The sequence below is a fragment of the Lycium barbarum genome, chromosome 5 (assembly GCF_019175385.1).
Source record: "Lycium barbarum isolate Lr01 chromosome 5, ASM1917538v2, whole genome shotgun sequence".
Lineage (NCBI taxonomy): Eukaryota > Viridiplantae > Streptophyta > Magnoliopsida > Solanales > Solanaceae > Lycium > Lycium barbarum.
Window position 1 is genome coordinate 92,617,481 of NC_083341.1, and position 288,358 is coordinate 92,905,838.

General features: G+C 40.0%; 1 pseudogene; it reads left to right on the forward strand.

Moving 5' to 3' along the window:
- Window positions 1–165,685: 165,685 nt before the first annotated feature.
- LOC132643365 (5S ribosomal RNA) lies at window positions 165,686–165,805 on the forward strand (annotated as a pseudogene).
- Window positions 165,806–288,358: the final 122,553 nt, after the last annotated feature.

The following is a 288,358-nucleotide window of genomic DNA, read 5'->3' on the forward strand; positions in this document are numbered from 1 at the left end:
CCATATAACGGATAGAATATTAGTCCAGATGTTGTCTGAGAAAATCGGACATAAACAAGGTAGTTAAAGTTATACAGAAAGTATCGGGCTTTGTGGGCCCACCTCGGACCAACTCGAGCCGGCGTACGTAAATTACAGATAATAGACCTTATGAGGTCGTCCATAATCATTTAGAAGCATACCGACTCCGTTTAGGAAAGTTGCATACATAAAGTTTACTTTAAGGGCAAGTTATAAGAAAACTGATTCAATCTTACTGAAGGAAATGAAGCGGATTTCAATCTCGAATTCCGAAGAACAGAGTCGTATCTAAAGCTCGCAGCCGAGCCTATTACGTCTAGAACATGCCTGAGAATGAAGGGGTAGGCTTTACATACCTTATTCGCTCCTTACGCCTTTCCAAATTCAAATCCCGTTTCGTCCGAAATCTACATTTGGTCATGTTTACCAAATATTAATCATAGGGCCTAAAGGTTCAATTTTTGCCAATACTTGTCTACGGAAATTTGGGCAGCATCTCCCCTATACATACAACATCCCCGAGATTCAACTCGGCTCAAATAGCAACAACCAACCCAATCAACAATGCCAACAATATCAACAATCCATTAGAAATGCATTCTAACATAAATTGTCTTCTTTTTCAAATAATGCAACAACTTCCAAACCAACTTTACACTTTCAAGTCAATATCAACCTTCTCATATTCATTTACTAATCAAGATCATTACAATACAATTTGGAAATATTTCATATCATTTCCACAAAATATTCACAAGGTATACAAAATATACAAACTTTCCACCAAAGTCATAATTCATCCAAAACTTCTAATATTCAACCTACCTATCCATAACATATTTCCATCTTCCAATTTCATCAACCATAATCATAATTCACATCTTAACAACTTCATTTCCATAATATCACAAAATCATTCTAAAGTGACATAATCTTCTACATTCCAACTTCAACCAAAGTTCATTCAACTTTCATTCCCAATATAATTTTCACCATAACCACAACTAAAATACAACATAAAATTAACTCATTTTGGCTATACAATATTCACATGCACACGGCTACTTACACACATATAAACACCATACAAACTTCCATACTTTCATGAATTCTAACCATTTCTACATACTACAACATAAATAAACCCTTCATACCGCATAAAAAGGGATTAATTCTTACCTTTTTCTCCTTACTTCTTCACTTGACCAAGGTGTGCATTTGATGAACCAAGGGTTCTAGCTTCCAAAATAATTACACCAAGTTGTAGAGGACCCTTGAATTAGTGGGTATACAACAAGAAAATAATTTTTAGAACAATATTTCATGGGGGGAAAATTCCCCCATCTTGGCCGAAATGGCCATGGAGTTTTCTCCTTGTTCTTTCTTTTCTTTCTCTCAAGTTTTCTTGAAACTTCTATGCTTTATGACTCATCCAAGGCTCTTATATTAATTAGCACATGGAAATTTAATTAAACTATGGGTTGGGCCTCACTTGGCCGGCCACCCCTTAAACATTGGGCCTAATATTTTTTTTTCATTTTTTTTGGGCCAACTCGGTTGGTCACGAGTTGGGCCTAGCCCACTGACCTTTCAACCTTAAAACGTCCATATTTCCTTGTACCGATGTCACCTATAGGCCCACGACTTACCCTTGGAAAACTATTTCAATTATCTACAACTTTTATTTCTGGGCGTTTTCCAAAATTCCAAACTTATAATGCCGATTTTGCCCCTCCAAGTCAGGTCATCCGAAAACGTTTTCTTAAAAATATCCGTTTGGAGGGCTTCCACTTTGATTTGGCCCCAGGGCCCTTCACGAGTTATGTTTAACTTTACATATGCGATTCATATAACTTGTCACATGTCCCAAAAAAAATCTTGACGTGTGGGCCCCACCTCGACTTACAAATAATCCGACGTTCGAAAATACAGGATATAACAAATAGCCAGTCCGAGCGGACCATTCAGGTGCTCGAGGACATGTTGAGAGTGTGTGTTATTGATTTTGGTGGTCATTTGGATCAGCACTTACCATTGGTAGAGTTTGCGTACAATAACGTTATCATTAGAGTATTGGCATGGCGACTTTTGAGGCCTTATATGGTAGAAGATGTAGATCTCATATTGGTTGGTTTGATGGATTCGAGACTTAACCTTGGAGCACAGATCTATTGAGAGAGTCCCTTGCTAGAGTGAGAGTTATTCAGGCCAAGCTTTTGGCAGCTCAGAGTCGGCAAAAGATGTATGCGGATCGCAAGGTTTGGGATTTGAAGTTTGCTATAGGTGACCAGGTTCTATTGAAGGTTTCACCCTTTCATGTTTCGTTGCTGAAGAAGTACCATGCCGACGGTACCTATATTGTCTGTTGGGATTCTAAATTGCTTGATGACAATTTGACTTATAAGGAGGAGCCTATAGCGATCTTGGATAGGCAGGTTCGAGCAGTGAGGTTGAAAGAGATTGCTGCGGTGAAGGTGCAATGGAAGCACCGTCCTGTTGAGGAGGCTACTTGGGAGACCGAATCCGATATGCATAGTCGATATCCTCAGTTGTTTACGGATTCAGGTATTTCTTGCTCTTTTTCTTTTCTTCGCTCGAGGACGATCGACATTTCAATTGTTATCTGATGTAACGACCCGTTTGGTCGTTATAGTCTTTCAGGCATTTTTGCCCTTTTCCGAGCATTCATTAGCTCATTTTGATCCCAGGGGACCGTTGGCATGCTTTGCAAGGTGTCTAGACCGGATTCGGACAACTTTTGTGAAAAATAGGCTTAAAGTGAAAAATGATTGACCCAAAGTTGACTTTCGGGAAAACGGACCTTTTTCAAAATTTTGTTGATTTCGAGAGGCCTGGATGGTCGCTTAGATCTTGTGTATGTATTTGGTTCTGTTCCCAATGCACTCGGATGCAATTTGGGACTTGGGTTGGAAATTTGAATTAAGGCATCAGCGGTGACTTGGTCTACGAGACCTCTGTTGGAAATTTCGAGGCCACGGGCGCGTTCGTAGCGTGTTTGTATGTGTGTCTATGTGTATGGTATGTCAGCAGATGGCCTCGGGAATTAGTCAAAAAATTACATCAAATGGTAAAAATTGGGTAAGTTTCTGGTGTCTGGGTAAGTTTCTGGAGCGTCCAAGCCTTTTGGCCTTGACCGCTGAAGCAGTGATGTGACCGCTGAAGCGGCTCCGCTGAGGCGGTCCCAGTGCCGCTAAAGCGAGTGACGGGCAGTTTGTAAAATTAATGAACTGTTAAAAGCCCTTAGACCCTCATTATTTCCCATTTTGAAATTAGAGCTTTGGGGAACAGTTCTTAGAGATATTTGGGAGATATTCTTAGAGGTAAATCTTGCTTGTTCCTTTACTCTTCCATTAATCATTATCATCTTTGATTCCCCCTTCCCTTTAATAATCCCTTAGTGATGGAAGTTGAAAGAGGGTTTTGATGAACATTATCCCTAGGCTTATTAATGATAAAATTGATGGGGTTTATGTTAGATTTTGATGAATTTGAGCTTGTTAATCATATATCTTCCATTTCTAGTGCTGAATTTCGGAATCAAAGAGTTAGGGTTATACTCAAATTGTGGGTTTTGCTTAAAATCAGAAATTAGGCTAATCCTTGAGTTAAATTAGCAATTAGTTGTTGGGTTGTGCTCACCTAGCGCTTAATTTTATATTTTGCTTCCAAATTTCCCATTTTGCCCTTGTGGGCCTGTTTCCCCAATTTATAGGATTAGATTTGACGTAAATTGAATAGTAGCAATATTAGTATCATTCTTCATGCTTTCTAATCAAGAATTCGATTATGCTTAGACTACTTTGGTTCAGAGGTTTAGCGGAAAGGCAAAGGCAAAGGAGTGAGTTGTTGGTATTACAGTTTGGCCATCCAGGTAGGTTATGGCTTACCTTTGGGGGGGAGACTTCGTATAGTGAAGCACATAGTTAGATCATATTAGTGGAGACAGCATCTGAACCTTCGGGTATGAAGTTGGGATAGATATTGCCTTAGGTTGGGCCCTGTTGTGTGTTAGGGCTAGCCACCCCGTTGTGTTGTGATTTGATTTTTCTATTGTGTCGGCTTAATGCCATGAGTTGTTAATAGATATTGGATTTTGTTTTTATCATCTTTATTGTGATATAGTCACCATACCCGTTGTTGGTATTTGTACTCAGTTATATTGTTGGCGTACCCACTGTCGGTACTTGTGATTCGGTTATATTATTGGCATACCCATTGTTGGTATTTGTATTCGAATGTGTTATTGGCATACCCACTGTTGGTGTCACGACCCAACCAGAGGGCCATGACGGACACCCTGAGCTAACCCACGGGGCACCCCTCATCATACTTTCACAATCATATCTAGGTGAGCCACATGGCCTGCTAACAATCTCTACGCATCAGTAATACCATTTCAATTAGGCTAAAGAACTTTTATATCAACATCAACAAACATGCCCATATACATATACATAAGCCGACGAGGCTGACAAAATGATATACAAAATATTAGCCGACAAGGCTCCAAGGCATCTAACTGTACACAACTGTCTACGAGCCTCTAGAAAGAGTGTGCAACATAATATAGATGGGATAGGGCCCCGCCATGCCCATATATATAAAAAAAGAATAGTTCCAACAGCTACAGCTCTGAAACAAGTGGACCTCCTCTAAGCAGTCTCTGAACAAGCAGCCTACAGATCAAGTCTATCTCTCTATCCACCTGCGGGCATGATGTAGCGTCCACAAACAAAAGGATGTCAGTACGGATAATGTAATGAGTATATATGGCATAATAAATAACGTAATACAAGCATGAACGATAACATAAGAAAGAAAAGTCATGGGATGGTAGAGCCATTTATACCGCTAGCGACGTTCATTATGTTCACTTACCTTTTTTCTAATGGGAACCTTCCATTACATACACTTATATATATAGTAGTATCATACCCGACAATACAGGGTCGGTGTCTTACATACCAAACCATGACAAGGTTCGGTGTTATACATACCTGGCCCTACCAAGGCTCAGTTTTATCCGTACCCAACTGCAGTGGTGCGCGCGCAATAGATATCATAGCTTGCCATATAAGCTCGGTGTTCTTAATAGTCATACTTTGGTATGTACATATATATAGGAGTACATACATATCCTCAACATCATCATCATCATCGTCGCTTTCATTATATCTTTCCTTAGAGGATCAACTATCATAGGATGAGACCTATGGTATCGTGAGAATATCAAGAATCATGAGCTTTAGTGATTCTAGGAGTGAAATCATAATGGAAGATACTATGGATTTCACATGAAGGTATACATCAATAGGATCATGCCTTAAGAAAGAAGGGTTAGCCTCAGATACCTTTATGTCGTCTTAACTACTTAACGTTCGCTGCCAAATCTTGAGGAATCTTTTATCACCTGGGAATGAGCTTTGGATCAGGTTACCAACTTGTATGAAAACCCTAGCTTCAATACCAAAGGAATTCTTGAAGTCTACTAACCCTAGTGAGTCTCCCAACACATGGATATCTTGATTTTTGCTATTTGATCTTTGATTTCTCTTGGGTTTGAGTGGAATATGCTTGGGAGAAGGTTGTAGAGCTTTTAAGAGTTTGGGAGAAGTTGGAAATGAAAAATAAGACAAGGGTCGTCCATATATAAAAAATAAAAAGAACTGACCTGACCGATTATACGACCACATATACGGTCCGTTTAACATATACGGTCCATATAAATGGACCCTATAATCCCACCATGGATTTACCTCTCTCTGGAATGGTTATACGGACCATTTATATGGGCAGTATAAATTATGTGGCCCGTATAAGTGGTCGTACAACCCAAAGAATTTCCGAACTTTCTCTTGTTTATTCATTAAACCTCCAATCCTTATGGAACCTTATTGACACTTATATAACTCTTCATTAACCATCTAAGAGGCCTCATAGCTTCTTCTCAAGACATTACAAAATACATATTAGCTCAATCATTGGGAAAACCTTTCCAAACATGACTTGCATTCCACTTTTCTTCAACGAACTTAGTTTCACTTATTCATATGGCTTCAAAATCTTATGTGCGCACTTTAAAGTTATAAAATTCTCCCCTTAGTCTCATAAGGACTTCATGTTCACGCCAAGCTCGTGTTAGTCTACCCAAAATGAAACAATAAAAAATCTCTGAGGTGTAACATTCTCCCTCCCTTAAGAACATTCGTACTCGAATGTTAGACTCTTAGGTGTCGTTTGGTAGGTAGTCAAAATTATCCCGGGATTATAATCCCGGGAATAATTTATCCTATTTATTGGGATTATATTATACCATGTAAAAGATGGTATAAAATAATCCCAGTATAAGTGGGATAAGAAGGGATATCCCATCTTTTGGGATGGGATGCATTTTATACCTTGTTTGGTACAAGGTATAAATTTATCCCAGGATAAATTTATACCTTCTACCAAACATGGTACAAAAAATTAGTGCTGGGATATCCTAGCTTATACCATGCAGCAAACAACCCCTTAGGGATTCTACAAAATTTAGTCAGAGTTTTCCCTGTAATATGGCACTTCCACCCTATCACAGCAACCCAAAATATATCGCCTCATAGGGCTACAACAGTAACATCAACAACCATGGCCACACACGACCAAGAAAGCATCAAGGAAAGCATTACATACCTGAGGACAATGGCGTCTCTGCCTGAGTCTCCTCTGGAGGTGGAAATAAATGTGGGTACCTGAACTTTATGTCTTCTTTCTCTTCCCAGGTAATTTCCTCTCTATTATTATTTCTCCATCAGAGTTTAAATGAAGCTACATCCTTGGTTCTGAGTCTCTGTACTTGCCTACCTAGAATGGCAATGGGAACTTCTTCGTAGGATAATTGCTTAGTGACTTGAACATCATCTACCGGTACAATTCTAGAAGGATCTCCAATGCACTTATGAAGCATCGATACATGGAAAACCGGGTGGACAGACTCCAAATCCGAAGGTAGATCTAATCCATAAACCACTTGGCCTACCTTGCGTACAATCTCATAAAGCCCAATATACCGAGGACTAAGCTTGCCCTTTTTGCCAATTTTCATGACGCCCTTCATTGGCCACACCTTCAAATATACCCAATCTTTCACTTGGAACTCTAAATCTCGTCGACGATTATCTGCATAGGATTTCTGACGACTCTGACCTGTTAATAATCGATCTTGTATAAGCTTGACTTTCTTTATAGCTTGCTAGACCAAGTCTGGCCCTATCAATTTAATCTTCCCTACTTCAAACCACCCAATTGGCGATCTACATTTGTACCCATACAAAGCCTTATACGGGGCCATTTGGATGCTAGAATGATAACTGTTGTTATAAGCAAATTCAATAAGCGGTAAGTGATCATCCCAACTACCTCAAAAATCCAATACACATGCCTATAGCATATCCTCAAGAGGTTGGATGGTATGCTCAGCTTACCCGTCAGTCTGTGGATGAAATGTTGTACTAATACTCACTCGAGTCCCCAAACCTTCTTGAAAAGACTTCCAGAAATTTACGGTAAACTGTTTCCCTCTATCGGAAATAATAGATACTGGAACACCACGGAGTAGCACTATCTCTTTAACATAAAGCCTTGCATAATCTTCGGCTACATATGTAGTTCTGACTGGTAGGAAATGAGCTGACTTCGTAAGTCTATCCACAATTACCCAGAGTAAATACTCAAAATACCCCCCAACGTTTGACCAATATCCCAACTACACACTTAACCTTTGTGGGGGTCCTATTACCCCCCTGGACAATTTTTTTCAGTATCAAAATGGCCCTTTTTTGCTGATGTGGCAGAGAGCGTGACTGCACCGCCCAGTGGCGCGTGACAGCCTTTAAAAAACAGCATCTGAGGTGTTTTTGAGCTCCAACTCAGCTGCCACATAGATGCCACATGGATTAATTTAACTCCCTGCATTTTTAGGCTACTTCATCCTAATCTTCTTCTTCACCTTCATCTTCTTCTTCACCCTATTTAATACCCACTTCCATTTTTATTTTTGTCAAAATAATATCCATTATAAATTCATAAAACATAAAAAATAATACCCCCACGAAAATCTAATCTTGTTAAACAAAAAACGAAAATCTGAAAAAAAAAAAAAAACGAAAAATCTGAAGAAAAAAAAATGAAAAATCTGGAAAAAAAAGTAAGGTTGAAAAATCTAATCTTGTTAAAGAAAATATGTTTGGAAGTTACTTGTTTGGAGTTGCTACTTGTTTCTTGGTTGGAGTTGTTTAAGCACTAATTCTTTGAGTTGATTTGGGGTGAAAATTAAACTCCATTGCTAGGAATTTGGAGAAAGCTATGAAGAACACCAAATGGGTTTCTTTAAATTCTTGATTGTTTGATCAAATTAATGGATGAACTTTGTTCTATTTGGTGTTAGGAAGCTTCCTTTCACATTTGGGTTTGTTTGGATTAGATTTGAGGAAGTTGGTGTGATTTTATTTTTTCAACTCCTAATGAAGATGATGATGATGATGATAATGTTGATAAAGATGAAGGAGAATTGGGTATGGGTTTTCGGATCCTTACTAAAAATGGAGTATGGAAAATTGAGATTTTTTTTTTTGAGTTGATTTGGTGTGATTTTTTTTTCAACTTCTAATGAAGACGATGATGACGTGGCAGGTGGGCCAGGTACGTGTAGACAAGCGCCTGTCCTAAATTGGGGGTTGTCATATTGGACTGCCACATCAGCAAAAAAGGGGAATTTTGATACTGAAAAAATTTGTCTAGGGGGGTAATAGGACCCCCACCCCCGCAAAGGTTAGGTGTGTAGTTGGGATTTTGGTCAAACGTTAGGGGGTATTTTGAGTATTTTCTCCAATTACCCATATAGAATCATATTTATGCCTAGAATGAGGTAAGCCTGCAATGAAATTCATAGTAATCACTTCCTATTTCCAGGTTGGAATTTCCATAGCTTGTAAAAATCCACCTGACTTTTGATGCTCAATCTTCACTTGCTGACAATTAGGACATTAGGCCACGAATTCCGCTATGTCTCTCTTCATTTCATTCCACCAATATATGGATTTAAGGTCATGATATATTTTCGTTTCTCCGGGGTGAACAGAATAACGGGAATAATGGTCTTCTTCCAAAATCTGATGACGTAACCCTGAAACATCAGGAACACGCAACCTGCCTCAATATGGGAGAATATCATCTCCAGAAATCTCAAAGAAAGACTTCTTCCTCCGAGGAAGTGTGTTTCTATAGTGAACTAGTATAGGATCCTCGTATTGGTGCTCTTTCACCTCAACTACTAGTGACGAGATAGCTGAATTCTGAATTATAGCTCCCATATCGCCCGAGTCCATTACCCGGACTCCTAGGCTAGCTAACTGCTAGAGCTCACGGGCTAACTCTATTTTCTCTAGCTGAACTTCACCTAAACTACCCATAGATCTACAACTAAGAGCATCAGCCACAACGTTCGCCTTCTCGGGATGATATAGAATGTTATCATCATAATCTTTTAACAACTCTAACCATCACCTCTGCCATAAATTCAATTCTTTCTGCTTGAAAATATACGGAAAGCTCTTGTGATCCGTATAGATATCCACATGGAGACCATACAAATAATGTCTCCATATCTTCAAGGCATGAATCACCGCAGCTAACTCAAGATCATGGGTTGGACAATGTTTCTGATATTTTCGCAACATCCTTAAAGCATAAGCAATTACCTTACCATGCTGCATCAACACACACCCTAACCCAACACCCGAAGCATCACAATAGAAAACATAGCCTTCCGATCCTTCTGGAAGTCTCAGGACTAGGGTAGAAGTTAGTCTATTCTTCAACTCCCGAAAACTGTGCTCACAAGCATTTGTCCATTGAAATTTAGCTGCTTTCTGAGTTAGCTTAGTTAGTGGTGCAGAGATAGAAGAAAAACCATCTACAAACCTTCTGTAATAACCTTCCAAACCCAGAATACCGCGAACCTCCATAGGTATTGTAGGCCTTGGCCAAGTCTTCACAGCTTCAATCTTCTGGGTATCCACCCAAATACCATCGGCTGATGCCCCAAAAAGGTCACCGAATTCAACCGAAATTCACACTTTGAAATTTTTTAAAATAGCTATTGAGTTTGGAGAACTCTAAGGACAGTATGTAAATGGTTTGCATGATCTGCCTCGGATCGAGAATATACCAGGATATTATCAATGAACAAAATCACAAATAAATCTAAGAAAGGCCTGAACACATTGTTCATCAAATCCATGAATACTGCCAGTGTATTAGATAGCCCAAATGACATTACCCGAAATTCGAAATGACCATATCTTATTCTAAAGGCTGTCTTGTGAATATATTCCTCCCTGACTATCACCTGATGATACCCGGATCTCAAGTCTATCTTTGAAAACCATTTGGCACCTTGTAATTGATCAAATAGGTCATCAATCCCTGGAAGCAGATATTTATTATTGATCGTCACTTTATTCAGTTGCATGTAGTCAATGCACATTTGCAAGGAGCCATCTTTCTTCCTCACAAACAACGCGGGTGCTCCCCATGGGGAAGAACTAGGCCTAATAAAGCCTTTCTCAAGAAAGTCCTTCTATTGTTTCTTCAACTCTTTCAACTCTGCAGGAGCCATTTTATAAGGAGGAATAGAGATGGGTTTAGTATCCAGTAGCACATCGATAGCAAAATCGATCTCCCGCTCTGGAGAAAGGCTTGGAAGCTCATTCGGGACATCCGAAAACTCATTCACCACGAGGACAGACTGAAGAGCTGGCGATTCGGCTTCTATATCTTGAACCCGAACTAAATGATAAATAGAGCCTTTAGCAATCATTTTCCTAGCCTTGAGATAGGAAATAAACCTGCCTCTCAGAGACGCTGTATTTCCTTTTCATTCCAAAACTGGTTCTCCTGGAAACTGGAAATGAACTATTTTTGTTCTGCAATCGACATTATCATAGCATGAAGCTAACCAATCCATGCTCATAATAACATCAAAGTCCACTATTTTTAACTCATGTAAATCATCCATTGTACGATGATCACAAATCAGAACTACACAATTTTTATATGCTCGACTAGGTATTACCGGCTCACCAATGGGTGTCGATACCTCGAAAGGTTTAATTGACTCCGGTTTAACCCCAAATCGACCCTTAATATATGGAGTAACTTATGACAATGTGAATCCCAGATCTATCAATGCATATACATCAAGAGAAAATACCGATAATATACCTGTAACAACATCAGGGGAGGACTCAAGATCCTGCTGTCCAGCCAAAGCATAGATACGGTGCTGAGGACCACTAGAACTGGAAGCTCCTCCTCTACCTCTACCGCAGCTGACCGACGCCTATGAACCTTGCTCAAGAGGGTGTAAGGATGATGAAGACTCGATTGCCGACTCCAAAGGCTGGATCCTACCCCTACCAACAATCGAGGAGCAATCACGCATGACATGGCCTGGTTGACCGCATGCATAGCAAACATTTGAACCCAATCGGCACTAGCCCCAATTTAACTTCCCGCACTGGGAACATCGTGGAATGGGTGGCCTCACCTGACCCGAGTCGCCTCTGTAATGAGAACCTCAACCTTTAAAACTCTGACTTGGCTCGGAGTGAGTAGATCTATCAAATCTCTTGCCCGTAAACCGTAGAGGCGCGCTAGTCATAGAATGGCCTGAATGCCTAGAAACCTAATGTCTTTGCCCTCCTCTATACTCACTAGTCGGACCCAAAGATCTAGCCCTCTTGTTATAACCTTTGTCAAGTTCACGCTCGCCTTTTTGCGGTTGTTGGCTTTCCTCCAATTTCTAGGCATGGGGTTGAATGTGAGAAATATCCATATTGTTGTGAAGGGATGCAGTCAAGCACTTATCCATCAAATGTGGCCATAAGCCACTCACAAATCGGTGCACTTGATCACCCATATCCGCTACCATGGCCGAAGCATACCTAGCCAAAGAATTGAAGCGGAGACTATGCTCTAAGGAACTCATACTTCCTTGCCTAAGATTCAAGAACTTGTCAGCTGTAGCCCGTCGAACTTCTGGGGCAAGTAATATCGAAGGAAAGCATCAATAAACTCTTGCAATACCGGGGGAGGTGCATTGAATCCCCTAGAAGACAACCAAACCGTATACCAATGAACCACAACATCCCGTAATCTATATAATGCTAACTCTACCGATTCAACGTCTGAAGCATGCACTAGCCGAAGTGTCCTCAACATTCCATCAATAAAGGTTTGAGGGTCCTCATCCGATTTTGACCCGAAGAACTCAAGAGGGTTTAAACTAATAAAATCACGGGCTCCTGCACTATCCGCCCTATCACCATGACCTATACCCTGCCGCTGGGCTTGTGCAATTAAGTCAACAGTTGAATGACCTATTTTATCTCTTGGCCCGAAACCTCTAGTGGAGGAGCTGGGGGTGCTGAAGCTAGGGCTGGGACTCCCTCATGATCCTCAGAAATAGGCAACGAGTGAAAGGACTGAGATTGAACCTCATTCTGGGACTCACCCTTCTCTATATTTGTTGGCGGTACTCTTTCAGCTCGCCTTTTTGTCACTGTCTTGCCCGTTTGGGCTGCGTTAGCTTTCCTCTTTACAAGCATTTCTGAAATACATAGCACACCATTAAGAAAAGAGAAATTCTTATATCATAGATCTATCGCACGATCTATGAAGAAAGAAGGTCATTCATTCCTAAATGCCCGCAGCCTCCTGTTAATAAGCGTGGCGCGCAACACACATCTACAGGACACGACTCATAGACACACCCTAGGACAAAACTGCACTGATACCACTTTTTTTACGACCCAACCAGAGAGCCATGATGGGCACTCGGAGCTAACCCACCAGGCACCACTTTTCATACTTTTACAATCATATTTAGGTGAGCCACATAGCCTGCTAATAATCTCTATGCATCAGTAATACCATTTCCATTGGGCTAAAACACTTTCATATCAACAACAACAAAAATGCCCATATACATATACACAAGCCGACGTGGCTGACAAAATAAAGTACAAAATATGAGCCAACAAGGCCACAAACTATCTACGAGCCTCTAGAAAGAGTGTGTAACATCATATAGATGGGGGACAGGGCCCCGCCATGCCCACTTATATATATATATATAAAAGAATAGTACCAACAGCTGTAGCTCCGAATCAAGTGGACCTCCTCTAAGCAGTCTCTGAAGAAGCAGCCTAAGGATCAAGTCTATCTCCATGTCCACCTGCGGGCATGATGTAGCATCCACAAACAAAAGGACGTCAGTACGGATAATGTATTGAGTATCTAAGGCATAATAAATAACATAATAGAAGCATGAACGATAACATAAGAAAGAAAAGTCATGGGATGATAGAGCCATTTATACCGCTAGCGATGTTCATCATGTTCACTTACCCTTTTTCTAATGGGAACCTTCCATTACATACATTTATATATATAGTAGTATCATACCCGACAATAGAGGTTCGGTGTCTTACATACCCGATCATGAAAAGGTTCAGTGTTATACATACCCGGCCCTACCAAGGCTCAGGTTTGGTGTTCTTAATAGTCATACTTTGGTATATATATATATATACATACATAGAAGTACATACGTATCCTCAACATCATCATCATCATCATCACCATCGCTTTCATTATATCCTTCCTTAGAGGATCAACTATCATAGGATGAGACCGATGGTATCGGGAGAATATCAAGAATCATGAGCTTTAGTGATTCTAGGAATGAAATCATCATGGAAGATACTATGGATTCACGTGAAGGTATACATCAATGGATCATGTCTTAAGAAAGAAGGGTTAGCCTCACATACCTTTATGTGGTCTTAACTACTAAGCGTTCACCGCCAAAGCTTAAGCAATCTTTTATCACCTAGGAATGAGCTTTGGATCGAGTTACCAACTTTTATGAAAACCCTAGCTTCAATACCAAAGGAATTCTTGAAGTCTACTAAACCTAGTGAGTCTCCCAACACATGGATATCTTGATTTTCTATTTGATCTTTGATTTCTCTTGGGTTTGAGTGGAATATGCTTTGGAGAAGGTTCTAGAGCTTTTAAGAGTTTGGGAGAAGTGGGAAATGAAAAATAAGACAATGGTCATCCATATATAAAAAAAGAAAAAAAACTGACCCGACCGATTATACGGCCACATATATGGTCCGTATAACTTATACGGTCCGTATAAATGGACCCTCTAATCCCACCTTGGATTTAACCCTCTCTTGAATGGTTATACGGATAATTTATATGGGCCGTATAAATTATATGGTTCGTATAAGTTGTCGTACAACCCAAAGAATTTCCGAACATTCTCTCGGTTATTCATTCAACCTCCAATCATTATGGAACCTTATTGACGCTTACATAACACTTCATTAACCATCTAAGAGGCCTCATAACTCCTCCCCAGTACATTACTAAATAAATATTAGCTCAATCATTGCGAAAACCTTTCCGAACATGACTTGCATTCCACTTTTCTTCAACGAACTTAGTTTCACCTATTCATATGGCTTCAAAATCATATGGTGTGCACTTTAAAGTTATAAAATTCTCCCCTTAGTCTCATATGGACTTCATGTTCACGCCAAGTTCTTGTTAGTATACTCACAACGCAACAATCCTAAATCTCCGAGGTGTAACAATTAGTAGTTGTGATTCAGTTATATTATCGGCATACCCACTGTTGGTATTTGTGATTTCGGATATATTGTTGGCGTACCCATTGTTGGTACTTATGATATTGGGCATGATTATTGATGTTGATACATGCATTGCACGTACTCTCATTGTCATGATACACTGTTGAAATACTGATGATAATTGATAAAACTCTTTTACTTGAGTCATGTGAGATGACCGATGTCCGATAATTAATTCTGAAACCTTTGATTATGGTCGATGTCTGATATTAGTTTCGGAATCGTTGATTGAGTGAGTGCATGGACTCTGCGGGTCCCCCAGAGTGCTGCCGGTGAGAACCCCCCGTGGGCAATGATTCGGGGTCCCGTCTGTCTGTTGGGCAAATATTCGGGACGGGTGGCACTTAGACTTCATGAGTAACACTAGGTTGAGCTACTGAGACGTCGATATTTCTATCCGGAGTACATGTGTACACAACATTTACATGACATTGCATTGCATTCATACACTACTTGTCATGGCCTAAATTTGGAGCGGCGTGACCTGCACTCGATGCCAAACTAGGCCCCGAGCGAACCACTCTAAATCTGAAACTCTGCTAAGGCCTACCTGCACACCAACAATATCAACCAGCCGGCGAGGTCGTAATCTAGATATATATAAACAAATGTTATCTGTCTCTTCTGAACTGGGCACACACACCCAAAATATATATACACAACTGAGCAAGCCGACGAGGCTACTATGTAGGCTGAACAAAAAAAACTGAGAGCCAACATGGCTATATAATATCCCAACTACATACAACTGTCTACAGACCTCTAGGGAACACGAGCTGCAGAAAGGACAGGACAAGGTCCCGGCACACCCATATATACATGTCAAAATAGCATACCACCAAAGGGACTGCAGCTCCGGACCAAGTGGAGTGCACTGACTGCGATTGAGTGGAAGGCCTACTGAGTTGAATCGTCTGTCCGACTACCTGAACCTGCGGGCATGAACGCAGCGCCTCCAGATAAATTGACGTCAGTACAGATAATGTACTGAATATGTAAGGCAAGATAAAAACTGAAATGAAATAACAAACTATACTCTGGATATTTCAAGAAAGCATCTGGAGGTGCTCTACCTAAGTTGCCTCTCATCTGAGGCAAGATAACATCACTCTATAGATATAACTTCGTGACTCGAAGGTTAGGCATAGATAACATAACTCCATAAATAAAACTCTGTGACTCATAGGCCAGGTATAATCAACTCCATGACCCTTAGGTCAGGTTTAAGCAACTCTGTGACCCGTTAGTCAGGTATAATCAACTCCATGACCCGTAGATCAGGTATGCGCATCTCCGTGACCCGTCGGTCAGGCAACAACTCCATGACCCGTAGGCCAGGTGATACCTCCATGACCCGTAGGCTAGGCGTATACATATAATGATAACTCGAAGGCAACATAATAGCCTATAAACAACATATCCACTAATTATACCACCTGATATTCAATCATCTCATATAACTCAACTATTCTTATACTAGCTCTTAACTAGAGAGGAGTACTACACTAGGGTTATGGTAACCCAATTATAATCTTCATGAATAGCAGACCTTTGTGCGAATAGTCAAAAAGGTCTCAATAGTAGGAATCCTAAGAAATAGAATCATCATCATTGTTACCATCATAGAAACATCCATCTTTAGCATCATAAGCACTTTTAGAATCGTGAGCTTCGGGCTTTTTGGAAATAGGATATTATAGAATCCATGTATGCGTTCATAGGAAAAAGAATCATGCCTTTAGAAAGAAAGGAAGTAGCCTTAACATACCTGGAAGCTTACTTCTCGACCTTTCTAACTTACTTTCTGTCTTGCAATCTACATAAGATCATTCATAGTCCCGTAATCTACATATAAAGCCATTCATACTATTGTTAGGCTCATTATCATAAGCTTGTCTTAAGCCTTCAAATTTAATCCTCTTAAAATTAGCCGAAATTTGGGCAGCATCTCCCCTGTTTATATCCCTAGCCCGAAATCACAATACCAACAAAACAACAACTACAACAGCACCAACATCAACAACATCATTATCAATACTAAAATATTCCATAAACATCCCACGCGATGTTGTTACACCTCGAAAATTTTTTCCGTTGGTACGTAAGTGAACGAACTACTGATAAGTATGGATGTATGATGTCCATGAGCAAGAAACGACGTTTGATGACCTTAGGCGAGATTTCAAAGGAATCCGACGTAAGACGAGAAAGTTGGCTAAGATAAGGCAAGGTGAGGTGAGCAATGCATGTGCATGGATATGGGTGATTAAAATGAGAAGTCTAAGAAATATGAAAATTTGCAGAATTGCAATCTGCCCAGTGGTCGTAAAGTGCAAATACGGACCGTAAACTGGTATACGGTCCGTAAACTGCCAGGTCGTAAACTGGCATGCAAGCCTTCAACTTTCTTCCAGTTGAGGAAATGGTAAAATACGATCTGGTTTACGGACCGTAAAGTGATTTACGGCCCGTAAACCATGGTCGTAAATCACCATGCAAGCAGCCAAAGTTTCTGGTTTTTGAAAAGGTTAAAGACGACCGCAAGGGACGAACCATAAAATGGAATACGTGGTCGTAAACTCAGTTTACGACCACTGTTCACCGCAGCACAGATTTTGCAATTCATTAAATAAAGGGACCAACACTTGTTTTATTTCATTTCCACATTACACACCTTCTCTCTAAAATCTCTTTCTACATTTATTATCCAAGATTTCAAGGATCATAAGTCATCAACAACATAAAACAAAGTGAATCAAGAGTAAGAACATCATCAAAGGTCATCCAAGTCATGAAATCCAAATGGAGAAAAACTAGGGTTTTGCTCAAAGTGGAGTATTATCAACTAAAGCTTGTTCCTACAACTTCTAAGGTAAGATTCATAATATTTATATGATTTTTAAGATATTGGAGAGTTGAAATGCATGGATTGTAGAAAATATGGTCAACTAGGTCATGAATGATGAATAGTGATATTTTGAGGAATAGTTTGAATTGAATCACGAATGTTGTTGTGTTGTGATATGAATGTGTTATAAATGGTATTAAGATCATGAACTAGACACTTTAGACGGATGGACGAAGTTGGTGTTATGACCTTGAATATGGATGAATTAGAAGCAAGTTGAGAAATCTAGATAATGTGGATAATATGAATGACTAATGGCCATTGTTATGATATTAATGAAGGTAGAAACGCTAACATTGGAAGGGGACGTGCAAGTGTAGAACAGTCCAACAAAAAGGTATGTAAGGCTAACCCTTCTTTCATAAGGCATGGTTCTTTGGCCAAATTCCTAAATCCTCTATGCGAGTATGTTGTCTCCAAATGATTGATCTCCGAGCTCATAAGCTCACAATCCTCGATATGTACTACGTTTGTACTACGCTCCTCATATAACGAGTAAGCCTATGATATATATGTAACGATAATGATGATGATAGTCATGATAATGATAATAATAATGATGCTAAAGGTGCCTACAGGCTATTAGATGTATGTGTGCCAATAAAGGGCTATAATGAAACCCCGAGCCTATGATGCCGGGTAGAGTATATGTTTATATATATGTATGTATATGATTACGTAACGCGCGCACACATCTGCAGATGGAACGGATAACCCTGAAGCCTTGGTAGGGCCAGGTAGATATAACATTGAGCCTTGGTTGGCCAAGTATGTATGAAACACCGAACCTTATGGTCGGGTACGCTACGTATGTATGTATATAAGTGTATGGCTATGTATATAATATGAATATGAATGTGAAAAGACTATGTATATGAATGCGAACAGGGGCATGTATACTAATACGAGCACTATTATTAAATACGCATGAGAAATTGGAATTTCCTATGAAAGGTAGGTAAGTGCCATGATGATGATATTATTGTCTTCCCCTCCTATGCTACTTCACATGTTGTTTACTATGCTTATATATCGATGTTGATCATGCTTTACATACTCAGCACATTCTTCGTACTGACGTACTTTTGTTTGTGGACGTTGTGTCATGCCCGCAGGTGCACAGGAAGATAGACTTGATCCATAGCTGCTTATTCAGAGATTGCATAGCAGAGCTCCTTTTCTTCGGGAGCCATAACTTTTGGGTACTTATTCTTTTGTGTATATAATTATGGGCATAGCGGGGTCCTGTCCCGCTCATATGTTCTGTTATACTCTTAGAGGCTCGTAGTCACGTGTATACGATTAGATATGTCTGGCCTTGTCGGCCTATATTTTGTACACCTTATGGTAGCCTTGTCGGCTTATGTACATATGATGTGGCATAAATGGCAATGATGATTTAAAGATGTGATTGTCCGATGGGACTAGTTTGATGAATGAAAGAAAATGCATGTCTAATTACGTGACTCACCTAGATGTAAGCATAAGTATGAGTCAAGGGGTGCCCGGGTGGGCTTGCACCGGGTGCTCGTCGCTGCCCCCTAGGCGGGTCGTGACAGATGTTTTTCCAATTTCTCAACCAATAACTTTATTATACAACCATTTAATCACTCTATCTTCATAAATAAACCAAAAGTAATATTAATAAGTAGAGATTCATACCTTATTTTTGTTAAAACAGCGATGTCTTCAATATCCACATTGAATACACTGCAAAACCATACTAGAATCACATCTATGCGTTATCGAGCTTCGATTAATACTTCACCACTTGAAAATCACTCAAATCCCCAACATTTTATGACATAATTTCCCTATATGGTGCTGAGCTTTAAAATCTGATTTTTCGTGAAAAAGATGGGGTTTCGCCCCTTTTATAAGGTTCAAAAGTCGGGTCGGGTAACTGTAGCAGCTACTTTAGCAAGTCGGTACTGTAGTAGTTACTGTAGCACGCGTTTCTGCTTTGTCAGCCTAACTTGTAACGTCTATAATTCTCTACTCCGGTGTCGTATCGATGAGAGATTTGTTGCGTTGGAAACGACACTCGACGAACTTCATTTTAGGCTTTTTGTTTCACTTAAAAACACTTCATATGCTTAGAGATATTCTTCCCTCAAGTTGGACCAAAATGTTCACATGAAACTTTACCTATCCTTTGTCCAAAGTCGTACCACTTCATTTCTTCCGCTCATTTCCTTATAAAAACTTCCGGTATACCTTATTTACATCATACACTCATTAAATATACTTAATAATTCTTGATTCTTATATTCCAAAGTGATTTTACTTAACCATAACTCAACGTACCTATGTTTCAAATTTGATAAGTGCTTCTTCGAAGATACTGGGTGTAACACTACTGTATTGCATTGTATTATAACTTGATTTTTAGATTTTTGGTGCTGTACTTGTGATGTTGGATTTTGATTGGATATATTCAGACGTGGAACATTTGGGATTAGATGCTTTACATAGGCGATGACGGATACTTAGATTTGATTACATTGACTTATACTTATTGGTTTATCTGCTTATCTTCTTTATTATCTGAGTTGTGTTAGCTATGCTTAGTTAGCCGATGATGCCTACCAGTACTGTTGATTGTACTGACCTGCACTTGCTGCATTCTTTTATGAATGTAGAGTATCAGGTTGGATCCACTTCCGTGACGCGTGACTGATAGTCGTTTCAGCTTTCTCTTCGAGTTCCAGGGTAAGCATGGCTGTCTGCTACCTTGAAGACTTTTCTATATTTATGTCCTATTCTATTCAGAGACACAAATACTTTATGTATTAGTATTCCAGATTTGTATTATTTCCCTTTTAGATGCTCTTGTGTTATTCAGACTAGACCCTGGGGATGTTATTATCATTCCGCACTGTTCTACTTATATATATTTATATATATCTATATATATATATCATGAGACTTACGTATTTATTCTATTCCGTTGCTTAATTTCATTCTTTCATATATTTATTCATTGTTGGGTTGAGGGTTCGCTTACCGAGGTGGGAAGGTAAGTGCCCGCACGGCTTAGGCAAAATAGGTCGTGACACAAACCCAAAGCTCAGCGACAAACAACGAAAAAACATTTTAAAATTTTAACTTGAATAATTAAAGATCTCAGCAAAATGTGCTAAAACCCTAGGTAATTCGAGTTTTGAATATATGTGATATTCCATCTCTCTGTGTCTTTGTAATGTGAAGAATTGGGGTTCTTTATGTAGAACCCCAAGAATCTGAAAACCCTAACCAATTTCTATGTGGGACTTTTTGAAAATTATGGGAATTGCCCTTTCGATTCAATATCAATGGCTACGATTAAAGCAAATAAACATACAGAGGGTCCGATTCAACTCAAATTCAATTGATATGTTCAGTTTCTCGTGAACCAATGAGAATTGAGAGTTGAGGAGGGTTAAAACAAATCTCATTAATGGATTTGTACCCTGTTGCCCGTAGAAAATCAAAAAGTAAGAGAGAGTTTAGGGCTTTACCCTATTTGGGTTGTGTTTGGTGGAATTATGGCGAGTTTGGAACAGAGCATTAATTGCTTTGCCCATCTAGGCCTTGCAAGGAATGATAAAAGCCTGCCCTCTCTGATTTTTTGCCATTTTAGGCGTAGGTGACGTAGAGAGAGAAAGGGGAAGGGGGCGGCGCTAGGGTTTCACAAAGAAACTCTCACCTCTTTGCCAAATGAGACCTTAACGGTCTGTTTGGTCCCTTTTAAAGCCGCCGTGGGGCGAGTCTGGTCTTTTAATGGACTGGGCTCGGTCCAGTAAATAAAATAAATAAAAAAGAACGGAACTCCTTATGTATATTTATATACATGTGATATACATGTTTACAAATGTATATTCATGTATATCCGTGTATATACATATGTGTAGCTAAAGGTAAAATGTGCAAATTTTAATCCATAACGAAGATTAAGAGTGTTATTGGACGTTTCGATCATGGCCAAATTAAAAAATTATTTTACTAATCAATTAACCTAAAAGACCTAGGTATGTGTATGGGAGGGATTTTAAATTACAAATATAGCCCTAATTGATTTTAAATCGTGAAATTGATTATTTCAATTAAGAACGCAATTAGCTAATAATTGATTATTTCAATTATAGCCGTAATTAACAATAACCACAATTAAACAATTAATTAATTGGGATTAATTTAAGGAATTGCAAATGCAAATTGGTTATGCAGGAATTAAAATTTAGAGGTAGCATAATTATTTATTTAATTAAACAAATTTCTTAAATTAAACGGATTAAAATATTTGCTAATTAGACCTTCAATAATTTTAACAATTAACTAGATAATTGTTTTAAATTATTTTCTTATTAAACTTGACAAATGCTTCATATTAATAGTAAAAATATGTAAATTATTTTTTAAATGACTTACAATATATATTTGGTTATTTTGCCAAATGAAATGGAAAAATATTATCGATACACTTTTGTAAAATAATTTGACTTAAAAAAAAACATATTTCACTCTGTTTGAGATCCAGGAACTCCGAGTAGTTAAATAAAATTATTGGAGGTCAAAAATCAGGTATCAACAGCATCCACAAAGATAGAATTCGGAATATTGAGCGAAGAAGTTATATCCAAGAATATTCAAGAATCCGAGGTTGTGTTCCAAGTGCAAGAAGAAAGATTGAAGGAGTTGTTCTACTGAATAATGTTTTCCAGTTCTTAGGTCTAGAATGTCATATTAGGTTTGTGTTATCAAGTGTATCTTCATCCTCTTATTAAGAAGCATAAAAATAGATACAAGTGTTTTAACTTCAAGTTAGAGCCTAGCTTGAAGATAGCTTGTTAGTCAGAGGCCGGGTAGCAAGGTTGGGATAGGAGTTAGATTATAGAGGTTGTAATTATAACTTGCAGTTGGCTCATTGTTGTAGTGAAGTTGGGAAAATCCTACGTGTCTGTGGGTCGTGGTTTTTGTCCCCTTTTGAGCCCGGTAGTTTCCACGTAAATATCGTGTGTCCATTACTTACGTGTAGTTTATTATTCTGCAAAGACACTAGCATAGAATAGGTACAATAACATGTTCCATCCTTAGACAAAAATTGGTTACGGAAATGATAGGATATAGGTCATGAAATTTAACAAGTGGTATTAGAGTGAGATTCTCTCTATAGAGGTTAACACCTTGAGAGTAAATCAAAATGGATGCACAACCTATACGACAAAACAGTAGGGAATCAATCCCTAAGTCTCCTTTGTTTAATGGCGAGCACTATGTCACATGGAAGAATCAGATGCATACCTATCTAAAGGTTCTGGACTATAGGTTCTAGTTAATTACTATGAACAGACCACTGATTCCCATAAAGATCATGCATGATGGAACTAGAGGTCATAAGACTAAGGAGGAATTATGACTGAATATGATGCAATAATGAAGCTAAATAATAGAGCAATAAGCATTCTACATTGTGATATAGGAAATGATCAGTTCTATAGAGTCTTAGGATGCTCGAGTGCCAAAGAAATCTAGGATCTACTGGCTCAAATTCACAAGGATATATGAGAAGATAAAAACTATTTTCCGTGGAAAGGAGGGAATCAATCAAAGATATGTTTGACAAAGTTGTCAACATTGTCAGGAATCTCACAGCAATTGGCAAGATATTCTCAAACGAAGATTTAGTCGAAAACATCCTAAGGCTCCTTTTTCCTTCTTGAAATCTAAAAGTCCTAGCCATGAGAGAACCCTGTGAGATGAGTACTACGCTGATCATGGATCTTTACTAGCATACGAGGCGAAAGAAAATCGTTCAAAACTAAAGGCAATAGCTGACGAATTAGACAACGACATGGAGGAATCAAAAGTAGAAGTCCTTGCTCATAATGATCAACACAAAGGGTATTTATCCTATGGAAAATCAAGCTCTAAGAACAAGAATTGTTCAACATGGAGAGCAAATGAAACGAAGCATATGACAGCAACATCAAGATCAAGGTCGAAGAAAGAATTAGTGGAAGAAAATTCAAGGCTCTCATAGCCATTGAAGATTCACACTCTGGCTTTAAGAAAGATGTCTAAGAAGGTACTCTTGATCTTAGAAGGATTGATGATATTCCTAGAGACAAGCTACTCACACTGGTAATAAAGTTAAGTGAGGAGTGTTGGAACATGAGCAATGAAAGAGCTGAGCTACTTGGGACCATTGTCTGGTTAATAAAGGGGTCCATGTTGATACCTAATTTTAGACATCCAATAATTTTATTTAATTACTCAGAGTTCTTGGATCTCAAACGGAGTGAAATATGTATTTTATAAACAAAAATAATTTTTACAAATTTGTTTTTGATAATAGTTTCCATTTCATTTGGCAAATTAATTTCCAATATATATATATTGTAAGTCATTTAACGTATTTTACATTGTTTTTGCATCAATACTAAAGTATTTGTCAAAATTAACTCAAAATAGTTCAAAACAATTATTCAATTAATTGTTTAAATGATTAAATATCAGTTGACAATTATTTTACTCCGTTAATTCAAGAAATTGGTTAATTAAATAAGATAATCAATTTACATTTTTCTAATTTTCATGTATTGGTTATGGTTGTAATTGAAATAGCCAATTAATATGTGCTAATCGTGGCTATATTGGAAATAGCCAATTGCATGATTAGAGGTCAAGTAGTTATAATTGCAATAATTAGTCATTTTACACATTCGACCATATTTGTAGAGAATTAATTAGTTTTCGCTTTTAATTTGGCTATAGTCAAAAGGTTTAATTCATTGTCATGTTTTAAAATTTGGCTATTTGTTAAAATTGGCACACACACAAATGCATACATGGATATACACGAATGTACGTGTATAAACATGTATACTATGTATATGTATGTGTGTGTGTGTGTGTGTTGGGGCCCAAACCATTTCCCCTTTTATTTTCAGCCAGGCTCAGTACAAGATAGATTGACCCGTCCCAATCACGCGTATAAGCATGAATCCATAGATCAAACACATCATTTGATCTTTTTGGTAGGAAAGGGTATGAAATCCTAGCCGCCCCTCATTGCATTTCTCTCTCTATGTCTGGTTTGCCGGAAACAGCAAAATTTCAAGCAAGGACTGTGATTTCAGTCAATTCCACGCCATTTTGGGTAAGAGCATTAGTTTCTCATACCCTCTCTCTCCTGTTTCCACCACAGAACCACCAAGAAGGTAAAAACCCCGATCCTCTTTCCTTTTTACTTTTTTTGCTCTCAAGGACAAAACTCTTAATGAAATTTGTCTTATTCTATTTTGAATACATGATTTTTATTCGTTGTCGTTGATATACACGGATTCAAGAGAATCCTTTTGCAAATTCACAAGTCCCACATTGGTTCGGGAACTAGAATTAGGGGTTTTGGGGTTCTATATAAATAACCCCAACCTTTCACTTTACACACACACAAGTCTCATAAATTCAGAGCAAAAATACACTTGTATATCTAGGGATCTAGAAAGTTTGCTGTAACCTTTAATTTACAAATTTTTTCTAGTATAAAAATTTTGATTTCTTGTTTGTTGCTTGAGTTTCTAGGAGGAGAAAGGATCTCAACTCCAAATCTCTACAAATACTGCATATATAAGAAAGGTAAATGCTCTTCATTTCTTTATTTTAGCTATGTATTTTAGTTTTGATATGTTGGTGTTTAGTGTTTTTATGCTTGCATGTGTTTGTGTGTTTAATTTGTAAGATTAACCTGTTGGTTAGTCTTAATAGTCTTCTTTAGGTTCGATTTAACATAAATGTTTATTGTGTGTTAGTTAATAATCATTAGGTGATTGTTTTGGTTTAAATTGTTAATAGTTTAATGCTAGGGTTAGTCAATATTGTTATACCTGATGGGTTGATAAGCATGTTTAATGGAAACTTCATGTTTACTTTCTCAGTGTTAGTAATACCGTCATTAACTATGCATATACCTAATCATTCATGTATGCTTAAGTAGAATCATTTGCGCTAGCAAACTACTCCTTTACTGCCAAGTATCATCAATGATAGCCTAACTATATTTTACTTTAGTATTAATCATTTGTCTGTTATTGATGGTTTATCTTAGCTTTTAGATGGTTAGTATCATGTCCTTATTGTTGAATACTCAGCTTCAAATTGATGTTTAGATAAACATGTAGGTACTTGACTCTTAAGAGGCCTAATCTTGAAATCTTTAGTGCATGAGTATACTACAGATTTAACCCTATTAGCAATATGCTTTAAAATCTACTTGACATCTGATTTACCCTAAATGCATGAGTTTCGTCATTTGTTGATCCATTAACCAGTCATAGTCCAAATAAGAACCAGGTATGAGTTTCACCAAATCATTGGGATCTCTACATGTCAAAATAGACTTGAAATAGTCAGTTATACCCTCTTATACATATTTCCTCCCCTCCTGCTAGTGTTGGTCTATGTATGCTGATTTTAAAGTCTCTGTTTGATCATGTAGGTCCTTTTATGTGGAAAAATTGAACTTGTTGTTTGCATGTTTGTATAAAAATCCAAAAAGTGATACAAAGTTTTTCTGAGAACTGAAAATGATCTTAATGCTATAAGTTTTCCATATTTGAACTCTATTTTCCATATAAGATTTTGTGTACAAGGTTTAAGTACACATAATGTTGCTGCATTGAAATGGTTCCTTCCAAGTAGTTCTTAACCCTATGTCATGTCTCATCTGTTTGCTTAATTGGTCATGCTTGTTTTGTCTATTTAAGTATTAAAGTATGACTGTCTTACATGTTCATAATCCTGTTTGAGTGTGAAACTTTGTCACGACCCAAATAGGGGATCGTGCGGGCACCTACCCAATTCTACATAGTAGGCGAACCCTTTTTCTCAAAACACAACTCAATTTGTATAAATGAAATAATAATACAACACTTTGTAATTCTGATGTCATGTAAAACCAGAAATGAACAAAAGGGGTACTCATACATTAACCATTTTCCCAAAATCGGGTCCAGACTAGTACACGAGCTTCTAAGATTTACAACTTGTCTAAATACATTACAACAAAATACAACCTCTATTTTTGGAATGAAATTAACATATGCTTTTGGAATTGACACCAGAAGATCTAACAAGTCCACAAGGACAACCTGTAACAATTCTACACCCCGAATGGGATGTAGCGAGAGTAGCATCAGTACAACACTTGTACTGGTAAGCATCATAGGCTGACAACATTTAGGAGAACATAACAACAATACAAATCAGCATCTAAGAAAGACAGGCAACAACTCAAGTAATTAGCATAATTAGTAAAAGGGAAGGGGTCTATCACGATAGGTATATTCACACATGATTCAATGTTTCAGCCTAAGAATACACTTCTAATCCTCAATCCATTAACTATACAATACATGCCTCATTTCACACAACTAACTCTATGCACCAAATAGAATTAACCTAATTATAGTCAGTTGCACTTCAAGTTATACATCCAATCCTTATAGTACGCCTTTCTCACAATAGGGGACTTTACAACCTCATTAACAATATAACAAGAACAACTCATCGCACAAACCATGGAAAACACGGGGACACGGGATGCTATATGCAAGGTACACACTCGATCAAATACAATCACAACATAGTCCAGAAGAAAAAACTCAAGAGACAAAAATATCAATGTCAGAATCCATGAAATATAAGAATAAGGTAATGAATGCATATGTAATGCGATGACATGCAATGGCCAAATGTAATCTCCGTACACACATGATATTGACGAACTACCTCCATGCCTCGATAATCATGACCCATGGGGGACTCGCGAAGTCCATGTACCACTCTCATGATCCCAGCAATGACCTCTAGCATCGGACACTCATCCTTTTCATATGCAATTCAGCAAAGACCTCGGATGTTCCTTTGTCTCACTTATCATCATCGGTACCAAGTCACACCTCATATCAATGGATCATGTAAATGATGGTGAGTGTAATGCATAATATCAATGCCAAGGGAAATTATAACAATACCAATCGTGCCACACATGGATACATATCACAATATCAACATTAAGTCAAGTTTTTTCCTCTATCCATGATAATACCAAGATATATTAGAGACAACTGTATCACAATCATAATATGGCAGCTAAGTACAAATCCAATATCACACACTGAGCAACAAGCTGATGAATTGCAAAAGACAACAAGCTCGCTAATCAGTCAACAATATCAATCCTAAGAAATCCATCCCAACTCCATACTCGAAGGCGTAACATACTTCCTCCGACAGTAACTAACTCTACAAATGCTTTGCTAACCAAAAAGGTAAGCTAGGGAAACAATATAGCTCAAGTCACATGGGTCGAGCCCAATCATACCAACTAGTCAATAACACACACAGGCAAGGAAATACCAAGCTCGAATGACATGCCACACATAACAATACCAACCTAGAATTATCTATCCCAACACCGTGTCCGGAGACCTAAACATGCTATCTCTGTCAATCTCTTCTGTACATATATAAAGTCCTAATCGGAGTTTAACTCAAGTAAACGGTAACCTACTTTGAGGCCGAGTAGGTGCCGCGAACAACCACTTGATCTTCATCTTCTATTTCCAGAAAGGAAGTTGAGACGGAAGGGTCTAGTTATAGTACTAAATACAGGTAAGAAAAGTGTCGAGAAATAGGGTACACTCACCTTAATAAGAATCTAAAGCATCTAATATACGACTCCGAGCCCATTAGGTGTCACGTCCCAAATCAAGGAACATGCGGGCACCTACCCTTTTCCCACCTGATAGGCGCACCCAACCTTTTATCAACATTCAAACAATAATAGAATAGCCCAACCTACATAAATATCTATCAAATATATATTAGATAACTAAATAAGGGCGAAAATATTACATCAATCCCAAAATCTGGTCTAGGTCGTACAACAACCACTACATAAGTAAAAGTTTGAATAGATAGTCACAAGATGAAATAATGTCTCAGAAGTAATAAATAAAAATGTAAAATAGGAGGAGTCATCCAGGCTACAAATTTGGCAATGTGCTCACCCTAGATGCTCGTCAGCAATGCCTCGCGAGCCAATCCCAAAGGGAAGAAGTCGATCCAGCCATGTACTCTGCACTCATAAAAAAATGTAGCAAGATAGAATCAGTACAGCAACACGTACTGAGTAGGCATCATAGGGAAACAACAGTTAGCTAACATATATATAAGTAAGTGACTGAAAGTTAGACATGCTCACAACAAATACAGCAACACTATCCAAGAACAGAATCACAATCACTAATACAAACTCTGAATGTCACCATTAGTACATAATACCCAATCCAAATGCCTCCACAAGTATAGATCACAAAGTTCGAATATCATCACAAGTACAAGTACCAAGTCCAAATCCAAAATTACGAATATATAAATAAAAATCCAATGCAGTACAATGATACACACACGCTCCAGACAGAATAACTCCACCCCTACTAGTCATGACCCATGGGGGACTCGCGATGTCCATGTACCTGTTGTGATGCACGGCCCGATCCAATATCTATTACAGAATGTGCAACCTGGTCCAATATATGTTGCGGAATGTGCAACCCGGTCCAATATATATGTTTTAGCAAGCAACCCGATCCTAATGTATAAGTATGAATGCATGTGTGATATCAATGTCAAAGAGAGTATATCAATGCCAAATCGTGCTACATATGGACACCTATCACAAGAATCTATCAATATCAATAGTGCCACACATGGACACATATCATGAGAATTTAATAATGTCAACGGTGCCATACATAGACACATATCACGAGGATCTATCAATATCAAGTCTAGTATTACCAAGGGCGCAACAAGCCAATAAATCACAATAAGGCATTAAGCCATAATCAAACAACAGTGCCAACCTAAGTACTCCATCCCAACTACATACCTGAAGGCGTAACATGCTTTATCCAATAATCACTAACTCTAAATATGCCTTGCTAACTAAAGTCTAACCATAAGGTAAACTATAACCTACCTGGTAGCCGAGCAGGAGCCACGAACAATCAACTTTTTTCCTTACCCTTTCGTTGCGCCTCAAAATTCTCAAAGTCTAATCATATTCAAACTCCATATTAGAAATCATGAACAACAACGCTCATATTGCTATACTTATCATTTGGGTCAAATTCAGCTATGGAGAAAGAGGAAAACGGGCCCACAAGGGTAAAGCAATCATTTCAAAAGTGAAATATGTAATTCCATGTTCTAGGAATTCTATCCTACTAAACAATTGCTAAAATAAATCAATAATAGGCTAATTTTGAGATTCAACTGAAAACCCCCAATTTGGGTATGAGCCATAATTTTTCAATCTTCAAATTAATTGTTGCGGGTGGGTCATTATGGTTATTTTGACTACTTTACCCCTGCTAGTTCCTTTTTGAGACTAGGAGCCAGTCTATTAATAACTTAAGGAGCTAGAATTCTAAAATTAAGGCCTTTGATTGTATTTGTGCACTTGTTTGAAAACTTGACTTATTTCCGTTGGGGGGTGACTTAGTAAATTTGACCACTATTAGGTATTTGGAGGCCACGGGTGAGTCCATAGCATGTTTTCACATAGACGTGCATGTTTGGTTTTTATCAGTAGGGCCTCGGATTGATGTTGGATTTTGGGTGAAAAATTGGTGAAAAACCAGAGCTCACTGGCAGGATATGACCGTTGCAGGGGGTGTACTGCCGCTGAAGTGAGTTTGTCGCCGTAGGGTTTCAGACTTAATGAGGTCCACCATAGTGGTGGGGTTTCCCGCTACAGCGAGACTACTGCAGCGAAGAGAGGATTGCTGCAGCGGTCGACGGGAGGCAGAAATTGACTTTTATATCATAAATTTCAAAGTCATTCCCCACATAACACCAAAACAGTTCTCAAGAAGAGTAATAGGACATTTTCTAAGGCTAGGGAATTACTCCTCATTCAAGGTAAACTAATCTCTATGTATTTCATTCCCTATTCTTCTTCAAGTTCCATGACTAGCTTAAGGTCCTCTAATGGTGAATGAAATATTGGAACCCTAGAAATAGTAAGCTCTTGGATAATGAATGGGTTGTTGATATTATTATTATTTATTAATCTAGGAGTGTAGAGTATCACTTTCTAGGATTAGAATTGATAACTTATGGTGGAAATTTCATATTGAGACCTAAGGTTCTAATAAAAATGAGAACTTTAGCATAAAAACTGCTTGAAAGGGGTTGAATCGATTAGAAACCCATGAATTGGAATAGTATGATTATTGGGATTGTAATTATGATAAGTTCATTACTAAATGATGTTTTCGCCATTTAAAAAGGGTAGAAGTAATTGGGTTTTCTTTCCCAATTATTGTTCTTGTTATAGTAAATGATCCATTACTAACTTAGCATTATATTGCTAGACTTTGAACATTTTGAACCTTTGCGAAAGGGAAAAGCTCTTGCGGAGTAGGTTGCCTTGTTCCAGTTCTGCATTTGAGGTAGGTTATGATTTACTTGAGTTAGACTTTGATTAGTTGAATGTATATGTAATAAAATTGATGGGAGAAAGCATGTGTAAGTCTTCGGACATGAAGTCTGGTTGGAAATTCCTAGGTTGGTACTGATTGACTGATTATGTGGGCTTGTCGCCATTACTTTATTATTGAAACCTGAGGTGAAATTGTTGTGTTATAAAAAAGAAGGATTTCATATATACTCTTCTTGTTGATTGAGTCGATTACATATCCACTATGTTGATGAGTTAATTTACTTGAGTCTTAATATGACTTGTGCCTTGATTCGTTGTAATTCTTGAGATGATGTTGTTGGCTCATCATATTCCATATTGACAGTTGGACTAGAAATACATTTATATTTATATCATGATGAGATACAGAAAGGATGCATATAGAATGCCACATTTGACAAGGGGTGAGGGTGTGCCCTAGTTATGGGCTAGTGATCCGAGGTCATTTCAGGAGCGAAGGGTACATAGACACCATGGGTCCCTTGAAGGTCATGGATATTTGGGGAAGAATTACCATTTAGCATTTGTGTACACGGTTGAGATACCATTATTGTTGCATTGCATTGCATCGGACTTGTATTATTCTTGTTGATGGTTTTGGCTGGACTTATCCTATTCATGTGTTGGCTGATTTCTATTGATGACATTACTTGGTTATGTGCTCTTGTGCCTATCTTGTTAATTTTAGGAACATATGCATGATACTAACCTTTGTTTGCCTATGATATCTACCGGTACGTAGTGTTTGTACTCATACTACCCTACTGTACTTGTTATGTGAGTGTAGATCGTGTGCCAGATACATCTTCCAGACCTCATATTTACCTTGAGGCCAGTTCCTGATCAGATCCGAGGGTGAGCTCCTATCCATGCCATGCCACCTGAAGATCTTTCCTTATTGATGTCTATTTCACTCCTAGACACTTATGCTATTTCAGACAGTTATTTATTCTTGGACAACTTTAAGTTTAGAGTCCTTATAAGATGACTTTCGGATCTTTGGGGTTGTAATTGTTAGGATTTCCGTACCTTTATTTATTTGTGGCATGATTAGACAAGATTTATGATTTAATTATGGTTATTGGTTTATGATTGTTTAAATGATTAAGTAATTGGATGAGGGGATGGTTCACCCACTAGGGGAATTAGTGTGGGTGCCACTAAAGGTTATTTGGGTCGTTACAAAGTTCGTATCAGAGCTTTAGGTTTATCGATCTAGTTGTACAAGGACATGTCTAGTAGAGTCTTGCAGATCAGTACAGAGACGTCTATACTTATCTTTGAGAGACTATGGGACACTCGGAAAATTCAAATTCTTTCTTTCTTTCGTGTTACATGATTCCAATTGGTATCATGATGATTCATATTGGTATCTAACTTTCCTTTCTATTCTCTCACAGATGGTGAGGACACATGACGCAGCAGCAGTAAATAAGGTACCCAAGCAGGCTGCTGGGGCTGAGGTCGTGGCTGAGGTAGGGGAGCAGTAGCACCAGTAAGGGGCGGGGCTCCTACAACTGGTTAGGCTCATTTTGGGTCCCCCGAGCCCCAGGAAGTTCCAGATGAGGCAGCAGAGGTTGCAACATCACCGGTTCAGCCAGAGGTAGTTGCTACTCCAGCGATAACAGATGTTATGGGCCGAGTGTTTGATTTATTGAATAGTTTGAATGAGGTAGGTGTGCTACCAACAGTTCCAGCTGGCCGGGGTATGAGATTGAGTAGTCAGGCTCCAAACAGAGTTCGTGCTCCAGGGGTACAGCATGCTGCAGCCGTGGCCCCACGTTTAGATGAGACTCTAAGACTTGAGGTATTTCCTAGACTAGTGGCAGTGCTAGTGCTGATCGGTGATGAGCATTATTTGTTTTGGAGGTTCACTAAGATGAAGCCTCCAGTCATATATGGCACTGAGGTTGAGTATGTTGATGAGTTCATCATGGACTGTCATGAGAGGCTCCATCAGATGGGGGCGGTGGAGAAGTTTGGTGACAAATTTGTGGCCTTCCAGCTCTTAGTTGATGCTAAGTTGTGGTGGAGGGCTTTTGTACAATGTAGGTCAGCGGGATTGCCTCCGTTGACATGGACTCAGTTTTCTCAGGTCTTCTTAGAGAAGTATGTTGCTCGTACATTGAGTGACAGGAAGCATGATGATGTTACACCTTGGAAAATTTTCACATCGTTTGCATTATAAGCAAACTAACGCAAGCCTAACGTGGATGTGAAGACCTTACAAGGTTAAGTAGGATATCCAACAATTTCGCGTCGTTTGCATTATTTGGATTGGTGTTATGTTTTTGGGAAGGTTTTATGTCATTTGAGATATACATTGTTTAGCATTACCTTGAAGGGGAGTTATAAGGCTCCTTAGATGGTTAATGAAGTTTTATACAAGTGTCAAGAAGGTTTCATAAGGATTGGAGGTCAAACGAATCGAAAAGAATGCATTTTCGCGAAAATTAAAGTTTGTGGACAAGTATGCGACCGTAAACTAGCCAAAAATTTGCCATTTTTTGCTGGGCTCACTGCCCAACATCACCCCATGTTTTGGAGGGAGTATGCGGTTGCATATCAAGTTTGTGGTGCTGCATACTCCCCACAACACAGAGCGGTGGGGCGGTTGAAAACCTTTTTTTAATGTCCAAAAGATCCCATATTTCATATCCACCTCCTACACTTATCTCCCCACATTGTTAGAGAGTTCTTGAAGGTTCTAAAAAACATTCCAAAACCTTCCACACCATCAAAAGAGAAGATCAAACATCAAGACCCCAAGAAAATTCATGGAAGGCGATTATCCTTGTTTCTACTCAAAGTTGTGATGAACTTGGTCTTGGAAGGAGTTGAGTGAGGTGAAGTTGTCATGACCCAGCCCCGTGGGCCGCGACTGGCACCCTACCTGGGTGTCCAGACCAAATCGCATATTCATTTCCGAATCCAAACTTATTTCAGAATTTTCAAAAGTTATATCAGACATAATTTATATCGAAAATCTGTCTTAAGCGGTCATATCAAATCAATCTCAAACAAAGCGGCGGAATAGACATCGCCGGTCAAAATACAAATATATACAAAAGGGCCATTTGGGGCCATCATATCAAACAGACCGCTTTAAGACCCGAAAGCAAAATCGGACAACATACACATAGGACCCTCGCCCCACAAAGATGACTACAGGCCTCTACGAATTTAAAACATAACATATGGCGAGACAGGGCCTCGCCGTACCCAAACTGTCAAATATACAAAACATATACCGAGTAAAGGAGTCTGTACCAAAAGTGGACTCCGGACCAAGTAAGAGTACTCCGGAAAGCAAGAAGCGAAGCCTACTGCGGAGGATCACCGATGTCTGCACCTGCGGGCATAAAACGCAGCCCCCGGAGAGAGGGGGTTAGTACGAAATATGTACTGAGTATGTAAAGCACGGAGTACAGAATTATGGATCAAAACCGAAAGCAAATCAAATGTCAAAGTGGGGTACAAACTGGTATGTCAAAATCTGTATCAAAATCATATACATATGTTTTATGCAAATAAAATCATGCAAACGCTTAAGAATGTGGTCGCCACTCCGACGCTGGCGCCACACACAGCATAACACCAGAAGGTTTCAAATCTCCGTACATCTCCGAACATAATCATAATCATCGGTGGGCATATCGCGTCCCGAGCCATATCACAGCATAACTCCAAACGGAACCGGGCCCTATGGCGAAGCCTCGGAAACTGTAACACAGCATACGGCCGAATTCATCATACAGCGCACGAATCAAAACCGGCCCGGGAACCGGTGAACGAAGTCATAATAAGGCACGAGCGGAGTCGTGAGCAAGCAAATGCAAATCGTATTTCAAAATAGTCTTTCAAAGCAAAGTGAACTCATAAGTCATTTTAGAATACAAAATAGTCGAATACTTAGCCGACATAAAGTTTCATTTTGCAAAACGTTTCCAAAAGGGTCCATATAGTTCGGAACATAGATTAGCGCATCGCATAGTCCAAACATACCCCGTAGGAGGATGTTCCAAAGATCGGAAGTGGTACTTTCAACTTTATTCTCAAAGGTGGCCCGAAGGGCAAATCGGGCATTTTGGGGTAGCGGACCCACCTCGAGTCGAAGTGAGGTGGCGAACATATTTTTACGAGCAGTTATATGCCAAGGGTCATAAATAATCATTTCTAGGTTACCCGACCACATTTCGATAGGTTTCGGACGAATAATGGCATTCTAGCCAAAAGGGAGCCTTTAGGCTTCAATCGAATTGAATGAATAGTAACTTTCCTGTGGATCGGGTTTCGAGGAGCAGAAATGCTCCGGAAGGTCTCATATTCAACTAACACGCTAAGATATGCCAAATAAAGAATTGGGAAGCTTTACATACCTCACAGACGTCGTAAGCTCTTCCAAAAGTCCCGTCCCGTTTCGTCAAAAATCTGCAAATGGTCAAAGTTACCCAATGAGATCCTTAGGCTCAAAAAAATGCCTTTAACTCCATATTTGCCTACCGAAATTTCGGCAGCATTTCCCCTATAAATCTAACATCCCCGAGGCTTAGCTCGGCTCAAAATACAACAACAACAACAGCCCACACATCAACAAACAACACAAACAACAATCAAGCCATTCTAGCTTCAAAATTCCACTTTGTTATCTAAATTGGCAACTTCCATTCAAACTTTCAAAACTCCAATTCTACATCTACATAATTGGATTCATTTCCACATTCAAACTTATACAATCAGAATCTAACTACAATCCAAGCCATACCCGAAATTACACCAAAATCCATTATGTTCCATAATTCTTCAAAACAATCAAAAGTGCACGACGAACATTCTAACTCACGTCGTTTCATTCCGAATTCATTAACATCATTATAAGTTCATATCTAAAGTCTCTAGCACCCTAAATATACAATGATATACATAAAGATACAAAGGATATACACTTTCCGATAATATCCGAATTCATTTTCCACCGCCAATTTAATTCAACAATCAATCATTTACGATATAAGGATCACAACAACACATTATACCAACTTAGCCAAGACCAATTCACACCAATTTTTCCTTCTATGGCTCTCGGCCAAACCCACTACAAACACACACCCACGACTTTCTATTTACGTTAAAATTACGGGATTCTCGTCTACTTCCAATCCTTAACACATTCATAGCAATTCTATAACATTAGAGGGGCAAGATTCTTACCTTTTACTAACTTTCCGACTTGTCGCAAACGGAATCCTTGTGCCAAACCAATTATACCACGTCGGAGAGCGTCTTGAGTATTTCTTAATTATGTAGAAACCAAGATTTTTGAATCACTAAACAAACTTGGGAATTTCTTTTTCTCTTCTACACTATTCACGGCCGAACCCCTTCTTTCTTGTGTTCTTGAATTTTTTTGATTTTCTCTTGAATAATGCTAAGTGTTCCTCATATATATCCACTTAGGGGTCATGTGCATAGCACATGCCCCTTTTAAAAATGGATTTGGGCCACACTATGGCCGGCCCCCATTTGATCTTGGGCCTTGATTTTGCATTGCATTTTCTTGGCCCAATTCGAGAAAAGTCCCGTTTTGTAATTCCCGAAACTAATTTCCGAAATTCCAAATTTATCCTCGGCCTTCCCCGAGGTCTTAGCATTAAAGATTTCACAACCAACATAGCCATATTCTCACAAATTAATTTATACCCTTCTAACACCCAAGTCATAATTATTTCTCGATTTCCAATTGTACGAAAACACGGGACATAACATTCTCCCCCCCTTAAGAACATTCGTCCCCGAATGTTAGATTAGTCTTATAAGGTCTTATGATCAAGGCAGGAGTGTCCCTTTTTAATGATGACATACATAATTCATTTTATCAATCAACACAACAAACTGAAAAAGGAATTAGATTACCTGCGGATGTCGGAAACAAGTGGGGATATTTCTTCTTCATCTCGTCCTCCGCCTCCCAAGTCATCTCCTCCCGATTATTGTTGCGCCACAGGACTTTGACGGAGGGCACTTCTTTAGTGCGTAGTCTCCGCACCTGTCGATCCAGAATAGATACAGGCTGCTCGTCATAAGATAACTGCTCCGTCACCTGAATGTCGTCAACTGGGAATATCCTGGCAGGATCACCAATGCATTTCCGCAACATAGACACATGAAACACCGGGTGTACGGCCTCCAAGTCGGATGGTAAGTCTAGCTCATAGGCGACCTCGCCTATCTTTCGCACGATCTGATACGGTCCAATGTACCGGGGGCTCAACTTACCCTTTTTACCGAATCTCATGACACCCTTCATGGGCGACACCTTCAGGAATACCCAGTCGCCAATCCGGAACTCTAACGGTCGACGTCGTCTATCTGCATAAGCTTTCTGTCGACTCTGAGCAGCCAATAATCGTTCTCGAATAAGCTTTACCTTATCTACAGCCTCCTGGGTTACATCTGGCCCAATCAACTTAGTCTCGCCCACGTCAAACCAGCCAATAGGAGACCTGCATCTCCTGCCATAAAGGGCCTCGTACGGAGCCATCTGAATGCTGGAGTGATAACTGTTATTATAGGCAAACTCAATAAGCGGCAAATGATCATCCCAGCTGCCCCTGAAATCAATAACGCAGGCCCGCAACATATCTTCGAGCGTCTGAATAGTGCGCTCGGCCTGCCCGTCGGACTGAGGGTGAAAAGCTGTACTGAGACTCACCTGAGTCCCTAATCCCTCCTGAAATGACCTCCAGAAATTTGCTGTAAACTGGGTACCTCGGTCAGTAATAATAGATATCGGGACTCCGTGAAGTCTGACTATCTCTCTGATATACAATCTGGCATAGTCCTCAGCCGAATAAGTAGTCCGAACCGGAAGGAAATGGGCTGATTTCGTCAGCATGTCAACAACAACCCAGATAGAGTCGTACCTGCGTGGAGTGCGCGGTAATCCAACAACAAAATCCATATTAATCATCTCCCATTTCCAGGCTGGAATTTCCATCTCCTGCAATAATCCACCGGGCTTCTGATGCTCGATCTTAACTTGCTGGCAGTTCGGGCACTGACTAACAAACTCAGCAATATCTTTCTTCATGCCGTCCCACCAATACAAACACCTGAGGTCCCGATACATTTTAGTGGAACCAGGATGAACAGAATACCGTGCATTATGGGCCTCGCCCATAATCTGCCGCCGTAAGCCCGCAACATCCGGTACACAGAACCTGCCGTCGTACAATAATACTCCTTCAGGCGAGATTTCGAACTGAGTCGTTGCTTTATTAAGGGCCACATCCCTGTACTGAATCAAAGTAGGATCCTCAAACTGGCGCTGCTTTACCTCCTGAATAATAGATGACTCAGCAACCGGGCGAACAGAAATCCCAGAATCTCCAGAATCGGCCAAACAAACTCCGAGGCTGGCCAGCTGATGAATATCACGAACCAAATCTCTCTTATCAGATGGGACGTCAGCCAGACTGCCTACGGACTTGCGGCTAAGCGCATCAGCTACCACGTTGGCTTTCCCTGGATGGTACAAAATATCAACGTCGTAGTCCTTTAGTAACTCAAGCCACCTCCGCTGCCGCAAATTTAGTTCCTTCTGTCTGAAAATATACTGGAGACTTTTATGGTCCGTATAGATATCAACATGGACCCCATATAAATAATGCCGCCAAATCTTCAGAGCATGAATCACCGCGGCCAACTCAAGATCATGAGTGGGATAGTTTTTCTCGTGCGGTCTGAGCTGCCGGGAAGCATAGGCTATGACTCGACCGTGCTGCATCAATACACATCCTATCCCAATACCAGAGGCGTCACAATAGACAACATACCCGTCAGCTCCCTCCGGAAGAGCCAAAACTGGTGCTGTAATCAATCTCTCCTTCAGCATCTGAAAGCTGCGCTCGCAAGCATCTGTCCACTGGAATTTTGCTGCTTTCTGGGTAAGCCTCGTCAGTGGTGCTGCAATAGAAGAGAAGTCCTCCACAAACCTGCGATAATATCCAGCCAATCCCAGAAAACTGCGCACCTCAGTCGGTGTAGTAGGCCTGGGCCAATTCTGCACAGCCTCAATCTTCTGCGTGTCAACCCGAATACCATCTGCGCCGACAATATGGCCCAAGAATGCCACAGAAGTCAACCAGAACTCACACTTAGAGAATTTAGCATATAACTTCTGCTGACGGAGAATGCCAAGTACCGTCCTCAAATGATCTGAATGCTCCTCGACTGATCGCGAGTAAATCAGAATATCGTCAATAAACACAATAACAAACATATCCAGGAAAGGCCGAAATACCCGGTTCATCAGATCCATAAATACTGCTGGAGCATTAGTCAGCCCGAAAGACATAACTCTGAACTCATAATGCCCGTACCGAGTCCTGAAAGCAGTCTTCGGGATATCTGACTCCCGTACTCGCACCTGATGGTAACCAGAACGCAGATCTATCTTTGAAAAATGTCTAGCACCCTGCAGCTGGTCAAACAAGTCATCAATCCGGGGGAGGGGATATTTATTCTTAATAGTCACCTTATTCAGCTGCCGGTAGTCGATACACATCCGCAATGACCCATCTTTCTTCCTGACAAACAATACCGGCGCCCCCCAGGGTGATGTACTGGGCCTGATAAAACCCTTATCCAGCAAATCTTTCAGCTGCTCCTTCAACTCCTTCAACTCAGCTGGTGCCATTCTGTACGGAGGAATAGATATAGGCTGTGTATCCAGCATCAACTCAATAGTAAAATCAATCTCCCGCTCAGGCGGAAGGCCAGGAAGCTCGTCAGGAAAAACATCTGGAAACTCGCTGACGACCGGAACAGACTGAAGGGTAGGTACCTCCGCGGCAGTATCGTGCACACGAACCAAATGATAAATATAACCCTTCTGGATCATCTTCTTAGCCTTGAGGTAAGAAATAAACTTACCCCTCGGCGATGCAGTAGATCCGAACCACTCTATGACTGGTTCCCCTGGAAACTGAAAACGGACTACCTTTTTCTGGCAGTCGACGTTAGCATAACAGGAAGACAACCAGTCCATGCCCATAATGACATCAAACTCGAGCATGTCTAACTCTACCAAATCAGCCTTAGTGCTACGATCATAAATGGTCACAGAACAATCCTTATAAATCTGTCTCGCTACAATAAAATCCCCAACTGGCGTAGCTACCTCAAACGGTTCTATAGGCTCAGACACTATCCCAATTTTACTAGCAACAAGCGGGGAAATATACGATAAAGTAGAACCAGGGTCAATCAATGCATATACAGATCTGGAGAAAACCAGCAATGTACCTGTGACGACGTTTGGCGAAGCCTCCTGATCTTGGCGGCTGGCCAAAGCATATATGCGGTTCGAGGGACCGCTAGAACCTGAAGTGCCACCGCGGCCTCGACCGCGTCCTGCCGGTGCTGAAATACCTCGCCCTCCAGGGCGTGCAACTGATGGAGCAGAAGAAGAACCGGCGGCTGACCCTGTCTGCTGAGCAGCACTAACAGAACCGCTAGCCAATGGACAATCTCTCATAAAGTGGCCCTGACCGCCACAAGAAAAACAAGCTCCCGTCGCTCGGTAACACTCCCCGGGATGTGACTTCCCGCAATGAGGACAACGGGGCCTGGGTGGTCTGGCCTGGCTGGGACCCCTGGGTACCTGTGAACCTGCCACTCTGGAGCTCTGACCGGCCCCAGACGGTCCTGTACTATCGAATCTCCGGCTACCTGACTGAGTACCCCGGCCGGAGGGAGGAAAATATCTGTCAGACTGCTGCTGCTGCTGAGGCTGTCCGCCTCGAGAATCCCCTGAATAACCCACGGATCTAGCCCTCTTGGGCGGCCTCCTGTCTTGATCTCTGCCAGCAGGATCAGATCTGCGACGGTCCTCCATACCCATCGCATAGGCCTGAAGCCGGGAAATGTCCATGTCTGCCTGCAATGACACTGCCATACAACTATCAACCAAATACCGGTCCAATCCCATAACATATCTGTGCATCCGATCGGACATATCTGCTACCACGGCCGGTGCATATCGGGCCAGAGAATCAAACTCAAGGTTATACTCGCGAACACTCCGACCCCTCTGCTGCAGACGTAAGAATCGATCAGCCCGTGCCCGCCGTAACTCTGGTGGCAAAAAGTGGCGGGTGAATGCTGTCACAAACTGATCCCAAGTGGCTGGAGGGGCACCCTCTCCTCTAGACAGCTCCCAAGTCTCGTACCAGTGGGTGGCCACATCTCGACGCCGGTGCGAAGCCAGCTCAACTGACTCAGTCTCTGAAGCCCTGACCAAGTCCAGTGAGCGTCGCATCCCCCGAATAAAGTCGTGGGGGTCCTCGTCGGGCTTAGACCCGAAGAACTCTGGAGGGCCACATAGTAAAAACTCCCGAACTCTCAGGCTGTCCCGTCTGTCATCATCATCGTCGTCCCTCCGCCCGCGCCTGCGAGCCTGACCTGCTACTAGTGTAGTCAACAGCTGTACAGCCTCCCTCAGGGTCCTATCCTCCGCCCCTGGCTGAGGAGCTGGAGTCTCAGGTGCGGGTACACGGACCTCTGGAGCTGCTGAAGGTCCTGCCCCAGGCTGTACTAGTGGGGGTGTAGCAGACCCCTCAGACTGTGGCACATCCTCAGGAAAATCATATACACGAGCCCGGGTAGCTCGTTGTGCCTGGCTAGTCTCCCCAATCCTCGCCTTGCCCTTCTGGGCTGCCGTTGCCTTCTTCGGAGGCATCACTGCAAACACGAAGGCGAGTTAGATCAAAATCATCCTATTAGCACAGCTCTATCGCACGATCTAAGATTACAAAGAAAGTAACATCCTAAATGCCCTGTAGCTTCCCGTTTATAGATGTAGTGCACAACACATCGATAAACAAGACTCTACGAGACACGGCCTGTAGACATTCCGAGGACAAACCGCTCTGATACCACTTTTGTCACGACCCAGCCCCGTGGGCCGCGACTGGCACCCTACCTGGGTGTCCAGACCAAATCGCATATTCATTTCCGAATCCAAACTTATTTCAGAATTTTCAAAAGTTATATCAGACATAATTTATATCGAAAATCTGTCTTAAGCGGTCATATCAAATCAATCTCAAACAAAGCGGCGGAATAGACATCGCCGGTCAAAATACAAATATATACAAAAGGGCCATTTGGGGCCATCATATCAAACAGACCGCTTTAAGACCCGAAAGCAAAATCGGACAACATACACATAGGACCCTCGCCCCACAAAGATGACTACAGGCCTCTACGAATTTAAAACATAACATATGGCGAGACAGGGCCTCGCCGTACCCAAACTGTCAAATATACAAAACATATACAGAGTAAAGGAGTCTGTACCAAAAGTGGACTCCGGACCAAGTAAGAGTACTCCGGAAAGCAAGAAGCGAAGCCTACTGCGGAGGATCACCGATGTCTGCACCTGCGGGCATAAAACGCAGCCCCCGGAGAGAGGGGGTCAGTACGAAATATGTACTGAGTATGTAAAGCACGGAGTACAGAATTATGGATCAAAACCGAAAGCAAATCAAATGTCAAAGTGGGGTACAAACTGGTATGTCAAAATCTGTATCAAAATCATATACATATGTTTTATGCAAATAAAATCATGCAAACGCTTAAGAATGTGGTCGCCACTCCGACGCTGGCGCCACACACAGCATAACACCAGAAGGTTTCAAATCTCCGTACATCTCCGAACATAATCATAATCATCGGTGAGCATATCGCGTCCCGAGCCATATCACAGCATAACTCCAAACGGAACCGGGCCCTATGGCGAAGCCTCGGAAACCGTAACACAGCATACGGCCGAATTCATCATACAGCGCACGAATCAAAACCGGCCCGGGAACCGGTGAACGAAGTCATAATAAGGCACGAGCGGAGTCGTGAGCAAGCAAATGCAAATCGTATTTCAAAATAGTCTTTCAAAGCAAAGTGAACTCATAAGTCATTTTAGAATACAAAATAGTCGAATACTTAGCCGACATAAAGTTTCATTTTGCAAAACGTTTCCAAAAGGGTCCATATAGTTCGGAACATAGATTAGCGCATCGCATAGTCCAAACATACCCCGTAGGAGGATGTTCCAAAGATCGGAAGTGGTACTTTCAACTTTATTCTCAAAGGTGGCCCGAAGGGCAAATCGGGCATTTTGGGGTAGCGGACCCACCTCGAGTCGAAGTGAGGTGGCGAACATATTTTTACGAGCAGTTATATGCCAAGGGTCATACATAATCATTTCTAGGTTACCCGACCACATTTCGATAGGTTTCGGACGAATAATGGCATTCTAGCCAAAAGGGAGCCTTTAGGCTTCAATCGAATTGAATGAATAGTAACTTTCCTGTGGATCGGGTTTCGAGGAGCAAAAATGCTCCGGAAGGTCTCATATTCAACTAACACGCTAAGATATGCCAAATAAAGAATTGGGAAGCTTTACATACCTCACAGACGTCGTAAGCTCTTCCAAAAGTCCCGTCCCGTTTCGTCAAAAATCTGCAAATGGTCAAAGTTACCCAATGAGATCCTTAGGCTCAAAAAAATGCCTTTAACTCCATATTTGCCTACCGAAATTTCGGCAGCATTTCCCCTATAAATCTAACATCCCCGAGGCTTAGCTCGGCTCAAAATACAACAACAACAACAGCCCACACATCAACAAACAACACAAACAACAATCAAGCCATTCTAGCTTCAAAATTCCACTTTGTTATCTAAATTGGCAACTTCCATTCAAACTTTCAAAACTCCAATTCTACATCTACATAATTGGATTCATTTCCACATTCAAACTTATACAATCACAATCTAACTACAATCCAAGCCATACCCGAAATTACACCAAAATCCATTATGTTCCATAATTCTTCAAAACAATCAAAAGTGCACGACGAACATTCTAACTCACGTCGTTTCATTCCGAATTCATTAACATCATTATAAGTTCATATCTAAAGTCTCTAGCACCCTAAATATACAATGATATACATAAAGATACAAAGGATATACACTTTCCGATAATATCCGAATTCGTTTTCCACCGCCAATTTAATTCAACAATCAATCATTTACGATATAAGGATCACAACAACACATTATACCAACTTAGCCAAGACCAATTCACACCAATTTTTCCTTCTATGGCTCTCGGCCAAACCCACTACAAACACACACCCACGACTTTCTATTTACGTTAAAATTACGGGATTCTCGTCTACTTCCAATCCTTAACACATTCATAGCAATTCTATAACATTAGAGGGGCAAGATTCTTACCTTTTACTAACTTTCCGACTTGTCGCAAACGGAATCCTTGTGCCAAACCAATTATACCACGTCGGAGAGCGTCTTGAGTATTTCTTAATTATGTAGAAACCAAGATTTTTGAATCACTAAACAAACTTGGGAATTTCTTTTTCTCTTCTACACTATTCACGGCCGAACCCCTTCTTTCTTGTGTTCTTGAATTTTTTTGATTTTCTCTTGAATAATGCTAAGTGTTCCTCATATATATCCACTTAGGGGTCATGTGCATAGCACATGCCCCTTTTAAAAATGGATTTGGGCCACACTATGGCCGGCCCCCATTTGATCTTGGGCCTTGATTTTGCATTGCATCTTCTTGGCCCAATTCGAGAAAAGTCCCGTTTTGTAATTCCCGAAACTAATTTCCGAAATTCCAAATTTATCCTCGGCCTTCCCCGAGGTCTTAGCATTAAAGATTTCACAACCAACATAGCCATATTCTCACAAATTAATTTATACCCTTCTAACACCCAAGTCATAATTATTTCTCGATTTCCAATTGTACGAAAACACGGGACATAACAGAAGTCTTCTACAACAAGGTATGTTCTTCATCTTATTTATATGATTGAGTTGGTTTAAATTTTTAGCAAGTTTTGGAGAGGAAAGAATCATAGTAGAGAAGTCACAAAGTATTGAATTGAAGTTGATGGCTATGAGTTGAATTTGAAAGGGGATTTTGGATTGATTTACGATTAATTTGAATATAATTCCATGACTATGGTATTGGTTGTGTTGTTATGGTTCTTTGGGAGTTGTTTTGTAAATTAGTGGAAGAAGAAATATAGGGAACTGCTGCCCAAATTCCGCTAGCTTACTAATTACTCTAGTTTGAACTTAAGAGCGTTTTCAAGACTTAACTCTAAAATGAATCCTCTTGAATGTAGATTTCCGAGCTTGGGAGGAGAACGTTAAGTAGTTTAGGAGATGAAAAATTATGTTAAAGCTAACCCTTTCTTTCTGATAGAATGATCAGTTCGATACGAACATATATACAAATGTCCTCTATAATGACTTCACTTCTAGAAATGTTAAAGCTAGTGATTCTTAAGGTTCTTATGATATTGTTGATAATTGGTCCATAATTATTGATCTTGCTCACATGATTATTGATTGTATTCATTGTTGTTAATCTCATCTTATGATAGTTGTTCCTTTAAGGTGAGGTATAGCGATGATGATGATTCCATAATGGAAATCGAAGGTTTACCGACCTTATGTCACCCCGATAGAGGTTTAACGTTTTATTTGGGCTCACATGTATGCTTTATATATATGTACCTATTTTCTCACATCGAGTCGTGCTATAGTCGGCCGGGTAGGCACGTAGATGTGCACACCACTGCAGTGAGTGCATTATGATGTTACCCTAGATGCGGGATGCCCCGGACGCGGGATGATATGATATATTGACCGGGTTGCACGTTCCGTAACACTAACACTTATATTATATATGTATGTATGAAAGATGTTTTATTTAAAAGCTAAGCAAGCAAGATATCCGCCTCGAGAGGCATTTAGAGGTACAATATCATCATTCTCTCTTATGTTATCTGCATACTTCTCTTATATTATTATTCATGCCTTATACCCTTGGTACATTATTTGTACTTACGTCCTTTTGCTTATGGACGCTGAGTTCATGCCCGCAGGTAGGAAGAGAGACTGATCAGATCTGTAAGTGCTTCATCAGCGATTGCACAGGAACTCTCCATTTGCTTCGGTGCTGCAGCTTAGTGGTATTATTCTTTTGTGTACATATATGGGCATGGCGGGGTCCTGTCCCATCTTTATTATGTTATGCACTCCTTGTAGATGTTTGTAGACAGATGTATATAGTTAGATGCTCTATAACCTCACCGGTTCATATTTGTATATCATTTTTGGCAGCCTTGTCGGCTTGTGCATATTGACATAGTTGATGGTGATTATATTGACGTACATATATTTAATGAACTTGTGTCTCTTTCAATTGTGGTAATTATGAGTTAACCATGTGGCTCACCTAAATATGATTATGAGATAGATGTATGGAGGTGCTCAGTTGGTTAGCTTCAGGTGCCCGTCGCGCCCTTCTAGTTGGGTCGTGACAAAAGTGGTATAAGAGCAGATTGTCCTAGGGCTTGTCTACGAGCTGTGTCCAATAGAGTCTTGTTTATAGGTGTGAAGCGTGCCACACTTATAAACAGGAGGCTGCGGGGCATTTAGGAATGATTGATCTTTCTTTCTCATCCTAGATCATGCGATAGATCCATGATGTAATGATTCCCCTATTCCTAACCGTGTTCTATTATTCAGTAATATTTGCAAAGAGAAAAGCTACAGCGGCCTAGAAGGGAAAGTCAACACCTGGTAGGAGGACTGAACGGGTACCCCTTACAGATGTGGAGGAGGGCGAGTCTCAGAATGAGGTTCCATCTTGGTCCTCTCACACTCTGCCCGCTCCAGAGAAGCATAGAGGAGTTTCGGCTCCAACACCTCCAGTTCCTTCATCGGATGCCTCAAGCTAGGAGATGAGGGATGTCATTCAGTTGTTGACCCAGTTAGAAGTCGTTCAGGCCCAGCGGAAAGGTACGGGTCATGCCAGTGTTCGTGATTTCATCAACTTAGACCCTCCAAAATTCTTTGAGCCAACACCTGACGAGGACCCGCAGAACTTCGTAGATGAGATATTGAGGACATTGGGGGTAATGCATGCTTTAGATGTTGAGTCGGAAGAGTTGGTCTCTCATAGATTACGAGATGTGGTTGTTCATTGGTATAGTACATGGATATCTTATAGAGGGGTGAATGCACCTCCACCTGTGTGGCAGGATTTTGTAGATGCTTTTCTCAGATATTATTTGCTGCCAGAGCTGATACGTTCCTGAACCTCAGATAGGGGAATATGAGTGCTTGGGAGTATAGCCTTCATTTTAATCCTTTGGCTAAGTATGCTCCTGCTATGGTAGCTGATATGGGAGATCGAGTTCACCTATTTTTGAATAGATTAGGACCCCATTTGATTGATGACTGCTTGATAGCCTTACTTTAGGAAGGTATGTATATTTATCGTATTCAGGCCTATGCCTAAAATCTGCAGGAGCGATAGCAGTAGCGGAGGACTGAGCGTGAGTATGATAGGCCCTATAGTAAGAGGGCTATATCCTCAGGTGTTGTTAGTGAGTTCAGAAGGGGTTAGAGGAAACAGTATTCTAGGTACTCAGGCCATTCAGCAACTAGTGCACCTCCTCAATTTGCCGGCAGGAGATTCGATCGACCTATTTATTCCTGATCAGGTTAGAGTTCTAGAGCCTCGGGTTCCCAGCATAGGGGTGATTCAGGCCAGATGAGGCCACCTTTACAATGATGTACTCAGTGTGGTAAGTTGCATACTGGGCAGTGCCGTTTAGGTTCAGATGCTTGTTATGCCTGCAGTCAGCTTGGTCATATGATGCATGACTTTCCATCGAGAGGTGGTAGAGGTATGGTTCAGCCCATAGGGTCCGCAGCGGGTTCTTCATCATCCGTAGGCCCTATGGAGCAAAGTTCACAGACACTAGCAGGTCGTGGTAGAGGTAGAAGGGGAGCATCTAGTTCGAGCGGTCCTCAAAACCGCAACTATGCACTAACCGGGCGACAGGATCTCGAGTCTTCACTTGATGTGGTTACAGGTATATTATCAGTATTTTCCCACGATGTATGTGCACTGATTGATTAAGGTTCTACATTTTTGTATGTTACTCGTTATATTGCCGGTCGGTTTGGGGTGAAACCTGAGTCGGTTAAACCTTTCAAAGTATCTACACTTGTTGGTGACCCAGTGATAGCTAGACGGGTATATAGAAATTGTGTGGATGTAGTCTGTGACAATTATACCATGGACGATTTGATTGAGCTAAATATGGTATATTTTGATGTTATTATGGGTATGGATTGGTTGGCTTTTTGTTATGCCAATGTCGATTATAGAACGAAAATGGTTCGTTTCCAGTTTCTAGGAGAACCAGTTCTAGAGTGGAAGGGTAATACAGCGTCTCTGAGAGGTATTTTTATTTCCTATCTCAAGAAAAGGAAGATGAATGCTAAAGGTTGTATTTATCATTTAGTCCGGGTTCAAGATACAAAGGCACAATCGCCGACTCTTCTGTCTATCCTAGTAGTTAATGAATATCTGGATGTATTTCCAGAAGAGCTTCCAGGATATCCACTAGAATGGGAGATTGATTTTGTTATAGATGTGCTACCGGATACTAAACCAATGTCTATTTCTCCTTATAGAATGGTTTCCACAGAATTGAAAGAGTTGAAGGAGCAATTGAAGAATTTGCTCGAGAAAGGCTTTATTAGGCCTAGTTCATCGGAGTGGGGAGCATTTGTGTTGTTTGTAAGAGATAAAGACGGTTCGTTGCCATATATGATCAGTTGCAAGGTGCTAAATGGTTTTCAAAAATAGATTTGATCAGTTGCAAGGTGCTAAATGGTTTTCAAAAATAGATTTGAGATCAGGGTACCACCAAAGTGAGGGTTAGAGAGAAGGACATTTCGAAGACGACTTTCAGAACCAGATATGGCCTTTTCGAGTTTCGAGTAATGTTGTTCGGATTGACTAATGCACCGACGGTATTTATGAATTTGATGAACAGTGTATTCAGGCCTTTTCTATATTTGTTTGTGATTGTGTTTATTGATGATATTCTGGTATATTCTCAATCCGAGGCAGAGCATGCAGATCATTTACGTGCTGTCCTTTGAGTTCTTCAGCCATGAAGTTCCATGCGAAGTTCTCTAAATGTGAGTTCTGGTTGAATTTCGCAATTTTTCTGGGGTATTTTATTTTAGCTGATGGTATTCGGGTGGATACCCAGAAGATTGAAGCTGTAAAGACTTGGCCAAGACCTACAACACCTACTAAAGTCCGTAATTTTCTGGGTTTGGCCAGTTATTACAGAAGATGTGTAGAAGGTTTTCTTCTATCTCTGCACCATTGATGAATCTGACTCAGAAGTCAGCCAAATTTCAATGGACAAATGCTTGTGAGCGCAGTTTTCAGGAGTGGAAAAATAAATTGACTTCAGCCCCGGTTCTGACACTTCCAGAAGGATCGGAAGGCTATGTAATTTATTGTGATGCTTCAGGTGTTGGATTAGGTTGTGTATTCATGCAGCAAGGTAAATTTATTGCCTATGCTTCAAGGCAGTTATGGAAATATGAGCAGAACTATCCAACCATGATATGAAGTTAGCTGCAGTAATTCATGCATTGAAGATGTGGAGACATTATTTGTATGGCGTTCATGTTGACATCTACATAGACTATAAGATTCTCCATATATTTTCAAGCAGAAGGAGTTGAACTTGCGGCAAAGACGAAGGTTGGAACTATTGAAAGATTATGATGTTAGCATCTTATATCATCCGGGGAAGGCGAATGTCATAGCCGATGCTCTTAGCCATAGATCCATGGTTAGCTTGTATGATGTTCAGCTAGAGAAGAGGGAGTTAGCTCATGAGCTCCGACAGTTAGCTAGCCTAGGAGTTCGGTTGTTAGACTCGGGAGATACAAGAGTTACTATTCAGAATTCAGCTATTTTGTCTTTAGTAGTTGAGGTGAAAAAGTGCCAGTATGAGGATCCCATGTTATTCCATTAAAAAAATACGTTCCCTTATAAGAAAAAGTAATCATTTGAGATTTTTGCAGATGGAGTTCTCAGATATCGAGGAAGAATATGTGTTCCTGATATTGCAGGGCTACGTCACTAGATTTTGGAGGAAACCCATTGTTACCGTTATTCTGATCATTCGGGAGTGACTGTTGACACCTAATATTCACCTTATAAAATGCGTATTTTAATTTTCCAAATTTCCCGAGTCCAAGACAGAGTAAGGATGCCGCTAACTATTATTCTATAAAAATTGATAATTGCAAGAAAATTACGAGTTATTTACTTTCATAAATGTAATTCAAAAGAAAATACATATCCTGCTCCATATAACTCAGGAAAATTGTAAATTAAGACACGTACAAATTATAGTTTATTTTTTTAGCGTACTTTTCGCATGCTTAATTTCATTTTAACTTAAAATGGAGGAAGGGTTGAATTTAATCTTTTTAAAACTAAAGGGGGAAGGGGTAGGAGGGGGGGGGGGGGGGAGCTTATTAAAAAGTAGGTGTGGAAGTTTATTAAAATAGAATTCCACCCCCCCCCCCCTCCGACTTTTGATTTCCTCACCCCGACTTTCTCTCTCTCGGTTCAAGCGCCAATCGCGACTACGGTTCCGATTTTTGCACTGATCATCGAGCCATTTTCATGGCTATTCCACAGTTAATTTATTAGGGGTTTTGTTCCCCTTTCAATTTTTATGCTATTATCAGTTTTAGTTTTATGTTTTACTTGTATTTTCATGCCTAATCGAGTCCCTAATGGGATGTTACCCCAAAATCATCCGTGTCACGGGAGCCATGGACAGAAGCCTTTGAGCTTGCTGTTATCTTGAGCACTATGACACCAAATGGGTGTTTTTTTATGGGGGAACTCCCATTTGATTCGGGTAAGGAGGACCAAGGGTAATTACTAGTTTAAATTGGGTACGATTTTGAGGTTTCTATCTATTTTAATATGAATATTCGGGGATTTTACCTGTTAAGTACATTGTTACTGTTAATTTTCCATTTTGTTTGTGTATATAGTGACAAGGCATACTATTCAGTTATTCCCCTAAAAATTTAGGGATTTTGATTTAGGATTTTAGTACAAATGGGTTGGATTTTTGTTTGTTTATGTGAGGTGTACATTTTTTGATTGGATAATGGTACTGTTTGTACAATTTTGCAAAAATCCCTTATCCTATTTTTCCTAAAATTCGAATTCTTTGAAGATTTGGGGGGAATTTCTGTTTTGAGGTACATACCCTACCACTTTTACCTTAAAACCCTTGAATTTACCTATATATAGGAAGTCTTGTCGTCATTTTAAGGATCAATATTCTTATACCCTAAAAATATACTAAGTTTATTATCCTATATACTACAATACACAATATAGAATACTACTAAGATACACTACTCTATAACCTACACTATTTAAAGAATACAAAGCTATTTTTCTGAAATAGGGAAAAAAGGTGTTAAGGACTTGGTTGCTGTTGAAGCTTTGGATGTCAATCTCCCCTTTTGATCTTTAGGTTGCCCCCAAGAAAGGTAATAACCTATTTCAATCCCATTTACTCCATTTAGTTTCTTAAAATGCCATTTTTATATTATGTATGTTGAAATTGCTTAAAAATGCTCTCTTTTGTTGATAATTGCTTATATGGTCTATTTTTATGTGTTATGATGCTGTCGGTATGGTTCTATATTATCTTAAGCTAAGTATGTGCTTAAAGGTTTTTAAAATGAAGAATGATGCATATTTTAACTATAATTTACTGTTCCATTGGGTTTGTTTGGTTTTCAAAAGTTTAGTTTTGTTCTAAGTCTTAATATTCCTGTGTTAGTTGTGTGTAATGTTGTTTGAGTAGTTCTGGAATCCTGAATAGTTTAAAAAGTGAGATAAGTGCATATTTTTGAACTAAATCTATTGCTTTACCAAGTTTAAAAAGTGATCTAAGTATGTTTCTTTAAAAGATTAGAGGTCTGTTTGTTGTTTTGTTTGGTAATATTTCTAAAATGAGTGTTTATGCTTTACCAAGTTTAAAAAGTGATCTAAGTCTGTTTCTTTAAAAGATTAGAGTCTGTTTGTTGTTTTGTTTGGTGATATTTCTAAAATGAGATGTTTAAGTAGTAAAAGAATGGGGTGTGATTGGCCACTGTCTGTGATATTTGACTGTTATGGTCTTGTTTAAGGTTGCAATCTGAAATTAGGACACTTTATTACTGAGTACGCTTATTATTGAATTGTTAAGATAGCTAAAGGGTAAAAATGAAGAATAACCTGCCTACTTGCTATTTTAGTCATTTATATAGGTTTCTAAGTTAAAAAAATGAGTAGAAATAGGAAGAGCAATATGTGATTTGGCCATTGGAACACCCCTATTTGTTGTCATGTGAGATACTGCAATGATTGCTTCACTTTGTAACTTCAGTGCATTTTCCTATCAAATTGCTATGTGTCTATGTTATCAAATTGCTATGTGTCTATTTTTTGCTCAGTTTAAGTGGTCTTTGATCCATCCTTGTCTGATCTCATGCAAAACTCGATATCTCCTGCCCATGAATGTGTATAATCTAGTAAGTTGAGAATGAACATCTAAGAAATTATGATAATATGAGTTGACTCACTTACTTCAGTATTTGAAAAGGTAAAACCAGTATCTTTTCACTTGATTCTGATCCCTGAAGTGCCTAAAAATGTGAATGACAAGACTCTGAGTAGAAAATTGTTTTGAAATAACATTTAGTTGTTCTTAGGACCTCCTAGTTGATTCATTAGGAAAATTAGACTTCAAATAACCTTGATTTTGTGTGATCTTGTGTGGATTAGCTTCCAATGTTCTTTCGTGGATTTAAACTACTTGATTTCTACCTATCTTGCCATTTGGAATATCTGTCCATGTTTAATTATTGAGAAATCAGTGATGTGGTGCCTTCCGTTTAAAAAACTCTCATGTACTTAAGGGTGTTCAACCCACACTTGACTTAAATAGGTTCCATACCTGGGTTGCTTAATTATACTATCTTAAACCACACAACATTGCCCTTTGTATGCCCTTACTTGCTGTTTGAATGAAGTAAAAATGAGATTTGTATTTGTTTGTTCTTCCAGTATGCCTAAGATGACATTTCAGCTTGCCTTGCTCATCCCCATTTAAAACACTTGCTGAAACTATTCAAAACCTCTTTAAACTTATCTATGTGCCAAAACCATTTCATGACTTGTAAAAATCCCTTTTTGAACTTACTTAGACTCTGTTTTGAAAACTTGTGACCACAATCTGAACTTAAGAACTAGCATCATATCCCTATTTATACACCTAGAGGCCTTCTGTGTTGTTGAAACCTTGTTTAAACCTATGTACTGTTTTCCATCAGCTTTGATGTACTTGCTCTTGTTTGTGATCATTTGGACTCTGTTGAATCACCAAAATTCCTCTAGCCTAGGATGAGTCTCCATGATCCCCTTTTTTGTTTTCTTGATCTTGTCTCTATGATGGCTGCTTGTTTACTTGACTATTCTTACTTGCCTGCCCCTACTTGCACATACAGACCATTTGTTGCCATGTAGACCTTATAAAAGACCTAAGGCTAGTATCCATGTATCCATTAGCCCATTCTAAGAACTCTACTTGCTGAGTACAATCTCTTTTGTGTTTTAACCTGAAAATGGACCAGTTCTGAAACTTGCTTGGCTTCAAAAAGGGCTTCACTGTTTATTCTGAAAACCTGCAACCTTACTCTTCATCATTTAAATCTGTTCAATTCAAAACCAAGCTAGACCTGGAATTTGAACTCTATTTTCGTCCTATATTTATGATTGAATCTGTTTTGTTCAAATCCTAAAGTGAAGAAGTGAGAATGGCAGCCTAAGGCTCACTTAATGTCCCCTACAAGACTGTTTGTGTGCTGGGGCAATCTTTTATAATTAGTTGAGCCGTTATGATCTATGAATGCACTTAATCTAGGACATAGAGACCTGAGGGATTATGGTAAAATTATACCCTGTAACACTGAGTATTGGGACTTGCTTAAGCATGAAATTAGTGCAAAAAATGACTCTGGATCCTATCTTGCTTCTGTGATCCTTTGGTCAGCAGTAAATAGGTTTTAAAATGGGTTTTGGACATATGTTCAGCTTCACATTAACTGGACTGAGCTTTTATTAGATAGTCCGGTATTCTGTCTCTATTAAATTGTTGATTTCCCTTAAAAAAAATTGAGAACTAAGATCATGAGTGTGTGATTATGGTCTTAACCTGTTTTCATTATTCTACTCCTTTAAGCTTGTGTTGCTTTGTTCTTGTACCACCCCCCCCCCCCCCCTCCAAATTATCAATACTGTTTGCCATATCACCTAAAAGTGTATCATGCTCATTTTGATTATGCTATGAGTATCTTCTGAATCTTGACACTTGATGTGCCTTGCATTACCAAACCTTTGCATTGCCTAAGACTTCTTGATTTCTTTGTTCCTGGGATTAGTTGAATCTTTTATGTGACTTTTTTTGCCTTATATTTGTTGAGATTTGGCATTGGAGTTGCATGTTACTGAGTACTTGTTTGATTAGCCTTGACTGAAAGTTAAGTACTTGGCTTTTAAAAAGTGTAAAATTTCCCTAAAGAGCTTTGAACTTGTTAATTAACCTGAATGTGGTAGTTTAGAGTTGATGATAATGGAACATGCAGCGTATATCGAATGTATATGGAGGGTATGCCCTCTAAAGGGTTTTGCTCTTCAATGGTATACTAATGGTATAACATTTATATCATAGTTTTGACACTTAGAAACATTTGAGAAGAAATCAAGCAGTATAACACTGGTATATCATGTATATCACTCTTTGACACTTAGAAAAAATTGAGAAGAAATTGAGTTTGGGCCTGTTGCTTGGGCCTATTACTTGTGGTCTTCATCCCTGAGCTGTTATCACTGCTTTGGGCCTTTCTTTCGCCATATTTTGTGACAGTTCTGAGTTGTGTTTATATGGGCCTGGCCCAATAAAGTTCTAATTCATTTTAGCATTATAATAATTATTGTAGCCTTTTAATTTTGTACTAATTTAATTTTTGGGCATATACTAATGTTATGCATATCCGTTTGCATCCTTGTCCACCCAAACCCGTTGGTGGGCCTCAACAAGGCCCACTAATGCATTTAGATCGAGTCAACCCAACTTGGAGCAAAAAATGGAGCACAACTTGGACCAGATAAGTTTTATATGCATTTACTCGATTGGGCTTGGTAGGCCCAACTCCCTATCTTTTATTATTTATTTGGCAAATTGATGAATCGTATTTATTGGAACCCTTATAAGATTAACCCATGATTAACGTGGCCAAAACTCAATTTTTATACTATGCAAAACTGGTTTTGGGAAATTATACAACTTGCGACCTTTAAAAAATAATGGACTGATTTAGTATAATTTTGACAAAAAATGATAAATTCCATAAATTATAGGACCGATTTGGACGTTTTTTATTGCTAGTGGGCTTTGACATAAGGACTGGTTCGGATAAATTGGACTAAATGTGATTATTTAGACTTGGACTAAAAAATAAAACTTGACCAAAATTAGAATAAAATTGGACTATATATATGCAGAATACGATTAATATATGGACTACAATAGTATGCCTAAAATTATTTCCTAAAAGAATATTTTCTATACATAAAAATCTATTTTTGGGTGGACTTATGTAGAGTCCTACTTAGGTTAAGAGCCTTCGGGTATTAGCCTAAGTGTTCTAGTTCGACCCCCTAAAACGCCAAATTTTGGGTGAAATTTTACAACTTTTGTTTTTCTTGAAACGTGACATATTTGGCTTGAATGATTAAATCTTTTTTTGTGGAAATATAAACCGAAATAATTTTTCACCATAAACAATGCAGATCTACAAAGGCATACTATTAGAACCCGTAGGTCAACCATATGTTATGAATCCTTAATACCGGGGTGCCTGACACCTTCCCCGGGGGATCAGCAGAACCCTTACCCGAACTTTCGTAGATTAGGATTCTTTTAAAATTTAACAGTTTTAAATGAACCCTTTTCGGACTGTTTTTTTCTAATTTCCTAAAAATTAGGTGGCGACTCTAAAATAAGTCCATTTAGAGCACCATCCACATAGAAGTTCATTTTTTCCTTTTTCCCCGTACGATTGACAACCGTACTTCCCCTGGACACTTTTCTTGTAGATGAGCCAAGTGCAAATACGAATCGAAAAAAAATATGACCGCTATAGATGGCGAATCCGCTGGGGATAATTTAAAGTTCTAACCATAAGAGTTCCAATAATTTATGTGTTTGTATGATATAAATTGTTTAAGTGATACAAATTGTTTAGGTGTTTAAATTTCCACAAAATATAACTGTCATTCATGCATGCATACTCCATCACTCCTAGCATTTATTTTACATTTTACTCAAGGATGACGTGGCGGGATGAGCTGTGGTCATCCTTCACTAAAAAACCTTTTATCTAATTCTTCGGAGGTCCCTAAGGTCGAGTGGGCATGCGGTCATCCCACGGCCTTAGAGAGCCCATCCCCAGCTTGTCCGCTTGGGTAACCTGTGTATTCGCTTGAAAAACCACTGTAGAATAATTAGCGTAGAGCGGAACCAAATCCATACTGATATAGCGCATGTGTCACGACCCGGCTAGGGGCCGCGACGGGTACCCGGGGCTAACCACCGAGCACCGCTCGTGCTATCATTTACCTAACCCATTTAACAATCATTCATCTATTTCCGGTTAACTTTAAAAAGAGGATTTGCTTTTCGTTACAAAAATATAACGCGTTGATACAAAAACATAGTTCAATATACTTATACACATACGTACTACCCACGTTGTGGAACCACAAAACCCACATCGAGCATCTATGAGCCACTATTGAGTGGCATACAAATATATACACAAAAGGAACAACCAATTAGCACCTCCGGAAGATGGAGTGCTCTTCAGCTCGGCTAGTGACTCCTATCAGTCTGGACCTCTTTCCTGTCTACCGGTGGGCATGAACACAGCATCCAAAGAAAAGGATGTTAGTACGAGCATTGTACTGAGTATGTAAGGCATACATCAAGAAATAAAGTAAAAATAAGAAAGTAAAGTAAGTACAAGGAGATAATCGATAACTGCTTGCCTCTTAAGGCGGATCCATTAATGCATACTCATAAAGCATCATATAGTAAATTGTTGCGGAACGCGCAGCCCCATCCATATGTCATCATATGTTAGTGCCGAGGAACGTACGACCCGATCCATAAATATAATAAGTTAGTGCCGAGGAACGTACGACCCGATCCATAACCCATATATCCAGCGTCCGGGCATCCCGCGTCCGGGATGAAATCTTGATATGCTATGCGTCTATAGCGCCTCACCTTCCCCATATCCCCTGAATACATATAGATATCATATACTTATACCATATACTTAGCATGCATGAGAGCCCAAGGAAAAGATGTAAGTACGTCGGAGTGACGTAAGGTCGAAAGCCTCCGATTATGTTATGGAGTAATCATTGTCGCTTTGTCTCACCTTGAAGGAACAATTATTATAAGGTGAGACTATCAATGAAGAATAGCATTAAGAGAAAACATAGAATAAAATCATGAACTTCGTAAGGAATCCATTCATATACTTTGGAAGATTTAGAAATAAAGTCACCATCCATGAATAAATTGAGAAATCAGTAAATAGCTCGACGTTCTCATATAGTCCTTGAAATCGTAAACTTGAAACTTTTAAACATAAGATTTGCTCTTATCATGGTCAGCTTAATAATATTTTCACTTTTGACATCATCATTGTTATTGAAAACAATATCCACGGTCGTTATCATAAACGCTCACATAATCACAACCTTTGGTTTTGGAACATAGGAGTACTTTGGAAAACATTTATGGAATATCAAGAAGAAAATCATGCTTCGGAATCTTAGACTTTTTAACCTTTGATAGCAAGGAAAAGATGGGAGCATTTATGAAATCGTTAGCTAGGGATCATGCCTTTGAAAGAAAGGGAATAGCCTCACATACCTTCGACGTTTACAATTCTTATTGCTTGCTCGCTCTCCCTTAATGCACTCGTATATACCTTCAAGATAATTCATGTCGTCGTTAGCTAAGTAATTATAAGAACAGACTACTATTTCTAAGGAAAATTGGATAGCACTTCCTTCATTTCTAATACTTTTCCCATGTTCCGTTTTAACTCTCATACACTCGTAACGACACTCACAATATTACTTTCAACAATCATCACTTATACACTTTGAGAAAAATCTACCATTTTCCTCCAATTTCTCCACGGCCATGGTTATAGCTCGTTATCACGTTTTCTCGTATATAATACTTATTTCATGGTCTAGACGTTATTTATAACGTATTCACAACCGTAGCTTATCAACATTCATGACTCCACTCAACTACTATTCAATTGTGCCACTATTCACCCATGCAAGGCCCATTTTCTATGTTCTTATACATTTCAAGTATCTAAGCCTTCCAATACCTTGAACCATATGGTATAGTCATGAAATATACCTTGGATGATGGTGGAACAAGCCTTGAGCGACAATACTCTTTTTATACCAAAACCCTATTTCAACCCATTTGAGATTTCTTGAAGAAGATGACTTCCAATAGAGCCTCATGCACTTGCTTTCATGAATTAGATGTTGATGATCTTGGTTTCCCTTTGATCTCTTGAATTTTGTGGATGAATAATTGGAGAGCTTCTAGAGTGTTCTTGAAGGCTGTATGGATGAAAAAAGAAATAAAATGAGGCTCTGGTCCCTTTTAATAACTCAAATTTTGATCATTAATGAATTCCAGTCGGGGTGAACAGTGGTCGTAAACTGGTTTACGAGCCATCCTCCCTGGTCGTATTTAAGCATGTCCAAAACAGAGAAGTTGGCTGAAGAATATTGCAGTTTACGATCGAGGTTTACGGGCCGTATTCCAAGTCGTATTTAAGCATTCCCACACTTTAACATAAAGTTGGAATTTGAAAGGCTGGAGGACGATGGTGGTTTACGGTCCGTAAATCACTTTACGGGCCGTAAATCACTATACGACCATTGGGCTGCATGAAATTCTACAACTTTTCCATTTCCAAAAATTCACGAATCATCACCCCTTGCTTAGTAAAACACCCCACACTCATACCCTTGTCGTTCTATTCCTTGTACATGTACGGGAACTTTTCTGAGGTGTAACATTCTTCCCCCCTTTTGGAACATTCGTCCTCGAATGTTAAATCAGCGGGGATTCTAAGAAAATTTTACCGGAGTTTCCTTTGTCGTATGGAACTACCAATTGCCACAATAACCCATAATATCATCGCCTCACAGGGCTATAACACAATACCAACATGTCCATGGTCACACACGTCCCAGAAGTCAAATGTAAGCATACATACCATCATGAACTTTTCCTGGAGATTCGACTAAGTGCGGATACTTGGCTTCCGCATTCACTTTGGCTTCCCTAGTATTTCTTCCCGATTATTGTTTTTGCCACCAAACTCTGATTTAAGCCACCTCCTTATTTCGAAGTCCTCGCACTTCCCTATCTAATGTGGCAAAGGGTACTTTCTCATACATCAACTTTCTTGTCATTTGAGCATCATTTTATTGACATGCTCCTAGTGGGAGTTCTAACATATTTATAAGCTACCTTGCTTGTTGCATACGATCTTATAGGATCTAATGCATCGGAACCTAACTCTCCCCTTTTATTCCGTGATTCTATCGCTCTCGCAGGTTGTTATATCCTCGGGTTTCTATGGTGAGTATGTAACCTGTACTTATACTATGCCCCAAGCAATTATTCCATTTGTCTCTCACAGCAATTCCAACTCGACATTTCAGTTCCGTTTACCATATACCCTCCTTCAACTTACCCCGGGCATCATGACTCTCTCACCCTTACTTTACCTCTTACTCCTCTCCTAAGTGTTCACTTGGTCTCATTGGCGACGCATAAATATCTACGAATTACATACTCTTTTTGCGCGATTCGCATTCGTACCCATCCATCCGTATACTTGTATCCATGTCTGTCTTCGCATCCATAGTCATATTCATCTGTATGCCGTATCCATGGTCATATTCATCTAAGTGTCAATATCCTTCTCAATGACCTTTTCGCTAACGCCCTTACCTCGAGAACGGGGTAACTTTACAATAAGACCCATGTTAATATCATGAATTATTCTGTGTCTCAGGCCTGTATGCCTTCTTCTTGGGGCTACCGTCACCCACTATATTCACAACATTCTCCGGGGTTATATTTTCATTTGGGCTAAAAGAGTATTCAATCCCGGAAGTCATTAAATCGATATAAGGACAGAGAAACGAGAGTTTCCATTCAGCTGGAAGAGTAATAGTAACTAATCAGTACTCCCTAAACTGATTCCAACTCTCCTCCAACCATGTCACGCAATTAGAGTTTCACAATTTTGTTCCTCGTTTTGCGCCACTTGGGACCTTATGGGACACAACGTCTCACAGATCGGCCTTATACTTCGCTACAAATTCATCTGAGATTTATAATTTAGAGGGACGATGAGGTGGTATAATCTTAGAGAATTGTGGGTCCACCTCTGCCCGTCACCAGTGTTTTACTATCTTTGCCGACTCACGGCTCTTCTTCTTCCCCCTTCTTCTTGCTTTTGCGTGTCCTTATTCTACCGCTTTTAGTCAATACACTCCCGTAGGGTTCATCATTTCAACCTTCACACTGGTGTCCTCTCTATTTGCTTCCCCCCTTTTAAGGGTTTTACTCGTACCTTTAAATCTCGAATCCACGTACTCCTGGCTACACTACGCCTTACTTATTCCATCCCCTACAGTCTATGGCTATAACAATTCATACGTGGAGTCGTGGAGTCTTAGCGTACTCGCCTTACAGTCTTATAACCAAGAAATGCACCTGATATAACACTCCGAGCAAAAACGTACGTTACTTAGCTCATCCAGTAGTTATGTGTGTATCTGAATCTGTTCCGATTAACAACTTCCTGCCCCATAGGGATGCTTACATTAATAGTGGGTCTAGCTATCCATGCCACCCATCTAATGTCACTTGCCCTCTTCTTCGGCGCTCAAAATTTGCTTGTAACGCCATCTTCGTTTCCCTAGGGCTTAAGTCTCTCTTACGCCGCTAATGCGCCTCATGCCTCCTTATTATCTTACTCTTGTTTGCGCTTGGAACCGATTTCATATCCGCATTGTACCACTATCATTATTAGTTATAACTCTACTTCATCGCTTCATCATCGTACAGTAGACCCATAACTCATGATCATCTTTTCCTCTTCAACTCTTTACCTCATTCACTTCACTCGTTCTAACTTGGTATGGGATATTTGTAGGAGATATGTTCTCCTTTAACTACCACACCACTCTTCTTTAGGCACTCGTACTTCGTATATTTCCTCTTTGCTATCTTATCTCCTCCCACTTAATAATCGATCCTTGACTCTTCGCATGAGGAACCATATTCTTAACTTAGTACCGCTTTGTTCTTTAGGATACACCACCTGTGTCAATCCGTCCCTTGCTGCCTAAAACTAATTCTATCCGTTCTGATCATCCCCCATCTCGCTCCTATCGCGTTGACCTTCCTCCTACTAATTATCCTACTTTCATTATTTATCTTTACCGTAGTGTCGGCCTTATACGCCCAACTAAAGATATCATCCATGCCCTTAGGCGTCTTCTCACTATACTTTACATAACAATTCTTGTTACGGCTCATTGTACCCAGATCATAATCCACCCTATAGAGTGACACTTCTTGATCTCGTTTGCAAACCTGCTCATAACATAGGGTAGCCTCATGAAGCAGACATACTCAACCTGTTATCCTTTTTAGTCAGTCACATTATATTTACCATATGGCTTATTTGCACACGTATTCGCATTAATCATAAAAGGGTGCTAGCAATATACCTGGAGTAATATCAGGGGAAGACTCAGGACCCCGTCGTTCAGCTAACGCCTGGGTATGATGCTGGGATCCGCTTGGACTAGGCGTTCTTCGGTCTCTACCACTGCTTAGTAGCCCCTGTGGCCCTGACCTTGGAGGGCGTGTCGATGATGAAGAGCCCGTTACCATTCCCGTAGTACGAACCTCACTTTTACCAGGTAGCGATGGACAATTTCGCTTTAAATGGCCTGGCCTAGCACAGGCATAACAAACATCCGAGCCCCGGCGACACGGTCCCCAATGTAACCTGCGACACTGAATACATCGTGGTACTGGTGACCTCTTCTGACCGGAATCACTCTGAACCCGAGAATGAGAAACTCTGAGACTCTGGGATGACCTTGAATAAGCAAGTCCATCAAATCTGGGTCTGGGAAACTGTGGAGGTGCATCTCTAATCTCACGGTCAGACCCAAAGGAATTAACTCCCTTTCTCCAACCCCTGTCATCGTGACTCGCATTCTGCCGCTGAGTCTGAGCGGCTACTAATTAAGTCAGTAAAAGAATGGCCTGTCTCATCTCTTGGCCCGCGGTATCTTGCGAAGGAACGGGGGTACTGGAGCTAAGATCGAGGCTTCCCTCTGATCCTTAAAAGTGGGCGAGGTATGGGAAAATCCAAGTGGGGCGTTATTCTGGGGTTCGCCCTCCTCCATATCCGTAGACGGCTCTCGATCAAGCCCTTCTTCAACCACCATCTTGCCCTTCTGGGCCGTCGTAGCTTTTCCCTTCATCGGTTTTACTGAAATGACAACGCACCGTTAGTGGAGAGATAGTCTTATAACACAGCTCTATCGCACGATCTATTAAGAAGACAGATGGTCATGTTTCCTAAATGCCCGGTAGCCTCCTGTTTATAGATGTGGTGCACAACACACCGATAAACAAGACTCCACTAGACACGGCTCGTAGACACTTCCTAAGACGAACTGCTCTGATACCACTTCTGTCACGACCCGGCTAGGGGCCGCGACGGGTACCCGGGGATAACCACCGAGCACCGCTCGTGCTGTCATTTACCTAACCCATTTAACAATCATTCATCTATTTCCGGTTAAATTTAAAAAGAGGATTTGATTTTCATTACAAAAATATAACGCGTTGATACAAAAATATATTTCAATATACTTATACACATGCGTACTACCCACGTTGTGGAACCACACAACCCACATCGAGCATCTATGAGCCTCTATTGAGTGGCATACAAATATATATACAAAAGGAACAACCAATTAGCACCTCCGGAAGATGGAGTGCTGTTCAGCTCGGCTAGTGACTCCAATCAGTCAGGACCGCTTTCCCGTCTACCTGTGGGCATGAACACAGCATCCAAAGAAAAGGATGTCAGTACGAGCATTGTACTGAGTATGTAAGGCATACATCAAGAAATAAAGTAAGAATAAGAAAGTAAAGTAAGTACAAGGAGATAATTGATAACTGCTTGCCTCTTAAGGCGGATCCATGCATGTATACTCATAAAGCATCATATAGTAAATTGTTGCGGAACGCGCAGCCCCATCCATATGTCATCATATGTTAGTGCCGAGGAACGTATGGACCGATCCATAAATATAATAAGTTAGTGCCGAGGAACGTACGGCCCGATCCATAACCCATATATCCCGCGTCCGGGCATCCCGCGTCCGGGATGAAATCTTGATATGCTATGCGTCTATAGCGCCTCACCTTCCCCATATCCCCTGAATACATATACATATCATATACTTATACCATATACTTAGCATGCATGAGATCCCAATGAAAAGCTGTAAGTACGTCGGAGTGACGTAAGGTCGAAAGCCTCCGATTATGTTATGGAGTAATCATTGTCGCTTTGTCTCACCTTGAAGGGACAATCATTATAAGGTGACACTATCAATGAAGAATAGCATTAAGAGAAAGCATAGAATAAAATCATGAACTTTGTAAGGAATCCATTCATATACTTTGGAAGATTTAGAAATAAAGTCACCATCCATGAATAAATTGAGAAATCAGTAAATAGCTCGACGTTCTCATATAGTCCTTGAAATCGTAAACTTGAAACTTTTAAACATAATATTTGCTCTTATCATGGTCAGCATAATAATATTTTCACTTTTGACATCATCATTGTTATTGAAAACAATATCCACGGTCGTTATCATAAACGCTCACATAATCACAACCTTTGGTTTCGGAAAATAGGAGTACTTTGGAAAACATTTATGGAATATCAAGAAGAAAATCATGCTTCGGAATCTTAGACTTTTTAACCTTTGATAGCAAGGAAAAGATGGGAGCATTTATGAAATCGTAAGCTAGGGATCATGCCTTTGAAAGAAAGGGAATAGCCTCACATACCTTTGACGTTTACAATTCTTATTGCTTGCTCGCTCTCCCTTAATGCACTCGTATATACCTTCAAGAGAATTCATGTCGTCGTTAGCTAAGTAATTATAAGAACGGACTACTATTTCTAAGGAAAATTGGATAGCACTTCCTTCATTTCTAATACTTTTCCCATGTTCCAGTTTAACTCTCATACACTCGTAACGACACTCACAATATTACTTTCAACAATCATCACTTATACACTTTGAGAAAAATCTACCATTTTCCTCCAATTTCTCCACATCCATGGTTATAGCTCGTTATCACGTTTTCTCGTATATAATACTTATTTCATGGTCTAGACGTTATTTATAACATATTCACAACCGTAGCTTATCAACATTCATGGCTCCACTCAACTACTACTCAATTGTGCCACTATTCACCCATGCAAGGCCCATTTTCTATGTTCTTATACATTTCAAGTATCTAAGCCTTTCAATACCTTGAACCATATGGTATAGTCATGAAACATACCTTGGATGATGGTGGAACAAGCCTTGAGCGACAATACTCTTTTTATACCAAAACCCTATTTCAACCCATTTGAGATTTCTTGAAGAAGATGACTTCCAATAGAGCCTCATGCACTTGCTTTCATGAATTAGATGTTGATGATCTTGGTTTCCCTTTGATCTCTTGAATTTTGTGGATGAATAATTGGAGAGCTTCTAGAGTGTTCTTGAAGGTTGTATGGATGAAAAATGAAATAAAATGAGGCTTTGGTCCCTTTTAATAACTCAAATTTTGATCATTAATGAATTCCAGTCGGGGTGAACAGTGGTCGTAAACTGGTTTACGAGCCATCCTCCCTGGTCGTATTTAAGCATGTCCAAAACAGAGAAGTTGGCTGAAGAATATTGCAGTTTACGATCGAGGTTTACAGTCCGTAAACCAGTTTACGGGCCGTATTCCAAGTCGTATTTAAGCATTCCCACACTTTAACATAAAGTTGGAATTTGAAAGGCTGGAGGACGATGGTGGTTTACGGTCCGTAAATCACTTTACGGACCGTAAACCACCATACGACCACTGGGCTGCATGAAATTCTACAACTTTTCCATTTCCAAAAATTCACGAATCATCACCCCTTGCTTAGTAAAACACCCCACACTCATACCCTTGTCGTTCTATTCCTTGTACATGTACGGGGACTTTTCCGAGGTGTAACAGCATGCTGACCATAGATCGATTTAGGTATCTCAGACCTACTTGAATAGGACAAGAAAGACCTCTTACGGTGTTCAGATGGTGTAAAAACCTGAAAATACTGCATCCCACTATTTGCTATTTGGAAGCACTATTGTGCCATGTGTGAAATCAATTTCTGTTCCTGGGGGGCGGGGAACTAACAGTATTCTGTCTTGCAAATGTATCCTGATGTGCAGTTTGATATGGTTGTGGGTCCACCACTAGGTTTAGTGATATGGTGGGAAGGTTTGACTAATGATCAGAAGAAAGAGATAAAGGGTTGTATAGGGCACCTACCTTCGTTGATGGATATGACTGGGGATCCGGGTTTGCTAGAAATTATTACTAGTTATTGGGACAACGATAGAATGGTGTGTAGATTTGGAGAGATAGAGATGACTCTCACTCTAGAAGAGATTAGAGATGTCTTGGACAGCGTCAGAAGCGCTAACAGATCCAAAAAGAAATTAGCTCAAAATATCCTTATCTCTCACAAACCTACCCCAAAAGAGATCAAAGACATGTTTGTTGTCAACAAAGTCGATTGGGCAGATGGACCCACTATAGCCTTCAGAGAGCTATATAGGAGGTATTCATCCAATCATGGATACGAAAACCACATCCTTGAGTTTTCCTCACTGCAGTCTTCGAAAGCTGACCAAACACTAGCCTTTATTACCTGTTTACTGGGAACCATGGTGTTTCCACTAAATGCCTCCCTAGCTATTGATACCCGAGTTGTCTTTGTTGCCCATGCGGTCCTTAGGGAGTTAAAATGAATGGGCTTACCAAATATTTCGACATCATCCCTATTATCTTATCAGATATATACCGAGCTTTGGGGGAATGCCGCAACATTTTTTTTCAGGGTTGCAACCTCTTAGTTCAACGGTGGATACTTAAGCATTTAGATAGGAACGATTTATCTACCCGCCGAGATCCAGCCGTGAGAGTAGATGACTTGAGAGTAACTGCTATGCCCTGTGGGGTTTAAGATAAAAGAGGATGGGCTCACATCTTTTCATGACTAAGAGAAGAACATATCAGGTGGAGGGTACCTGATTTTCATTCCAAGACTGTTTGTGTTAAGAGCTGCAGGCATCCATATCTACCGCTTATGTGCATTAGGGAAATCCGACCCTACGCACCATTGAGAGTACTTAGACAGTTTGGCATGAGAAAGGTTATTCCAAATGTAGGTAATATGGGAGAGTTTGTACGAGATTATGAAGAAGGTCGAATCGAACGTATAAAAGATGCTCAGAAAGTGTAACACCCCGTAAATTTGGGTTAGGTGTGAAAGTGTAAAACTAGTAATAAGATGATATTTTTGCTATATTAATCCATTCGGGATGAATTTGGGTGATAAGAAGTCGTTTTGAAGTCAACCCAAATAGTGAAGTTCGTAAGAGTTCTCAATCTTGTCTAAATTTCAGTAGGTCTGACTTCTAAGCTAGTTTCGTGAGAATAGGTTGGGAATTTTGGAAAGCTTCCTCAATTAAAGTTGTAGGTCGTCGCAATATATTTCAAACGGTAGGTCGCCCGGATCCAACAGAGCTCAGTGCTAGGAGTTATGCCTATTTTACCGAACATTACCTTTGCAGTGTAAAAATTAGGCGTGTGCGGCGCCCCAGGCCAAATTTTTAGCAAAATCAAAATTTTAACGCTGTCAAAATAGATACACAGTGTGCGCCGCCCGGGGAGACGCACCAGGCCATTTTATGCCTAGAGCAATTTTTTCTCGAATTTTATAAAAGCCTAACTTCGTTATATTCATTCTCACTTCGTTTTGGCCAACTTTTTGAGAGGAAACAACCCTAGGGTTTCCCCAAAAAATAAAAGGTAAGTTCTTGATCAATTCGCACCATTACTTCATCAATCTGGCATCAAATTAACACTAGTTCGTCTTCCAAAAACCTTAGATTCTTGAAACCCAAGAAAGATAAGAAGAAAGGGACGTTTGGAGACGTTGAGATTCCTTCAATAAGGTATTATCCCTGGATTTTTTTTTAATGTTATTGAAAGGGTTTAGACTACTGTAGGTTATCCTATGGGATTAGAATCCATGATTGATTCATGAAGTGTTCAAGAACACGTTCTAGATATCAAAACCCCAACTTTCTATAAAGGGGGTATATGGGCAGAATTAGATAAAAGTTCAAATTTTTCTCATCTAAAACCATTGTAGTGTGATTATTGAATCTTAGAAAGTGCGTTTGAGCAGGATTTGAGGTATGTCTAGATTTCCAAAAATCTTTCTTGAAGTATTTCTATATTTCAAAAATCATCTTTTCAAGTATGTCTACTTTTGAAGTACGTTTATATTGTGAAAGCGTGACTTGTATTTAAGAATCCTTCCTTGATTGTTTGTATAATTTATAACTCTTGTTTGGTGGTAGTTCTTTTGGAATTAAAGATGATTTCTTTTAGACAAGGTCATGCGTGTGTAGGCTCTAGCCCGCATCGAACCTTATACGAACTAAACTACTTTATGAAACTTGTTTTTCCCTTTATTGGATGATTGAACTTATTTTGCTAAATGTTGGACCTTAAAATTGTTGTTTTGTTGAATGGTTTTCTTGAACATGAAATTGAATAAGAGATTTGAATAAAATTCTAAATCGGTTATGACTTGAAATGCCTCTATTTTGAGAAGATGACTTGAGGAGTGAGATTTGGCTCTAAGCCATGATTGATGATTCAGTAATATGCCATGATTTGTATTTTGTTTGTGTTTGGGCCTATATGGGCAAGCTATGCTAGTCCAAAGGATTATTAGCTGTTATGGATCCTAACATATGGATACGAGTATTGTTGTGTCAGTCTAGAGGACGATTGACCTCCGTTGCTTCCTAGCCCGTAGTATCTATTGTTGTGTCACTCTAGAGGACGATTAACCTCCATTGCTTCCTTGCCCGGAGTATAAATTGTTGTGCTAGTCCAAAGGACGATTAGGCTGCATATCTTCCTAGATCGAAGTATCTATGGCTGTGCTAGTCCAGAGGACGATTAGCCTCCGTTGATTCCTAGCCCGGAGTATGTATTGTTGTTCTAGTCTAGAGGATGATTAGCCTCCGTGGTTTCCTAACCTAGAGTATCGATTGATTGATCTTCTTGTGAGTGGCTTGTTTCGTACTTTGATTAGCTGTTGAGTGGCGTTTTTCGTATCTTGTTGCCTGTGAGTGACTTATGGTGATAGTGAATTCGTCAGTGAAATACTTGGTCTGGTAAATGGTAAGGAGTTAGGTTAATGTGTCTGTCATTGTTGGATCCTTTGATGACTCTTTAATTGTCACGACCCGACTAGGGGCCGTGACAGGGACCCGGGGCTAACCACCGAGCACCATGCATTCCCTTACTTATCATATTCATTAAACGTTTCTTTTATCAAATTCATACTCAAATCATAGAAAATCATTTCTCGTTTGGAAACATAATTACTTTTATATACATAAGCCCTTCGGCTACCAAAATAATAATACATACACCATAGTAGCATCGTGAGACCATACTACCCACACATGCGTATCTACGAGCCTCTACTAGAGTACTAGACATATGACGAGCCAAGACCCCATCGTACCCAAAATATATATATACATATATCTACACAAAAGAATAAACCAAATAGCACCTCCGGAATAATGGAGTGCTCCTGTAAATCAGCTGATGACTCCTATTGGTCTGCGCCGTCTCCCTGTCTACCTGTGGGCATGAACACAGCGTCCAAAGAAAACGGACGTCAGTACGAACATCTGAGTATGTAAGACATGAATGAAATGAACATAATAGAAGAATCATAAGCCATAGGAGGAAGATATAACTTGCATGAGTTTTATAGGTGAATACATTTCATCCATATATCGTATATGTTACACCTCGGAAAGTTTCCCGTGAATGTACAACAAATAGACTAACGAAGAATATGAGGGTACAATGTTTTACTAAGAAGGGAATGACTATTTATAGGCTTTGAAAATGTGGAAGTTGCAGATTTACACTTTGGCTCAGTTGGTCATAAAATAGAATATAGCCCATAAAGTGGTTTACGGACCGTAAACTGCCATCGTCCTTCAAACTTCCAAAATTTCAACTTTCTGCCAAATGTCTAAATGGTTAAATATGACTCAGAATACGAACCGTAAATTGAAATACGGCCCGTAAACTACAACCGTAAACCACCATAACTCCCATATACCTTTCTGGTTCTGTTACGCTTAAATACGGTCGTGAAGGACGGACCGTAAATCAGATTACGGCCCATAAACTGGGTTTACGGCCACTGTGCACTCCGACTACTGTTCATAAAAATCAGATTTTGTGATTAATATAAGGGACCCTTTCTCATTCATTTTCATTTTATTTCCACTCTCCACAAGTCAAGAAACATCTATAACTCTCTCTACTCTTCATCCACAAGAGAATCAAAGGAAGATCAAGATCAACAACACCAAATCCATGAAATCAAGAGTGTGAAACTCATCAAAGTTCATCTACACCAAGAAATTGCAAGGAAAGAGAAGTAGGGTTTTTGGTATAGAAGAGTATTGCTAGTCAAGGCTTGTTCCTCAACATCTAAGGTAAGTTTGATGACCTTCTCATGATGATTGAAGTATTAATATGTTGAAACACTTGGATTATGGAAGAGTGTAGTAAATGGGTCATAAAATGTGAATAGTGCCATAATTGAATGATAGTTGGATTTAATTATGAATGTTAATGTGTTGTGAGTATAAAGATGTTATAAATGACGTGTAGGCCATGAAATTGGTGTGATATATAAGAAAATGTGATGATGAGATAAAACCCATAAATGTGGAGAAATTGGAGAAAAATGGTGGGATAGGGTAGATGTAGATAAATGACGATTGTTGATACGATATTGTGAGAGTTGTTATGAATGTTTGGTAGTTGAAATGAAACATGGGAAAAATAGTAGAAACGAAGGAAACGCTGCCCAATTTTCCCTAGAAATAGTAGCGTGTTCTTATCGTCTATTGACTAACGATGGTATGAATTCTCTCTTGAAGGTAGAGACGTGACATCAAAGGAAATCAAGCGAGCGATAGCATAGTTAAACGATAAAGGTATGTGAGGCTTATCTCTTCTTTCAAAAGGCATGAATCCTTCATGTCTTATATAATCCTTCTACAAATCGAAGCCTATGAGTCCTCCAATATATCGAATTACATATGAATATGATGGTGATGATAATGAGCTAGAGTATAGAGATTCAAGAAATTATGGCATGATGTTCCTATAACTCTAATGATGTTATCTTTGTTAACACTCGCCTTATGCTCTGTTTCCTTCAAGGCGAGGCACGATACTCATAAATGTTCATAATACAATCGGGTGTTCACGACCTTACGTCACCCCGACATAGTGGGGTTGCCCTTAAAGATTAATGTATGCTCTCAATGCTAATATATGATATGTCTAAAAGATGATTAACAATGCTAGTTGTAATACGATGATGATATGTATAAGACATCGAGAAATGGTAAATAATGCTATGCTATGAGATGTGTAATAGTGATGTGTTATGATTGATTTTGTGATGATAAGATTCCACCGCGCCTATTTGGCCGGGCATGTCACCGCAAATGCGGGCTGCATATGATTCCATCGCGCCTAGATTGCCAGGCATGTCACCGCTAAGGCGGGCTGCTATGTTTACACCGAGCCTAGAGGGCCGGCCATGATCACCACTAGTGGGCGTCATATGAGGATTACCCGGACGCGGGTAATGATGCGGAGTACGATGTGATGTACGTGATGACGTATGTGATGATGAATGTGATGATATATGGGATGTGATAACACATATATTATGATGATGTAAAATGTGATATATGTAAAAAGTATGTTGCTTATAACACCCAAGAAGGTTATATCTTTTCTTATGATTCATGATACTTCTATGACACTGTTCATTTCATTCCTGCCTTACATACTCAGTACAATGTTCGTACTGACGTCCGTTTTCTTTGGACGCTGTGTTCATGCCCACAGGTAAAGAGGGAGGAGATCTTGCTTCAGACTCTTAGAAGCTGATAGCTGACCGAAAGCACTCCTTTGTTCCAGAGGTGCTTATGATGATTTTTTTGCGTATATTGGTACATGTCATTCCATAGAGGCTCATAGATACTCAATATGGGTTATGTGGTTTCACGACGTGGATATGGTGTAAATATATTGATACATGTTATTGTTTAAAGGCATTATCTTTTGTAATGAAGAGCAATTTCTTTTGTAAAATGAGCATGAAACCAATAAATGATTGTTGAATGAGTCTACGAAGTAATAGTACGAGTGGTGCTCGGTGGTTAGCCCCGGGTACCTGTCGCGACCCCTAGCTGGTTCGTGATAGAATTGGTATCAGAATAGTTTTTCCTAGGAAGTGTCTACGAGCCGTGTCTAGTAGAGTCTTGTTTATGGTGTGTTGCGCGCCACATCAATAAACAAGAGGCTACAGGGCATTTAGGAAAATGACCATCTTTCTTCTTATGAGATCGTGCGATCGAGCCGTGTATAAGATTTTATCCTTCCTAATAGAGTGTTGTGATTTCAGAATGCCTCCCAAGGGAAATACCATAGTCGCCCAGAAGGGCAAGACTACGACAAAGAGGCGGGTAGAAAGAGAGCCTCCGGTGAACATTGGAGAAGGCAAGTCACAAAATGAGACTCTGTCTAGCACTTCCTCTACCCCGCCTAATGTGGAAGAGCAAGGAGGAGCTCCAGCTCCAATTCCTCCAGCGGTTGCTTCGGGTCAACAAATGACCGAGGCCATCCAGTTATTGACACAGTTGGTTGCTGCCCAGGCACAGCGGAAAAATGCGGGCCCGAGTGATCGATCCGCCAGTACTCGAGCCCGTGACTTCATAACTTTAAATCCTCCGGAGTTCTTTGGGTCAAAGCTGGATGAAGATCCGCAAAACTTTATTGATGAAATGTTGAGGACCTTAAAAATTATTCATGCCTCCGATACTGAATCTGTGGAGTTGGCATCTTATAGACTCAGGGTCCAGATCTATGGGCACAGGCAGTGATTATAGAGGGGGACCAAGGCAGACCTATTCCCGACATTCGGGCCAATCAGCAACTAGTGTGCCTCCCAGGTTTCCGGATAAGAGATTTGACCGCTCCTTTCGCTCGGGACAGGGTCAAAGTTCGAGGGCTTCAGGTTTCCAGTTTGAGGCTGATTATAGTCAGGGGAGACCCCCAGTTCCACGATGTAGTCGGTGCCACAAATTACACTCCGGGCCGTGTCGCCAGGACACAGATGCTTGTTACGTTTGTGGACAGACTTGGCATTTGGTGCGAGATTGTCCCTCGCGGTATGGTAGAGGTGGAATTCAGCCCACAGGATCAGCTGTTGGTTTTTCATCAGTACGCCCGACAGCACAGACTCCCCAGATGACGGCAGGCCAAGGCAGAGGTAGAGGGGCTGCATCTACTTCAGGCGCCACTCAGCCCCGAGTGTATGCTTTAGCGGGGCGACAGGATCTCGAGTCCTCCCCAGACGTTGTTACAGGTATATTCCCTATATTCCCCTGTGATGTGTATGCATTGATAGATCCGGGGTCTACTGTCACGACCCGGCTAGGGGCCCTGACGGGTACCCGGGGCTAACCGCCGAGCACCGCTCGCACTAGTACTCCTTAGGCTTATTTAACAATCATTTATCAGATTCATGCTCGATTTATAAGAAAACCCGTTTTCCTTTAGAAACATAATGTTTTTATACACATGAGCCCTTAGGCTAGCAAAATAATATATATGTATATGTTTACACAAAGACCATGCCGTGAAACCAAATGACCCACATTGAGTATCTATGAGCCTCTACGAGATGACATCTACAATTGTACACAAAAGAATCATCATAGGCACCTCCAGCACAATGGGGTGCTTTCAGTCAGCTAACAGCCTCTAAGAATCTGGAGCAAGATCTCCTCCCTGTCTACCTCTGGGCATGAACACAACGTCCAAAGAAAACGGACGTCAGTACGAATATTGTACTGAGTATGTAAGGTAGGAGTGAAATAAACAAACATAATAGAGGGATCAGGAATCATGAGAGAAGGATATAACCTGAATGTATATCATGGACAACCCACTCTCTATATATATCACGTTTTACAAAATCATAATATACATGTTATCACATCTCATACATCATCACATACATCATCATATACGTCATATACGTCATCACATACATCCTCACATCGTAATCCGCATCGTTACCCGCGTCCGGGAAACCCTCATATGCCGCCCACTAGTGGTGATCATGCCCGACCCTCTAGGCTCGGTGTAAACATAGCAGCCCGCATTTACGGTGACATGCCCGGCCATATAGGCGCGGTGGAATCATACGCAGCCCGCATTAGCGGTTATATGCCCGGCCATATAGGCGCGGGGGAATCATATCATCACAAAATCAATCATTACACATCACTATTACACATCTCATGCCATAGCATCATGTTATCATTTCTTGGTATTCCATCCATCCCATAGTTGTATTACAAGTTAGCATTACTCATCATCTTTTGTCATAGCATACATTAGCATTAAGAGCATACATTAGGTTTTAAGGCAACTACACTATGTCGGGGTGCCGTAAGGTCGTGAACCCCCGATTGTATTATGGACATTTTATGAGTATCATGCCTCGCCTTGAAGGAAATAAAGCATAAGGCGAGTGTTAACAATAATAACATCATTAGCATTGTAGGAACATCGTGCCGCAATTTCTTGAATCCCTATACTCTAGCTCATTGTCATTATTATCATGCTTATAGGTGATTCGATATATAGAAGGACTCATACGCTTCATCTTATAGAAGGATTATGGAAAACTTGAAGGATTCATGCTTTTGGAAAGATGAGTTAAGCCTCACATACCTTTCTCGTTTAAGCAATCTAGCGTTCGCTTATTCTCCTTCAATGTCACGTCTCTACCTTCAAAAGAGGATTCGTACTAACGTTAGTTAATCAACTATAAGAACACACTACTATTTCTAGAGAAAATTGGGCTGCACTTCCTTTGTTTATACTACTTTTCCCATATTCCATATCAACTCCCAACACCCACAACAACAATTACAATATAACAATCAATAATCATCATTCATATACAATGACCATGATCCACCATTTCTCTTCATTTTTCCCCACAGTTATGGTTTTGGGTTCGCTACCGTATTTTATCCGGTATCACACTTATCTCATGGTTTACATGTCATTTATAACGTATTCGTACTCACAACACACTAACATTCATGATTCAATTTAACTACCATTCACTTATGGCACTATTCACTTATTTATGACCCATTTGCTATGCTTTTCTACAATTCGAGTATCTTAACCTTCCAATACCTTAAACAACATGAAATGGTCATGAAACTTACCTTGGATAATGGTGGAACAAGCCTTCAGTGGAGTTTCTACTCTAGCACCAAAACCCCACTTCACCTCTTTTAGTTTTCTTTGAGGAAGATGAACTTGAGCTAGGTTTCACACTCTTGTTTTCATGAATTTGGCATTGTTGATCTTGATTTTCCCTTGATTCTCTTGAATTCTTGTGGATGAAGTGTTTTGGAGTATTCTAGAGAGTTCTTGAATTGTGTAGATGAGAAATGAAATAAATTGAGCTTGGGGTCCCTTATACTTAACTTGAAAATCTGATTTTTGTGAACAGTAGTCGGGATGCACAGTGGCCGTAAACCCAGTTTACGGGCCCTATTCTGGTTTACGGTCCGTCCTTCATGACCGTATTTAAGCATATCAGAAACAGAAAGGTTTGTTGTAGGTCATGGTGGTTTACGGTCACAGTTTACGGGCCGTATTTCGATTTACGGTCCGTATTCTGAGTCGTATTTAACCATTTCAACATTTGACAGAAAGTTAAAGTTTTGATAGTTGGAAGACGATGGCACATTACGGTCCGTAAATCACTTTACGGGCCGTATTCTGTTTTACGACCATTGGGTCGAAAGGCAAATCTGCAACCTTCGCGTTTTCAAAACTCATGGGTAGTGATTCCCTTCTTAGTAAAACATCGTACACTCATACTCTTCATTGGTCTATTCATTGTATGCTCACGGAAAATGTTCCGAGGTGTAACATTCTTCCCCCTTTTTGGGAACATTCGTCCTCGAATGTTAGATCATCGGGGATTCTAGAAAAATTTCGCCAAAGTTTCCTTTTTAATATGGCACTACCATCCCGCCACAACAATCCATAATATCACATCACTGCCTCGCAGGGCTACATCACAACATCGACATATCTATGGCCACACACGACCAAAAGCATAAAGATAAAGCATACATACTAGATATTGTTGGTGTTTCATCTTGGATCTCTCCTGAGGGTTGGAATAAGTGTGGGTACTTGGACTCCATATTCTCTTCCGCTTCCCAAGTCATTTCGTCCCGATTGTTGTTTCGCCACTATACTTTGACTGACGCTACTTCTTTATTTCGAAGCTTTCGCACTTGCCTATCTAGGATGGCAATAGGTACCTCTTCATAGGTTAGCCTTTCCGTTACTTGCACATCATCTATCGGGACAATCTTTGTGGGATCTCCAACACATTTGCGGAGCATCGAAACATGAAAGACTGGATGGACTGATTCAAGCTCCGAAGGCAAATCCAATTCATAGGCTACCTGACCTACCTTGCGGATGATTTTGTAGGGTCCAATGTATCTGGGACTTAGCTTCCCTTTCTTACCAAATTTCATCACCCCTTTCATGGGTGACACTTTCAAAAATACCTAATCATTAATTTGAAATTCCAAGTCTCGTCGGTGGTTGTCCGCATAGGACTTTTGGCGACTTTGGGCTGTCAACAACCGATCTTGGATCACCTGGACTTTTTCTATCGCTTGTTGGATCAATTTAGGGCCCATTAATTGTGCTTCTCCGATTTCGAACCATCCGATTGGAGATCTGCATTTCCTTCCATATAAAGCTTCATATGAAGCCATTTGTATACTAGAATGATAGCTGTTGTTATATGAAAACTCAATTAGTGGCAAATGATCATCCCAACTACCACCGAAATCCAGCACACACGCTCGTAGCATATCTTCAAGGTCTGAATAGTGCGCTCGGCTTGCCCATCGGTCTGTGGATGAAATGTCGTGCTAAACTTCACTTGCGTGCCCAAACCTTCTTGAAAAGACTTCCAGAACTTAGCTGTAAACTGTTCTCCTCTATCTGTTATAATAGATAATGGGATTCCATGGAGTCTCACAATTTATTTGAGATACAACCTTGCATAGTCTTCTGCTGAGTACGTGGTCCTAACTGGAAGAAAATGGGCTGCCTTCGTTAGCCTATCCACGATCACCCATATAGAGTCATACCTGCCACGGGAACGAGGTAATCCCACGATGAAATCCATGTTGACCACTTCTCATTTCCAAGTAGGAATTTCCATTGCTTGCAACAAGCCTCCCGGCTTCTGGTGTTAAGCTTTTACCCGTTGGCAATTTGGACATTATGCTACAAATTCTGCTATGTCTCTCTTCATGTCATCCCACCAGTACATCATCTTGAGATCATGATACATTTTGGTTGCACCTGGGTGAAAAGAATATCGAGAGCAATGTGCTTCTTCTAAAATTCATCTGCGCAATTCCGTCACATTCGGCACACATAACCTGCCTCGGTACCTAAGAATCCCATCCATGGAAACTTCAAATGGAGACTTTTCTTTCCCATGATATGTGTCTCTATAACGACATAACTGAGGATCTTCACACTGCCGTTCTTTCACTTCCATATCCAAGGACGAAATTGTGGAATCATTTATACTAATCCGAGCATCGCCCGAATCAATTACACGCACTCCAAGATTAGCCAATCGATAAAGTTCTTAAGCCATCTAATTCCTTTCCGGAGGGACCTCGCATAAACTGCCCATTGATCGGCGGCTAAGTGCATCGGCTACTACATTGGCCTTCCCGGGGTGGTATAAAATGTTAACATCATAATCATTTAATAATTCAAACCACCGCCTCTGTCGCAGGTTTAACTCCTTTTGCTTGAAGATGTACCGAAGACTTTTGTGATCTGTATAGATATCAACGTGCACACCGTACAAATAATGTCTCCACATTTTTAAGGCATGAATGACCGCAGCTAGTTCGAGATCATGAGTTGGGTAATTCTTTTCATGCTTCCGCAACTGTCTCGAAGCATATACAATAACCTTTCCATGCTACATCAATACACATCCCAATCCGACACCGGAAGCGCCACAATACACAACATAGCCATCTGGCCCTTCTGGAAGTGTTAGAACCGGGGTTGAGGTCAACCTGTTTTTCAACTCTTGGAAACTGCGCTCAGAAGCATCGTTCCACTGAAACTTTGCTGACTTCTGGGTTAGCTTCGTCAATGAGGCTGAAATAGCGAAAAGCCCTCGACGAATCTTCGATAATAACCTGCCAAACCCAGAAAACTACGAAATTCTGTAGGCGTCGTGGGCCTTGGCCAAGTCTTCACCGCTTCAATTTTCTGGGTATCGACTTGAATGCCATCATTTGAAATAACATGGCCCAGAAATTTCACAGAATTTAGCCAAAACTCGCACTTTGAAAACTTCACATACAATTCTAGGGCTCGGAGAATTCCAAGAACAATTCGCAAATTATCTGCATGTTCTGATTCTATGCGAGAATACACCAGAATTTCATCAATAAATACTATCACGAATAAATCCAAGAGTGGCCTGAATACATTATTCATCAAGTTCATGAACACGGCTGGGGCGTTAGTCAACCCAAACGATATCACTCAGAATTCATAGTGGTCGTATCTCGTTCTGAAAGCTGTCTTAGGGATATCCGCTTCTCTAAATCTTACTTGATCGTAACCCGACCTCAAATCTATTTTAGAAAACCACTTGGCACTTTGCAATTGATCGAATAAATCATCAATCCTTGGAAGAGGATATTTGTTCTTTATTGTCACCTTGTTCAATTGCCTGTAGTCGATACACATTCGTAGAGATCTGTCTTTCTTTCTCACAAACAAGACCGGTGCTCCCCACGGCGATGAACTGGGTCTAATGAATACTTTCTCGAGCAAGGCTTTCAGCTGCGCCTCTAGCTCTTTTAATTCTGTCGGAGCCATTCGATAAGGAGGAATAGAAATAGGCTTGGTGTCTGGCAACACGTCAATAGCAAAATCGATTTCTCTTTCTGGTGGAAGACCTGTAAGTTCATCTGGGAATTCATTCACCACTGGAACAGATTAAAATGTTGACAACTTTTCTTCTGTGTCATGTACTCGAACTAAATGATAAATATAGCCTTTCGCTATCATCTTCCTCGCCTTAAGGTAGGAAATAAACCTGCCCTTTGGAGATGCTGTATTTCCCTTCCATTCAAGCACTGACTCTCCCGAAAATTGGAATCGGACCACTTTTGTATAGCAATCAACATTTCCATAACACGACGCCAACTAATCCATACCTATGATTACATCGAAATCTACCATTTCCAGCTCAATCAAATCAGCCTTGGTCTGTCGATCACATATCACAATGACACAATTTTTGTACACTTGTCTTGCTATCACGGGATCACCAACTGGAGTAAGCACCTCAAAGGGTTTAATTGACTCGGGTTTTACCCCAATACAACCAGAAACATATGGAGTAATATAAGAGAATGTAGAATCCGGATCCATCAGCGCATACACATCACGGGAGAATATAGACAATATACCTGTAACCACATCCAGAGGGGACTCAAGATCCTGCCGTCCGGCAAAAGCATATACACGAGGCTGAGTGGCACCTGAAGTAGATGCTTCCCCTCGGCCTCTACCTCGGGCTGCTGTCATCTGGGGAGTCTGCCCCGCTGGGCGTGCTGATGAGGAACCCGCTGCTGAGCCTGTGGGCTGGACCCCACCTCTGCCATATCGCGAGGGACAATCTCGCATCAAATGTCCGGTCTGCCCACAAACATAACAAGCATAAGTGACCTGACGACATGGCCCTGAGTGTAATTTGTAGCACCGACTACATTATGGAACTGGGGGTCTCCCCTGACTATAATCACCCTCAAACTAGGAACCTGAAGCCCTCAAACTCTGATCCTGTCCCGGGCGAAAGAAACGGTCAAATCTTCTATCTGGAAATCTGGGAGGTGCGCTAGTCACTGACTGGCCTGAATGTCGGGAATAAGTCTGCCTCGATCCCCCTCTATAATCACTGCCTGTGCCCATAGATCTAGCCCTTTTGCTTTGTGTTATATCACTGTCGCGATCACCCCTTTGTTGTTGTTGTCGCCCCTCCAAATTCTGAGCATGGGCCTGTATCTGGGAAATGTCCATCCCGTCTTGCAGGGAAGCCGTCAGACAATCTTTGAATAAATGTGGCCCCAAACTACTCACAAATCTATGTACCCGATCTCCCATGTCGGCCACCATAGTCGGAGCATCTCTAGCCAAAGAATTGAATCGCATGCTATACTCCCGGGCACTCATATTTCCTTGCGTAGAATTTAAGAATCTGTCTGCTCTAGCTCGGCGGACCTCGAGTGGCAAATAGTGATGAATAAAAGCATCTACAAACTCTTGCCAAACCGGAGGAGATGCGTTCTCTCCTCTTGATAATACCCAGTTGTTGTACCATAACACCGCCACATCCTGGAGTCTATAAGATGCCAACTCCACGGATTCGGTCTAGGAGGCATGGACAATCTTCAATTTCCTAAACATCTCATCTACAAAACTTTGCGGATCTTCATCCGGCTTTGACCCGAAGAATTCCGGAGGATTTAAACTCATAAAATCACAGGGCTTTGTACACGCTGCCAGATCACTTGAACCCACATTCTGTCGTTGTGCCTATGCGGCAACCAATTGTGTCAATAAGTTGATGGCCTCAGTCATTTTTTGGCCCGAAGCAGCCGGCGAAGGAATTGGAGCTGGAGCTCCTCCCTACTCTCCCACATTTGGCAGGGTAGATGAAGTGTTAGACAAGGCCTTGTTATGTGATTCGCCTTCTTCTACATTCATTGGGGGCTCCCTTTCTACCCGCCTCTTTGTTGTAGTCTTTCCCTTCTGGGCGGCTATTTCTTTTCCCTTTGGCGGCATTCTGAAATCATAACACACTATTAGGGAGGATAAAATCTTATACACGGCTCTATCGCACGATCTCTTGAGAAGAAAGATGGTAATTTTTCCTAAATTCCTTGTAACCTCTTGTCTATTGATGTGGCACGCAACACATCATAAACAAGACTCTACTAGACACGGCTCGTAGACACTTCCTAGGGCCGAACTGCTCTGATACCACTTTTGTCACGACCCGGCTAGGGGCGGTGACGGGTACCCGGGGCTAACAGCCGAGCACCGCTCGCACTAGTACTCCTTAGGATTATTTAAAAATCATTTATCAGATTCATGCTCGATTTATCAGAAAACCCGTTTTCCTTTAGAAACATAATGTTTCTATACACATGAGCCCTTAGGCTAGCAAAATAATATATATGTATATGTTTACACAAAGACCACGCCATGAAACCACATGACCCACATTGATCATCCATGAGTCTCTACGAGATGATATCTACAATTGTACACAAAAGAATCATCATAGGCACCTCCAGGACAATGGGGTGCTTTCAGTCAGCTAACAACCTCTAAGAATCTGGAGCAAGATCTCCTTCCTGTCTACCTGTGGGTATGAACACAGCGTCCAAAGAAAACAGACGTTAGTACGAATATTGTACTGAGTATGTAAGGTAGAAGTGAAATAAATAAACATAATAGAGGGATCAGGAATCATAAGAGAAGGATATAACCTAAATGTATATCATGGACAACCCACTCTCTACATATATCACGTTTTACCAAATCATAGTATACATGTTATCACATCTCATACATCATCACATACATCATCATATACGTCATATACGTCATCACATACATCCTCAAATCGTAATCCGCATTGTTACCCGCATCCGGGTAACCCTCATATGCCGCCCACTAGTGGTGATCATGCCCGGCCCTCTAGGCTCGGTGTAAACATAGCAGCCCGCATTAGCGGTGACATGCCCGACCTTATAGGTGTGGGGGAATCATACGCAGCCCGCATTAGCGGTGACATGCCCGGCCATATAGGCGCGGTGGAATCATATCATCACAAAATCCATCATAACACATCACTATTACACATCTCATGCCATAGCATCATGTTATCATTTCTTGGTATTCCATGCATCCCATAGTCATATTACAAGTTAGCATTATTCATCATCTTTTGTCATAGCATACATTAGCATTAAGAGCATACATTAGGTTTTAAGGCAACCACACTATGTCGGGGTGACGTAAGGTCGTGAACCCCCGATTATATTATGGACATTTTATGAGTATCATGCCTCGCCTTGAAGGAAATAAAGCATAAGGCGAGTGTTAAAAATAATAACATCATTAGCATTGTAGGAACATCGTGCCGCAACTTCTTGAATCCCTATACTCTAGCTCATTATCATTATTGTCATGCTTGTAGGTGATTCGATATATAGAAGGACTCATATGCTTCATCTTATAGAAGGATTATGGAAACCTTGAAGGATTCATGCCTTTTGAAAGAAGAGTTAAGCCTCACATACCTTTCTCGTTTAAGCAATCTAGCGTTCACTTATTCTCCTTCAATGTCCCGTCTCTACCTTCAAAAGAGGATTCGTACTAACGTTAGTTAATCAACTATAAGAACGCACTACTATTTCTAGAGAAAATTGGGCAACACTTCCTTTCTTTGTACTACTTTTCCCATATTCCATATCAACTCCCAACACCCACAACAACAATTACAATATTGCAATCAATAATCATCATTCATATACAATGACCATTATCCACCAATTCTCTTCATTTTTCCCCACATTTATAGTTTTGGGTTCGCTACCGTATTTTCTCAGGTATCACACTTATCTCATGGTCTACATGTAATTTATAACGTATTCACACTCACAACACACTAACATTCATGATTCAATTTAACTACCATTCACTTATGGAACTATTCACTCATTTATGACCCATTTGCTATGCTTTTCTACAATTCGGGTATCTTAACCTTCCAATACCTTAAACAACATGAAATTGTCATTAAACTTACCTTGGATGATGGTGGAACAAGCCTTCAGTGGAGTTTCTACTCTAGCACCAAAACTCCACTTCACCTCTTTTAGTTTTCTTTGAGGAAGATGAACATGAGCTAGGTTTCACACTCTTATTTTCATGAATTTGGCATTATTGATCTTGATTTTCCCTTGATTCTCTTGAATTCTTGTGGATGAAGTGTTTTGGAGTATTCTAGAGAGTTCTTGAATTGTGAAGATGAGAAATGAAATAAAATGAGCTTGGGGTCCCTTATACTTAACTTGAAAATCTGATTTTTGTGAACAGTAGTCGGGATGCACAGTGGCCGTAAACCCAGTTTACGGGCCGTATTCTGGTTTACGGTCCGTCCTTCATGACCATATTTAAGCATATCAGAAACAGAAAGGTTTGCTGTAGGTCATGGTTGTTTACGGTCACAGTTTACGGGCCGTATTTCGATTTACGGTCTGTATTCTGAGTCGTATTTAACCATTTCAACATTTGACAGAAAGTTAAAGTTTTGATAGTTGGAAGACGATGGCACTTTACGGTCCGTAAATCACTTTACGGGCCGTATTCTGTTTTACGACCACTGGGTAGAAAGGAAAATCTGCAACCTTTGCGTTTTCAAAACTCATGGGTAGTCATTCCCTTCTTAGTAAAACATCGTACACTCATACTCTTCGTTGGTCTATTCATTGTATGCTCACGGAAAATTTTCCGAGGTGTTACATCTACATTCTCTTATATTACCCCATATGTTGCTGGTTGTATTGGGGTGAAACCCGAGTTAATTAAACCTTTTGAGGTACTCACTCCGGTTGGTGATCCCATGATAGCAAGGCAAGTGTACAAAAATTGTGTCATTGTGATATGTGATCGTCAGACCAAAGCTGATTTGATTGAGTAGCAAATGATAGATTTCGATGTAATCATGGGTATGGATTGGTTGGCCTCGTGCTATGTGAATGTTGATTGCCGCACGAAAGTGGTTCGGTTTCAATTTCCGGGAGAGCCCGTACTTGAATGGAAGGGTAACACAGTATCTCCAAAGGGTAGGTTTATTTACTACCTTAAGGCAAGAAAGATAATAGATAAAGGCTATATTTACCATCTAGTTCGAGTGCATGACACAGAAGCAAAGTCGCCAACATTTCAATCTGTTCCGGTGGTGAATGAATTTCCGGACGTATTTCTAGATGAACTTCCAAGTCTTCCTCCAGAAAGGGAAATTGATTTCGCCATTGATGTGTTGCCGGACACCGAGCCCATTTCTATTCCTCCTTATCGAATGGCTCCGGCAGAATTGAAAGAGCTAAAGGTGTAGCTGAAAGACTTGCTTGGAAAGGGGTTCATTTGACCCATTTCATCGCCGTGGGGAGCACCGGTCTTGTTCGTGAGAAATAAGGACGGTTCCCTACGAATGTGTATTGACTATAGGCAGTTGAATAAGGTGACGATAAAGAATAAATATCCTCTCCCGAGGGTTGATGACTTGTTTGATCAGCTGCAGGGTGCCAAATGGTTTTAAAAATTTGACTTGAGGTCAGGTTATCATCAAGTGAGGGTTAGATAAGAAGATATCCCTAAAACGGCTTTCAGAACAAGATACGGCCACTATGAATTCCGAGTAATGTCATTTGGGTTGACTAATGCTCCGGCCGTGTCCATGAATTTGATGAATAATGTATTCAGGCCGCTTTTGGATTTGTTCGTGATAGTATTCATCGATGACATTCTAGTGTATTCTCGCACAGAATTCGAACATGCAGACCATTTGCAAATTGTCCTTGGAATTCTTCGACCCCGAGAATTATTTACAGAATTTTCTAAGTGCGAGTTTTGGATAAATTCTGTAGCATTCTTGGGCCATATTATTTTAGATGATGGTATTCGAGTCGACACCCAGAAAATTGAAGCTGTGAAGACTTGGCCGAGGCCTACGACGCCTACAGAAGTTCGTAGCTTTCTGGGATTGGCCGGTTATTACAGGAGATTCGTAGAGGGCTTCTTGTCTATTTCATCCCCATTGACAAAGCTAACTTAGAAGTCCGCTAAATTTCAGTGGAACGATGCATGTGAGCGCAGTTTCCAAGAGTTGAAAGACAAATTGACTTCAGCTCCAGTGCTAACACTCCCAGGAGGGCCAGATGGCTATGTTGTGTATTGTGATGCTTCCGGAGTGGGATTAGGATGCGTATTGATGCAACATGGTAGAGTTATTGCTTACGCTTCGAGACAATTGCGGAAACATGAAAAGAATTATCCCACTCATGATCTTGAATTGGCTGCGGTCATTCATACATTGAAGATATGGAGACATTATTTGTATGGTGTGCACGTCGATATCTATACAGATCATAAGAGCCTCCAATATATTTTCAAATAGAAGGAGTTAAACCTACGGCATAGGCGGTGGTTAGAATTATTGAAGGATTATGATGTGAATATTTTATACCACCCTGGAAAAGCGAATGTAGTAGCCGATGCGCTTAGCCGCCGATCGATGGGCAGTCTATGTGAAGTCCCTCCAGAAAAGAAAGAAATGGTTCGTTAGCTCCATCAATTAGCTAATCTTGGAGTACGTGCCATTGATTCGGGTAGTGCAGGTATTAGCATTAATGACCCCATAGTTTCATCTTTGAATATAGAAGTGAAGGAGCGGCAGTATGAAGACTCCCAGTTAAGCTAGTACAGAAACTTATCTCATTAAAAGGAGAAGTCACCATTTTAAGTTTCCACAGATGGGATCCTTAGATACCGAGGCAGACGGTGTGTGCCGGATGTGGCAGAATTGCGCCGACGGATTCTAGAGGAAGCACATTATTCTCGGTATTCTATTCATCCAGGTGCAACAAAAATGTATCAGGATCTCAAATTGCTATATTGGTGGGATGGCATGAAGAGGGACATAGCAGTATTCGTAGCATAGTGTCCAAATTGCCAACAAGTAAAAGCCGAGCATCAAAAGCTGGGAGGATTATTACAGGCAATGAAAATCCCTACTTGGAAATGGGAAGTAATCAATATGGATTTTATTGTGGGATTGCCCTGTTCACGAGGGAAATATGACTCTATATGGGTGATCGTGGACAGACTCACAAAAGCATCTCATTTTCTTCCAGTTAGAACCATGTATTCAGCGGAAGATTATGCTAGGTTGTACTTAAAAGAAATTGTGCGACTTCATGGAATTCCATTATCCGTTATTACAGACAAAGGGGCACAGTTTACAGCCATGTTTTGGAAGTCCTTCCAAGAAGGTCTTGGCACTCAAGTCAAGCTCAGCACGGCATTTCATCCACAGACTGATGGACAAGCCGAACGTACTATCCAGACCTTGGAGGATATACTACGGGCATGTGTTCTGGATTTTGGTGGTAGCTGGGTGTCACGACCCAACCCCGTAGGCCGTGACTGGTGCCTGACCTGGACACCCGTATACATACCTATCAGATATAGTCAAACTGAAACTACAAACAATATGGAACTTTACAAAAGAGCTCTGAAGGTTCATAGCGTCATCATATATGTATATTCAGATACACTGTCTCCTGAGGAGTCACAACTGATCATATCGTGAAATAATACGCAAGCCGACAAGGCTGCCATGACATATCAATATCATATGCAAGCCGACAAGGCTGCCACTATAGACGAACATCATACCACAGCACATCGTATAGACATAGCTGAACAGAACTTATACACAACCCACACATATGTCTACAGACCTCTAAGAGTACGAATAGTGAAATATGACGGGACAGGGCCCCGTTGTACCCCTGGATAACATATACATATATATATCATAAGATCCAAACCAAAAGTCTAGACTCCGGAACAACGGAGCTCTCCAAGACAGCAGAAAGGGAATTCTAAGCTGGCGGATCACCAAAGCGAGTATCTGCACCTGCGAGCATGAAACGCAGCCCTCCGAAGAAAGGGGGTCAGTACAGAATATGTACTGAATATGTAAGGCAGTACTGAATCATAAAACAAGGAAAAGCGCAACAGTAAGCAAGTTTAGAAAGCAACCCGGGAGTAACCTGGAACAGCATTTTAAACCATGTCATGTGGTCCCCTACACAAATTCTAGCATACACAATATAAATATAGAATATCGTACTCGTATCCGCTTCCGGCTAATAACACAATATAAACAACCATTTCAACACAACTTAATCCACAAATACCCATACAAAGAGATGATGCTTTGGAATGTAAACATAAATCGTAAATGAAATGAAATAGTAAAAGCTCGCACCCCCTTCGGAGTGGTTTTGAAAATCAAACTTTATGTTTCCTTTAGTATAAAACTAATTTCCTCAAAATCATTAGTAAAACCATATACACAACTCAACTGGCACCTTATGGGTGTTCCCTTCGGAACAGAATAGGAGCTTATATATATCGACTATTATCCATCGTATAGGAAACTAAAGAGGGGAGCTCAATTACTTAAGAGTTCTAACATCAAGAAGTGAATAAGAATCATGAATCACACTCATGACTTATGAATAGGATTACCCCAAAGTTCATATCATTCATCACTTAAATCTAAGACATGCCAAAAGAAAGAAGGGACAGCTTTACATACCTGTTAGCGACTATTCGTAAATTCGTTCACCTCATTGCTCTTTTAGCCTATTTAATATAAGAGTAACGTTATCGTTAGTAGCTATACTTTCTAGTCCACAAATCTATAGCCCATTGCTTTGTAGAACCTGTTCTTTAACCTATACATTCTCATTTAGGGTTTTCCATTAGTTAAGGGCTTAACGAAAATCGGGCAGCATCTCCTCTATATATTCGCCTAACCCGATTTTCCAATTATTCTCCTGTTAACACAGAAATACCAACAACAGAGATATATATAATAAATTCTCACCATTCAGCCCATAACAATTTTAACAACCCAACAACTTTTCTTAATCCATTTCAACCTACAATTTCCTATAACATCGATTTCATGCATTTTCCTAATTCCAATTTCACCCAATCCAATTCTAATAATTCCATTACAATGCTGTTAACACAATAACATTGTAAAACAAGAAAATATTACCTTAATTTTCTCGGAGGAATTTCTACTCTTAATTGCTCCAATTTCGTAATTTCTTTTTCTCCAACTTAAAATCCAATGTTGGTATCACCTCCTTGAATTTATACTTCAATTTGAAACTCAATCAACAACAAGAATAAATTTTTTTTTAGAACCATGGCTGCCTTGGTTAAGCATTTTTCTCTTTTCTTAAGCTTCTAATTTTGGAGAATGAAATGAATCCTCTTTAATTAGTCATCAACTTAACAACTTATATGAATCTCCTTATTCCTACACGTGGCCTCCATGGTGACTCACCCAAATTCTTTTCTTTCTCTCTTTTTTTTTAAACAAATTCAGTGGGGCCCACTTGATGGTATAATTAATTAATCTTAATTAATTTTTAATTAATCACTAATTATTGCTTAATAATCTAATCAGAATTAATTAATTCCTAATCTCCAATAATAATATTTTTTTACACTAAATAAAATTTATAAACAATTTATGTTTTAATTAAAATTGAAAATTAAAGATTTCTATTTCGTGTCCGAAAATGATTCTGCTATTAGTCTGAGTCGATTTGCTTGCGAATATTTCGACTTATAAATATACGGGGTATAACATCCTTCCCCCGTATAGAATATTTGTCCTCGAATGTTGGAATGACTCTGAATTCCCAATACTTTCTCAAGTGTTCTCTTAGTTAACTATGCCCTTCACATACCTCTTTCGTTTGTCGATTCGCTTTATTTCATTATAACACATTCCAGTCTTTACATAGTCATTCTTGTAATCCTTCCTCTATTCACCATTTGGTTTTCTCATATCCTACTATAGGAGGGATTCCCTATCCTTTCTCCTTTACTACCTATATGGCGTAATATCATTAGCCAATAACTCTGTAGTCAACATCTTAACCTCTAATCCAGCATAGCATTGCTATCCTTCAGAACATCTCTTAAGTTATTCGTTACCACTCTGTTGTCGTATTCTTTCCTTTTTATAAGTATCTACCTTCTGATGTCATATTATCTAAGGTCTTTGCCAATAATTCTCAGCACTGTCTCAAATACCATCTTGGTTTCTATCCGTTTATTGCTGGCTTTACTCATTTCTATGGCAATCCTTATGGTGTTCACATTACCGCCTGTTCGTAATCCATCCGATTACATAACACTTCTTAATCTTATTAACAATTCTCAACATGTTTTAATTACACTCCATGAACTAGGCGTACTTAACCCTTCACCCTTTCTGATCGATCTTACCCTTAGTATATCACAAGCTGTCTTACTAATACCTTCATAACTTGTCATAACTCTTCCTTCTCCATACTTTTATCTCAATCATAATATTATTCCTTTTAACTGTAAACTCGTCGTAATTTATCCCTACTTATCGGTTCACTCGATACCCCAATAAAATGTTCTGTTACGAGTTGCCACCTTTTTCTAAATCATCCCTTAGTATTACAAGCCCTTTTGAATCATCCTAGTATTTCACCAATAACATATGAAATACATGTCCCTAGACAGCCCCCAAGTTTAAATTTTCCTTCCACAAATTCCATTTCAAATTAGTTGATTGAGAACTAATAAAATGTTACTATGAAGCATTCTCCAACCACCAGCAGAAGAAAACTAGAATCCGACAAGCAATACAGGACTTCTTTTTCTATTTCTGGGAAAATTTTAGAAGAGTTTCCTCTGTACTTCTTACTATCCCAAAACCTGCACGCAGGAAATACCAACAATGCCTCACAGGGCCAACTTACATACGCGTATATCATATCATATCATAGCCACACAGGGCTCCCAATTTCCAGTAAAAAGTATAAAGGTGTCGGAACTTACTTCGCATATCGCACCTCGAGACGTACCTGATCCTTTAACGATCTGTCCTGTTATACCTTCCTATCTACTTTCTCTTGCGTTCTTCCAACTTTACATTTTAATCATATTTCAATATTCTTACCTTATCTAACATACCTCTTTCGCACCATTACTTAACTGTGTACTTTGTAACTTCTAACATCATCAGTCGCTTCCTTCTGTCGATGTCGTTCTTCAACTGAAATCAAAGGTTAGTACAAGGAATTTCATTTCCTATGGCTGGGCTCTATCGCACCATCTTAGATATGAAAGAAAGGTAATATCCTAAATGTCCTGTAGCTTCCTGTTTATAGATGTGGTGCACAACACACCGATAAACAAGATTCTACTAGACACGGTCTGTAGACACTCTGAGGACGAACTGCTCTGATACCACTTTTGTCACGACCCAACCCCGTAGGCCGTGACTGGTGCCCGACCTGGACACCCGTATACATACCTATCAGATATAGTCAAACTAAAACTATGAACAATATGGAACTTTACAAAAGAACTCTGAAGGTTCATGGCGTCATCATATATGTATATTCAGATACACTGTCTCCTGAGGAGTCACAACTGATCATATCGTGAAATAATACGCAAGCCGACAAGGCTGCCATCACATATCAATATCATATGCAAGCCGACAAGGCTGCCATCACATATCAATATCATATGCAAGCCGACAAGGCTGCCACTATAGACGAACATCATACCACAGCACATCGTATAGACACAGCTGAACAAAACTTATACACAACCCATACATATGTCTACAGACCTCTAAGAGTACGAATAGCGAAATATGACGGGACAGGGCCTCATCGTACCCCTGGATAACATATACATATATATATATATATATATATATCATAATATCCAAACCAAAAGTTTAGACTCCGGAACAACGGAGCTCTCCAAGACAGCAGAAAGGGAATCCTAAGCTGGCGGATCACCGAAGCGAGTATCTGCACCTGCAGGCATGAAACGTAGCTCCCCGAAGAAAGGGGGTCAGTACGGAATATGTACTGAATATGTAAGGCAGTACTGAATCATAAAACAAGGAAAAGCGCAACAGTAAACAAGTTTAGAAAGCAACCCGGGAGTAACCTGGAACAACATTTTAAACCATGTCATGTGGTCCCCTACACAAATTCTAGCATACACAATATAAATATAGAATATCCTACTCGTAGCCGCTTCCGGCTAAAAACACAATAGTCCCTTCGGACGACCGGTTCCGGCATAATATCACAATAGTCCTTTCGGATGGCCGCTTCCGGCATAATAATGATGGCCCCTTCGGGCAGCCGGTTCCGGCTTAATTGTCACACCCTAATCTTACTAGGGTGTGATGGGCACCCGACCCTTACTTAGGGCCGAGCGAACCCCTTTGACTCTTATTACACACATAATTTCTTTGGACTCTTATATCAAATAAATGAAATACATAGTAAGATTTTTAGAGATTTTCTTTTCATCGTACTCGAATCAAACAAAATCTGTAATCGTATGGATTTTATAACATAATGTAAAAAGACACATCGGCTGATGGAGCCGCTTACAAGACTGACATTCTATACCCACGACTCTTGTCTGCAAAGTCTCTAGTATCAATCCAGAAATCATAACATACAAACTTCGACTTGGCAACACTCCGGAAGGAAATGGAGCTCGCCAATCCTGCTAGAACACCTTCTAGCAAAGTCTTCTACTCATCTGGGTATACCTCCGCGGCATGAAACGCAGCGTCCACAAGAAGGGACGTCAGTACAAGTAATGTACCGAGTATGTAAGGCATGAATAATAACATACGAGGGATACATAGCATGAATAAAGACACGAAGGAAATGTAGAGCATATCGTGAGATAAAAGAGCAACCTGTACATATGAGTGCCTTTTGGCGGGTACCATGCATGCTTAGTGCTGCGGAACGTGCAGCCCGATCCATATATATATTATATTGCTGCGGAACGTGCAGCCCGATCCATTTATATATTATATTGCTGCGGAACGGGCAACCCAATCCATTTATATATTATATTGGTGCCGAGGAACGTATGGCCCGATCCATATATAACATAACATGTTAGTGCCAAGGAACGTACGGCCCGATCCATGAATATAATATGTTAGTGCCGAGGAACGTACGACCTGATCCATATATAACATAACATGTTAGTGCCGAGGAACGTACGGCCCAATCCATATATATAATATATTAGTGCCGAGTATAACATAGTGCGCACAATGACATAATCGGCCCGGGACTCACCGAGGATATAACAATAGTATGCACGAGCAGAGTAGTGAGAAACCATGTGCATATAAATCAATTCTAAGACTCGATGGACAAGTATATTTACCGATACCTGAAGGCTCAGAAACAAGTTTCGGGTCAATCCGATTTAGTATAAGAAAGATATGAGCGTTTGACGTACAGAACCTTCTACGACCGTTTCAGAAGCCATTTTTGGAAAATCAAAGCAACAATCATATCAAGTACCTTTCGGACATCGTTACGGATCAAATCAAATAGAGCTTTTGGAACCATATGTACGTATCAAAATATATCAAAGACTCAATGGAATAATCGAACGTGCTAGCATTTGAAATTCCGGACATTAGTCATATCACTCATCTCTCGAATGCCATTCGGAAACATATCAAATAGATCTTCGGACATCATAGATACGCATCAAAACCATATGAAATAGCTTATGGAAGTCAAGAATATCAGCCGTCCTAGTGGCTTTAAGAATAGGAGTTTCTTTGAAATCATACATATACATCATCTGCTCGTTTCATAAGGATCATGCCAAAAGAAAGAAAGGGTAAGCCTTACATACCTGTCCCACGTCCAATTAGCTACGCTTATTCGTCCAAACTTTCTAGTCTACATTCAAGAGAATTGAGATAACCATTACACTCATTATCATACACTTGTCTTAGTCCTTCAAATGAATTTATTTATAATCTGCCGAAATTCCGGCAGCATCTCCTCTGTAAATACACCATCCCCGAGAATCTAACTCGGCCAATTTATCAATAACAATCCGAGAATTCAACTCGGCCACATTATCAACAATAATCCGAAATCTTCCAAACTTAATAAGGACAATAACAACACATTGCTTTCCTCCAAATTCATGAACTACACCAACAATCTACATATTAACAACTTCATCAATCAATTCAAAATACATTGTAACGTTAGTAACTTCTTTTACATAATTCGACAACAGTTTTCTTATATTCAATTCAATCACAAAAACCAACTTACAATCTTCCAAACTCAATAAAATCAACACATTTCTTACCTCCAAATTCATGCATTATATCTACGACCACATGTTAACAACATTATCTTCACAACACAAGAAACCATGCTAGTGTCATATTAATTTCTTCAACAATCCCACAATGATTACAACTTCATTTCAAACCACCCAACCTTCATTTTTATTATGGATTCTGCAATAAATTCATCACTTCTTACCAACACCACCTCTATTCGGCCACAACCATACACATACATATTTCATGAATTTCATCCATTTCTTCATGCTATAACATGCACAAGTCATCCATAACACATGTAAAAGAAGATTGAACACATACCTTTTTCCACACATTTTTTCACTCGGCTAGGGCTTATGAATTACACAAATAAAGGCTTTGCTTGCTCCAACAACTCCTTCATGTTAATGAGGACCTTCCATTTGGTGGAAATACTAGAAGAAAATAATTTTTCTTGATCAATTTCTTTGCCTTCAATTTTTGGTGCCATGGTCGAACACCCTCTTCTCCTTTTTCTTTCTTTTTTTCTTCTCCAAGCTTCTTGAATTTGTGGTGAGAAATATGACTAATAGTCATATATATATGCATACATAATTCATCCATGTGGGCCCAGGCCCACCCCACTTGGACAGCCACATGGCCCTTCAAGAACTTTCTTGAGTTCTTTGTGAAATTCCCGTTTTGCCCCTAGCCTTCCACAATATTACCATGAGCCACTTTGCGAATTTCCCTTTTTACCCTTAGCCTTTCTCAATATTTCCATACTAATAAAAAACTTGTATATTAAAATAATTTTGGAAAATAGTCTTGCCCTTAAATTACCACAACTTCTTTGAAATATCCGAATGTACGAAATACGGGATATAACATCCTCGCCCCCTTTAGAACATTCGTCCTCGAATGTTCGACTGATCTTATGGGTTGTTGTAATACTTCGGGAGGGTCCCTTTTATAGTTGTCCTTTTCTTCATGCCCATTCCTTATCTTTTACCCTATTTTCTTTATAATCGAACTCCTCAGTCTTTATATGAGTCCTCATTCTGTGTCATGGGTTTTCTAATCCGCTGCGCCAACTCATTATCCTTGTCCTTCCCAGATCATCTCTCCTCTGTTATTGTTTCTTCATCACACCTTAACAGAAGCCATGTCTCTGGCGTGCAATCTTCACTTGACGATCCAATATGGCCACAGGCTGTTCCTTGCCCTCATATTCCTCGACACAAGTATACTTGTCTTCGATTTCTTTGTATTAGCGCTCGTTTCGTCCATCATTATTCCTTGTTGACTCTCCGGTGTGGATTCTTTACAAACATAATCGAGCATCGCTTCACGTCGATGATTCATATAATTTCATAGTGTATATTCTCAAGTTCCGTATAATTAATGGTCGATGAACTATTTTCTAGTATCCGGTGGACTCTTTATTTCATTCATAGGTGCGGCGTTCTTTCTTTCTTTCAAAAATTCCCAGACTACCAATTGTTGATACTTTTGTTTAATAGTCGTTGTCATCCGAAATATCCTTTGAATCTTATCCTCCTTTCTGTTCATGTCGGCCTCACGGTACACTCATTGTCAATTCGTTTTTACTTCTCTCATGTATCCTCCTGATATGCCGATATATTTTGAGCTCTGGCCCCGAGCTAATAATTTTTCCTCCTCTGGAGCCTGAAAGCGTTGCGATTCCTTTAGAGTCTGATATAATATGTTCTTCCCCCCCCCCCCCCCCCCCCTTTTAAGGGGCTCCTTATACGCCAACAGTCCTTTTGTGAAGTCTTCGTTTATACCTTACTCCTCATCGTTCTTTCCATCTCTATGCATAACATATCGGAAACTTCTTATCATAAATCTTCCTTCCATTTTCTGTCGATATCATCATTCTTGTCAACATTTCCATATCTTTCCATCCACTTTTAGTCCTTTCACTCATTTAGCTCACTTACTCGTAATTCCTCTTAACTACGTGTTTGCGTTGCAGCTGTGCGTCCATATTTTTCGAGCGTCCCACTACTCTTTCCCTTAGCACAGAATCCTTACAGTTTACACCCTCTCTATCCTCGCTCATTGAATGCCCACCAATACATTCGCATGTGGGATATCATATGCATTCATATATATATATATATATATATATATATATATATATATATATATATATATATATATATATATATATAATTACTATCAACTAGCCCACAAAATACTTCCAAACGCTATTCAAGCCTATCCTAATTCCAGGGCTGTGATGCACTCTTTGTCTCTCCACCAGTCTAGTCTGCCTCGTCCTATGTGTCCTCTTATGGTCTCCAACCATCCCGCATACTCTAGTTTCCATTAGGCTACTCTAACTTCTCATTTGTCGCTTATGTCTAAATCTATGGAATTTTTAGTACACTTCCCAGGGGGTCACCCATCCTAAGATTTCTCCCACCTTAGCACGCTTAACCTCGAAACTTCGATGGAATCCGGTGCCTTAATGCCGATATAATCGCGTCCACTTCCTCGCATGACCTTTATTACATGTTCTGGAGCAAGTCGAAGTCTTACAGGTTCCAAGACATTTTCGTAACACGTCCTTCCCTTTACAATTACTATTTCACCCTTTTCAATCCTCAATATTCACCCTTCACTTTCGTGTATAACTACCTTTCGTCCCAGATTCCCGATGGTAACGAATATACCTTCATCGCCATTACTTATAAATACTCGGGTATCAGCCTATTTGGGTTTCCACTCGCCGCTCTTATATAATAATCTACAACAGAACTCGTTTGGTCAACTTTCCTTGAATCGCCCAATAACCTCGAATGCATCCCATTTTAATCCTTTGGACTGCTAATCGTTTTTCTCGCTGTTATTTTTCACGCCATGCCCAAATGCATAGCTCCTCTAAAATATTACATCCCACTTATTGTCTATTTAGAATATTTCCTTCCCACGCTTCTTCCTGTTAGGCGTACCTAACTAAATACCCTGATTAACAATTTCGGCAGAATCTCTTTTACCATTCTTACTATTCAAAATCTGCACGCAGCAACTATCGACAATACCTCACAGAACATACGGTTATATGACACATTCCAGCCATCCAGAGCTTCCAGTTTCGGGTAACAGAACAGAATATCAATACTTACCCCTTTGACTTTCCATATCGCCACTCACCTTTTTCCGTCGTATGTAAGGCTTATATAAGGAATCTCATTTCCTATGACTTGGCTCTATCGCACGATCTAAGACAGAAAGAAGGTCAACAATCCCTAGATGCCCTGCAGCCTCCTGTTTATAAATGTAGCCGGCTTCACACCCATAAATAGGACTCTACTGGACACGACTTTGCAGACAACCCCTAGGACAACCTGCTCTGATACCACTTTGTCACACCCTAATCTTACTAGGGTGTGATGGGCACCCGACCCTTACTTAGGGCCGAGTGAACCCCTTTGACTCTTATTACACACATAATCTCTTTGGACTCTTATATCAAATAAATGAAATACATAGTAAGATTTTTAGAGATTTTCTTTTCATCGTACTCGAATCAAACAAAATCTGCAATCGTATGGAGTTTATAACATAATGTAAAAAGACACATCGGCTGATGAAGCCGCTTACAAGACAGACATTCTATACCCACGACTCTTGTCTGCAAAGTCTCTAATATCAATCCAGAAATCATAACATACAAACTTCGACTTGACAATACTCCGGAAGGAAATGGAGCTCGCCAATCCCGCTGGAACACCATCTAGCAAAGTCTTCTACTCATCTGGGTATACCTGCGTGGCATGAAACGCAGCGTCCACAAGAAGGGACGTCAGTACGAGTAATGTACCGAGTATGTAAGGCATGAATATAACATACGCGGGATACATAACATGAATAAAGACACGAAGGAAATGTAGAGCATATCGTGAGATAAAAGAGCAACCTGTACATATGAGTGTCTTTTGGCGGGTACCATGCATGCTTAGTGCTGCGGAACGTGCAGCCCGATCCATATATATATTATATTGCTGCGGAACGTGCAGCCCGATCCATTTATATATTATATTGCTGCGGAACGTGCAGCCCGATCCATTTATATATTATATTGCTGCGGAACGTGCAGCCCGATCCATTTATATATTATATTGGTGCCGAGGAACGTACGACCCGATCCATGTATAACATAACATGTTAGTGCCGAGGAACGTACGGCCCGATCCATAAATATAATATATTAGTGCCGAGGAACGTACAGCTCGATCCATATATAAGATAACATGTTAGTGCCGAGGAACGTACGGCCCGATCTATAAATATAATATATTAGTGCCGAGTATAACATAGTGCGCACAATGACATAACCGGCCCGGGACTCAGCGAAGATATAACAATAGTATGCATGAGCAGAGTAGTGAGAAACCATATGCATATAAATCAATTCTAAGACTCGATGGACAAGTATACTTACCGACACCTGAAGGCTCAGAAACAAGTTTCGGGTCAATCCGATTTAGTATAAAAAAGTTATGAGCGTTTGACGTACAGAACCTTCTACGAACGTTTCAGAAGCCATTTTTGGAAAATCAAAGCAACAATCATATCAAGTACCTTTCGGACATCGTTACGGATCAAATCAAATAGAGCGTTTGGAACCATATGTACGTATCAAAATATATCAAAGACTCAATGGAATAGTCGAACGTGCTAGCATTTGAAAGCTATGGAGTTTGATCCGTCCTAGTGGCTCAAAGAATAGGAGTTTCTTTGAAATCATACATATACGTCATCTACTCGTTTCATAAGGATCATGCCAAAAGAAAGAAAGGGTAAGCCTTACATACCTGTCCCACGTCCAATTAGCTACGCTTATTCGTCCAAACTTGCTAGTCTACATTTAAGAGAATTGACATAATCATTAGACTCATTATCATACACTTGTCTTAGTCCTTCAAATGAATTTATTTATAATCTGCCGAAATTTCGACAGCATCACCTCTGTAAATACACCATCCCCGAGAATCTAACTCGGCCAATTTATGAACAACAATCCGAGAATTCTACTCGGCCACATTATCAACAATAATCCGAAATCTTCCAAACTTAATAAGGACAATAACAACACATTTCTTTGCTCCAAATTCATGAACTACACCAACAATCTACACATTAATAACTTCATCAATCAATTCAAAATACATTGTAACGTTAGTAACTTCTTTTACATAATTCGACAACAGTTTTCTTATATTCAATTCAATCACAACAACAAACTTACAATCTTCCAAACTCAATAAAATCAACACATTTCTTACCTCCAAATTCATGCATTATATCTACGACCACATGTTAACAACATTATCTTCACAACACAAGAAACCATGCTAGTGTCATATTAATTTCTTCAACAATCCCACAATGATTACAACTTCATTTCAAACCACCCAACCTTCATTTTTATTATGGAATCCGCAACAACAACAATCAATACACTAAATAAAATTAATTCATCACTTCTTACCAACACCACCACTATTCGGCCACAACCATACACATACATATTTCATGAATTTCATCCATTTCTTCATGCTTTAACATGCACAGTCATCCATAACACATGTAAAAGAAGATTGAACACATACCTTTCTCCACACATCTCTTCACTCGGCTAGGGCTTATGAATTACACAAATAAAGGCTTTTCTTGCTCCAACAACTCCTTCATGTTAATGAGGACCTTCCATTTGGTGGAAATACTAGAAGAAAATAATTTTTCTTGATCAATTTCTATGCCTTCAATTTTTGGTGCCATGGCCGAACACCCTCTTCTCCTTTTTCTTTCTTTTTTTCTTCTCCAAGCTTCTTGAATTTGTGGTGAGAAATATGACTAATAAGTCATATATATATGCATATATAATTCATCCATGTAGGCCCAAGCCCACCCCACTTGGACGGCCACATGGCCCTTCAAGAACTTTCTTGAGTTCTTTGTGAAATTCCCGTTTTTCCCCTATCTTTCCACAATATTACCATGAGCCACTTTGCAAATTTCTCTTTTTACCCTTAACCTTTCTCAATATTTCCATACTAATAAACAACTTGTATATTAAAATAATTTTGGAAAATAGTCTTGCCCTTAAATTACCACAACTTCCTTGAAATATCCGAACGTACGAAATACGAGATATAACATTAATAATGATGGCCCCTTCGGGCAGCCGCTTCCGGCTTAATAATGATGGCCCCTTCGGGCAGCCGCTTCCGGCTTAATAATGATGGCCCCTTCGGGCAGCCGCTTCCAGCTTAATATCACAACCATGTCAACACGACTTAATCTACAAATACCCATACAAAGAGATGACGCTGTGGAATGTAAACATAAATCATAAATGAAATGAAATAGTAAAATCTCGCATCCCCTTCGGAGTGGTTTCGAAAATCAAACTTTATGTTTCCTTTAGTATAAAACTAATTTCCTCGAAATCATTAATAAAACCATATACACAAATCAACTGGCACCTTATGGGCGTTCCCTTCGGAAAAGAATAAGAGCTTATATATATCGACTATTATCCATCGTATAGGAAACTAAAGAGAGGAGCTCAATCACTTAAGAGTTCTAACATCAAGAAGTGAATAAGAATCATGAATCACACTCAAGACTTATGAATAGGATTACCCCAAAGTTCATATCATTCATCACTTAAATCTAAGACATGCCAAAAGAAAGAAGGGACAGCTTTACATACCTGTTAGCGACTGTTCGTAAATTTGTTCGCCTCGTTGCTCTTTTAGCCTATTTAATATAAGAGTAACGTTATCGTTAGTAGCTATATTTTCTAGTCCACAAATATATAGCCCATTGCTTTACAGAACCTGTTCTTTAACCTATACATTCTCGTTTAGGGTTTTCCATTAGTTAAGGGCTTAACGAAAATCAAGCAGCATCTCCCCTATATATTCGCCTAACCCGATTTTCCAATTATTCTCCTGTTAACACAGAAATACCAACAACAGAGATATATATAATAAATTCTCACCATTCAGCCCATAACAATTTTAACAACCCAACAACTTTTCTTAATCCATTTCAACCTACAATTTCCTATAACATCGATTTCATGCATTTTCTTAATTCCAATTTCGCCCAATCCAATTCTAATAATTCCATTACAATGCTATTAACACAATCACATCGTAAAACAAGAAAATCTTACCTTAATTTTCTCGGAGAAATTTCTATTCTTAATTGCTCCAATTTCGTAATTTCATTTTCTCCAACTTAAAATCCAATGTTGCTATCACCTCCTTGAATTTATACTTCAATTCGAAACTCAATCAACAACAAGAATAAAAAAAATTAGAACTATGGCTGGCCGAACCATGGCTGCCATGGTTAAGCATTTTTCTCTTTTCTTAAGCTTCTAATTTTTTAGAATGAAATGAATCCTCTTTAATTAGTCATCAACTTAACTACTTATATGAATCTCCCTATTCCTACACGTGGCCTCCATGGTGACTCACCCAAATTCTTTTCTTTCTCTTTTTTTTTTAAAACAAATTCGGTGGGGCCCACTTGATGGTATAATTAATTAATCTTAATTAATTTTTAATTAATCACTAATTCTTGCTTAATAATCTAATCACAATTAATTAATTCCTAATCTCCAATAATAATATTTTTTTACACTAAATAAAATTTATAAACAATTTATGTTTTAATTAAAATTGAAAATTAAAGATTTCTATTTCGTGTCCGAAAATGATTCTGCTTTTAATCTGAGTCGATTTGCTTGCGAATAATTCAACGTATAAATATACGGGGTATAACACTGGGACGAACATTTACCCTTTATTGAATTCGCACACAATAATAGCTACCATTCCGGTATTCAAATGGCTCCGTATGAAGCATTATATGGAAGAAAGGGTAGATCTCCAATTAGATGGTTTGAAACCGAAGAAACACAATTAATAGGCCCTGAATTGATTCAATAAGCAGTCGAAAAAGTTAAGTTGATCCGAGACCGACTGTTGACAGCCCAAAGTCGCCAAAAGTCTTATGCAGATAAACACCGGCGAAGCTTGGAATTTCAGGTTAATGATTGGGTATTTCTGAAAGTATCGCCAATGAAAGGGGTGATGAGATTTGGCAAGAAAGGGAAGTTACGTCCTAGATACATTGGACCCTATAAAATTGTCCGTAAAATGGGTCATGTAGCCTATGAACTGGACATGCCTTCGGAGCTTGAAGCAGTTCATCCAGTCTTCCATATTTCGATGCTCCGCAAGTGTGTCGGAGATCCCATAAAGATTGTCCCGATAGATGATGTGCAGGTGACAGAAAAGCTAACCTATGAAGAAGTGCCTATGGCCATTCCAGACAGGCAAGTGCGGAAACTTCAAAATAAAGAAGTAACGTCAGTTAAATTCTTGTGGCAAAACAATAACCGAGAGGAAATATCGTGGGAAGCGGAAGAGAGTATGAAGTCCAAGTACCCGTACTTATTCTAACACCTAGGATAATTTCAAGGTGAAACGCCAACAACATAAGGTATGCATGCATTAAATGAAGAGTAATAATTAATTAAAGTATCTGAACACCCCTACTCCCATCATTTCTCAGAATTTTATTGTGTTATGGCCCTGTGAGGCAGTGATGTGATATTATGGGTTGTTGTGACAGGATAGTAGTGCCATATTATAAAGGAAACTCTGGAAAAAACAAAAAATCTAGAATCCTCGCTGACTTAACATTCGAGGACGAATGTTCCAAAAGGGGGGAAGAATGTTACACCTCGAAAAGTTTCCCGTGATCGTACAACGAATAGACTAACGAAGAATATGAGGGTACAATGTTTTAATAAGAAGGGAATGACTATTTATAGGCTTTGAAAATGTGGAAGTTGCAGCTTTGCACTTTGGCTCAGTTGGTCGTAAAATAGAATACGGCCCGTAAAGTGGTTTACGGACCGTAAACTGCCATCGTCCTTCAAACTTCCAAAATTTCAACTTTCTACCAAATGGTTAAATACGACTCAGAATACGAACCGTAAATTTAAATACGGCCCGTAAACTGCAACCGTAAACCACCATAACTCCCATATACCTTTCTGGTTCTGTTACGCTTAAATACGGTCATGAAGGACGGACGGTAAACCAGAATACGACCCGTAAACTGGGTTTACTGCCAATGTGTACTCCAACTACTGTTCATAAAAATCAGATTTTGTGATTAATATAAGGGACACTTTCTAATTCATTTTCATTTTATTTCCACTCTCCACAAGGCAAGAAACATCTAGAACTCTCTCTACTCTTCATCCACAAGTGAAAAAAAGGAAGATCAAGATCAACAACACCAAATCCATGAAATCAAGAGTGTGATACTCATCAAAGTTCATCTACACCAAGAAATTGCAAGGAAAGTGAAGTAGGGTTTTTGGTATAGAAGAGTATTGCTACTCAAGGCTCGTTCCTACAACATCTAAGGTAATTTTGATGACCTTCTCATGATGATTGAAGTATTAATACGTTGAAACACTTGGATTATGGAAGAGTGTAGTAAATGGGTCATAAAATGTGAATAGTGCCATAATTGAATGATAGTTGGATTTAATTATGAATGTTAATGTGTTGTGAGTATAAAGATGTTATAAATGACGTGTAGGCCATGAAATGAGTGTGATATATAAGAAAATGTGATGATGAGATAAAACCCATAAATGTGGAGAAATTGGAGAAAAATGGTGGGATAGGGTAGATGTAGATAAATGACGATTGTTGATACGATATTGTGAGCGTTGTTATGAATGTTTGGTAGTTGAAATGAAACATGGGAAAAATAGTAGAAACGAAGGAAACACTGCCTAATTTTCCCTAGAAATAGTAGCGTGTTCTTATCGTCGATTGACTATCTGTTTGCTGACTCAGTTAGTCACCGCTCAGGCTCAGCGGCAGGGAACGGGCTATGGTGACAGGGTTGTTAGTGCTAGAGCCCGTATCTTTAGTAGTTTGAACCCTCCATAATTCTTTAGATCGAAACCAGATGAGGACCCGCAGGCTTTTATAGATCAGATGTTGAGAACGTTGCGGATTGCATGCATCTGATGTTGAATCGGTAGATCTGGCCTCCTATAGATTATGGGATGTTACGGTTCATTGGTATACGGTTTGGATATCTTCAAGAGGAGCCAATGCCCCTCCACTGATATGGCAAGAGTTTGTGGACGCTTTCTTCCGACACTATTTGCTGCCAAAGGTCCGATGAGCTAGAGCGGACAGGTTTCTGAATCTGAGGCAGGGAAATATAAGTGCCCTCGAATATAGCCTTTGTTTCAAATATTTGGCAATGTATGCTCCAGCCATAGTAGTCGACATGGGAGACTTGATTGCCCTAATTATTCTTTATTGGGTCAAAGCTCCAGAGTTTTGAATTTCCAGAATAGAAGTGAACCAGGCCAGATGAGACCGTCCTTACCAAGGTGCAATCAATGTGGTAAGCCACATTTTGGAACACGTCGCTTGGGTTCAAATGTTTGTTATGCCTGTGGTCGACCAGGCTATATTATGCTTTAGTGCCCATTTCTAGGCAGACGAAGTATGGTGCAGCCTACCGGATCGACTACCGGATTGTCATCTTCGGTGCGCCTTCCGAGACAAGACACTCAGACATCAGCAGGATGTGGTAGATGAGAAGGGGAACGACCAACTTGAGCAGTCCTCAGAATCGTATTTACGCATTCACTTGTCGACGGGACTTGGAGTTCTCACCCGATGTTGACACAGGTATACTTATTGCTTTAATCAAGTATGATTTTGGGGGGTTTTATGTTATATGACGACGGTAAGCTGTAAAGTCCCAACAATAATGTTAAAGAAAAGATACTGTCAGTTAGAAGGATCAGAGGATGATGTACGATACCAAAAAAGTTAATTACTGATGAGGACTTTCTTATTATATAGACTATATCGTCAATATGTTTTATAAAGATATGAGTGTTAGAACATATGAGACATGACTGCACCAAGGTATTTTAGAAGTTTACTATCACAAGATTATTGAGTTAGTAGCACAAGGCTATATAGTTAATGAGAGGAATGAGGGAATGTTCTAGCGGAATTACCGGTATGATGGAAAATAAGTGAGAAAGTCACAGGTTGATATAAAAAAAAATACGCCCTTCATTGGCAAGATGAACTCGTAGTCAAAAGGGGACCTGCCTAAAGAATAAGCGTTTTTGTAATAAAAAAGAGGAATATTAACAATCGAATAGATTTTTGAAGGATAGAATTTTGTGTTAGATAATATTACAGAGATGAAATGGGAAAGCGAGTGATAAGAGAAGGGTATGATTAGAAGGTTAGTAATAGAAAAAAATTGAAATGAGAATGGACTACTTGAAAGCATGTGAGCATTTGACGATAGCAACCTACGATGGAAAAGAATGAATGTGTATTATTATCTAGGAGAGAAAGCTCACGGATGGCGTGAGGAATTCAGACATAGATATTCTAGATGCAAAGAAATTAAAGCGGTGCAGTAAGTAAATAAAGTAAGAAGAATTTAAATGTGGGACTGAAGGTTAGAGGTGGTGTTAAGAATGATAATGAGGAGTAACTTCGTATAAGGCAGTCTCGTGGCATTAACCAAAATAAGGATTGATCTGGAATCGAAATGGATGTTATAATTGTAAGGGATCACAAAAGCTATCTATGAAATTGTCCGGTTAAGATACTCAGCTCTTTACTGGTGCCCTAAGATCAGTACATTCAGAGAGAAAGGAAAGATATAGGTCATCCCAGTAAAGCTCTCCACTTTGAGATAGATAAGCGGATAGAATCCATTTTCAAACTCCCCAAGGTATACTACGGAAACATATGCTAAATCTTTACGGAAGTTGGGAAGATCTATTAGGGTGGCTTGGAGCCTACGTACCTTGCGAGCTGCATGTGGCTTTGTAAGAATGGGATAATATCAATTGTGGGAATATGAAAGTTTCATGTTGAAGAGAATTATGAGGATTGTCAAGAGACTCTATAAGAATATATGCAGGATGATCTAGAAAGCTTAATAGACATATCCTCATAATGGAAATTTACATATTCTGACTTTTACATGTTCGTGCTCCGCAAGCATATTGATAATCTCCCACGGCTGTACCAAGTGATGAAATTCGAATCACAGAACAGTTATCATATAGTAAGTTTTTAATGACCTCCCAATTAGCTTCGAGTTGCAAATTAAGAGCTAGAGATGTATGCTTGATGAAAGTATTATGGAAGAATGTAAGGTAAAACAGATAACTTGGGAAGCTAGGAAAGATATGAATTTTAGATACCCGCACTTATTTCCACCCTTAGAAGAAGTTCAAGCGGAAACATCATTGTCCTCAGGTATGTAATGCTTCCTTTGATGATTTCATGGTCGTGTGTGGCCAATGTTGTGGTCCTGTGAGGCATCGTATATTTTGGGTTTTTGTGACACGATGGTAGTGGCTCAGTTACAGGGGAAACTCTGGAAATTTATTTTTAGAATCCTTAAGGGTTTAACATTCGAGGACGAATGTTCTTAAGGGGGAAGGAATGTTACACCTTGGAATTTTGTGTCGCTTCCATTACAAATAGAATAGCATAAGAATAAACTAAACATGGAACTACTATAATTTTAAGAAGAATATTTGATAATTTCAAGAGTATACCTTAAGATTCCAAACGCATTTGAGGCAAAGGAAGTGAGTTCATCGGAGAAAGTTAAGGTTGAGTTATGTTTTCGGGAAATTTGGCATCAGTTGAGTTGCACATTGCTTAGCATCACTTTTATGAGATATAGATCCCCTTGGATGGTTAATTAAGTTTTATACAAGTGCCAAGAAGGTTCCATGAGGATTGGAGGTCAAACGACTCGAAAAGAACGCGATTTCGCAAAACCGAGAGGTGTAGGGGCAGTGTGCGGTCGCACATTGAGTGTGCTGACCCTCACACTGGTCCCCAAATCACCATTTTGGGTGATTTAACTGCCCAACATCAGTTTTGGGTGGAGGTAGGAGTGTGCGGCTGCACACTGAGTGTGCAAGGCCGCATACTCATCGCAAAGTAGCGTCGGAGGGTGATTTTGACACCTTTTTAAATCCCAAACGACCCCAACTTTATTTCCAACCTTACACACTCATTTCCTCACTTATATAGAGTATTCCAAAGATTTATTGAAGATTCTCAACAACCCCGTACCTTTCCATAACATCCAAAGAGAGAATCAACATCAAACCTCAAGGTAAATCCATGGAGAATGATGGTTCTTGCTTCTTTTCAAGGTTGTGGTGAAATTGTGTCACGACTCGACTAGGGGCCGTGACGGGTACTCGTGGCTAACCAACAAGCACCACTCGTTCTACTACCCATCATACTCGTATAATAAGAAAATCATTTTTCATTTGGAAATATAAATACCTTTATATACATAAGCCTTTCGGCTACCAAAATGATAATATATATATATATATATATATATATGTACAATAGCAACTTCATGAGACCATATAACCCACACCTGTGTATCTACCTCTACTAGAGTGCTAGACATAGGGATGGGACAAGACCCCATCGTGCCCAAAATATACATATATACACAAAAGAATGATCAAAGGCATCTCCGGAATGTTGGAGTGCTCTCAAGTCAGCTAATAGCTCCTACGAGTCTGGATCAAGATCACCTCCCTGTCTACCTGTGGGAATGAATACAAATTCTGGAGAAAACGGACATCAGTATGAGCATTGTACTGAGCATGAGAGGCATAAGTAATAATAACATGTCAATGAGATAAAGGAAGCATCAAATAAAGAGCAACTGTAACTGACTGTCCATCATAAAGAAATAATGCATGCTGGCTTACTTCATAATTGTCATCATGTCATGTATGCATAAATGTATAAGCTGCCTGTCCATATAAGTATGGTGTGATAATCATTAGCCTGCATCCAGGCCTCCCGCGTTCGGGGTACCATCTCATGCCGTCCACTAGTGGCGCTGCCCGTGCCATATAGGCACGATGTAATCATCCATAAGCCGCCCGCCTTAACGGTGCTGCCCGTGCCATATAGGCACGATGTAATATCATCAACATGTACTCATCATAATGCATGTATAATAACCTAAAGATAGCTATACTTTATCGAGGTGACCTAAGGTCGTGAACCCCTGATTCCATTATGGACATTTATTAGTATTCTGCCTCACCTTGAAGCAAATAGTATATAAGGTGGGTGTATACAATAAACAACATCATTAATTTTATAGGAACATCATATCATGAACTCTAGAATCTCTATACTTAACTCATCATCATCATTATTGGGCTCGTAATGTATCTCTTATCTCATGTGGCTATTCATGGACATAGACTCATAGCTTTCCGGGAAGTAGAAGATTCATGGAGAAGAAGGAAAAATCATGCCATAGGATTCATGCCATAGAAAGAAAGGACTAGCCTCACATACATTTTACGTTTAACTAATCTATCCCTTGCTTGTTCTCTTTCAATACCCACGTGTTACACCTCGGAAATTTTCCGTTGGTATGCAAGTAAATGGACTAATGATGTGTGCGAGGAGTGTTAGTGTATAATGTTTCATGATCACGGTGCGTAAATGGACGAGAATGATTTGAATGAAAAGTCGAGAAATGAGAAAAATTGAAAGTTGGCAAAACTGCCCAGTGGTCGTATAGTGCAAAATATGGACCGTAAAGTGCAATACGGTCCGTAAACTTGACGTCGTAAACTGGCATGTCCAACTTCAACTTTCTGCCAGCTGAGGAAATGGCTAAAATACGACCTGGTGGACGGACCGTAAAGTGATTTACGGCCCGTAAACCATAGTCGTAAATCACCATGCATGCAGGCCAGAGTTTCTGGTTCTGCTTAAGCTTAAAAACGACCACGAGGGACGGTCCGTAAACTGAAATACGGACCATAAACCTCCATGGACGACCACTGTTCACCCAGCACAGATTTTTCAATTCATTAAATATGAGGATCAAGACTTATCTTATTTCATTTACAACATTACACCACTTCTCTCTAGAACTTCTCTCTACATTTATTATATGAGTTTTTAAGGATTATAAGCCATCAATAACATTAAGACAAGTGAATCAAGGATAAGGGAATCATCAAGGATCATCCAAGTCAAGGAATCCAAATGGAGAAAAACTAGGGTTTTCCTCAAAGAAGAGTATTACCAACCAAAGCTTGTTCCTACAACTTCTAAGGTAAGATTCATGATTTTTACAATATGTTTAAGGTATTGGAGAATTAAAATACATGGATTGTAGAAAATGTGGTCAACTAGGTCATGAATGATGAATAGTGACATTTTGAGAAATAGTTTGAATTGAGATATGAATGTTGTTGTGTTGTGATATGAATGTGTTATAAATGGTATTAAGATCATGAACTAAACACTTTAGACGAATGGACGAAGATGGGTGTTATTACCATGAATGTGGGTGGATTTGAGGCAAATTGGGGAATCTAGATAATGTGAATGACTAATGGCCATTGTTATGATATTAATGAAGGTATAAACGCTAGCATTGGAAAGGAACGTGCAAGCATAGAATAGTTCGACGGAAAGGTATGTAAGGCTAACCCTTCTTTCATAAGGCATGGTTCTTGGCCAAATTCCTAAATTCCTCTATATGAGTATATTGTCTTCACATGGTTGACATTCCGAGCTCATAAGCTCACGACCCTTGATATGTACTATGCTTATACTATGTTCCTCGTATGACGAGTAAGTCTATAATGTAAATGTAACGATAATGATGAGGATAGTAATGATGATGAGAGTAAAATGAGACTAGAGATGCTTACGAGCTACGATATATGTGTATGTGTGCTTATGAAGGGCTATAATAAGACCCCGAGCTTATGATGCCGGGTAAGACTATATGTATATGACTATGTATAAAGTATGTATACGATTACGAAATGTGCGCACACCTCTGCAGAGGGTACGGATGACCCTGATGCCTTCTTAGGGCCAGGTATGTATGACCTTGAGCCTTGGTTGGCCAAGTATGGATAAGACACCGGTCCCATGAGGTCGGGTAAGCTATGTAAATGTTATGTACATGAAATGACTATGTAGATAATATGAATATGAATGTGAAAAGACTATGTATAGGAGTACGAATAAGGACATGTATACGAATATGAGCACAAGTATGGTACGAGTATTATTATGGGATACGAACAGCGATGTATGCGAGTAAGCGACATGATGATGATATTACTCTCTCCCCTCCTATGCTATCTTCATATGATATCTATTATGCTTCTATATTGATGTTGATCATGCTTTACATACTCAGTACATTCTTCGTACTGACGTCCTTTTGTTTGTGGACGCTGCGTCATGCCTGCAAGTGCACAGGGAGACAGATTTGATCCTTAGCTGCCTATTCGGAGATTTCATAGAGAGCTCCATTTCCCTCGGAGCCATATCTTTTGGGTACTCATTCTTTTGTGTATATAATTATGGGCATAGCGGGGTCCTGTCCCGCTAATGTGATATGCTATACTCTTAGAGGCTCGTAGACATGTGTGTGTGTGGGTAGATGTGTTTGGCCTTGTCGGCCTATGTTTTGTATATCATTTTGTTGGCCATGTTAGCCCATGTACATTGATATGGCATAAATGCCTATGATTATATAAATGTGCGGTTGTCCATATGGGACTAGTTGACGAATGAATGGAAATGCATGTATAATTATGTGGATCACCTAGATGTAAGTATAAGAGTAAGCTAAGAGGGTGCTCGGGTGGGTTAGCACCGGGTGCTCGTCGCGGCCCCGAGTCGGGTCGTGACAAAAGTGGTATCAGAGCAGTTCAGTCCTGGGATGTGTCTACGAGCCGTGTCTAGTAGAGTCTTGGTTATGAGTGTGTTGCGCCCCACACTTATAAACGAGAAGCTGCGGACATTTTAGGAATATATGACCTTCTTTCTTCATAAGAATCATGCGATAGAGCTATGATGTAAGAAATTCTTGTTCCTAAATCGTGTGTTGTGTATTTCAGAGATGCCTAAAAAGAAAAAGGCTACAGCATCCCAAAAGGGCAAGACGGTGGCAGAAAAGCGGGCTGAAAAAGCACCGCCACCGGTAGTAGAGGAAGATGAGTGCCAGAGTGCGGCTCAATCTCAGTCCTCCCAGACAGTGCCTATTACTTAGGAGCACGTGGGAGCCTCAGCCCCAGCTCCAGCTCCTCCACTGAATGCTTCGGGCCAAGATGTAAGAGAGGCCATTAATTTGTTGACTTAGTTGGTTGCGGCCCAAACTGAGAGGCCAAGCGCAGGTCAAGGTGACAGGACTGTTAGTGCAAGGGCCCGTGACTTCATTGGTTTGAAACCCCAGGAATTCTTTGGGTCAAAACTGGAGGAGGATCCCCAGGACTTTATTGATGGTATGCTAAGGACGCTCTGGTTGATACATGCTTCAGACACCGAATCGGTGGAGCTAGAGTCATACAGATTGAGGGATGTTTCAATCCAGTGGTATACGGTTTGGATGGCTTCGCGGGGAGCCAATGCACCTCCGCCGGTTTGGCAAGAGTTTGTCGATGCTTTTCTCCGTCACTACATGCCTCCAGAAGTTCAGCGAGCTAGGGCCGATAAATTCTTGAATATGAGGCAAGGTAGCATGAGTGCTACAGAGTATAGTCTCCGCTTCAATTCCTTGGCTAGGTATGCTTCGGCCATGGTAGCGGATATGGGCGATCGGGTGCACCGGTTTGTGAAAGGCCTAGGGCCACACTTGATGGATAAATGTTTGACTGCGTCCCTTCAAGATGGCATGGATATTGCACGCATTCAGGCATATGCTCAGGAATTAGAGGAACACCTACAGCAGCGGAGAAATGAACGTGAGTAGGATAGGGGCCATAACAAGAGGGCCAGACCTTCGGGTTCGAGGACCGAGTCCAGGGGCAGACACAGACAGCAGTTTCCCAGCCATTCAGGCTATTCTATGACCAGTATACCTCCACAGTTCACGGGGCAGAGATTTGACAGATCTACTCATTCCGAGCCGAGTCAGGGTTATTCGGGGTCTCAGTTTAGAGGTGATTCAGGCCAGCCAAGGGAATCAGTGCCGATCAGGTTCAGACGCTTGCTATTCATGTGGTCGGCCAGGCCATATTATGCGTGATTGCCCCTCAGTACAAGGTAGAGGTAGGACCCAGCCATCAGGGTCGGCAGCCGGATCTTCGACATCTCTACGCCCTACGGGGCCATGTTCAAATGCGCCAGTCGGCCATGGTAGAGGTAGAGGTAGAGCTCCTAGTACTAGCGGTCCTCTGCACCGTATTTATGCTTTGGCTGGACGCCAAGATCTTGAGTCTTCTCCTGATGTGGTCACAGGTATATTATCGGTATTCTCTCATGATGTATATGCTTTGATTGATCCGGGCTCCACATTATCATATGTTACTCCATATATTGCGGGTCGATTTATAACTGAGCCGGAGTCTATCAAACCTTTTGAGGTGTCTACACCCGTGGGTGAATCGGTAATAGCTAGCCGAGTATATAGGAATTGTGTGATTGTGATTTGTGATCGTCGTACCATGATTGATTTGTATGAGCTAGAAATGGTAGATTTTGACGTTATTATGGGCATGGATTGGTTGGCTTCTTGTTATGCCAATGTTGATTGCCGAATGAAGATGGTTCGTTTCCAGTTTCCGGGAGAACCAGTCTTAGAATGGAAAGGGAATGCGGCATCACCAAAAGGTAGGTTTATTTCCTATCTAAAGGCAAGGAAGATGATCACGAAAGGGTGTATTTATCACCTAGTGCGAGTTCAAGATGTAGAAGCTGAGTCGCCGACTCTTCAGTCAGTTCCGGTAGTGAACGAATTTCCGGATGTGTTCCCGGAAGAGCTTCTAGGCCTTTCTCCCGAGCGAGAGATAGATTTTGCGATTGATGTGTTGCCAGACACTAAACCCATATCTATTCCTCCCTATAGGATGGCACCCGCAGAGTTGAAAGAGTTGAAGGAGCAATTAAAAGACTTACTTGAAAAAGGCTTCATTAGGCCTAGTTCATCTCCGTGGGGAGCACCCGTATTGTTCGTCCGGAAGAAGGATGGCTCTTTGAGAATGTGCATTGATTATCGGCAATTGAATAAAGTGACAATTAAGAACAAGTATCCCCTCCCGAGGATTGATGATTTATTTGATCAATTGCAAGGTGCCAAATGGTTTTCAAAGATTGATTTGAGGTCCGGGTATCACCAAGTAAGAGTTCGGGAGAAAGATATCCCTAAGACAGCTTTCAGAACAAGATACAGTCATTTTGAGTTCCGAGTGATGTAGTTTGGGATAACTAATGCACCGGCAGTGTTTATGGACTTAATGAACAATGTATTCAGGCCTTTTCTGGATCTATTCGTGATTGTATTCATCGATGATACCCTAGTGTATTCTAAATCCGAGGCACAACATGCGGATCACTTGCGTATTGTCCTTGGAGTTCTTCCAACTCGAGAGTTATTCGTGATGTTTTCCAAATGCGAGTTTTGGTTGAACTCAGTGGCATTTCTGGGCCACATTGTTGCAGCTGACGGTATTCGAGTGGATAGCCAAAAGATTGAGGCCGTGAAGACCTGGCCAAGGCCCACGACCCCTACGGAGGTTCGTAGCTTTTTGGGCTTAGTCGGTTATTACAGAATATTTGTTGAGGGTTTCTCTTCTATTTCATCACCGCTCACCAAGTTGACTCAGAAGTCAGCTAAGTTTCAATGGACAGATGCTTGCGAGCGTAGTTTCCAAAAGTTGAAAGACCGACTGACTTCAGCCCCAGTCTTGACACTTCCAGAGGGATTGGAAGGGTATGTAATTTATTGTGATGCTTCAGGCGTCGGGCTAGGCTGTGTATTGATGCAAAATGGTAAGGTGATTGCGTATGCTTCTAGACAATTACGGAAACATGAGCAAAATTATCCTACCCATGACTTAGAATTGGCCACGGTGGTCCATGCTTTAAAGATATGGAGACATTACTTATATGGTGTCCACGTGGATATTTATGCAGATCATAAGAGTCTCCAGTATATCTTCAAGCAGAAAGAGTTGAATTTGCGGCAACGACGATGGCTAGAGTTGCTAAAAGACTATGATGTTGAAATCCTATACCACCCCGGAAAGGCAAATGTTGTGGCTGATGCTCTTAGCCGTAGGTCGGTGGGGAGTCTAAGTGAGGTACGACCAGAAAAGAAAGAGATGGCCTGTGATCTTCAGCAGTTAGCTAGCCTAGGAGTCCGAGTGGTGGACTCAGGTAGCAGCGGAGCTACTATTTAGAATTCAGCAGTTTCATCGTTAGTAACGGAAGTAAAAGAGCGACAATTTGAGGATCCCATGCTAATGCAGTACAGAGATACACTCCCTCAGAAGGAGGAGTCATCATTTGACATTTCGGAAGACGGAGTTCTCCGATGTCGAGGTAGGTTATGTGTTCCCGATGTGGCAGGTCTACGCCATCAGATTTTGAGAGAAGCCCATTGTTCCCGTTACTCCGTTCACCCCGGAGCGACGAAAATGTATCATGATCTTAAGACTATATATTGGTGGAATGGGATGAAGAAAGACGTAGCAGAATTCGTAGCTCAGTGTCCTAATTGCCAACAAGTGAAGATAGAACACCAAAAGTCGGGTGGCTTATTGCAAGCTATAGAAATCCCAACTTGGAAGTGGGAAATGATTAATATGGATTTCATTACAGGGTTACCCCGTTCTCGACGTAATTATGATTCTATATGGGTGATCGTGGATAGGCTCACAAAGTCAGTGCATTTCTTACCGGTCAGAACGACCTATATGGCAGAAGATTATGCCAAGCTTTATCTTAAAGAGATAGTGAAACTCCATGGCATTCCGGTATCTATTATCTCCGATAGAGGAACTCAGTTTACAGCCAAGTTTTGGGGGTCTTTCCAAGATGGTTTAGGGACCCAAGTGCGCCTTAGCACGACATTTCACCCCCAGACTGATGGGCAAGCTGAACGTACTATTCAGACTTTTGAAGATATGTTACAGGCATGTATGATAGATTTTGGAGGAAATTGGGATGACCCTTTGCCACTCATTGAGTTTGCTTACAATAACAGTTACCATTCTAGCATTCAAATGGCACCGTATGAAGCTCTATATGGGCGAAAGTGTAGATCCCCAATTGGGTGGTTTGAAACCGGAGAAGCTAAGTTGATAGGGCCAGACTTGGTCCAGCAAGCAATAGAGAAAGTTAAGCTCATACAAGATCGGTTGCTAGCGGCTCAAAGTCGCCAGAAGTCCTATGCAGATAATCGTCGAAGAGACTTAGAGTTCGAAGTGAAAGATTGGGTATTTTTGAAAGTGTCGCCAATGAAAGGTGTTATGAGATTTGGAAAAAAGGGGAAGCTCAGTCCCCGGTATATCGGACCCTATGAGATTATACGCAAAATAGGCAAAGTGGCCTATGAGCTAGATCTACCTCCAGATTTGGAGTCAGTCCATCCAGTATTTCATGTCTCGATGCTTCGGAAGTGTGTTGGAGATCCTACAAGGATCGTCCCAGTGAATGATATTCAAGTGACAGAAAAGTTAACTTATGATGAAATGCCTATTGCCATATTAGATAGGCAAGTACGGAGGCTTAGAAACAAAGAAGTGGCCTCAATTAAAGTTCTGTGGAGAAATAACAATCGAGAGGAAATGACATGGGAAGCGGAAGAGAATATGCGATCCAAATACCCACATTTATTTCGGCCCTTAGAAGAAGTCCAAGATGAGACGTCAAAATCATAAGGTATGCATGTTTTCCCTTTTATACATTCAGGTCGTGTGTGGCCAAAATTCTAGTGCTATTATATTATTGCCCTGTGAGGCATTGTTATTGTGGGTTGTTGTGACGGGGTGGTAGTGCCACATTACAGAGGAAACTCTGGCGAAATTGTTATAGAATTCCCCAAGCCTTTAACATTCGAGGATGAATGTTCCTAAGGGGGGTAGAATGTTACACCTCGGAAATTTTTCGTTGGTACGCAAGTAAATGGACTAATGATGTGTGCGAGGAGTGTTAGTGTATAATGTTTCATGATCAAGGTGCGTAAATGGACGAGAATGATTAGAATGAAAAGTCGAGAAATGAGAAAAATTGAAAGTTGGCAAAACTGCCCAGTGGTCGTATAGTGCAAAATACGGACCGTAAAGTGCAATACGGTCCGTAAACTTGACGTCGTAAACTGGCATGTGCAACTTCAACTTTCTGCCAGCTGAGGAAATGGCTAAAATACGACCTGGTGGACGGACCGTAAAGTGATTTACGGCCCGTAAATCACCATGCATGCAGGCCAGAGTTTCTGGTTCTGCTTAAGCTTAAAAACGACCACGAGGGATGGTCCGTAAACTGAAATACGGACCGTAAACCTCCATGGACGACCACTGTTCACCCAGCACAGATTTTTCAATTCATTAAATATGAGGATCAAGACTTGTCTTATTTCATTTACAACATTACACCACTTCTCTATACATTTATTATATGAGTTTTTAAGGATTATAAGCCATCAATAACATTAAGACAAGTGAATCAAGGATAAGGGAATCATCAAGGATCATCCAAGTCAAGGAATCCAAATGGAGAAAAACTAGGGTTTTGCTCAAAGAAGAGTATTACCAACCAAAGCTTGTTCCTACAACTTCTAAGGTAAGATTCATGATTTTTACAAGATGTTTAAGGTATTGGAGAATTAAAATACATGGATTGTAGAAAATGTGGTCAACTAGGTCATGAATGATGAATAGTGACATTTTGAGAAATAGTTTGAATTGAGATATGAATGTTGTTGTGTTGTGATATGAATGTGTTATAAATGGTATTAAGATCATGAACTAAACACTTTAGACGAATGGACGAAGATGGGTGTTATGACCATGAATGTGGGTGGATTAGAGGCAAATTGAGGAATCTAGATAATGTGGATAATGTGAATGACTAATGGCCATTGTTATGATAGTAATGAAGGTATAAACGCTAGCATTGGAAGGGAACGTGCAAGCATAGAATAGTTCGACGGAAAGGTATGTAAGGCTAACCCTTCTTTCATAAGACATGGTTCTTGGCCAAATTCCTAAATTCCTCTATATGAGTATGTTGTCTTCACATGGTTGGCATTCCGAGCTCATAAGCTCACGACCCTTGATATGTACTATGCTTATACTACGTTCCTCGTATGACGAGTAAGTCTATAATGTAAATGTAACGATAATGATGAGGATAGTAATGATGATGAGAGTAAAATGAGACTAGAGATGCTTACGAGCTACGATATATGTGTATGTGGGCCTATGAAGGGCTATAATATGTCCCCGAGCTTATGATGTCGGGTAAGACTATATGTATATGACTATGTATAAAGTATGTATACGATTACGAAACGCGCGCACACCTCTGCAGAGGGTACGGATGACCCTGATGCCTTGGTAGGGCCAGGTATGTATGACCTTGAGCCTTGGTTGGCCAAGTATGTATAAGACACCGGTCCCATGAGGTCGGGTATGCTATGTACCTGAAATGACTATGTAGATAATATGAATATGAATGTGAAAAGACTATGTATAGGAGTAAGAATAAGGACATGTATACGAATATGAGCACAAGTATGGTACGAGTATTATTATGGGATACGAACGGCGATGTATGCGAGTAAGCGACATGATGATGATATTACTCTCTCCCCTCCTATGCTATCTTCATATGATATCTATTATGCTTCTATATTGATGTTGATCATGCTTTACATACTCAGTACATTCTTCGTACTGACGTCCTTTTGTTTGTGGACGCTGCGTCATGCCCGCAGGTGCACAGGGAGACAGATTTGATCCTTAGCTGCCTATTCGGAGATTTCATAGAGAGCTCCATTTCCCTCGGAGCCATATCTTTTGGGTACTCATTCTTTTGTGTATATAATTATGGGCATAGCGGGGTCCTGTCCAGCTAATGTGATATGCTATACTCTTAGAGGCTCGTAGACATGTGTGTGTGTGGGTAGATGTGTTTGGCCTTGTCGGCCTATGTTTTGTATATCATTTTGTCGGCCACGTTGGCCCATGTACATTGATGTGGCATAAATGCCTATGATGATATAAATGTGCGGTTGTCCATATGGGACTAGTTGACGAATGAATGGAAGTGCATGTATAATTATGTGGATCACCTAGATGTAAGTATAAGAGTAAGCTAAGAGGGTGCTCGGGAGGGTTAGCACCGGGTGCTCGTCGCGGCCCCGAGTCGGGTCGTGACACCACGTTTCTACCTTCAAGATAATTCGTATTTACATTAGCCAATCGATTACTTAAACGTGCTTACTAAGGCTATAGAAAATTGGGCAGCATTTCCTTTGTTTATACAACTTTCTCCACATCATATATCAACTCCCAAACATTCATAACGACATTCACGATATTCCAAGCAACAATCATCATCCATCTATTTTATCCACATTTCACAATTTCACTCTAATTTCTCCATAATCATGGTCATAATTCATTATTGCATTTTCTCACATATAATACTCATTCCATGTTCTAAATGTCGTTCACAACATACTTACAATCATAACATACCAATATTCATAATTCACCCCAAACTACTACTCAACAATGACACTCTTCACACATTCATGACCCATTTTCTATATCCTTCTATAATCCAAGTGTTTCAACTTTCAAATACCTTAAACAATATGGAAGCACCATAAAACTTACCTTAGATAGCGTAGAATCAAGTTTTGGATGATAATATTTCACTTGAAGAAAAACCCTAGCTTTAATCCAAAGAGTTTTCTTGACTCCAAGCAATCCTAGAGAGCTTCTTGCATTTGATTTCCTTGGTTTGATGAAGTTTGATAATAAACTTCTACTTGAGTTCTTGTGGATGAAGAATAGAGAGGGTTCTAGAGTGTTCTTGAGTTGTAAGGTGAAAATGAAATGAAATAATTGAACTTGGGGCCCCTTATATAAAACGCAAAAAATCTAACCCCTCAAGCATATATACGGACCAACATATGGTCCGTATCTTTTATACGGGCCGTATGTCTGGCCGTTTGTTTGGTCCAGTGAGGGTTTCCCATCTTGGGTAAATATACGGCCTAACACACGGCCAGTATAATTTATACGGCCAGTATGTTGGGCGGTATAATGCCCAGCTGTTCCGATTTCGTTCTCGTCGACTTGTTTGATCTCCAATCCTTATGGAACCTTCTTGACACTTGATTAACACCTCATTAGCAATCCAAGGGATACTATACTCTTCTCCAAAGCTTCATTAAATCATCATTGACTCGTTACTCATAATTCTTTCCGATACATAACGTATACCTTGCCTTTCTTAGCAACTTTCTTCCCTTGCCTGGAATGTCTTTGAAATCTCATTTAAAATCATCTAATGCTATTTATTTCTTATGAAGACATCTCATAAGTCGTACTCTTCATCAGTCTATTCACTGTGCATGAACGGAAAATTTTCCGAGGTGTAACATTCTTCCTCCCTTGAAAACATTTGCCCTCGAATGTTAAACTATCCTGGAATTCTACAACAATTTTGCCAGAGTTTCCCCTGTAATATGACACTACCATCCTATCACAAAATCCCACAATAATATTGCCTCACAGGGCCACAACACAATAGCAATATAAATTGGCCACACGCGACCCATATACATAAAAAGAAATCATACATACCTCATAATCTTAATGTTTCATCTTGAATGTCTTCCGGTGCTGAAACAAGTGCGGACACTTGGATTTCATATTTTCTTCCGCTTCGCAAGTCATTCTTCTCGGTTGTTATTCTGCCATAATACCTTAACTGAGGTCATTTCTTTATTTCGAAGTCTTCGTACTTGCCTATCTAATATGGCAATGGGTACCTTTTCATAGATCAACTTTTATGTCACTTGAACATCATTTACTGGCATGATCCTAGTAGGATTTCCAACATAGTTACGAAGCATCGAGATATGTAAAGCTGGTTGAACTGACTCCAAATCAGGAGGTAGGTCTAATTCATAAGCCACCTTGCCTATTGGCGCACCACCTCATAAGGCCTAATGTATCGGGGACTAAGCTCCCCCTCCATTCAGTGATCTTATTGCATTCATAAGTTGTCACACCCCAAGGCTACGGTAAGAAGCGTATAGCCTGTACTTCTGTCATATTCCAAGTAATTATCCTATTTATCCCTAACGATAACCCCGACTCAACATTTCAACTCAATTTACCATATATTTTCCTTTAGCTGACCCGGAGTATCATGACTACACTATCCTTGATTCCCTCCTACTCCTCTTTTTAAGTACCCACTTGGTTGCATTGGTGACGTATAAATACTTGTAAGTTACATAGTCATTCTTGCGTAGTTCGTGTACATACACATTTGTACATGTACATATATCCATATCCGTATACATAATCATACTCACTTACATATCGTATCTATAGTCATATTCATATACATAGCACACCCGACTTTGAAGGTTCGGTGGTTTTCACATATCTGACAATGACAAGGCTCAGTGTCATTCATACCAAAAGTATTTTGTCTATCTGTAGTAACTTATCTGGTCGTTCTCTCTTCCTTCCTTTATTTTTTTCCCTTGATTATCATATCTTATGTTCTACTGTAGAAAACCTTAGGTCCCTTTCTTGATTGTCACTCATAAATAGCTATATCATTAACAACGACTCTACCATTAGTGCCTTTGTCTCAATTCCAGTATAGCATCGCTATCTTTTACAATATCCCTTGAGTTATTTTCTCTCAATGTCATGTGGTTCGAGGTTTTCGCGAATGGTTTCCCGTACAGTCACAGATGCTTGTTCAATTTATATTCGCTCAGTTGCTAGTCATTCGACTCATTTCTGCGCGACTCTCACTCTTTATTTTAGAGTCTAGATCTGTCACATCTTAGGATCCATTGTTCGAAATCTCTACACTTGAATTCCCTTTACACGCTCCCCCCCCCCCCCCTCCCCCCTTTAAGGGTTTACTTATATCATTCTCAAATCTATTGCCTCTCCTTCAAATCTTGAGTTCACATATCCCTTACTATACTACAACTTATTCATGTCGTTTCCCATAATCTATAGCTACAATAATTCATATGTGAAGTCTTAACATACTCACCTTGCCGTCTTATAACCAAATAATACAACCGATATAGCAATTCGAACAAGAATGTATTTTTACTTAGCTCATCTAGTAGTTATGAGTCAATGTCTAAATCCGCTCCAATTAACAACTTCTGTCCCATAGGGATGCTCACAATAGTAGCATGCCTAGTTATCCACACCATCCATGTAATGTCACTTGCCCTCTTCTTCAGCGCTCAAAGTTCACTTGTAACGTCATCTTTGTTTTCCAGGGCCTAAGTCTTATGCGCCACTAATACCCCTCATGCCTCATACTCTTTTACTCTTGTTTTGTACTCAACACTGATTTCAAAACCAATCGTAATCGTATTATATTTGTCGTCGATGATAGCTTTACTCTATCGCTTTATCGTCATATGGTAAACTCATAACTTATGATCATCTTTTTCTTTTCAACTCTTTACTTCATATACTTTACTCATTCTAACTTGGTATAGGATGTTCGTAGGAGATGCACCTTCTTTTAATCATAACACGACTGCTTCTCAAGCATGCGTACTTCGTATATTTCCTTTTCTCTCTATTCTCATTCTTATTCCTTCCTCCTTAATTTATCTTGTTTTCTCCTGTTTTATAATCAATCCTTTATTCTTCGTATGAGGAACCATATCCTTAACTTAGTACCGCTTTGTCCTTTAGAATATACTACCTTTGTACAATCCATTCTTCGCTTCCAAAGCTTATCCTGTTCATTCTGATCATCCCCTCTCATCCTTATTGTATTGATCCTGTTCCTAATAATCATCCTATTTCGTTATTCATCTTTCTGTAGTCTTGGTCGTTTACATCCAGCTAAAGATATCACTCAAACTCTTGACTATACCAATCACAAACTACCACTACTTTGCCATATCACATTTTTTTCTGATTTCTTTTTCAAGTTGACTTCCTCCTTTTGCTTACTATCATTTCTATCATTGAGGAACCTCTATGCTGGACTTTTCCCTAACAAGGTCTTATAAGCTTTCTCATCTACTGCCCCATGGCTCGCTTGTTGGTTTCACACTTGCATTCACTCTTTATTCATATAGGATATGTCACATCCTTAGTCGTTTCCTCGCTATGCTTTGTATTATAGTTCTTGTTACGTTCTCCTTATACCCTAATCACAATCAACTCAATAGAGTGCCACTTCTCGATCTCATTCACAAGCTTGCTCGTAAAGTAGAATAAACCTTGCGAAGTAAGCATACTCAACATGTTACTCTTTCTAGTCAGCCCTATTACATTTACCACATAAGTTATCTTACCAATGTATTCATATTCGTTATAACCCTTCATATTCGTACCTCTGTCTCCGGGTACTATTACTTTATTTGCTAGTAAACTTATCGTATCTTTCTCGTGCTTATCGCTCCAATCAATACTTCGGTATCACACTCTATTGGAGTCACCCTTTCTCTTCTATGTCTTGCTTTAGCACTTCCAGTCTTCCTAATTTACCCTAGTATTTCTCTTTACCATATCATTGTCGATCTTATAATTACCATTACTCATCTCTTGCAGTTATCAATGATACTCCTAACTTAATCTCGTCCTTCCATTACCTTGTTGCACATCATCATTTCTCGTCAGGACATATCGCAAGCTTATACCTTATCTCTTTTAGATTCTAGGAAAATTTCTATAGAGTTTCCTTTGTAAGCATAACAATCCCAAACCTGTAACTAGCCCAGAAAACACGTCCGATGTCTCAATAGGGCATATACCGGGAAACACATAATACGCAACTCAGCCACACAAGATCACTTACCATTAAAGGATATAACTAATAGAGCTTGTCTCATGAGTTGTGCCTGCAGACCCTGTCTAGAACTCCAATATATGTATATATATTTCCGACACACGGTCAAGAAACTTATTCATAAATTATGATTCTGGCTATCACTGGGTCACTAACAAGCGTAGACATCTCAATTTGCTTGATTGGCCCAGACTTTTACTCCAACACAGTCAATAACATCAGAAGTAATATATGACAGCGTAGGACCCGAATCAATCGATACGTACCTATCATAAAAGGATTCTGACAATATACCTGGGACAATATCAGGGGAAGACTCAAGATCCTGTCACTTAGCTAACGCATGGATATGATTCTAGGATCCACTTGGACTAGGCGTTCTTCTTTGGTCTCTATCACCACCTACTAACATCTGTGGCCTTGGGCTTGGAGGGCATACCAACGATGACGAGCTAGCTATCACTCCCGTAGCCCGAACATTGCCTTTACCATGCCTCTATGGGAAGTCGCGCATGATATGGCCTGGCCGAGCACAGGTATAACAAACATCTGAGCCTAAGCGGCACGGTCCCCAATGTAACCTGTGACACTGAGTACATCGTGGTACCGAGGATCTTGTTTGACTAGAACCACTCTGAATCCGAGAACTGGAAACTCTGAGACTTTGGGGTGACTTAGAATAAGTAGATCCATCAAATCTGGGTCTAGGAAACTGCGGAGGAGCACCACTTGTTGGACGAACTGAGTGCCTAGAGAATTGTTGCCTCGGAGCACCCCTAAACTCATGATCAATCCCTGAAGAATTAACTGTTATACCTCGTATTTTCAGAGCCTGAGCGTGACACGTGCTTCCTCAGACATTGACAATCACGTTGTTACTACATAATTCAAACTCACGTTGATAGTATTATATTTCGTATTTTTGCACGTCGGATTAGTCATAAGCGGAGGTGGGGCCCACACATCGAAAAAAATTTTAGGAACACGTGACAAGTTATATGAACCACGTATGAGATGTTAAGCACAACTCAAGAAGAACCCATGAGCCAAATCAAAGTGGAAGCCCTCCAAACAAATATTTTTAAGTTACGTTTTTGGGTGATCTGACTTCGGGAAACCATAAAACCATCAGTGTTTACGAATTTTGGAAATCTCCCAAAATGAAAGTTGTAGATAATTGAATTAGCTTTCCAAATATAGGTTGTGGGTCCACAGGCGACGTTGGGATAAGGAGATATGGACTTTTTAAGGCAGAAAGGTCAGTGGGCTAGGCCCAATCCGGGCCCAACCAGGTTAGGCGCATTACCCATGCCTATTTAAATGAGATTTCAGCCCTTTCTCCTCATTTTTCAGACCAAAACACCCAGAAAATTCTAGAGAGAGAGAGAAAAAAAGAGTCTTGGAGAAGAAAAACCAATTTTGATCGAAATCTGAGCCCCGAATCCCGAAGCTCATGAAGAGAAAAGTGCTGTACGTCGCGTTGTCTTCAATTTGAACTAAAAATCTGTCACGACCCAACTAGGGGCCGCGACGAGTACCCGATACTTGTACCGAGCAGCCCTTATCTATCATTTTACCTCTATTACTGAGTGGGCCGTATGAACTATGCCATATCTTTTTTTTTGTGCTTAACATTAACACTAGTGGCATAATTATAAACATAGGCTAGCAGAATTTGCTAGCACATTATACAGCGACGAGGACCATCAAAAGTACAAAAGATCTAACTGTACATATATGTCTACGAGCCTCTAAACATAGTATATATATACATAGGAAGGGCCGAGTACTGCCGTGCCCGAACATATATACACAAAATAGTACCAAGAAACTGAGGCTCCGGAACAACTGGAGCGCTGCTACAATACTGCTGATGAAGCTCCTAGGAGTCGAATCTGTCTACCTGCTGACCTGCGCGGCATGAAACGCAGCGTCCACAAGAAGGGACGTCAGTACGAATAGTGTACCGAGTATGTAAGGCATGGAAGATAATACAAATAGAAACATAAGGCATGATTAACAATATCATGGGATCATAGGTCATATAGTGAGACGAGAAAGTAACCTGTACATAGGAATACCCTTTCAGGTCGGATACCATGCATGCTTGTCTTTCCCTTTAAAAAAAACATTTCTTTTCCATAGGCATAGAAAATAGAACTTATATCCTGTCATGTCCTATCATATCATATCATATCGTATCATATCATATGAGATCATGTCATATCATATCGTGTCATATCATATTATGTCATATCATATCATGTCATATCATATCGTGTCATATCATATCATGTCTTAGCATAGCACCGATCAATGTCGGCTCGCCCACATAGCACCGAAATACATCGGCTCGCCCATATATCCCGCGTCCGGGCATCCCGCATCCGGGATGATAAGCCAGCTGACCAGGTGGCAATGAAACATGTTTCCCTTCCCATTTCCCCATGTATCACTTCCCCCACCCCATGTACATATACATATCTTATATAGATATGTCCTATAAGCATGCAGGAGAGCCCAAAGAAAATCATGTAGCCATCGGAGTGACATAAGGTCGGTGACCTCCGATTACATTATGGAACAATCGGGATCGCTTTGTCTCACCTTGAAGGAACGAGTATTTTAAGGCGAGACTATCAACAGAGAATAGCACTAGAAGACAACATAGTATGAAACCAGGGGCATCATAGACATCAATTCATGTTTTGAAATCTTTAGAAAATAGTGTCATGACCAAGGAATAGAATTAAAGATCAAGAACTAGTTGGACACTTTCATACTCATATTGAATCCTTAGCTTAAGACTCTTAGTCATGGAATCATTCTTGTCATACTTATCATAGACGTATTCTCTTCCTTAGCATCATCGTTATCATGGTCATTATAGACATATTTCCATTAGAATGGTACAGTACTTATCGTTTGATAATCGGGATAAGGATCAAAAGTTTCCTTTGGATTCTGCTTCAAAATAAGTCAAGCGGAACAATAAGGAAAATCCGGGAACAATGGGCCCACCTCGGGCCGAGTGAGGTAGCGTACACAATTTACACATGTTACATGTCATGGCGTTACCTGTGAGGGTTTTAAGGTAGTCGGGTCCTATTTATACAAGTTCTAGAGGTTTAGGAAGTTTTTCCAACATTTCACACAATTTTTAATTCAATTCTTCTGAATGAAAAATAGGTAACTTTAGGTGCGGATTCCAGAGAATAGAGTTGTCCCCAAGGCTCATATCCGACCTATTACGTCTAAGACATGCCATAGAAGGAAGAGTAAAGCCTTACATACCTCTTTCCGCTCCTTATGCTATTCCGAATTCAAGTTGCAAATCCGCCACAATCTACAAATTGGTCATATTTACCAAACCTTAATTAGAACATTTAGAATTGGAATCTTAAGATAGTACTTGGCTACCGAAATTTCGGCAGCAATTCCCCTGTATATACATGATTCCCAAAGATCAACTTAGCCAATTCTCATCAACAACAATCCGGGAATTCAACCCGGCCAAACTATCAATCATAATGTCAACAACCATACTAACCATTTCCATATTTAATCCAAGATACATTATAACAACTCAATCAATTTACTACTTCTTTCAAAACCTTCCAACTCCAATAAAAACAATAACAACCTTATAACATATATTCCAACGACACCATACTAATATCATTGTCTTCCATACATGTAAGAACATAATATTCAATTTACATAAACTTCAACCACAAGTCTCCAACTTCTACCATTTCCCTATGATTATTAAGCTTTTAATAGCGATATAGAACCCACACAACAACAACCAATACACTAAATAAAATTAACTCATTTTCCTCCTCACCACACCACAACTACACGGCCAACATCATCCATACACAACTACAACCTCTCCAAAATCATTCAACTTCCATTATCAACATAACATTCACAACAATGACAACCAAACACTAAATAAAATAATGAGCACATAATTTCTACACACACATATACACATACACGGCCACCACCCCCACTTCCATATTCCTCATGAATTTCACTCATTTTTGTATACTACAACATGCATAAACATCCATGACATATAAGAAAAGAGTTAGACCTTACCTTTTTCTCCAATTCTTCACTTGACTAAAGTTGGCAACTTGAATGATTATGGGTTTTTCTTGTTCCAACAACCCCTTCAACTTGTTAAGAAACTTTTAATGAATTGTTTGGCTAGGAAGAACAAGTTGAAACTCTTCTCTTCTTTTTTTTTTCTTCAAGGCCGAATGGCCAAGTTGTTTTTCTCCTTCTTTTCTTTTCTCTCCAAGTCTTGAAATTTCTAGAGAATTATGTGATAAATATGACTTAGTCATCCTTTTATCTTGTGAATTAAACCACCACATGGGCTTAGCCCATGTCATGGCCGGTTAGGCCCTTTTTTTTTAAAGAAAAATTTCAAGCCCAATTCTATTTTTCATGACAAGTTGAAATTCATAAAACTATTTTCCAAAATTCCGATTTTACCCCTAGACTCTTTTAATGGTTCCACTTCTAAATTCTTCATAAGCAACTCATATGCCAACCAAAACAAAAATAAAGCCTTGCTTGTTGTCTTCCCGCGATTGTCTTGAATTTTCCGATTGCACAAAAATGCGGGATACAACAAAATCAACAAAGAAGAAGAGGGTGGATGTGGTGGCTGCACACTTGAGGTAATATTAAGGTTCCTTTTCATTGCTAGCAAGTTTATTTAGAGTTTTAACGAATTAGAACGGAAAAAATAGTGTGATAAATTCGTTTATCGGTGTGGTTGGATTATGGTTTGAGGAGTGAGGAGAATTTTGGATAAAATGTATATTTATTTATTTATCTTGTAGGATGTAAGTATTGATGTTATTGGTATTAACTTCGACGTCTTTGTGGAAATAAAATTATGAAATAGCTATATCGCAAATTTGGTTGGTTGAGAAATTTAGAAAACAGTGTGCGGGCTGTTTTATGGCATACGTCGGTATTGGAAATGATGTTAATATTATTGGTATTGTTGTTGATGTTGTTGGTTGTTGAGTTGGAATCTCGGGCTAGGCATATAAACAAGGGAGATGCTGCCCGATTTTCGGTAGAATATAAAAGAGTTTAAATTGAAACTTGGGATTGTATGTGACTAAATTGAATGTAAATGAAATGTCGTCGGATTATGTAAAAGGAGTTACTAACGTTAGAATGCATTTTGAATTAATTGTTGAAGTTTTTAGTGTGGTTGTTCGTATTGTTGTTGATAATTTGGCCGAGTTGAATTCTCGGATTGTTGTTGATAATTTGGCCGAGTTGGATTCTCGAGGTTAGTTGTATTTACAGGGGAAATGCTGCCGAAATTTCTGTAAATGAAGTGCTAGTTTAGGATTGGACTTCTAAGTATCTATAGCTAATGTTGGTATCTATTAATATTGTTGTACATCTTGCGAAAGCCAAAGACTTAAGTTCGGATTAGCTTAGGAAGCGGGCAAGGTATGTAAGGCTTACCCTTTCCTTCTTTTGGCATGATCTTTGTGAAACAAACAGACAAAGTATATGTATGATTTCAAAGAACCTCCTATTCTTAGAGCTGCTAGGATGGCTAATGTTCTTGACTTCCGAAGAACTATTTTGCTATGTCTTGATAAGGGTGTGTGGTTCCAAAAGTTCTATGTTGATTTGAACCAAAGCGATATTCGAAAAGTACTTGATATGATTATTGCTTTGATTTTCCAAAAATAGCTTCTGAAACGTTCATAGAAGGTTCTGTACTAAAACGTCCATAACCTTTTCATACTAACTCGGATTGACTTGAAACATGTTTATGACTCTCAAGTGTCGATTTATGTACGTACTCATCGAGTTTTTTTTTAAAAAAAAATATTGTCTATGTGTATATGTATATGAAGCGACGCCTTATGAGAATTTATGATCTTATTCTATGTTCTCTTAACGCTGTTATTCGTTGCTAGTCTCACCTTATAATAATTGTTCCTTCAAGGTGAGACAAAGCCATGAAGATTATTCCATAATATATTCAGAGGTTACCGACCTTACGTCACTCCGATAGAGACATAACATTCTTTGGGCTCTCCTGCATGCTGCTTATATGATATATGTATATGATACATGAACATGATTTATGTATATGTATATGGGGTAAGGGGAAAGGTGAGGCGCTATAGACGCATAGCCACCTGATCAGTTGGTATAATATGATATCGTCCCGGACGCGGGATATCTGGATAAATGGATTGGGCTGCACGTTCCGCAGCAATATAATATATAAATGGATCGGGCTGCACGTTCCGCAACAATATAATATATAAATGGATCGGGCTGCACGTTCCGCAGCAATATAATATATGTATATATAGATCGGGCTGCACGTTCCGCAGCACTAAGCATGCATGGTACCCGCCAAAAGGCACTCATATGTACAGGTTGCTCTTTTATCGCACGATATGCTCTACATTTCCTTCGTGTCTTTATTCATGCTATGTATCCCTCGTATGTTACTATTCATGCCTTACATACTCGGTACATTACTCGTACTGACATCCCTTCTTGTGGACGCTGCGTTTCATGCCACGCAGGTACACCCAGATGAGTAAAGGACATTGCTAGAAGATGTTTCAGCTGGATTGGCGAGCTCCACATCCTTTCGGAGTGTTGCCGAGTCGGAGTATATATGTTATGATTTCTGGTTGAAGTTAGAGACTTTGCAAACAGAGTCGTGAGCATAGAATGTCAGTTTGTAAGCGGCTCCATCAGCCGATGTGTCCTATAGTATTATGTTACATATCCATTATAATTACAGATTATACTTGATTTGAGTACGATGAAAGAAAAGTTTCTGAAGGATTTACTATGTGTTTCATTCTTATTTGACTTAAAGGTCCAAAGAGATTATGTATGTAATAAGAGTCAGCAGGTTCGCTCGGCTCCGAATATGGGGTCGGGTGCCCATCACACCCTAGTAAGATCAGGGTGTGACAAAGTGGTATCAGAGCAGGTCGTCCTAGGGGTTGTCTGCAAAGTCGTGTCCAGTAGAGTCCTGTTTATGGGTGTGAAGCCGGCCACATTTATAAACAGGAGGCTGCGGGGCATCTAGGGATTGTTGACCTTCTTTCTGTCTTAGATCGTGCGATAGAGCCAAGTCATAGGAAATGATATTCCTTATATAAGCCGTACGTACGACGGAAGAAGATGAGTGGCGATATGGAAAGTCACAGGGGTAAGTATTGCTATTTTGTTCGTTTACCTGGAATTGGAAGCTCTGGGTGGCTGGAATGTGTCATATAGCCGTATGTTCTGTAAGGTATTGTCGATATTTGCTGCGTACAGATTCTGAATAATAAGAATGGTAAAGGAGACTCAGTCAGAATTTTTCAAAAATCTGGTCATTTAACTAGGTACGCCTAACAGGAAGAAGCGTGGGAAGGAAATATTGTAAATGGACGATAAGTGGGGTGAGTTATTTCAGAAAGGTTATGGATTTGGCATGGCGATGAAGGTGCGATCACCACCATCGGGAATCTAGAAATTTAAAACGAAGGGTAGTTATACACACAAGTGAAAAGTGAATATTGAGGATTGAAAAGGGTAAAATAGTAATTGTAAAGGGAAAGACGTGTTACGAGAATGTCTCGGACTCTGTAAGACTTCGACTTGCTCCAGATCATGTAATAAAGGTCATGCGAGGAAGTGGACGCAATTATATCAGCATTAAGGCACCGGATTCCATCGCAGTTACGAGGTTAAGCGTGCTAAGGTGGGAGAAATCTTAGGATGGGTGACCCACTGGGAAGTGCGCAAGAAATCCTACAGATTTAGACATAAGAGACAAATGAGAAGTTAGAGTATCCTAAGGGAAACTAGAGTATACGGGATGGTTGGAGACCATAAGAGGACGCGTAGGACGAGGCAGACTAGACTGGTGGAGAGACAGGAAGTGCATCACAGCTCTAGAATTAGGATAGGCTTGAATAGCGTTTGGAAGTACTTTGTGGGCTAGTTGATAGTAATTATATATATATATATATATATATATATATATATATATATATATATATATATATATATATGAATGCGTACGATATCCCACCTGTGAATGTATTGGTGGGCATGTGATGTGTGTCCCAGCGACGGGTGCTACAGTATGGAAGGCCTCAATCAAGTAAGGGTACCGAAGTTCAAGTAACAAGAAAAGATATGGTACAAGTATTATAAGGTAAGCTGATGTTATTTTCACTACAGGTTAAGATTGGAAAATTCTAATACAACGATATTTGAAAAAGAAATAAAGGGAATGAATGGAAGGTAAGGAGATCAAAATGTCGGAAAAAGTGAAAAGGGTAGGAAACAGGAGTGAGTAAGGCCTCCAAGAGAGACGACAGGCAGAGCACGAGACACGGGGCCACTCGGGTAAAAATTTGAAGGTAGGCGTGTAAAAAGGATTAAAGTGTGGTAGTATGGAACACAAAGAGGAAGGTGTAGGGTTAGAAACGAATTTCAATAAGTGGGACTAAGAGGATAGTGACTATGACAAGGAGTGAGAAGTAAGAGAAGGAATGGTTCGACCGTGCAAGGATGCTAAGAGACTTAGCTCTCGAGAGGGATACAAAGGAATAACTGTGTGGCCATATTGGTATGGTTGCCTCAGATATGGGAAAGTTGATTATGATTGGGATATAATGAGAATGTAGCGCGAACTGTAATATACAGTAAGTAAAGTATAGAGAGGAAACGACTAAAGAGGTGACATGTTCTATGTGAGTAGAGAGTGAATGCAAGTGTGACACCCGTAAGCGAGCCAAGAAGCAGTGGATATGAAAGCTTATAAGACCTTGTTAGGAAAAGGATCAACATAATAAGGATGAGAGGGAATGAGTAGGATAAGGGTTGGAAGCGAAGAATGGATTGTATAGAAGTAATATATTTTGAAAAGCAAAGCGGTACTGCGTTAAGAATAAGGTTCCTTGTGCGAGGAAGAAAGGATTAATTATAAAACGAAGTAAGTATGGGTATAGAAAAAAACAAAAGGGGGTACATGAATTCAAGATTGGAGGTGAGGCAATGGATTTGCGAAGGATATAAGTAAGACCCTAAAAGGGGGGAAGCAAGTAAGGAAAGCATAAGCGTAGAGATCGAAACGATGAGTCCCAAGATATGACACGTATAGACCCTAAGACAAAAGTGGGAGTTATATGAAAATGATATAGCTGTTATCATTATACATTTCAGTACGGACATCAAGTGAATCGATGAAAGGAATAGAGTGATTGAAGGATGTCTTTTAAGATTGGACTGAAAATAATTCGTGAAAAATAAAAGGAATCGAACGATATTCCAATGAAGGGGGCAAAGATTGACGAGATATTGGAATAACTACGATGCTGATTATGGTATGAGCACCCAGTAAAGGGAGGCTACAAAACAGCGCGAGCTGGACGACTAAATAATCAAGCCGTAGAAATAAACGTCATAGTGTATCGATTATGATCGCATTAAAGGAAGGATGATCCGATAATGGTATGTGTCCGAGAAGGGGATTATGGACAGAGTACGAAATTGGTTTAAACATTCGAGGACGAATGTTCCAAAGGGGGGAAGGATGTTATACCCCGCATTTTCAGAGCCTGAGCGTGACACGTGCTTCCTCAGACATTGACAATCACGTTGTTACTACATAATTTAAACTCACGTTGATAGTATTATATTTCGTATTTTTGCACGTCGGATTAGTCGTAAGCGGAGGTGGGGGCCACACATCGAAATGTTTTTTAGGAACACGTGACAAGTTATATGAACCACATATGTGAAGTTAAGCACAACTCAAGAAGAACCCATGAGCCAAATCAAAGTGGAAGCCCTCCAAACAAATATTTTTAAGTTACGTTTTTGGGTGATCTGACTTCGGGAGGCCATAATCCCATCGGTTTTTTGAGATTTTGGGAAAGCTCCAAGAATTAAAGTTGTAGATAATTGAATTATCTTTCCAACCATAGGTCGTGGGTCCACAGGAGACGTCGATATAAGGAGATATGGACATTTTAAGGCAGAAAGGTCAGTGGGCTAGGCCCAATCCGGGCCCAACCGGGTTAGGCCCATGACCCATGCCTATTTAAATGAGATTTCAGCCCTTTCTCCTCATTTTTCAGACCAAAACACCCAGAAAATTCTGGAGAGAGAGATAAAAAGAGTCTTGGAGAAGAAAAACCAATTTTGATCGAAATCTGAGCCCCGAATCCCGAAGCTCATGAAGAGAAAAGTGTTGTACGTCGGGTTGTCTTCAATTTGAACTAAAAATCAACCAAAAAGAAGAGGGTGGACGTGGTGGCTGCACACTTGAGGTAATATTAAGGTTCCTTTTCATTGCTAGCAAGTTTATTTAGAGTTTTAATGAACTAGAACGGAAAACATAGTGTGATAAATTCGTTTATCGGTGTGGTTGGATTATGGTTTGAGGCGTGAGGAGAATTTGGGATAAAATGTATATTTATTTATTTATCTTGTAGGATGTAATTATTGATGTTATTGGTAATAACTTCGACGTCTTTGCGGAAATAAAATTATGAAATAGCTATATCGCAAATTTGGTTGGTTGAGAAATTTAGAAAACAGTGTGCGGGCTATTTTATGGCATACGTCGGTATTGGAAATGATGTTAATATTATTGGGATTGTTGTTGATGTTGTTGGTTGTTGAGTTGGAATCTCGGGCTAGGCATATAAACAAGAGAGATGATGCCCGATTTTCGGTAGAATATAAAAGAGTTTAAATTGAAACTTGGGATTGTATGTGACTAAATAGAATATAAATGAAATGTCGTCGGATTATGTCAAAGGAGTTACTAATGTTAGAATGCATTTTGAATTAATTGTTGAAGTTGTTAGTGTGGTTGTTCGTATTATTGTTGATACTAACTCGATGCATTTTCATACTAACTCGGATTGACTTGAAACGTGTTTATGACTCTCAAGTGTCGATTTATGTACGTACCCATCGAGTTTTAAAAAACAAATATTGTTCTATGTGCATATGTATATGAAGCGGCGCCTTATGAGATTTATGATCTTATTCTATGTTCTCTTAACGGTGTTATTCGTTGCTAGTCTCACCTTATAATAATTGTTCCTTCAAGGTGAGACAAAGCCATGAAGATTATTCCATAATATATTCGGAGGTTACCGACCTTACGTCACTCCGATAGAGACATAACATTCTTTGGGCTCTCCTGCATGCTTCTTATATGATATATGTATATGATACATGAACATGATATATGTATATGTATATGGGGTAAGGGGAAAGGTGAGGCGCTATTGACGCATAGCCACCTGATCAGTTGGTATAATATGATATCGTCCCGGACGCGGGATATGTGGATAAATGGATCGGGCTGCACGTTCCGCAGCAATATAATATATAAATGGATCGGGCTGCACGTTCCGCAACAATATAATATATAAATGGATCGGGCTGCACGTTCCGCAGCAATATAATATATGTATATATGGATCGGGCTGCACGTTCCGCAGCACTAAGCATGCATGGTACCTGCCAAAAGGCACTCATATGTACAGGTTGCTCTTTTATCTCACGATATGCTCTACATTTCTTTCGTGTCTTTATTCATGCTATGTATCCCTCGTATGTTACTATTCATGCCTTACATACTCGGTACATTACTCGTACTGACGTCCCTTCTTGTGGACGCTGCGTTTCATGCCACGCAGGTACACCTAGATGAGTAAAGGACATTGCTAGAAGATGTTTCAGCTGGATTGGAGAGCTCCACTTCCTTTCGGAGTGTTGCCGAGTCGGAGTATATATGTTATGATTTCTGGTTGAAGTTAGAGACTTTGCAAACAGAGTCGTGGGCATAGAATGTCAGTTTGTAAGCGGTTCCATCAGCCGATGTGTCTTATAGTATTATGTTACAGATCCATTATAATTACAGATTATACTTGATTTGAGTACGATGAAAGAAAAGTTTCTAAAGGCTTTACTATGTGTTTCATTCTTATTTGACGTAAAGGTCCAAAGATATTATGTATGTAATAAGAGTCAGCGGGTTCGCTCGGCTCCGAATATGGGGTCGGGTGCCCATCACACCTTAGTAAGATCAGGGTGTGACATTAACTCTCTTTTTTCAACCCCTGTTATCGTGGCCCACATCTTGCCGCTGAACTTGAGCAGCTACCAATTGGGGCAGTAAAAGAATAGCCTGTCTTATCTCTTGGCCCGAGGCATCTGGAGGAGGAACTGGGGGTGCTGGAGCTAAAGTTGAGGCTCCCCTCTGATCCTCGAAAGTGGGCAAAGTATGGGAAAACCGAGATGGGGCCTTATTCTGGGGTTCGCCCTCCTCCATATCTATAGACGGCACTTGTTCAAGCCCTTCTTCAACCACCATCTTGCCCTTCTGGGCTGCCGTAACTTTTCCTTCCATCAGCTTTGCTAAAATTATAACGCACAATTAGGGAGGGAATAATCTTATAATACAGCTCTATCGCACGATCTCTTAAGATGAAAAATGGTCATTTTTCCTAATTTTCCTGTAGCTTAATGTTTATTAGTGTGGCGTGCAACACACCATAACCAAGACTCTACTAGACACGGCTTGTAGACACTTCCTAGGACTGAACTTCTCTGATACCACGTTTGTCACGACCCGACTAGGGTCCGTGACGAGTACCCGTGGCTAACCATCAAGCACCACTCGTTCTACAACTCATCATACTCATATAATAAGAAAATCATTTTTCATTTGGAAACATAAATACTTCTATATACATAAGCCTTTCGGCTATCAAAATGATAATATATATATATTATGTACAATAACAACTTCGTGAGACCATATAACCCACAACTGCGTATCTACGAGCCTCTACTAGAGTGCTAGACATAGGGACGGGACAGGACCCCGTCGTGCCCAAAATATACATATATACACAAAAGAATGATCAAAGGCACCTCCGGAACGATGGAGTGCTCTCAAGTCAGCTAATAGCTCCTACGAGTCTGGAACAAGATCACCTCCCTGTCTACCTGTGGGCATGATCACAGCGTCCTGAGAAAACAGACGTCAGTACGAACATTGTACTGAGTATGAGAGGCATAAGTAATAATAACATGTCAATGAGATAAAGGAAGCATCAAATAAAGAGCAACTGTAACTAACGGTCCATCATAAAGAAATAATGCATGCTGGCTTACTTCATAATCGTTGTCATGCCATGTATGCATAAATGTATAAACTGCCCGTCCATATAGGTACGGTGTGATAATCATTAGCCTACGTCCAGGCCTCCCGCGTCTGGGGTACCATCTCATGCCGTCCACTAGTGGCGCTGCCCGTGCCATATAGGCACGATGTAATCATCCATAAGCCGCCCGCCTTAACGGTGTTGCCCGTGCCATATAGGCATGGTGTAATAGCATCAACATGTACTCATCATAATGTATGTATAATAACTCAAAGATAGCTATACTTTATCGAGGTGACATAAGGTCGTGAACCCCCGATTCAATTATGGACATTTATTAGTATTCTGCCGCACCTTGAAGGAAATAGTATATAAGGTGGGTGTATACAATAAACAACATCATTAACTGTATAGGAACAACATATCATGAACTCTAGAATCTCTATACTTAACTCATCATCATCATTATTGGGCTCATAATGTATCTCTTATCTCATGTGGCTATTAATGGACAGTCTCTTAGCTTTTCGGGAAGTAGAGGATTCATGGAGAAGAAGGAAAAATCATGTCATAGAAAGAAAGAACTAGCCTCACATACCTTTTACGTTTAACTAATCTATCGCTTGCTTGTTCACCTTCAATACCAACATTTCTACCTTCAAGAGAATTCATATTAACATTAGCCAATCGATTACTTAAACGTGCTAAAGCTAAAGAAAATTAAGCAGCATTTCCTTTGTTTATACAACAGTTATGATCGTTTGAAGTACAGAACGTTCTACGAACATTTCAGGAGCCCTTTTTGGAAAACCGAAGCAACAATCATATCAAGTACCTTTCGGGTATCGTATGGGTCAAATCAAATATATCATTTGGAACCATATGTACGTATCAGAACATTTCAAAGATTCATTGGAACTTACAGAACTCTTTTAGGAACCAAACTCTTTATGCACATCTCATTGTTCAATCATATAGTAGGCTCGAACATATTAAGCATACTCATACCCAGAAGTACGTGAGAATCGTAGACAGACTCGGGAACATATCAAATAGAACTTCGGAATTCATAAATACGAATCAAACCATATGAACCTACTTATGGAAATCAAGAACGTTGCCATCCTAGTGGCTCTAAGAGAAGGAATTTCTTGGAAGTCATACCTATAAGTCATTTGCTCATTTCATACAGATCATGCCAAAAGAAAGAAAGGGTAAGCCTTACATACCTTGCCCGCTTTCTATGGTAGTCCGAACTTAAGTCTTTCGCTTCGCAAGATCTACAACAATATTCATATGTGCCAAACATTAGCCATAGACAATAAGAGTCCAATTCTAAACCAACATTTATTCTACTGAAATTTCGGCAGCATTTCCCCTGCAAATGCAACATCCCCGAGAATTCAACTCGGCCAAACATACAACAACAAATCCGAGAATTTAACTCGGCCAACTTAGCAACAACAATGCCAACAATTATTCCAACAATATCGACAATCAATTCAAAACACATTCCAACGTTCACAGCTTCTTTCTACAAACTTTGACGATTTTCCATTTACGTTCAATTCATATTTGCTCATACATTCTAGTACTAATCCGACGCCATTCAAACAATATTCAAGAATACTTCAAACAATCCGTACAATATTCAAATAATCCAACCCATATGCTATGCCACCCGAAATCTTCCAAATGGAATAAGAACAATAACAACACATTTTCTTTCTTCAATTTCATGAACTTTACCAACAATTCACACACAAACAACATTATATTCCATAAGTGCAAGAACACTATATTCAATTCATCTTAACTTCTAAAACAATTTTCCAACAATTACAACTTGGACTAGAATCATCAACTTTTCATTATCAACATAGAATCCACAACAACAACTAAAACACTAAATAAAATAATTGAACCATTGTTCCTACACACCACATACATACACAGCCACCACACTATATCCATATTTTAATGAATTTCACTCATTTCTACACACTACAACATACACAACCATCCATAACATATAAAAAGAGGATTAAACTTACCTTTTTCCTTCAACTTCCTTCTTGGCTAGAATTGTAGATTGCAAGAATAAATGTTTTTCTTGCTCCAATAATTACTTCACTTTACTAGGGACCTTAAAATTAGTAGGAAAATAATTTTTGAACAATTTTTCTCAAGATTTTTCCTCCACCAAGTATGGCCGAATAGGCCCTTTATTTTTCCTTTTCTTTAAATTTCTTGAATCTTCTAAAGGGAAGATGAATATTATGACTAAGTAGTCATATTTGGACTTATTTATTTTGTTACCATATGGGCCTTGGCCCATTGCTTTGGACGGCCACTTGGCCTTATTACTTAGGCCCAATTTTTTTTTTTTTTTTGTATTTGGTCTTGCAATTCATGAAAAATAATTTTTCCAAATTCCCAATTTGCCCTTAGCCTCCCATCCATATTTCCATGAGTCATCTTGCGAATTTTCATTTTTACCCCTAGCATTTCATAATATTTCCACATCAATAACTTCCATAAACAACTTGTGTGCTAACAAGATCAAAAATATAGCTTTGCTCTTAACTTCTCGCAATTATCTCGAATTATCCGAATACGTAAAATGCGGGATATAACATCCTCCCCCCCTTTAGAACATTCGTCCTCGAATGTTGAACTAGTCTCATGGCGCATTATAATACTCCGGGGTGGTCTACTCTATAATTGTCGCATACGATCATTTAACATATCCGTTTTAGGATCTTAGATTACCTGTGGCATAGAGAACAATTAGGGGTACTTCCTCTTCATTTTGGCTTCCCAGATCGTCTCCTTTCTATTATTGTTTGGCCGCAATATTTTAACCGGAACCACGTCTTTGGCATATAACTTTCTTAACTGACCATCCGTTATAGGCACACACTATTCCTTATATGGTAGCTTCTTTGTCACTTAGATATCATTTCTATGAAATGAAATACTTGGGAAGGGTCACCAACACATTTGCGAAACATGGGCACGTGGAAGACGGGATGGACCGCTTCTAATTCAGTAGTAACTCTGACTCATATATGGCGTATTCCATCAGTCGTCATTCTTTGTTGGCTCTCCAACGTGCACCCCTTATAATTAGGTATAACTTCATGTTAATTATTCTTACAATTCCATAGCGTATACCCTCATGTTCAGCGTGATTAATAGTCCATGAATTATTCTTTAGTACCCGGTAGCCTCTTTTATCTTCTATCCATATAAGCAGCGCGCTTCCTTTCTTTGGGAAGTTATCAATTACCAACTGTTCTTACTTCACTATAATTGTTTTCACCTGAGACGCCTTTTGGATCTGTTATCCCCTTCATTGACCTTGTGGATTTAGCCTGTATACCTTTCTTGCTCTCTTTATCGCTTTCTTCTGGAACTCAGATCATCATAATTCGTTTTAAATCTTGTACGTTCTCCCCCCCCCCCCCCCCCCTTATTAAGAGGGTCCGCATACGCCTATGATCTTTAAGTAACCATCGCCTTCCGCGATTTTCTTACAATTGAAGTCCTTTCTTAGGGAGTAGCTTCTTCTCTTGTCGTTTGTAGCATAGACTCCGAAGCTCGTAAGATATTACTTCTATTCGCGCGAATCGGTTCCATTCTTAAGTCACCCTCTAGAAAGGCTTCTCTTATGTTCAAATCAACCGTATCAACATGGCCGTGGAATTATCTTTCCTTTGATAAGTAGTCAGTCGACTATCGCCAACTTATTATAATATCTTCCGTACTTCCATATGCTTGTCCTATTCCCACCGTTAACCTTTTTCAAGTTTGTCCCTCTTTTTTCCTATACTATTACATTCTAATTCCTTTACAGATCTATCCTTCAAATTTCCACGCAAATAATTTCATGCTTTGCCCGTCAGTTTACTTTTTCCGACATTTTGATCTCCTTACCTTCCAGTTACTAACTCTCTTTTCCTCCCAAATATCGTTGTATTAGAATTTCCAACCTTACTTGTAGTGAAGCCAGTATCAGTTTATTTCATAACCTCTATACCATACCTTTTACTTTATCTCTTGAGTTTCGCTCAGTTAACGTCTTCTATACATCGCAACACTGGTTGCTATGATTCACCGGTCGATCGATATGGTCATAAATAGGATGTCATATGCATACACATACATCTACCACCATTTCTCTTTACAAAACATTTCTCAAACGCTTATTCAAACTTATTCTCATTCCAAAGCTGCGTTGCGCTTTCTTCTTCTTCACCGGCCTATTCTACCTTAACCTACCCGACCTCTTTAAGATTTCCAACCACCCTATATGTTCTAATTTCTTTTAGGTTACCCCAGATTCCCATTTGTCTCTTATATCTATATTTGTTAAAAAAATTGTATACTTCCCAGGGGGTCACCCATCCCAAAATTGCTCTGGCCCTAGCACGCTTAACCTCGAAACTTTAATGCATTTAGATGCGTTAATGCCAGTATAATTGCATCCACTACCCCACACGACCTTTATCACGTAATTTAAGGCAAGTCGGGGTCTTAGCAACTTTCAAAAGGTTCTCGTAGCAGGTCCCACCCCGGTCTAGAGAGGATCCTTTATCATTTATTTTTTTTGACTATGCAGTTACCGAGTTAGCCTTTTAAATTCTCAACATTCACTTTTCATCTATATGTGTATAACTACCTCAGACGGTCCTATCAATTTCGGGTTTTTATCCCAGTTCTTCTAGCAATCAGGGGGGAAATATATAATAAAATAGAGTCTGAATCTATCAATGGATATACATTTCAGTAGAAAATCAACAGTATACCTGTAACCACGTCTGATGACGCCTCCTGGTCCTGTCGGCTGGCCAAAGCATATAAGCGGTTCGAAGGACCACTAGAACCGGGAGCTCTGCTTCGACCTCTACCGCGACCTGCCGGTATCAGCCGCATAGCTACAGAAGGGGAAGATGAGCGAGCAACTGATCCGGTGGGCTGAGCTGAACCACCTGGACCACCCCTAAATGGGTACTCCCTCATAACATGGCCCGGACGGCCGCAAGAAAAGCAAGCAATCGTACCAAAATGACATTCCCCGAAATGGGGCCTACCACAGCGAGAACACCGAGGTAAAGGTGGCCTCATCTGACCGGAATCTCTGTCCACCCGCGAGCCCGAGGCCCTGGAACTCTGGCCTACTCCTGTGTACCCAGTACTATCGAATCGCCTGCCCGTGAACTGTGAAGGCATACTACGGGCTGGCTGAGAAAAATGTCCACTGTGCTGCTGCTGAGGCTGGCCGCCTCAAGACTCCCCAAAATATCTAGCTGATCTGGCCTTCTTGGGCTGCCTCCTATCACGATCTCTATCGGGCTGACGCCCTCTATGTCGATCCTCTATTCCTTGTGCGTATGCCTGCAACCGTGCAATATCCATTCCGGACTGGGATGCCACCACCATACAACTATCCACCAAATAATGATCTAGTCCCATCACGTACCGGTGCATCCTGTCAGTCATATCGGCTACGATGGTAGGTGCATATCTGGCCAGGGAGTCAAACTCTAGGCTGTACTGCCGAACACTCCGGCCCCTCTGTCTTAGCTGTAAAAATCTGTCAACCCTTGCTCGCCGCATCTCAGGAGGCAGTAAATGGCTGAGAAAGGCGGCTGTAAACTCGTCCCACACAGCTGGAGGGGCATCTTCGCCTCTGGACAGCTCCCAGGACTCATACCAATTAACCGCTACATCACACAGTCTATATGAAGCCAGCTCAACAGACTCAGTCTCAGAAGCTCTGACTAATCTCAGTGTATGCTGCATCTGTCGGATAAAGTCCTGGGGATCCTCCTCGGGCTTTGACCCATAGAACTCCGGAGGATTACAAGTCAAAAAGTGGCAAACTCTTAAGCTGTCGCGTCTATCCACATAATCACCCCTGGCCCAGGCCTGCGAGCCTGCGCTGCTACTAACCTCGTTAGTAACTGTACAACATCTCTCATCACCCTGTACTCTGCTCCTAGCGGAGGAGCTGGTGGCTCGGGCGCTGGAGCCTCTAGAGCTACTGGTGGAGCCGCCTCCTGATCCACAGCGGCAGCGGCTGCTGCTCCAGGATCCTCTGATGATGATAGTGTAGCAGAGCCCGCTGACTGGGGCATAATCTTGGGCATAGTATGAATACAGGCCCGAGGAACTCTCTGAGCTTGACTAGTCTCTCCAACTGCTGCTGACTTACCCTTCTGGGCAGCTGTCGCTTTTCTCGGAGGCATCGCTGAAAACATAACATTTCGTCAGAAAGGGGCCATCCTAATAATACAGCTCTATCGCACGATCTAAGATCGAAAGAAAGGAAACATCCTAAATGTCCTGTAGCTTCCTGTTTATAGATGTGGTGCACAACACACCGATAAACAAGACTCTACTAGACACGGCCTGTAGACATTCCGAGGACAAACCGCTCTGATACCACTTTTGTCACGACCCAACCCCGTGGGCCTTGACTGGTGCCCGAGCTGGACACCCATACACACCTACTTACCAAATTAGCATATCAACGACTTATCCAGATCCAACATATATTAATTATTATAGATATTAATCTGAAGCGATCGCGTATAACATACATATCACACAGAATCCGCTACGGCTGTTGTGGAACATATCAATCGAAACATGTACATAAGCATATATACATACCAGCCATTAAGGCTATCATAGCAAATAGGACCGCTTAGACGCAAATCACAAATATAAATGAACAATCACGACCCATGACCCACATATATGTCTACAGGCCTCTACCAAACACAACATAATCATATGACGGGACAGGGCCCCGCCGTACCCCTGAATATACACATACATGTACATAACGGAAGAGAATGTACCAAAATATGGGCTCCAGAACAAGGGAGCACTCCAAAGCAGCAGAACTGATAACCTAAGCTGTCGGGTCTCTCACACGAACATCTGTACTTGCGGGCATGAAACGCAGCCCCCGAAGAAGAGGGGGTCCGTACGGAATATGTACTGAGTATGTAAGGCATGAAATACAACTGAAAAGATCATAACTGAAACAGAGATTCCAGGAGGCAAGTATCATAATCAAGAAACCACTGTATCTGTGCAGTACGTAACAAAATCAAACATTCTCATATCACATACCGTACCCGGCCCATCCTGGGACTCGGTGAATGAAATCATGCGTGCGAACATCATATATCATATACATACAGTACCCGGCCCATTAAGGGACTCGGTGATAGAATCATGTCATCCTGCTTTCATACCATCATGCATGCATATACATATACATATACATACCGTACCCGGCCCTCTAGTGAGGGACTCGGTGAATGAAGTCATACCGTACCCGGCCTATCAAGGGACTCGGTAAATGAAATCATACCGTACCCGGCCCATTAAGGGACTCGGTAAATTAAATCATGTGCACATATACCGTACCCGGCCCATCATGGGACTCGGTGCCATAATCATACCATCATATACATATACCATACCCGGCCCTCTAACGAGGGACTCGGTGAACAATGTAGAGGAAAACGCACGAAAACATATCCTGGCATGGGCGCAGTGAAGGACATACTGAGGCTTGCACGAACAGAGTAGTACGCAACCATATGCACGTAAATCGAGACTCAATAGACAAGTATACTTATCGGCATCTGAAGGCTCAGAAACAAGTTTCGGGTCAATCCGAGTTAGTATGAGAAAGTTATGATCGTTTGAAGTACAGAACGCTCTACGAACATTTCAGGAGCCCTTTTTGGAAAACCGAAGCAACAATCATATCAAGTACCTTTCGGGTATCGTATGGGTCAAATCAAATATATCTTTTGGAACCATATGTATGTATCGGAACATGTCAAAGATTCATTGGAACTTACAGAACTCTTTTAGGAACCAAACTCTTTATGCACATCTCATTGTTCAATCATAGAGTAGGCTCGAACATATTAAGCATACTCATACCCAGAAGTACGTGAGAATCGTAGACAGACTCGGGAACATATCAAATAGAACTTCGGAATTCATAAATACGCATCAAACCATATGAAACTACTTATGGAAATCAAGAACGTTGCCATCCTAGTGGCTCTAAGAGTAGGAATTTCTTGGAAGTCATACCTATAAGTCATTTGCTCATTTCATACAGATCATGCCAAAAGAAAGAAAGAAAGGGTAAGCCTTACATACCTTGCCCGCTTTCTATGGTAGTCCGAACTTAAGTCTTTCGCTTCGCAAGATCTACAACAATATTCATATGTGCCAAACATTAGCCATAGACAATTAGAGTCCAATTCTAAACCAACATTTATTCTACTGAAATTTCGACAGCATTTCCCCTGCAAATGCAACATCCCCGAGAATTCAACTCGGCCAAACATACAACAACAAATCCGAGAATTTAACTCGGCCAACTTAGCAACAACAATGCCAACAATTATTCCAACAATATCGACAATCAATTCAAAACACATTCCAACGTTCACAACTTCTTTCTACAAACTTTGACGATTTTCCATTTACGTTCAATTCATATTTCCTCATACATTCTAGTACTAATCCGACGCCATTCAAACAATATTCAAGAATACTTCAAACAATCCGTACAATATTCAAATAATCCAACCCATATGCTATGCTACCCGAAATCTTCCAAATGGAATAAGAACAATAACAACACATTTTCTTTCTTCAATTTCATGAACTTTACCAACAATTCACACACTAACAACATTATTTTCCATAAGTGCAGGAACACTATATTCAATTCACCTTAACTTCTAAAACAATTTTCCAACAATTACAACTTGGACTAGAATCATCAACTTTTCATTATCAACATAGAATCCACAACAACAACAACTAAAACACTAAATAAAATAATTGAACCATTGTTCCTACACACCACATACATACACGGCCACCACACTATATCCATATTTTCATGAATTTCACTCATTTCTACACACTACAACATACACAACCATCCATAACATATAAAAAGAGGATTAAATCTTACCTTTTTCCTTCAACTTCCTTCTTGGCTAGAATTGTAGATTGCAAGAATAAATGTTTTTCTTGCTCCAATAATTACTTTACTTTACTAGGGACCTTCCAATTAGTAGAATAATAATTTTTGAACAATTTTTCTCAAGATTTTTCCTCCACCAAGTATTGCCGAATAGGCCCTTTATTTTTCCTCTTCTTTAAATTTCTTGAATCTTCTAAAGGGAAGATTAATATTATGACTAAGTAGTCATATTTGGACTTATTTATTTTGTTACCATATGAGCCTTGGCCCATTGCTTTGGACGGCCACTTGGCCTTATTACTTAGGCCCATTTTTTTTATTTTTTTTGTATTTGGTCTTGCAATTCATGAAAAATAATTTTTCCAAATTCTGAATTTGCCCTTAGCCACCCATCCACATTTCCATGAGTCATCTTGCGAATTTCCATTTTTACCCCTAGCCTTTCTTAATATTTCCACATCAATAGCTTTGCTCTTAACTTCCCGCAATTATCTCGAATTATCCGAATACGTAAAATGCGGGATATAACACACATTTCACAATTTCACTCCAATTTCTCCATAATTATGGTCATAATTCATTATTGCATTTTCTCACATATAATACTTATTCCATGTTCTAAATGTCGCTCACTTTTTATACAACTTTATCCATATCATATATCAACTCCAAACATTCATAACGACATTCACGATATTCCAAGCAACCATCATCATCTATCTATTTTATCCACATTTCACAATTTCACTCTAATTTCTCCATAATCATGGTCATAATTCATTATTGCATTTTCTCACATATAATACTTATTCCATGTTCTAAATGTAGCTCACAACATACTTACAATCACAACATACCAATATTCATAATTCACCCCAAACTACTACTCAATAATGACATTATTCACACATTCATGACCCATTTTCTATATCCTTCTACAATCCAAGTATTTCAACTTTCAAATACCTTAAACAATATGGAAACACCATAAAACTTACCTTATATAGCGTAGAAGAAAGTTTTGGATGATAATCATTCACTTGAAGAAAAACCCTAGCTTCAATCCAAAGAGTTTTCTTGACTCCAAGAAATCCTAGAGAGCTTCTTGCATTTGATTTCCTTGGTTTGATGAAGTTTGATCATAAACTTCTCTTCAGTTCTTGTGGATGAAGAATAGAAAAGGTTCTAGAGTGTTCTTGAGGTGTAAGGTGAAAATGAAATGAAATAATTAAACTTGGGGCCCTTTATATAAAACTCGTAATCTGACCCGTCAAGGATATACGGACCAACATACGGTCCGTATCTTTTATACGGGCCGTACGGTCCGTATCTTTTATACGGGCCGTATGTCTGGCCGTATGTATGGTTCAGTGAGGGTTTCCCATCTAGGCTAAATATACGGCCTAACATACGGCCATTATAATTTATACGGCCAGTATGTTGGGCCATATAATGCCCAGCTGTTCCGATTTCGTTCTTGTCGACTCGTTTGATCTCCAATCCTTATGGAACCTTCTTGACACTCGATTAACACCTCATTAGAAATCCAAGGGACGTTATGCTCTTCTCCAAAGCATCATTAAATCATCATTGACTCGTTACTCATAATTATTTCTGATACATAACGTATACCTTGCCTTTCTTGGCAACTTTCTTCCCTTGCCTCGAATGTCTTTGAAATCTCATTTAAAATCATCAAATGCCATTTCTTTGTTATCAAGACATCGCATAAGTTGTACTCTTCGTCAGTCTATTCACTGTGCATGAACTAAAAAATTTCTAAGGTGTAACAAATTGGTTTTGGAAAGAGAGTTGAGTACGGTGAAATCCTGCTACTTCAAGGTATGTTATTCATCCTATTCCCATGTTTAAGTGATCTAAAGGTTTAGTGACTCTTATTAAGGAGGGAATCTAAAGTAGAGAAGCCATAGATGTTGAGGTAAAGAAGATAACTATAGATGAATTTGGAAAGAGGATTTTGGAGGAATTGGGGATGGAATTGAACATAATTTCTTGATTATGATATATTGGGTGTTGTTATTGGTGGTTGGGCATTGTTTTCCCATATAGTGGAAGTTGATAAAATAGGGGAAGTGCTGCCCAAATTGCGTTAGCTTTTTAGTTGTTCTAGTTTGAGCTAAAGCATGTTTTCAAGACTAATGTTGTACGAATCCTCTTGAATGTAGAGTTGCAAGCTTTGGCGGAAAATGTTTGGTCATTAAGAAGACGTCAAGGTATGTGAGGCTAACCCCTTCTTTCTAAAGGCATGATTCCTATGTCATGCTTCCACATGTGCTATCCATATCGTCCTCATTCCCAAAATGCTAGAAGTTCATGATTCTTAAAATCCTTATCATGCTATAGGTTAATGTCCCCTATGATGAGAACGATAGTGATGATGAATCCATTGAAAAGTTTATGGGTTGATGCTATTAAATGACTATTAAGCTTATTTCTTAATATTCCTGATTCCACCATCCTACTCTTACGATCATTCCACGTTTGGTGGTACCAAGCCTAACGTTCTAGATGTTTTCATGAGATGATTGAGCATACTAGATGATTCTTTATTCAATTTATGACAATTGGCCTCATTTTATGTTAATGCTTCCTCAAAGTGCAATATGATGATGTTGGTGATTATGATGACGATTTAAATTCTAAAAATGCCAAAGCTTAAGTTTTAATGTTCTCATGATACTATTGAGCTTATAATAATATTTCTAATCGTATTCATTACTGTTAATCTCATCTTATGTAATTGTTCTTTCAAGGTGAGATGAAGACATAACTCCTTATTGTGGACTCATTAAAGATGTCTGAGATATCCTATTCTTAGAAATGCTAGAACTTATGACTTTCAAGATTCTTAAGATGATGTTGATAAAAGATCTCCGTAGAGATCATAGTGATCATGACGGAATATACCGAGCCTTGTTATGGCCGGCTACGAATGTGACAAATGTAATGCATATAATACTATCGAGCCTTGTTATGGCCGAGTACAGATATGATGTGATTGATACCGAGCTTAGATAGCCGGGTACGATAGCTAGTGCATGCATACCACTGCAGTTGGGTACGGATGTTACCGAGCCTCACTAGAGGGCCGGGTACGAGAATAACCGAACCTTACTATGGTTGGGTACAGATAATGCTGAGCCTAGACGGCCAGGTACAGTGTTGTATAAGTAAGTATGTGAATTATGAAATGCTTCTTCTAGAAGAAAAAAAAAGATAAGTAAGTATGAGGAAGGTCTCAAAAGGTATTATGACTTATATATGCTCTTTTACCTTATGTTATTCATCATGCGCCTACAGAGGCATTATCAGATATATAGATTTATAGTCATGCTTACAGATACTGGTTCATACAAATCTATGTGGGAAATCAGTGACATTTGAGTTTCAGATACCATTCATGCTTCTTATGCTTGTGCTTATATTACTTTTATGCTTTACATGCTCAGTACATTATTCGTACTAACGTCATTTCTTTTGTGGACACTGCGTTCATGCCCGCAAGTAGGCAGAGTGACCGACTGGATCCGTAGGAGCTTTATCAGCAAATTCTCAGGAGCACTCCACTTACTTCGGAGTTGCAGGTTTTGCGTATTATTCTTTTGTACACATGTTGGGGATGGCGGGGCCCTGTCCCTTCCTTATGATTCCTAGTACTCCAGACAGAGGCTCATAGACATGTGTGGATAGTTAGAAGTTTCATGACCAAACTAGTGTATATCTCGTATCTCGTACGTAGCCTTGTCGGCTTGTAAATATGTATATATGTTCATGAGATGAATTTGTTGACGATTGTATAGATGAGCTTCGTTTCAAGAATTCATGCCCGTTCAGGCTATGTTAATAGTGAGTTAGAAATATAGTCCACCGAGTTATGGTTATATGAAATATGACAGGTGGTGCTCGGTAGGTTAGTTTCAGGTTTTTGTCATGGCCCTCTGGTTGGGTCATGACAGTTGGGGCGGAGCATCTATATTTTTAATAGCTTGATTTTAAAAGGGACGGCAGGCTAGGTCGGACTAGCTATCGTTGTCTGCCCCTTGCTGGGGGATGCAAAAAGCTCGGGTGGCCCTAACTCGGTCTTTAATTCCTTCTAACTCGGTAAATGTCAATTATAACTGAAAATCCCCCACGTACAACTATGGGACACAACTGACCAAGGATGATTAGGAAATGAATTGAGGAAAGTCGGTAACATCCAAACGAGTCATTTCTGACCCCTTTTTATGATCTCTGTGACCCTTCATATGGGTTATCTACAGTCCTAATTGTCATATAAATGGGAGTATCATGCATAATGGAGAATTTAGATGTACTATTCCTTTAAGTGTGATTATGTTGCCTGAAGATAGTTCTTATACTTGAAAGTAGGTATGTATGGATACTTCATGTTAGTGTCACTATAGTGTTGCCACAAATGTGTTGGAGGTGCATGTTTGTTTGAACAAAGGTTCAGTCCTGTCTTTGAGATTAGATTATGCTTTTCGTTTGATGATTCTTGTCCTAAGAAATTGTTGCTATAAAAGGAGGATATATACATAGTTATATAGCCATATAAAGTCTTTATTCATCTGGGTGTATAATGTTATGTATACTGAGGATACTCTTACTATATCACATTTAGGGCTATTGAGTATGAGCATGGGTACTAACTACTAATTAATTGGGCTTTTTAATTCCTGAAAATTTTCCCTTAATTGTCATATTGGACCTCCTCTTTTACGTTCATATACCTGTGAGTTTTCGGCTTGTTTTCAATGTTGTTTCACTCCAACTTGGTTTCGATAATTTCTTATCAATATATTTGGGCCTGTTTCTTCTGTGTTTTATATCAATTATTTACATACATGTATGAATTTGAACTGTTCTATTTGTATATGACTATGTGATTATCGTGTGTACGACTTTTAGTTTATATTAAATGAGTTAATATGTCTAGGAGCTCTCTAACCGAGTTTTTCTTTTTCACCATTTGTTTTAGCATGGAATCTTCTTGGGCAACTCGAGTAATTCTACATGAAACTTGTTAGGCAAAAATCCCAACAACACTTCTATTGATCGAGTCCGCAAAAATTAAATTAACTGAAGGCCCAGCCATGGGTTAAAAGGGCAACTTGTGGGCTTTGGTAGGCCAACTAGCTTAACTCTTCTCCTTTTCCATTTGTATTTTATAAGTTTATATGTATCTGTATATGTTAACAATATACTTGTATAAATATTGGAACCCCACGGTTAGGACTTAGAAGCTCCGCGTAGATAAGCCAAGGATTTCTCAAATGATTTTCAAACTAACTTAGTAAAGATAGATGATGTATGAAAATGGATAAATGGATTTCAGCAAAGTGATTGAAACTGGAAATGGATATACGACATAAATAGTTGTATGCGGACGTGCGAATTTTGAACAAAAAATGGGATCGTTTTTTAACCTTATAACATTGGGCCAAAAAAATTGAAACTTCATTCCTAATAAGTTGGCTGATTTCTATAAAAACAAAGGCTGATTTCTTTTCCCAAAAAATGGTTGGAAGTTGCAAGGAAAAACTGATTTTCACAAAACCTTTAGCTCAGGGTCTTTTATAAACCTTTTGGGCCTAAAGCCCAAACCTTAACTTATAAAAACAAGAAGAAATATACTTGAGCTTTTATTTGGGGTAAAGGCTTTTAGAGTTAGGATGACCTTAAAATTGGACTAAGATACTGAATTACAAAACTCCCTTTTTTTAAACTTATGAAACTACGATATATTTACGAAGAAAATATACCTAAATCATTTTTTCTCAAATTTTATAAGGACTAAAAGGACATCACATTGGAGCAAATTAGCGGAACTCTACTTAAGAGAAATCTTACGTGTGTTTTGGTTCGGAAATTCAATGACTTCAACTTTTATACATATTCTCAAAGGAAACCCAACTCTATTTCCCTAAATAAAAGATTTTTGCAAAAAATGAGTTATGATATGTTACGACGGTTTTACAAGAAAGAAAATCCTTTTTGCAAATAATCATAGTTAATCACACATTGAAGCTTAGAATTGTTGCAAATAATCATAGTTAATCACACATCGAATCAGATTTGTGGATAATTCTTGAGCTAAATCAACAATTAATGATTGGGTAATGATTACCCAGGATTCAATTTGATATTCTACTCGTGAATTTCTCGTTTTGCCCTTGTGGGCCTATTACCCCAATTTCTAAGGCTAAAATGGACCTAATTGATATCATAGCAATATTAGTATCATTATTCATGATTTATAATTAAGAATTTGATTATGCTTAGACTACTTTGGTTCTGAACTTCAGAGGAAGGGCAAGGCGATAGAGTGACTTGTTGGTGTTGCGGTTCGGCGGTCCAGGTAGGTTATGGTTTACCTTTGATAAGACTTAGTGTAGTGAATCACATATTTAGATTATGATGTCGGAGACAGCATGTGAACCTTCGGGTGTGAAATTGGGATGGATATAGCCTTAGGTTGGGCCCTGATGGGTGTTGAGACTAGCCACCCAGTTATATGTGTTTGACTATTTAATTGTGTTGGCTTGATGCCATGTGTATTTGGTAGATAACAAATGTCGCTTGTTGTCCTGATTCGGATACGATTGACATACCCGTTGTTGGTATTTTTACTTTGATATATTATTGGCGTACCCACTGTTGGTACTTGAGATTATTGATATATTATTGGCGTATCCGTTGTTGGTACTTGATTTATATATGTTGGCATACCCACTATTGGTATTGTGATGTGATGCATTTTTGGCGTACCCCATTGAGATACTTGTGATATTGAGCTTACTGGTTCATGATTGACATGTGCATTGCACGCATTGTCTTATAAATATCATGCATGGCCGATATTCGATGATGATCCGGTATCTTGATTGAGCGAAACTGATATTTGATAAACTGTTTCACTTGTGTGATTGTGAAAAAGGCCGATGCCTAAAGATCCCTTTCGAAATCGTTGTTTATGTGGAACTGGCACTTGATAAACTCTTTTACTTGAGTGATTTTAAGGAGGCCGATGTCCGAGGTTCAATTCCGAAATCGTTGATTTATGAAACAGATATTTGAAAACTCTTTTGAGTGATTGTGAGGAGGCCGATGTCCGATGGTTATATTCGGGCATCACTGCTGCATGGCCAATTTCGATGTTATTCCAGAATCGATTGTAGTGCATGGACTCCGCGGGTCCCCCAGAGTGGTGCCGGTGAGACTCCCCTTGTGAGTAATTAGCTAGGGTCCCGTCTGTATGTTTGGCAAAGATCCCGGATGTGTGGCACTTAGAGTTCGCGAGTCACACTGGGTTTTGCTACCGAGACGACGATATTTCCCTCCGGAGTGCATGTGTACACCTCATTTGCATAGCATGGCATGTCATCACATTCATACCATTATTGCACTGCATTGTATTATGACTTGAGTAAGATGTCGTGATGACTGTATTGTAATGATTGTGTTTTTGATGATTGGACTGTGATGATTCTATTGTGATGATCATTTCAGGAGTAGATATACTCAGACTTATTATATTGGGGTTAGATACTTGCATATGTGTTGATGGATACTCGGTTATGATCATACTGTTTCATGCGTGGTTGGTTTACTTGTTTATCTGTGTTATTTTCTTAATTGTATTAACTATGCTTAGTCAGCCTATGATGCCTACCAGTACTACCGTTTGTACTGACATGAACTTGCTGCATTCTTTTATGAATGCAGATTATCAGGCCGCATCTACTTCTCAGACTCGTGGCTGATCGACCCCTTAGCTTCTACTTGAGTTTTCCAGGGTGAGCATGTTGTCTGCTGACCTTGATGAATCTTCTATTGCTTATGTCTTATTTTTCACTCAAGACATGATTTGAGACATTTTATGTATTATTATTAAGACCTTAGTATTCGGATTTAGATGCTCTTGTATGACCAGACCAGATATTGGGGTGGATTCATTTACATCCGTAATTATCTATATTATATTATACTGTGAGACTTACGTCATTTTACTTCTTCCGCTATTATTTTTAATGATTGTAAATGTTACGTTAAGGGTTCACCTATCGAGGTGGGAAGGGTAGGTGCCCGCATGACCTAGGCTAAAATGGGTCGTGACAAGTTGGTATCAGAGCCCTAGGTTACCCGATATTTAATACAAGAGCGTCTCTAATAGAGTCTCGCGGATCAGTATGACGAGCTCCGTACTTATCTGCGACAGGTTTTGGGACATTTGGCAAATCTCATCTTTTTTCTATTGATTGTGCTACTTTATTCAAATTGGTATCTGGTAGGACCGAATTGGTATCTGACTCTTATCTCTTCTATCACAGATGGTAAGGACTCAAGCTACTATGGCCTGAGGTCAGGTACCAGAGCCCACAACTAGGACTGGCACCCGAGGGCGCGCTACAGTCAGAGGACGCGGGGCTGCCCCAGCCAGGGGTAGAGCTCCAACGGTGGGCCAGCGATGAGAGAGGTCTCAATCTCCCGAGCCTGAGTACCAGCCGGGTAGAGACCAGACTGTAAGGGATGGTGTGCCTCCAGTACGGACACTACCTGAGGTTACCTCTGACCAGGCCGTGCATGACACTATGGCTAGGATCCTACTTCATCTTAATGCCCAGCAGGAGGCAGCCTGTGTTACTACACCTGGCGGGGGTTCACATACAAGGGTTGGGGCACAGACCCTTGAGCAGGGACCCACACGGGTTGTACATCCTGCCGCAGCTATGGCTCCCTGCATTGATACTATACCTGCCTCTGGTGAGGATATTAAGACCATGGATGGCACCATTATGACTGCTGCGGATTAGGACCTGGTGGGAAGGTTTAGGAAGTTAGAGCTGCCGAGGTTCTCTGGTACTTCGTCTGAGGATGCCTATGAGTTTATTCATGATATGCATGAGTTGCTGCACTGTATGGGGTTAGTGGAGACCCACGACATTGATTATATGTCATACCAGTTTCACAGTGACGCGAAGACGTGGCAGAGGTATTTCGTGGCATGCAGACCTGAGGATTCTCCTCTGTTGACTTGGTCTCAGTTCTACGGGCCTTCCTTGAGAAGTATGTGCCCCGATCCTTGAGACAGGCTCGTAGGGAGCAGTTTCTACACCATGAACGGAAGGTCATGTCCTTGGAGTTTTATGTGACCCGTTTCCTCTATTTGGCCCGATAATCTACTCCGTTGATTCCTACCGAGGCTGATAGGATCAAGCGCTTTGTTGGAGGACTAGTGGGCTCTCTACCAATTCCTTTCCTTTAGATGGAGTCTATGGGGTCTTCTTTCCAGTTCATTATTGAGCATGCTTCGATGGTTGAGGGTGCCCAGGCCCATTCTTTTAGTGGTGGTAACAAGAGGCCAGGTCAGACTGGAAGCTTTGGGGGTTCTGGTATGAGGGGTGTCGGTCAGTTTTTTAGGCCACCTCAGCCCTATTCTAGTCGTCTCGTGCATTCGGCATTACCAACTTTCTCTAGTGAGCCACCTAGATAGAGAGCTCGTTCTCTAGACCAGTGGACAGGACTGTTTCATCCAGGTCTTCAGTTTTCATGTTTCAATACTTGACTCCTCTTACACGTTTCTCTTGTAAGGAGGTTAGGCATATTTCCAAGAGATGTCCCCGACCTAGGCGAGTTATCAGTCGCCGAGCACTCCTATATCATCCGGTGGTCGAAGAGGGACTTCTTAAAGAGGAGGTGCTCTGTCAGGCCGTTGTACTTTCCAAGGTTCTAGAGGTGGGTCCCAGCTTTCTAGAGGTGGTACTCAGAGTGTGAGAGGGGGATCCCAGACTGGGCATGGTGGAGCCTATTGTTACTCATTTCCTTGTAGGCTCGAGGTAGAGGCCTCAGATGCTGTGATCTCAGGTACCATTTCTGTCCTTCATAGAGCAGCATCTGTGTTATTTGATCCTGGATCCACTTATTCGTATGTATCTGCATTTCATGTCGTTTGTCGGGACTTACCCTGTGATAGCATAGATATACCTGTTCATGTGTCTACTCTAGTAAGATATTCTGTGGTTGTTGATCGAGTCTACCGATCTTGTTTAGTTACTTTTATGGGGTATGATACCTGGGTAGATTTGATGATTCTAGATATCGTGGACTTTGATATTACATTGGGTATGTCCTGGTTTTCTCTTTATCATGCGATCTTGGACTGTCACGCCAAGACAATCAATTTAGCCATGCCAGGCATCCCTAGGCTTGAGTGGAGAGGTACTCCTAGTCCCGCTCCGAAGAAGATTATTTCCTTCCTTTGAGCGAAGAAATTAGTAAGTAAGGGGTGCTAAGCATATTTGGCGCATGTTCGTGATACGACTGTTGCATCTCCATCTCTTGAGTATATTCCTATTGTGACCGAGTTCGCGGAGGTATTTCCGTCAGATTTGCCAGGTATGCCACACGATCATCAGTCGAAGATTAGGGCGGAGGATATTCCGAAGACAGCTTTCCGGACGAGATATGGCCACTATGAGTTTTCTACTGATGTCTTTCGGGCGTTCCAATTCCCCAGCTGCATTTATGACCTTAATGAATAGCATCTTTAGACCGTTCCTTGATTCTTTTGTGATTGTGTTTATTGATGACATCTTGGTGTATTCCAAGAGTAGAGTGGAGCATGAGAGCCATCTTCGTACAGTCCTTGGGTTGTTGAAGAAACATAGCCTATTTGCGAAATTTTCTAAGTGTGAGTTCTGGTTAGAGTCTGTGGCATTCTTGTGTCATGTGGTGTCCAAAGAGGGAATTATGTATCAACCACAGAAGATTGAGGCTGTGAGAGGTGGGGTGAGGCCCACTACTATTATCGAGATTTGTAGTTTTGTGGGTTTGGCTAGTTATTACCTTCGCTTTATGAAGGGTTTTGCTGCCATTGCTTCGTCTTTGACCAGAATGACTCAGAAGGAAGTTCCCTTCTTTTGACCACAGCCCCGATCCTAGCCTTACCTGTGGAGGGCAAGGACTTCGCAGTCTATTGTGATACGTCCTGTATGGGTTTTGGTGCGGTGTTGATGCAGAAGGGTAGAGTGATAGCTTATGCTTCCCGTCAGCTGAAGGTTCATGAGAAGCATTACCCTACCCATGATTTGGAGTTGTTGGCTGTAGTCTTCGCCTTGATGGTTTGGAGGCATTACTTGTACGGTGTACATTGTGAGGATTTACCGATCACTGTAGCCTTCAGCATATGTTTACCTAGAGAGATCTTAATTCTAGGCAGTGCCGATGCATGGAGATCCTGAAGGATTGTGACCTCTTTATTCTGTAACACCCTGGTAAAGCCAATGTGGTGGCTGATGCCTTGAGTCGCAAGGCAGTGAGTATGAGGAGTTTAGCTCGATTCGTTATTTCCCAGCATCCGTCGGCCATGGAGGTCCAGACTCTGGCCAACAGTTTCATCCGTCTCGACATCTCGACCCCGGGCAGGATTTTGGCTTGTATTGAGGCGAGATCATCATTATTGGATTTGATCAAGGCTCATCAGTTGAGAAATATCCGAGATAGGGTGTCGAGAGGTGACGCTAAGGAGGCCGTGATTTATTTCGAGGGCATTATGAGGATTAGAGGACGCGTATGCCTTCCTCGTGTTGGTGACTTGATCTAGTTGATCTTAACTGAGGCCCATAGCTCTCGCTATTCCATTCATCCGGGAGTGACTAAGATGTACCGTGATTTGAGATAGCACTATTGGTGGCGCCGTATGAAGAGGGATATAGTTGATTTTGTGGCTAAGTATGGAAATTGTCAACAGGTAAAGTATGAGCACCAGCGACCCGGTGGGGTGTTTCAGAGGACGCCCATTCCCGAGTGGAAGTGGGAGAGGATTACCCTGGATTTCCTGACGGATCTTCCGAAGACCCTTGGCAAGTTTGATTCTATTTGGGTGATAGTGGATCAATTGGCTAAGTCCGCTCACTTTGTTCCAGTTCAGGTTTCTTGTACAGTGGAGAAGTTAGCCAAGATGTATATTCGAGATATTGTTATTTACATGGGATCCCTATTTCTGTTGTATCTGATCAGGATACTATCTTCACTTCCCAATTCTAGAGAGCATTTCATGATGAGTTGGGTGCCCGATTGGACTTTGGTACAACTTTCCATCCCCAGACCGGTGGCCAGTCTGAGCGGACCATTCAGGTGCTCGATGACATGTTAAGAGCGTGTGTTATCGACTTTGGTGGTCATTGGGATCAGCACTTTCCCTTGGTAGAGTTTGCATACAACAACAACTATCATTCGAGTATTGGTATGGCGCCTTTTGAGGCCTTATATGGTAGGAGGTGTAGGTCTCTGATTGGTTGGTTCGATGGGTTCGAGGATCGACCTGGGAGCACGGATCTATTGAGAGAGTGTCTTGATGGAGTGAGAGTTATTCAGGCCAGACTCGTGGCAGCTCAGAGCCGGCAGAGGATGTATACGGACCGGAAGGTTCAGGATTTGAAGTTTGCTATTAGTGATCAGGTCCTTTGAAGGTTTTTCACCAATGAAGGGTGTTATGAGGTTTGGTAAGAGGGGCAAGTTCAGCCCTAGATACATTGGCCCGTTTGAGATCGTGGATTGTATAGGTGATGTAGCTTATGAGTTAGCATTGCCGCCAGGCTTGGCGGGAGTTCACCCGATTTTCCATGTTTCGATGCTCTAGAGATACCATGCCGACGGTACCTACATTATCCGTTAGTATTCTATATTTCTTGATGAGAATTTGACTTATGAGGAGGAGCCTATCGCGATCTTGGATAGGCAGGTTCGAAAGTTGAGGTCCAAGGAGATTGCTTCTGTGAAGGTGCAATGGAAGCACTACCCTGTGGAAGAGGCTACTTGGGAGACTGAGTCCAATATGCATAGCCGATATCCCCAGTTGTTCATTGATTCAGGTATTTACCTACTTTCCTTCTTTACTTGCTCAAGGACGAACAACGGTTCAATTGGTAACTGATGTAACGACTCGTTTGGTCGTTATAGCTCTTTTGGCACTTTCGTCACTTCCGAGCATTGATTGACTCACTCTTCACCCGAGGTTGACTTTTGGACAAACGGACCTTTTTTGGCGTTTCGTCAACTCCGCGAGGTCCATATGGTAGCTTAGAACCTGTAAGTATAGTTTGTTCGGTTCCCAATGCATTTTGGTACATTTCAGGACTTTATATGGGAAATAAAAAGTAGGCACCGGTGTTTGACTCGGTCAACGAGACTTCCGTTGGAAATTTCTAGACCACGAGTGCGTTCGTAGCATATTTTTGTATGGGTTTAGGTAGTAGGGTTGTGAGCAAATGGCCTGGGGAATAACCCGGAATTTTTGATTGAAACATAGAAAATTTATGCAGAATCTGGTGTCTGGTGCCCGCAACAGCGGTACCAGAGACGCCCCATCGGTACTGCTATAGCGGTGTGATGACCGTTAGGTGGTCACGAGTGAAATAGGTCGCACCGCTGCAGCGGTGTCCCTGCAGCAGTAGCGACACTCCCTCCGCCGTGGCGGTCACTAGCAGTGACAATTCATTAAATGTATCTTAAATAAGTCTTAGACCCTTATTATTTCATATCTCGATATTGGAGCTTACAGAAACTGTTCTTGGAGACAAATTGAGGAGATTTTTGGAGGTAAAACTTTGTCCAATCCTTTACTTTTCCTTAATCACAATCATCTTAGAATCCCTCATTCCCTTTTAGAATGCCTTAGAGTTGGAATTTGAAGAAGGGTTTTGGGAGATTTTCCCTTAGGTTCCTATATGATAAATTGATGATGTAGATGATAAAACTTGATGAATCTAAGCTTAGTAATCATATATCTTCCACTTTTAAGGTTGAATTTCGGATTTGGAGAATTAGGATTCATACCCAATTTGGGGGTTTTTACTAGAAATCAGAATTGGGGATAATTCTTGAGCTAAATCAACAATTAAAGATTGGGTTATAATTACCTAGGATTCAATTTTGTATTTTACCCGTGAATTTCTCGTTTCGCCCTTGGAGGCCCGTTTTCCCAATTTCTAGGGTTAAAATGGACCTAATTGATGTCATAGCAATATTAGTAACATTATTCATGATTTCTAATTTAGAATTTGATTATGCTTAGACTACTTTGGTCCTGAGCTTCAGAGGAAGGGCAAGGCGATAGAGTAACTTGCTGGTGTTGCGGTTCAGTAGTCCAGGTAGGTTATGATTTACCTTTGGTGAGGCTTAGTATAGTAAATCATATATTTAGATTATGATGTCGGATACAGCATATGAACCTTCGAGTGTGAAGTTAGGATGGATATTGCCTTAGGTTGGGCCCTGATGTGTGTTGGGACTAGCCACCCCGTTATATGTGTTTGACTGTTTAATTATGTTGGCTTGATGCCATGTGTCGTTGATAGATAATGAATATCACTTGTTGTCCTGATTCAAATAGGATTGATATACCCGTTGTTGGTATTTGTACTTTGATAAATTATTGGCATACCCACTGTTGGTACTTTATATTATTGGCGTATCCACTGTTGGTAATTGATTTATATATATTTGCATACCCACTGTTGGTATTGTGATGTGATGCCTTGTTGGAATACCCCGTTTAGGTACTTGTGATATTGGCTTACTGGTTGATGATTAACATATGCATTGCAAACATTCTATTATAATTATCATGCATGGCCGATATCCGGTAATTACCCGGTATCGTTGATTGAGCGAAACTGATCTTTGATAAACTGTTTTACTTGAGTGATTAAGTAAAAGGCCGATGTCTGAAGATCCCTTCCGTTGTTTATATGAAATTGACACTTGATAAACTCTTTTACTTGAGTGATTGTCAGGAGGCCGATGTCCGAGGTTCAATTCCGAAATCGTTGATTTATGAAACTGATATTTGATAACTCTTTTGAGTGATTGTGAGGAGGCCGATGTCCGATGGTTATATTCGGGCATCGTTGTTGCATGGACGATTCTGATGTTATTCCGGAATGGATTTTAGTGCATGGGCTCCGCGGCTCCCCCGGTGTGGTGCTGGTGAGACTCCCCATGTGAGCAATTAGCCAGGGTCCCATCTGTCATGTTTGGCAAAGATTCGAGACGGGTGTGTTACACCCCGTATCATCGAAGAGTCACTTATCAAATTTGAAAAATAAGTAAGTTGAGTAATGGTTAAGTAAAACCACTTTGGAATATAAGGAGCAAGCATTATTAAGTATATTTAATGAGGAAAGATGTATATAAGGTATACCAGAAGGTATTATAAGGAAATGAGTGGAAGAAATGTAGTAGTACGACTTTGGAAAGAGGATGGGTAATGTTTTGGGTGAAAATTTTGGTCCAACTTGGTGGACGAATATCTCTTAGCATATGAAGCGTTTTAAGGTGAAACAAAAGCCTAAAATGAATTTCGTCGAGTCTAGTTTCCAACGCAAGAAACTGCTCGTCGATTGGACTTCTTAGTAGAGAATTATGGATGTTACAAGTTCAGCTGACAGGGTAAAAAGGGTAAGGACCCCTTTTTTCACCAGATTTTTCTGGAAAATTCCAGAAATTGAAGAGAGAGAGAGAGAGAGAGGGAAACAAAAAGTGAGCAATTTTTAAGTCGCGGAGTAGTGGTTTAGGTCCGGGTAATGCATGGTTGTGATTCTAGTATCATTTGCGGGAGATTTTAGCGTCGATATTGATGATATTGCTGTCTTAACAAGAAAAAAGGTATGAATCTTTCTCTTTTGGTATTATTTGAGGCTTATTTACGGAGAAAGTCACTAAACAATCGTGTAGTAAGTTTATTAGTTATGAAAGTTGAAAAAAAAGCGTGTGGGCTGTTTTATGGTACATATTGGTGTTGGAAATGATGTTATTGATGTTGGTATTGTTGTTCTTGTTGTTGGTTGCTGAATTGTGATTTCGGGCTTGGCATATAAACAGAGGAGATGCTGCCGAAATTTTGGCAGATTTTAGGAAGAATTATTTGAAGGCTTAGGATAAGTATATGATAATGGGCCTAATCATAGTATGAATGGTCGAATATGTAGACTTGCGGGCTCGGACAGATAAGCGTAGGTAGTTGGTGGCTGAACAGGTATGTTAAGGCTCGTTCCCTTTCTTTCAAAGGCATGATCCCTATGGTATGACTTCATAAATGCTTCCGTAACCTTCTTGTCTTAAAATGCTAAAAGTCCATGGTTCTTAAAACTTCTGATGATGTCAAAGATACGAATGATTTTATGATGATGACTCTACTTCTAAAGGCTCCAAAGTGTATGTAAAATTACCCTTTCTTTCCTTATGTCATGAATTACATAAACTGGGCGAACAACGAACATATATGACTCCAAGGAACTCTTGTTCTCAATAGTTCTTGACATGATAGTTGTCTTTAATTCTCAAGTGTTGGTTCATTCTGTTTATTCTATTTAGTATCAGATGATGACTTGGTTTGCATATGGTTGCTCATGATATTCTTCTCGTGCATACAGTTAATATATCATTCACCGAGTCTCGGGTCGGGTACGGTATATATATGATGATTTCACCGAGTCCCTCACTAGAGGGCCGGGTACGGTATATATATGATGATTTCACCGAGTCCCTCACTAGAGGGACGGGTACAGTATATATATGATGATTTCACCGAGTCCCTCACTAGAGGGACGGGTACGGTATATATATGATGATTTAACTGAGTCCCTCACTATAGGGCTGGGTACGATATATATATGATCATTTCACCGAGTCCCTCACTAGAGGGCCGGGTACGGTATAAATATGATGATTTCACCGAGTCCCTCACTAGAGGGCCGGGTACGGTATATTATATATATGCATGACTCTCATCTCATAAGGCACAGATGCATTGGTATCCTTGATTATCATACTTGTCTCCTGTCGTCTTCTACTCAAACATGATCTTCATTATTGTACTTCATGCTTTACATACTCAGTACATTTTCCGCACTGACCCCCTTTCTTCGGGGGCTGCGGTTCATGCCCACAGGTACAGACAGTCGGTTTGGTGATGCTCCGGCTTAGGACTTCTGCCCAGCTGCTTGGAGAGCTCCATTGTTCCGGAGGTTGAGTCATTTGGTACAAATCCTTTGGTAGAGGCTTTGTTATACTCCTTGAGGTTTGTAGACATATATGGGTTGTGTATATACGGTTTGGTCAGCTATATCGATGTAGTTCGTCTTGGATGTCCCCGTGTATAGCGGCGACCTTGTCGACTTGCATATTTGTTATGTTTTGGTTAACTGTGACTTCTCAGCAGACAGGTTCATTCTGATATATGGCATTATGATTCTACAACACACTTTTATAGATTTCCACATTGTCCTTAGCATCAGTCTGATTATATCTAACAGGTTCGTATACGGGTGTCCAACTCGGGCACTAGTCATGGCCCATCGGTTCGGGTCGTGACAAAAGTGGTATCAGAGCAGTTCGTCCTAGGGATTGTCTACAGACCGTGTCTAGTAGAGTCTTGTTTATCGGTGTGTTATGCACCACATGTATAAACAGGAAGCTACAAAACATTTAGGATGTCATCTTTCTTTCTGATCATAGATCGTGCAGTAGAGCCAATGATAGGAAAGCTCGTTCTTGGTACGATTTTTGTTAAATTTCAGGATTGTATTGGAGAAGAGGACAAGTTCAGTTAATGGGAGCGTAAGTGAGGCTCCGAAGGGGGATGTCATGACCCAATCCCGTGGGCCATGACTAGTGCCCGAGTTGGACACTCGTATACGTACCTGTTAAATATAGACAACTGATTCTTAAGAACAATATGGAAACTTTGCACAAGAACCTCAAAGGTTCACAACGTCATCATATAAAGGTGTCCCGATAACCTGTCTCCTGAGGATTCACAACTAATCAAAATATAAAATGATACGCAAGCCGACAAGGCTGCCACTACATGTCAATATGATACGACACGCAAGCCGACAAAGCTGCCACAACATGTCAATAACATACATAAGCCGACAAGGCTATCACAACATGTCAATACTATACATAAGCCGACAAGGCTGTCACAACATGTCAATATCATACGTAACCCATATAGACACAGCTGAACAAAACTTATACACAACCCACACATATGTCTACAGACCTCTAAGAGCATTAACAGTGACATATGACGGGACAGGGCCCTGCCATACCCCTGGATAAACATTTATATATATAAAAGGATATGTACCAAAAGTCTAGGCTCCAGAACAATAGAGCACTCCAAGAAAGCTGAGTAGAAGTCCTAAGCTGGAGGATCACCAAAGCGAGTATCTGTACCTGCGGGCATGAAACGCAGCTCCCCGAAGAAAGGGGGTCAGTACGAGATATGTACTGAGTATATAAAGCATGAAATACATTAAGAAAGATCATAACTGAAGTAGAGATTCCAGGGACAAGTATGATAATCAGGAAATCACTGTACTTGTGCCTTACAAAACAAAATCACGCATATCATTATCATATACCATACCCGGCCCATTATGGAACTCGGTGAATAATGTCGTGTACACGTATACCATACCCGGCCCATCATGGGACTCGGTGCCATAACCATATCATGATATCATCATATCATCATATCATATACCGTACCCGGCACTCTAGTGAGGGACTCGGTGAACAATGCAGTGAAAATGTGTACGAAAACACACCCGACCCGGGACTCGGTGAATGATACAATAACAGTATGCACGAGTAGATTATCATGAGCAACCATATGCAACTAAGTCATCACCTGAGACTCAATAGAATAAGTAGAATAACTAACACTCGAGTATCAAAGGCAATAGTCATGTTGAGTACCCTTTAAATGTCACTATGGACTATATCAATTAGAGCCTCAGGAGTCATAGACATGTATCAAGATAATATGAAATAGCTTATGGAAGTCAAGGACATTAGTCATCGTAGAGTCTCTAAGAATAGGAGCTTTTACATACCGACTACTATCCAATGTATAGAAGACTTGAAAGGCAATAGCTCAATTACCTTAAGAGTTCTAACATCAAGAAGTGAATAAGAATCATGAATCACACTCGAAACTTATGAATAGAATTACCCCAAAGCTCATATCATACGTCACTTTTATCTAAGACATGACAAAAGAAAGAAGGGACAGCTTTACATACCTTTAACGCTTATCCGTGATACAATACGTATACGCTGCCCGAAGTGTCTCAACCTATATTAAAACGTCAAGACTATGGTTAAGATATGAAAAGGTATAAAACGTACTTCAACGTTAATAGCTTATTTCTAGATGATTGGGCGGCATTTCCCCTATATTGTTTACTTCCCTCACTTCCAAGCCAACTATAAAGCGACCAAGTCAACATCAACAACCACACGTTCAAATACTATATCAAGACTAGCTATGACATGATTCAATAATACTCCGAATAGCCCGCATGACATTTCAATCAGCCCACATAATAACAACAAGAACTTATCTAATTTCCCGCAATTAATTTCGTATTTCCCGTCTCACAATTTAACTATGACCTGGATGAATCTAAATAGATCTAGTAGAGGAGAATTCTTATCTTATATTCCAAGAAATAATCTTCTTTCACCTTACTTCACTACGAAGAAAGCCCGGATTCAACAAAATGATAAGACGGAACAACGAGATCGAAGCGGTGAGCAAAACCCGAATATTATTCTTGAGAAAAATAAGAATTATACTTGATCTAATGATTTTTTTTATCACGTTGCTGCCTCTTTCTTCAGTAGTTCCGAAGGGAATATATATTTATCAATTTTGTAGTCCAAACGTTGTTGTAAGTAAAAAAAAAGAACCAAGTTGCTGTAGGATTTGATTTCATTAACAATTAGCTCTATCTTGAGATGTATTGTTAGCTTAGTTAATTCTAGGTGGATTTCACCTAACTTTTGGAATCAGATGATTTACAACTCAATGTTGAATTGTGGATAGAATTTGCCCATAATTCTTATCCACACGTGTCAAACTAGCAGCCCCTTTACATTATTGCTCATAATTGCTATTTGGCATTGTTCCACGTAGACATGACACTTTCTTACACTTATCCACTTAATCCTAATTAATACCATAATTAATTCTTTACTCTCGCACTTTATTTCAACTTTTAATTAATTACACACATAATTAATTTACTGATCTCAACTTCCTTAAATATTGATCACCTTTAACATGCTGCATATACCTATTACCATAATCATGTAATATAACACTAGTCCATAGCCTCATTTTTCATACATGAAATATTATTTGCAATCATCGTCGTCACACCTTTCCACCTTAAATCATTTCGGGACTTCATTCCTTGTATACACCGAGTTCTTGATTTTCATGCTTGACTATGACCAAATCTTTCGAGCTCAAGTAAATTTCCTCATGTTGGACGGTTCAATTTCCTAGTCCAAAAATACGGGTTATTATAGCTTGGACCGTATTTCATTCGGATAAATTTTGAACCTTGACGAAACTTATTTTATCCGATTTATTTGACTTCTAATCCTTTGAATACATCTGTACCATCACTCTAACCACTCATAAGATTGAGGGATAGCCTCGTTTCCATTTCCAATGTCATTTAACTCGTACGCTTTCCAACGCATGAACACACGGGATGTAACAGGGGACATGAGACTTGTATCACTCGTCGACTCAGGATCGAGGATGTCAAGAGGTATAAGAAAGAGCATCAATTATTCCATTGAGGCGGACCCATCGGAGGATGTGGCTCCAGTAGGAGGAGACCCGACTAAGAAATCATATGACAAAGACCCGTTTAAGGGTCACGAGACTCCTGTGGACGAAGACGTAATTGAGGAAGTACAAAGTTGGCACATTTAGATTTTCCTTACGTTTCAGCATTATGTTAGGCCAGACTAGTGGACGGTGGGAAGACAAGGATGAAGAGCACACTTCACTCTATAGCCCACCAGATCCGGCTAAGGATCGATTGGCCACAAGTGTATGAGTTCTTATTGGAATTTCCTATATGCGTATGTATTTACTTCATGGTATTACTGAATAGTGATGAGCGAAAATCCTAAAGGGGATTAGTGGCTTAAGTATTTGGAAGTAACTACGATCAAGATGCCTTCGCCACCGTTGGGAATCTTGAAAGCTAGGATGAAAATTAGTCATACATGCAGATTGAAGGTGATTATCGAGGATCTCAAAGGCCAAAATAGCATTTGCTTAGTCGGAAGAGTAAGAGATCCTTTCTAATTCGGAGGGAGATGCATTACGAGAATGTTTTGGAATCTGTTAAAACTTCAACTTCCTTTAGGTTATGTGAGGAAGGTCACATAGTAAGGTGTATGCGATTATACCAGCACGAACGCACCGGATCCCATTAGCACTCCAAGGTTAAGCGTGCTGGGGTGAGAGAAATACTAGGATGGGTGACCCCTTGGGAAGTATATTAAGAGTCCTACAAATTCAGACATAAGAGACAGATGAGAAGCTAGAGTATCCTAAGGGAAATTGGAGTATGCTGAGTGGTTAGAAACCATAAAAGGTCGCGAAGGATGAGGCGGACTAGACATATACATATATATGTATGTATGTGTATGACACCCCATATGTGGCTGCGCCAACCGGCATATGTGTCCCAGCAACCGACGTTGAGGTATACTGAAGGCATCAATTGAACAGGGTAGTGAAGTTCAAGTGATAGATGTTACAAGGTAAGTTGATGATATTGTCACCACAGGCTAGAGTTGGAAAGTCCTAATGCAACAACATCAGGGAAAGGATAAAAGTGAATATAAAGAAAGTAAAAAGATTAGGATGCCTTGAGAAAAATAAGTGTAAGAAACGAGGGTAAGTAAAGCTTCCAAGAGGGACGATGGGTAAGGCAAGGGACTATTTGGATAAAATTCGAAGGTAGGCATGCGAAAGGGATAAAGTATGGTAGTGTGAAATAAAAGATGAATGTGTGGGATCAGAAAATAGACTTCGATAAGTGGGACTAAAGGATAGTAATCACAAATAGGGGCGTGAAGTAAGAGAGAGAATGATCAGGCCTTGCAACGATACTAAGAGATTTCCAGCTCTCGAGAGGTATCTAAAGGGATAAATGTGTAGTCATACTGACACGGTTGCCTCGAAAACAGAGAATCTTTCCTAAAAGATGATTTAAGAATAGAACGGATTTGCACGTTTAAAGGAATATTTTATGAACGTTAGGGTCGATACTATAAAATAACAAGTGGAGAAGGGCGCTCGGGGAGGAAGGAACTCAAAGAAGGTTTGAGGATGAAAGCAGGAAAGGTACACTAATAAGCTGGTCAAAAGAAGAAGAAAAGAAGAAAAGAAAAATTGAGCAATCACCAAGGACAAGCGAGAGGTTAATGAACTAACAAAGCTAACCGGGAGGTATTACATCAATGACATAGGATAAGGATAAGGAATACCAAGGTTTAATTATAAAGGAAATAGAAGGATGTATGGGAAATATTCATAAGGATGGACTAGCCTTGGCGATAGGAAGGAGAAGAAAGAAGAGGGTATATTTGTAAGGAATTAATGACATGAAAAAGAAGTGGCAGAACACTGGAAGAACTACAACGCCTAGGTGGGACGCAAATAAGTAGTCAAGGAAATTTCGGATAAGTGAGCCAAGAGAATAAAAAGGATTGATAGTGGAAAGGGAAGAGTGCAGCATATTAACCCTCAATGATGTATTGTAGACGTAGAGTGAAACCAGAAACTCAGAGTAAGAAGAATTTCAGTGATAATAGTTGTCGAGGAAGACGAGGGATAAAAAGAGCAGAGTGTTACCAAACGTTCCGTAAAATGTTTTGATGGATTCCAATGATTCCATTAACCCGTTGAGTTGGGAAATGTTCAGTCATAAAAGGTAGAAGTAGAAAGGCCTTAAAAAAGGCAGCGAGAATGGATCTGTAATGCATAAGCGCTTCATTCAAATGCAAAGCCCTCGATTAGCAGAAAGGAAAATAAGTCAAGCTATACGATGAGAGAATTCCGGTATTATAAGAGACCAAAGAGCCAAAGGATCGTTAGGGTAGGCCGATGACTACTGATACTCGAGAGTTACTAGTGTATAAGAACACCCTTAAAAAGGGGGGAAGGGCAGATCTAGTCCTGAAACGAGGTATGGCATAGTCAAAAGTCCAAGGAAAGAAAGAGGTTAGCTTAAGAAGGCCAAATTTGGGACGTAGTGGCATACCAAGAATGCATTAAGAGGGAGCGGGAACGAATTAAAGATAAGCATACCACAAAGCGGGTATGAAAAGGAATTAAAATGGATCGAGAAAATACTTCATGTGGACGTGAGATATGATATTTCTAGACCAGGAAAATTTGTGCTGCACCTAAATAGGCAGCGGTGTATCCTAAAGATTAATAAAGAGAGTAAGAAAACTCTGCAAGCTACCTACAAAGAGAATGATAAAATGGCTGATGAGTACAAAGGACACTTTGGGTTACAACGGAAGAAAATCTTGATATTAAAGGAAAAATATAAGAATCTTAACAAAGGGAGTAACGATAACCGGTGTGGCGATCTCTAAAGAGAGGAAGAACGATGTGGGTGCAGATAGAAAGGCAGCAGCATCAATAGAAATTAGAAAGTATATCACGGGTCACTAACCATATTGAGCATAAGGGCAGTATTATAGAACTATATGAACCATCAGCGTAAGGTTATGCCCCACAGATGGGAATGGACACACCGGAAAGCCAACAAGGAATGACAGCTAACTAAGTGATCACTGGAATAAGGAAGTCAAGGGTAAGTATACCATACCGATGTTGGAAAGAAACTGTGGTGTAAAGTGAGAATTGCCCTAACCTTAAAATTATAAGTTATATTGCAAGATTTGAGGCAAAGGAATTAAAGGGAGAGTTTGACAAGGACTCGAACATATTGTGAGCTATAGACCAGTTCGAACTATGATTATTGGTTTATCGCAATATATAATCCTGCTACGAGGAATAATAGAGATGGTGATGGAACATTAGGAATGTACGTATTTAAGAAATCGTATTGAGGATATGGTTATAACCTATCATGGAAAGGAATTAACACGGATGGTTGAAGAAACGTAATCGTTAAGAGTAAGGATTTTTCAGTAGCAGAGTAACGTTGAACAAGCAACAGGACATTAGTATAAGAAAATCTATGATGAATCGGAAAGCTTGGCCGATGAATTACGAGGGGATAATCTAGCACCTATCTAAGCTCAACAAGTACAAGTAGGGATAGCCAAGATAGCATCGGAGGATTCAACAAGAGAAAGAAGAAAGTGCTATATTCGAGCAAGGGAGTTATCCGTTAATAAAGAAATGAGGAACGAAGAGGAAGGACGCTCGCAGGACAGTGAGTAACCGTGCCGTGGCTAGTTAAACCACAGGAAGGAAGGCAGAATGAGAATGGAATACTAGCTAACTTGTATACATAAGGATTGGAGACTTTACGACTCACAAATGAATTTGATAAGGAGCTAAGAAAGAGCAGGACGAAACTAACCAAATTATAGTATAAGTATATGGTAATCGAACAAAAACTAAATGAGGATATTGAGGATCAGCACTACAACATTCGAGGACGAATGTTTTTAAGAAGGGAAGGATGTTACACCCCGTATCTTCGAAGAAGCACTTATCAAATTTGAAACATAAGTACGTTGAGTTATGGTTAAGTAAAACCACTTTGGAATATAAGGAGCAAGCATTATTAAGTATATTTAATGAGGAAGGATGTATATAAGGTACACCAGAAGGTTTTATAAGGAAATGAGTGGAAGAAATGGAGTAGTACGACTTTGGAAAAAGGATGGGTAATGTTTTGTGTGAAAATTTTGGTCCAACATGGTGGACGAATATCTCTTAGCATATGAAGTGTTTTAAGGTGAAAAAAAATCCTAAAATGAATTTCGTCGAGTTCAGCTGATAGAGCAGAAACGCGTGCTACAGTACTGCTGCAGTACCGACTTGCTACAGTAATGCTACAGTAAAATGCTACAGTGACCCCCCCGAATTTGACCCTTATAAAAAGGGTAAGGACCCCCTTTTTTCACCAGATTTTGATGGAAAATTCCATAAATTGAAGAGAGAGAGAGAGAGCGGGAAACAAAAAGTGAGCAATTTTTAAGTCGCGAAGTAGTGGTTTAGGTCTGGGTAACGCATGGTTGTGATTCTAGTATCGTTTTGTGGGAGATTTTAGCGTCGATATTGAGGATATTGCTGTCTTAAAAAGAAAAAAGGTATGAATCATTCTCTTTTGGTATTATTTAAGGCTTATTTATGGAGATAAAGTCGCTAAACAATCGTGTAGTAAGTTTGTTAGTTATGGAAGTTGGAAAACAGCGTGTGGGATGTTTTATGGTATATATTGGTGTCGGAAATGATGTTATTGATGTTGGTATTGTTGGTGGTGGTGGTGGTTGCTGAATTGTGATTTCGGGCTAGGCATATAACCAGAGGAGATGCTGCCGAAATTTAGGCAGATTTTAGGAAGAATTATTTGTAGGCTTAGGATAAGTATATGATAATGGGCCTAATCATAGTATGAATGGTCGAATATGTAGATTTGCGGACTCGGACGGATAAGCGTAGGTAGTTGGTGGCTGAACAGGTATGTTAAGGCTCGTTCTCTTTCTTTCAAAGGCATGATCCCTATGGTATGACTTCATAAATGCTTTCGTAACCTTCTTGTCTTCAAAAGCTAAAAGTCCATGGTTCTTAAAACTTCTGATGATGTCAAGGATAGGAATGATTTTATGATGATGACTCTACTTCTAAAGGCTCCAAAGTGTATGTAAAATTACCCTTTCTTTCCTTATGGCATGAATTACATAAACTGGGCGAACAACGAACATATATGACTCCAAGGAACTCTAGTTCTCAATAGTGCTTGACATGATAGTTGTCTTTAATTCTCAATTGTTGATTCATTCTGTTTATTCTATTGAGTCTCAGATGATGACTTGGTTTGCATATGGTTGCTCATGATATTATACTTGTGCATACCGTTAATATATCATTCACCGAGTCCCGGGCCGGGTACGTATTCGTGCACAGTTTCATTGCATTGTTCACCGAGTCCCTCACTAAAGGGCTGGGTACGGTATATATATGATGATTTCGCCGAGTCCTTCACTAGAGGGCTGGGTACGGTATAAATATGATGATTTCACCAAGTCCATCACTAAAGGGCCGGGTACGGTATATATATGATGATTTCACCGAGTCCCTCACTAGAGGGCCGGGTACGGTATATATATGATGATTTCACCGAGTCCCTCACTAGAGGGCAGGGTACGGTATATATATGATGATTTCACCGAGTCTCTCACTAGAGGGCCGGGTACGGTATATATATGATGATTTCACCGAGTCCCTCACTAGAGGGTCGGGTACGGTATATTATATATATGATGATTTCATCGAGTCCCTCACTAGAGGGCCGGGTACGGTATATTATATATATGCATGACTCTCATCTCATAAGGCACAGATGCATTGGTATCCTTGATTATCATACTTGTCTCCTATCATCTTCTACTCAGACATGATCTTCATTATTGTACTTCATGCTTTACATACTCAGTACATTTTCCGTACTGACCCCTTTTTTCGGGGGATGCGTTTCGTGCCCGCAGGTACAGACAATCGGTTTGGTGATGCTCCGGCTTAGGACTTCTGCCCAGCTGCTTGGAGAGCTCCATTGTTCCGGAGCTTGAGTCATTTGGTACAGATCCTTTGGTAGAGGCATTGTTATACTCCTAGAGGTTTGTAGACATATGTGGGTTGTGTATATACGGTTTGGTCAGCTATATGGATGTAGTTCATCTTGGACGTCCCCGTGTATAGCGGCGGCCTTGTCGGCTTGCATATTTGTTATATTTTGGTTGACTGTGTCTTCTCAGCAGACAGGTTCATTCTAATATATGGCATTATGATTCTACAGCACGCTTTTATAGATTTCCACATTGTCCTTAGCATCAGTCTGATTATATCTAATAGGTTCGTATACGGGTGTCCAACTCGGGCACTAATCATGGCCCATCGGTTTTGGTCGTGACAGGGTGGCACTTAGACTTCGCGAGTCACACTGGGTTGTGCTACCAAGACGTCGATATTTCCGTCTGGAGTGCATGTGTACACCTCATTTGCATAGCATGGCATGGTATCACATTTATACCATTATTCTACTACATTGCATTATGACTTGAGTGAGATGTCGTGATAACTGTATTATGACGGTTGTGTTGTTGATGATTGAACTGTGATGATTCTATTTTGCTAATCATTTCAGGAGTAGATATACTCAAACTTATTATATTGGGGTTAGATACTTACATAGGTGTTGACGGATACTCGGTTACGATCATATTGTTTCATGCGTTGTTGGTTTACTTGATTATCTGCCTTATTTTCTAAATTTTGCTAACTATGCTTAGTCGGCCTATGATGCCTACCAGTACTGTTGTTGTACTGACCTGCACTTGCTGCATTCTTTTATGAATGTAGAGTATCAGGCCGGATCTACTTCTCTAACTCGTGGTTAATCGACTCCTCAGCTTCTACTTGAGTTTTCCAGGGTGAGCATGGTATCCGCTGACCTCGAAGACTCTTCTATTGCTTATGTCTTACTTTTCACTCGAGACATGATTTGAGACATTTTATGTATTATTATTCAGACCTCAGTATTCGGATTTAGAGTCTCTTGTATGATCAAACAATATACTGGGGTGAATTCATTTACTTTCGCACTTATCTATAATATATTATACCGTGAGACTTACGCCATTTTACTTCTTCCGCTATTATTTTTATTTATTGTGACCGTTAAGGGTTCGCCTACCGAGGTGGGAAGGGTAGGTGCCCGCATGACCTAGGCTAAAATGAGTCGTGACAGCTTCATTGTCAGCCACTGGAGAACATTTCTTCTGATCTTTACTTTATGCTTATTATCTTTTGTGCCCTTAGGAAAAAATATTATTAATGAAACTATGATTTATAGGGTAATGGTTCAATGCTAATGGGACATTCATGTTTCAAATCGACTAGGGTGACTATGCTTTAGAAATGCGAGTAGCATAAATTATTACATGATTATATGATGAAATGCTTATGTGCTTCACGTATTTCATTTGAATGATTGATTGATCCTATGTTACAATCACTGTCCCAAAGAAAGACACAAAGAAAAGCCAAATAGCCAAAAAACCACGAGCTACTATCATGGACTAGCGAATAAATCAAAGTAACACTACCCCTAGGGGCGATGCTGCTCGCGAGGACAAATGATCATTTAGTAGGAAGATTCGTAGGCTAGAGAAGAAGATCAAATTGGTCTGAGCCAAGATCAAAGAGATCGACCAAATTTTGGACTTAGCAGGGACCTACCCAAAGAGATCACATAATTGGAGCCATACCAACAGAACTTTTCAGATGAGGTCAAAGAAATGGCACGAAGCTACATGCCTCTGATAGTCAAAATCGAAACCTTAAGGAAGAAGATGAGGATCCCGAGGAGGAATCCGAGCTGCAAGAACAATCCTGGCCATCTAAAGAGGCCACCACTGCCGTCTCTGCGGACTAAGATAATAACTATGATATAGTCCTGGGATCGATTCGCCCACCGGCACCAACTTGGTGAGTAATTTCCCTTAAGGCCCTTGCTTGTCCTTATTGTGTCACACCAAAGCATGTGTGATGCGAAGGGGTCTTTGAAATTATGAAGAGTGTAGGGGCCATATGTGCTTGCTATGAAAAGTTACCACCTTGCGCTCTGATCCACACACACAAGAGGTGCCCTTTCCACAAAAACCAACCCGGCCACGCCATGGACGAGTACGTGGCCCTGAGAAGAAGATCGTGAGAATGATTGACGACAAGATGATCCATAAGTTATGGCGACCCCAATCCTTGTTGATCTATGATACAATCACTCTGAATGAATGAATCACTTGGAAACCCCACATTTGGCGTTACGACTTTACTAACTTCAAAGATTTGTATGCTAATACCTTTCAGAAGTTAGCAAGTACTGCGAAGGTCCGTCCAGTCAAAGCTGCTTGGAAACCCTCGTTTGACGGGGCAAAGTCATATAAAGATTTTCTTGTGTCATTCAGGAGCGCCTGGGCACAATATCGAAGAATGCGAAGCTTTAAACTTCGAATTGGAACATTTGGTCCACACCGGGGAGATTTGGGTAGTGCTCCTACCCTATTTCTAGTAAGTAGGGCCTTTGGCCAAACATGCATTTCTAAGGACAACAACCCGTTCCGATCTCAAAGAGAGGTCGTCTTTTGGGTAAATTTAGGGGATCCTTTTCTGTGTTCTTAAAAGATTTGTTCCCGCGCACCCCCCTCCCCTCCTCAATTTATATGTAAAAGGAACTATGTTTGACCTGATGTCCCAATGAGGGATACGTAGGAAGCCTTATCGGGACTGGTATAGGAAGCTTTTGGGTAGGTTAGGTTTAGGAAAAATATTTTCTATGTAAACCGAACTACGGAAGGGCCTGATTTCCCACGGAGGGATACGTAGGTAGTCGACGTAAGAGTCTGTCCCTATATTATATAAAATATATATTTTCCCATAATTATTTAGCATAAGTAAGTTTCAAGAAGATCATTTAAGTAAATTAACCATAGACTTCCAAACCAAAACCCAAATGACTCAAGAGAGCCAAAATACCAAAAAACCTGGAATAGAGGATCAATCATCGTTAGAATAAAATACATGAATTTAAAATACCAAAAACCCTAGAATAGAGGATCAATCATCGTTAGAATCAAATACATGAATTTTGTGTGTTCTATGTGCTTATATGCTAACTACGTGCGATATCTTACTTTCCTATTATTGTCTAACATACTAACGTCGTTTGCCTTTGAGTTGTTTTTTGTCTTATAGTAAAGGTTAATCCGTGTTGTTCCAGGCTGGCATACTTCACTAGATCAAAAGCTGCAATAGCATCCCCTTTCGACCAAAACAAAGGCAAGACAAAAATAACTGGTAATTTGGAAGGTGAGCATAATCAGAACAAATTCGTCATCATGGACTCACCCCCACTGAACCCAAAAGAACCCTCACACTCTAAGGATGTAATCAACATGCTACTTGAGAAGGTTGTTGACCTTTAAAAGGAGGTCACGAGAGTTGAGATGGCTAGTGCTGCCAAAGAAACATCTACTAAGGCAAGAAGACCTCCTCCACATTTTCCACCTCTAAGTTCACCACTCCCCGACCATTTCCCCATTCATCCCGCTTAAGCAATACCACTCCCCGCTGAACCAACCACATCCTACCATACTCCACCACTACTTAACACTGTCCAAATACCTAGAACCACTCACCTAGTGTGTCACGACCCAACCCCATAGGCCGTGACTAATGCCCGAGCTGGATACCCATACACTCTTACTTACCAAATAGACAAATCCGTAACTTATCCATATCCAACATATATTAATTATTACAGATATTAAGGGCAGATGTTATCTTAAGTGGTCGCACATATCAAACATATCATATAGGAGCCGCCAAGGCTGTCGTAGAACATATCGTCCAAAGCGTATACATAAGTATATATACATACAAGCCGTTAAGGCTGTCATAGCAAATAGGACCGCTTAGACGCAAATCACAGGCGTTACCCAACAATAGCGACCCATGACCCACATATATGTCTACAGGCCTCTAACAAACATAACAGAACCATATGACGGGACAGGGCCCCGCCGTACCCCTAAATAGTCATATATGCATGAATATGTACAACAGAAAGATCTGTACCAAAAGTATGGGCTCCAAAACAAGGTAGCACTCCAAGGCAGTAGAACGGATAGCCTAAGCTGTCGGGTCACTCACACGAACGTCTGTACCTGCAGGCATGAAACACATCCCCCGAAGAAAGGGGGTCAGTACGGAAAATGTACTGAGCATGTAAGGCAAGAATCACAATAAAGGAATCATAACTGATACAAGAGGTGTAGAAACATATACAATATCCAGAATACTAAAACTATCGCCTTTATAGCGTAATCATGCATATCATTATCACATAGCGTACCCGGCCCGTTATGGGGCTCGGTGGATGAAATCATATCATCATACTTTCGTATCATCATGCATACATATACATATACATATACATATATATACCGTACCCGGCCCATTACGGGACTCGGTGAATAATGCAGAGGAGTGCGCACGATAACATACCCAGCCCGGGACTCAGTGATTAGACATATTAAGGCGTGCATGAGCAGAGTAGTGAGAAACTATATGCATATAAATCAAGACTCGACAAATAAATATACTTACCGACATCGGAGGGCTCAGAAATAAGTTTCGGGTCAATCCGACTTAGTATGAGAAAGTTATGAGCTTTTGAAGTACAAAAGCATTTACGAACATTTCAGAAGCCATTTTTGGGGAATCGAAGCAACAATCACATCAAGTATCTTTCGGATATCATATGGATCAAATCAAATGTAGCTTTTAGAATCATGTGTACATATCAAAGTGAATCAAGGACATAGCGGAATAATCAAACGTACAATCATTTGGGAAATCAAGACATAAGCCATATCACTTATCTTTCGAATGCCAATTCGGAAACATATCAAACAAACTTCGGACATTATGGATACACATCAAAATCATATGAAACCGCTTATGGAAGTCAAGAATATTAGCCATCCTAGTGGCTCTAAGAATAGGAAATTCTTTGAACTCATACATATACGTCATTAGCTCGTTTCATAGAGATCATGCCAAAAGAAAGAAAGGTAAGCCTTACATACCTTTCCCGCTTTCTACGTTAATCCGAACTTAAGTCTTTCGCTTCGCAAGATCTACAACAATATTCATATATGCCAATCATTAGCCATAAACACTTAGAATCCAATTCTAAACCAACACTTAATTTACAGAAATTTCGGCAGCATTTCCCCTGTAAATGCAACATCCCCGAGAATTCAACTCGGCTAAACATACAACAACAAATCCGAGAATTTAACTCGGACAACTTAGCAACAACAATACCAACAGTTATTCCAACAATATCGATAATCAATTCAAAACACATTCCAACGTTAACAACTTCTCTATACAAACTTTGATGACTTCCATTTACGTTCAATTCATAATTGCTTACATATTCAAGTTCAAATTCGCAACCATTCAAACAATATTCAAGAATACTTCAACCAATCCGTACAATATTTAAATAATCCAACCCATATGCTATGCCACCCGAAATCTTCCAAATGGAATAAGAACAATAACAACACATTTTCTTCCTTCAATTTCATGAACTCCACCAACAATTCACACACTAACAACATTGTTTTCCATAATTACAAGAAGACTATATTCCATTCACATTAACTTCTAACACAAGTCTCCAACCATTACAACTTCACTAGGATCATTAAACTTTCATTATCAACATGGAATCCATAACAACAACAACCAAAATACTAAGAAAAATTGGCCCCTTAATCTTACACAACACACACGGCCACAATCACACACACACACCCACACGGCCCACACACAACACATAATATTTCCATGATTTTCATTCATTTCTACATACTACAACATATATAAACCTTCCATAACATATAAAAGAATATGAATTCTTACCTTTTTCCTTAAATTTCCACTTGACTAGAATTTTGAACTTGCCACCAAGAGTGGTTTTCTTGCTTCAACAATTATACCACGTTGAAGAGGACCTTTGAATTAGTAGGAATACTAGAAGAATCAATTTTTTGGATCAAGATGGAAAGGCTTCAATTTTTCTTTCTTTTTCTCCTCTTGGCCGAACCCTCTCTCTTTCTCTCTCAAATTCTTGCTTTCTTGAATGTTCTTAAAATAATGAATAATAATAGTGGCCCTCTCTTTTATTACTTGGACTTAAAAGGATAATAATTGGCAAAGAAACGTTACGTACATATGTTTTGGGTAAACATTCGGAATGAATGATCAAAAGGGATAGTGACAAAGACGTAATGAAACAGGGGGCGAAGAAAAGGGAACACCAAAAGACCGATGGATAATTATAGCATGATAACCGATGCTGTAATACTGTAGATCAAATGACAGCAAGGAACAACCTGCGGCCATATGGATCGTTAAACGAAGATTGCGTACCAAAGACAGGAGTTCTATTAAGGTGGTAACGAAGCAATAACAGAAAAGAGATAATCTTGGGAGCACAAAGATCATGAGTGGGCACAGCGGATTAGAAAGCCCATGACACGGGATGAGAACTCATGTAAAGACTAAGAAGTTCGATTATAAAGGAAATAGGGTGAGAGATAAGGAATGGGTAGGAAGAAAAAGGACAACTATAAAAAGGACCCTCCTAATGTATTATGACACCCCATGAGGTCAATTGAACATTCGAGGACAAATGTTCTAAAGGGGGGGGGGGGGGGGGGAGGATGTTATAGCCCGTATTTTGTACGATCGGATAATTGGAGATAGTCGTGGTAAGTTAAGGGCAAGACCATTTTCCAAAATTATTTTAATGCACAAGTTTTTTATTAATATAATTTATGAATATTATTAGTATGGAAATATTGAGAAGGGATAAGGGTAAAAAGGGAAATTCGCAAAGTGGTATCAGAGCGGTTTGTCCTCAGAATGTCTACAGGCTGTGTCTAGTAAAGTCTTGTTTATCGGTGTGTTGTGCACCACATCTATAAACAGGAGGCTACAGGACATTTGAGATGTTACCTTTCTTTCAATCTTAGATCGTGCGATAGAGCTGTATTATTAGGACGGTTCCCTTCTGGCGACATGTTATGTTTTCAGCGATGCCTCCGAGAAAAGCGACGGCTGCCCAGAAGGGCAAGTCAGCAGCAGTTGGAGAGACTAGCCAGGCCCAGAGAGTTACCAGGGCCCGTGCCCAGACTATGCCCGAGATTATGCCCCAGTCAGCGGGCTCTGCTACGCCACTATTATCAGAGGAGCCTAGAGCAGCAGCCGCTGCCACTATGGATCAGGAGGCGGCTCCACTGTTAGCTCCAGAGGCTCCAGCGCCCGAGCCTCTAGCTCCTCAGTCAGGGGCGGAGGATAGGGCGATGAAAGATGCTGTACAGTTGCTGACGAGGATAGTAGCAGGGTAGGCTCGCAGACGCGGGCTAGGGGGTGATGATGTGGATAGACGTGACAGTTTGAGGGTTCGTGATTTCTTGACCTGTAATCCCCAGAGTTCTACGGGTTCAAACCCGAGGAGGATCCCCAGGACTTCATTCGACAGATGCAGCATATGCTGAGACTAGTCAGGGCTTCTGAGACTGATTCTGTCGAGCTGGCTTCACATAGACTGCGGGATGTAGCGATTAATTGGTACGAGTCCTGGGAGCTGTCCAGAGGCGAGGACGCTCCTCCAGCTGTGTGGGACGAGTTTACCGAACCTTTCTCGGCCATTTTCTGCCGCCCGAGATGCGGCGAGCGAGGGTTGATAGATTTTTACAGCTGAGGCAGAGAGGCAGGAGTGTTCGAGAGTACAACTTAGAGTTTGACTCCCTAGCGAGATATGCGCCCACCATCGTGGCTGATATGACGGACAGGATGCACCGATATGTGATAGGGTTGGATGACTACCTGATTGATAGTTGTATGGCGATGGCATCTCAGTCCGGGATGGATATTGGACGATTACAAGCATACGCACAAGGAATGGAGGATCGACATAGAGGGCGCGAGCCTGATAGAGATCGTGATAGAAGGCAGCCCAAGAGGGCTAAATCGGCTGGATATTTTGGGGAGTCTCGAGGCGGCCAGCCTCAACAGCAGCACGACGGATATTTTTCTCGGCTAGGCTGCAGTACGCCTCCACAGTTCACGGGTAGGCGACTTGATAGTACCGGGCACACAGGAGTAGGCCAGAGTTCCAGGGCCTCGGGTTCGCGGGTGGACAGAAGTTCCGGTCAAACGAGGCCACCTTTGCCTCGGTGTTCCCGTTGTGGTAGGCCCCATTTCGGATAGTGTTGTTTTGCTACAGATGCTTGCTTTACCTGCGGCTGTCCAGGCCATGTTATGAGGGAGTGCCGGTTTAGGGGTGGTCCAGGTGGTTCAGCCCAGCCCGCCGGAACACTTGCTGGTTCATCTTCCCTTTTTGTAGCTATGCGGCCGACACCGGCAGGTCGCGGTAGGGGTCGAGGCGTAGCTCCCGGTTCTAGCGGTTCTCCAGACCGCTTATATGCTTTGGCCAGCCGACAGGACCAGGAGGCGTCACCAGACGTGGTTACAGGTATACTGTTATGTCCCGTGTTTTCGCAAATTGGAAATCTTGAAAAATAATTAAGACCTGTATGTTATAAGGCAATATTTTGTTTTTTGTTAATATGCTTGTGTTGTTTATGAAAGTATTGGTGTCAAGACATCGGGGGAGGCCAAGGGCGAAATTGGAATTTCGGAAATTTATTTCGGGAATTACAAAACGAGAATTTTAACGAATTAGGCCAAGAAAAATTTGAACAAAAATTTGAAGCCCAAGTTGAGGGGTGGCCGGCCCTAGGCCTTGGCCCAAACCCATTTTAAATGGTCATGTGAATTACATGTGACCATTGATTAAGATATATATCATTGTGTGCCTTAGAATCTTCAAGAAACAAAAATCAGACAAACCTTGGGAGCAAAAAAAACCCCCTTCGGTCGAACCCCATTTTCCAACAACAAAAAAAATTTCCTAGCCTTGTTTTGATTCTAAAAATCTTATTCTTCTCATATTTGTAGTAAGTTCAAGACGCTCTCCGACGTGATATAATTTGTTTGGCGAGGGACTCACGTTTGCGGCAAGTCGGAATTTCAAGAAAAGGTAAGAATTTTGCCACTTTTGTGTTATGGAATTTGTATGAATATTATAAGGATTGAGAATAGACGAGAATTTCGTAGTTTTGGTGTGTGTGTGAAATCGTGGGTGTGTGTGTGTGTGTGTGGTGAAGTGGTCGTGAGCCATGTTATGGTGAAGGAGACGAATTTGATTGTTGTTTAGTTTGCTAGTTGCGTCGTTGTGGCATTTATGACATAAATGAATGTTTAACGGGTTGAATTGGCATTGGAAATGGCTGCGGGTTTTTATGGGAAATTATATGATTTTTGTATATTCTTAGATAATTGTGGAAGCAAGACTTAAAATGCGGATTATGGTTGTTGTTAATAAATTTGGAAGGAAATAATGCGAGTTAGTATGTTCGTCGTAGTTGTTGACGTTTCGGATAGAATATGGAAAGTGGCGGATTATTTGAATTCCTGTATATTGCATGGAATATTATTGGAATACCTTTGAATAACCTTGAATGAGTGAATGAATATGATAATGTTGATATTAGTTTGATATTGTGGAGTTTGAATGGAAGTTGTCACCTTATGTAAAAAAATGAAGGATATTGATGTTAGAACTTATTTTGTTGTGATTCTTGATTCATTTGGTATTGTTGGGTTGTTGTTGTTGAGATATTGAGCCGAGCTAAGCCTCGGGGATGCTATATGTATAGGGTAAGTGCTGCCGAAATTTCGGTTGACAACTATGACCTTAAGTTGACTTCTTAGAATCTATAACTTACAATTGGTAACTTTGACCCTTTGTAGATTCTGAGCGAAACGGGATTTGAGTTTTGACGGGCGTGAGACGCTTATAAGGTATATAAGGCTACCCATTCCTTTTTTTGGCATGTCTTAGGTATACTAGGTCGATATTGGAGCCCCGAGGGCAATTCTATTCATGGAAATCCGAATTGGAAATCAAGCACTATTCATTCAATTGAATTGAACTATAAAGTAATATTTTGTCGAAAAGTTATCCAATGTCTGAAACTTTTGTAATTGTAATCTGATCGCTTCGAAACCTCCATGTGTGATTCCATAGACCCCGAATGTCCGTAATTCATGTCCGCCACCTCGACTTGACCCGAGGTGGGCCCGCTAAGCCCGAGATTTCTTTGTTTGCCCTACTATGCCCATTTTTGTATAAATTCGGTAAAAGACTTTTAGTTATGAATTTGGCTATCTTAAATAATGTTTGACCGCCACGATATTCTAAATTATATTTTGAACCACAAATACTACTTTGGAAATATTTTGTGAAACAAACCCTGTATTAACTAACTGTTCGACTACTTTGACTAATGAGTTGACTTATAATTTTATCAAGTTTCAAGAATGTTTTGATATACAAGTTGCATTGTTTGCTCACGACTCCGCTCGTGCCCTTACTATGACTTCGTTCACCAGTTCCCGGGCCGGTTATGATTCGTGCGCGCTATGATAAATTCGGCCGTATGCTGTGTTACGGTTCCCGAGACCTCGCCATAGGGCCGGGTTCCGTTTGGTGTTATGCTGTGATATGGCTGGTGACAGGTATGATGATATCTGTGTTCGGGGATGTACGGAGATTTGAACCTTCTGGTGTTATGCTGTGTGTGGCACCAGCGTCGGAGTGGTGACCATGTTCCTGAGCTTTGCATGATTTTATTTGCATTATATATATATGTTTGATACAAATTTTGATATATCATTCAGTACTTCCCTTTGTATCTTGTTTGCTTTCAGTTATGGCCTATATATTTCTGTACTCTATGCTTTACATACTCAGTACATCTTTCGTACTGACCCCCTTTCTTCGGGGGCTGCGTTTCATGCCCGCAGGTACAGATACTAGTGATCCACCACCGTAGGTTCCACTTTCTGCTATCTTGGAGTGCCCCCTTTTGGTACATACATCTTTTGCTATGTATATATTTCTGTATATCTTACTATTTGGGTACGGCGGGGCCCTGTCCCGTCATATGTCTTTGCTTTGATATATAGAGGCCTGTAGTCATATATGTGGGTCGAGGGTCCTATATGTGTCTATTTTGGCTATGATCTGCGTCTTAATGCGGTCTGTCCGTTATGGTGGCCAAAAGGGCCCTTATGTTTGTATTTGTACATATGACCGGCGATGTGCATTCCGCCGCTCCCTTCTGTTTGGATATGATATTTTGATACACGTGACCGCTTAAGACGAGTTTTGATTTAAATCATGTTTAAAATGGCTATTATGAAATTTGAGCTAAGTTTGGGTTTGATAACTGGATAGGTGAATTGGTATGGGTGCCCAGGTAGGGTGCCAGTCGCGGCCCACGGGGCTGGGTCGTGACAAAAGTGATATCAGAGCAGTTTTTCCTCGGAATGTCTGCAGGCCGTGTCTCGTAGAGTCTTATTTATCGGTGTGTTGTGCACCACATCTATAAACAGGAGGCTACAGGGGCATTTAGGGTGTTACCTTTCTTTGGAATCTTAGATCGTGCGTTAGAGCTGTGCTATTAGGATGATTTTGATCTGATTCGTTATTGTGTTTGCAGTGATGCCTCCGAAGAAGGCAACGGCGGCCCAGAAGGGCAAGGCAGGGATGGCAGGCACTAGTCAGGCACAGCGAGTTACCCGGGCTCGTGTTTATGATTTGCCCGAGGTTGTGCCCCATTCAGAGGGATCCGCTACACCACCACCGGCGGATCCTGGAGCAGGTCCATCAGCATCTCCAGGGGCCCGAGTACCTGCACCCGAGCCTCCAGCTCCTTAGCCAGGGGCGGAGGACAGGACACTGAGAGAGGCTGTGCAGTTATTGACCACTCTAGTAGCGGGACAGGCTCGCAGGCGCGGGCAGAGAGATGACGATGATGATGGCAGGCGTGACAGCCTGAGGGTTCGAGAGTTCTTATTATGTGGCCCTCCGGAGTTTTTCGGGTCTAAGCCCAACGAGGACCCCCATGACTTTATTCGGGGGATGCGGTGCTCACTAGATTTGGTCAGGGCTTCAGAGACTGAGTCTGTTGAGTTGGCTTCGCATAGGCTACGGGATGTTGCTGCTCACCAGTATGAGTCCTGGGAGCTATCCAGGGGTGAGGGTGCTCCCCCAGCTACTTGGGACGAGTTCGTGACTGCTTTCACTCGCCACTTTTTGCCCCAGAGTTACGGCGGGCGCGGGTTGACCGATTTTTGCATCTGCAGCAAAGGGGTCGGAGCGTTCGGGAGTATAATATGGAGTTTGATTCTTTGGCCCGGTACGCACCTACCATAGTAGCAGATATGGCCGATCGGATGCACAGATATGTGATGGGGTTAGACCGCTACATGATTGATGGTTGTATGGCGGTGGCATTGCAGATAGACATGGATATCGCCCAACTGCAGGCGTATGCCTTGGGTATGGAGGACCGACACAGGGCCGACTATTCTAGCAGAGATCGGGACAGGAGGCCGCCCAAGAGGGCCAGATCCACAGGCTATTCTGGAGATTCTCGAGGAGGACAACCTCAGCAGCAGCAGTCAGGAAGACATTTTCCTCAGTCAGGCCGGGGTACACAGTCAGCCGGCAGGAGATTTGACAGTGCAGGACAGTCTGGGGCCGGTCAGAGTTCCAGAGCGTCATGTTCACAGGTAGCCAGAGGTCCCAGCCAGCCCAGACCACCCAGGCCCCGTTGTTCTCATTGCGGGAAATCGCACCCGGGGGAGTGTTATCGAGTTACTGGAGCCTGTTTTTCATGCGACGGTCAGGGCCATATTATACGAGATTGTCCGTTGGCGAGCGGTTCGGGTAGTGTGGCTCAGCCGACGTGATCTGCCGCTGGTTCATCATCTGCTCCATCAGTTGTACGCCCTGCGGGGCGAGGTATGCCGGCACCTTGCGGGACGTAGTCGAGGCTGTGGTAGCGTTTCAGGTTCTAGCGGTCCCTCGAACCGCATATATTCCTTAGCCAGTCGCCAGGACCAGGAGGCTTCGCCTAATGTCGTCACAAGTACATTACTGGTTTTCTCCAGATCTGTATATGCACTGATTGATCCTGGTTCTACTTTATCATATATTTCCCCGCTCGTTGCTAGTAAAATTGGGATAGTGTCTGAGCCTATAGAGCTATTTGAGGTAGCTACACCGGTCGGGGATTGTATTATAGCGAGGCAGGTATATAGGGATTGTTCTGTGACTATATATGATCACTGCACTAAAGCTAATTTGATAGAATTAGATATGCTGGAATTCGATGTCATTATGGGTATGGACTGGTTAGCTTCCTGTTATGCTAATGTTGACTGCCAGAAAAAGGTAGTTCGTTTTCAGTTTCCAGGGGAGCCAGTTATAGAGTGGTTCGGGTCTACAACATCGCCGAGGGGTAAGTTTATTTCGTACCTCAAGGCTAAGAAGATGATTCAGAAAGGTTATATCTACCATCTGTTTCGTGTGCACGATACTACAGCCGAGACACCTACTCTTCAGTCTGTTCCGGTTGTTAATGAATTCCCAGATGTGTTCCCAGATGAGCTTCCGGGTCTTCCGCCTGAACGGGAGATAGATTTCACTATAGACTTGTTGCCGGATACGCAGCCTATATCTATTCCTCCGTACAGAATGGCACCGGCTGAATTGAAGGAATTGAAAGAGCAGCTGAAAGATCTGTTAGATAAAGGCTTTATCAGACCCAGTACATCACCCTGGGGAGCGCCAGTATTATTTGTAAGAAAGAAAGATGGGTCACTGCGAATGTGTATTGATTATCGGCAATTAAATAAGGTGCCTATAAAGAATAAATATCCCCTCCCACGGATTGATGATTTGTTTGATCAGTTGCAGGGTTCCAAATATTTTTCAATGATAGATTTGTGCTCGGGTTATCATCAGGTGCGAGTAAGAGAATTAGATATTCCGAAGACTGCTTTCAGGACCCGGTACGGGCATTATGAATTCAGAGTGATGTCTTTCGGGCTGACTAATGCTCCAGCGGTATTCATGGATCTGATGAATCGGGTATTTCGGCCTTTCCTGGATATGTTCGTGATTGTGTTTATCGATGATATTTTGATTTATTCACGATCAGCGGAGGAGCATTCAGATCATTTGAGAACAGTACTTGGTATTCTTCGGCAACAAAAATTATATGCTAAATTCTCCAAATGTGAATTCTGGTTAACTTCTGTGACATTCTTGGGGCATATTGTCGGAGCAGATGGTATTCGGGTGGATACGCAGAAAATTGAAGCTGTACAGAGGTACCAACAGAGGTACGCAGTTTTCTGGGGTTAGCCGGATATTATCGTAGGTTCGTGGAGAATTTTTCTTCTATAGCAGCACCACTGACGAAGCTTACTCAGAAGGCAGCGAAGTTTCAGTGGACTGATGCCTGCGAGCACAGCTTCCAGACGTTGAAAGAAAAATTAATTACAGCACCAGTATTAGCTCTTCCAGAAGGATCAGACGAGTATGTTGTCTATTGTGACGCCTCTGGTATTGGGATAGGTTGCGTATTGATGCAGCACGGTCGAGTCATAGCCTATGCTTCTCGACAGCTCAGACCGCACGAGAAGAATTATCCCACTCATGATCTTGAGTTGGCCGCGGTGATTCATGCTTTGAAGATTTGGCGGCTTTACTTATATGGGGTCCACGTCGATATTTATACGGACCATAAGAGTCTCCAGTATATTTTTAAACAGAAAGAACTACATTTGCGGCAAAGAAGATGGCTTGAATTATTGAAAGACTATGACGTTGATATTCTGTACCATCCTGGGAATGCCAATGTGGTAGCGGATGCACTTAGCCGCAAGTCTATGGGCAGTTTGGCTGATGTACAATCTGGTAAGAAAGACTTGGTTCGTGAGATTCATCAATTAGCCAGCCTTGGAGTTCGTTTGGTAGATTCTGGAGATATTGGGGTTTCTGTTCGAGGAATTGCTGAATCCTCGATTATGGAAGATGTAAAGCAGCATCAGTTTGAAGATCCTGTTCTGGTCCAGTACAGAGAGGTGGCCCTTAATAAAGAAAAGACTCCGTTTGAAATTTTTCCTGAAGGGGTATTATTATATGAAGGTAGATTTTTTGTACCGGATGTTGCAGGCCTACGGCGACAGATCATGGGCGAGGCGCATAATGCACGGTATTCTGTTCATCCTGGTTCCACTAAAATGTATCATGATCTCAGGTGTTTGTATTGGTGGGACGGTATGAAGAAAGATATTGCTGAGTTCGTTGGTCAGTGCCCGAACTGTCAACAAGTTAAATTTGAACATCAGAAGCCCGGTGGATTATTACAGGAGATGGAAATTCCAGCCTGGAAATGGGAGATGATTAATATGGACTTCGTTGTTGGGTTACCACGCACTCCACACAGGTATGATTCTATTTGGGTTATTGTTGATAGATTGACCAAATCAACCCATTTTCTCCCAGTCCGGACTACTTATTCGGCTGAGGGCTATGCTAGATTATACATCAGAGAGATAGTCAGACTTCACGGAGTCCCTGTATCTATTATTACTGACCGAGGTGCCCAGTTTACGACAAATTTCTGGAGGTCATTTCAGGAGGGATTAGGGACTCCGGTGAGCCTCAGTATAGCTTTTCACCCTCAGTCCGACGGGCAGGCCGAACGCACTATTCAGACGCTGGAAGATATGTTGCGGGCCTGCGTTATTGATTTCAGAGGCAGCTGGGATGATCATTTGCCGCTTATTGAATTTGCTTATAATAACAGTTATCACTCCAACATCCAGATGGCCCCGTACGAAGCCCTTTATGGCAGAAAATGCCGATCTCCTATTGGTTGGTTCGACGTGGGCGAGACTAAATTAATTAGACCAGATGTCATCCAGGAAGCAGTAGATAAGGTAAAGCTTATTCGGGAGCGATTATTGGCTGCACACAGTCGACAGAAAGCATATGCAGACAGACGATGTCGGCCATTAGAGTTCCAGATTGGCGACTGGGTATTTCTGATGGTGTCGCCTATGAAGGGTGTTATGAGATTCGGTAAAAAGGGTAAGTTAAGCCCGCTGTATATCGGGCCATATCAGGTTGTTCGGAAGATAGGCGAGGTCACCTATGAGCTAGACTTACCATCTGATTTGGAGGCAGTACACCCGGTATTCCATGTGTCCATGCTGCGGAAATGTATTGGTGATCCTTCCAGAATATTCCCAGTGGATGATATTCAGGTAACGGAGCATTTGTCTTATGAAGAGCAGCCTATAACTATTCTGGATCGACAGGTAAGGAGACTGCGCACTAAAGAAGTGCCTTCTGTTAAAGTCCTGTGGCGCAACAACAACCGGGAAGAAATGACCTGGGAGGCACAGGATGAGATGAAGAAGAAATACCCCCACGTATTTTCTGCGCGCCCACAGGTAATTTAAACTTTTAAGTTTGTGGCATTGATTGACGAATGAATTATGTGTGCTAATTATAAAGAGGGACTTCCCCGTTATGCTTATAAGACTAATTTAACATTCGGGGACGAATGTTCTAAAGAGGGGGAGAATGTTATGTCCCGTGTTTTCGTAAATTGGAAATCTTGAAAAATAATTAAGACTTGTATGTTATAAGGCAATATTTTGATTTTTGTTAATATGCTTGTGTTGTTTATGAAAGTATTGGTGTCAAGACATCGGGGGAGGCCAAAGGCGAAATTGGAATTTCGGAAATTTGTTTCGGTAATTACAAAACGAGAATTTTAACGAATTGGGCCAAGAAAAATTTGAACAAAAATTTGAAGCCCAAGTTGAAGGGTGGCCGGCCATAGGCCTTGGCCCAAACCCATTTTAAATGGTCATGTGAATTACATGTGACCATTGATTAAGATATATATCATTGTGTGCCTTAGAATCTTCAAGAAACAAAAATCAAATAAACCTTGGGAGCAAAAAAAACCCCCTTCGGCCGAACCCCATTTTCCAACAACAAAAAAAATTTCCTAGCCTTGTTTTGATTCTAAAAATCTTGTTCTTCTCATATTTGTAGTAAGTTCAAGACGCTCTCCGACGTGATACAATTTGTTTGGCGAGGGAATCACGTTTGCGGCAAGTCGGAATTTCAAGAAAAGGTAAGAATTTTGCCACTTTTGTGTTATGGAATTTGTATGAATATTATAAAGATTGAGAATAGACGAGAATTTCGTAGTTTTGGTGTGTGTGTGAAATCGTGGGTGTGTGTGTGTGTGGTGAAGTGGCCGTGAGCCATGTTATGGTGAAGGAGACGAATTTGATTGTTGTTTAGTTTGCTAGTTGCGTCGTTGTTATGTCCCGTGCTTTCGTATAATTGGAAATCGAGAAATAATCAAGACTTGTGTGTTGTAAGGAAATATTTTTGATTTTGGTGAATATGACTATGTTGGTTGGGGAATCATTAATGTTAAGACATCGGGGAAGGCCGAGGGTAAATTTGGAATTTCGGAAATTAGTTTCGGGAATTACAAAACGGGACGTTTTATGAATTGGGCCAAGAGAATTTGAACATAAAATTGAGGCCCAAAGTGTGAAGTGGCCGGCCAAGTTGAGGTCCAAGCCCACTTTTAAGAGTCATGTGCTATGCACATGACCTCTATATGGATATATATCAACATAGCACTTAGTAATTATCAAGAAAAATTTCACAACTCCAACTTTGAGCACAAAAAGGCTCTCGGCCGAGAGTGAGAAAGAAAAGAAAAAAAAATTGGCAAGCTTGATTCTAGCCTTAAAAATCATGATTCTTGCCTAGTTGTGAAGTACTCAAGACCCTCTTCAACGGGGTACAATTAGTTTGGCGTAAGGTGCGCGTTTGCGGCAAATCGGAATTTCAAGAAAAAGGTGAGAAATCTATGTTTTTATGTTATGAAATGGGTTTGTATGTTATAGTGATTGATGTTGCATGAAGATTATGGGATGGTGTTGTGTTTGTGCATGGCGTGTGTGTGTGAGAAGGGTGTGTTTGGCCGTGTGCCCTTAGAAGGGGTAAGAAATGTGAATTGATCTTGTTTAGTTTGTTTAGTTGTGTCGTTGTGACCTTTATGTCATAAATGATTGATTGATGAATTGGATTGGCGTTGGAAAATGATTTCGGAACGTTATCGGAAAGTATATACCTTTGGTATATTTGTGTATATCATTGTATATCGTTGATGCTAAGGACTTTAAATATGACTTATGGTTGGTGTTAGTAAATTCGGAATGAAACGACGCAAGTTAGAACGTTCGTTGTAAGTTATGATGTTTTGAAAGAATTATGGAAAATAATGAATTTTGGGCAATTTCGTATATGGCTTGGAATGTATTTGGGATGTGATTGAATAATCTTGAATGGGTGAATGAATACAATAATGTGGGCATAGATTTGGAATTTTGGAAGTTTGAATGAAAAGTTGCCAACTTAGGTAATAAGGTAGAACTTTGAAGCTAGAGTGGTTTGATTATGGTTTGATGATGTGTGGGCTGTTGTTGTTGATGTATTTTGAGCTGAGCTAAGTCTCGGGGATGTTAGATTTATAGGGGAAATGCTGCCGAAATTTCGGTAGGCAAAAATGAAGTTAGAGGCATTTTTAAGCCTAAGAATCTCAATTGGTAACTTTGACCATTTGCAGATTTCAGACGAGACGGGACTTGACTTTTTGGAGAGCGTAAGACGTCTGTAAGGTATGTAAAGCTTCCCACTTCTTCGTTTGGCATGTCTTAGTGTGATAGGCGAATATTGGAACTTCCGGAGCATTTCTGCTCCTCGAAACCCGATCCACAGAAATGTTACTATTCATTCAATTCAATTGAAGCCTAAGGGCTCTATTTTGGCTAGAATGCCACCAATCGTCCGAAACCTATCGAAATGTGGTCGGGTAACTTAGAAATGATTATGTATGAACTTTTGGCCCCTAAATGTTCATAAATTATGTTCGCCACCTCAATTCGACTCAAGGTGGGCCCGCTAACCCCGAGACGCCCTATTTGTCTTATTGGGCTGTCCTTTTGAATAAAGTTTGATATGATACTTTCGGTTTTGGAACTTCCTCCTACGAGATATGTTTTGAATATTATGATATGCTAAGTTACGTTTTGAGCCATACGTAATATTTTGGAAACGTTTTGTGAAATGAAACTTTGTATCGACTAAGTATTCGATTATTTTGTACTATGAAATGACTTATGAGATTACTAAGTTTGAAAGGCTATTTTGAAATATGAATTGCATTGTTTGCTCACGACTCCGCTCGTGCCTTATTATGATTTCGTTCACCGGTTCCCGGGCCGGTTTTGATTCGTGCGCCTTATGATAATTCGGCCGTATGCTGTGTTACGGTTCCCGAGGCTTCGCCATAGGGCCGGGTTCGGTTTGGAGTTATGCTGTTATATAGCTCGTGATGCGATACGCTCACCTCTGATTATGTTTGTGTTCGGGGATGTACGGAGATTTGAAACCTTCTGGTGTTATGTTGTGTGTGGCGCCAGCGTCGGAGTGGCGACCACGTTCCTAAGCGTTTGCATGATTTCGTTTGCATTACGTATACGTATATGATTTTGATACGGATTTTGACATCCCGATTTGTACTCCACTTTGTTATCTGATTTGCTTTCAGTTTTGATCCATATTTCTGTACTCCGTGCTTTACATACTCAGTACATATTTCGTACTGACCCCCTTTCTTCGGGGGCTGCGTTTCATGCCCGCAGGTACAGACATTGGTGATCCTCCACTGTAGGCTTCACTTTCTGCTGTTTTGGGGTACTCCTTCTGATCCGGAGTCCACTTTTGGTACAGACTCCTTTTGCTATGTATATGCTCTGTATATTTGACGATTTGGGTACGGCGGGGCCCTTTCTCGCCATATGTCTTTGTTTTGAGTTCGTAGAGGCCTGTAGTCATATATGTGGGGCGAAGGTCCTATATATGTTTGTTTGATTTTGTTTTCTGGTCTTAAAGCGGTCTGTTCGTTATGATGGCCCTAAATGGCCCTTATGCTTATATTTGCACTTCTGACCGGCGATGTCTATTCCGCCGCTCCGTTTGGATTTGATGTGACATTTTTATTTGTGCGACCGCTTAAGACGTATTTTGATATAAACTATGTTTGATATGACTTGTATGAAATTCTGAAATAAGTTTGGATTTGGCAATGAATATGTAATTTGGTCTGGGTACCCAAGTAGGGTGCCAGTCGCGGCCCACGGGGCTGGGTCGTGACAGTCGTTGTGGCATTTATGACATAAATGAATGTTTAACGGGTTGAATTGGCATTGGAAATGGCTGCGGGTTTTTATGGGAAATTATATGATTTTTGTATATTCTTAAATAATTGTGGAAGCAAGACTTAAAATGCGGATTATGGTTGTTGTTAATAAATTTGGAAGGAAATAATGCGCGTTATTAGGTTCGTCGTAGTTGTTGACGTTTTGGATAGAATATGGAAAGTGGCGGATTATTTGAATTCCTGTATATTGCATGGAATATTATTGGAATACCTTTGAATAACCTTGAATGAGTGAATGAATATGATAATGTTGATATTAGTTTGATATTGTGGAGTTTGAATGGAAGTTATCACCTTATGTAAAAAAATGAAGGATATTGATGTTAGAACTTATTTTGTTGTGATTCTTGATTCATTTGGTATTGTTGGGTTGTTGTTGTTGAGATATTGAGCCGAGCTAAGCCTCGGGGACGCTATATTTATAGGGGAAGTGCTGCCGAAATTTCGGTAGACAACTATGACCTTAGGTTGACTTCTTAGAATCTATAACTTACAATTGGTAACTTTGACCCTTTGTAGATTCTGAGCGAAACGGGATTTGAGTTTTGACGGGCGTGAGACGCTTATAAGGTATGTAAGGCTACCCATTCCTTCATTTGGCATGTCTTAGGTATACTAGGTCGATATTGGAGCCCGAGGGCAATTCTATTCATGGAAATCCGAATTGGAAATCAAACACTATTCATTCAATTGAATTGAACTATAAAGTCATATTTTGTCGAAAAGTGATCCAATGTCCGAAACATTTGTAATTGTAATCTGATCGCTTCGAAACCTCCATGTGTGATTCCATAGACCCCGAATGTCCATAATTCATGTCCGCCACCTCGACTTGACCCGAGGTGGGCCCTCTAAGCCCGAGATTTCTTTGTTTGCCCTACTATGCCCATTTTTGTATAAATTCGGTAAAAGACTTTTGGTTATGAATTTGGCTATCATAAATAATGTTTGACCGCCACGATATTCTAAATTATATTTTGAACCACAAATACTACTTTGGAAATATTTTGTGAAACGAACCCTGTATTAACTAACTGTTCGACTACTTTGACTAATAAGTTGACTTATAATTTTATCAAGTTTCAAGAATGTTTTGATATACAAGTTGCATTGTTTGCTCACGAATCCGCTCGTGCCCTTACTATGACTTCCTTCACCGGTTCCCGGGCCGGTTATGATTCGTGCGCGCTATGATAAATTCGGCCGTATGCTGTGTTACGGTTCCCGAGACCTCTCCATAGGGCCGGGTTCCGTTTGGTGTTATGCTGTGATATGGCTGGTGACATGTATGATGATATCTGTGTTCGGGGATGTATGGAGATTTGAACCTTCTGGTGTTATGTTGTGTGTGGCACCAGCGTCGGAGTGGTGACCACGTTCCTGAGCTTTGCATGATTTTATTTGCATTATATATATATATGTTTGATAAAAATTTTGATATATCATTCAGTACTTCCCTTTGTATCTTGTTTGCTTTCAGTTGTGGCCTATATATTGCTGTACTCTATGCTTTACATACTCAGTACATCTTTCGTACTGACCCCCTTTCTTCGGGGGCTGCGTTTCATGCCCGCAGGTACAGACACTGGTGATCCACCACCGTAGGTTCCACTTTCTGCTATCTTGGAGTGCCCCCTTTGGTCCGGAGTCCACTTTTGGTACATACATCTTTTGCTATGTATATATTTCTGTATATCTGACTATTTGGGTACGGCGGGGCCCTGTCCCGTCATATGTCTTTGCTTTGATATATAGAGGCCTATAGTCATATATGTGGGTCGAGGGTCCTATATGTGTCTGTTTTGGCTATGATCTGCGTCTTAATGCGGTCCGTCCGTTATGGTGGCCAAAAGGGCCCTTATGTTTGTATTTGTACATATGACCGGCGATGTGCATTCCGCTGCTCCCTTCTGTTTGGATATGATATTTTGATACGCGTGACCGCTTAAGACGAGTTTTGATTTATATCATGTTTAAAATGGCTATTATGAAATTTGAGCTAAGTTTGGGTTTGATAACTGGATAGGTGAATTGGTCTGGGTGCCCAAGTACGGTGCCAGTCGCGGCCCATGTGGCTGGGTCGTGACATATACTATTGATCTCCTACTGAAATGTATATGCATTAATAGATTCAGACTCTATTTTATTATATATTTCCCCACTGATTGTTAGAAAAAACTGGGATAAAAACCCGAAATTGATAGGACCGTTTGAGGTAGCTATTCATGCAAATAAAAAGTGAATGTTGAGGATTTAAAAGGCTAACTTGGTAATTACATAATCAGAAAAATAAAAGACCTTCTCTAGACCGGAGTGGGACCCGCTTCGAGAACTTTCCGGAAATTGTTAAGACCCCGACTTATCCTAGATTATGTGAAAAAGGTCGTGCGGGGGAGTGGGTGCAATTATACCAGCATTAACGTATCGAAATGCATCGAAGTTTCAAGGTTAAGCGTGCTAAGGCCAGAGCAATTTTGGGATGGGTGACCCCCTGAGAAATGTACAAAAATTTTCACAAATGTAGATATGAGAGGCAAATAGGAAATTGGGATAACCTAAAGGAAATTAGAATATACAGAGTGGTTAGAAACCTGAAAGAGGTCGTGTGGGTTAAGGCAGACCAGATTGGGGGAGTGAAGAAAGCACGACGCAGCTTTGGAATCAGAATAAGTTTGAATAGCATTTGGAAATGTTTTGTGAGCAAAATGGTAGTAAATGTATGCGTATGCGTATGACATCCCATTTATGACTGTATCGCTCAATAGGTGAAGCCTGGCAACTAGTGTTGCGATGTACGGAAAACATTAATTGGACGGAATTCAAGAGACAAACCGAAAGGTATGGTACAAAGATTATGAAATAGACTGATATTGATCTCACTACAAGTAAGATTGGAAAATTTTAATACAATGATATTTGTAAAAGGAAGACAGTGAGTAAATGAAAGGTAAGAAACATAATTGAGCAAAACCTCCGGAAGAGCCGACGGGCAAGCATGAAACCATTTGCGTAGAAATTTAGAGAGACAGATTTGAAAAGGAACTAGAATGTGATAGTATAGGACAAAAAGAGAAACGAACTCGAGGAAGGTTAACGGTGAAAAAGATAGGACAAGCATATGGAAGTACAGAAGATATTATAATAAGCTGGCGGTAGTCGACTGACTACTTATCAAAGGAAGGATAATTACACAGCCATGTTGGTACAGTTGATTTGAACATAAGAGAAGCCTTTCTGGAGAGTGACTTAAGAATGAAACCGATTCGCACGAATAAAAGTAATATCTTACGAACTTCAGAACCGATGCTACAAACAATAATAAATGGAAAGGATGCGCACCAGAAGATTAATGACACTATTAGATATAAGGACAAAGGTGAGTAAAAATGGGAAAGAATTAGGTGTTGGAAATGGATACCCTTTATAAGTACTCTAACTCAATATGAGAACGTAGCTAACAAGGAGATGGACAGGATAGACTCCATAATGAAGGGATTGCAATTGTAAAAGGATCGTGGAAAGCGATGGTGACTTAAAGGGCATAGACATATATAAATCCTCTTAATAAAGGGGGGTATAACATTCTAGATTTGAAACGAATTATGATGATCTGAGTTCCAGAAGAAAGCGATAAAGAGAGCAAGAAAGGTATACAGGCTAAATCCACAAGGTCAATGAAGAGGATAACAGATCCAAAAGGCGCCTAGGGTGACAACAGTTATAATGAAGTAACAACAGTTAGAAGCTGATAACTTCCCGGAGAAAGGAAGTGCGCTGCTTATATGAATAGAAGATAAAAGAGGCTACCGGGTACTAGAGAATAATTCATGGACTATTAATCATGCTGAACATGAGGGTATACGCTATGGAATTGTAAGAATAATTAACATGAAGCTATGCCCGATTTCTAATGATAAGGAGCCACGCCGGAGAGCTAATAAGGAATGATGATTGATGCAACGATCACCAATCTAAGGAAGTTACAGACAAGTGTACTGGCATCGAGGAATGTGAGGAAAGGAAGCGAGGAAAAGTTGCGACAAGAACCCAAGGATGTTGCGAGTTAAGAGATTAACTGGATCCGAATCATAAGTTGTCATGAGTATAGTCGGACTGCGAAGGACGAGAAATGGCAAAGAAATATCATGTATATACGTTTTTAATACTGATAAGCAAAGGAACACGACCATTATGCTCGTTAGCGACAAAGTCATGATTGGATGAACACTTAGAATGTAAGATTAAAAGGGAAAGCTCAATTTGAGATATAGTAGGCTTTATTCAATTGTCCGTAAGATTGGCAAGTCACCCATGAATCAGACATATCACCGAATTAAAAGTGGTATACCCAGATGAGCTGAGGCTATTATAAAAGATGTTCCAGCGGAGTTGGCAGACCCCACTTGTTCCTGGAGTGCTGCCGAGTCAGAGTATATGTGTCGTGATGTCTGATTAATGTTAGAGACTTTGCAGACTGAGTCGTGGGTATTGGTTGTCAGTTCTTTAAGCGGCTACATTAGCCGATGTGTCATTTGTGTTATGATATACGTTTTATATGATTACAGATTTTGTTTGATTTGAAAGCAACGAAAGAGAATATTTTTGAAAGTTGTGCTATGCGTTTCGCCTTTATCTGATTTAAAAGTCCAAAAGATTATGTGTGTGTTAAGAGTCAGAGGGTTCGCTCGGCTCTAAGTAAGGGTCGGGTGCCCATCACACCCTAGTAAGGTTAGGGTGTGACATAGTGCCATCATAACAAGCACCTCAACCCACTCACACAAAAAACCATTATTCACCTAAGCACAAGTTCTCTACCAACCTCAAAAACTACCTACGCACCCAAAAGCCACCCTGCACACCCAATTATTTCCTTCCATAACCTTGTCAAACCAAGTACCTTTTCCTCAGATCACTAGGATCTTGATCATTATGTGGAGATGGAAAAGTATTGGAGAGCCGAACAAGACAAGTGCGATAAAGAAATAGAGCATAAAATGACTAAAATGCTGGAACAGTCCACAAGAGCTACCCGCAAAACAACGGCCTTGAGCTAAGATGATCTTTTTATACATCCAGGTTTGGATCTACTCGAGAGATTGAAAGTGCCTATGTTTGAAATGTTCAATGGAACACGCAACCATAAGGCCTACTTACGAGCTTATTGCAACCAACTGGTCTGTGTTAGAAATAATCCAGCACTCATCATGAGGCTATTCAGCCGAAGTCTAACTGGAGAAGCCTATGAATGGTTCACTGCGCAAGACATACGCTGATGGGCCACATAGGAAGACATGGTAGTATCCTTTATGTAAAGGTTCTGATTTAATGTTGAAATAGTGCCAGACCGGTGCTACCTCGAAAAAGTCAAGCAGAAGTCCACAGAGAACTATCGCGATTATGCGAGTAGATGGAGAGCCGAAGCTCCCTAGTACTACCGCCGATGAGCGAAGCAGAGCTAGTCTCCATTTTCATCCGATCATAAGAGACCAACTTCTATGATTAAATGTTGTCGATGGGCGGAAGGCCGTTTTCCAAATTGTTAAAGATGGGAGAGGCCATAGAAGATGTTCTAAAATCAGGAAGAATTATAAGCCTGGCCGGAAAAGCTACCGGATAGAGCACTGTGGGACCTGCTAGGAAGAATAAAGAGGATGTGGCAACCGTTTCCCATACACCTAGCCTAAAACCCAAAAAATAAAAAGAGATATATCTCCCGTTGAAGTCTATCAATCACCACCTGTCACACCCCAAAATCCACCCTAAACATGACCGGCATCCGATGTCATGAACAACATCTAAAGAACCTTATTATATATGGAGAACGTTTGACACTTTCTAATCAACAATTATCTAATAAGTAAGAGACACACCCTTTGCAAATATCCAAGATAAAGTCATACTCATTACAACAAAACAACGGAAATATAAATCCATACTTAAATAATACGTGGGAACATGCCCCAACAATCATGGCAAAACATCCATAACACTACCCATAGTTCAACAACCATCTAAGGAGCTTCTTCGAGATAAAAAGTGTCTGAAGTCTCGGGATACAGCCCAACAGTCTAAGTAAATGAAACATTAAGAGAGGTGCCCCATGAACAAACATGTGGGCTCACCGAAAGATCTCAAGAAGTGGCAAGTTCTCCTAAGTCGGCAGCGCATCAGGAACCAGCTCTTTCATGTTACCTAACATAATATCAAAAACAACAATGGTATGCCTGAGTACTGGGTACTCAGTGAGTGTCTCGGGGACAATAAATAATATAGCAAAATAAAATAATTAAGATCAGTAATACCGTTTAAGTGAAAAAACAGTTGAAAAATCCAGAGGTAAGATAAAGAAACAACTTCACAACCATCAATCGAGAAACCATAAATCTGTTTCTAAATCAATTCTAGTTTATTATGTCGTTAAGTACCATTCCAGTCTTTCCATTTCAAATTCAATATTTGTCAACCAGCCACTCATAGGAAAATTAATTTAATATCAATAACAAGCCACGCACAGGCAAACAAACTCATATCACAATGCCAATACATACCCAAATAAACAATGACAACGGGATGACCATTCAAGGTTCCCAAAAAAGCATAGAAGCACAACACCGGGGCAATTTGACCCACGATGACTATCCTTCTTCCCAAAAAGTTAGGCAAACACCACATCGGGGTGCACAGCTATAACGCCTATCATTTCCATAGTAGCAGAACTTATGATTTCCTAGTTGTGTATGCCTTTGGAATAGACCCCCGTGCCCGAGTTATGGATACAGAAAGTGTCTTACCCCATGTACAAAGGTACCAAAAGGTATCCCTGGTAATTTACATGATTAGAAGTTGAACGAACCGAATCGGCACAACTTGAACTGATTCAGGAAAATCTGTCGACGGGTCGTCGACCGGCACCACTGGAACTTTTTAGTTCCAAGTATAAATAGATGATCCCATGACTTTATTGCTCATTTTCTCTCTTCCAATCAGAGAAAACCCTAGTATATCTACTCCCAACATTTTCCATCATTATAGTGGAGATTTGGTAAGGTCCGAGCCCCAAAAACCCGAGCTTGTGAAGAAGAAGGTTGTCTCTAGGATTTCTTCAAAGTTGTGAAGCTTAGGAAGTTGGAGTTGTAGTTTATCCTTGGAATATTAGACCCCTCAAGGTATGTAAATGATTTCTACCCTCGTATTTAAGTTATTTATCAAGATTTTTAGTGGCCTTAAGTGAAGGAGGATACTTATGGAAGTGGTAAATGGATAAAGGGTAAGATAGTGACTTGGGGATATTTTAAGAGATGATTAGGAATGTATTTGAGTATATTTTGATATGTAAGTGTTGTCATTGTTGTTGTGGATATTATAGTTGATGTTGGATGGAATGGGAAGTTAAAGGGTTGTAAGCTTACAAGGGAAATGTTGTCCATAATTCGTTAAGCTCTATTTGTATTTAAAAATGGTTAGTAAATTAGGTAAATAGTCTAACTAAGGCCTACGTTATTTTGATTGTAGACTTACAAGTTCGAGGAGTAGAAGTTGGATGATTGGACCTGTGACCCGTGACCAAAAGGATTTATATACGCGTATGTTAGATGCATATTGGGTATGGGAAGCGGAAAGGCATTATATATGCATTACCACCTGATCAGCTAGTGCACAGTGATGATGATGATATATGGATCGGGTCGTACATTCCTTGGCACTATTATATGGGATATGAATCGGGCTGAATGTTCCTCAGCATATTATGCGCCCACAGAGGCATTGTCAGTTACACAGATTTATGTAGATACATACAGATACTAGTTCATACAAATACATGCATATAGTCATTTTAGTTAAGGAGTTCAGATTTTATTCATGATTCTTATATATATACGTGTTGCTCTTATGCCTTGGATACTCAGTACATTATCAGTACTGACTCCATTTTTACTCGGGGGACTGCGTTCATGCTTGCAGGTTTAGGTAGACCGACAGGTGGTCCAGCTTAGTAGGGCCTCTATATCCAGTAGTGGTCATTGCGCTCCATCTGATCTGGAGCTGCAGTCAGTTTTGGTATGCCACCCTTTTGAGATGTATATGTATATGGGTATGACGGGGCCCTGTCCCGTCCTTTCTACAGCTTTGTTTTAGTAGATTTCTGTAGATAGTTGTATGTAGTAGTCAGATGATCTAGCCTTGTCGGCTTTTATTCTTTTGTGTGCAGTATATGTAGCAGCCTAGCCAGCTTGCATTATTCCTTCAACATGTATATGTATATACCGATTGTATAAAGTTTATGATTTCACCACCATTTATGAGATCAGTTTGAGTCACTTATGGGCCCTTAATGTTCAGTACGGTTCAGATATGTGTATAGAGGTGTTTGGTCTCTAGAGGTTAGGCACTCGTCACGACACATCGGTTTGGGTCGTAACATAAGTGGTATCAAAGCAGTTCCGTCCTAGGGATTGTCTACAAACCGTGTCTAGTAGAGTCCTATTATGGGTGTGTTGTGCACCACACTTATAAACAGGAAGCTATAGGACATTTAGGATGATGTCATTCTTTCACTCCTAGATTATGCGATAGAGCCATGTGTTAAGCGTTTGCTTTCTAATGAATTGTTCTGATTTCAGCAATGCCCCGTAAGAAAGCTACAGCTACCTAGAAGGCAAGAGAGTGGCAGTTGAGGCCACTAGCCGTACCCAACGGGCTACTAGAACTAGGACTAAGATTTAGAGTGAGAGCCCATCTCAAACTTCACATACCCCGCCTCCAGCACCTGCCCCAGCTTCTCATCCAGATGCACCGGGCCAGAATGTGCGGGATGCTTTTCAGTTATTGACTACACTGGTATTCGCTTAGGCACAGCGGTAGGGGGCCGGTGTTAATCAGGTAGACCGAGCGGGTAGTGCGAGGGTTAAGACCTTTCTTGGGTTAGACCCTCAAGAATTTTCCATGGTGAAGAAAAATATGGATCCTCATGACTTCATTGATAGTATGCAAAGGACGCTAAGGGTTATGCACACTGATGAGGTCGAGTCAGTGGAGGTGGCTTCGAATAGACTTCGTGATGTTGCAGTGCAGTGGTATCAGGCATGGGAGCCGTCTAGGGGAGAGAATACCTCTCCACCCATGTGGCGAGAGCTTTCAGATGCTTTTATTTGCCATTACTTACCACCAGAGGTCCGGCGGGCCCGAGCAGATAGGTTCTTGCATATTGAGTAGGGCAGCATAAGTCTTCAGGAGTATTGTGTACACTTCGATTCTCTGGCTCGATATGCCCCAGTCATGGTGGCTGAGATGGAGGACAGAGTTCATCATTTTGTGGCTGGTCTAGGGCTATATTTGACAGATAAGTGTACGACCGCTGCACTATAGTCAGGTATAGATATTTCCCGTATACAGGCATATGCCTATAATCTGGATCATCGTAAGAGTCAGTAGGGAATAGAGTGTAAGGGTGACCGAGGCCATGGTAAGAGGGCTAGATCTTTAGATATAACTGGTGGGTTTAGAGTAAGACAGAGACAACAACATTCCCGGTATCCATTTCATTTAGCAGGGAGTGCACCTCCGTGGTTTTCAGGCCCTAGGTTTGATCGTCCTTCTTATTCCAGAGCGGGTCAGAGCTCCAAAGCATCAGGCTCTCAGTACCGACAAGAGTCAAGCCAGGTGAGGCGACCCTTGCCATGGTGTACTCATTGCAGTAGGCAACACGCTGGGCAGTGTCGATTGGGATTTGATGGTTGCTATGCTTGTGGTCAGTCAGGCCATAAGATGAGGGAGTGTCCTATGAGGGTTGGTAGAGGCATCGTTCAGCCTACGGGGTCTATAGCTGGTTCTTCTTCCTCAGTACGCCCTTTAGGAAAGGTTTCTCAGATGCCACCAGGATGTGGTAGAGGGAGGAGTAGAGCATCTAGCTCGAGTGGGCCTCAGCACCGTGTTTACGCTTTAGCTGGTAGACAAGATCGTGAGACGTGTCCTAATGTTGTTACAGGTATATTATGAGTTTCCTCCCATTATGTATAAGCACCGATTGATCCAAGTTCCACCTTATCATATAGTACTACATTTGTTACTGGTAAGTTTGGGATAGAGCTCGACTCGATTGAACCGTTTGAGGTGTCTACACTAGTTGGTGATCCATTCATAGCTAGGCGAGTATACCGAGGCTGTGTAGTGATAGTTTACAATCGACATACCCTAGCAGATTTGATTGAGTTATACATGGTTGATTTTGACATTATTATGGGCATGGATTGGTTGGCTTCTTGTTATGCAAATGTCGATTTAAGAACAAAGGTAGTTCGATTTCAGTTTCCCAGCGAGCCAGTTCTAAAGTTGAAGGGTAATGCTGTTTTGCCGAGGGCTAGGTTTATTTCCTACCTTAAGGCAAGGAAGATGATTAGAAAGGGGTATATCTACTACTTAGTTCGGGTCCAGAATGTGCAAGCAGAGTCGCCGACCCTTCAGTTTGTCCCTGTGGTCAATGTGTTTCCGGAAGTGTTTCCAAATGAGCTCCCAGGAATTCCACCGGAGCGAGAGATTGATTTTACTATTGATCTATTGCCAAATACTTAGCCAATATCTATTCCTTCTTATAGGATAGCACCCGCAGAGTTGAAGGAATAGAATAAGAAATGGAAAGATTTGCTTAAGAAGGGCTTTATTAGGCCTAGTACATTGTCATGGGGAGCACCGGTATTATTTGTAAGAAATAAAGATGGCTCCTTGCGAATGTGTGTTGATTATAGGCAACTAAATATAGTGACTGTAAAGAATAAGTATCCGCTCCCGAGGATTGATGACTTGTTTGACCAACTACAAGGCGCCAAATACTTCTCGAAAATAGACTTGAGCTCAGGATATCATCAGGTTAGAGTAAAGGAAGAAGATATTCTAAAGACGACATTCAGGACTAGATATGGGCACTACGAGTTCCGCGTTATGTCATTTGGGCTAACTTATGCTCCGGCAGTATACATGGACTTGATAAATCGTGTATTCAGACCCGTCCTAGATTTGTTCGTCATTGTGTTCATAGATGATATTCTGGTGTATTCACCGTCAGAGGCTGAGCATGTAGAGAATCTATGAGCCATACTTGGAGTTCTTCGAAAGAGAGAGCTATATGCGAAGTTTTCCAAGTGTGAGTCCTAGTTGAACTCTGTGGCTTTTCTGGGTCACGTTATTTCAGATGAAAGCATTTCGGTAGATGCCCAAAAGATTGATGCTGTCAAGAATTGGCCAAGGCCCACGACCCCAAAGGAGATACGTAGCTTTTTGGGTGTAGCAGGATATTATAAGAGGTTTTTGGAAGGATTTTCTTCTCTTTCAACCCCATTGACTAAACAAACTCAGAAATCAGCTAAGTTCCAATGGACAGATGCTTAGGAGCAGAGTTTTCAGATATTAAAGGACAAGTTGACTTCAGCACCTGTGTTGACTCTTCCAGAAGGAGCAGATAGCTATGTGATATACTGTGATGCCTCAGGTATTGGCTTGGGCTATGTGTTGATGCAACACGGTAAGGTTGTTACTTATGTTTCTAGACAGCTCAAGAAGCACGAGAAGAATTATCCAACCCATGATCTTGAATTAGCGGCGGTGATGCATGCTTTGAAAATGTGGAGGCACTATTATACGGTGTCCATGTTGATATCTATACTGATCATAAAAGCCTCCAGTACATCTTTAAGCAGAAGGACTTGAATTTACGCCAGAGGCGATGACTAGAGTTACTGAAAGATTATGATATTGATATTCTGTACCATCACAAGAAAGCTAATGTAGTAGCCGATGCCCTTAGTCGTAAATCCATAAGTAGCCTATCACATGTACAGCTAGAGAAAAGAGAAATGGTCCGTGAAGTTCGTCAATTAGCTAGCCTCAGAGTTCGATTGTTAGACTTAGGTGATGTAGGAGTTACTGTTCAAGACACAGCGGTGTCATCTTTGGTAGCAGAAATAAAGGAACGTCAGTACCAAGACCCTGTTCTAGTTCACTAACGAGATACGGAACCTCAGAAAGAAAAGAAACCTTTTGTAATTAGATGTGATAGAGTACAGAGGTATCGAGGTAGATTATGTGTTCCTAATGTTGTAGGACTTTGTCAGTAGGTTATGGAGGGAGCACATTATTCTCGGTATTCTATTCATCCAGGCTCGACAAAGATGTATCACGATCTCAAGGAAGTCTATTGGTGGGTTGGTATGAAAAAAGATATAGCTGAATTTTTCGCCCAGTGTCCAAATTGTTAGCAGGTCAAGATAGAACATCAGAAACCCGTAGGTCTATTGTAGGCTATGGAGATTCTGACATGGAAATAGGAGATAATTAATATGGACTTTATTGCAGGTGTGCCCGTACATAGCGGAAGTATGATTCAATATGGGTCATAGTTGATAGGCTTACAAAGTCAACCCATTTCCTGCCTGTCAGAACTACTTATGCACCCGATGGAGCATAGTTCACCGCTAACTTCTTGAAGTCTTTTCAGAATGGATTGGGGACTCAGGTGAGTCTTAGTACTGCATTTCACCCGCAGACAGTAGATAGGCAGAGCGTACTATACAGACCCTTGAAGATATGCTTAGATCTTGTGTACTTGATTTTCTAGGCAGTTGAGATGACCATTTGCTTCTTATTGAGTTTGCCTATAATAATAGTTATCATTCTAGTATCGAGACGGCTCCTTATGAAGCTGTATACGGGAAAAAATGTAGGTCGCCTATAGGATGGTTTGATGACAGAGAAAATCAGGTAGTCGGCCCAAATTTGATACAGCGAATAGTTGACAAGGTGAAAGTCATTCAGGAAAGATTGCTACCAACTCAGGGTCGACAGAAATCCTACGCGGATAATTAGCGACGCAAGTTAGAGTTGGAGGTAGGCGATTGGGTTTTCCTGAAAGTTTCACCTATGAAAGGAGTGATGAGGTTTGGTAAGAAGGGTAAGTTGAGCCCTCGATATATTGGGCCATATAAGATCATTCGTACAGTGAGTAAGGTGGCATATGAGCTAGAATTGCCTTCTAAGTTGGGGTCTGTACATCCGGTATTTCATGCGTCTATGTTTCGTAAATGCATCGGAGATCCTTCAAGAGTTGTACCAGTGGATGATATCCAGGTGACCGAGCATTTATCATACGAAGAGGTTCCAGTGGCTATATTGGACAGACAGGTTCGTCGGTTATGAACTAAGGATGTAGCTTCCGTTAAAGTTTTATGGAGGAATAATAATGTTGAGGAAGTGACTTGGGAAGTGGAAGAGGCAATGAAGATTAAATACACGTATTTCGTTCCAGCATTTCAGGAGGTTCAGTCTGAGGCATCATCTCCCCCAGGTATTGTAACGACCCGATTTGTCGTTACTGTGATTATTCCATTTTTAACTTCGTTGACCCATTCTCGAGTCTCTTTAGAACTATTTTGCCCTTAGGAGGTAGTTGGCATGACTTCCTAAGCATCGTTGTGGGCCTTAGAATGTTTTCTAGAAAAATTGGGCTTTAAGCGAAAATGAGTTGACTAAAAATTGACTTTTGAGTAAACGGAGCTTTTTCGGGAATCCGTCAATTTTGAGAGGTCCGGATGCTCGTTTAGAACTTGTGTGCATATTCATATCAGTTCCTATAGCACTCGGGTGAATTTTGGTACCTGGATTAGAAAGTTAATCTTGAGGTATCGAGGGTTAACTCGATCAACGTGACCTCTGATGGGAATTTTGAGGCTAAGAGTGTGTTCGTAGCGCGTTTTTATGTATATATGCATATTTGGTTTGTATGTTCCGGGTCTCAGTTGAATGCCGGATTTCAGGATGAAATTGTGGAAGTTGGGAAAAAATCTAGTGTCTGGTGTCCGCTGGGGCGGCACCAGCACCGCTGCAGCGGTGGGATAACTGCTACAGTGGCAATATGTATTTTGGTAAGGACCATCGTAGCAGTCTGCGCAGTCGCTGGGCGGCCACATGACCGCTGTAGCGGTGTTGACTGAGACTGACTGTAAGTTTAAAACCCCAAAACCCTAGTCATTATTTCTTTCCCAACTTGAGAGCTTTGTGGAGGCGAATTGGAGGGTTTTCAAGTGATTTCTTCCCTAAGGTAACATTCATACCTTATTATGATTCCATTAAGCTCTCTTAATCATCAAGCATAATCTAGAATTCATATAATCTAATGGGTCTTCAATGGGTTCTTGAGTTAAGCTCTAAATCATTTTTGGTTCCAAGAATCTTCCTAAATAGTAAGATTAATGTTGAATATGCTTGAATATGTTGGGAACAAACTAGCTAGATTCATTTTTCCATAAAACGCTTAAGATTAAAATAGGGGTTTTTATGGGTTTTTCCTCCTAATGAGTTCTTGGCTTTGAAATCTTATATTATTGGTTGGGTTAGCTTCACTAAGCATGGAATTGATGGATAATAGCTATATTAACTTGAATATTCCATTTCTAAGGCTTTATTTGTGAATTAAAGGCAAGGGTTTAGACCCAAATTTGGGGGTTTTCTATATAACCCGAATTTTGAGTAATTGTTGACTAAATTAGTTGATTATTAATGGGAATTGAATATCTAGAATACTAATTCGATGGTGAGAGCTTTAGATTATTATTTTTACTTTATTACTTTATGAACCCTAGTTTATGGGTTGCAATTTGGGGATTTAATAAGAGTTAATTTTATTGAATGCCTTCTTCTTGTTTCTAATTCCTCATTCGAATATGGTAGACTTTGATTATCTTGAGGCTCAACGTAAAGGAAGGGCACAAGTTTGACTCGAGATTGCTGCTTGGCCTGCCAGGTAGGTTACGGCTTACCTTTGTGGTGAGACTTCGACTAGAGAAATGTATATATAAATAATATTGTCGGAGATTTCATGTAAACCTTCGGGTATGAAGTCTGGGTTGGATGTTGCCTTAGGGTTTGGTATTGCTTGTGACTGGTTTGATCAGGCTTGTGGTCTGTAGACTCTATAGGACCTTGTTTGGTACGTCGTGTATAAATTGGTGGATTGTTTTTGAAGTAGGAGTCAAACGAAAGGATGAAATATCTTGATATTGATACTAGTATTTAGTGTACGCCTTGTTGTTGGTATAGCAATTTTGGGATATTTGGCCCTTATTGTCATGGAAATTGGATATTCATTATAATTACTGTGTGGACCATTACTGTTGATATGCGTGCGCTTTGTATGGCAGGGATGTGTATCATTTGTGATATTGGTGCGCTATGTTTTGCACGGTTTGAAACTTAAGATTGTTCACGGTTTATAGTTGCATTCTCCCAAATTCATACTCATATTCATGGAATATTGATGGCCTATTCCTTTTCTGTTATATCGGATGGCACTGGCCAAGTCGAAAGAGCTTAAGGAGCAGTTGCAGGATTTATTAAATAAGGGTGTCACGACCCGTCTCGAGGGCCGTGACGAGCACCCAGTGTTAGCCCACCCGGGCACCCCTTAGCTTACTCTTACTCTTGCATCTAGGTGAGCCACATAGTTAGGCATACATTTCTATTGATCAATCATACTAGTCCCATTGGGCGACAAGGCCTTTATATCATAATTTGGCATCTATGCCACATCAACGTACATGAGCCGACAAGGCTATCAGAATGATATACAGAATATAGGAAGACAAGTCCAGACATATCTAACCATATACACGTGACTACGAGCCTCTAAGAAGAGTATAACATATCACATGAGCGGGACAGGACCCTGCTATGCCCATAATTATATACACAAAGGAATAAGTACCCAAAAGCTACGGCTCAGAATGAAATGGAGCTCTGCCATGTAATCTCTGAGTAAGAAGCTATGGATCAAGCCTGTCTCCCTGTGCACTTGCGGGCATGACGCAGCATCCACAAGCAAAAGGACGTCAGTACGAAGAATGTACTGAGTATGTAAAGCATGATCAATATCAATATAGAAGCATAGATAGCAACATGAGAAATAGCATCAAATGGGAGATGGCAATATCATCGTCATATGCATTTGCTTGCCTTTCTTAGGAACTTTCTATTTCTAATACGTGTTTACATACATACATCCATATCTGTATATGTTCCATATTTGTACTCGTAATCGTATACATACCTTTACTCGCATTCATAGCATATCATATTCGTTATCAAACTTACCCATATCATATACATAATCATATGATATACATAGCATTTACATAACATACCCGACCCCGAGGGTTCGGTGTTTCACGTACCCGACCATAGCTAGGCTCGGTGTTCATACATACCTGGCCAACCAAGGCTCAGTGTTACACGTACCTGGCCCTACCAAGGCTCAGTGTCATCCAAACCCAACTGCAGTGGTGTGCGCGCGTTACATAAATATACATACATACACATCTACACATATACTAGCCGGCCATACAAGCACAGTGTTTCATAGTAGCCATACAAGGGCATACATACATATAGCTCATAAGCATCTTTACTATTATCACTACTATCATTATCCTCATCGTTATCATCATCGCTATTACCATTATAATCGTAATTAATATCATTATTCATCACACTTATCTTTATAGGCTTATTCGTCATACGAGGAACTTGGTACAATCGTAGCATATCAAGAATCGTGAGCTTAATAGCTCGGAAGATAGAATCATTTATGAGACATCATAGACTTATGGAATATTTAGATGTTTGACCAGGGAACCATGCCTTATGAAAGAAGGGTTAGCCTTACATACCTTTTCCGTTCGACTATTTACCACTTGCACGTTCTGTTTCAACGGTTGCGTTTATACCTTCATTAAAGTCATACTATCGTTAGAATCGACAACTAGCACACATGGCTAAAGCTAGAGAAAATCGGACAGCATCTCCTTTATTTATATGACATTCCTCCATATCGTAATTCAACTCCCAAACGTCAACAATGCATTCACAATACCATAACAATGGCCGTTAATCATTTATGTTAACCACATTATCCACGTTTCTAGACTTAATCATTTATGTTAACCACATTATCCACGTTTCTAGACTTACTTTCAATTACTCATATCCATGGCTATAACACACAACTATGTCCTTTCACGTACATTTCTCATCTCATGTTCTCAACATCATTTATAACACATTTACATCACAATACATCAAGACTCATAACTAAATTCAAATTATTTCTCAAAATGTCAGTATTCATCATTCACGACCCATTCTCCTATACTCATCTAATGTCCAAGCATTTTAACTCACAAATACCTTAAACAACATATAAATACCATAAATCTTACCATAGATGTTGTAGGAACAAGCTTTAGTTAATAATACTCCACTTGGGCAAAAACCCTTGTTTATCTCCATGAGATTTCTTGACTTGAAAGATCCATAATGGGTTTGCTTAAACATGACTCAATTGTTTAGGCACCAAATATCGTTGAATTCTTGTGGAATTTATGTAGAAAGATGTTTTAGAGAGAAGGGGTGTGGAGTAGAAGTGAAATGAAATAACCTTGGTCCCTTTATTTAATGACCCAAAATCTGATCTTAACTAAACAACACAGTGGTCGTAAACTTGGTTTACGGTCCGTATTCCAGTTTACGGACCGTCCCTCATGGTCGTATTTAATCATAACAGAACCAGAAACTCAGGCTGAAACATGGTGATTTAAGATCACGGTTTACGGGTCGTAAACCACTTTACGGTTCGTATTTCAGGTCGTATTTAACCATTTGATCATTTGGCAGAAAGTTGAAATTTTAGAAGCGAAAATACGACATGGCAGTTTACGGACCGTATACCACTTTACGGTCCGTATTTCACTTTACGACCAACTGGCCAGAATGCAAACCTACAACTTTTCACATCCCCAAAGCCTATAATTATTCATTATGGAGCATAACCTATCTCTTATTGCAATTGCCTTCGGAATCTTACTTAGGGTCATCAAATGTCATTTCTCACTCATGGAAATATCATATACTCGTACTCATCACTAGTTCATTCACTTGCGTATTATCGGAAGATTTTTCAAGGTGCAACATTCTTCCCCCCGTAAGAACATTCGTCCTCGAATGTTAAAGTCTTCGGGAATTCCATGAAAATTTTGCCAGAGTTTCCCCTATAATATGGCACTACCGTCCTATCACAACAACCCATAATATCGATGCCTCACAGGGCCATAACACGATAGCATAAAAATTTGGCCACCCACGACTCAAAAAGCATAAAAGGAAAACATGCATACCTTATAATCTTGACGTCTCGTCCTGGACTTCTTCCACGGGCTGAAATAACTGTGGGTATCTGGATCGCATACTCTCTTCCACTTCCCATGTCATTTCCTCTCGTTTACTGCTTCTCCATAGAACCTTAACTAAGGCCACTTCATTTTTTCTAAGCCTCTGTACTTGCCTATCAAGTATGGCAATGCGTACCTCTTCATAAGTCAATTTCTCTGTCACTTGCATATCACTTATTGGCACGAACCTAGTAGGATCTCCTACACATTTCTGAAGCATCGAGACATGGAAAACTGGATGGACTGACTACAAATCTGGAGGTAGATCTAATTCATAGGCCACTTTGCCCACTTTGCGCACAATCTCATAAGGCCCAATGTACCGGGGACTAAGCTTCCCTTTTTTGCCAAATCTCATTACACCCTTCATAGGTGACACTTTCAAGAATACCCAATCTTTCACTTGGAACTCTAAGTCTCTTCGACGATTATCGGCATAGGACTTTTGACGACTTTGGGCTGCTAACAACCGATCTTGGATGAGCTTGACTTTCTCTATAGCTTGCTGGACCAAGTCGGACCCTATCAATTTAGTCTCTCCTGTTTCAAACCACCCAATTGGGGATCTACACTTTCGCCCATATAAAGCTTCATACGGTACCATTTGAATGCTGGAAAGGTAACTGTTATTGTAGGCAAATTCGATGAGTGGCAAATGATCATCCCAATTTCCTCTAAAATCTAGCATGCATGCTCGCAACATATCTTAAAGAGTCTGGATTTTGCGTTCATCTTGCCCATCGGTCTGTGGGTGAAATGTCGTGCTAAGGCTCACTTGGGTCCCTAGACCCTCTTGGAAGGACTTCCAAAAGTTAGCTGTAAACTGAGTCCCTCTATCAGAGATAATAGATACTGGAACACCATGGAATCTCACTATTTCTTTAAGGTAAAGCTTTGCATAATCCTCTGCCACATAGGTCGTCCTGACCGGTAAGAAATGAGCTGAATTTGTGAGTCTATCCACAATTACCCATATGGAATCATACTTACATCGGGAACGGGGTAAGCCTGATATGAAGTCCAGGTTAATCACTTCCCATTTCCAAGTTGGGATTTCTATAGCTTGCAACAATCCACCCGGCTTTTGGTGCTCGATCTTCACTTGTTGACAGTTGGGACATTGAGCTACGAATTCCGCTATGTCTTTCTTCATTCCATTCCACCAATATATAGACTTAAGATCATGAAACATTTTCATCACATCAGGGTGAACAGAATAACGAGAACAATGAGCTTCTCTCAAAATCTGGTGGCGTAAACCTGCCGCATCGGGAAAACATAATCTGCCTCGGCATCGGAGAACTTTGTCTCCTTAAATATCAAATGAGGACTCCTCTTTCTGAGGGAGTGTATCTCTGTACTGCATTAGCATGGAATCTTCGTATTGTCGCTCTTTCACTTCTGCTACTAGCGACGAGACTGCTGAATTTTAAATAGTAGCTCCCTTGCTACCTGAGTCCACTACTCGAACTCCTAGGCTAGCTAACTGTTGGAGCTCACGAGCCATTTCTCTTCTCTCTGGTTGTACATCACATACACTTCCCATAGATCTGCGGCTAAGAGCATCAGCTACAACATTTGCCTTTCCAGGGTGATACAAAATATTGACATCATAATCCTTTATCAATTCCAACCATCGTCGTTGCCGCAAATTCAACTGTTTCTGCTTGAAGATGTACTGAAGACTCTTATGATCTGTGTAGATATCTACATGGAAACCATATAAATAATGTCTCCATATCTATAACGCATGAACCACTGCGACCAATTCTAGATCATGGGTCGGACAATTCCGCTCATCTTTCCGCAATTGCCTTGAAGCATACGCAATAACTTTACCATGTTGCACTAACACACAGCCTAACCCAACACCAAAAGCATCGCAATAAGCAACATGTCCTTCCAATCCCTCTGGAAGTGTCAAGACTGGGGCGGAAGTCATCCTACTTTTCAACTCCCGGAAGCTACGTTCACAAGCATCTGTCCATTGAAACTTTGCCGATTTCTGGATCAACTTTGTGAGTGGTGCAGAAATAGAAGAAAAACCTTCAACGAATCTCCTGTAATAACATGCTAAGCCCAGAAAGCTACGAACCTCCGTCGGAGTCGTGGGTCTTGGCCAGGTCTTCACGGCCTCAATCTTTTGACTATCCACTCGAATACCATCGGCTGCTACAATATGCCCTAGAAATGCCACTTAGTTCAACCGAAACTCGCATTTGGAAAACTTTGCGAATAACTCTCTAGTTCGAAGGACTCCAAGGATAGTACGCAAATGATTCGCATGTCCTGCTTCGAATCTAGAATATACTAAGATGTCGTCGATAAATACGATCACAAATAAATCCGGAAAAGGCCTGAACACATTATTCATCAGATCCATAAATGCCACCGGCGCATTAGTTAGCACAAATGACATCAACCTGAACTCAAAATGACGATATCTTGTTCTGAAGGATGTCTTAGGGATATCTTTCTCCCTAACTCTCACTTGATGATACCCGAACCTCAAATCTATCTTTGTAAACCACTTGGCACCTTTTAATTGATCAAATAAGTCATCAATCCTTGGAAGAGGGTATTTATTCTTAATCATCACCTTGTTCAATTGCCGATAATCAATGCACATCCTCAAGGAGCCATCTTTCTTTCGGACAACAATACGGGTGCTCCCCACGGGGATGAACTAGGCCTAATAAAGCCTTTATCAAGCAAGTCTTTCAATTGCTCCTTCAACTCTTTCAATTCTGCGGGAGCCATTCTATAAGGAGGAATAGATATCGGCTTAGTGCCTGGCAACACATCAATAGGAAAATCAGTCTCCCGCTCGGGAGAAAGACCTGAAAGCTCTTCCGGGAACACATCTGGAAATTCGTTTACTACGGGAACTGTCCGAAGAGTCGGTGATTCAGCTTCTACATCTTGAACCCGAACTAGATGATAGATGCAACCTTTCGTGATCATTTTCCTTGCCTTTAGATAGTAAATTAACCTACCTTTTGGTGACGCCGTATTCCCTTTCCATTCTAAAACTTGTTCTCCCAGAAATTGGAAACGAACCATTTTCATTCGGCAATCAACATTGGCATAACAAGAAGCCAACAAATCCATGCCCATAATAACATCAAAATCCACCATTTCTAGCTCATGCAAATCAATCATGGTACGACGATCACAAATCATAATTACACAATTTCTATATACTCGGATAGCTATTACCGATTCAGCAATGGGTGTAGATACCTCAAAAGGTTTGATCGACTCCGGTTCGACTCTAAATCGACCCGCAATATAAGGAGTAGCATATGACAATGTAGATCTCGGATCAATCAAAGCATATACATCATGAGAGAATACCGATATTATACCTGTAACCACGTCAGGAGAAGACTCGAGATCTTGGCGTCCAGCCAAAGCATAAACACGGTGCTGAGGACCGCTAGAACTGGGAACTCTCCCTGTGCCTCTACCATGGCCGATTGGCCCATGTGAACCTGGCCCGATAGGGTGCATGGAAGATGAAGATCCGGCTTCTGACCCTGAATGCTAGGTCCTACCTCTACCATGAATCAAAGGGCAATCACGCATAATATGGCCTGGTCGACCACATGAATGACAACCCTCTGAACCCAATCGGCATTGACCCCAATGCAACTTACCACACTGGGAACATCGTGGTATGGGTGGCCTTGCCTGTCCTGAATCACCTCTGAACTGAGACCCTGTGGAGGTGCACTAATCATAGAATAGCCTGAATTCCTGGGAAACTGCTGCCTATGCCCACCTCTAAACTCACTCGTCGGACCCAAAGATCTGGCCCTCTTGCCCTGTACCCTATCATGCTCGCGCTCACTTCTTTGCTGTTGCAAACTATCTTCTAAGTTCTAAGGATGGGCCTGAATGCGTGTAATATCCATATTGTCCTGAAGGGACGCAGTCAAGCACCTAACCATCAAGTGTGGCCCTAGGCCTTTCACAAATCGGTGTACCCGGTCACCCATATCCGCTACCATGGCCGAAGCATACCTATCCAAGGAATTGAAGCGGAGACTGTACTCTAAAGCACTCATGCTACCTTGCCTCAAATTTAAAAACTTATCGGCTCTAGCGCACCGAACTTCTGGAGGCATGTAAAGTCGGAGAAAAGCATCCACAAACTCTTGCCATACCGGGGGAGGTGCATTGGCTCCCTGTGAAGCCATCCAAACCGTATACCATTGAATCGAAACATCTCTCAATCTATATGACACTAGCTCCACCGATTAGGTATCCGAAGCATGTATTAATCGAAGCGTCCTCAACATACCATCAATAAAATCCTGAAGGAGCTCCTCCGGCTTTGACTCGAATAATTTCGGAGGGTTCAAAGTAATGAAGTCGCGGGCCCTTGCACTAACGACCCTATCACCTTGCCCTGAACTTTGCCTCTGGGTCTGGGCCACAACCAATTGAGTCAGTAAATTAATGGCCTCTCTCACATCTTGGCCCGAAGCATCCGATGGAGGAGCTGGAGGTGCTGGAGCTGGGGCTGAAGCTCCCTCACGCTCCTCTAATATAGGCACTGAACGGGAGTACTGAGGTTGAGCCGCACTCTGGGACTCACTTCCCTCTACTACTGGTGGCGGTGCTTTTTCAGCCCGCTTTTTCTGCCACCGTCTTGCCCTTTTGGGCTGCTGTATCCTTTCTCCTTACAGGCATTTCTCAAATACACAACACACGATTAAGGAACAGGAATTTCTTATATCAAAGCTCTATCGCACGATTCTTATGAAAAAAGAAGATCATTTATAACTAAAATGTCTGCAGCTTCTTGTTCATAAGTGTGGCGCGGAAGACACCCATAACAAAGACTCCACTAGACACGGCTCGTAGACACACCCTAGGACTGAACTGCTCTGATACCACTTTTGTCCCGACCCGTCTCGAGGGCCGCGACGAGCACCCGGTGCTAGCCCACCCGGGCACCCCTTAGCTTACTCTTACTCTTACATCTAGGTGAGCCACATAGTTAAACATACATTTCTATTGATCAATCATACTAGTCCCATTGGGTGACAAGGCCTTTATATCATAATTGGCATCTATGCCACATCAACGTACATGAGCCGACAAGGCTATCAGAATGATATACAGAATATAGGCCGACAAGGCCAGACATATCTAACCATATACACGTGACTACGAGCCTCTAGGAAGAGTATAACATATCACATGAGCGGGATAGGACCCCGCTATGCCCATAATTATATACACAAAGGAATAAGTACCCAAAAGCTACGGTTCCGAATGAAATGGAGCTCTGCTATGTAATCTCTGAGTAAGAAGCTATGGATCAAGCCTGTCTCCCTGTGCACCTGCGGGCAAGACGCAGCATCCACAAGCAAAAGGACGTCAGTAAGAAGAATGTACAGAGTATGTAAAGCATGATCAATATCAATATAGAAGCATAGATAGCAACATGAGAAATAGCATCGAATGGGAGATGGCAATATCATCGTCATATGCACTTGCTTGCCTTTCTTAGGAACTTTCCATTTCTAATACGTGTTTACATACATACATACATCCATATCCGTATCCGTTCCATATCTGTACTCGTAATTGTATACATACCTTTACTCGCATTCATAGAATATCATATTCGTTTTCATACTGACACATATCATATACATAATCATATTATATACATAGCATTTACATAACATACCCGACCCCGAGGGTTCGGTGTTTCACGTACCCGACCATAGCTAGGCTCAGTGTTCATACATACCTGGCCAACCAAGGCTCAGTGTTACATGTACCTGGCCCTACCAAGGCTCAGTGTCATCCATACCCAACTGCAGTGGTGTGCGCGCGTTACGTAAACATACATACATATACATCTACACATATACTACCCGACCATACAAGCTCGGTGTTTCATAGTAGCCATACAAGGGCATACATACATATAGCTCATAAGCATCTTTACTATTATCATTACTATCATCATCGTCATAGTTATCATCATCTCTATTACCATTATAGTCATCATTAATATCATTATTCATCACACTTATCTTTATAGGCTTACTCGTCATACGAGGAACTTGGTACAATCGTAGCATATCAAGAATCGAATCATTTATGAGAAATCATAGACTTATGGAATATTTAGATGTTTGGCCAGGGAACCATGCCTTATGAAAGAAGGGTTAGCCTTACATACCTTTTTCGTTCGAATATTTACCACTTGCACGTTCTCTTTCAACGGTTCCGTTTATACCTTCATTAAAGTCATACTATCGTAAGAATGGACAACTAGCACATATGGCTAAAGCTAGAGAAAATCGGACAGCATCTCATTTATTTATACGACATTCCTCCATATCGTAATTCAACTCCCAAACGTCAACAATGCATTCACAATACCATAACAATGGCCGTTAATCATTTACGTTAACCACATTATCCACGTTTCTAGACTTACTTTGAATTACTCATATCCATGGCTATAACACACAACTATGTCCATTCATGTACATTGCTCATCTCATGTTCTCAACATCATTTATAACACATTTACATCACAATACATCAAGACTCATAACTCAATTCAAAATATTTCTCAAAATGTCACTATTCATCATTCATGACCCATTTTTCTATATTCATCTAATGTCCAAGCATTTTAACTCTCAAATACCTTAAACAACATATAAATACCATAAATCTTACCTTAGATGTTGTAGGAACAAGCTTTAGTTTATGATACTCCACTTGAGCAAAACCCTAGTTTATCTCCCTGAGATTTCTTGACTTGAAAGATCCTTAATGGGTTTGCTTACACTTGACTCACTTGTTTAATGTTGTTGATCACCAAATATCCTTGAATTCTTGTGGAATATATGTAGAGAGATGTTTTAGAGAGAAGGGGTGTGAAGTAGAAGTGAAATGAAATAACCTTGGTCCCTTTATTTAATGACTCAAAATCTGATCTTAACTGAACATCACAGTGGTCGTAAACTTGGTTTACGGTCCGTATTTCAGTTTACGGACCATCCTTCATGGTCATATTTAATCATAACAGAACCAGAAACTTAGGCTGAAACATGGTGATTTACAATCACGGTTTACGGGGGCCGTAAACCACTTTGCGGTCTGTATTTTAGGTCGTATTTAACCATCTGATCATTTGGCAGAAAGTTGAAGTTTTGGAAGCGAAAATACGACATGGCAGTTTACGGACCGTACACCACTTTACGGTCCATATTTCACTTTACGACCAACAGGCCAAAATGCAAACCCGCAACTTTTCACATCTCCAAAGCCTATAATTATTCATTATGGAGCATAACCTATCTCTTATTGCAATTGCCTTCGGAATCTTACTTAGGGTCGTCAAATGTCATTTCTCACTCATGGAAATATCGTATACTCGTACTCATCACTAGTTCATTCACTTGCGTATTAACGGAAGATTTTCCGAGGTGTAACATTCTTCCCCCCTTAAGAACATTCGTCCTCGAATGTTAAAGTCTTCGGGAATTCCATAAAAATTTTGCAAGATTTCCCCTATAATATGACACTACCGTCCTGTCACAACAACCCACAATATCGATACCTCACAGGGCCACAACACGATTGCATAAAAATTTGGCCACCCACGATTCAAAAAGCATAAAAGGAAAACATGCATACCTTATAATCTTGACGTCTCGTCCTGGACTTCTTCCACGAGCTGAAATAACTGTGGGTATCTGGATCGCATGCTCTCTTCCGCTTCCCATGTCATTTTCTCTCGTTTACTGCTTCTCCATAGAACATTAACTGAGGCCACTTCTTTGTTTCTAATCCTCCGTACTTGCCTGTTAATTATGGCAATAGGTACCTCTTCATAAGTCAATTTCTCTGTCACTTGCACATCACTTATTGGCACGATCCTAGTAGGATCTCCTACACATTTCCAAAGAATCGAGACATGGAAAACTGGATGGACTGACTCCAAATCCAGAGGTAGATCTCATTCATAGGCCACTTTACCCACTTTGCGCACAATCTCATAAGGAATAATGTATCGGGGACTAAGCTTCCCCTTTTTGCCAAAACTCATTACACCCTTCATAGGTGACACTTTCAAGAATACCCAATCTTTCACTTGGAACTCTAAGTCTCTTCGACGATTATCCGCATAGGACTTTTGAAGACATTGGGCTGCTAACAACCGATCTTGGATAAGCTTGAATTTCTCTATAGCTTGCTGGACCAAGTCGGGCCCTATCAATTTACTCTCTCCTGTTTCAAACCACCCAATTGGGGATCTACACTTTCGCCCATATAAAGCTTCATACGGTGTCATTTGAATGCTGGAATGGTAACTATTATTGTAGGAAAATTCGATGAGTGGAAAATGATCATCCCAATTTCCTCCAAAATCTAGCATACATGCTCGCAACATATCTTCAAGAGTCTGGATGGTGCGTTCAGCTTGCCCATCGGTTTGTGGGTGAAATGCCGTGCTAAGGCTCACTTGGGTCCCTAGGATCTCTTGGAAGGACTTCCAAAAGTTAGCTGTAAACTGAGTCCCTCTATCGGAGATAATAGATACTGGATCACCATGGAATCTCATATTTCTTTAAGGTAAAGCTTTGCATAATCCTCTGCCACAAAGGTCGTCCTGACTGGTAAGAAATGAGTTGACTTTGTGAGTCTATCCACAATTACCCGTATGGAATCATACTTACGTCGGGAACGGGGTAAGCCTGATATGAAGTCCATGTTAATCATTTCCCATTTCCAAGTTGGAAATTCTATAGCTTGCAACAATCCACCCGGCTTTTGGTGCTCGATCTTCACTTGTTGACAGTTGGGACATTGAACTACGAAGTCCGCTATGTCTTTCTTCATTCCATTCCACCAATATATAGACTTAAGATCATGATACATTTTCGTCGCACCAGGGTGAACAAAATAACGAGAACAATGAGCTTCTCTCAAAATCTAGTGGCGTAAACCTGCCACATCGGGAACACATAATCTGCCTCGGTATTGGAGAACTTCGTCTCCTAAAATATCAAATAAGGACTCCTCTTTCTGAGGGAGTGTATCTCTGTACTGCATTAGCATGGAATCTTCGTATTGTCGCTCTTTCACTTCTGCTACTAGCGACCAGACTGCTGAATGTTGAATAGTATCTCCCTTGCTACCTGAGTCCACTACTCGAACTCCTAGGCCAGCTAATTGTTGGAGATCATGAGCCATTTCTCTTCTCTCTGGTCGTACATCACATACACTTCCCATAGATCTGCGGCTAAGAGCATCAGCTACAACATTTGCCTTTCCTGGGTGATACAAAATATCGACATCATAATCCTTTAGCAATTCCAACTATCGTCGTTGCTGCAAATTCAACTCTGTCTGCTTGAAGATGTACTGAAGACTCTTATGATCTGTGTAGATATCCACATGGACACCATATAAATAATGTCTCCATATCTTTAACGCATGAACCACTACGACCAATTCTAGATCATGGGTCGGATAATTCCGCTCATGTTTCCGCAATTGCCTTGAAGCATATGCAATCACTTTACCATGTTGAATCAACACACAGCCTAAACCAACACCAGAAGAATCGCAATAAGCAACATATCCTTCAAATCCCTCTGGAAGTGTCAAGACTGGGGCGGAAGTCAACCTACTTTTCAACTCTCGAAAGCTACGTTCACAAGCATCTGTCCATTGAAAATTTGCCAATTTCTGGGTCAACTTTGTGAGTGGTGCAGAACTAGAAGAAAAACCTTCAACGAATCTCCTGTAATAACCTGCTAAGCCCAGAAAGCTACGAACCTCAATCTTTTGACTATCCACTCGAATACCATCGGCTGCTACAAAATGCTCCAGAAATGCCACTGAGTTCAACCAAAACTCGCATTTGGAAAACTTTGCGAATAACTCTCAAGTTCGAAGGACTCCGAGGATAGTACGCAAATGGTTCGCATGTCCTGCTTCGGATCTAGAATATACCAAGCTGTCGTCGATAAATACGATCACAAATAAATCCAGAAAAGGCCTGAACATATTATTCATTAGATCCATAAATGCCGCTGGTGTATTAGTTAGCCCAAATGACATCACCCGGAACTCAAAATGACGATATCTTGTTCTGAAGGCTGTCTTAGGGATATCTTTCTCCCTAACTCTCACTTAATGATACCCGGACCTCAAATCAATCTTTGAAAATCACTTGGCACCTTGCAATTGGTCAAATAAGTCATCAATCCTCAGAAGAGGGTATTTATTCTTAATCGTCACCTTGTTCAATTGCCGATAATCAATGCACATCCTCAAGGAGCCATCTTTCTTTCGGACAAATAATACGGGTGCTCCACACGGGGATGAAAGAGGCCTAATAAAGCCTTTATCAAGCAAGTCTTTCAATTTCTCCTTCAACTCTTTCAATTCTGATGGAGCCATTCTATAAGGAGGAATAGATATCGGCTTAGAGCCTGGCAACATATCAATAGCAAAATCAATCTCCCGCTCGGGAGGAAGGCCTGGAAGCTCTTCCGGGAACATATCCGGAAGTTCATTTAATACGGGAACTGTCCGAAGAGTCGGCGATTCAGCTTCTACATCTTCAACCCGAACTAGATAATAGATGCAACCTTTCATGATCATTTTCCTTGCCTTTAGATAAGAAATAAACCTACCTTTTGGTGATGCCGTATTCCCTTTCCATTCTAAAACTGGTTCTCCGGGAAATTGGAAACGAACCATTTTCATTCGGCAATCAACATTGGCATAACAAGAATCCAACAAATCCATGCCCATAATAACATCAAAATCCACCATTTCTAGCTCATGCAAATCAATCATGGTACGACGATCACAAATCATAATTACACAATTTCTATATACTCGGCTAGCTATTACCGATTCAGCAACAGGTGTAGATACCTCAAAAGGTTTGATCGACTCCGGTTCGTCTTTAAATTGACCCGAAATATAAGGGGTAGCATCTGACAATGTGGATCCCGGATCAATCAAAGCATATACATCATGAGAGAATACCGATATTATACCTGTAACCACGTCAGGAGAAGACTCGAGATCTTGGCGTCCAGCCAAAGCATAAACACGGTGCTGAGGACCGCTAGAACTGGGAACTCTCCCTCTGCCTCTACCATGGCCGACTGGCCCATATGAACCTAGCCCCATAGGGCGCATGGAAGATGAAGATCCGGCTACTGACCCTGAAGGCTAGGTCCTACCTCTACCATGAATCGAAGGGCAATAACGCATAATATGGCCTGGTCGACCACATGAATAACACCCCTCTGAGCCCAATCGACATTGATCCCAATGCAACTTCCCACACTGGGAACATCATGGTACGGGTGGCCTTGCCAGTCCCGAATCACCTCTGAACTGAGACCCTGAAAAACTCTGACTCGACCCAGAACGAGTAGATCTATCAAATCTCTAGCCTGAAAACCGTCGAGGTGCACTGGTCGTAGAATAGCCTGAATGCCTGGGAAACTGCTTCTTGTGCCCACCTTTAAACTCACTCGTCGGACCCGAAGATATGGTCCTCTTGCCCTGTACCCTATCATGCTCGCGCTCACTTCTTTCCTGTTGCAAACTATCTTCTAAGTTCTAAGCATGGGCCTGAATGCGTGTAATATCCATATTGTCCTGAAGGGACACAATCAAGCACCTATCCATCAAGTGTGGCCCTAGGCCTTTCACAAATCGGTGTACCCGGTCACCCATATCCGCTACCATGGCCGAAGCATACCTATCCAAGGAATTGAAGCGGATACTGTACTCTAAACCACTCATGCTACCTTGCCTCATATTTAAAAACTTATCAGCTCTAGCTCGCCGAACTTCTGGAGGCATGTAAAGTCGAAGAAAAGCATCCACAAACTCTTGCCATACCGGGAGAGGTGCTTTGGCTCCCCGTGAAGCCATCCAAACCGTATACCATTGAATCGAAACATCTCACAATCTATATGAAGCTAGCTCCACCGATTCGGTGTCTCAAGCATGTATCAATCGAGGCGTCCTCAACATACCATCAATAAAATACTGAGGGTCCTCCTCTGGCTTTGACCCGAAGAATTCCGGAGGGTTCAAAGTAATGAAATCGCCAGCCCTTGCAATAACGACCCTATCACCTTGCCCTGAACTTTTCCTCTGGGTCTGGGCCGCAACCAATTAAGTCAGCAAATTAATGGCCTCTCTCACATCTTGGCCCGAAGCATCCGGTGGAGGAGCTAGAGGTGCTGGAGCTGGGGCTGAGGCTCCCTCACGCTCCTCTAATATAGGCACTGAACGGGAGGACTGAGGTTGAGCCGCACTCTAGGACTCACTTCCCTCTACTACCGGTGGCGGTGCTTTGTCAGCTCGCTTTTCTGCCGCCGTCGTGCCCTTTTGGGCTGCTGTAGCCTTTCTCTTTACATGCATTCCTGAAATACACAACACACGATTAAGGAATAGGAATTTTTTATATCATAGCTCTATGGCACGATTCTTATGAAGAAAGAAGGTCATTTATTCCTAAAATGTTCGCAGCTTCTCGTTTATAAGTGTGGCGCGCAACACACCCATAACCAAGACTCTACTAGACACAGCTCGTAGACACACCCTAGGACTGAACTGCTCTGATACCACTTTTGTCACGACCCGTCTCGAGGGCCACGACGAGCACCCGGTGCTAGCCCACCCGGGCACCCCTTAGCTTACTCTTACTCTTACATTTAGGTGGGACAAATAGTTAAGCATACATTTCTATTGATCAATCATACTAGTCCCATTGGGCGACAAGGCCTTTATATCATAATTGGCATCTATGCCACATCAACGTACATGAGCCAACAAGGCTATCAGAATGATATACAAAATATAGGCCGACAAGGCCAGACATATCTAACCATATGCACGTGACTACGAGCCTCTAAGAAGAGTATAACATATTCTATGAGCGGGACAGGACCCCGCTATGCTTCAAAGAGATTCTAGGATTATGAGAAGGCTCCATTCTGATCATTGGATGTTGACAGATCTTACTCTATGCAGTACCCGATGGTTAGTTCCTAGATAACTGATTTGAAAACTTAAGAAGATTTTAGACTGACCAAGTTGACTACGAGAAAGATAAGTTTTGATGAAATAGCCTAGAGTTTTCTGGGAGATTTAAGATTCTCTTTTGGTAAGAGTAAGTCGTGGTTTCGGTTTGTATTATGTACTTCTAAGAAATTGTGACTAAAAGAATGATTTTGGATTAGCTAGCTCAGAATGTCTTACTAGTTTGGGATGTTTTATGAGTAGTTATGTCTAAAGGTTCGTGCTATTTGATTTATCCATGAGAGATCTATTGTGTGTTTTAGAGGCATGGTAATTGGGTCTTTTGGTTGGGTGCGAACGAATTGCGGTAGGGGTTTGCATCTTGTTGAAAAAGCTTTGTGTAGGTTGTGATATGATTTCATAAGTTATCGTAAGCTTTTCCTACTATCGTTCTTCGCTCGAGGATGAGCGATTGTTTAATTGGTATCTGATGTAACGACCCGTTTTGTCATTACCGTGATTATTCCATTTTTTTCCTTCGTTGACCCGTTCCCGAGTCTCGTTAGAACAATTTTGACCAGAGGATATAGTTGGCATGACTTCTTAGGCATCGTTGTGGGCCTTCGAATGTTTTCTAGAAAAATTGGGCTTTAAGCGAAAATGAGTTGACTCAAAATTAACTTTTGAGTAAACGGACATTTTTAGGGAATCCGTCGATTCTGAGAGGTCCGAATGGTCGTTTAGAACTTGTGTGCATATTCATATTGGTTCCCAATGCACTCGGGGGAATTTTGAGGCAACGAGTGTGTTCGTAGCGCATTTTTATTTATATCTGCATATTTTGTTTGTATGTTCCGGGTCTCGGGTGAATGCCGGATTTCGGGATGAAATTGTGGAAGTTGCGAAACAATCTGGTGTCTGGTGTCCGCTAAGGCGGCATCAGCACTGCTGTAGCGGTGGGATAGCCGTTGCAGCGGCAGTATGTTTTTTGGGCAGGACCGTCGTAGCGGTCTGCGCAGCCGCTTGGGCGGTACCGCTGGGGCGGCCATATGACCGCTATAGCGGTGTTGACTGAGAGTAACCTTATTTTATAAGATTAAAACCCCAAAACCCTAGTCATTATTTCTATCCCAACTTGAGAGCTTTGTGGAGGCGAATTGGAGGGTTTTCAAGTGATTTCTTCCCTAAGGCAACATTCCTACCTTATTATGATTCCATTAACCTCTATTAATCGTCTAGAATAATCTAGAATTCATAGAATTTAATGGGTCTTCAATGGGTTCTTGAGTTAAGCTCTAAATCATTTTTGGTTCCTAGAATCTTCCTAAATAATAAGATTAATGTTGAATATGCTTGAACATGTTTGGAACAAACTAGCTAGATTCATATTTTCCATAAAAAGCTTAAGATTAAAAGAGGGGTTTTATGGATTTTTACTCCTAATGAGTTCTTGGCTTTGAAATCTTATATTATTGGTTGGGTTAGTTTCACTAAGCATTGAATTGATGGATAATAGCTATAGTAACTTGACTCTTCCATTTATAAGGCTTAATTTGTGAATTAAAGGCTAGGATTTATACCCAAATTTGGGGGTTTTCTATATAATCCGAATTTTGAGTAATTGTTAACTAAATTAGTTGATTATTAATGGGAATTGAACATCTATAATACAAATTCCATGGTGAGAGCTTTAGATTATTATTTTTACTTTATTAGTTTATGAACCCTAGTTTATGGGCTGGAATTTGGGGATTTAATAAGAGTTAAGTTTATTAAATGCCTTCTTCTTGTTTCTAATTCCGCATTCAAATATGGTAGACTTTGATTATCTTGAGGCTGCAGGTAAAGCAAGGGCACAAGTTTGACTCGAGATTGCTGCTCGTCCTGCCAGGTAGGTTACGGCTTACCTTTGTGGTGAGACTTCGATTAGCGAAGCGTATACATAGATAATATTGTCGTAGATTTCATGTAAACCTTCGGGTATGAAGTTTTGTATTGCTTGTGACTGGTTTGATCGGGCTTATGGACTGTAGACTCCATAGGACCTTGTTTGGTACGATGTGTATAAATTGGTGGATTGTTTTTGAATTGGGAGTCAAACGGAAGGACCAAATTACTTGATATTGATATTACTACTTAGCGTAAGCCTTGTTGTTGGTATCACAATTTTTGGATATTTGGCCCTTATTATCATGGAAATTGGATATTCATTATAATTACTGTGTGGACTATTACTGATGATATTGGTGCGCTTTGTATGGCACGGATGTGTATCATTTGAGATATTGGTGCGCCATGTTTGGCACGGCTTGAAACTTAAGATTGTTCACGGTTTGTAGTTGCATCGTCCCACATTCATACTCATATTCATGGCATATTGATTATTGAGTCTCCCTAGGCTTTGTGATACGGAATGACAAAGACGGAAATATTGATACTTTATTGTTAGGCTTTGTGACTGGTACAAATCATAGAAATGAGAAGGAAACATTAATGAATGTGATATTGTAAGACTTGATTATTAGTAAAATTGAGAGTGGTGACTCCTTGTGGTTTATCTCGTTGCCTTGATGATGATATCATTTGTGCGCCCCTTAGTGGCACGATTAGTTGATATGGTTCATTGATATTGTACTTGCATCATATTCATTCTTCATACATTATTGCATTGGATATCGAGTCATCTGTGGGCTGTGTGCAGAATGACCTATAATCTTCTGAGACATATTTTATATTGAGTCATCTCTGGGCTGTGTGCGGACTGACTGATATGGAACACTGGTATTATGAGACTTTCGGATATTTGGTCATCTGAGCTGTGTGCAGAGTGTCGGTGCTTAGACTTCGCGGGTCCCCAATGGGTTGTGCTGCCGAGGCGTGGAGGTATTCCACCTTCGGAGTACAAGAGTACAGGCATTGCATTGCATCACATTGCATAAATACCTCATATTGCATTGCTTTGATTATACTTCTTGCTTGATTATGACTTGGTTATGGTGTTGGTTATACTTCTTGGTTGTTTGTGAGTTAGGCTACGTTGATTGGATCGTACTAGTAGACTTGTTTGATATATGTGAATGGTTGGGACAATTGAGATTAGTTGTTGTAACATAAGGTTGGATATGAACGATGATTATGTGGAAAAGAATGACTTGTATACTATTGTTTACTTGTTTTCTTTTACTTTATTGTCTTTATATATGCCAAATAGTCTTAGTCGGCCTATGATACCTACCAGTACCGTTGTTTTGTACTAACCTACGCTTGCTGCATTCCTTTATAGATGCAGAGTATTAGACAGGTTCGCTCTTTTCCCTCGCGGCTGATCGGCAAGGTTGATGTAGAGTCATTCCAAAGTGAGCACGACGATGGCCGCTGCTCGGATGTTCTTTTCCTTACTTAATTGTCTTCCTCTTATTTCGAGAAAATTGTATTATGACACTTTTTCATCTTCAGACTTGTAGTATTTAGTTAGTGCTCTTGTATGACCAGACCAGATACTGGGGTGGTTTATGATTACTTCCGCATTTATTACATATCCAAATGACAGGCTTCGTTGATTTATTTTGTTCCACTATATAGATATACTAGATTTGTGAAAGTTGAATTAAGGGTTCGCCTACCGAAGTAGGATAGGTAGGCGTCTGCGCGACCTTGTGAAATTGGGTCGTGACAGGTATCATGTCATTTTCAGTTATCATAATTGGTCGTGTGAGGTCGTGGTATTGTATGTTGTAGTATACGGCCCTGTGTGGCATTATTTTTGGCTGCTGTGTGCAGGTTGGGTTGGTGTAATTACAGGGGAAACTCTGCCGGAATTCCTATAGCTCATGATTTGTTCGAACATTCGAGAATGAATGTTCCTAAAGGAGGGGGGGGGGGGGGGGGGGGGGGGGGGGAGAATGTTGCGCCTCTCGTTTTCATTGTAGGAGAACTTATAGTTTCCTAGTTAGGTATGCCTTTAGAATAGAAACCCGTGCCCGAGTTTTAGAGACAGCAAGTGTCTTACCCCGTGTACAAAGGTACAAGCAGGTATCCCGGGTAATTTACACGATTAGAAGTTGAAAGAACCAAATCGGTACAACATGAACTGATTCAGGAAAATCCGCAGACCCCAGTCATCGTCCAAGGGCAGTCGACATGTCGATGGACCGTTGTTGCGTGGCGTCTTTATATTTCCGCAGCCCTTAATCTAAAGGCGCAGATCGACGAAGCAAGTCTTTATATTTCCGCACCGCTGGAACTTTTTAGTTCCAAGTATAAATAGATGATCCCACGACTTTATTTCTCATTTTCTCTCTTCCAATCAGAGAAAACCCTAGTATATCTACTCCCAACATTTTCCATCATTATAGTGGAGATTTGGTAGGGCTCGAGCCCGTAAATCCAAGCATGTGAAGACGAAAGTTGTTTCTAGGGTTTCTTCAAAGTTGTGAAGCTTAGGAAGTTGGAGTTGAAGTTGATCCTTGGAATCTTAGACCCCTCAAGGTATGTAAATGATTTCTACCCTCTATTTTAAGTTATTTATCAAGAGTTTTAGTGGCCTTAAGTGAAGAGAGGATACTTATGGAAGTGGTAAATGCATAAAGGGTAAGATAGTGACTTGGGGCTATTTTAAGAGATGATTGGTAATGGATTTGAGTATATTTTGATATGTAAGTGTTGTCATTGTTGTTGTGGATATTTTGGGTTGATGTTGTATGAAATTGGAAGTTAAAGGGTTGTAAGCTTACAAGGGAAATATTGTCCATAATTCGTTAAGCTCTATTTGTATTTAAAAATGGTTAGTAAACGAGGTAAATAGTCTAATTAAGGCCTACGTTATCTTGATTGTACACTTACAAGTTCGAGGAGTATAAGTTGGACGATTGGATATATTCTAAGGTATGTTAAGGCTACCCCTTCCATTCTTTTGGCATGATCTTATGATATGAGCCAACAAGCGATTAATCGAGCTTCCATAGTACTCTACTCTTAGAAGCATTGGGAGTGCTTCAGTCTTTGAGGTTCCTGTACCCTGCTTATGATTGTCCGTTCTGTTCATGGGTCCAGATCTATGTGTACAGTTTATTCATGCATTATGTTGATTTATATATATATATATATATATATATATATATATATATATATATATATATATATATATATATATATATATATATATATATATATATATATATATATATATATATATATATATATATATATGCATATTTACCCATGACCATAAGGTGTTATATACGCGAAAGTTAGATGCACATGGGGTATGGGAAGCGAGAAGGCGTTATATACGCATTACCACCTGATCAGCTGGTGCACAGTGATGATGATGATATATAGATCGGGTCGTACGTTCCACAACATTATTATATGGGATATAGATCGGGCTGAACGTTCCTCAGCACTATGACCTATGTATACATGAGCACGATTATCATTGAGAGCATGCATATTATGCGCCCACAGAGGCATTGTCAGTTACACAGATTTATGCAGATACATACAGATACTAGTTCATACAAATACATGCAGATAGTCATTTCAGTTTATCCCCTTTTTCTCGGTGGGTTGCGTTCATGCCCGCTGGTTCAAGTAGACCGACAGGTTGTCCGGCTCAGTAGGACCTCTATATCCAGCAGTGGTCAGGCCGCTCCATTTGATCCGAAGCTATAGTCAGTTTTGGCATGCCACCCTTTTGAGATGTATATGAATATGGGTATGATGGGACCCTGTCCCATCCTTTCTACAGCTTTATTCTTGTAGAGGTCTGTAGACAGTTGTATGTAGTAGTCAGATGATGTAGCCTTGTCAGCTTTTATTCTTTTGTGTACAGTATATGTAGCAGCCTAGCCGGCTTGCACTGTTCCTTGACCATGTATATGTATATACCGATTGTACAGAGTTTATGATGTCACCCCCATTTGAGTCAATTATGGGCCCTTGATGTTCAGTAAGTTCAGATATGTGTATAGGGGTGTTTGCTCGCTAGAGGTCAGACACTCGTCATGACTCATCGGTTTAGGTCGTGACAGTAACCCTTGATGACCAGTCTTCCTCCCGAATGGCTAGGCTAATCCTACTAGGATCCATAGTGACTACCCTTCCTCCCGAGTAGCTAGTCCAACCACAAAAAAACAAAGAATCATAGCAAAGCAGTCGAATCATAATCATAGCATAGAAGCAGAATCTCAAACTCATGGCATAGAAGCCGAATCTCAAATCATTGCATGGAAGCCGAATCACAAGTCATATCATGATAGTCACATTATTTATTAAGGATCATGTTCACTTCTTTAAACAAGTTTCAAGTTCAACAAAATCCATTATAGGCATTCACACGAGATAGTATAGCTTTCCAATTATCAAGTTTAAACACCCCTTATGAGTTAATTGGAGTTCGAATACCAAAGATTTATATCTCAATTTTTCAATAGTCCTTGAGGGAGGAAAACAATCATGAATATGTATATATAATATAGTACAAAGAAGTTTTAATGTGGGCTTGTCCTTCACGCACACAAACCACAACCAATAGTTCATAAAAACCGATTGAAAGGGTATAAGCTAGCAACCGGATTCTTCCAAGATCAACAAGCGTACTACAATGGTTTTTAAATGAAAATTTTAGAACTTTAACAAATCCTAGGGATTTCTACCCTTATTCGAAAACTAGGGCTTTTCTAGGCCTATAAATGGGTTCTTGAACCCTTTCATCAATCACGAACGGATTCCAACCTTGTAGAACTTTCTACTCTAACCAAAATTTAATTCATACTCAGAAAAATTCAGAAACTTTACCTCTTCGACGAAATCCACATGACCCTATCTTCTTCTTCTTGAGATTTGAAGAACTTAGGGTTTTAGAGAGATGATTTACTATCAAGAGAGGATGAATATGGTGTGACAATGATCAAGATTTAGTAGGAACTCAACCTAGGGTTAGATAGACTTTTCCAGGGTGCTTTTCCTCAGAAATATTGGTTTAGAATGAAATGGGAAATAACACAACGAGGTAGGACTTAAAGAAAATTCAGAACAAGAAACTACCCCGATCCGCGTTGAGCTTGCGTCGCACGTGCAACACAAGCACTGGGATTCGCATTGGCCAAGTGACGCGGCTCCAATGCCTTATCATATTTTTTATTGCAGGTGGATTTTGCGTGATGGGCCCGCGACGCACACTTAATTCACGTTTTCGATAGTCGATATTCGCTCAGTAAAATGATCATAACTCCCTGTACATAGCTTGGATTGAGCCCCACTTTATATGGTTGTAAAGGTATTTTAGAGACCCACAACTTTCATGTCTTGCGTTTTCCAAAATTCCCAATGCAAATACACAATAACTGGATATAACTGAAAACTGTCTTAGACTTAGACCAATTTCAGAATTTCTAAAGAACTTCCTTATCTCGTTTGACCGAGAAAAGATCATTTAACACCTGCGCCCATCCCGAAAGGATCCATATAGCTAAGATGACATCTAAAACCCAATTATTTCACATTGACACCTAACTCGAATTTACGGGAAGTTACATTATCATCCCCCCCCCCCCCCCCCCAACCTTAGGATCATTCGTCTTCGAATGAAAGTCATGGCCTGAGATTCTTTACTAAACCTTAAAATTTTAGAAATTTAAAGAGTTTTATTAGCAAAGTGAAAGATCCTCAGAGATTACATACGATTAACCACATCATGAATGCATCATTCAAGCCTAAACGCAATAGTGGTGGATTCAAACTCCACTCTAAACTTTCACATGAAAACAAAACCGAAAGGTTCAACATGTACCTATAGCAGGGAACAAATAAGGATATCTCCTCTTATTTTCCTCCTCAGCTTCGCAAGTAGCTTCTTCAATATTATGATTACGCCACAGGACTTTAACCGAAGCCACATCTTTCGTTCTCAATCTCCTAACTTGACGATCCAAGACTTGTACAGGTTCTTCTTCATAAAACAATCCTTCATTGATTTCAATCTCTTCACAATTAAAGATATGAGAAGGATCAGGCTTGTACATCCTCATCGAAATGTGAAACACAGGATGCACCATTGCCATCTCATATGGTAACTTCAACTCGTAAGAAACTTTCCGATTTCTTTTCAAAATCTTGTAAGGGCCGATAAATTGAGGGCTGAGATTACCCTTTCTACCAATCCGCATGTCACACCCCAAATCGAGGGCATGACGGGCACATGGCTTTACCGGCTAAGTACCACCCGGCATACATTCAACATACTCAGCTATAATAACAATGAGGAACCATATGACATATGTGCAACATGATAGGATCACCTGCACATAGAAAAGGCCTAACACATTAATTTACATATATATACACGCAAGCCAACCAGGCTGCTACTAATGTCTACAATAGATCACACAGCTGTCAAGGCCATAACAACAGTACCAGTACAAAACTAAGGTCGACAAAGCCGCATATAAAATCTATACATATAACACCTATATATCATCCTCTAAGAGTAAGCATAAACGTAACATAGTAGTCGAGACCGGCCCGCCATACCAAAAAAATATAGATAAAACAAGTATATCGTAGCATACCAAAATCGAGCAAGTCCAGAACAAGTGGAGCTTGCAGACTATCTGCTGAACTGTGCAAGCCTAATCAGATGATCATCCAGGCTACCTGTCAGGACCTGCAGCATGAAATGCAGTGTTCCGTGCAATGGGACATCAGTACAGATGAAAGTACTGAGTATGTAACGAAGGAGTACAACTACCAACAAGGAAACGTAGTAGAAGAAGAACCATATGCAATGCATGTTGTAGTTTAAACTCATGGATATACATCATCATCATAACGTACCCTCCCTTAACAGGATTCGGTCTGAAACATACTCGGCCATAATAGGACTCGGTATGAATACCCAACTGATCAATGGTTGCACAACAGGTGTTGTACCCGGCTGTACCCGGCATAGATACATATAAATGCATGATGAACTCATAGAAAGAACGTCTAGGCCTTTTGGAGTGATGTAATTTCGGTGACCTCCAAATACGTTGTGTGATTATCCTCGCCAAGAGGAACCTCAATGCAACTTGGATCACAATGAAATAAAGCATCAAATAACATATTGAATCATGAATCATATGAAGTGGGAAGCATTAGAATGGAGAAATATCTTTATGGAATGTTCGTTAATAGGTATAGTTGGATTCGTGCCAAAGAAGAAGAAGAACGAAATCCTTACATACCTTGTTGGACTCTTAGCAGCTCTACCACATAGCTCGTCTAGCGTCTTGACCTAAAACAACAATAACGTCTCTTGTTAGACTATGGATATACTTGGTGTATCATGTATATCAAGTGACAACCTTGTTCTATAACGAATCAGGCAGCATTTCGCTCGTTTCTACTACCTTTTCCAAGTTCCCAATATCACGAACAACAACAATCATACTCAACCCACCAAATTCCATCCACAACACAACTCAAAAAATCACCAAATAGTCCATACAACAACAACAACATCAAAATATGATTTCTCGCTATTACTTCTGTATTTCTCATCCCACAATTTAAGTATGACCTGGACGAATATAAATATATCTAGAAGAGGAGAATTATTACCTTATATGACTCTAAGTGCTCTTCTTCTACCTTACTTCACTTCGAAGAGAACCCGGATTAAACAACAAGAAAAAATGGACCAACGTGATCGAAACGGTGAGGAAAATGTGTAACAAATTTACTAGCATTGCTGCTAAGGATATCTAGTCACGCTAATTTCCTCAAACAATGGAAATATTCCATTGCAATACATACAACTTGCTGTTTCGCTCACTTTCCATTACAATATATTCATCACTTGAACGAGATTTGGATTTCGCCTATTCTAGTGAACCATGGGTCCCACCCTTAATATTACCTTACAAAAAGAATACTTCTCCTTGGATGACACCTAAACTACTTATTGCTTATTCACCCTAGTTGCTTCCACCTAGTTGGATATTATCCACATTAATTTCTCATCCACAAGTACTAATTAGTTTAATAATTTCCCACTAAAAATCAACATTTAACCATATATCCAAATAATTAATTCTTTGATCTCATTCACTTAAATAGTAATCATTTTTAATACACTTCATATACCCATTGTCATGATTATATGGCATAGCACTAGTCCATATCCCCTTTTGGTACACATAAAATATTATTTCCAATAACCGTCATTCCACTTTTGAGTCTTAAATAATTTCGAGTCTTCATCCTTTTATACACCGAACTCTTGATTTGAATGATTGAATATGACCAAATCCTCCGGGCTCGGGTAATTTACTCATGTTGGACGGCTCAATTTCTTAGTCCAAAATATGGGGTATTATAGCTTGAACCATATTCCATTCAAATAAATGTCGAACCTTGACTACAACAAATTCGATTATCAGGGACAAATAATTTCGTCACTTATAAGTCATATTTTGTCACCAAAAATCTTGTGCGACTAAACATATTTCGCCAACCATTCATCCCTAAAAGTGGGTCGCTAAAAGTATACAAAGACAACTTAATGTTTCGTCGCTAAATAAGTTTATTAACTACGAAATCTTCCTTTCGTCCCCAAATGCATAGTATTTGTGACGAACATAGTTGTCATAAAAAGGGTAGTTTTCATAGTTGATAGGGTGTTTTTGTCACTAAAGAGGCTATTAATACCGACAAAACTACTTTGTCACTAACTATTTAGTTTGTTCAGTGACGATATCAATTGGCTCAAAACCTATATGTATTTTGTAGCTGAAATAATGTAATTTCATGACTAAAGTCTACCTTTTATATACAAAAAAATGTTTCATCCCTAAATGTATAGATATTAGTGACAAATTTGTTGTTATAAAGAAAGTTTACAATTTTGTAGTTAAATCTATCATCTCGTCACTAATAGTGTTGCTTTTGCTGACAAACAAAATTGTCACTATAAATTGTCATGATTAGTGACAATTACAATTGTCATAACATAAAGCATTAATTCGTACCCAATAAGGAGGAGGATACTAGGACAAATATATTTTTGTCGCTAAATGTAGTCAACGTAGGACGAACTAATTTGTTTCGTCACGAAAATATATTTGTCTAGAAAAATTTAGTTTAGTCTTCGCCAAAAATTAATCCTTTAATGACAAAATGTTTGTCACTAATAATAGACATTCGATGACGTTTAATTATTTTGTAGGTACTAATTTTTTGAAATAGAATTGCATAAATTGAAAATAAAGTAATGTAACATGCCAGATAATAATACAATTCACCCATGATCATACAATTAAGAACAACTAAAATTGTACTGAGATCATATCTCATTACAAACTCCTAAATAAAAGTAAAATATGTCTAATAACAAGAAAATCCAACTGAAATATACTAAATATTACTCCTAAACTAAGATAGACAATGCAGTTTCTTCCAAAGTACCAATCCAACAGAAATGTACGAAATATTACTCCTAAACAAAGACAAATTGTGCAGGTTTCTTCCAAAATACTAATAATGTGGTGACACTTAGCTTGCAATAAGCCTTGATTCAATTCCCACATTTCATACCTACGGAAAAAAGAGAAAAGAAAATTAAGATTAGATTTAAAGTGTAGAAGTTGAAGAATTCAAATCTCAAATCCAAAGCTAAATAGAGTTCATCATCAAAAGGATTTATCAATTTGGAACAATATCATGCTGCAATACTATAAAAAAAATGATATCCAAAATGCTTTGTAAGCAGACTGAGATGCCAATATAAAAACCTGAAAAGAGAAGTCCAGTATACCAAAATTGATATAGAAATCGCTAATGTATATTTGAATGACGCCAGGAATAGACAGTGATCAACCACACATGAGTCAGTTACAAATAGAGCATTTGTTTACAAACTGAAGTGTTAAGCACTCAAACTGCAAGGACTGCATACTAACTCACAGCTAACAACACAAAAAATTAAAAAGAAAAAAAAATGGCAGCCAACAATAGTACCATAGATGACAAGAAATGAGAACTAGCTTAAACAACAAACCACTAAGCATCCAAAACCAAAAGCACAGTCAAAGCGAAAGCATCTCTCTTAATGAAATAGAGAAACTGAATGAAGCAAACTCATATTGATAAAATGGTTGCTCGAATTAAGACATGGGGTCAAAACACCTAGGAGAAATCAGTTGGTGAACTCAACGCTTATGCATATCCATTTATATTGGGCTTCAATGTTCATACTACCAAAGAAGGTGAAATTTACAATCCACCAGAATGGAAGTTTTTGGATTCTCTAATAATTTGAAAAAACAGTTGACTATTACCTGAATTTCGAGAGAAGAACTTCAGGATTTAATCAATTAATATCACCTGACAATGAAACAGTAGCAGTGAATGTGTTAACACATACTCAAGCAATAAACCTGACATCTACGCAGCTTTTAGAAATGGAAAAAGTCAAAAATATAACATGCTGCCCAAGATAAAGAGGAACTTCAGATGGACGGGGAGGAGAAACAATGCAAAAATGAGTATCATCTTAGTTGATTGATGACCAATCTGTGCAAGGTAAGAGTAGTAGAAGAGATTAAGAAAAAACTGATCTATTTGAAGTTCAAAGTTTGAGTAATGAACCAAATTGTGCAATCAGTCAACTATTCCATCAGCTTTTTGTGTGGAACCAGAGGGAGATACTGACACTGACATGGTAATAAATGGTGCAGGAAGTTCTACTAGCACGTGTGAAGAAAATAGAGGAATTAAAATTGATAATGATAAAAGTGATGAATGCAAAGATAAACCGGTGTTTGGAAAAAGTGAAGTATTTGAGGATATAGAAGGGAGAGTGCACTTTGGGACATCTTTAGAAGGAAAGATGTTGCCAAGTTAGAGGAATATCCTGGATAAATAAAGATCTCAAAGTTTAAAGACTGCTGCAACAACTATAATTCTAATATCTTCTCCTAATAGCAGTAACTGTTTTTATGTTTCAAGTGTCTAGCTAGATTTATGAGGAGTACTACTCTTTCCTTCATATTCAAGTTTTGATGAGTACAGTTGTATAGGAGGTATATGTTTGGATTTTTGGATAGCCTGGTGTGGTACCAGTTGTTGTGGTTTTGTAAAGACAAGTTCTTTGGTGATTAATGCAAAAAGTTGATTACCAAATTTTTTTTAAAAAAAAAAAAACAGATCTTAGAAGCAACAATCAAGTCTAAACATGTGATTTTGTCACTAAGAACTCCAACAGTTAATAACCTTCCTATGGATTCAAGAGGTTGCTTTAGGATATGGATCAAATTCAAATGCTTAAGTTCAGAGTTAAGGAAATGAAGACCAGACCAAACTATCACTGAATGACCGGATACACCAGAAATAATGAGCAAAGGGTGAAATAAAAACATAAATATACCTAAAGTTGGAATTCTGACAGAGCTCATTCTTTGCTACATCATCAGAATAAATATTCAAGTTAGATACTAAATCCTACATAATTTATATGAGTCCGTTGCATTTTTCAACTCCAATGTATCTCCTCTTTTATGTTTTGCACCCTGCCCTATGTTTTTTTACGATTCACACCCTAACCTCTTGTTTGTTTCGCAAACTAATGAAAACACTTTTTTTTTCTCTAAATTTCTACAAGAGTAAAATTAGAAATACAAATAATAAAGAAATAAAAGCACAAAACTAAGAAAGAGCTCGATAAACAGATGATAGTCTCCCTCTAGTTGAGGAACGATCTTCTTTCCATACTTGTAGATACCACCAGAATTTTGTTTGTTGGCGTGAAACGGGGAATAGATAGCGTTGAGAAGGGGAGGTTAAAACATGGAGTTTTCATATGGTTTTGGTAGCTTTAATGGTGGAGCAGTAGCGATGGAGTTGTTGTCATGATAGTTACTGGAAATCGTTGTGAGTGCTCGGTTTCTTAGTGATCTAGTGTTGAAACCCATTTTTTAGCCAAGGACTTGATGCTATCTAAGGAAATTGGGCCGAGGTGCTTCATCGTTCTAGTCTATGTTCATCCATTATCCATAAAATGGAATGTCTTCCTATAGTATTGATATTCTATTTTTTTAATACTATTTCTAAATAATTTATTTTTGACATGCAGAGAGCATAAAGAAGAGTTGGTGAAACAAGATGTTGTGAATATAGAAGAGAAACACAAATAAAAATTTCCTTTACGATTTAAAAAGAAAGTAAGTGATTTTAAGATAATAATCATGTTGTTGTGTTTAAATTTTAATCTCTTTCTTCTTTACAAATTGAACGCACTATTTTTTTTATAATAGAGTTTGAAATTATATAATAAGGAAAAGTCAATGTCTATCAAGGAAATATATCCTTTGGCAATGGAATCTGATGTGCGTGGAAGAAACATACTGGTTGTGTTATAAATGGTGTTAGGTATCCTATTCAACGACGCGATGAATTACGTAAAATTAAGAATTATGGTATTATTGTTGAAGGCTATCATCAAAATGATTTGATTGATTTTTATGGTATTATAACTGACATCATTGAGTTAGAGTATGTTGATGAGAATCGAGTTTTCCTATTTAAATGCAAGTGGTTTGATCTTCGCAAGAAAACGAGAATGCAAAAAGATAAACATTTTACGAGCATATGTGTTAAAATAATTTGGTATGAACATGATTTTTTCGTACTAGCTACTCAAGCAAAGCAAGTATTTTACATTGATGACCCAAAAATGGGGGAAAATTGGTGAATTGTGCTCAAATTTGAAGATAGACACTTATATGATGTCCCGAAGAAGGAAAATTCAAAGACAGAAAGTGATGAGTCGCATATTACAAATAATGATGTGTATCAAGACATGTCACTTGAAAGTAATTTGAGTGTCAATGATACGGTGGATATGTTGAGTCAACTACATTGAGATGATGTGGAACCGATTACCCTAGATGCAAATGTAATTGAATTGGAGGCTCAAACAGAAACAGAAGTTGAAGTTGGTTATATTGAAGAAGATTCTGACCAAGAGGATGACACTATGGTACAGTACATAAGTGATAATGAGGAGAATAAGGAAATAATAGTACTAATGATGATGAAGCTGATAGCACAGGTGATGGCGACAACATTGGCTTGTGATGTCGACAACATTGGCTTGTGATGTAACCTCATAATAGTAAGGTCAGTTACCTATTAATAGTTCTTCTGAATTTTGTATCTTGTTTAGCGGATTTCAGGGGGATGACTTTCATAAGTTATTTGCAGATTTTGTCTGATTGAATTATGTATATCTTCTTATGTCTGAAAACTGTAAAAGTAGTGACCTTATATGGATCTATCAGCTACGACTGCACTTTTTTAATCCAAAAAAAAAAAACATATCAAGCAGAAAGAAGAATCGCAGTAGTGAAAGAAATTTTGGGCTGATAAAATGGGCTTCTGGTTGATATGTTGTTGGGAGGGTCCCTAATTTCTAACTGGAGAGTTTGAAGGTGCATCATCAAGATGCCACTCTGACTTTGTGTTATCGTCTAAATATACTATTTACTACTTCAGACTAAATAACTATATATTCCCAAAGTTACTATTTTGAATTTTCTTTTTAACGTCTCTTTTTATCGTTTCGTAAATGAATCAGATAATAAATGACTTGAAATACGAAGGTAAGAGTGTCTTTCTTTTCAAAATTCTTACCAGCAAATTAATTTATAAGATCAGTGCTATCTATCAATCTATATTTCCTTCTGTATACTTTTTGTGCACAATATGTTCTTTTACTTTTCTTTTGGTTGGAAAAGAGCTAGTTACTTGTAGTCTTTCATAATAAGATATTTGAAAGAAAAATCATAATTTATTTGCAGACTTTCACAATAAGTTATGCACACAAAATGTTCATTTTCCTTAACTACCTTATTTCCTACTTTATATGTCTGGATAGTGTTGTGCCTTATAATTGACACAGTTATGTGAAAGTAATCACCAAAATCTGGTATGAATACACTCCTTAATATATATCATTTTGATTCTCAATTTCTTATTGAACTTATGATTTTAGATATTTGGAATCTCTCAGGTGTTATTTGCTTGTAAAAGATTAGATTACCTCTCTGTTCTAGCCCTCTACTCTGACTTTTGCCGCATTAGAAGTGCACTGGAGTTGTATCTTACCTTCAATTTAGTGTCATTTCTCAGTTTCTTTCCTTTAGCATTTTAGTTTCATGCAAGTATCCTCAGTTGTGGCATTAACTATATGCATGAGGTAATAGAGTTGGCTAAAATTTTCTATGTATAACATCCCTTATGTGTCCTCAACTAGTGGTGGTGACATAATCCTGTATATAGCTTCTTCTCAGTGAATTAGGAGGATTATTTCTGAATATAGCTTATATTGTTCCTGAAAAATTGGAGTTGGGTTTAAATATTTTGACTAGAGAATAAAGCTTAGGAGTTGGTAAAAATCAGGTTTTTATTCAAAAGATCTTATTGCTTCTTTTCATTTTGCGGCTAAGTGATGTAGATGGTGAACCTATATCACCCATGGACACAGGAAGATCATCCGGTGGTAGTAATTCTAGTGACAACTATTAAAGTTCCTTGTATTTAGATTAAATCTATGAAAATGTGATTGTGTGGTTAGAATGGATGTTAGAATGGCTGGAGTAAATGTTGTGTTTAAATTTTGTTTGTAAGACTAATGATCCTACTTTATGTCACGACCCACTTTCACAAGAACGCGCGGGTAACTAACTATCCTACCTCGGTAGGCGAACCCTTAATTCAACATTCAATAATCCAGTATATCTATTTAGCGGAAGAAAATAAAGCAACAAAGGCTATCATTTGTATATATAATAAATGCGGAAGTAATCATAAACAACCCCAGTATCTGGTCTGGTCATAAAAGAGCACTAACTAAATACTACAAGTCTGAAGATGAAAAAGTCTCATAATACAATTGTGTCGAAATAACAGTAAGACAAGTAAGTAAGGAAAAGAACATCCGGGCAGCGGCTGTCATCGTGCTCATCCTGGAATGACTCTGCAGCAACCTCACCGATCAGCCGCGAGGAAAAAGAGTGAACCTGTCTAATACTCTGCATCCATAAAGGAATGCAGCAAGCGTAGGTCAGTACAAAACAACGGTACTGGTAGGTATCATAGGACAACTAAGACTAGTTGGCATATATAAAGACCATAAAGTAAAAGAAAACAAGTAAATGATAGAATACAAGTCGTGCTTTTCCACGTAATCACCGTTCATATCCAACCTTATGTTACAGCAACTAATCTTAATTGTCCCAAGCATTCACATATATCAAACAAGTCTACTAGTACGATCCAATCAACGTAGTCTAACTCACAAACAACCAAGAAGTATAATCAAAGTAATGCAAGATGAGGTATGAATGCAATGCAATGCCTGTACTCTTGTTCTACGACGGCGTAATACCTCCACGCCTCGGCAGCACAACCCATGGAGGACCCGCGAAGTCCAAGCATCATCACTCCGCACACAGCTCAGAGGACCAAATATCCAAAAGTCTCATAATACCATTGTTCTATATCAGTCACTCCGCACACAGCCAAGAGATGACTCAATATCAAATATGTCTCAGAAGATTATAGGTCACTCCACACACAACCCTGAGATGACTTAATATCCAATGCAATAATGTATTAGGTATGAATATGATGCGAGTACCATATCAATGAATCATATTAACCAATCGTGCCACGAAGGGGCGCACAAGTAATATCATCATCAACGCAACGAGATAAACCCGAAGGAGTCACGACTCTCAATTTTACTAATAATCAAGTCTCACAATATCACATTCATCAATGTTTCCTTCTTGTTTCTATGATCAGTACCAATCACAAAGCCTAACAATATAGTATCAGTATTTCCATCTCTGTCATTCCATATTACAAAGCCTAGGGAGACTCAATAATCAATATGCCATGAATATGAGTACGAATATGGGACAATCCAACTACGAACCGTGAACAATCTTAAGTTTCAAGCCATGCCAAACATAGCGCACCAATATCACAAATGATACACATCCGTGCCATACAAAGCGCACCAATATCACAAATGATACACATCCGTGCCATACAAAGCGCACCAATATCATCAGTAATGGTCCACAAAGTAATTATAATGAATACCTAATTTCCATGACAATAAGGGCCAAATATCCCAAAATTTTCTATACCAATAACAAGGCATACACTAAGTACTAGTATCAATATCAAGTAATTTAGTCCTTCCGTTTTACTCCAAATTCACAAACAATCCACCAATTTATACACAACGTATCAAACAAGGTCCTATGGAGTCTACAGGCCACAAGCCCGATCAAACCAGTCACAAGCAATACCATACCTTAAGGCACTTCATACCCAAAGGTTTACATGAAATCTCCGTCAATATTATCTATATATACGCTTCGCTAGTCGAAGTCTCACCACAAAGGTATGCCGTAACCTACGTGGAAGGCCGAGCAGCAATCTCGAGTCAAACTTGTGCCCTTCCTTTACGTTGAGCCTCAAGATAATCAAAGTCTACCATATTCGAATGCGGAATTAGAAACAAGAAGAAGGAAATTAATAAACTTAATTCTTATTAAATCCCCAAATTCAAACCCATAAACTAGGGTTCATAAACTAATAAAGTAAAAATAATAATCTAAAGCTCTCACCATGGAATTAGTATTCTAGAGGTTCAATTCCCATTAATAATCAACTAATTTAGTTAACAATTACTCAAAATTCGGATTATATAGAAAACCCCCAAATTTGGGTATAAACCCTAGCCTTTAATTCACAAATTAAGCCTTAGAAATGGAAGATTCAAGTTACTGTAGCTATTATCCATCAATTGCGTGCTTGATGAAGCTAACCCAACCAATAATATAAGATTTCAAAGCCAAGAATTCATTAGGAGGAAAATCCATTAAAATCCCTTTTTTAATCTTAAGCTTTTTATGGAAAATATGAATCTAGCTAGTTTGTTCCCAACATATTCAAGCATATTCAACATTAATCTTACTATTTAGGAAGATTCTAGGAACCAAAAATGATTTAGAGCTTAACTCAAGAACCCATTGAAGACCCATTAGATTCTATGAATTCTAGATTATGCTAGATGATTATGAGAGGTTAATGGAATCATAATAAGGTAGGAATTTTACCTTGGGGAAGAAATCCCACTGCTACAGCGGTGCCACTATAGCGGTGCTGGGGCTGCCCCAGCAGACACCAGACACCAGAATTTTTCTCAACTTCCACAATTTCATCCCGAGATCCGGCAACCACCCGAGACCCGGAACATACAAACCAAATATGTAGATATACATAAAAACGTGCTATGAACGTACTTGTTGCCTTGGAATTCCCATCAGAGGTCTCATTGACCGAGTCAACCCCCGATACCTCAAAACTAACTTTCCAACCCAGGTCCTAAAATGCACCTGACTGCATTGGGAACCGATACGAATATGCTCACAAGTTCTAAATTACCTTCCGGACCTCTCGAAGTCGAAGGATTCTCGAAAAAGGTCCGTTTACTCAAAAGTCAATTTTGAGTCAACTCATTTTCGCTTAAAGCCCAATTTTTCTAGAAAACATTCTAAGGCCCACAACGATGCCTAGGAAGTCATGTAACAATCTCCTCAAGTCAAAATAGTTCTAACGAGACTCGGGAATGGGTCAACGAAGGCAAAAAAAGGAATAATCATGGTAACAACAATACGAGTCATTACATCAAATACCAATTAAAAATCGCTTGTCCTGGAGCGAAGAACGGGAGTAGGATAATCTTAAGATAACCAAGGAAATCATATCACAACCAACACGAAGCTTTTTCAACAAGATGCCAACCCCAACCGCAATTCATTCGCACCCAACCAAAGACCCAATTACCATGCCTCTAAAACATACAACGAATCTCTCATGGATAAATCAAATAGCACGAACCTTTAGACATAACTAATCATAAAACGTCCCGAACTGGTAAGATTTTCTAAGCTAGCTAATCCAAAATCATTCCTTGAATCACAATTTCTTAGATGTACACAATACAAACCGAAACCAGGACTTACGCTTCCCAAAAGAGAATATTAAATCTCCCAGAAAACTCTAAGCTATTTCATCGAAATTATCTTTCTCATAGTCAACTTGGTCAGTCTTAAATCTTCTTAACTCTTCAAACCACTTATCTAGGAACTAACCATCGAGTACCGCATAGGGCAAGATCTGTCAACATCCAATGATCAGAACGGAGCCTTCTCACAATCCTAGAATATCTTCGAAGCACAACCATTATCATTACAACCTCTTGTACTAACCGAAAAGCTGACTCTGGTGAGACACCAAAAGGACTACTAATAACAAACCTCAAAAATCAGGCATCTCTTGTCACATCCGTTAAACTGATTTACTTGGAACCCATAAGTTCTGTTGGAGTTACAACCTCGATTTAACTGTTTCCATTCAACGATAATGACCCACAATGAATGCACCATTTCAGAGTATATCTGCAACCACACAAACTGATTCTAAGATCCCAAACCCATCATATTCTTACCGCGCATAGCAACCCATAAATTACCGCTCTCGTCTCTAAAAGCTGAAACTTATCCAAATTGTTCTCAAGGTATGGAATAACTAAATCTTGCAAATGCAACCTCAAATTCCTTAACATTACCCAATACGCATACCTGGTACAACCCGAATTTTCTGACACTAATGACATATGTACTCCTAAATCAATCTTTTAACTATCAAACTCTCCGTTGTAGTACCGCAATAACCCATAATACTTTTGAAAGCATCAAAATCTCATAATCCTTGGCGCTAACAAGCATAATAACTTTGGACCCCTATTATCCGAAGTCATTCCGTCAATGTCATTCATAACATAATGCTTAGCACCACACGATCCTATCTCGGAAACACTGATAGCCATAAAATATTTAGAATTTCTACAATTCCTTTCTCGTAAACACACACTAACTCATTCATTGCAAATTACTGCGAAACTATCCAAAGGGAGACTCAATAATCAATATGCCATGAATATGAGTATGAATGTGGGACAATGCAACTATAAACCGTGAACAATCTTAAGTTTCAAACCATGCCAAACATAACACACCAATATCACAAAGCCTAGGGAGACTCAATAATCAATATGCCATGAATATGAGTATGAATGTGGGACAATCCAACTACGAACCGTGAACAATCTTAAGTTTCAAGCCATGCCAAACATAGCTCACCAATATCACAAATGATACACATCCGTGCCACACAAAGCGCACCAAAATCATCAGTAATGGTCCACACAGTAATTATAATGAATATCCAATCTCCATGACAATATGGGCCAAATATCCAAAAATTGCTATACCAACAACAAGGCGTACACTAAGTACTAGTATCAATATTAAGTAATTTAGACCTTCCGTTTGACTCCAAATTCACAAACAATCCACCAATTTATACACAACATACCAAACAAGGTCCTATGGAATATACATGCCACAAACCCAATCAAACCAGTCACAAGCAATACTAAACCCTAAGGAAACATCCAACCCAAACTTCATACCCAAAGGTTTACATGAAATCTCCGATAATATTATCTATATATACGCTTCACTAGTCGAAGCCTCACCACTAAGGTATGCCGTAACCTACCTGGAAGGTCGAGCAGTAATCTCGAGTCAAACATGTGCCCCTCCTTTACGTTGAGCATCAAGATAATCAAAGTCTACCGTATTCGAATTCGAAATTAGAAACAAGAAGAATGCATTTAATAAACTTAACTCTTATTAAATCCCCAAATTCCAACCCATAAACTAGGGTTCATAAACTAATAAAGTAAAAATAATAATCTAAAGTTGTCACCATGGAATTAGTACTCTAGAGGTTCAATTCCCATTAATAATCAACTAATTTAGTTAACAATTACTCAAAATTCGGATTATATAGAAAACCCCCAAATTTGGGTATAAACTAGCCTTTAATTCACAAATTAAGCCTTAGAAATGGTGATTCAAGTTAATATAGCTATCATCCATCAATCTCATGCTTAATGAAGCTAACCCAACCAATGATATAAGATTTCAAAGCCAAGAACTCATTACGAAGAAAATCCATTAAAACCCCTCTTTTAATCTTAAGCTTTTTATGGAAAATATGAATCTAGCTAGTTTGTTCCCAACATATTCAAGCATATTCAACATTAATCTTACTATTAAGGAAGATTCCAGGAACCAAAAATGATTTAGAGCTTAACTCAAGAACCCATTGAAGACCCATTAGATTCTATGAATTCTAGATTATGCTAGATGATTATGAGCGGTTAATTGAATCATAATAAGGTAGGAATGTTACCTTAGGGAAGAAATCACTTGAAAACCCTCCACTTCGCCTCCACAAGGTTCTCAAGTCAGGATAGAAATAATGACTAGGGTTTTGGGATTTTAAACTTATAAAATAAGGTCAGTCTCAGTCAACACCGCTACAACGGTCATATGGCCGCCCCAGCGGCTGTGTAGACCGCTACGGCGGTCCTGGCAAAAATACATACTGCCGCTGCAGCGGCTATCCCACTGCTACAGCGGTGCTGGGGCTGCCCTAGTGGACACCAGACACCAGAATATTTTCCAACTGCCACAATTTCATCCCGAAATCCGGCATCGACCCGAGACCCGAAACATAAAAATCAACTATGCAGATATATATAAAAATGTGCTACGAACGTACTCATAGCCTCGGAATTCCCATCATAGGTCTCGTTGACCGAGTCAACCCCCGATACCTCAAAACTAACTTTCCAACCTAGGTCCCAAAATGCACCCAAGTGCATTGAGATCCGATATGAATATGCACACAAGTTCTAAACCACCATTGAGACATCTTGGAATTGACGGATTCTCGAAAAAAGTTCATTTACTAAAAAGTTAATTTTGAGTCAACTCATTTTCGCTTAAAGCCCAAGTTTTCCAGAAAACATTCTAAGGCCCACAATGATGCCTAGGAAGTCATGCCAACTATCTCCTCAGGTCAAAATAGTTCTAACGAGACTCAGGAATGGGTCAACGAAGGCAAAAACAGAATAATCATGATAACGACAAGACAGGTTGTTACACTTTATGATGATATTTTTGTGTTGTTAAAATATGTTGATTTTTCTTATAGTTAATTTTCCTTTTTTAGGTTTGATTATGATGTCTATAGGTTAATATGCCTTTTTAGATTTGTAAAGAAGTTAAGGAGCCATTTCTTATGCTCACAGTGGCGAGAAATGTGGTAAATGGGGAGCCAAGATGTTAAATGTGGCACTTGGTGGGAGGCAACCTATCGCTCTCAAAATTCTTAGTTGTTTTTTGAATTTTACTTTTTTATAATAGTTTATTATATTAGTTTTTACTACAATACCAAGTTTCATGTTATTTGGAATTAATTGGACAGGTTTAAGGGGTTGAAGTTGGTTAAAATAGTGCAAAACTTTTCTTGGTTAAAATAGTGCAAACGTTTTCTTACTTAAAACAGTGCAAAGTTCTCTTCCAGTTACATAGAGTGCAGGAACAAAGAAGTCCCAAAGTGTTTTGCGGTTTAGATGGTTTGCCTTATTTTAAGTCCAGGTAGGTGTTAGACCATTCACCTCTCCAATTTATGTAACTGTAACTCTCAGTTCCCCGAGTCCCCTACACCTCTCACGACCACCAGGTATACCCCTCTTCTCTTCTCTTCTCTTTCTCTCCCTCTACTTAGCTTTCTCTTTGCTAGTAGAATTTTGTTTTCATCATTTCTATACCAGTGGTTTGTTTGTGTTACACCTCGAAATTTTTTCCGTTCATGCATAGTGAATAGACTGACGAAGGGCGCGACGTATGAGATGTTTTGATAAGTACGAAATGACATTTGATGATTCTAAATGAGATTCCAAAGACATTTGAAGTAAGAGAAGAAAGTTGCCAAGAGGAGGCAAGACATACGAGATGTATCGGAAAGGATTTACGAGTAACGAGTTAATGATGATTTAATGATGCTTGGGAGAAGACATATGATGCCTTTTAGGTTGGTAATGAGGTGTTAAACAAGTGTCAAGAAGGTTCCATAAGGATTGGATATCAAACGAGTCGACGATAACGAGTTTCAGAAAAGTGCGGATTGTACGGTCCACTATACGAACCGTACAAAAGATACGGACCGTAAGTCTGGCCGTATAACCTGTCCAGAGAAGAGCCTCCGCTGGAACCATTATACGGTCACACATACGGACCGTATAAATTGTACGGACCGTATGTGTGTCCGTATAAATGTGTCGGGAAAGATTTTGGGTATTCAATAATGGACCAAGTTCGTTTCATTTCATTTCCCTTTCACACTCCTTCTCTCTAAAACTCTCTAGAACACTTCTCCCACAAGAAATCAAGGGATATTTGTGATTAACTACATCAAACCAAGTAAATCAAGTGTAAGAAACCCATTAAAGTTCATCCACGGCAAGGAATCCAAGTGAAGGTGAAACTAGGGTTTTGCTCAAGTGAGGAGTTTCCACCAAAGGTTCATTCCTACACCATATAAGGTAATATTTATGGTATTTCCATGTTGTTTAAGGTATTTGAAAGTTGAAACACTTGGATTGTAGAATAATATAGAAATGGGTCATAAATGTGGGAATAGTTTCATTTTGAGTGATAGCTTGAATTGAGTCATGATTCTTGATGTGTTTTGATATGGTTATGCTATAAATGATATTAAGGACATGGGATAAGCATTATATGTGAGAAAACGTACTAGTATACTATGACTATGATTAAGGATTAATTGAAGTGGAATTATTAAAGGAGGGTAATGTAGATGAATGAAGATTGTTGGTTATGATATTGTGAACGTTATTATAAAGGTTTGGGAGTTGATACACAATATGGGGAAGGTTGTATAAACGAAGGAAATGCTACCCAATTTTCTCTAGCTTTAATAAGCACGTTCATATAATCGATTAGCTAATGTGAATGCGAATTCTCTTGAAGGTAGAAACGTGAGCATTGAAGGGGAACAATCAAGCGATGGAAATTGTTAAACGAAAGAGGTATGCAAGGCTAGTCCTTTCTTTCTAAGGCATGATTCCTATGGTATGAATCTTCCAATCTCTCCATGATTTTCCTACGTATCGGAAATTATGAGTGTACGATTATAAAGAGCTTCATACAAGATAAAGAAAATAGACACATTACGAGCATGACAATATTGATGATGAATCTAAGTCTAGAAGTCCTAAAGCTCATGAATGACACTCCTACGTAGATGATGATCCTTATATGATTCCTATGATATTATTTCCTCACCTCCCCATGACTTTCTTACATTCGGAGAACTATGAGTCAACATTGATAAAGATCTTCTTATGAGATAAAGATGAGGAATATGTCATGAGTATGATAATAATGATGATAAGTATTAAGCCTAGAGATTCTAAAATAAGAAATGATGTCTATGAAGTTAATGATCCTATTTACGATCCCTTGATGTTGTTCATGGTGTACACTCGCCTTAAAATGTTAGTTTCTTCAAGGTGAGATATGACGAATATGATAACTCCATAATGTAATCGGGGGTTCTCGACCTTATGTCACCCCGATATTGTTATAGATAGTCTATAAGCTTTAATGCATGCCCTATGACCAATGCTCCAAAAAATTGTGAGTCTATGTTCATAGAGGATTTCACATGAGATAAAGGTAAGAGTTATGCCATAGATGCGATGAAGGTAATGATGAGCCTAAGTCTAGAGATTATAAAGTCTATCATACGATATTTATACAAAGTTCATGCTACGAATGTGATATGATTTTCATGGATTGTCTTTAAATTCAAAAGTATGTTCTATGAAAAGTTATGATAAGCTTATGAGATGTATGTGATGGAAATGATGATGATGAGATATACCGAGCCTTGATATGGCCGGGTACGGAAGACATGTATGTGATATTGTCGAGCCACTACGTGGCCGAATACGGATGATGCTTTATGTGTATGAGCAGATACGGTACTACGATATATATATATATACACGTATATAATGCGATGATGTATGCGCTGACGATACCCGTACTATGATTATACATGATATAGGCATGAAAGGTATCCACCCTTAAAAGTTACGCAGGTTATATTTTCATCTTATGTCTTATGATTTTCTCTATTATGTTCATTCCATTCATGCCTTACATACTCAGTACAATATTCGTACTGACGTCCGTTTTCTTTGGACGCTGTGTTCATGCCCACAGGTAGACAGGGAGACGGTGCAGACCTATAGGAGCTATCAGCAGATTTACAGGAGCACTCCATTATTCCGGAGGTGCTATTTGGTTTATCCTTTTGTGTATATATATGTCACGACCCAACCCCGTAGGCCATGACTAGTGCCCGAGTTGGACACTCATATTATCGGTTAACTATAATCATTTATAATCAGCATGTCATGATCTCATTTGTATAAAAAGGTAGAGTGTTATTTTAAAGCTGCCAAGTTTTGTATGTCTTAGGCACCTGTCTCCTGAGGAGTTGCACTTTTTAAACAACAACATGTATATATTCCTACGCAAGCCGACAAGGCTGCCACAATATGCAAAATACCAAACATACATATATATGCAAGCCGACAAGGCTGCCATTACGAATGGGTACGGCCCAAACATAAGTCATAGTCGTAAAACGCATCAACAACTACAAACAGACCCACACAGATGTCCACAAACCTCTAAGAGTAATGACTGTATCATATGGCGGGACAGGGCCCCGCCGTACCCAATTAAACACATATGAGTACAACATAAGGGAGTTATACCACAAGCCAGCTCCGGAACAAAGGAGCAGTCCAAAATAGCTGAATAAGTGTCCTAGGCTGGTGGATCTCCGAAACGAGCGTCTGTACCTGCGGGCATGAACGCAGCCCCCCCCCCCCCCTCCCCCGAAGAAAGGGGGTCAGTACGGAATATGTACTGAGCATGTAAAGCTTGAAACATAGTAATAGACTTATATTGAGACGAGGTATATAGGATTCAATGCAACAACCAAAATTTCATAAAACTTGCCTTTGAACATATTTCATCTGTATCATTCTCATATCAATGTCAGTATAGAGTTTTGTAATCAAAGCTGCATAGCATAATCATTCTGTATATAACATATATTACGTGTCCCGACCCTTTCATGAGGGACTCGGTAATTAAAATCATAGCATCATAATCATAAACATGTACGTGTCCCGGCCCTTTAATGAGGGACTCGGTAATAAGGAATATATGCCCTCCTGGCCACCATCTCCATATCATCATATCATCATTTCGTCATCTTATCATCATATCATCTTGTCATCATATCATCATCATATCATCATACCATCATATATATATATATATATATATAACGTGTCCCGGCCCTTTAATGAGGGACTCGGTGAATAATATAGTAAACATGCGCATGAAAACGTATCCTGGCCCGGGACTCAGTGAAGGATATAGCGGTAGGCACGAGCAGAATAACAGGCAACCACATATATGCAATTTATCTTTTTGAGACTCAATGGATAAGCAACTAACCAGCTCTAAAGTGTCAAAATAATATATATATTCAGTTCATTTTAAGTCTCACAACAAACTATTACAAGGAACGTTTCAGATTTCATGTACGTATATCACTTTAACATGGTGTAGCTTTTGAAAGTCAAGTATGTCTCTAGTTGTGCAATTCTTTAAGAATAGGAACTTTCATGCATTATTCATTAGTCACTCATATTGTAGGCACATGACAATAGCCTTAATGAAATATAGAATCATAAGTCATGCATGGAACTAGAGAATAGAATTTACCCCAAGGTTCATATCGTTTCATACTTACGTCTAGGACATGCCAAAAGAAAAAAGGAATAGGCTTTACATACCTTTAGCGTTTAGTTGTATTCTTACTTGTACTTGCTGCCCAAAAACACTTATCCTATATCAAGATATGAAGAGCTACAATTAGTCTACAAGGGAATTCAATATGTATTTTGACGCTCACAATCCCTTTCTAACATTTAAACGACGTTTCGTTCGCATTCAAACCAACTACCGCTACAAGCTAACATTGCCAATCGTTCTTTCATGTATCAATCCAAACTTGTTTAAACACTAATTAGGGAACTTGGTCAGTCCATACATCATTCAAAACTGCCCCATACACACGGCTAAACAACACACATAACGTTTTCATTCTCGCTTAGCAATTTTCTAGTTTTAACTTCCAACAACAACAACACGTTTAATGACATTACTTTCATGGTTCTTGGAACTGTTTTAGCATCATCTTCATTCTTACAACAGTCCAAAATTCATTTCAGTTTTAACTTGAATCATTGCACTTTACTTTCACTAAACGTTTGCAGCAAGAATCAACATTCAACACACACAAATTAACTTCTAGTACCAAAACAGTCCACGGTTTTGGACTGCCTATACACTTCAACATAATTCATTTCTTTAACACCTCAATTCACATATTCAACATGCATACAATACACCACAATGTTCATAACAACAACAATCCAAATGTGACACAAAACAGTCCCTAAATCCCCCCAAAACAGTCCACTCACACGGCTACAACACCACTTCAACAACTTCATGATTTTCATCCATTTATCAATACTACAACACATTCAATTCACTTCCAATCCATGTACAAGAAGATTAAGCATGACTTCATTAGAATCAAGGGCACACGGCTCATTTTAATTTCAAGAAAACAGTCCAATATCCAACATGCAACATCACAACCAAACTTCTACAACCTTTGTTCATTTACCTATGTTGATACCTATTCAATTCATCAACAATACATGCAAAATGAATTCAATCATGACTTCACCACACTCACAGCTCACTCTCTACTTCAACCACAACAACAATCAAACAACAACATGCATGAACTATACATTCAAATTATCATGCAACACAAGAACAATAAGCATTCTTACCTTTCAATCTTGTTCTTCACCTTGGCCGAAACTCCAACTCTATTTAGGTGCTACACTTTCTTATTTATTTTCAACAACTACTACACCTTCTTATACACTAGATGAGGAGTAAAATTGGTGGAGAAAACTGGAATTGTTGAGCAATTTTTTAACCTCACTCTCGGCTAGCTCTTAGCCGAGAGCTTCCCTCTCTCTCTCTAAGTGTTCTACACTTTGGAATGTTGAAATGAGTTGTGAAAATGTGGAGTGAACATATTTTCTTGTCTATATGTCCCCTCCATGCCTTGGACATGTGGATCACACTAAATTGGGTCAAGATTCCTTGACCAAGGCACTATAGTGCACGGCCAAACATGGCCTAAAATAGTGGGCAGATTTTTGTCTTTCCAATCCCACTTATTAATCCAATTATGGTTAGTTTAATCCCAATTTTCCATTAATACTTCAATGCCAAACGAAAATTGTAGATAAAGTGTGACTCGAAACGAAACCAGAAGTTAAAATCTCTACTTCGTACCTTAAGATAGTCTTGTTTTTAACTTGTCGCGTTTATTTTAAAACGTCCCAATGTATGAAAATACGGGACATAACAATATATGTATATGTATTTTGGGCACGACGGGGTCTTGTCCCGTCCATATGTCTAGTACTCTAGTAGAGGCTCATAGATACATATGTGTGGGTAGTATGGTCTCACGATTTCCCACGTGTATTTATACATATATGTGTGTATTATTTTGATAGCCGGGAGGCTTATGTATATAAAAGTAATTATGTTTCCAAATGAAAAAAAAAGTTCTCCTATGATTTGAGCATCATATTAATGAATGTATGCTTAATGAGTATGACGAGTAATAGAATGAATGGTGCTCGGTGGTTAGCCCCGGGTACCCATCATGGCCACTATTCGGGTCGTGAAAAAAGTGTTATCAGAGCAGTTCAGTCCTAGGAAGTGTCTACGAGCCGTGTCTAGTAGAGTCTTGTTTATGGTGTGTTGTGCGCCACATCTATAAACAGGAGGCTACAGGGCATTTAGGATGGTTACTCTTCTTTCATCCCTATGGTTGTGCGATAGAGCTAAGCCATAGGAAATGAGATTCCTTATATTAACCCCTGATTGCAGCAGAAGAACGGTATTGACCGAAGAAAGTGATTGATGATGTTGAAGTTACAGAGATAAGTCACTTCATTGAGGTTATGTTATCAAGGTACGTATTCATATGTTAATGGATTGGTTGTCATAGAGGAATTGATTAAATGTGTCTCTTGATGATACGTTCAGTTATAAGTTGAGAACTAAGCAAATTGAATGAATCAGAACAAAGGTAAGCGACGGTACGAAAGATGTGTGTCGAATAAAGTAAGAATATTGAGATATGATTGAAATGTAAAGGTAAAGGATGAAAGAGAAAGTAAATAGGAAGAGATAACAGGGCAGATCGCTAAAGGATTAGGTACATCTCGAAGCGTGATATATGAGGTAAGTTTCGACATCTTTGAGCTTTTACTTGAAAGTGGGAGCCCTGTATGGCTGAGATATGTCATGTATATATATATATATATATATATATATATATATATATATATATATATATATATATATATATATATATATATATATATATATTGGCCCTGTGAGGCATTGTTGGTATTTGCTGTGTACAGGTTTTGGGATAGTAAGAAATATGGAGGAAACTCCGTCGAAATTTTTCTAGAATCTAAAGGAGATAAGATATAAGCTTGTAATATGTCCTAACGGGAAAATATGTTGTGCGAAAAAAAAAAGTAATGGCAAGACGAGACTAAGTTAGGAGTATTGTTAACAACTACAAAGGATAAGTTAACTACTATTGAATTGATAGTAATAGTAGTTATAAGATCAACATTGATACGGTAAAGAGAAATGCTTGGTAGTACTAAAATATAACATAGAAGAGGAAGGGTAACTCCAATAGAGTGTGATACTGAAGTATTGATTGGATGGATAAGTACAAGTAAAATACGACAAGTTTTTTGGCAAAATAGAGTAACAACATGATTGAGACAGGGGTGTGAAGTACAAAGGGCTATAATGAATGAAGATACCTTGATATGATAACTTATGTGGTTCATGTAATAGGGCTGATTAGAAAGAGTAACAGGTTAAGTATGCTTAGTTCATGAAGTTTATTCTATTTTGATAAGTAGGATTGCGAATGAGATCAAGTAGTGTCACTCTATAGAGTTGATTATGATCAGGGTATAATAAGAACGTAACAAGAATTGTAATACAATGTAAGTAAAGTATAGTGCGGAAACGAATAAAGATGTGACATGTTCTATATGAATAACGAATGAATGCAGGTGTGAAACCAGCAAGCGGGCCATGGGGCAGTAAATAAGAAAGCTTATAAGACCTTGTTAGAAAATCCAGCATAAAGGTTTTGCAATGACAGAAATGATAGCAAGCAAACTTGAAAAAGGTGTCTGAGAAATGTGATATGGCAAAGTAGTAGTAGTTTGTGATTTGTATAATCGAGAGCATAAGTGATATCTTTAGCTGGAAGTAAAAGACCAAGACTATGGAAAGATGAATAACGAAATGAGACGATTGTTAGGAGAAGGATCAACACAATAAGGATGAGAGGGAAAAATCAGAATGAACAGAATAAGTTTTGGTAGCGAAGAATGGATTGTACAAAGGTTAATTAAGTTAAGAATAGTACTAAGTTAAGAATAGAGTTCCTCGTGTGAAGAATAAAGGATTGATTATAAAACGGGAGGTAATAAGATAAATTGAGGAGGAAAGAATGTAAAGGAATAAGTACAGATATAGAGAGAAAAGGAAATATACGAAGTATGCGTGCTTAAGAAGTAGTTGTGTTATGGTTAAAGGAAGATGCACCTCCCACGAATATCCTATACCAAGTTAGAACGAGTAAAGTATATGAAGTAATGAGTTGAGAGGAAAACGGTGGCCATGAGGTATGAGTTTACTGTGCGACGATAAAGCGAGAGAGTAAAGATATCATCAACGACAAATACAATATGATTATGATTGGTTTTGAAACCAATGTTGAGCGCAAAACAAGAGTGAAAGAGTTTGAGACATAAGGGGTATTAGTTGCGCATGAGACTTAGGCTCTGGAAAAAACAAAGATGACGTTACAAGTGAACTTTGAGCACCGAAGAAGAGCGCAAGTGACATTGCATGGATGGTATGGATAACTAGGCACACTACTATGGTGAGCATCCCTATGGGACAAAAGTTGTTAATTGCAGCAGATTTAAACCTTGACTCATAACTACCAGATGAGCTAAGTAAAATACATCCTTGCTCATATTACTATATCGGTTGTGTTACTTGATTACCAAAACTGCAAGATGAGTACGTTAAGACTCCACACATGAATTATCGTAGCTATAAATTATGGGAAATGACATAAATGAGATGTAGTATAGTAAGGGATATATGAGTTCAAGATTTGAAGGTGAGGCAGCGGATTTAAGAATGGTACAAGTAAAACCCTTAAAGGGGGGAAGCGAGTAAAGAGAATATAAGTGTAAAGGTTGAAACGATGGACCCTAAGATGTGATAGATATAGACTCTAAAACAAAGAGTGAGAGTTATGCAGAAATGAGTTTAATAACTAGTAAATAAACGAACACGAATTGAGCAGGCATCTGAGACTGTACTAGAAATCATTCGCGAAGACCTTGGACCACGTGACATTGAGAGAAAATAACTCAAGGGATATTGTAAAAGATAGCGATGTTATACTAGAATAGAGGCAAAGGCACTAACGGTAAAGTCGTAATTAATGATATTGCAATTTATAAGCGACAATTAAGAAAGGGACTTAAGGTTTTCTATAGTAGAACATAAGATATGATGATCAAGGAAAAATAAAGGAAGGAAGAAAGCACGACAAGATAAGTTACTACAGATAGACAAGAGTTTTAGGTACGCGAAACACCGAACCTTCGTGGTCAGGCATGCTATGTAAATGCTATGAATATGAATTCGAATACGTATATGAACACGACTATGGATATGAATATGGACACGAATTTGTATACGGATATGGATACATGTATATGTATAGATGTGTATGTACACGAGTCACGCAAGAACGATTATTTAACTTGCAAGTATTTATGCGTCGCCAATGAAACCAAGGGGGTACTTAAAAAGAGGAGTAGGAGGTAAGCAAGAATAGTATGGTCATGATACTCCGGGCCAACTGAAGGAAAATATATGGCAAAATTTTTGTAGAATCCCGGATAGCTTAACATTCGAGGAGGAACGTTCCCAAGGGGGGAAGAATGTTACATCTCGAAAAATTTTCCGTTCATGCACAGGGAATAGACTGACGAAGGTAACAATGTATGTGATGTTTTGATAAGTACGAAATGACATTTCATGATTCTAAATGAGATTTCAAACACATTTGAAGTAAGAGAAGAAAGTTGCCAAGAGGAGGCAAGACATACGAGATGTATCGGAAAGGATTTCTGAGTAACGAGTTAATGATGCTTGGGAGAAGATATATGATTCCCTTTAGGTTGGTAATGAGGTGTTAAAAAGGTGTCAAGAAGGTTCCATAAGGATTGGAGATCAAACGAGTCGACGAGAAAGAGTTTTAGAAAACTGCGGATTGTACGGTCCACTATACAGACCGTACAAAAGATACGAACCGTAAGTATGGCCGTATAACCTATCCAGAGAAGATACTCTTCTAGAACCATTATACGGTCACACATACAGACCGTATAAATTGTACGGACCATATGTGTGTCCGTATAAATGTGTCGGGAAAGATTTTGGGTATTCAATAAGGGGACAAGTTCATTTCATTTCCCGTTCACTCTCCTTCTCTCTAGATCTCTCTAGAACACTTCTCCCATAAGAAATTAAGGGATATTTGTGATCAACTACATCAAACCAAGGAAATCAAGAGTAAGAAACCCATTAAAGTTCATCCAAGGCAAGGAATCCAAGTGAAGGTGAAACTAGGGTTTTTCTCAAGTGAGGAGTTTCCACCCAAGGTTCATTCCTACAACATCTAAGGTAAGATTTATGGTATTTCCATGTTGTTTAAGGTATTTGAAAGGCTAGTCCTTTCTTTCTAAGGCGTGATTCCTATAGTATGAATCTTCCTATCTCTCCATGATTTTCCTACGTATCAAAAATTATGAGTGTACGATTATAAAGAGCTTCATACAAGATAAAGAAAAGAGACATGTTACGAGCATGACAATATTGATGATCAATTTAAGTCTAGAAGTCCTAAAGCACATGAATGACATTCCTACATAGATGATGATCCTTATATGATTCCTATGATATTATTTCCTCACCTCTCCATGACTTTCTTACATTCCGAGAACTATGAGTCAACATTGATAAAGATCTTCTTATGAGATAAAGATGAGGAATATGTCATGAGTATGATAATAATGATGATACGATTTAAGCCTAGAGATTCTAAAACAAGAAATGATGTCTATGAAGTTAATGATCCTATTTACGATCCCTTGATGTTGTTCATGGTGTACACTCGCCTTAAAATGTTAGTTCCTTCAAGGTGAGATATGACGAATATGATAACTCCATAATGTAATCGGGGGTTCTCAACCTTATGTCACCCCGATATTGTTATAGATAGTCTATAAGCTCTAATGCATGCCCTGTGACCAATGCTCCAAAATATTGCGAGTCTATATTCATAGAGGATTTCACATGAGACAAAGGTAAGAGATATTCCATAGATGCGATGATGGTAATGATGAGCCTACGTCTAGAGATTATAAAGTCTATCATACGATATTTATACGAAGTTCATGCTACGAATATGATATGATTTTCATGGATTTTCTTTAAATTCAAATGTATGTTATATGAAAAGTAATGATAAGCCTATGAGATGTATGTGATGGCAATGATGATGATGAGATATACCGAGCCTTGATATGGCCGGGTACTGAAGACATGTATGTGATATTGTGGAGCCACTACGTGGCTGAATACGGATGATGCTTTATGTGTATGAGCAGATACGGTACTATGACATACATACATATATATATATATATATACATATATAATGCGATGATGTTTGCGCTATGACGATGCCCGTACTATGATTATACATGATATAGGCATGAAAGGTATCCACCCTTAAAAGTTACGCTGGTTATATTTTCATCTTATGTCTTATGATTTTCTCTATTATGTTCATTTCATTCATGCCTTACATACTCAGTACAATGTTCGTACTGACGTCCGTTTTCTTTGGACGCTGTGTTCATGCCCACAAGTAGACAGGGAGACATTGCAGACCTATAGGAGCTATCAGCAGATTTACAGGAGCACTCAATTATTCCGGAGGTGCTATTTGATTTATCCTTTTGTGTTTATAGATGTATATGTATTTTGGGCACGACGGGATCTTGCCCCATCCATATGTCTAGTACTCTTGCAGAGGCTCGTAGATACGTATCTGTGGATAGTATGGTCTCACGATTTCCCGCGTGTATTTATACATATATGTGTGTATTATTTTGATAGCCGAGAGGCTTATGCATATAAAAGTAATTATGTTTCCAAATGAAAAAAATGGTTTTCCTACGATTTGAGCATCATATTAATGAATGTACGCTTAATGAGTATGATGAGTAATAGAATGAGTGGTGCTCGGTGGTTAGCCCCGGGTACCCGTCATGGCCCCTCGTCGGGTCGTGACAGTTTGTGTTTAATTTAGATAACAAATCGTGAGAATCTAGTGCTGCTTTTTTATCGTGATGAATATATGATTGTTGAACTATAATTTCCACTTTTGGGAGGGTACTCTATTATCCCATTGTCACAAAAAACATGGCTAAAGTTATGCATGTAACCAGTTCGACAGATTGTCTGAAACACGATTTCATTCGCCAGTGAAGTCTGGGTAATGGGGTGAAATTAGGAGATGAGTAGAAGCGCATGTTGGGTAGTGCAGATTGGTTTTACAGTGTTCTGTTCATATTTGACCAATTTGTAAGGAAATGGAAATTGGGGAGAGGAAAGCTATTACACGGAGTAGTATGCTAATATATAGCCATGAATTTCGAGCTGCTGAAATGCCTTATCTTATTTGTTTTCTTCAGTTGAGCCTTTGATAAACATGATCTTCATTTTATTGTATGCTCAATGAACTCTTTCAGTAAACTGAATGGTCAATCACTGTTATTCTGATGTAATATGGCAGGAATTCTTATTTTATACTAGAATTGGGACAAGACACTTGAGGCTAGTTAAAATTGAAATTATGTGATGAAATGTGGGGGGTCATGTCACGACTCAAACCGATGGGCCATGACCAGTGCCCGAACTGGACACCCGTATACGAACCTGCTCAATATGATCGAACCGAAACTGGTAACAATATGGCAATCTGTAAAAGCACGTTGTAAACTCATCATATCATACATCAAAAAGAACCTGTCTCTTGAGAAGCCACAGCTAACCAAACATAAAAAAATATGCAAGCCGATAAGGCTGCCACTATGCATGGGAATATCCAAAACGAACTACATCAGCATAGCTGATCAAACCGTATATACGCAACCCACATATGTCTACAGACCCTCTAAGAGTATAACCAAGCCTATGTCAAAGGATCTGTACCAAAATGACTCGAGCTCTGGAACATTAGAGCCCTCCAAGAAGTTGAGTTGAAGTCTTAAACGGAGGATCACCAAACTGAGTGTCTGTACCTGCGGGCATGAAACGCAGCCCCCGAAGAAAGGGGGTCAGTACGAATAATGTACTGAGTATGTAAGGCATGAAATCAACATGTACATAAAATCCTAGAAAACATTTGAGACATGTCAATGAATGGGAAAAATAAATGCATCAGTACAGCTATATCAAAGAAACACATATATCCATAGAAATATCACAACAAAGGCCACAGCGTCACCCCCTGTCAACTGTGCCATATATATACACACCACAGCAAAGGTCATAGCGTCACCCCCTGTCAACTGTGCCATACATCTACACATCACAACAAAGGCCATAGCGGTACCCCCTGTCAACTGTGCGGTACATATACACATCACAACAAAGGCCACAGCGTCACCCCCTGTCAACTGTGCCATATATATACACACCACAACAAAGGCCACAACATCACCCCTGTCAACTGTGCCATACATATACACATCACAACAAAGGCCACAGCGTCACCCCTGTTAACTGTGCCATATTTACACAAAACAAAGGTCACAGCATCACCCCCTGTCAACTGTGCCTTATATATATATAAAGAATGAAAATGAGTGTAGTGCATAATCAAAATGAAATAATAGAACTCTGTAATGTCACAAAATAGCTATATACATATATTATATTCATGGCATGCATAGGAGTTCAACTAAAACTATCGCTCTATCCCACCCTGAAGGAACAATTTATAAGGTGAGATCAACAACAATGAAATTAATCGAGAAAATCATGAAATAGTGTAACATTTTACATCATCGTTGAAATCATTTTTGAGACCTCTGAGCATAAAATCCTCCTTAACGTAATCCACATAAAAACATTCTCATTTTGAACATCATAAGAAGCTTTAAGAGTCATAAACTTCTAGCTTTTGAAATCAAGGAGGTTATGGAAACACTTATGGACTCATACCATAGGAATCATGCCTTTGAAAGAAAGGGACGAGCCTTAACATACCTTTCGGTCGCCTTAGTCGTTCAACATTTATCCTTCCAAGCTCATAAATCTACATATAAACTATTCATACTATTATTAGGCTCAATGTCATACGCTCATCGTAAGCCATCAATTTAATTCTGTTTAGAATCTGCCGAAATTCGGGCAGTACCTCCCCTGTTTATATGCCTAGCTAGAAATCACAATCCAACAATCAACAACAACAACAACAATACTGACATCGCAACAATATTATCAACCCCAATAGGCTCCATAAAACAGCCCACACGCTATTTTCCAACTTCCATAATTAACCAAGTTACTACACAATTATTTAACGACTTTGTCTCCGATACTCCATTAATATGGTAAAGTACGTGTCATGATCATGCTCTGAGAATGCGAGGTGTAACATCCTTCCGCCCTTAGGAACATTCATCCTCGAATGTTATATATTGCGAGCTTACAGCGCTTTTATTAGTTTCTTGAAATGGTTGTCTTCCTTTAGTTCCCGATCTCCATGCTCTTATACTATAGGCTCATTAGTCTTCTTTCATATCCTGCCAATTCTCTATCGAACTCATTCATTAGTTCCATATCCTCATATTCTTATGTATGTACTCAGTGGTCAACTGATATCTAGTTACTGTCCTGGGACCTATTGCCATTAATATGGTCTTAACTCATGATTGCTACGGCTCCCTGCCAGTCTATGAGCACACTTAATTGTTGTACTCTTTTGCCTTGCTCCTTATTTCTCTACTAGTAGAAAAAATTCCCTTGTTCAGATATAGCACTCTTCCTTGCTTGCTTCTTGGTGCTACTTTAGATTATCCCATTTTTACTCGTCGACCTTATATACCTACCACACCATCACCTTTTTAACTCCTTGGTCGAACTCTTTAATTCCTTACCATATCATCCTATTCATACCTGAACTTTTCCTACAATCTCCTCTCCTCAGTTTTAGCATAATTTCAATATAAACTCATAAACATGGAACTAAGATAAAATCCTACTTAATCATAACTTCTTTTTGATACGAGTATGCTTTCTTCTTAAGTCCTTGATTCTCTTGTACCGGTGATTACTTGAGGCTTAAATTAGCCGATGTTCTTCTTTGACTCCATGTCGTTGTCCTTACACCATTTTTTTCTGCCATTGCATCAAGATGATTGTCTATGTGGTTCTATAACATATACTCTCACATTTGATATGACCGGCGACTTGTGACTCCACGACTTGCGAGGTACTTTCTAATCTTAGGTAGCACTGTTGTCTTGCTATTCATAGGCACACTATCTCCCTTTCCTTTGGATATCATTGAACTCCCTATACTTTATTCCTCTTTCAAAATCTTTCATCTCTTCTAGTGCTAAGATTTCCCTTTTCTTGAGCTTCGAAATATTGTAGCTCATCTTAGAACGGAATTTGTTCTTCCCCCCTTTTAAAGGATGTTTTCATAAACTGTAACCTTTTAGTGTTAACGGTCTTTGATAGTCATCTGACCGACCTTAGCGATCCTTCAACTCCTCTATTCCATATAATGGGGGAGTTTTTTTCATCGTATGGTTTAACTTGTTTTCCTTTTTGCTAGTTGAGTTCTTGTATCAAATCAAAATACTTATACATACCGGATACAATCCTAACGCCTTCTTTGTTGTCTATTCATTTCTACCTCTCATTACTAGTATTCCCCTAGGTTAACGAATTAATGGGGACATCGGAATTCATTAAGCCCCTTATGGAGTGTCCGACTATACCACGCTCTTTTAGCCCTAGGCTTTCTCCACGATAATCTTCTTAATATCCTTGAATTCTCCTTGCTCTAGGTTCTATATTCTTATTTATGTCTATACTATACCATTGAAATTTGATATTCAACACCATCCATTCCCACGACTCGTCCTTTCATTATCTTATCTCATTTGTCCCGTAATTCTCCTTAACTACTCGTTTGCATCGCAGCTATGCATCATAGTCCTTCTAGTGTTCTGCCAGCTCTTGTTCTTAATATGAAATACTCACAAAGTACACCTCTTTTTTCGTCGAGTCTTCATCTTCCTTTATGATACTATAACTTGTGCACACACATATAGATATATAACTAAAAAAAAATCAATTTTCTTCATGATCGCATCTTTGCATCTTTCACATAACTATTGGCTTATAATTTCAATTTGTTTTCCCTTGGGCAAGCCTATTGATTCACTAACCTTCTCCTTGTTGTCGGCGGCCACATAATTCCCCTTAACCATTTCTTTGACACCTTTTCCTTCCTTTAGTCCTCATAGTTTCTTTTACTTGTACAATTCCTATTTCCATTAGTCATCATTCACTCTTGGTTAGGAAACTTTGGAGCGTTTCGTTACGAGTGTGAATCCCTCTTAACACTGAAAATATCTTTTTACCCTAAGTTCTCCTTCCATCTAGGTCTATACCATACCATCCCGTCACTATTCCATGCCCTTCCATCCACTGTTAGTCCTTCCACCCGTTTAGCTCATTTACTTGCAATTCTTCCTAACTATGTGTTCGTGTTGCAGCCGGACATCAAGTTTTGCTAGTGTCCTACTACTTCTTGCTCTTAGCACAGAATTCTTACAGTTTACACTCTCTTCATGCTTTATTCATCGAGCCTTTATCCGTCTTTCTGACGCTACGGCCGAGTTGTCTTCCATACATGTTCCTTACATTTCATTTTACTCCCTCTATGACCGAATCTCTCGGCCTTTACCAAAATTCTTGTCCCATGCCATTAATTTTCTAATCATTTGTGTCGTCATATCATCCTCGTTCTTATCTCGATGATTGATCGGTTTCTTACAGATAAATTGTTAAAGCATCCTGTGTACCCCCGGGGTTAAAGATTTCCAGTTACTAATGCTCTCTTCCTTTCCTCATATTATAACATTGACCCTAAAGTTCATAGAATATCCTTTGAGAGTTGCAGATCCGTTTTATTTTCAAATCCTCTTTTAGGAGGGCTTTCTCCCTTTCCAAGGTGAATATGTCTGCTTGGCCGTGCCTTTAGTTCCTCGATTGCTTCCCAAGAACTGGGAATCCCCTAACATTGTTACCGAACCTGCTTATTCTTCCTCATTTCCCCTTTCTCTTCGTGGTTACTTCCCTTCAGTCCTACTTACCAGTATTTGTTCTCCTAATTCTGTATGTTCATTTCCTGTCCGTGTTATCATACCCTATTCGTTTCACACACCTACTCCCAAATTTTATCAAAATAGTCCCTTGCTTTGCCCGTCATCTCTCTTGGAAGATTCACTCACCCTCATTTCTCACTTCTCTCTTCTTTTCTCAAGACATTCTAATCTCTTCTCTTCTTATATATACTCACTTTCTTCCTTTCCCCGATGTTATTGCGTTAGGACCTTTCAATTCTAACCTGCAGTGAGAATAACATCAACTTACCTTGTAACATTCATACCATTTTTGCCACTTGAACTTCGTTACCTTATTCGATTAATGTCTTCTATATACCGTAACGTCAGTTGCTGGGATACACATCTATTGGTATAATCACATAAGAGATATCATACATATACATATATATGTTCTAACACCTTGCTCACAAGTACATCCAAATACTTTTCAAACCTATCCTAATCCTAAAACTGTGATGTGCCTTCCTTCTCTTTGTCGATCTAGTCCGCCTAATTCTTCACAATCTTTTAGAGTTTCCAACCACTCCGCATACTATTTTTTCCCTTAGGCTACTCTAGCTTCTCATTTGTCTCTTATGTCTGAATTTATAGAACTATTAGTATGCTTCCTAGGGGGTCACCCATCCTAGTATTTCTCTTACCCCAACATGTTTAACCTTGAAACTCTGATAAAATTTGGTGTGTTAGTGCTAATATAATTGCACCCACCTTACTGCATGACCTTCATCACCTAATCTCGAGCAAGTTGAAGTCTTAATAGATTCAAAAACATTCTCGTAACGCATCTCCCTCCGAATTAGAAATGATCTCTTATTCTTCCAACTACACAATTACTACCTTGGCCTTTTTAATCCTCAATATCCAACTTTCACCTGTATGTATGACTACTTTCCATCATAGATTTCAAAATTCCCCATGGTGACGAAAACACCTTGGTCGTCGTTACTTATAAATACTTGGTTGTCAGCCCCTTTTGATTTCCACTCGCCGCTATTAGGTAATAATCTACAGGAAATGCACATACATAGGAAATTCCAATAAAGTCTCACATACTTGTAGTCGATCAGTCTCTAGTTTGATCTGGTGATCTATAAGGTGAAGTGTGCTCTTCATCATTGTCTACCCACTATCTGCTCAGTTGGCCTTCATCATCTCTCTCCTCCGACTCCGAGGGATATGGATAGTTGGGCAACTCATGGTTTACCGATGGCCAGGATAGGGGGCTGGTGTAATCCGTAACACTTACCGGGGAAGCTGGTGTCACGACCCGACTAGGGGCCGTGACGAGTACCCGATACTTTTACCGAGCACCCCTTGTCTTTCATTTTACCTCTACCTCTTAGAAAGCCGTAAGCACAGTGCCATATTTTTTTTTGAACATTGACATTAGCGGCGTCATTCTGAACATAGACTAATAAACTTCGTTATCACTTTATACATCAACACTAGCATGCCAAAACACCATATATCTAACTGTACTTAACTGACTGTACATAGATGCCTACGAGCCTCTAGACATAGTACACTTATACATAGAAAGGGTCGGGTGCTGCCGTGCCCGAATATACGTACACAAAATAGTACCGCAGAAGTGAGGCTCCGGAACAACTGGAGCGCTGTCAACACTGCTGGTAAGGCTTCTAAGGTTCAAGTCCACCCATCTGCTGACCTGCGCGGCATGAAACGCAGCGTCCACAAGAAGGGACGTCAGTACGAATAGTGTACCGAGTATGTAAGGCATAAAAGATAATATAAGCAATAACATAGAGTACGATTAACAATATCATGGAGTCATAGGACATATAACGAGGCAGGAAAGTAACCTGTACATGGGAAGGCCTCTGTTTCAGGCCGGCTATCATGAAGGCTTGTCCTTTTCTCTTTGAGACATTTCTTTCTCGTAGACACAGAAAATAGGATTTATATCGTGTCATATTTTATCATATTATGTGCTGCTCTATCATAGCGTGTCATATCACGTCATGTCGTAGCATCTCATATCATAGTATATCTTGGCATAGCGTATCATGTCATAGCATTGCCCCTTTTTCAGAACACGGTGTCCCTTATTCTCGTATACATAAAACAGTACAATTCAGTAAACGGTATCTTTTACTCACATTTACAGACGCCGAATACATCGGCTCTCCCAACCCCCCCTTCCCAACGGTGTCCCAACACATCATATCATATATATCATACATCATATATATATACAGACGCCGCGTACGGCTCTCCCATATCCCGCGTCCGGGCATCCCGCGTCCAGGATGGAATCCAGCTGAATCAGTTGGTGATATAACAGTGGCCCTTCCCTTTTCCCCATATACATATACGTGTACATTTACTTCTCTATTATACATATACATGTCTTATATACAAATACTTGTCCTATATACATATACATGTCCATACACATATCCCTGTATCATATAACCAGCATGCACGGGAGTCCAAAGAAAGTTACGTCTATCGGAGTGACATAAAGTCGGTAACCTCCGATTACATTATAGAATACTCGTGATCGCTTTGTCTCACCTTGAAGGAACGAGTATTTTAAGGTGAGACTATCAACGGAGAATAATATTAAAGTAAACGTAGAATGAAATCGTGGGCATCATAGATGACAGTCCATAGACTTTGAAATCTTTAGAAAATAAAGTCATAGCTAGGAAATATAAATAAGATTCAAAAATTAGTTTATCATTTTCATGTTTACATAAGATACTTAACTTAGTCATCTTGGTCATAGAGTCGTTCCGGTAGTACGTATCATAGACATATCCTCTTATCTAACATCATTGTTATCATTATCGTCATGGAAGTGCCCTCGTTAGAGGAGTCATAGTACTTATCATTTGGTAACGAAATCGGGATCAAAGGTTCCCTTTGGATTCACTTCAAGTAAGTCAAGCAAGACTGTAAGGAAAATCCGAGAGTAACGGGCCCACCTCGGGCCGGATGGGGTGGCGTATATGATTTACATATGTTACGTGTCATGTCATTAATTGTGAGTTTTTCTTGCTCCAACAACAACTCCACCTTGTTAAGCACCCTTTACTTGGTAGGAATTGATTTTTAGGAGAATTTTTGAAATTTTCCTTGGAAATTCTTGCTATGGCCGAATGGTCTTGAGCTTTCTCCTTCTTTTTTTTTTGTTCTTGATTTTCTTGAAGTTTCTAGAGTCTTATGAGATAATTATGAGCTTTTCATCCTTTTAATTCATAAATTTTTTTATCCCACATGGGCTTGGTCCCAAGTATGGCCGGTTGGGCCTTTAATATTTTTCCTAAAAATTTCCAAGCCCACTTATGTTGTGAGATAGGCCTTGTAATTCATGAAAACAAATTTTCCAACTCCCAAATTTGCCCTTCGTCTCCCTCCATATTTCCACGAGTTATGTCGTGAATTCCCCTTTATGCTCTTAACCTTTCTCATTGTCTTCACTTCTAAATTTTTCATAACAACTCATGTGTCAAACAACATAAAATATTGCTTTGCTTGTTGTCTTCCCGCGATTGTCTTGAATTATCCGATTGCACAAAATGCGGGATATAACATCCTCCCCCCCTTTAGGACATTCGTCCTCGAATGTTAAATTGGCCTCATAGCGTAGTATCATACTTCGGGGAGGTCTCTTTTGTCAATACCTCATGTCACTTAGCATGTTCATCTTAGGAGCTTAGGTTGCCCTTTTCCGATCTTTACAGTTGTACTTCCTTCTTCGTGGCGTCTGTCGCGTCTATCCCCTCACTAGACATGTTCCCGTATATCGCCATATCATGGAGTTCTTGCATTAGCTAGTGTGGACTCAATATCGGTGTCTCCCTATGACATCTGAACTTTTCTCCTTCGTTCCCAAAGCTTTCTGTTGTCATGACTCCCCTTTTTCTATTAGTTTAGTCCGTCTCAGCCTATATGACTCGTATGGGGTTTCTAACCACTTTCCACACCCCAATTTACTCTGGGCTGCCTATGTTTACACTCGTCTCTTATTTCCGTATTTACGAAATTTTCAGGATATTTCCCAGGGGGTCACCCATCATGGAATTACTCCCACCTGAGCACGCTTAACCTTGAAACTTTAATGCATTTCAGTGTCTCGGTGTTAGTAATTTTACCTCCGCTTCCCCGTACTACCTATATCACATAATATGGGGCAAGTTGGGGTCGACGATGAATCGATTGCTGATCCGGCTGGCTGAGTTTGGCCTCTGTCATCCTTTAGTGGGCAGTCACGCACCAAATGGTCAGTTCGACCACAGGCAAAACAACCACCGGTGTCTAGGTAGCACTGCCCAGAGTGTGGCTTGCCACACCGAGCACATCGTGGTGGGGGTAGCCCCGTCCTGCTAAAGTCAGCTCTATACTGGGATCCTGAAGCTCTAGTACCCTGATCTGGTCCCGAATAGGCGGAGCGGTCAAATCTTCTATCCGCAAATCGAAGTGGTGCACTGGCTACTGATTGGCCCGAATACCTAGACTGCTCTTGTGCCTGCCCCCCTCTATACTCGCTTCTAGCCCCAGAAGATCTGCCCCTTTTTCTGGGACCCCTATCTGAATAACGCTCCTCTCTCCGTGACTGGTACTGTTCTTCTAGATTTTGGGCGTGGGCCTGGATGCGGGTAATAGTCATCCCGTCCTGGAGTGAAGCCATCAAACATTCCTTAACCAAATGTGGCCCTAGCCCACTCACAAATCAGTGCACATGATCTCCCCTATCAGCTATCACGGCTGGGGCATACCTGGCTAATGAGTTAAAACGGAGGTTGTATTGTCGAACGCTCATATTTCCCTGTCTCAGGTTCAAGAACATATCGGCTCGAGCCCGTCGAACCTCTAGCGGTAGGAAATGTCGCAGGAACGCCTCAGTGAACTCCTGCCAAACCAGAGGGGGTGCATTTGCTCCCCTCGATGATATCCAACTACTGTACCACAGAACTGCCACATCCCGCAGCCTGTATGAAACCAACTCTACGGACTCCGTATCTAAAGCATGTATAATCCTCAGAGTCCTCAGCATCTCATCTATAAAGTTCTGCGGGTCTTTCTCTGGTTTTTACCCATAAAACTCTGGCGGCTTCAGGGTAATAAAGTCACGGGCCCTTGCGCTTACCGCCCTATCTCCCAGGTCTACATCTTGCCGCTGAGCCTGTGCGGCAACTAACTGAGTCAATAACTGGATGGCCTCTGCCATCTGCTGGCCCGGAGCTGCTGGCGGTGGAACTGGAGGTGCGGGGGCTGGAGCTGGAACTCTTTCCTGCTCTGCTGGTGCAGGGGGAGCAGGAAAGGTTTGAGGGGGAGCTTCATTATGAGATTCTCCTTCTTCTAGCTCCCGTTCAACTCTCCTTCCAGCCACTATCTCGCCCTTCTGGGCTGCACTAGCTTTCTTCTTCGGCAGCATTACTGAAACCATAACATAGGATTAAGAGAGGAGTATGGAAACCTGGTAGCATAGCTCTACCGCACGATCTTAGAATACAAAGAAGGTCATATTTCCTAAATGCCCTGTAGCCTCCAGTCTATAAGTGTGGCGCGCTACACACCCATAAACAAGACTCTACTGGACACGGCTCGTAAACAAACCCCTAGGACCGAACTGCTCTGATACCACTTCTGTCACGACCCGACTAGGGGCCGTGACGAGTACCTGATACTTGTACCGAGCACCCCTTGTCTTTCGTTTTACCTCTACCTCTTAGCAAGCCGTAAGCACAGTGCCATATTTTTTTTTTGAACATTGACATTAGCGGCGTCATTCTGAACATAGACTAATAAACTTCGTTATCACTTTATACATCAACACTAGCATGCCAAAACACCATATATCTAACTGTACTTAACTGACTGTACATATCTGCCTACGAGCCTCTAGACATAGTACACTTATACATAGAAAGGGCCGGGTGCTGCCGTGCCCGAATATACGTACACAAAATAGTACCGCAGAAGTGAGGCTCCGGAACAACTGGAGCGCTGTCAACACTGCTGGTAAGGCTTCTAAGGATCAAGTCCACCCGTCTGCTGACCTGCGCGGCATGAAACGCAGCGTCCACAAGAAGGGACGTCAGTACGAATAGTGTACCGAGTATGTAAGGCATAAAATATAATATAAACAGTAACATAGAGTACGATTAACAATATCATGGAGTCATAGGACATATAACGAGGCAGGAAAGTAACCTGTACGTGGGAAGGCCTCTGTTTCAGGCCGGCTATCATGAAGGCTTGTCCTTTTCTCTTTGAGACATTTGTTTCTCGTAGACACAGAAAATAGGATTTATATCGTGTCATATTTTATCATATTATGTGCTGCTCTATCATAGCGTGTCGTATCACGTCATGTCGTAGCATCTCATATCATAGTATATCTTGGCATAGTGTATCATGTCATAGCATTGCCCCTTTTTCAGAACACGGTGTCCCTTATTCTCGTATACAGAAAACAGTATAATTCAGTAAACGGTATCTTTTACTCACATTTACAGACGCCGAATACATCGGCTCTCCCAACCCCCCTTCCCAACGGTGTCCCAACACATCATATCATATATATCATACATCATATATATATACAGACGCCGCGTACGGCTCTCCCATATCCCGCGTCCGGGCATGCCGCGTCCAGGATGGAATCCAGCTGAATCAGGTGGTGATATAACAGTGGCCCTTCCCTTTTCCCCATATACATATACGTGTACATTTACTTCTCTATTATACATATACATGTCTTATATACAAATACTTGTCCTATATACATATACATGTCCATACACATATCCGTGTATCATATAACCAGCATGCACGGGAGTCCAAAGAAAGTTACGTCTATCGGAGTGACATAAAGTCGGTAACCTCCGATTACATTATAGAATACTCGTGATCGCTTTGTCTCACCTTGAAGGAACGAGTATTTTAAGGTGAGACTATCAACGGAGAATAATATTAAAGTAAACGTAGAATGAAATCGTGGGCATCATAGATGACAGTTCATAGACTTTGAAATCTTTAGAAAATAAAGTCATAGCTAGGAAATATAAATAAGATTCAAACATTAGTTTATCATTTTCATGTTTACATAAGATACTTAGCTTAGTCATCTTGGTCATAGAGTCATTCCGGTAGTACGTATCATAGGCATATCCTCTTATCTAACATCATTGTTATCATTATCGTCATGGAAGTGCCCTCGTTAGAGGAGTCATAGTACTTATCATTTGGTAACGAAATCTGGATCAAAGGTTCCCTTTGGATTCACTTCAAGTAAGTCAAGCAAGACTGTAAGGAAAATCCGAGAGTAACGGGCCCACCTCGGGCCGGATGGGGTGGCGTATATGATTTACATATGTTACGTGTCATGTCATTACTTGTGAGGGTTCTAGGGTAATCGGGTCCCACTTATGCAAGTTCTAAGGGTTTAAGAGGTCTTTCCGTCATTTGCACACTTTCTAGTTCAATTCTATTGAACAAAAAGCGGAAAACTTTAGGTGCGGATTCCGGGGACTAGGGTTGTCCCCGAGGCTCGTACCCGACTTATTACATCTAAGACATGCCATAGAAAGAAGGGTGAAGCCTTACATACCTCTTTCCGCTCCTTTTGCTATTCCAAATTCACGTCACAATTTCGTCAAAATCTGCAAATTGGTCATTTTTACCAAAACTCTCATTAGTATACTTAGAGTTAGAATCTTAAGGAAACACTTGGCTACCGAAATTTCGGCAGCATTTCCTCTGTAAATACACCATCCTCGACATTCAACATAGCCAAATCCTCATCAACCACAATCCGGGAATTCAAACCCGGCCAAACTATTAACATAATTCAACAACTACACTAGCGATTCACATATTTCATTCAATACACATGATCTCAATTTACCACTTTCTTCAAAACCTTCCGGCTTCAATGAACACAATAACAACCTTATAGTATACATTCCAACGACATCATACCAATATCACTACATGCTATCCATGCAAGAACATTATTTTTTTCAATTCACACAACCTTCCAATTACCAAGACTTCATCAAACTTATCAAGTCTTTATTTGCGATATAACATCTACAACACAACGACTAAGATATTAATTACAACTCGCTCATTATTCTTTCACAACTCACCAATATACACGACTATACATCAAGTATACACGGCCACATACACACCACACACTTCACGGCCATATCATGCACACACAACTACATTCTATCCAAATTCATTCCACTTCCATTTTCCACATATCATTTACAACCATAACAACCAAACACTAGACAACATAATTGAATCATGACTCCTACACATATATATATATATATATGCACGGCCATATACTATATTTCTCTCCTTCATGAATTTCATCCATTTTAGCATACTACAACACATATAAACCATATATAACACATAAAACAAGATTAAAACTCACCTTTCTTCTTCAACTTCTCACTTGGCTACAACTTGGCAACTTATATGATTGTGAGTTTTTCTTGCTCCAACAACAACTCCACCTTGTTAAGCACCCTTTACTTGGTAGGAATTGATTTTTAGGAGAATTTTTGAAATTTTCCTTGGAAATTCTTGCTATGGCCGAATGGCCTTGAGCTTTCTCCTTCTTTTTTTTTTGTTCTTGATTTTCTTGAAGTTTCTAGAGTCTTATGAGATAATTATGAGCTTTTCATCCTTTTAATTCATAATTTTTTTTTATCCCACATGGGCTTGGTCCCAAGTATGGCCGGTTGGGCCTTTAATGTTTTTCCTAAAAATTTCCAAGCCCACTTATGTTGTGAGCTAGGCCTTGTAATTCATGAAAACAAATTTTCCAACTCCCAAATTTGTCCTTCGTCTCCCTCCATATTTCCACGAGTTATGTCGTGAATTCCCCTTTATGCTCTTAACCTTTCTCATTGTCTTCACTTCTAAATTTTTCATAACTCATGTGTCAAACAACATAAAATATTGCTTTGCTTGTTGTCTTCCCGCGATTGTCTTGAATTATCCGATTGCACAAAATGTGGGATATAACAGCTGGTTTGACGTAGTGCTCTACCACAGGAGTAGGTTTGACGTAGTACTCTAGGGGCCTTCTTAGCAACCCCACTATCTGAAACTGATCTCTTCATCTCTCATCAGTCTGCACTTACCTGCAGAAAAAGGATCAGAAGCGATCTTTCCTAGACACTGGCTCTATCGCACGATCTAAGATAGAAAGAAAGGTCAATGATTCCTAAATGCCCTGCAGCCTCCTGTTTATAAGTGTGGCCGGCTTCACACCAATAAACAGGACTCTACCGCACACGGTCTACAGACAATCCCTAGGACGAACTGCTCTGATACCACTTTTGTCACGACCTAAACCGATAGGCCATGACCAGTGCCCGAATTGGACACCCGTATACAAACCTGCTCGATATGATCAGACCGAAACTGGAAACAATATGGCAATATGGCAATCTGTAAAAGCACGCTGTAAAATCATCATATAATACATCAAAAAGAACCTGTCTCTTGAGAAACCACACAGAACCAAACATAACAAAATATGTAAGCTGATACGCTGCCACTATGCATGGGAATATTCAAAACGAACTACATCTGCATAGCTGATCAAACCGTATATACGCGACCCATATATGTTTACAGACCTTTAAGGTTATAACAAAGCCTATGTAAAAGGATCTGTACAAAAACGACTCGAGCTCCGAAACACTGGAGCCCTCCAAGCAGCTGAGCTGAAGTCCTAAACCGGAGGATCACCAAACTGAGTGCCTGTACCTGAGGGCATGAAATGCAGCCCCCGAAGAAAGGGGGTCAGTACGAATAGTGTACTGAGTATGTAAGGCATGAAATCAACATGTACATAAGATCCTAGAAAACATTTGAGACATGTCAATGAATGGGCAAAATAAATGCATTAGTACAACTATATCAAAGAAACACATATATCCATAGAAATATCCCAACAAAGGGCACAACGTTACCCCCTATCAACTATGCCATATATATACACACCACAACAAAGGCCACAGTGTCACCCCCTATCAACTGTGCCATACATATACACATCCCAACAAAGGACACAACGTCACCCCTTGTCAACTGTGACGTACATATACACATCACAACAAAGGCCACATTGTCACCCCCTATCAACTGTCCCATATATATACACACCACAACAAAGGCCACGGCGTCACCCCCAGTCAACTGTTCCATACATATACACATCAGAACAAAGGCCACAGCGTCACCCCCTGTCAACTGTGCCATATGTACACACAACAAATGTCACAGCATCACCCCCTATCAACTGTGCCTTATATATACATGAAGAATGAAAATAAGTGCAGTCCATAATCAAAATGAAATAATTGAATTCTGTAATGTCACAAAATAGTTATATACATATATTATATTCATGCCATGCATAGGAATTCAACTAAAGCTCTATCCCACCTTTAAGGAACAATTTATAAGGTGAGATAAACAATGAAATTAATCGAGAAAACCATGAAATAACTTTACATTTTACATCATCGCTGAAATCATATTTGAGACCTTTGAGCATAAAATCCTCCTCAATGTAATCCTCATAAAAACATTCTCATTTTTAACATCATAAGAAGCTTTAAGAGTCATAAACTTCTAGCTTTTGAAATCAAGGAGGTTATGGAAACAATTATGGACTCATACCATAGGAATCATGCCTTTGAAAGAAAGAGACGAGCCTTGACATACCTTTCGGTCGCCTTAGCCGTTCAACGTTTATCCTTCCAAGCTCGTAAATCTACATATAAACCATTCATACTATTATAAGGCTTAATGTCATATGCTCATCTTAAGCCTTCAATTTAATTTCGTTTAGAATCTGCTGAAATTCGGGCATGACCTCCCCCGTTTATATGCCTAGCCCGAAATCACAATCCAACAACTAACTACAACAAAAATAATGCCAACATCACAACAATATTATCAACCCCAATAGGCTCCATAAAACAGCCCACACGCTGTTTTCCAACTTCCATAACTAACCAATTGTCACGACCCAACTAGGGCCGCGACGGGTACCCGGTACCTATACCGAGCACCTCTTATCTCATTTCGTATTCTCATTACTAAGTGGGCTGTATGAACATCACCGTACTTTTTTGAATTACTTAACGTTAACATCAGCGGCATAATTATAAACATAGGCAGATAACCTTTGTTAACACATTGTGCAGCTACGAGGACCATCAAAAGCACAAAACATCTAACTGTGCATATCTGTCTACGAGCCTCTAAACATATTACACATATACATAGGAAGGGCCGAGTATTGTTGTGCCCGAATATATACACAAAAGTAGTACCAAGGAACTGAGGCTCCGGAACAACTGGAGCGCTACCAAGTACTGTTGATCGAGCTCCTAGGAATCAAATCCGCCTACCTGCTGACCTGCGCGGCATGAAACGCAGCGTCCACAAGAAGGGACGTCAGTACAAATAGTGTACCGAGTATGCAAGGCATGGGAAATAATACAAATAGAAACATAAGTTATGATTAACAATATCATGGGATCATAGGACATATAGTGATACAAGAAAGTAACCTGTACATAGGAATGCCCTTTCAGGCCGGATACCATGCATGCTTGTCTTTCCCTAAAAAAAACATTTCTTTTTCATAGACATAGAAAATAGAACTTATATCATGTCATGTCTTATCATATCATATCATATCGTATCGTATCATATGAGATCATGTCATATCATATCGTGTCATATCATATCATGTCATATCATATCAGGTCATAGCATAGCACCGAACAATGTCGGCTCGCCCACATAGCACCGAAATACATCGGCTCGCCCATATATCCCGCGTCCGGGCATCCCGCGTCCGGGATGATAAGCTAGCTGACCAGGTGGCAATGAAACATGTTTCCCTTCCTATCCCCCATATATCCCTTCCCCCCACCCCATGTACATATTCATATCTCATATACATATGTCATATAAGCATGCAGGAGAGCCCAAAGAAAATCATGTATCCATCGGAGTGACGTAAGGTCGGTGACCTCCGATTACATTATGGTATAACCGTGACCGCTTTGTCTCACCTTGAAGGAACTAGTATCATAAGGCGAGACTATCAATGAAGAGTTGCATTATGAGAAAACATAAAATAGGGTCATAAGGCATCGTTTCATATACTTGGAACCTCTAAAGTAGTCATTACCCATAATAGAGTTGAGATATCAAGAAATAATTTAACATTGTCATATTGTCATATTCATAGTAGGAACATATCGTCAACATATCTATCATAGACATTTGAGACTTTACGACTTGGGGATAATGCCTTTGGAATCTTTAGAAGATAGTGTCATAACCAAGGAATAGAATTAAAAATCAAGAACTAGTTTGATACTTTCGTATTCACATTGGGTCCTTAGCTTAAGACTCTTAGTCATGGAATCATTCTTGTCATACTTATCATAGACGTATTCTCTTCCTTAGCATCATCGTTATCATGGTCATCATAGACATATTTCCATTAGAATGGTACGGTACTTATCATTTGATAATCGGGACAAGGATCAAAAGTTTCCTTTGAATTCTGCTTCAAAATAAGTCAAACGGAACAATAAGGAAAATCAGGGAACAATGGGCCCACCTCGGGCCGAATGAGGTAGCGTGCACAATTTACATATATTACATGTCATGGAATTACTTGTGAGGGTTTCAAGGTAGTCGGGTCCTATTTATGCAAGTTCTAGAGGTTTGGAAAGTTTTTCCAACGTTTCGCACACTTTCTAATTAAATTCTACTGAATGAACGAGGGGAAACTTTAGGTGCGGATTCCGGAAAATAGAGTCGTCCCCGAGGTTCATATCCAACATATTACGTCTAAGACATGCCATAGAAGGAATGGTGAAGCCTTACATACCTCTTTCCGCTCCTTATGCTATTCCAAATTCACGTTGCAAATCCGCCAAAATCTACATATTGGTCACATTTACCAAACTTTGATTAGAGCATTTAGAATTGGAATCTTAAAGTAACATTTGTCTACCGAAATTTCGGCAGCACTTCCCCTATAAATACACCATCTCCAAAACTTCAACTTAGCCAATTTCAATCAACAACAATCCGGGAATTCAACCCGGTCAAACTATCAACAACCATACTAACAATTTCCATATTCAATCCAAGATACATTATAATAACTTAATCAATTTACTACTTCCTTCAAAACCTTCCAACTCCAATAAAACAATAACAACCTAATAGTTCATACACCAACAACATCATACTAGTCTCATTATCTTCCATACATGCAAGAACATTATTTTCAATTCACATAATTTCTAATACAAGTCTCCACTTGCTACAACTTCACTAAGCTCATTCAATTTTCATTTCCAACATAACATCCACAACAACAACAACCAAATATTAGATAAAATAATTAAACCATCTTTCCTACACACACCCATAGGCACACGGCCACAATATAGTTTTTTTCCTTCCATGAATTTCATCCACTTTTACATGCTACAACACACAAAATATTCCATAACATATAAGAAAGAATTACACCTTACCTTTTTCTTCAATTCTTCACTTGGCTAGAAATCTCAACTTGCATCAACTTGTATTTTTATTGCTCTAATGAACACTCCACCTTGCTAAGGACCCTTTAATTAGTTTTTTGGCTAGGAAAGAATAATTTTTGATGAAAATCTTCCAAGATTTTGTGGTGGCCGAATGGACCTTAATTTTTCTCCTTGTTTTTCTTGTTCTTCAACTTCTTGAAATTTCTAGAGAACTTTAGGAATATTAGGAAGACTTGGTCTTCTTTTAAATGGGTCATTAAACTTCTATGTGGGCTTAAGCCCACACCAATTTGGGACGGCCAACTTGGCACAAACCCAAGTCCATTCTTTTTTTTTGTTCTACAATTCATGAAAAATTATTCTCCAAATTCAAAATTTACCCCTAGCACTCCTCTATGTTTCTATGAGTCATATTGCGAATTTACCTTTTTACCCTTGACCTCTCTTAATAATCCCACTTCAAAATTTTCATAAACAACTTATGCACCCAACAAGATCAAAATTATAGTCTTGCTCTTAACCTCCCGCCATTATCTTAAATTATCCAAATACGCAAAAATGCGGGATATAACACCAACTCACTACATAATTATTTAACAACTTTATCTCCGATATTCTATTAATATAGTGAAGTACGTGGCATGCTCATGCTCTGAGAATGCAAGGTGTAACAGGTCAATCATCCAAATTATTGACCAAGTTGTTCTTGATGTGAGTAAATGTAGTTGGTTAATTATTGAGCTTTGTTTGTACCTGGATTCCTTCTTTTTGAGTAAACATTTTTGGTGTGCAGGCTTGCAGTGTTCTCTTCAGACCACATTATGATACATCTAAAATCCTTGCTCAGAAAATGATAATGGCTGTAAGAAATTTCTTATGTTTGTGTCTCAATAACTGGCTATTTTAATAAGTCAACTAACCTTAAGATATCTATGCTGGCCTTCCGATACATAAGGCAGATAGCCCAAGAAACCAATAGAGAAATCCAATATACTGGAGGTCGGCAACTGATACGCTCCAATTACACCTTTTAATAGCGTAAAGCGGACGATGTCAAATATAGTAACCCAACAAGGTTAGGGTCGAATCCCACAGAGAATATGGTGTGAAAAGTTTACTAAACAAGTATTATACTAATCTTGTGATCCTAGTGTATTTCATAAAAAAAAGGTTTTATAAGAGTTTTGGTTTGTGGACTAATTTAGAGTGACTAGTAATAAAGTTGTAAATATATGGGTAAAAAGAACCAAGATTGTGTCCCCTTCAGATAAAGTGTATGATCATGGGTCTTGATCTTGATATACTTACAATGGATCGTTGTATGAATGCACTTAACCTCTATGTGAATCTAGACTATTTTCCAATAAGAAAATATTATTTCATTCTATGATTTTCCCAAAGATAAGAAATTATGCATGAAGAACGGTTAAGTATGCCAAGTAAATTCCTCTTATTCCTAAGTGAATTTATTAAATAAGGTTTAAAGCCTTGAGTTCTTGCTATTTGTTCTTACCAAACCCTAGTTATTTTCCCAAATAAACCAAAGTTTATAGCGTTAGCTAATGTTTGCAACCACTAACTATATGATGAAAACGAAGAACAAATAAACTCTAACAATGCGTATATCATTCACAATCCCCAATCACAAGATACCCATCCTTGGGTTCACAGCCTTAGTAAAGGTGTTTAGCTACTCAAGGCAACGAAGAAACCATAAAAGATTGAAGGTTGCATAATTGAAGTTGTATTGAAACTTACGAATAAAACTAAAAGTTAAACGAATGTAATTGTCTGGAAAATCTTCAAAAGTACTAGGAACCCAAAAGTAATTACTGCAAGTATTAAACACTAGATGTCTGAAAAATAAAACCTAAACAAGTATTTATATAAGTTAAACTCGGAATAATTAGTCCCAATCCAGCTCCAGGTCGGCTTGCAACTCGATGGGTCGTCTTTATGCTTTGACGATCATCGACGTGTTGACGGTGCAATATGACGATCTGATGACAAAATGTCAAGCCGCATAACCTCAACCGTCTTTGCACTTCGACGACCGTCGATCATGTTGACGGTGCAACTAGACGGTCTGATGACACTTTTCAATCTACAGGATGTATGTTGATGGTGCAACTCGACGGACCGTCGAACATGTTGATGGTCTGTCAATCTACAATCTCTGCATATCATCAATCTTCCTTAGCTGCAGAACTCTCCTTGTATTTCGATGACCAACACAACGGACCGTCGACATGACAACGATCCGTACTTAGTGCAAAACCAGTATTGAACACCAAAATTTCTTCGTTTTTACTTGCGGTGCATTCTAACTTAGAAATACGTGCACAACGCACAAAACACATCAAACTAACACAAACTTACTCAAAAACAAGTAAAACTTATAGTTAAAAAGCATTAGACGTGCCATAATTTCATGGCACATCAATGCCCCCAACTTAAAGTTTTTTCTTGTCCTCAAGCAAGGCAACCAATAGACTCGATCTACAAATGTCTCGATGTCATGAAGTAAAACAGTCTACAGTCTTTGTGGCAATTAACTACGGGCATATCACTAGTATCCCAATAAATCTCCCCCCCCCCCCCCCCCCCCCGCCCCAATACAGAACAAAACCACTCAAGGACTCGTTGCAACTAACTGTCACGACCCAACTAGAGGGCCACGACGGGTAGCCGGAGCTAACCTACAGAGCATCTTTGAACATACATCTCATACTTATTTCTAGGTGGGCCAGAAAGCTAGCTCATAGGCATCATAATCTGTAAGGGCGTATATCACCAGATAATGACACATCGTTATATAATCATCAATAACTATGCCCATAAACATAAACCAACAAGGCTGCCAAAATATAATACAAAAATATGAACTGATAACGATATGGTACTTCTAGCTACACACATCTTTCTACGAGCCTCTATATAGAATACAGCAATCCATGAAGACGGGCAGGACTCCGCCATGCCTAAGTATATATACAAAAGAGTAGTACCAATTACTGCAGCTCCGAAGCAATTGGAGCATTTTTGAAACTCCGCTGATGAGGCTCCTAAGAATCTGATCCGTTTATATGTCTACCTGCGAGCATGAGCGCAGCGTCCACAATAAAGGACGTCAGTACGAGCAAAGTACTTAGTATGTAATGCATGAATCGCAACAGAACAAGAGATAGGAACATAACATGAAATAAAGAGATAACCTGTACATCTGAGCGCCCCTTAGGCAGATACCATGCATGCTTGGCATTTTCACAAAAAGATTCCTCATACATATATAACATAATAATGCTGCGGAACGTATAGCCTGATCCACAAATATATTATATCATTATTATATACCTATATGTCCCGCGTTCGGGCATCCCGCGTCCGGGACTATATCATAGTATGTCAACAGATCAGGTGGTTATGCGTATATAAGGCCGTCATCCTTTTCCCATACCCCATATACATATAAAATCCTTGTAAATAACGCCGTCATCTTTTCTCATATCATATATACATATATAATATAAGTAGTATGCATGAGAGCCAATTAAAAGTTACTATTTTATCGGAGTGATGTAAGGTCGGTAACCTCCGATTATATTATAGAACAATCATCATCGCTACATCTCACCTTGAAGGGACAACTATCATAAGGTGAGATCAACAACAATCAATAAAATCAAGCAAATCATGAAATAAGCTCAATAATCTCATAATAGCATCAAACCCATAAGCTTTGGGATCTCTAGAAATAGAATCATCATTATCATCATAGAAAACATCTACCTTAAGCATCACAAGAAATTTTAGAATCATGAACTTCTAGCTTTTTTGAAATAAGGATGTTATGGAAAGGCACTTGTGGATTCATAAGAAAAGAATTATGCCTTTAGAAAGAAAGGGATTAGCCTTAACATATCTTTTTGGTATCCTACTTCTTAACGCTTATCCTCCCAAGCTCATAGATCTACATTCAAGATAATTCATACTATTTTTAGACTTATCGTCATAAGCTTATCTCAAGCCTTCAAATGAAATCCTTTTAGAATCTGCCAAAATTCGGGTAGCATCTCCCCTGTTTATATCCCTAGCCCGAAAGCACAATACCAACAATCAACAAAAATAGCAACAACACTAACATCAACAACATCATCATCAATACCAAAAGACTCTATGAAACATCCCACACGATGTTTTCACAATGTCTCAACCAATCACTAGCCTTTACGAAGCCTTAACAACTAATTTCCATAATACCATTCATAATATCAAAAATAGAGAGTATCCTTACCTCAATCAAAGTTTGAAGAGCTTGAAATCTTATTTATCTTCAATTGGTTCCTTCGTCCCGTCAAGATTGGATGCTTAGAACAAGAGCTACAAAATCCTATACACTTCCCAAGCCTCGTTAATGGCTAACTTTAACACTTTATGACCAAAATTTGCATATAGACTTGTAGGAACATGTATGTGTGTTGTGGAATGGTCTAGAGTTGGAAAATTGACCAAAAAGGTCCTTTTATACCTGCCAAGGTCGGTTTCACCAACCTAGAATGTTCGCGCACTGTAGCTGCGTGCACCTCTGCTCTGCCGGCCTAACTTTTAACGTCCATAACGCTCTACTCCGATGTCATATCAATGAGTGATTTGTAGCGTTTGAAACTAAAATCAATGAAATTCATTTTAGGCTTTTACTTTACTTCAAAACTCTTCATATACTAAAAGATATACTTCTCCAAAGTTGACCCAAAATTTCTATTCAAAATTCTGCCAATTGTTTTTCCATATTTTGGACAAACTTATTTTCTTCGATTTGCTTAATCCCAGAACCTTTAGACACTTGCTTAACACTTGTTAAGAGTATTCCTTAACCGTATAAAGGTTTCATGACCTCTCCGACCTTATGTTAGTTTACTCACGATGCAAACGACGCGAAATATTTTGAGGTGTAACACTAACAATGAGGCTTCAATTAATGACATCTAGTTATCAGAAAAACCATAGCACACATGAACTAAGACTTATAGGAAACCAGTCACTTAAAAAATTCTTATGCCCTCACAAAGAACAAAGAATGTCCCAACACATATGTAAGCATAAAGTGGGACAGAAGACTAAGGAGAAGAGAAACACTCACACTCGCAAAGAAATTCTCTACCTACGCATGCAAATACCATAGGCTTGCCCTTATTTTTAGTACCCTATACTTTGGACAGTTCGGATGTGATCACACTAGGACTTTTTCAAGGTTTTCATGTAGGCTTGGGGACGGGTAGGATGTATATTTGGATAACCGTGACTCACCCTCCTTGAACACTACACTTATTTCTTTGCTTTCACCTTTTTCACCCTTTTTATTTACTTCCCTTTTTCTTTTTCATTGCCTCGGTGTGGTTTTATTGCTACTCTACTTCTATCTATATATTTTTTTTCTCTTTTATTTTTTATTTTTATATACTTAGCAAACCGATGTCTTTTAACTAGGCAATTCACTTCAACCCAACATTAGGCTTACGCTTCATGTTCCCCCTTTGTTCCACCTATCTCCCCTAACTTAGGCTTTTAGCTTCAATCTTATCATTTTAGTGTCAAGGAGGGATTGGGTGCAAGAGAGGGATAATCAGAATGGGTATTGGCTTGTTACGGCTAGTCAAAGAATAGGTTTAAGGCTCAAATTGGCTAACAAGGGATATTTTATCTACAAGTAGGCTTATATTTACGCTTAAAGGAATTCCTAACACAAACAAGGCCTAAGATCACTTAACAACTCAACTTATCCTAATAATGCAGGCACAACTAACCAGATAAGTTCTAGATTACATACATAACTAGAGAATATATACAAGACCACACAACACATGGCATCAGAATTGTAAACACACTAGTCTCCTCGCTAAAATTCTGCACACCAGGTAACACAATAATCTAAATGTCACACAAAGAAGCATTCATGTCAATTGAACAACAAAGTCCAAGTTTAAAAAAAAAAATCGGAGGGGAGTGTTTTTATTCAAATCATAACAGGGTTCACAACCTCAAGTTAATCAAACCACCACCACAAAAGTCAAGATTACTCAATTTTATCTAAACAAGACCTAAAAATTGCAGGTTCAACAGAAAATAAACCCCTCGGGAAAAGAACCATGGAAAAGAAAAGCCGAGGGGGTCCTAAACAAATATATACACTATAATCAAATAAAATACTCCCACCCCCAACTGAAAAAAATCTGCTATGTCCCTAATGCAGTACAAGTAAAACAAGGGAGTAGGAATACCTGCAGCGCACTAGGCGGGCTGCTCATCTCGCGACTCATCAGTCTGCGAGGCATCAGGTGGTGCAACCACACCAACAGTAGTATCAGTAGCAGCATTAGCTGCATCATCAGTAGCAGTACCAGTAGTCACTGGCACTGGAGTAGGAAGAGGCGGTGGTAATTGCACTCTAGCTGGAGAACTGCACAAAGTGCCTCCCGCAGTCCCAAAAGGATGATTTTCCACGAGTGACTTTCTAATGGCCTCCTCCACCTTTTGCTCCACTATAGTCAGGCCCTCGTGCGAGTACTCTCTCTCACCCCCTCTATCTCCTCCTTCTCATCAAGAACTACTCTCTTTTTCTTCCCCCCAACCATCCGCAGCAGTTGGCGCAATTAACTGCACCACTGGAAGTTCCTCCTCTATCTCTACCACAGCAGATGGTGGGGCTTCTACTAGGCTCAGGTTATGAGCCTTCAACTACAATACATCAGCCTTAAGATGCCCTAACTCTACCCTCAAAGCATCAGTGGAAGTGGTCGGGCGGGCCATCTCCAATGCTATCAATCTCATCTCAAAACTGTCCAGCCGAGCTAATAGTGTCAACCTCACGGGCTCTACAATAGCACCCACTCTCTTTCACAAATTCATCCTACTGGGCCACTATAGCCTTCGACTGCTGATCCTGTTGTCGCCTCCTGCTTAGTAAATTTTTTGAAGTTCTCAATCGAGAAGGCATAAGGTTCAACAATACTGGTTGTACCCTGGGGTTGTGCTGCGAGACCCACTGGCTGTCGGGCTGCCCTCTGTGGCTGTGCAGCCGAAGTCTATGGCTTAGTGGCAGCAGTCTGTGTCTCAACAGCAGCATTAACGATCTCACTAGGTGGAGGCTCAGGCACTGAAGTCTAGATAATCTCAGCAACAGGGTAGTAGTGGCGGGTAACTACTCCGTGGAGTCACCCACGGCCCCTGAGTGAACAAACTCCTGAGGCATAGGTAACCCTCCAAGTGCAATCGGGAGCCCATCTTCTTTACCATCGCCATCTCTGACTGCCTTATTTTTGTTCTTCTCTACATAATATATAGACGAGGCTATAATTCGGTGGTCGATGTCAGGCATAAAATTAACATGTGTCCTCCAAACCAGTACTATAATCAGGCACGGATAAACTAGTGAAGTGTTGGGCTGGGAAGCCTGCAACTGGATCTCAGCACTCACCAAAGCTTTGAAATCAATTGGGTGCCTCGATATCAACGCAGCCAAAATAACTTGCCTTTCACCAGTGAGTGCATTATCAACTTGAGTGGGAAAAAACTGTAAATGCACCACACTCCACCAAATGTTTCTCTCTAAAATCAACCACCTCTTCACTAACCGATTCGCAAAGTTAGTATATTCGGCCCTCTTCCTCAGACGACCAATAACTGTAGCCACCCAATCTCTGACTGACTGTTCCTGGATTCTCTCTAGCTTATCTGCCAACTCAATCGCCTGTCTCGGAGCAGTGTAATTATCTCCAAAATATACTCTGTTAATGTCCTTGGCAAATATATCAACACTCACCCCTCGGATCTCAACCTCTTTCAGTGGCTCTAACTCGTACAGTTTCTGGCACCTCTTTCTGACTTTCTTTATCACAGCCCCATATGCAGCATATAGCTCGCGCACCGATGCTGAACAATACTCCCTAGGAGCCTCTTATATGAACCAAAGCTGAAAGTGGTTAATAGTCTCCCTGGCCTCGAGTAATATCTCAAGCCCTTCAAAACTGATTCGTCGCTCCTTATTTATAGTGCGATTTTCATGTGAGCCGGCTTCATATTTTCGGGCAATGCCATACTCAAACATCTCCCTGGCACCCTCAACTGTAAATCGGTCCTTAAGTCTCTTGCTTCTGATCTCCTGAGCCCTAGCCTCATCATCATCATCTCAAAATCATCGAGCTGTGAGCTCTGACGAGTTGGGGATCTAGAAGGTGCCTGGGAGAACTGAGCAACATCCTTGGTAGACTGTGGCTGCGAGGCAGGTGAGGCATCTCTAGAAGCATCCTCCGAACCCTTATCCTCGATTTTCTCACTGGACCTAGATGCAGATGATCCCTCCTCGTCAGACTGGGAGGAACTGGGAACGGCAGCCTTATTCTTCCTTTCTGGTATAACCTCGGGCTCATCATCTGAGGCTTCATCTCTCAGTGCGGGTTCGCCACTGGGCCTCCTTCTACCCGTTGCTCTTTGTGTCTGTCTTGAACCACCCCCTCGTGTAGTTGTCAACTTTGGTGGAGCCATACCTATAATCATCAAAACCAAAATCTAGTTAACTTGTACGAGTGAAATAAAAATGCAGTAATTCTAAAAAAAATCAGTTATCTGAACTTTAGACGTGCAGACTGCCATTGTGCCTCGATGGACCGTCAAACCTGTCGACGGACCGTTAAGCAGCTGACGGTACGGTCTTTGTACAAAGACAATCCGTCGACCGGTTGATGGTACCGTAGACATATTTACGGCCCTGGCAGTAGCAACTGTAAGTTTGCAGGTTTGGTTTTTTTAAATCCAATTCATATCTTGTTCAATTTATGCACATTTGGGGTTTGGGGCCTCGGGTTACTCAGACTTCAACTTCATTTTTGACATTTGGTAATTTCTCGGCTTATGTTTGGTGGGTATAATGATATCAAACCTAAATTTTAAATCGAAATACCGTCGAACCCGTTGGAGTTACACAGACTTCACTCCTCAAATTTCATGCATATCAAAATTTCACTTTTACGAACTATTGGCGGGCATAATGAATCAACACAAGTTGTAGATCAAAATGCCCGCCGATTGAATGGACGTATGATATTCTCGTCCCCAAGAGTCCTATTATCAATGAACATACCAAACTCCCTTCCCCCAACTAACAATTCCTCAATATTTCAAGTTTAAGCAAGAATTTCATCAAACAAGTACAAAACCTAGGTCATGATTTCTACCCTCTGCTGTCACGAAAGTAAAGGAGTTCTCTCAAACATCAATTTCACTCAATCAATTATTCCGGGATAAACATCGGACATCGGACTCTCACGTCAGTCAACTAAAACTGACCCCAACTCATTAAGTGTTCCATCAAATATCATCAATATCTCAACAATGTATCGTGAAAATGAGAGTGCGTGCGATGCATAAATCACATCAATAATCATGCGCAATATCACAATTACCAATAATGGGTACGCCAACAATATAACCAAGTCACAATACCAACAGTGGTATGCCAATAATATAACTGAATCACAAGTACCAACAGTGGGTACGCCAATAATATATCCAAGTACGAATACCAACAGTGGGTCTGCCAACTATATCATAATCAAGAATGATAAAATAGAATCCAATATCTATCAACGACACATGGCATCAAACCGGCACAATAGAATAATCAAATCACACATAACGGGGTGGCTAACCCTAACACACAACAGGGCCCAACCTGAGACAATATCCATCCCGACTTCATACCCGAAGGTTCACATACTATATCCAACAATATAATCTAAATATGTGCTTCGCTATACGAAGTCTAACCAAGGTAAGCCATAACCTACGTGGATGGCCGAACCGCAATACCAACAACACACTCATTTGCCTTGCCTTTCCACTGAATCTTAGAACCAAAGTATTCTAAGCATAATCGAAATCTAGATTAGAAATCATGAAGAATGATACTAATATTTCTAGTATTCATTTTAGGTCAATTCAAACCCTAAAAATTGGGAAAATGGGCCCACAAGGGCAAAATGGGAAATTCGAAAGCAAAATGTCAAATAAAGTACTAGGTGATCATAACCTAACCACTAATTGTTGATTTAACGCAAAGATTAGCCTAATTTTTTATTTCAAGCAAAACCTCCAAATTGGGTATAAACCCTAAGTGTTTGATTCCAAAATTCAACGCTAAAAGTGGAAAATATATGATTAATAAACTTATATTAGTCAAAATCTAACATAAACATCATCAATTTCCTCATACATGAGCCTAAGGAAAAGTTCATCAAAACTGTCACGACCCAACAAGAGGGCCATGACGAACACTCGGAGCTAACCCACCGAGCACCGCTGAACATACATCTCATAATCATTTCTAGGTGGACCGCATGGGTATCATAATCTGTAAGGGCGTATATCACCAGCTAATGACATATCGTTATATAATCATCAATAACTATGACCATAAACAAAAGCCAACAAGGCTGCCAAAATATAATATAACAATATGAACTGATAACGATATGGGACTTCGAGCTACACACATCTGTCTACGAACCTCTATATAGAATACAAGAATACATGAAGACGGGGCAAGACTCTGCCATGCCCAAGTATATATATACCCAAGAGTATTACCAATAAACTGCAGCTCCGAAGCAAATGGAGTGCTTCTGGAACTCCGCTGAATACAGGAATACATGAAGACGGGGCAGGACTCCGCCATGCCCAAGTATATATACCCAAGAGTAGTACCAGTAAATTGTAGCTCTAAAGCAAATAGATCGCTTCTGGGGAGTCCGCTGATGAAGCTCCTACGGATCTGATCCGTATCCCTACTTCCCTGCGAGCATGAACACAGCATCCATAACAAAGGACATCAGTACGAGCGATGGACTGAGTATGTAAGGCATGAATAGTGCTGAGAAACGTGTAGCCCGATCCATAAATATATTACATCATCATTATATACCCATATATCCTGCGTCCGGGCATCCTGCATCTAGGACGTTATAATTGTATGCCAAGTCATCAGGTGGTTATGCGTATATAACGTCGTCACCCTTTTCCCATACCCCATATACATATAATATACACGTATATAACGCCGTCATCTTTTCTCATATCATATATACATATATAATAGAAATAGCATGCAT